The sequence below is a fragment of the Zonotrichia leucophrys genome, chromosome 1, assembly GCF_028769735.1.
Source record: "Zonotrichia leucophrys gambelii isolate GWCS_2022_RI chromosome 1, RI_Zleu_2.0, whole genome shotgun sequence".
NCBI classification, from domain to species: Eukaryota; Metazoa; Chordata; class Aves; order Passeriformes; family Passerellidae; genus Zonotrichia; species Zonotrichia leucophrys.
In genome coordinates, this window is record NC_088169.1 from 115622602 (window position 1) to 115894900 (window position 272299).

Here is a 272299-nt window from a genome sequence, read left to right on the forward strand (position 1 = left end):
TGTGGATCCTGAGGAGATCTGTACCTTTAGAATATGAACAATGCTGCAAGAGTATTAAATCTGGATTCTCCTGACTTCTGTGTATAGAGTCTGCCTTGGGTATAGCATTACATTCATTTTTTTTCTGTCATTCAGATGCACAAACCAAGCATGCCAACGTGCCCATACAAATGTTAGGAGCATTTGAAGTTCCTCAAAGATTTTGTAAGCATAGGGAAAAAGCTAAATGGAACAATTATTCCAGCCTAGTGTTACACACAGCAGCCTCCTGAATAATTCCATATGTGTGCTGTCTCAAAGCAGTGAAATCAATCAGTCAAAGCAATCGGTCCGGTGCAAATTGCCAATGTGTGTGAGGAAATAAAAAGACATGAGGGGCTTTGGCCACTCCTGTGATTTTTTTAAAGAGCTGCTAGACATCCTTTGTTTGGGGTGGGCTGTTCAGTTGTCACCCTGGCTGTGCTTGAAGAGCCAGGAGTGTGAATTAACACATCTTTGTGTGAGAAGCTGACAGGGCATATTTTCATTTTTCCTCAATATGCCCGTGTATACATAGAAGATACGTGTACCACACAAATTTATCCGTGTCAGAGTGAGCTGCAGTGTCACATGCCTGCTGGCACAGGGCTGGGACAGGCTTCCAGAGCCTGCCAGGATGTGGATATATAAATATATAGACCTAGATAAAAATAGACATATAAACGTATAGATGTATAAAATGTATAAAATATAAATATACAAAATATAAACGTATAAAATTATAAAATCTATAAAAATAAAAATATAAAATTATATATATATATATATATATTAAAAATATATATAAAATATAATATATAAAAATACAAAGTCCCCAGGCAGAATCTGCCCTGTGTGTAGTCTCTGCAATCACTGGCCATGTCCTGCCAGCAGCCCAGCAAGAAGCAGGGCCAGCTCCTGGTGGCAGTGGTGGCCAGGAAAGGCCCCCCACCCCTCCTGATGGCAAGGGCTGCTGCCATTGACAAGCTGGCTCTGCAGTGAGTGTTGCAGTGTGGCTGTCACATCGCCCTGACAGGAGCAAGTTGCTTTGAAGGCATTTTCAAAGCAGTAACCACGGGATATTTTTAACTGACTTGTGCTTGCAGGAGAAATATAGTCACTTTTATTTAAACACAACCTGAAATTGCTCAGCCCACGTTGATAGGGCATGTCAAGTGGGATGTGTAATGCCAACATGTCCTACAAGCATCATGACATACCTATATATAGAGGAGCATCCACTTTGTATGAAAATCCCTGTGCTGAGCATGAAGAAAATGACTTTTCCACATCTGATGTTTGGAGGGGGAGCACCATAAAATCAGCTCTGAAAGTGGTTTCTGACCTTTCTCCCGCCACACTGTGCTGTCCAAAATAACCTTTCACATGCAGCAGTTTAACACCTCCTTGGCTTGAAGGGGACCACACAGAAACCTCCTCCCCAGGGAGGTTTTGGGAATGAAACCTTTGCCAGCATTGATGGCTGAGCTGTCTCCAGCCAGGCCCTGCTCTGGCCCATCTGAAAATATCAGAGCCCCCCACCTTCATCTGTGATTGAAAGAACCCAAACAGTGAACTGCAACAAGCTGTTGGAATTGTCACCCTTGCTCCTCCAAGGCAAAAGGATAGCAAAAATATAATAAATAACAAACCCCCCCAGCCCACAGAGAGCAATCCTGCATGCTCCTGTCAAGTGCAGAATCAGCCAAAGGTGTCATTGTGCCTGTATCACACCTGTCAAAGCCAGGGAAGGATGAGGATGTGAAGCAGAAATCACAGACAGCTTGGAGAAGCCAGCCAGAGGCACACGGAGACACAATGTACCACGGAGGGATTTTTCAGGCTTTGGTGACAGCAGACATTTGGATTTGGGAGCATTTGCCAGGGGCCATCACTTGCTGGGGAGGCTGAGGCTGAAACCATTCCCTTTCAAGGCTGAGCAAGGCCTCAGGTTACTGAAACAAATGTGGTTTATAATCCATATAATAGCTGAAATTACATATTAATATAATAAATTATATTTATCTAGCTTCTTGTTTGTGGCTGTGTTATTGCTGTGAGCTCTTTTCTACTTGGGTGGATCTTGACCTGACCAGGGTTGTTTTTGTGTAGGAGTTCCTGCTTAATAAGTGAATATTGGTTGATTTGAGGGGAGATTTCCCTCTAAGCATCTGCAAAACTAATTTAGGCTTTTCCTCCTAACCCCCATGCAAATGCTCCTTTTTGCAGGGCCTGCAGACAACAGACATCACTTCTGGAGGATTATCACACTAACCAACGTTTTAACCCCCTGTTATCCTGCTCCTCTCCACTGGTGCAGGGTGCAGGATCCATCTTCATCACAGCAGTGCCTGCCATAAATTCCTTGCTGATCCCTGGGGAACTCTTCCAGGCACTCCAGCCACTATAAAATCAACAAGGTGATCCCTCAGAGGCCTTAGGGGTGCATTGCCCATTCCTCTGACATCCTGTTCTCTTTGTTTCCTTCCAAATACTGGAGCGAGCAATATTTTAATTTCTCTCTTTACCACACCTTGTGGGGCCTTCCCAAAGAGCAGTGCCAGGATTCCCAAGCCCTGGTGATCCTGGGTAGCATCCAAAGCTCAGCCATCCATTGCTGCTGAGGTGAGGGTTAGGTTTAGGGCTCAGTTTGTGTCTATTTTTTTCCTATCCATATGAGAATAACAAAATGGCAGTTTGAGGTTGTTTTTTTTCTGTTTAACCTCCTCCTGGTGCCCCAAAGTGCGCTGCACAAAGCCCTTATCAGGGCTGCAGGGCAGGTTTGAAGATAAGCATTGTTTCTCTCAGTCACGATGTGAGAGTGAAGTGGTGGGAGTTTCATTATCAAAGGCTGGCCCAGCTGCCAAGTTTTAAACAATTCTGAGATCAGCTCGTTGTGCCTCCCTCCTGCTGCTCCCTGGCCCTGCTTTGAAGTGACTTTTTGGAAGGAGTTAATCAAGTGCAGGGCTTCCAGGCTCTCCTGCAAGCCAGGCTCAAGCACAACCCAAAGTCTGAGACTCTGAGGGCCACAAAGGGTTTTCCTTGCTTCACTTTACCCTGCTCCTATCATTCCTGCTTGCCCTGAGTGTGCATTTACCTTAGAATGTGTCAGTTCACATTTTGGGGTTTTGGGCTTGGATTTGGGGACTTTTTGCTTGATTTTGTTTCTCCCATGGTGAAGGGAAGCAACCCAAATCCAGCAGAGCACCTGCTATCATTAAATTCATGTTTTTCAGGGTTGGAGCTAACACAGATTTTTTTTCTTAGCCATACATCAATTAGGAGGATGTGGCAGCCCAGTAGGATCCACTTGACAGACATGCCCCGAGGTTTTAAATTGTCTTGGTTTTTTACACAAATTGAACAAATCCCACAAAGCTGCTGCGTGGCTCCTGTGCTCCAGTCCTTCTGGGGCTGTGTCCTCCTGTCCTGAAGTGAGCTGAGGAAACCTGCCAGTACTCTGGGAAGCAGGAAAAGCAGGAGCAGAGTCATTCAAATGCTTAACACCTCCCCTGAATGCAATTTGCATTGTAGGAAGACCAGGTAATTTCTCAGAGTGACAGACAGAGAGGAGATGCTTCCCCATTTTACACATCAAAGAAAAGGAAATCAAGGTTGTAAAAGTCTGTTTTCCTGCCTAGTTCCTCTCAGAGATGGGGGAAGCTGTTGGGTTTGTGGCTTTGGAAGCATCTTAGGAGGCAACTGGTGGGACACACATCCAGGATTTGGTGGGACACACATCCAGGGCCTGGTGGGACACACATCCAGCACCTGATGGCACACACACCCAGGATTTGGTGGGACACACACCCAGGATTTGGTGGGACACACACCCAGCTCTGACGCCAGGCAAGAATGACTCCATAAAACCTCTCCTGCAGGCATTCTCCATGTTCCCACCCTGCTCCCCTCCCAGGCCACAGCAGCTCATGGAGGGATGCAGCTGCTGCTCATCAGCATGGAAATGCTGCTCTTCCAGCTGCAATCCAATGGTTATTTTGCTCCAAGTGCCAAAATTCAGGCTCGCCTGTGCTTCCCTCACGATCTCTAACAAAAAGTGATGCCTGACTCATGGCTGCACTGATTCACACCTGAGAACTCCCAGTATGGGGAAGAGCCCTGCAGACACTCAGGGGGAGATGGTTTTGGGGGGTTTAGGAGAGTTTGCATTTCTCCTCACAATGCCTCGGCCTCTCATGGGTTGGGCTGGGGGTGAGTATCTGAGGGGGGAACCTCAAAGCCTTGCACCCCCAAAGTCACAGCACTGTCCCTGAGGAGCCCCTTGGATTTTCCCAAGGAGAAATGGTTGTTTTTTTCTTGTTCATGCAGCCCCAAAACATCTGAGCTTGGTCCATGCAATTGCTCTGCCCTCCACACCCCCTGCCCAGCCACGCTCGAGGGCCAGGGGATCCTGTGATCTAAACAGGACAAGAGTGACAAGGCAGGATCATGTCCCCTCTAGAGAGAGGGGTGTGGGGGTGATGGATGAGGGGAGGGGAGAGGATTGATGGCAAAGAAAGGGTTTATGGCAATCCCCAGCCTAATAAAACTCAAATAGGGCAATTTCTTACTCCGAAATCCGTCAGTGACCTTTGGCAAATCAATTCATCTCTGTCTGTGCCTCTAGTAAATGGGAATAATACAGCCTTGCTGTCTGGAAAACCCTTGGTGATTCTCAGATGAAAGATGTTTTATTGGTGGCACTATCATCCTTCACTGTCATTAGCATGATAACAGATCCATCACCTAGCAACAGAGCAGCCTGTCCACGGATTTCTCCTGCATTTTGGCTCTCTAGCAACCTGCTTGTCACTGCAAGAGGTTTTACAACCTGTGGCTGCTCTTCCCTTCATGTCCCTGCCCCAGACAAGCACATCTGCCATGCCCCAAGCCCTCCTGCCCCCTTTCACTGCCCCCTTGTACCTCTCACCATCACGGCCAACAAAATTTGCTTCTCTTAGCTAAAGCATCTCAGCAGAAGCTTTGAACTTTAAAATATAAACTTCATGCAACCCCAGGAGTATAACTATCCTTCAGATGTGCACAAATTACAGGGGGGAAGCAGCAATCAGGAAGCTTTGTACAATTTTGCAGAAGGCACAGTTTTTGAGGACAAAGTTGCACGTACATGAATGTCACCAACCACTGGGGATCAGGAGTCCTGCCAAGTCCTGTGGTGCCTTTAGACATGTGACAGGAGCAGCCCTTCCACCCTCAAGTGGTGCACAGACCCGCCTAAACCACTAAAACCAGCATCAGCCACTGCTTGGAGAGAGGCTCAAAGGGAAAGATAAGGATAGCCAAAGCATTGTCCTGCCTTATCTGAGACAAGCCATCCCTAATACTTATTTTTTGTCTAAGCCCTCTGCTCAAGCACAGCTGTTTTGGGAAGGCTGGAAGAAATAGGGGGGAGTTGAGCACAAGGATTTTCAGCTATTAAGGAGCAATAAGATTCATGTCTATTAAAATACATGAATTCATGACTGCAACCCTCGGGTTACATGACTGGTTATTAAAAAATACTGCACAGTCAGTAGCTCTTTCAGTTTCTGAAGGCACAGCAGCCACTCCAAGGCATCAATTACTTTTTCTTTCAAAGATGAGAACCCCCCCAGAGCCGTCTCATGTTTCCAGGTCAGTACCTGGGCCTGAGCAGGGCTGTCACCATGGTGCTGGCAGAGTGTGACACTGTGACACGGGTAATTGCCAGCAGTTTGCCTTTCTTGCCCCTCATCACCCCAGCACAAAGTACAAACCACAATGGCTTGAAGAAGTTGCCTTTTAAGGTTTTATTTACCGTGCCTGAAAGGATTTGAGGATGGGCAGTGTGAAACCCCTGTAAAGAATTGTTTCTGAGGTGCCAGCAGCCCTTTGAAGAGGTGAGTGTGACCTTCCCTAATTGCTGTGTAACCCCATCCTCAGCCTGGGAGGCACATAAATAAATAAATAAATAAGCAATCAGGTTCTCAGCCTGGCAGTGGTTTGGGGTTTGGTGTCTTAATTCAAAGGGGTTGCAGGTAAGGATGATCCTGTCCACACAAGCTGCTCTCTTTCACTGGAAAATCTTCCGAGCAAAGGGTGGGCTGGGAAGAGAAGGAATTGGTGAGCACACAGCATCAGGCTCTCCCAGCAAGGACACAAATGAGGAGGGTGTTTGTCTCCTGACATCCTGCCTTCCCTGTAATGCTGAGCAGCCCTAAATCAGTCCCACAGGATGCAGCAGAGGCACCCCAGAGCACAGGCCCTGAGAGGGCTCAGTGGGTGCCACATCCCTGGTTCCTGCCAGGATTGCTCAGCACAGGCACCAGCAAACACCAGCAGGATTTCCATCCTCAGCCCCATCACTCCTGCATTTGGATCAGCTCTGGTGGCCAGGGAAGTCCCATTTTCCATGGAATCACTTGTTTGGGTGGCAGGGAAATTCTGCATCCCTGCTGGCCCTGAATACAGAGCAGGAGGGCTGTGGGAGCACAGGGCAGCTCTGCCCTGCTCAGGTTCTGTCTCTGCCTGGCTCATTCCTGCTCCTGCAGCCCAGGCCACCCTGGCCTGCCTGCAGAGATGCAATCCATCACTATGGAGACTGTGCAAGCCCCAGCTGGGCTCAGGGGCTCAGCCCAGCACTAGGCAACAGTGCTGGGAGCCTTTTTGGAAGGAGATTTTTCCACTGGTGTGCAGTGCCTGAAGGCAAAGGGAGGCTCTGCCCTCCCTGCTAACAGTGGGGCTTCCTGAGGTTGGAAAGTCCCTCTGACATTGAGCAGGTCCCTGACATGGTGGGAATCAAGGGCTGTTTGTCAGAGGAATGGCTGGATTGGGATTTTTGAAGGGTCTCCCATCCCTCAGGCTAATGAAGGGTTTTAACCTCATGGAAAATCCTGCAGTGTGTATAAAGCCTTGGCTCAGGGAGTCCATCAAAGGCAGGGAAATCACTGGAAACCACAGGTCTGCAGGTCTGTGAGTGTGTCCATGCAGGGCCATTGTCACCTCAGGTCCCCACGGCAGGGCTCCCAGCCTGGACCACAATCCCAGGAGCCCATGGCCCCAGCCCATCCTCCCTTCCCTGCAGTGAAACACTGTAATGCAGCGCTGGAAGAGGGCTGTGGCGATCCACTGTCCTGGGAAGGCACCAGGCACTCTGCTCTGCTCCCCTGACATCTCTGCAGATGCTCACTCAGGGCAGCAGCCACTGCCCAGCCCCAATGCCCAGGAATTCCTTAGTAAAACACACTGGAACAGCTGCCCACAGTGCAGTTTGGGCTGTGAGCAGCACTGGGCACCTCCCAAAGGGATTCTGTGGGGGCCTCTCCTGCTCACACAGGCATCCAGGCCCTCAGGGACAGCACCTGGGATTTGAGCAGCTCTGCCTGGGCCAGGCCTGAGCTCTCTCCTGGCAGCCCTGCCTGGCACGGAGCCTCCCTGGCAGCTCCTTTCCACCCCTCAGATGTGGCAGCAGCCCTGAGAGTGAACATTGCTCAGCAAGGGCTGCTGGCAGTGCTGGCTCAGCAGAGAAACCCCAACACAGCTGCTGCCAGGGCTGAGGCCTGCTCTCCACAGCGCCATTCCACTCCTTTAGGAACGGGAAAGGTTAGCATAGGCCTACTTTCAGATGCCATTTTACCTAAATCTGGGCTCTCAGGCACTTGGTTTTCCCCAGCCTCGCATTCTCAAGCCCTTTCCCTGCACAAGCATCCAGCTCTTTTCATCCAGGCCTCTGCACCCAGACATCCATTCTAGCTGCACTGCCACTTCCCACAGAGCCCTGAGGCTCCAGAAATGTCAACAGCACATTGAAACCTCTCAGATTTGCTTGGGATCCTTCCAGGCTAGGAGAGATGAAATGAGATTTTTGAGAGCTGGTGGCCTGTGGCAGTTTTGTCACTGTGTGCTGACAGAGCCAGGCCCTGTCCCTGAGAACTGCGTGACAGCTTTGCACAAGCCTGCTGTGTCCTCCTTCTCCCAGGCTGGAAAATCTGAATCTCCTGTCTCTGGGGCCAGGAATTCTGAGGCAGACCCACTGCAGATCAGTTTTGTCACAACTGAAATCCCCTTTGTGTTTAAACAAAATAAAAAGCCTTGGGTTTCTGCTCATGAGCTGTCAGAAAAGTCATGCCTGGGAGAACCTGTCACAGATCCCATCCCAGCACCCCTCAGCCTCCTGAAAAAACGTCTGAGCCCTCCTGGCTGCTTTTGACCAAAGGGAGAGTGAAATCAGACATTTCCCAAGTTTTGTGAGGAGTGGTGACCAATGAGTTCATTGGGATGCACAGGAAACATGGGTGCACACATGGCAAATTGTCTGGGAGCAGCAGAGATGGGAGAGAAAAACCTCATTTTATCCAACAGCCATCTGGAAATAAAGCCTCTGGTGACCTTTCTTTTTTCTGGATTTTGTCCTTTTCCTTGTAAAAGACACAAGGAATTGGGGTTTTTTCCTCGCATAGGTAGAAGAGTGTTCTTCATACAAACATTAATAAATATAATATTTCTTTCAGTTTTAAAACAAGCTTAGCACCTGACCCTTACTCAATAAACATCTTATTTTCTTCTCAGCTGGCAGAGAGAAGCAGAGATGCTCCTGCAAACTCCAAGCCCACTCTAGGCTCTCTCCAGAAGCCCATTATTCTTCTGATTTCTCTCAGTCATCTTATGACAGGATTCCTTTGGGATGAGATATCGAGGAGCTCTGTGAAGCTCCAAGGGAGGGGGGATACACAGGAGAAAATTGGCCATTTATGGCCACAGAGGATGGAAAAATCAGGGAAGAGACAGGCAAAACCCCAACTCCTGCCACAGCAGCAGTGCCACTGGATTTTCTGCTCACTTCTGGATAAGTATGGCCAATGTGAGCTTGCTGCTACAAGCAGTGAAGTTTTTCAGTATTTAGCAGCCCATTTACAGGAGAAGCACAAAGACCAACACCTTCAGCAACAGCTGCTGATTCCTGCTCCTTCTCACTGAATAAATCCAACACCTGTTTTTCTAGGCAGAAGAGCCTGAACAAAACCACCCTGGCTCCTGAACTGCTGCCCAGTGATCAGCCAGTTTGCAAAACCCTCCTGTAAGTGCTTCACAGCAGCTCAGAAAGGCCCCACAGAGGTGTTTCCATTCCAAAGCTCAGAACTGCTCTTTTCCCAACACCCAGCCTGAAGTGTAAGGTGTATTTTCAGCTGTCAAACACATTCATGACGGGTTTGGCGCCAAGACTGAGGCAAACACCAAAAAAAGATCTCAACCTTCCACTAGACCAGGCTGCTCCAAGCCCCATCCTTGTAGTTTCTGTCCTGAGTTTTTATCTTTGCTATGCAGTGACCTGGCAAACAAAGTCAGCAGTCTGTGGCAATCTTGTTTCAAAAGTACATATATTTAATAATGATCCCAAATACAGCTTTTCCCCCCTGGAATTTCCACTGTGATATTCAGTAGGTCCCTTCTGTGGTCACTGCAGTTGGGCTGTACATAGCTACTGACTATGCTGAATCTATGGTTATGTTTTAGCACTGTAGTACTCATATATTCTCTATAAATATAATAAAATACTTCACATTTGTTTTCATTCTGATCCTTACACATATTTCCTGTGTTTCCACAAATGAAAAAAAAACCAAAACATATCTCTTTCCTGCCTCCCCCAACCTTTTATTGGGTTCCAAATAAACCTGAGTTTGCAATTCAAGTTGGCATCTGCCATCTGCTCGGGTATGGGAATCTGATGAACACAAAGGGGGGATTTCAGTGATCCCTGATTTCAGTGGTCCCTGATTTCAGTGATCCCTGATTTCAGTAATCCTTGATTTCAGTGGTCCCTGATTTCAGTGGTCCCTGATTTCAGTGATCCCTGATTTCAGTAATCCTTGATTTCAGTGGTCCCTGATTTCAGTGGTCCTTAATTTCATTGATCCCTGATTTCAGTGATCCCTGTTTTTTCAGTGGTCCCTGCCCACTGGCTTGGCAGCACAAAGGTGTTCTTAGCATGAAGAGAATGAAATGCTCTGACATTTATAAATGAAGGAGTTAAAATGACCCCCTTGGGATGAACAGGTGCTCTCCATAAACAGAATGATCTGAAAATGGATACAACTATTCCAGGGCTGTCTTTTCTCATCATATGGGGGTTTTCAAGTGTATTATTTTACACAACTCCCTCAGAGGTGGGACTCCTCAGCCCACTGAAGGGTCCAGGATGCTCATGGACTCTCCAGGGCCAAAGCCCAGTGCTGAGGGGAAGGTCCCCCATGCAGGGATGAGAGGAATGCTCTGGGCATCACTCTGCTGCTTTTGCCAGCACTGAGCAGCCCATTCAGTGGGCTGAGATGCTCTGAACACATAAACACATACAGGGGTGGTACAAAGGAGAGAAAAGAGCAGTCCTTGTCTTTGGCTAAACCTTCTCATTTATAGGAAATGGTTTGAGGACAGAAACAGAACCAAAGAGATGTTGCCAACCTCTCAGATGTATCATTTACTTAGAAAAACAAAACTGGTATACAGAACATGGTGTCTTTTAGGAAAGTCAATCTCCATTGCTGATAACAATACCCAATTTTTGGTAACCACTACATTATCAATCTTGGAGTATAAAATGGACTTGGTACAGGCTCAGGTGTCCTTTATTAAGTCTTTTTAATTCACTGCAGCCTCAGAGAAGCCTTCAGGTGTGTCCAAAGCTGCTTTGGTTAACAGGGACCAATGCAGTGAATTTCCACATGATGACACTTGTTTTTAAATAATCACAGTTTTCTTCATGAAAAAAAATGATTGTGTTATTACCTACTTTATGTAATTAACAGCAAAATCTGCTTTGAATCCCAATATTCCCACTTTTTCTGAGCTAGACCTCTCGTGTCTTTACTCCAGCTTTCTACCACCTCCATCTTCTCGGCAGGGCTTGTCAGCAAGCTCACTTTGGGCAGAGTGCTGGCATTTGCCCCTCTCCTGGCCCAGGAGCAATGCCTGCAGCAGCAGCACGGGCTGTGTGGCACAGGCAGGTGGAGCAGGGACAGTCTCAGCACAGATTCTGGCCAGGCACTGATTCCCTGGGGGAACCAAACCTCGGTGCTCGTGGTTCTTCCACCCAGGTGAGAGCAGTGAAAATACAGATCCACTCAGCCTTGCAGGGTGTTTTACTGTACAGTCAGGTGCCAAATGTGAATATTTCTTAACAGCACAAGCAGAGCCCTTTCCTTCCAACTGTAATATGTAGGACAGTGCCTTCCTTGCAAGCAAACCTTCGATCTCCTGCGCTGCACCACTGCGGGGTGACAGCAACGTGCCTGTGGCTTTCCCTTCTTGCTCAAAGGGGAAAAAGGTTAGATCCCAGAGAAGAGCAGTGCAAATCCCAGGATGTCAGGCTAACACTGGCCGCTGAGAGCCTCTGTGTTGAAGGAAATCTGTGTGGGGCTCATCTGCTGCAGCTGAGGCATCCTGGCTTCCAGGGGCTTCTCGTTCACCGACTGCATGCTCTGGTTCCTCTTCCTCAGCATCTGTCCGATCCCCATCATGGGGAACCTGCCCCTGCTTTTCACACAGTTTGGGCTGCCCAGGGGGTTGCTGGGGACCAGCTGGGTAGGGGACACTGCCTCTTCCTTTGCTGTGTATGCTTTCTCTTCATAGGTGAAGGAGACCTGGGTGGGGTGGACGGGGGACGTGCTCCCCGGGGGAAAGAGCGGCGACAGTGTCCTTTCACTGGAGCTTTTATAAGGGAAATTCATTGGAGAGCCCAAAATTCTGTACTGGTGAGAGGGGGAAACCTGGTCTATTTGCTCCTCCCTGTCCACTGACTCGAAGGAGTGCACGATGTTGAGGATGAGCGGGGAGTCCTTGGGGCGGCCCCCGATGCGGGACGGCTCCGGCTGCGGGGACTCCTGCCTCTTGAGGAGCCGGGGGGTCCTGGGGGGAGCCTGCTGCACCTCCAGGTATTCCAAGGAGCTGGAGGTCACACAGCCCGTCCTGGCTGCCAGGGGCTCGTGGAAAGGGCTCACAGCGCCGCTGGAGTCTGCAAGGCAAGGGGAGAAGGAAGCAGGAGAGCACACTGCAGTTACCAGCACTGCCCACAGCCACAGGGACCTGGGCATGCTCCAGATGCAGCAAACAGTCTGGGATGCACTCACAACCCGACTCCCTCACCCTCTCTACCAACACCATCCCAGGTGATTTATCTGCCCTCCTCCTCACAGGCAGGAAAAGTGCTTAAACTCAGACAGGCACTTGAGAAGGAAAAGCACAGATGTCTCCAGCTGTTTGTATTAATTATAGCCACACCACCACACACACACTGGGAAATCTCACATTTCTCCTTTCTCAGCACCACTTTGTGTGGCTCTTGCTGGGCCTGCATTCCCTGACACACCTAGAGACACAGGGGAGCACAGTGAGTTAATCCCTGAAGGCTCTCCTTGCATTTTGGAACAAAATCTGTCCCTGGTTTCACACATGTAAATATGGAGTAGCAGCACTGGCCAGCACAGCCTGTTACAGTTGGAACAGACTTGCTGCAGCAACTTCAGCAAGAACCTTCCTCCAGCAAGAGCTGGAAAGAAATGGCACAAAATCTTTGCAGGATTTGGCCCAGTCAAACAAAACAGCTCGTGGAGAAGATCTGCCCAGCTCCTGCAGAACGCTGGCACTGCCTCATGCCAAGCTCATCACAAGCAAGCACGTTCTGCTGCCTTGATGGAAAGCTGTCCAAGGAACCTGACTGCCAGGCCCCCCTAATTGAATTAACTGGGAGCTATTCCATCAGTTCCCTGGGTCTCAAATCATCTAAAAGGGATCTGAAATAATTCCGCTCTGCCAGCACTCAGGTCCCAGCCACAATCTCAGGTGTATTTCTTGTGGAGGGATGGTCTTGTGGATGAACAGGATGAAATCTCACACTTGTCTGGGAAAAGTAGAAAGAAGTTCAATCTGACCAGTTTCTTTCTAAAACTGGCAGAAATTATTTAAGATGTGCCAAAATATAGTTTCCATAAGCAGGGAAATGCTTTAGCTGAGATCTGCATAATTTTCAGAACAAAAAAGCAGGGAGAAACATAAAGAGGGAAAAAAATGAACTAGATTTTCTTCCCCCTGTGCCTTCCTCCCAAAAAGAACAGCAAATCTCAGCAAAATGGGCATTTAAAATTTTTTTACATTTTTTTAAAGGAACTCTGTCACCCTGCAGCAGAGGTTCCCGTGCTGCCAGACAAACATGACTTGGACAATTTTTTCTCACTTTGAGCACAACAAATGATCAATGATCAAGTCACGACAATGAGCATGAAAGCATCACAAGCCACCACTCTGAATAACTCCCTGACATCCACATCACTGTGGATGTTCCCATCTCCCCTCATTTAGTTCTTTATCTAACGAGGCTACATCACCTTGCTGCTCCTTAGTGTCTCCCATCCAGGTCTGCATTGCCCATTTTTCCTGCTGACTCCTCTTTTCCTCCACTCCTTTCTCTGCCAGCAGTTTTCACCCAGCCCTCTCAGGCTGCCCTTTGTGATTAATGCTGTGGTCTCCTCTGTCACATCTTTTCCTTTCCCTGCTCATCATTTCCCCCCTCCTTTTGCTGATGCTGATGTTGGCAGTCCCACCTGCCGCCTTTCCCTGAGGCTGCCCCTTTCCCATTCCTCCCAGGGACCCCTCAGGGAGGTCAGGGATTCTCCTTAGCCCCCTCTGAGGAAAACAGGGGCTGGTAGGAAGGAGCTTGGCTACCAGCTCTGGTTCCTCACTGATCCGGGGTGGGTGGTGATGCTTTCAAAACAGCAGCGTGAGCGCGGAGGATTTCGTGTGAGGACGTGTAAACAGGGGAAGAAGCTGCCTTGCTAAAGCACTGCAGGAATCCTGTCAAACACAGACAGGGAGGGCTCCTGAGTGCTGAGCACCACCATGGATTCCTCAGGGCATTTCACTCCACGTGCGCTGACATTATCCAGGCTCCTTTCCCACACCACCCCCGGAGCGGCAGGGAAGGCAAACCCGGAGTTTTTACTCACAAACAGACACCACACAGCTCAGGGCAGGCTCAAAACCACCACAGCACACAGGGCAGGCTTAAAACCACCAGACAGGACAGGGCAGGCTCAAAACCACCACATCTAACATGCACACACAGACCCAGCATGGCCTTTGTCCCACTGACCTTTGTCCGGACCCCCGGCCTTGGCGACTTTCCGGTCCTTCAGCAGAGCCTTGGTGTTCTGGATCTGTGAGATAAGACAGGAAGAAGGCTGTCTATATGAAACTGGACTTTTCTCAGTTTTCTTTGGGAGGTGACGGTGAAGGATCTCCCCTTTCTTTTCTTGCTCTTTGAGTTTTTTGTCCTTTAGGTTGTAAAACAAACAAGAACAGTTTGGTTTACTCAAGGGAAGTTGCAGTGACCCCCAGACCTACAAGGTGGATTAATCACAAGGAACTTAGAGTAACTAAATCCTCCATGTCTCATTTGCCTCTGATCAGTTTGCCATGATTTCATGGCTCTCATCTGTGCTGCCATTCAGGCAGGTCTTGGAAAATTAAAGGAAAAGGAAAACTTTTCTCTTGGAGAAAGCAGGTGAAGGCTCGTGCTCCTCCATACCTGAAATACCCTACTTAAGCACCAAAAAACTCCCTTTGATTTCTCTTTACTCCACTCCCTCTGAGATTTAAAAAGGTGAGCTGCAAGGTTTTAAAGAAGTTTAAAGCCTTTGAGTCATTTCTGTTCTGTCCAGACAAGATCTGGAGGAACACAGCCCTTGCTTTTACAACTGGACAAGACATGGAAGGGGAGAAAATTATTGAGCCAATCCTTCCCTGAGCCATAACTCCTGGCTGTGATGGAGAAGGCAGCTGGAGGAGGAATTGCAAGAAGAAGATAGGTTTGATCTCCAGTGATGACAGAGGAAAAACAGACCCTGGGAGTAGGACTCTGAAGGGGAAGCCAATTTTCAAAGCACTGTTTTACAGGGAAAATTCATTGCTTCTTCTTTCAGCAAACTGCTTAACACCCTTTACCTGCCACTGATTTCCACGGAAGCCCAAAGCCTTATTCCACATTTAAAAAATATTTTGATTGGTTTGGGGTTGTTTTTCTGGTCACAGTTCTCATTTAAGCAACATGTTTTGCTCATCTGATTAGAAGGTCACTGCAAGTACAAGTCTTTTTAAAAAGTGACGGAAAGTTCCTTCCCCCAATTATGTGCCTGTTTTGTCTGGTAATTATGCACTGCCACTCTTGATTTTCTTGTGCAAGCTCACTGATGTGGAGTCTACGAAAACCCTCAAAGTGAAGTGCATAAAAACACCTGAGAGAGGAAAAGAAAGATGCAGAAGATTCTTCTGGACCACTAAACAGCTCTGGAAGCAAGATGGACATGAAGAGGCAAAAATCTGGACTTATTATGAACATTCCCAGCTCAGATGGAGCCTGGCTCCCTGCATGGACCATGTCTGGCACTGCTGGGCTCATCAACCTTTCAGGAGTTGCAAAGTTGGAAAGAAGACCTTCAGTGACTCACAGACCAAAGCTTTTTGATTTAATAGTGAAATGGTTGACTTGGGAGAAGAAGAACCTGAGATCCTCCTCACTGGAGGAGCCTCCCTTTGTGCTTGTGTGTTTTTGCCCCCTTCCATCCCTCATCCCCTGCAATTCCTCTCCCTCTGGCTGGCTGCAGCTGCCTGACCCTTCCACAGCCGCCAAGGAGCCCCTGGTGGAGCTGCCCACCTCTGGAGGTGCCCATCCACTGGAGCCAGGCTTGGAGCCACACTGTGGGTCAGGCACTTCATCCTAGTGAGGGTGAGGTGGCAACAACACCAAAACCAGCAGCAGCAGCAAGAACACTGCTAATAATGCTAATTATTATTATTATTGGTAACCACTACACCACCTGGCCCAGCAGCCAGGGGGAAGGTGTGCAGCTCACCCTGAGCCTCTGGATGTTCCATGCCTGCAGTGGTTTTAGCCTGATGGTGCAGGAGCCAAGCTGCAGCTCCTCACCTGCCAAGTGCTCCTGCCTTTGCCCTCACCCTGCTGGCACATTCTCTGAGCCAGCCACTCCACACAATGAAAGCAGCCCTGGCAAAGGAAATTCACATATCCGGTGCTGCCAATTAATTTCTTCACGCTGGATGAGCACTGCAAATGGTCTTAGGGGTGTTTCTGAAAGTGCTAACGTGGCTCAGGACCTGAATCCCAAGGTGCCACTCAGTTGTATTTGGAAAGGGAAGGAAGATTTCATTCAGGGGGGTTGCAGAAGTTCCCCCTGCACTGCTGTGTCCCACAATGCAGGAGCTGCACCGGTATGCTGTGCTTGAATAGGTTGGGAATTACATCATCCTCTGCTATTTCCTGTCCTGACCTTGACCCTCAAACCTGCTCTGAGCCCCAGCAATGGATCTGAAAGGCAGATCAAGGGTGTTTGCCTTGGCCACGTCTGGCACGGGGACAGGACAAGGACAGCAGCTGTTCAAAATTGCAAATTCCACCTGTGAGTCCTCCGAGCTCCCCTGCAGGGACAGCCATTCCTCCGTAGTCCCCTTCCACAAATAAAGAGATGGAGAGAGCACAGAGTCCTGCCTGCCTGCCCCTGCCCAGCCTGCAGCAGGAGAAGAGGGGCAGGACACAAGCACTGCCCTTTTCCCCCTGCCTGCCCAGCTGCTGGCAGCCTCTCCTGAAGCCAAATCCTCATTTCCCATGGTTGGAGAGAGGTGGGAGAAATTCTGCTGGAGCTGGAGCTGACCATCCCTCCCCCTCCTATTCCCATGGCAACCTGCAGCTCTGCTCCCTGGGGACCAGTGCTCCCAATTCCTCCTGTGAGCACAGCTACAGTGACAGAAACCCCTGTGGAACAAGAGCATGGGCTGAGAGGGACCCCAGAGCCCATCTCCAGCCCCTGCCAGGATGCTCCAGGCAGGATCTGGAGCCTTCAGCCCCCAGCTGCTGCCCCTGTTTCTAGGGAACAGTTCGAGGAAGTTGTGAGAGCTTTGTGAAATGTCACATTCATCTGGTCTACCCACTGCTGGTCCATTCCCAGCAAGAAGGTTTTGATTTATTCGAGAAAAGAGTAAGTGCTTTGCCCTGATATTTCCATCTGGCTTGCAGTTCAGCTTGCCTTTATAATAAACAAAACCAGCCCCGACACAGATCTGCCCCTGCAATTAGATAATCAATCCAGGGCTGAGGAGCAGCCTTTGGAACAGGCAGCCTCCCCAAGAATGCTGCTCTTTGTGCTGGCAGGGAACACTTGCACAGCTCACATTACTCCTGTAATTTTAGTGCTTGGCAAAGAATCAGCCAGGGAAGAGAAACCCAGCCAGGATTTCATACAAAATACCTTCTCTGCTTGCAGGCAAGAGGACTGGAGAGCGACAGAGCAAAAGGTTAAATCTCTTGTCTGCCCAGGGGAATTCCTTCATGATGCAGAGGCTGAGCCCACATCCCCTCTGCTAAGGAGCGGGGAAAATTGACTTTGCAGAGTGCTGTGCTAGTCCAGCCTCACTGCTGCTGGCAGCCAAGGCAGGGTTGGCCCAGGACACCAGAGGGTCACCCTGGCTGCCACCCAGCTCTCTGTCCTGCAGCACCAAGGGCTCAGAGCCTCCGGAACACTCAGTTTTCATCTTTTTGCACCCCAGAATGAAACTGTGGAGCCCCCTGTGTTTGCATCATTTTGCTAAACAGAGAGTTAAAAATATTTAATTTCTTTAAAAACCCTGAAAGTCACCCTTTCTAGTTCCTCTCTTGGGGGTCACTGTTTCTTTCTTTGAAAGGGATTTATTTGTCCTGCACAGGCAGGACCACACATTTCTCCACAATCCCATCACTTTAATCACCATCACCAAGGATGCTCAAATTCAATCTGCTCTCAAAGCACTGCACCAAGCTTTGCTGAGCTTTACCTCATAGGAGTCTTTATTGGCCTTGTATTTTTCTATCTGGTACAGCTGGTTCTTGTGGCAAACACTGTCCTGGCCTTCAGCCTTCTGCAGAGACAAAAGCACAGAAAAGTCAAATATGTGAGATAATTAGAGAGCACCAAGGTTTAATTACTGCTTAATGGACTGCACCCACTCCTGGCATTCAGTGGAGGGGCATCAGCTCACAGGGATGATGGATTTGGTCCATTACATTGTAAATATCATTGTGGCAATGTGAAAGGACTGAGGGAAGGAAAGGACTGAGGTGCTGTTGTCAGATTGGAAGGCCTGAGCTGTGCTCAGGGTAAAACTTTCAGCTGACTTTTCACTTCAAACCTAAATAAGTTTAAGAGCTCTTAAGCTTCTTCCTGATGTCCTGACTCCATAAATTGTGTGACTGGCATTCCAAGCAGCAGAACTAACCCAACACAGAGGCACTTCCCAATGGATTGTCCTTGGAATTTTCTGTAATCCCAGGAGACCCAATGCCACCAAGCCAGGCCACCTGCAGCCTTTTTGTCCCCTCCTCACCCTGAGGCTGGCCAGGTAGCGCTCCAGCTTCTTGTTGAGCAGGAAATAGATGGCCAGGGTGTGGCTGGCCCTGTTGGACAGCACGGTGTTGATCACATCGCTGTTCTTGTAGCCCAGCTTCTCAGTCATGTGCAGCAGCACGCTCTGGCTCAGGTCCTCCAGGTGAATCCTGCACAGGGAGAGACACAACAGGGTTTTTGGGGTGTCCTCTGCAGGGCAGAACACCCAAGAAGAGGCCCCCAAGGGCTCAGTAATTTGGGGTGATTAATTCCCTTCTCCCAGGAGCAGGCAGGTGTTGGAACCCTGGCTACTGAGAATTTCCTGGTTATTGAGGGTTTGAACCCTACTGAACCCTTTGAACCCTACTGAACCCTGGTTATTGAGACTTTCTGTGCTGACAGGCTCTGATCCCCCAAGAGAACACTGCATTTGACCTGAGGGCAAAATGTTTTGACCCAGGAAAGCCAGGCAGGGAAAGGACAGATAATCTGGGAGCACAGGAACTGCGGGAATTAACAGAATTCTGTTCACTCTGTCCATCTCTGATGGGAAACGGCACCGTGATTGATGCTCAGGCCATTTGTTCCCCTACACCTGACCACTGAAAATCATGAAGATGAGGTGGTTTTGAAGGAAAAGAGGTAAAATCCAGCCAAAAATCTGGCTCTCTGAAAAGCCCTTTTCTCCTAATCAGACAGCTCTGCTCTGAGGTTCACCCCCTTCCTTACCTGCTGCAGTGCCCCTGCCCTAATTAGGCAGAGAATTTCCTGCTGGAGAAAGGGGATGCACAGGACTATTCCTGCAGCTCAGAATGGCAGCACTGCTGTCTCCCTGCTGTCACAGCCATGTTTATGTCTCTCTCCTCTCCAAAGTCTGGAGCAGCCTCAGCCAAGGCGAGAAAAGCAGAACAGAGGTCTTGTGGAGATGCCAAAGCATTGGCTCAGCCTGAGTTAAAACCAGATTTTTCCAAAGAGCTCTGCTCCTATTTAGACTTCTAAATGGGCTGGCCAGCTTCCCAGAGGTACCACCAGCTCGCAGCCATCTCCAGAGAAGTGCTGGGTTCCAGCTGTTCCTCGAGGATATTCCTCACTCCTAATACCAAGCCTAATATCAGAGGGTGATATTTTTCAAGATTCCTCCCCATTTTCCCCACTCCTGCCTGGGCTCTGATGGACAGGACTCAGACAAGATGTCAAACACAGCCTGGGAAGTCTCAAATAACTCATTCCCTTTGTTCCCTGTGCCTATGAACACTCCTTCTGCCCCTAAGGAATGCCTAATGGGGTTGGGTCTTTTTTGCACAAGTTCAAAAGCAAAACTTATCTTGGCCACTGCACGTTGAGACATCTGGGCAGCAAAAGAAATCCAAGCAATTTCGACTTGAAGCGCTCAGCAAAATGGGAAAATTTTTGCTTGCCTTCAGGGAATTTCTTCAACAAAAGCAAGCCTATAAAAAGCCTGGGAAAATATTCTCCTGAAAATGCAGCTTCTGCTGTTCTCCCACCTTATCTCCATGCTCTTCCCTTCCTGCCACGCTCCTGTCTTGGGGACAATGGGAGTTACCCCCACAGGAGTGGAAGGGCACTGCAAGAACATCTTCTGTGCTGATTAAGAGAGGAATTAATCCTTTGCAAATTCAGCAGTGGGTTTTTCACACACCATTTCACCACACCTTATCCATAGCTGCACACTAAGGAAAAATTGGAGAAATTCCATGGAAGCTGACTCCAGTGGTGCTTTCTGAGACAAGCTCAAAAGGAGCCAGGCCACACCTTTAAATATTTAAAACTTTGCAGGTTTTTCTCCCTGTAAAGCTCCAGTATGACAAAGCCTAGGTAAGTCAAGCATGGGACATCAACTAATGAAACAAAAGTAGTATTATTTTTAAAAAATGAGAGAAAGAATCTCTTTAAAGGCTTTTACTCTTTACATATTCACATGTCCCCTAAATTTGGAGGGGAGTGATATAGTAGAGGTGGCCTTTGAGTCCTAGTAAAATATCTGTATTGTACTTGAATATCTGTAAGTAAAAGGAAAGGGGGAAATGTAGTACTTGAATATCTGTACATAGGCCTTGCCCCAATCCCAGTTGTTGTTGATGGGCTGCATCTGTGGCCAGTGAAGATAACTGGGATAAAAGGGGGTGGGTTGGCCAGTCAGGGAGAGCTTGGAAGGGGCCCTGACTAAGAAGGAACAATGTGCAGAAGAAGGAGTCTGTGCTGTGAAGAACTGCAGCCATAAGAAAACATTGAGGTGGTATGGGACTCTAGAAATATGAATACAACAGAGTGATATTGAGAGAATGGCTCTGCCTGTTCTCCTCCCTTGGAAACAATTCATCACAGGGGCCACCTTTATATCCTGGGGATTACAGGCCCACATTTCTGAGGATGGGTCCAGTGATACCCCCTAGGCACCCAAGCTGCTTGACATCCATCCATCCATCCATCCTTGCTCTTGGCCATTTCAAGCATCCCAGGGCCAATCTCCACGACTTCTAGGATGGATTCACAGTCCCTAGGATGTGTGACATGAGTGGAGCTGGAACACCAGGGCCATGCTGGCAGGTTTTCCCCTCCCCTCCCTGCTGTACCTGTTTGGGTAGGTGACATTGGGTGGTGCCCTGCCAGGGTAGTTCTCATTGAGCCATCTGTTTGCCAGGGCCTGCTGGATGTTTGGTCTCTTGGCAGGGTCTGGCTCCAGCAGAGAGCGCAGGAAGTTGATGGCAGCTGTGAAGAGATGGAGGGAAAACCCCAAAAATCAGCTCTGGGACTGGCACAGGAGGTGAGTTAACACAGGTGTGCACCCTGAGCAAAAGCACACTAAAAAGGAACAAAAATTCCCTTACTGCCTGCTCCCGTGTCCTTGAGAAAACAGAAGCACTGATAAGGGATTAGTAATTGAAACAAACAATGATTTACAGCCACTATGATTTATAGACATTATTTAATGCATTTATTTTATATCCAATGAGAGCAGAAAAGGCATTTTTGGCTCAGAGCTCATTTGAAGTTTCGGAGCAGGTGAGGCAACATTTAATTCATTTAATTCCCACATGAGAGGCTGGAGCCAGGTCAGAGACAAATCCCTGGATCCAAGCAGAAGGAGAAGGACCAGGGGTGAGTGGAAGGGAGGGGATGCAGACCTGGGAAGGAAGACACAGCAAATTTGGCTCCCCTTGACATGACAAGGATAAATTCTCTGGCTCCCAACCAACCTACAATCAGCTGCAGAAAGTTTTAGCCAAATTAAAAAGAGTGCAGCAAAATTAACAGGCTTTGCTTTGTTCTCCTGAACCTTCAACTTCCAATGACATTCAACCACTCCTCCTGAGTTTCCTCCAAAAACCCTCAATTTTTAAGCCACGTGCTTCTTACTTGACTAGGAGCAATGAAATCAAGTGATCTGCCTGAAACCTCACAAGAAGAGCCCCTCTGAGCTGAAAATCAACTCTGTTTCAGCTAGGTCTCGTCTTTATTCCTCAAATTATCAAGGATTATTAATCCTCAATTATCAAATATCAATGATTTCACTGCTCCTAGGTGCAATTTAAGGAGAATAAAGCACCTCATGGTGACACCACAGTGGGATAGGACAGGATGGGGAGGGTGGAAGATGAGGAAGGGATGGTTTCTCCCTAAATAAATCAGGGTTAGACCCAACAAGTGACAACACCCACCAACCTGAGCAACCTCAGTGTACAATACCCTGCAAAAATCAGGTTTCAGCTGGAGAAACTCTGTGTCAAGAAGCTTAGATGTGCAAGAGAGGCTTCCTACTCTGTATTTACCAGTTCAGCTGTTTTTTTTTAATCCTTCTCTTCACAAACCACTGATTTAAGGGAGATGCTTTACTTAAATACTCTCCAGCATTTCTGTTATTATCCTGCAGCAGCCATGTGGCAGAGCAGCAGGAAGAGCCTACATCCAAATTCCCAACCTTGCTGGAAGCTGCTCTCTGTGTGCCTGGGGTGCCCTTTCTTCACCCCATCCCAGCAAACAACAAACCCTTGTTCTCCCATGGAATCCCCTCTTGCTCCAGTGTCTGTGTTAAAAACCTCACATTGGTTTCCAATCCCATTGGCTCTCAGCCACAAAAATCCCTATCCCCAAACCCACACTCCCTCCTTCACCACCACCATGCCTGGTCTCCAAATCACCCAAAATCTCCTTTAAAAAATCCTACTGCTCCACCCCCACCCTTGCCAAAAGGCAAGCTAATTAAATGAAGCTTGTGAAGTGCCACAGATCAACAGATTCAGGCTGGGAAAAGCCAATTTTGGGGTGAAAATTCCCTCCTGGAAGCTTCCATCCATCCATCATGCAAAATGATTTCCCCAGGGAAAAAAAATATGAAGGAAAATGAATATATGCAAGGTGAACACCCAGTGACCTCTGCTCAGCTAAAATCAATACCCAGAGAGCTGCTGTTCAAGAGGCTTCATGAGAAACAGGCTCCCAAGTGGGAAAATCAAACAGCAGCTCCAAAATGTCCCTGTTTTGCTGCACAGGTTGCTCTGGGTGCTCAGGGTCAGCCAGCATTGTGGGTCACAGAAATCCAAGTGTTTTCCTGCTCAGAGATAACTCTGCATGGTGGGGCTGTGTGTGTTCAGTAACCAGGAAATTAAATATTGAAAGACAACCTACTGGGCATGTAAAACTGAAAATTTTTACTGTGAAAATTCTCTGCTTTATAGCTGGATTTATGGAAATTAGGACCTGACTGAAATAAAAGGTGCACAAACCCAAGAATTTAACAAGCACTGCAATTCCCAGAGCAGAGTTGCTGCCCAGTGACCCACAGGCTAAGGTGGCAGGGAGAAATGTCACCTTAAATCACACTGTGCCATGTCCCTGGGCTGGGCTCAGGGACTGATGGGCTCCTTTTGGGCAAAGGGTAACATCTTTAAATCTACTCCATTCATTTGCCATCACCTCTGCAAGTCCAGGCTCCCATAGGATAAACCAAATCCTGCCTTCCCTGGAGACACAGTGAGCTGAAAATGGAGAAAATCTGATCTCCACTCAAATGGTGGGATGGGTGAAACAGCAAAAGCAAGCCTGCTAAAAAGCAATGTTATCTTTTTGGCTGGCCTTGTACAGGGTGGGAGGTGGAACCCTGAATCTCTGCTTGGAGAATTCACCTTGTGACTCAGCTCCCAAGGGTTTCCATTCCCTTTTTGCATTTAGGATCTTTTAATTTTATCAAAAGCCCTTTGCAAGCAGGCTGCCAGGGAAGGAAGGAGCTCTCCATGGACAACAGAGTTGGCACGAAAAAATAAACCCCAGCTTGTTCCAAATGCTGCCAGTGGCCTTGCTGCAAGCTGCAAAGTGATTCTGTTGCCTAGTGACGTGGCTCTGAAGCAGGAATTAATATTCCTGAGATACTAATACATCAACTGTTTTGCATTTTGTGAACACACAGAGGTTATCCCAGGTGGCTGTCCCAAAATAACTTTCTGAGCACATCTCATTATTCCATAATAAATGTGAGGTTATTTGAGGCAGGTTATTTGTCACCCAACCCCAGGACATGACAATGCCCAGGAATCTGTAATTCCAAAATAATCTCTTCATCCACCCTTACCCCATGCTAGAATCTTCTGGATGTGCAAAAGTGACCAACTGCCCTGCAAAAGCAGTCCCACAGAATTTCACAGATTTGCTCCTCCTCTCATATCCAGCACAACTTGGTGCTTGCCCAGGAGCCAAAGCAAAAGGAATTCTGCTACATCAGCTCCTGCAGCTCTTGCAGAGGCCACAATGAAAAAGAAAGGAGCTTTTCCCAATTAGCATGGCTGAGGAGCCACAATCCCCTGGAACAGCTTTACCTGAGGAGAGCTGGGTGGGAAAGGGGTTCATCTCTTTGTCCACCATCTTTTGGTACAAGGCTCTCAGGCTGAAGGGCTCCACAGTGAAGGGCAATGTTCCCGTCAGCATGGCATACATGTTCACCCCACTGAAAGAAAACAGGCAGGAAAAGAAACCAAAATGATCAGGAACGAGGGAAAAATTATGTTTTAGAGACTGCAGTTCATCTTTAATGCCTGCCAGCTATTACAGGGTTGATGCCCCATCTCTGAGAGCATCTCCCCTGATCCAGCTGGAGATGCCCCTGCTCTTTAAATTCCAAACCCAAGGAGGAACTCACATGGACCAAACGTCTATTTTGGGCCCGTACTTCTTCCTTGCCAGGAGTTCAGGGGCTGCATATGCTGGGCTCCCACACTGGGTGCTGAAGGGATCAGAATAACCCAAAATTCCTGCACAGTTGCTCAATCCAAAGTCTGTGAAAGGCACAGAGACACAGTTATGAAAGAGAGACACGCTCAAACTGGGCTAGAGCACAAGTTAAAAAGAAATAACTTTTTTTTCCCCAAAAGCAATGAACTCCCTGAGGAGAAAAAAAACCCCACTCATCCACATGCAAAAATTTGATGCCATTTGCTTCCCCAAGGTGCTAAATAACCAACCAACAATAAGAGGAGCCTTAGGACATGCCAAATTTTCCATTTCATTCACAGAGCAGCTAGATGGCAACAACCAGAGCTGAGCTTGTCCCAGCCCCTGAGCCGCCTCAGGCTGCAGGATGCTGGGCAGGGACAAGGTTAGGGGGGATTCCTTCAAAATCTGAGCATAAATGAGCCCTCAGATGGAAACCTCTGGGGCTGCTGTGGTGATGCACAAACACAGAGGGTTCAGCTCTGGAACACATTTTGGGTGCTCCCAAATTTTCCCTCCTGTCTGCTCCAGCCCTGCTGTGGCTCCAGGCTCAGATGGGCTCAGGGAACAACAAATCCCATTCATTAAGAGTTGGATTCATGGATCCTTGTGGCCCTCTCCAACTCAGAATATTCTGTGAATCTCTGAAAACCACCACTGACATCTGATTAGCTCCTCAATATCCTCTCTCAGGCACTGATTTGTGGCTTTTTTTCCTTAGCTGCACCTTTATTTACACTGGACCTGCAGTGCTGGCCTGTCCTTTATCTTTCACCTTGCTGAAAATCAAATTTGGGTGAAATTTGGGGAGCTTCTCAAGGGATTAGAAGCAGGGCAGGCACATAAGCCTCATTCCCCCACTAAACCAGGCAAATATACAAAAATTGCTACCAAAAAAATGCAATTATCACAGTGAGTGGAAGTGCCTGAATGGTGGCAACTGCATCCCTGCACGTGAATTCCTGCATCCCTGAGGGCCAGGCAGGCTCAGGGGGACAGGAATCCCATCTTTCACAGCTAAAGAGGAGTTTTCCTGGAGAACTCTGTCACAACTGAAGGGAGAATTTGCCTCTGATGGAGAAACAATTCTCTCTGGGCACTGCTTAATCATCCCTGGGGCTTCCACAAATACTGCAGAGGATCCATTACCTTAATTAATGTGCTCATTAGCTGTGGCCTGAGATGAGTTCTGTCAGCTGGGAAATACTTTCAGAAACTCGTGGAAATAACATCTGCACACAGAGCTGTTCCTGGTCCTTATCCTGCTGTGTCAGGCCAGCTCCAAATGTGATGTTTGACAGTCCCAGGGTACAAGGGCTGTGTTCTGTGCTGGTGCCAATCAGCAGCTCCTCACCAGCATCAGAGGAGGAGTGCTCTACCAGAGCTTTTCATTCTCTTATTTGCTTCAATTGTCAACCTTTTATTCATTTGTTCAGCTCATTCATTTCAGCTCCCGTGCCTTTTTTTTCCCCTGCTGAAATGCAGAATTTGTGCAAATGGAAGCATGCTGGGGACAGGGCTTCCACAGCCATGGAAATGAGGATATTGCTATCAAACTGTGTCAGCACATGGTGATCACAGTGTGATTTTTACTGTTTTTATTAAGGATGCACTGCTGATCTCGATGGGAGCAGTGAGACCACCAGCACTGATAACCTTGCCTGCCTCTCCCTTTCTAGGAGCCCAGCAAGGGACAGAATTCAGATCATGAGGACAATTTATTGAGGCTGTGGAAGACCAAACTTCTCTTTCCTCTATCCTTCCCCCACCACCCACAGTGAGGAGACTCCTCCATGCAGCCAAGGCAAACTGCAGACACAGGCCTGGAGTCTTTATTTTGGCACATGAGTTTTAACTGTACATAGATCATCTGGGAAGGGCTTGGTTTGGGTGCCAAGCTCCAGAGTAAGGGGGAACTGATGTGAGTTCCTTAAATCCATCAGATGTTGGTGGTGCAAAACATCTGGTCTGGCTTATCTGCTGGATCAGGGCGATGGGTGCTCTCCATCAGCCCTGGGGAATGATTCATGGCATTTCTCAGTGCCCTCCTGGCCCTCAGCTGAGGTAACACACAGTTCTCTCTGCTCTTATCTTCCACAGCAATCCCTGGCAGTCGGGGTGGCATTTCCACCCCTGAATTCCCAAAGTAAAAGCTGAGTATCTCACATTTCCCTAATCATCCTCCCCTGTTTGCTGGTACTGTAAATCTCACAGTGAGCGTCCATTTGACCTGGCTCTTTGAATGCCAAGTGTTTTCCTCAGCACTTTTCAGCCCATGGAACTTTTTGAAGAGAGCAAGTTGAGTTTTTAAGCCTGCAGGAACTTTTTGAGGAGTTTTTACGCCTGCAGCCACAGACACTGCTGAGTGCAGGCACGGGCACAAGCACAAACAGATGTTTGGCACTTCTTTCATGAGAGGAATATTTTCTTTTCAATGCCCACATTAACATTAATGGGAGCTCTGCAAGGCAGTGAGAGACTATCCCCAGCAATGATTAATCTGAAATGCCTGCACAGCTTGAATGAATCAAGCTCCACACACAACTGAGACCTAAACACAATCGAGGCTCCACCGTTGATCTTTTTTATTCCTTACCAGCCCTCTCAAGCAATTTTGTCCTGGGTGCTGGAAGCAAATGGAACAAATATAAATATAGGAGCACATTTTGCCAGCTGCTAAAAATGTGAGTGACTCCCACTGACTTCAGTGGAAGCATATGTTCACGGGGGCAGAATGCAGCCCCTGGCAAATAAGAAACGCTCATGATAATAAAATAAAGCACTCCTGTGGTGTCAATTCTTAAATTCTGTACCGAGCTCCCGATTTGAGTATGAAAGATGTGGGTTTGAGATGTAGGATTATTCCCATACCCAGTTAAATCTGAATTATTTGGATGGTTTTTTTGCACAAAGTGCTGTCAGGAACAGCTTGATTGCTATCTATACTCTCTCAGCTCCTCGCTGCAGCAACATTAGCAGTTGTCACATGGGGGATTATGAAGCCTCAAAAAACTCCCTTTATAAAACTAACAATTTTAATTACTGGAATTGCCAAACTGGTTCCATACCAATAAGCTTGATATTGTTGTCTTCATCTAGCAACAGATTTTCTATCTTCAAGTCTCTGAAAGAAAGAAAATATTTTGAGTCAGTCTCCAAAATAATGAAGCAGCTTTGCCTGACTCTCATCAGTGTGTGTGCAAGGCTTGCCTATAATCAAATGTACAAAGAAAGCAGCACACACAGTTCCACAGTGAAAGCAGAGAGCCCCATGCATCCTGCCCAAAATTAACACTGCTTTCACACTCTGCTTCCCACCTATTCTTCAGGCACAAAATGACATTACAAGCACTTGTCAGTACATCCTGTAATTAACCAGGCTCTCTGAGTTCCCTAAGTACTGGAAGTTTACAGAAAACTCACAAACTGGAAACACTTGAAGCATGTTTTGGGAACTGGAGGTCAATTTCTGCTTTCTGCTCACAGCCAAAGGGCCCAGCTGCAGGATAAACCTGAGTTTTGAGGAGTCAGATGTCACCCAAACTCCTTGCAGAGCTCACCACAGCTATTGCCACACTCCACAGGTGAAATCCAAGGCTGAGGGGTGGAAATGGAAATGCCACCCATAAAATCACCCCAAAAGCCCAAGCTGTGCAGCCTGAGCATGAAGCACAATGTGAAAAATATCATTTTGGTTGCAGCAGACTTGTAGCACTTGGCTAAGTCTTCACCACACTGATTTTCTGCCCCCATCCAGACAGGAAATATTTGGAACACTCAGCACGCTGGGATAACCACAGAGATGCTTCTCCCAGCAGGAAAAAAAAGGGAAAAATCCAGATAATAAAGGCATCAGCTGTAATGATGGGGAGTCAGTGACACCCATGGTGCTCTGCCTTTGGAAGTGATGGAAGACACCTCCAGCACAGATGGAGATATCTTAATAAAACAAGACAAGGAGCCCAAGCAGAGCAAGGCAAGCACTTCCACAAGGAGGGATCTGTGAAAGAAGGACTCAGAGCATTTCCCAAAATGTTCCTCTTTTTGGAAAATGTTTCAATCTATGCCCATGCTGTGTTTCAAACAGAGGCAGAGGAGTGGGCAGGACGAAGGATGACCCTCACTTCATCAGAGGGACCACAAGGACCTACACAGGAGGGATTTAATTTAAAAATAATTTAAAAGCAGAAGGTGAGGGGGGATTCTGGGAAGGAATTGCTCCCTGGGAGTGTGATGAAGCCCTGGCACAGGGTGCCCAGAGCAGCTGGGGCTGCCCCTGCATCCCTGGAAATGTCCAAAGCCAGGCTGGACACTGGGGCTTGGAGCAGCCTGGGACAGTGGAAGATGTCCCTGCCATGGCACTGGGTGGGATTTAAGGTCCCTCCCAACCCAAACCCCTCCAAGATTCCATTCCAACCCCTCTGTGATTCCATCCCCTCCTCTGGCAACGTCCCAGGGCTTCCTGCACATCTTCCCCAGGGATCACAAACTGTGGGATTGCATTGTGGAGTCATCATGTTTTCAAATGAACAATTCAGGATTGGGCTCCAGGAAAACATCAGGGCTGGGAACTTAATGGGAGAGACTTCAAAAAAACCCCAAACCAGTCTGGGAAAGACAAAAATGTACGAAACAACCCTTCCTCACCACCTCTAAACCCCCAAATGAAACTGGAAACAACAGAAGCACTGCAGTGCTCAGTACAGCACCTCAACAGCATTTGGAAGCTCTGAGTATATGAAATATTAGCTAAGAAGAAGGAATACTTTAAAGGCAAGGAAAGGGGGAAAAAGCAGCTGTAAGTTAAGGAGAAAAGCCATCCAGGCAATCAGAATAACAAATGGGTGACAGGGGGGTAACCACAAACACCAGAAAAGGCATTTTAGAGGATCCAAGGTAAAGGAACACAAGGTAAATATTAGAGGGCACCTGAAAGCCATCAGAGGAAGGAGATAGAAATGTAAATATTGCCTCAGCACAGGGTGCAGTCAGAGCTGGTTAAAGCTGTTTGCCCATCTGGCTGTTCCCAGCAGACCTGCACTGAGTGCTAACTGATCTCATGGCCCATCTGCAGCACTTTCTGTCCGCCCCAAGTGCAGAACTCTGCTCTTTGGAGCAGCACCAGCACCGCAGGAGCTTTGCCACATTTCTCAGGTGCACTCCTGCTTCAGGACCCACCTCCCTGAACATCCCAAATGCTTTACTGAGCCACTTCTGTCCAGTACAGACTCGAATTGTCTTTTACAAAAGGAAGCTCACCTGAGCTGCTCCTCAGACTTGTGCTCCAGACCCTTCACCACCTTTCACCACTGAGTTTTAATGTTTTGGCTTTTAACGTCCCAAACCCTTTATCACACACTGCATGAAATGCAGGTCTCCAAACACTTTGTGTGTTTATTGTTGTTTATTTTTCCACTGCAGCAAAGCAGGAACTCTGGACACTTTCAGTTTCCCCCCCTGAAGTCAATCTGATCTGGTTCCTTTACTGTCATAGCTCCTCAAAAACAAAACAAAACAAAAAACCAAATAACCAAAACCCACAAAAACAAACAAACAAACAAACAAACAAAGAAACAAAACCCAATCAAAAAAAAAAAAAAACCACCAAAAACCCCAACCAAACAAAAAATCCAACCAAATAAACAAAACAAAAATAACCCAAATCAAAGCAAACAAAAAACCACCAAAAAACTAAAAAAACCCCAAAAAATCCCAACAAAAACCCCCAAAAATCCCAAAAAACCAAACAAACAAAAAACCAAAAAACCAGCACAACTAAAGGATTATTTTATGGGTTTTCCCCCCATAAGCCAATTCTCAGCATTCACTGCTGAAAAACTTAAATCCAGTGTCAGGCATTAAAAGCAAAAGGAACAAGAAGGGCCACCTCTGCCTAAGGGATCAGTTCCCTGACGCTGGGAGTGTCTAACCATGGGAGAAATTACCCAAATCCAGGAAAAATGAAGGCAAGGAGGGCCAGGCTGCATTCCCACAGCAGATATTTCTGTCTCCTCAGCTCTGGAGCTGGCAGCACACAGTTGGCATTGCCTGCATTTAAAATACTCCATCTCCATGGGCTGAGCTCCTTTGGGAGTCTGTGCTGCTGTCCCTGGGGCTGGTTTATCTCTTTGGAGCACCCTGGAAGCCCAAATAGCCTGCAGACAGGAACACAAGTGAATCCCTGAGCAGGTGAGCCCATGGGCTGCTCCCAGAGCAGTTTATCCCACGGCATGGCAGGCTGCAAAAGCGAAGTTTTGCATTTCACACTTTGTTTCTTGTCTGGGGGAGGCAGGATGAGAGGGAGGGTTCCACCAGCAAGCAGCTGCACAGCAGCAGCAGCTGGCTGCTCTCTCCTGAAGCTTATTTTTAATCACAGAAAATCACTCCTTAACCATCAAATCTCAAGGCCTCAAGCCTTGAGAGGCTGCAGAGATTGGGGTTCATCACCACATTTATGTACCAATGTACATTTCAAAGGCTTTGCTATCAAAATATCATTGAGCCCAACTCTTCTGCCACTGGATTCCATGCGGCTGCCTCTGTAAAAGAGGAATCCGGCCCTTTGTCCTCACTAAAATGGTGTTTAGTTTGTTTCACCAGGGAGAATGGCCAAAGGTAGTTCTGAGATCTGAAATAAAGCAGAGAAGGAAGCAGCCCCAGGCTTCCAAAGGAGAGTTTGTTGTGCAGAGCAGGGTCTGTCATCAATGCTGCATGAGCAGCCAGGCTGCTGGCACTCCCAGTGAACAGGCTGGAAGGTATCAAAGGCACCATGTCAAGCAGCAGGTACCAAAGGAGGGATCCTGTGGCACTCTGAGCAAACTGCAGCGTGTGGCATCCCCAGCTCTGCCCAGAACTCCAGGCTTTTCATCTCCTTCAACTCCTGACCTGGGCAGGAAAAGGGCAATGCAGCAATCCACCTTTGCTACCAACACACCACCCAGTGCTTCCCCGTGACAGCAATTGCCCTGAATGGGCCTGAGCTCTGCTAAAATGACTTTAAAAGGGTGGCTGAGAGTTTCCTGTGGGAGGCACCAAGGCTTTCACTTCATTTTCCCTGCTGTCTCTGTGCTCCCAGAGGGCTCATTGCTCATGCTGCTTTGTGACAGCACCAGGACCTGTGTAAACACCCTCTGCCAGGAGAAAGCTCCACCAGAGCCTGCCATTTGGTTCTGTTTTCCTCTGTCAGGGGGAGGAAAAGATAAATATTCCTACCTGATTCACAGCTGAGCTTGTGGCAAGCGTATTTTTAGCAGCTCTCCTGATAGAGGGAAAGCAACCCAAATGATAGCATGGGATTATAAATAGAATAGTGGCATTTTGCTTCCAGTGAGCAGCCCAGGAGCTCTGAACCCTGGGCACCCCTCAGCAAAATGCAGCAGCTCCTGCACCCTGCAGCTTGCAGACTTCCCCCACCTCAGCAGATGACATATTTAGAACTTTAAAACACATCCACACAGTCAGAAATGAGTTTGGGGGTATTTTTACACCTCTAAATAAAAATGAGACTTTTTGAAGTGCTTTAATTTCAGGCTGCTCACACAACAGTGCTTCATAACAAAAGCATTTCCAGTGAATTTTGGGTGCCTGCTCCTGTCCAAGGAGCAGTGATCTGCCATGCCCAGTCTGGACTGGAAGCCATGCAGCTTTCTGAGCAACGCAAGCAAATTTCATGCCACTTTCATCAAATCTGGGGTTTTTCACCCCAAGTGGGACAGGCTAAGCCATCCACACCACGCCCCAAATAACACAGACAAAACCTGACATTTTTTTTTGTTTGCAATAGAACAAAAAATGCCGCCAAAAATCTTCCCAGGGCCCTGCCCCGTTGCATGGGAAGAATTTAGAGGGAGAACCAGCAGCCCCTATTCTGGCTGGGGATGCTGCAGTTTGCTGCACACGTGGCCAAACCCAACACCCCCTCATCCCCACTCACATGGCAGGGCCGGTATTTTTACCTGCTGCAAAAATAACAACAACAACAACAACAACAAGAGCACAGTGCCCCTGCAGCCAGGCAGGGGATGAATCAGCCTCCTGCACTATTTTTTCCCTCCCTCTCTCAGGAGCTGATTGAGCAGCCTGTTTTTAGAGCTGCCACAGCCAGAGGCCCGAGATGCTGAAGGACAACTCCTGAGGTAATTGTTGATTTTCCTCCCTCGTTTGCTCAGAGAGAATAAACCCAGATCACACCACCAGGGCTTTTCCTGCATCCCCACACTCCTCTCCACTCTTTGCTTGCAGGAGAAGGGAACTCATTGAATGGGTTAAGGCAGAGAAAATGCTGGCAGATATGATTCTGTCAGGTTTTAGCACTCTGGGCAGAATTAGACCTGCTCATTCATTGTGTGGAACCTCCCAAGGAGTGATCTGAGAAACAGGGTGGAGGCAGGAGGCTGCCTGTGGGGCAGGGATTGGCATCCACAGGGGAACTCAGCATCCACTCAGGATCCACACAGAAACTCAAGATCCACACAAGGGAACTCAGGATCCACTCAGGAACTCAGGATCCACACTCAGGATCCACTCAGGAACTCAGCATCCACACAGAAATTCAGCATCCACACAGGAATTCAGCATCCCCAGAGGAACTCAGGCTCTCCCTGGCCCAAAGCCCTGCCTCCCTCTCACCACAGCAGCCTGTTGATTCCAGCCTGTGCTGAGGGAACAAGCTATTTCTGCACCAAATGTGGGTTTGAGTCTTTCTCTCAAAGAGAGCAGGACCAAAGCCAAGCCTGCCAGCCCCCTGTAATGCCTTGGCCACTGTGCAGAAGGTGAATTTTGCAAAGAGAGGAATTGCTGCTGCTGCTCACCCAATCCTGCTCCTAAAACCTCATCATGTTCATCTGTTCCTGCCTGGTTTTCCTCTGCCCATCTCAGACACTTGATTTACACATTTTAACAGATTTATTTCCTTTATCTCTCCCTCTGTCTAAACACTGGGTATCAGCTGATCCCTGAAAGCTGTAAAACCTCTTCCTTATCCCTGCCTCAAGCTGTGGGCTTAATAATCGAAAGAGATCAGCAGTTTTGAGGCTGACAGAGAGCCTGGTGCCTGCTCCAATATTTCTGTGACAGTGGCACCTGAAATGCAGCTGGAGGTGGGAGCAGAGGCAGTGTGTTATCCCTGATGGATCCCAGGGAGCACACAGAGCCCAAGGCAAGGGAAAAAGCAGCTTCAGGGCACAGCTGGGCACAGCTGGAGGGGCTGGCTGTGGGCAGCTCCTGAGGAGCATTTTCAGATGTCTGGCTCCTGCAGCGTGCCCACAGGAGCCAGGAGAAGGGATGGATGGGGCCCACACAACTCGCTCAGCCTCAGATGGGAACTGTGTGGGAGGCCAGACTTAGCACCAGCTGGGCCAAATTTAGCAAGCAGAGCCTCCTTCTTAGCACAGCTCCCTATAAATACACCCAGGAACAGGAGGGGAGAGGTGCTGGCTCCCAAGGTCCAGCCTGCCCACCACCCTGCTGGCTCCATGGCAGCACAGAGCACAAAGGGACAGCCACAGGTGACGTCTCCACTGCACCCTCCCAGCCTCTCTTTATTCATCATCTTCCTCCCTGCTGAGCTTTTCCTGTTCCCTCCGGAGCCCAGGTGAGCTCCACAGCATCCCCTGCCAGGAGATGCTCATGCACAGAGTCAAGGAGTGGCTGGAAAAGGCTTAAAATTAATAATTATCAAAGCCAACATGTCAAACAGCAGGCACTAAATGCAGAATCCTGTGGCACTCTGGGCAAACTGGATGATGTGGCATCACCTAACTCTGCCCATTACATTGGAAAGTGCTGTCAGGCACAGAGTGGGATTTTTGGGGTGTCCTGAGCAGGGCCAGGATGATCCCTGGAGGAGGTTCTTCCAACCCAGCACGTCTGCAATTCTGTGGATGAAGGTGCTGAGGAAAGGAGGTGGTGCTCTGGCTACTTCCACCCTGCTGAGGTGATGCAGAAGTGCAAAGAGCAGGGAAGCAGGAGCCAGGGATTGCTGGGGATTTTTTATTTAACTTTAAGCACTGCCAGGCTTTGGGCAAACCAGCTCAGCCCCTACCCTGCTGCACTTCCTCAAGGGGCTTGCACAACCACCTTCTCCATAAAATACTGAAATAATTCATTATTTCCTCCTGCTCTCCTTCTAGGGCAGAGCTTTGGGGAGGGAAAGGGCCCTGCTTTTGGATTGTACCTTCTCTTTAGTGGCACAGAACCACAGAATATCCTATAGGATATTTGTGTCACTACAGGACATGAAACAACACAATGCTGCTCTTTCTAAGGTAAAAGGTTTTTATATTTTTAATATATTTTTTATTTTTATCTATTTTTTTATATTTTTATATATTTTATATAGTTATACATATAAAATATTTAACTCTAATAGTGATAGATTTCCAAGAGTGGCAGTGGATTGGAAAGTGGCACCTCTCCAATGGCACTGGACAAACCAACAGCCCATCCAATTTATCCTCCTCCACAAAAGAATGGAAAGCAATGAGTTATTTACATGGAGCGTGTGAGAAAGTTCATTACAATAATGGAAACATCAGAAGGCTTAGAAAATCTTAAAAAATCAGGGTGACAATGCTGGGCTGGAAGGGACCCATGAGGACCATGGAGGGTTGGGGAGCTGCTGGTGCTTCCTGCAGGCACAGCCCAAGGGAGCAACACCCAAACACCAGCAGCAGCAGCCACAAAGCCCTCAGGAGCACCAGGAGATCCCCCAGCACACACAGACACCCTGAGAGGAGCTGAGCCCCCATCTCACCTGTGCACCACCCCAGCCCTGTGCAGGTGCTCCACGGCCAGGATGAGCTGCCGGATGTACTTGCGGGCCTCGTGCTCCTCCAGCCTCTTCTTCTCGTAGATCTTGTGCATGAGGTTGCCGCCAGGGCACAGCTCCATGACCAGGTAGTAGCTGTTCTCAGTCTCCAGGATGTCCAGCAGCTGGGCGATGTTGGGGTGCCGGATCATCTGCTGGATCTGCCCCTCGCGCCGCAGGTTCTTGGTGACATAGGTGTCCTTCTTGGCCCTCTTCTTGTCAATCACCTTCACTGCCACCTGGGGAGGAGCAGGACAGGGGGCTGTCAGCTTTGTTAGCTGCCACAGCCATGGTTTGTAGCTCTAAGGCTGTACAAACAACCATTAAAAAAACCAGAGGTCACAAGGATGTCCCCTCTCAGCTGGCACACCACCATGGCTTCAGGCACATCTGCACAGGTCAGAGGAAGAAGAGCTGCTCTCCCACCCTTTATTTCCTTGCACAGTGACACTCCAAAATCCCTTCAAGGAAATCAGGAATACAGGAGAGGGGACAATCCCACTGAGCACCCACAAACACTTGACACACCTCAGGCAGCTGCTCGCTCAAAGCCTCCAGGCTGGTGTTTACAACTTTTAAGTGCTGTTTTTGGCTTTTTTGTTTTTGGCTTTTCCTGGCTTCCAGTACACCACTGGAGATGATATCCTTTCATTACAATTTCCTTAACCGCAGTCAAGTGTTGGCTTTGCATGATTTGCATAAAAAACACACTACGGAAAACAAAACCATTTTGGTACCACTCTCCTGGCACCTTTCTTTTTTCTGCTTCTTCTCTGGAGAGGGGCTTGGAGGAACTGGGCAAGGGGAATGGCTTCAAACTGCCAGAGGGCAGGGTTAGGTGGGATATTGGGAAGGAATTCCTGGCTGTGAAGGTGGGGAGGCCCTGAGGATGCTCAGAGAAGATGTGGCTGCTCCATGCCTGGAAATGTTCAGGGTCATCTGAACATGAATGCCTTGGAATTGGAGGGGAAAACTGCAGGAATTTGGGTTTCCTAGTGTGTGCTAGGAGCCAGGAGCCAACAGTGCTGAGTGTGCTGTTGAATGTGTTCCTACTATGGAAAAATCATCCTGATAAAGAGGTGAGGTGAACACACACTCCAGAGCTGCCTCAGGACCACAAACACCTGGCATTGCTGACTACTCCCACTAAAGAGACACCATTCAGCCCTCAGATAAAACAACAGGTAAATCAGAGCTGGATTCCAGCCCTTCTGAGAGCCCCAGGTGATTCACCAAGGAAACAGACTGAAATTGTACATTCTTCCAGCTGATGAGATGGAGCTGAGCACAGAGGAGTGTTTAGACAGCAAAGCACAGGAGTTACTCTGCTGAGGACAAACAGATGCACAGGTCACACAAACAGGAGACAGCACACTGTACGTTGGCAGCGCAACACAAAGTTAAATAAAAAATAAATTAAAAAATGAATTAAAAGCTGGCGTTTATCACAGCTGCAAGGTACAAAGCATGGAGCGGTAGCAGCATGGAGCAGCAATCTATTATTGATATTGGTGAGGCACCCCTAATTCACTGAGAGGAAAAAACACATTGTACAAAAAGCACATTATACAAAAGGCACATTATACAAAAAGCACATTATACAAAGATCACATTATAGAAAAAACACATTATACAAAATCACATTATACATGTCCACATGTGCTGCTCTGCTCTCCCCAGTTCCAAGGAGGGGCTCTTGGTCCCTGCATCAGCCCAACTCAGGGCTCCTGACTCGAGTTCCTGGCCAACACTGGCACAGAAATAAAAAAATAAATGATAAAGCAAGTAATTACTCTCAATATGTAGCAACAGTGGCTCTCGCCACTCTGCTTTTTGGCTAAGGCTGTGCTGTGTAAATAGATAAATGCTTTAGGTTATTCTGTGTTATGAGATACAAAGATGAGTAAGAGCCCATATTTTTGGTTCCTGAGTCCTAGAATCACACTGCTGGAATGAATTCCTTTTCCTGAAGGTTCTGCTGTGACACATCCTATGAGCAACATGTGTGCTGCTCTCCAAAAACCCTCCAGGATGGGCTGCAGCACACGGGACACAGGTGAGGGAAGGGCCAGGAGGAGAAACAAACTGCAAATCCCAAACCTTTACTGTCCCCCTTGACCTCAGCCAGGAGAATGACACAAAGAACCAGAACCATGGAGATATTTTGTGACTTGCATCACTCCTGAGAGTCCATCCCCAGCTTTTTCTTCTTTTAGCTGTGCCCAAGGCAGCAATAAATTCAGTTTCTTTCCTCTCTTGTTTGCAGCCATAGCTGCCTGGCTTCACTTGCAGCTTGCTTTGTATTTCCCACTGTTCTCACCACAAGAATCTGAGCTCCCTTTTCAAAAAGCAGCTGGTGGTTTTGGGTGGCCAATTCAAATCCCATTAAACAGACCCAAAACCAACCCCTTCAAGGACATCTCATGTTGGGCAACCACCCAGCCAGGCACAGAACAAGTTGTTCATCACAACCAACTCCAAGGACTAGAAAATGCCAATTTCATTCTCTGGGTAGGGTTTATTCTTTTCTCTAAACTGTTACAGCTTGGCAAATTTTACAGCTCAGTAAAGGAATGTGGGGTTTTTATACAGCAAGTTCCAGGATCCTGGGAAATAAAGCACTACAGAACAAGGGTGTTCCAGCATTTGCTCCAATTGTAGTAAAATCAGCAATCAGAAAAGGTGGGGAGGAGTCACTGAGATGTTTCCTTTTCTCCTGACAAAGCCAAGAGTTTGGGGTGTAGCCATGCACAGCCCCAGGATAAATGTCTGAGCAGGCAGGATGCCTCAGGCCAGAGGCAGCCAGGAAAGCTGGAAATCAGCCCCTGAAGACACAGAAACTCCTCCAGACAAGAGAATAGCTCAGAACACATCCACTCATGTACTATGAGTACATTCACTCATGTACTTGGCCTGGAGGGAAATACAGCAGGGGTAAAACCAGCATCCCACCAATTCCCTACAGCCCAAACATGCCAGAAAGTGCTAGAAAGGGACTCAGGAAGACTTTAGATAAGCAAATGAACCTAAAGCCTCTTGGTGGCACAGCCAACTTAAACATAATCCCCAAAAGCATAAGCAGGATGTATTTGGTAGATAAGAAAAGGTATTAATTACACCTGTCCAAGGCACTGGGGACTATTCTTAGAATAAATTAATTAAATTATGTAATTAAAAATTTATGCTGAAGTTTTGGAAAGAGTTCTGAGAAGAGCTTCAGAGCAGTCTGAGGTCCAAGAACTGCTTGTTGGATTAACTGACATTACAAAACATTTAATTAAGAGAATGCTGAGCACTGACTCCATGGTTTCCTGCAAGCACCTGCATGGGGCAAAGATTTCTGATAAGAGAAAGCTCTTGAATAAAATTAAAATGAACATCCCAAAAGGTGAATTGGGCAAACTCAGGCTACTCCTCTTCAACATCACATTTATGGGGAGCTTTGTGCCATGTTCCACAGGGAACTGAGATTATCCTTCCTTCCCTGGAGCTCTGCTCGGCTGTTTCCATAGAGCCAGCCGCCCTTTCCCTCTCATCTCATTGTTCAAACAGGACAGACAGACAGACACATCCTGACATCTCAGCATCCCTGGCACAGCCAGGCTTTCACAGCTCAGGGACCACCAGGACATGGTTTGGGGGCAATGGGGCTGACACAATGCCCCTGCCCAGCCACTCTGAAAAGAAACCTCCATAAAACACATTTCTCCTTGGTTCTACATGACCAAAGCACATTTCTCTCCTTGCTTTTACATGTCCATAGCACATTTTTCCTTTCCAAAGCTGCAGCATTTGCAGCAGGCACGGATGCCAGACACTGCCTGGGGAGCAGGAGCACAGCACAGCCCCATCCATGGGAAGGAACCTGATTCATGGCTTATCTTGAGGGGTCACAGAGGGGATCTGTCTGGCCTTTGGCAGAAAGAAATCACTCCCAGCACCCTCTCAGTGTCAGCTCATTAAAGGGGCAGCCAGTTAATGTGAGGGAGGGCTGCACATTTCACATTTCCACCGCGCTGGCCTCTCAGGATGTCTGCACAAGCCAGGAGAGATTGTGCAGAGGCTGATGGAAGCGGTGTGGCAGGAAGCCAGGCACAGACATCCACGAGGATGCACTCAGAGGTTCCCAGAGAAATCCCTGTCAAAACCAGCCCCCAGGCCGGGGACATTTCCTGCAAGGAGCAGTTTTGTCTCTGAGCGCCTGCCACAGATGGCTTTGCATGCAAAAACTGAGCACTGCTGTCCAAAATCTCCCTGTTTCCTCACAAAAAGGGCTTTCTGACCCCCACTCCTGACACGGCAAAGCCCTGGAGGAAAGCTCTAAACTCCAGGTGGGAGCAGCCATCAGGGAAAACTTTCCTCAGGGAAAACAATCCATAACTCACCCTCCTAACTCCAGCAGACAGCATCTCCCCATCTCCCATCTTCTTGTGGGGGATGTTTCCCATTAAACAGCCCCTGTTTCACATTTTAGAACTGGAGTTAAAGAAGGCCCTGATTTAATGCCAACTCAGCTCTCTGGCTTTAGGGAAGAGAAAAGCCCAACCAGCCCATCCTACTGCCCTTGAGACCCAGGTAAAACCCTCCTTTGTAGTGATTTAAAACACAGCAGATAAAACATTTACAACTGTCAGGAGCCAGGAAAAAAGGTGTCTCCAGTAAAGATTTTCTAGATAAATAACACACTCTCTCTCCCTCAGCTCTGTGGACATTATTCACAGAAAACGAATTTATTCTCCAAAAAAAAAAAATGTTTCCATGACAATCTTCCACAACAGACAGAGAGCAAAGGAACTTTATTTTATATAACTTGGCTTTTTTTAGTTCTCTTTGTTGCAGTGGTTTTCCTCAGTGTGCCTCTGATCTCACATGGCAAACGAGAAGCAGCACGGGTGTAGCACCAAAGGTGCAAAAAGGAGATTTTGGGCAGGTTTTGTTCGTTTTTCCCCAGGTGGTTTCCCTGGGGGGAACGTGGTGGCTCCTTCCCGTGAGGGTGAGGTTTGATCTTGCTCTCTGCCAGAGCTCAGCCACCAGCAGGAGATGGTTTGGACAAGTGGGGTGACACAATGCCCCTACCCAGCCACTCTGAAAAGAAACCCCCATAAAACACATTTCTCCTTGGTTCTGCATGCCCAAAGCAGCAGCACCTGCACCCCACAGTGCCAGGTGAGCAGCAGCTCTGCCATGCCCCAATTCACCTGAAACCTTTTCTAGGTCTCAGTTTGCTTTTTCAATTCATTACTGAAAGCAATGCATGCTCATTTATGACTTCTTCCACTGTTCACTCTTTCCATACTGGTGAAGAAGCCCCTGCAGATCCTCATGGCATTTGAAGTACCCAGAAACAAGGGTCACATCCGTGTGCTGCTCATCCACAACCTCCCATGCCATGGAACAAGTTAAACCCACAAAACTCTCAGGAACAAACGGGATCCAGATGTGAGCATCACCTGGTGTCAGCTCAACCCAAACCTCCCCATCCTGCCAGGATGAGAAAAGCAAAGCAGCACATTGCTGACAGGAGGCTTCCTCCAAAGTGCTGAGTGCAGACCTGAGGGCAGATTATCCCAAGGGGATAAGGAACTGCCACATGTGCACCCACTCAGCTCGCTGCAGAACACAGGCTGCTTAATGGGGAGCGTGAAGTGAATCTTTGTGCCAGGCAGGCTCTGCAGAAATGAGCCCAGCCCATTCCTGTGGACAGGGACAGAGCGAAGAGTTTGGCTTTATACCCAATTTTCACCTGCTTGTTTTCCAGATTTCAGACATCAGCTTCGCCCTGCCTTCTGCTCCAGCTCCTGCAAGCTCCACAACACCTTGTGGAACACCACAGTGGCACACCAGGCTGGTCCTGCTCCTGCAGGCACAATTCTGCTCTCCAAAACGTTTCCTGGAGGGCTGCACATAGCACAAGTGTGCCTGGAGCGGCTTCAGCACAAATTGTGACACCAAAAAAAGAAAAGCTGTGAAAGCAAACACCTAGAAGGAGGAAAATGTCAGAAATGCAGGCTGCAGGAACAGCCTGGCTCTGTTTCCTCGGTGCATGTGATTAAGAGTGGCACATCCAGCCAGGTGCAACAGCTGGCAGCTGGTTAATAAAGGGGAGCAGATCCTGGAGAAAGATTCACAGTCGGGAAGATTCACTTTTCAAAATAAGCTTTTAAAAAAAAAAATGGATTGAGATAAAATCTGAAAATATGTGGAGGAACTGGTAAAGATAAAATGACTAACTAAATGTGAGAGAACAAACCCATCCAGGAAACTGATATGCAAGTAAATAAAAAAAAATAAAAGAGCAGATCAAATTTCCAACCACAATCCTGCAGCTTTACCCTCGGGTGCCCTGGCAGCAGTGACGGTCTCACAGCTTTACCTGCAACCTCACAATGCCTGGGAGGAGGGAACAAGGAAAAGGCTGGACTGAAATAGCTGCAAACACCCCGGAAAATCAACTTTTGTGTGCAGTGAGGCAACCTGCTGACCCAGGGAAAGATCCCAGAACTGAGCATGGGGATGTACCCAAAAGCCACCAAGTCTCCATTCCCTGCAACCTGTGGTGGAACAGGCAGGGAAATGGCAAATTTACCCCTGGCGAAATGAACTCTGTGGCACAAAGAGGCATTTCCAGGTCTCTGCAGGGACCCACCCCTGCACCTCGTGGTGGGGAGGCTCGAACATGCCTTTTCTTTGTGGTTTTCCTCTGCCTCTTTAATAAGGAAATGCATTCTGAACGTGAACTCTTCTGTGAAAAAGCCATTTTTAATATTAATTGCTTTGCCTCCGTAGCAAAACTGGTAAATTGTATTTTTAGCCACTGCTTCCCACTGATGCTGAAAGGCTCTTGACTAAGTGTAACTAAAAACGAACCTTGTTCCAGCTCAACAATAGCACTGAGGGAAATTATAAACAAAGTTTTCCCTGGATGAGAAAGCGAATGAGTCAATTTGCCTCTGTGACTTTTTTTTTTTTTTGTAGTGCCAAAGATCACACTGCAAAGCAGTTAAATAAAATCTTGGATCTTGTTCCTGTTTGCAGGAACAATGGATTGTCAGTGTGCTGTTGCCACACAGTGCTGTGCAGAGTTACTGGGGTCTGCAGCTGATAACAAACAGATAACACAGGGTGTGATAACACAGCCTCACATCACCCCAGCACAGTGATGGCAAGGCACTCTCAGCTCCCTAAGGGCGCAAAAAATAAGTGTATTTTTATAAAAGACTCTTTTTTTTGTTCATTTCTCCCAGGTGGTTTCCCTGGGGGAACTTGGTAGCTCCTTCCCATGAGGATGAGGTTTCATAAAAATATAAACAATTAAATATAAATATAACCATAAAATATAAATATATAATATATAATAAATATATAATATATAATATATAATATATAATATATAATATATAATATATAATATATAAGATATAAGATATAATATATATGAATAGAAATATTAATAATAATAATAAATATAATATTAAAATATCTGTCTTTATAAAGGAGAGAGGTTTCCTTTGCTTGAGGAAACCCAGACAATGCCTTGGAGCAAGCCAAGGGTTTTGCTGTGCCCAGGCTCCCAAGTCACCCAGCCACAGCTCACTCTCAATTTAAAGCCAAACTGCCTTGCTGCTCACAGAGGAGCTGTGTTTGCTCAGGATTAGCACTTCAGGCTGCCTGAGCTGAGCTGACAAATCAGCCCTGCACCCCAAAATGTCAGGGTGCAGCTGCGATGCTCCATCCCAAAGCCACGGCAGGGATAACCTGCCCGACATCCTCCTGCTCCTGACTGCACCAAGGGCTTTCCCAAGCACAGAAAACAAAACAGGCAAATAAAATAAAATAAAATAAAATAAAATAAAATAAAATAAAATAAAATAAAATAAAATAAAATAAAATAAAATAAAATAAAATAAAGTAAAAATGCCCAGCAGTACAAACCTGGCGAGGGGAGGTTTGAAGCCTCACCTGAGCTCACCCTGCCCGGCTGGCAGGAGCTGCTGAGCCCCAGCCCACACAGGTCAGCGCCAGGGCAGCCCCTCCAGCTGCCCTGCCGGAGGAGCCTGGCCCCAGGATGTGCCATCCCACCCTCCTGGGCACCCTGGCAGCCCCCAGAAATGCCAGCCTGAGGTAATGGCACATTTCTGGCAGCCTGCACAATGCCTCCAGTCAGGGCCAGGGATCCCAGCCTGCCTGGGGGCTCATTAATCAGGGATTTCATCCCCAAACACTCCATTTTCTGAGACATTAACTGCTCCAGAGTTGCTAAAGTCTGCTGCAAATCCAAACCTGTTGGGGCCCCCCCGACTCAAGTGTGACATTTCAGTGACCCCGAGGGCTCAGGCTCTGCCAGAACAGCTCCAGACAGCAGGGGCAGGACTCAGATTTAGGGAAATCCTACTGGATTTAGGCTCAGCATGAACAAGACTCTGCTTTACACTTATTTTAGGGCAGTCCTATTGAATTTAGGAAGGCCCTTGGCTCAGCACGAGCAAGACTCTGCTTTACACCGATTTTAGGGCAATCCTACAGAATGTGGGCCAATGTGGGCACATCTCAGCTCCACACCACACATTGTGCCCAGGAGAGCTGAGGGTCCACCAGGGTGGAATCCTCACTGGGATGGGAAGCATCCACCCCTGGGCTGAGAGGAGGAACCTCGCTCAGGGGTTGAAGCAAATCATTAATAACTCCTCTCTCCCACCCATTAACTGGAGTTTATCCACAATTAGCTGGACTTGGGATGGTGAACATTGGGTCGGTCAGTTTGGAAGTGTGTGACTGGTCCTGAGCCAGTGCCAGAGTGCAGGATTGGGACAGACAGAGCTGGGATAGCACCCTGCCTGCCCCAGGGATGGACAGGGCTCTGCAGGACAGACAGACAGAGCTCGGAGGTCACCCTGGACAGGGATGGACCGGACAGACAGACAGAGCTCAGAGGTCACCCTGCATGCCCCAGGAAGGAAGGAAGGAAGCAAGCAAGGAAGGGTGACTCTGGAGTTTCTGCTTGTCACTTTGTCACAGCGTGTGTTATTCGAGACACCACGGAGGGAGAAAAAAAGCCCGAATCGAGCAGCAGACCTGGGAGCTGAGACACAGGGGGGTGTGGTGGCTCTTTTTTATTTTTTTCCCCTCCTAACAGACTGAGATAAATGTAGCAAGCCCAAAACGTGGAGGTGGGGAGGACGTGTGTGTGCATGTGCCTTTTATCCACTGCAGGATCATTGGATGTTTCTGTTACCAAGGAGAAGAGCACGCTTGGTAACAGAGCACAGCAACATTTATTTATTTTATTTTTTCATGCATTCCTACATGACAATATTCACAAACCTTATCGTTTTTCACACGATGGGACTCTCAGAGCCACGTATTAAATTCCTCTCCGTGACAAATTTACCGGAATGAGGAAATCACTGCCCGGGAGTGCAGGGATGCCATCACCCACAGCGGCACGTTCCTGATGGAGCAGGAGGGAATGACACCAAAAAGAGGGAATGACACCAAAGGGAGGGAATGACACCAAAGGGAGGGAATGACACCAACACAGCCCCCTGCTCCGGCAGGGAACCCTCTGTGAGGGACACACGAGAGGCAGAATCCCAGAGCTCACAGAATCCCAGAGGCACCGGGGCTGGAAAAGCCCTCTGAGATCACCCAGCCCAGGCTGTGCCCCATTCCCATTCCTTGTCACCTCCAGTCCTTCCTCGGGCACCTCCAGGGATGGGCACTCCAAACCTCCCTGGGCAGCCCCTTGACAATGTTTAAAACCCTTTACCACGGGGAAATTCCTCCTGATGTCCAGCCTGAGGCCGTTCCCTCTCCTCCTGTCCCTGTTCCCCCTGGCTGTCCCCTTCTGTCAGGAGCTGTGCAGAGCCACAAGGTCCCCCCTGAGCCTCCTTTGCTCCAGCTGAGCCCCTGCCCAGCTCCCTCAGCCTCTCCTGGGGCTCCAGACCCTTCCCAGCTCCCTCAGCCTCCCCTCCCAGCACTCAGAAGTTGTGTGGATAAACAAGAGCAGCACAACTCTCTGTCGGGAGCTCGTCCTTGCCGCACTCACTGCCCTGCCCAGCCCCTGAGAACGCTGCCACCCGTTCTACCGATGGCTAAGAGCCTCCGCCGAAGGGCTCTGGATAAAAACCAAAAAGCAGAGCCCCTGCACGGACTTTGCCAAGCAGAACCCTGGGGAAGAACCCTCCGGGCTGCATCTCCACATCTGCCGTGTGCTGCACCACAACAACTCGGGAGCGGAGTGTGCCCCCTCCCGCAGCATCTGCCATGGCCAGGTACCCGCATGTCACATGTCGCGACACAAGCCTCACCAAAACCCCCGCTTTTCTCGCCAGGAAAAGTGAGCAAACACATCGGGGGGAAGATGAACATTTAGAATTAAAGGAAAAAGAAAAAAAGGGAGGTCAAGGCAGCCGAAGCAGCGCGGGAGGAAGGCGGGACTGCCCCGCGGGAAGGCGGGCACGGCTGGAGCCGCTCGGGCTCGGGACACTTGGAGCCACGGGGCTCCTCCGTCCTCCGGGGGCTCCTCCGTCCTCCCGGGGGCTCCTCCGTCCTCCCGGGGCTACTCCATCCTCCCGGGGGGCTGCTCCATCCTGCCGGAGGAGCTCCACCATCCTCCCCGGGGGCTGCTCCATTCTCCGGCGCCTACTCTATCCTGCCCGGGGGCTCCTCCATCTCAGAGGGAACTCTTCCATCCTGCCGGGGGGCTTCTCCGTCCTGCTGGAGGAGCTCCACGATCCTCCTGGGGGGCTCCTCCATTCTATTGGGGGGCTCCTCCATCTCAGAGTGTACTATTCCATCCTGCCGGGCGCTACTCCATCCTGCCGGAGAAGCTCCACGATCCTCCCCGGCGGCTACTCCATCCTTCTGGGGGCTACTTCATCCTCCTCGGGGGCTACTCTATCCTCCCGGGGGCTACTCCATCCTGCCGGAGGAACTCCTCCATCCTCCGGGGGGCTCCTCCATCTCAGAGGCAACTCTTCCATCCTGCCGGGGGGCTCCTCCATCCTGCCGAAGGAGCTCCACGATCCTCCCCGGGGGCTCGTCCATCCTCCCAGGGGCTACTCCATCCTGGCGGAGGAACTTCTCCATCCTCCGGGGGAACTACTCCATCCTCTGAGGAGCTCCACGATCCTCCCCGGGTGCTCCTCCATGCAGCCGGAGGAGCCCCTCCATCCTGCCGGGGACTGGCCCTCCCGGCCGGCAGGCACTGAGCACAGCCCGCTCCCCGTTTTGCCCCGCTCTGCCCCGTTCCGCCCCGTGTTACCCGCGGCAGACGGCCGTACCTTCTCTCCGGTGACCACATGCAGCCCCTCGCGGACCTTGGCGAAGGATCCCTCGCCCAGCTTCCTGCCGATCAGGTAGTTGCCGACCCTCTTGGTGTGCTGGAAGTCGCGGAGGCGCTCCCGGGGCGCGGCGGCCCCGAGCCAGGCTGCGAGCAGGGAGCCGCCGTCCGCCGCCGCCCGCCGCGCCTCCGCGCCCGCCGCCTCGCCCAGGAGCCCATCGCCCGCCGCCGCCGGCATGCCCGCCTCGGCCCGGCCCGGCTCCGCTCCGTGTGCCCGCGGCGCTCCGCGAAGTTGCTGCGGCGGGGCGAGCGAGGGTGGCCGCGCTGCCGCCCCTGCCGAGCCTCCTCCCGCTCCGGCGGCGGCCAGGGGGCGGAGAGAGGGATGGAGGGAGGGATGGAGGCAGGGAGGGAGGCAGGGATGGAGGCAGGGCCAGCGCAGTTCGAATTTGCCGTAATTCAATCCGCTCGCAGGCGGCGGGAGCGGCCGCGCTCAGAGCTGGGCTTTGCACAGCCCCGAGGCCCCGGCATCACAGAGCATCTCTGTGCCGGGAATGAACCGGACAGGTTTGCACAGCCCCGCTCCTCGGCATCCCAGAGCTTCCCTGTGCCGGGAATGAACGGGACAGCCCCGCCGCCTCGGCATCCCATCCCATCCCATCCCATCCCATCCCATCCCATCCATCCATCACCCATCCATCCCATCCCACCCATCCCATCCCATCCATCCCATCCCATCCCATCCCACCCCTCCATCCCATCCCTCCCATCCCATCCCCCATCCCACCCCATCCCATCCCATCCCATCCCATCCCATCCCATCCCATCCCATCCCCATCCCATCCCATCCCATCCATCCCATCCATCCATCCCATCCCATCCCATCCCATCCCATCCCATCCCATCCCATCCATCCCATCCCATCCCATCCCATCCCATCCATCATCCCATCCCATCCATCCCATCCATCCCATCCCATCTCCATCCCATCCCATCCCATCCCATCCCATCCCATCCCATCCCATCCCATCCCATCCCATCCCATCCCATCCCATCCATCCCATCCCATCCCCATCCCATCCCATCCCATCCCATCCCATCCCATCCCACCCCATCCCATCCCAGCTCCTGCTCCCACCAGGGAACACACTTCTCCCTGCTTTTTAAGCTCTTTTTTAACTCTTTAAAAATGTAAATCTGATTTTGCATCTCTGCTGTCCATTTAACATGGATTTTTGTCTCCACTGGCCACATTCCGTCTCCCACTGACCTCTCACTTCCCAGTGGCTAAACACATTCTCAGGGCTGGAAGCCCTGGAGCTGGCTCCACACCGCCATGCTCCACCGAAATCCATGTCTTCAGATGAAATTCCAAACAAAAACAGAAACCCAGCACCGTCCCAGCAGGCAGAAACTGGAGAAGGGAGAGCTTCAGAGCCCATAAATAATGATTTGGGTTGAAAATCTCCTCTCAGTGCATGTTCTGGGTACATTTACAGGTATTACAGCACGTGGCTACCAAAAACAGGAGTCTGAATGTCCTCTGGGTGGTTTGGTGCCTTGTGGGGAGGTGGAGAATATATTTGAAGGGACACTTCACTGCCTGAGCTGATGGTAGGACAAATCCAAGAAAGAGCTCCACTGGTGTTTCCTCCACAAAATCTGGAGTGGGAAGGCACCAGGATTGTCCCTGTGTTTGTAGGGAAGGTGACCAAGTGCCCACACAGGTGAGGACAATGACAAGGCAGGGTGGTTCCCTGGCCAGCCTGGCTCTGTGTCACAGCTCCTCTGGTCAGCATGACAAATGTGAGGGGTTTAACAACATTGATGTGAGAATAAAGGGGAAAAAGGGGGGGAAAAGGGGAAAAAAGGGGGAAAAAGCTGTGCTGCAGACAGTTACACTGAGAGAATGAAAAGCAGAGCTTGGGAAGAGCCTTCATGCTGTCTGATTTAAATATATGGCTGAGCTAAGAGGGTCTGGAGCCAGAGTCTTTCCCTGCCTGAAGGAATATCCCTTCAGGAAGGCCGGCAGAGCTGGGTGCCTTTGTTTGGGCTAACAGAAACGTGGTTTGGCCACTTGGAGCATTAAACAGATGTTCATGGTGTGTTTTGCAGCCAAACACCTGAAATTCAGCCCCTTTCAGAAATCAAACTGGCGAGAAATGTCCATTGCAGCGAACAGGAGGAGAGCTCTGAAAGAAACCAGTGAATTTATTTTATTTAATTGCCTCAACTGCAGGACTTAATGAGTTGCCAGTATCCTTTTCCCAGGCCTTCTCGCCATTCCCATCCTGTCCAGCTGTGCCCATCAGGGTGCAGGCTGCATGAAAAGGGGATCAAAGGCTGCATTCATTGCTGTCCGTGCTCTAATTCAAATTTAACTCCAGCCTGCTTCGTTTGGAGCTGCAGACTTTCTAGGTAATGACATTTTCTGATTAACTGTTGAAATTACTAATGAATTAAAGGCAGCAGTCTGTCCTCGGCTTGCAAAAGCTGTAATAACAAGCTGCTAAAAATAATATAGAGCTCGATTTATACCCACTAAAACAGAGAAATCCTGAGTTACCCTGAGAGCACTGTCCTTTGCCATCTCCAGCCTTTTAAAACACTGCAGGAAAATGGATTTTTGGGGGCTTTACAGCCATAAAGGAGGGTGAAGACCCTGGGCCCAATTCCCAGTGTCTGCCTGGGCTGGATCCTTAGGGGAATTTTTCTGTTTTCAGAGCAAGCACAAAACCTTCTATGAGGCCTTGCTGCTGATAGCACTGTCATTCACTTCCACCTGAACATTTCAAGGAATTTCCACTCCTTTCTGCACCAAATAAATTAATTAAACTAAAAAAAAGAGTCCCTAACAAAAGCTTCCTTGGAGTAAAGATCTTATGTTTAAATTGTGACAAGACAGACCAAAAGCCAGCATCTGGTTCAGCTGTTCCTTTTACATGGAAGGTGTCTGGCTGCTGCTGGGATAGTGACACTGGGAATTTATATTTTATTTTTATGTTTGTGTTCTTTTTGAGCTATTTTTTTCTACTGACCACATTTGCTGATGCAGAAACTCTTGGAATACGAGTTCTGAAATCGTCCACGACGGTTATAGGCAAAAATCAAATTTTCCAAAGTCTGATATGGGGGTTGGAGATATGTGGTTTTTTTCTGATAAATCACAATTAATTTGAGTTAGTGCTGGATGATAACATAATGAGGATATTGACATTGGGAATGATACTCCATTGATCAGCTTACTTTCAGAAGTTTGTGTTGTTTAAACAGCTTGAATTCCAGTCCTTGGAGTTATGATGTTCTTACAAAGAAAAACACATATTTTTGCACCACAGTGTCAGAACAGCTTTTCAGTGCTCTACAATAGGCAGAGTTGACAAATTCAAAATTGTGCTGCAGGAAGGCACCGAGTACATCTGTCCTGGTCATTTTAAAGGTGGTAATTCAACATTTCCCTGCCTCATCAGCAGCCTGTGGGTAACTGCTGACTGCAGCCAGGGCACAGAGATAGCCTCACTTAGTGCTGATGGGCTGAAAAAAGAGAAAGTCAATGTTATTGCTTATGCTGTCCTGGGTGTCTCATCCTGCTTTAAAATAATTGGGGGCTTTTGCAGGGTTTGGGTTTGAGGTTTTTTTGGGAGGGGGTTGTTTTGACAGCTGTTTAATTTTGTAATATTTGAGGTTCGGACATAAAAGAGTTTAAATTAATTTAAAGGAGATTTTTTTGAAGGGAGAGTATATTTGCTCTTAGATAATTTTTGAGGGGTTTATGGAGTTTGAATCCCTGAGTTCAGGCAGAGAATCTGTGTTTGCTGGCATAGAGACAGCAGTGGAGAAAAGAACCCTCTCCATATATCAGGGAAGCAGCTGAGGACATTTGTGAGTTCTGTGCTTGGGTCCTGAAGATGCCACTCAGGGACAGGGGCCTTCCTAAACCCAGCTCAAAACTTGTCTTTGGATATGTGTCATCCTCAAAAATATTTAGAATATGGTTATATGTGTATAACTGTGTATGTGTATATATGTGTGTGTGTGTATAAGTATATATATGTTTATATAAACATGCAAATATATATGTATATAATGTGTATGTATGTATATGTATATATATATGTACATATATATATGTGTGTATATATGTGTGTGTGTATATATATGTGTATATGTATGTATGTGTATATATATGAGTATATATGTATGTATATATATGTATGTATGTATATATATATATGTATGTATATATGTATATATAAATATGGAGATTTACCTGAGTGGGCATTGAAGCATTTTGATGTGTTGGCAGTGGGGTGATGTGGCACTGCCCCTCCAAACTCTCTGCCAGACCTGTGTCCCACCAAGAATCCCCATTTTGCTCTCTGCAGCTTCTGTCCCCCACAGCCAGCACACAAACTGAGCTCCTGGAGGTGTCATAAAACAAATGGAATTTAATGGAATTTAATGGAATTTGATATCAGAGTGACCGGCAGGGGGTTGCTGTATTGGTGCTGTTATTTTTTTTTTCACATTGCATTAATTGTTAAAAGTGACCAGAGCAGCGATTCCCCCCTGAACAAAGACCCCCATGTTCTGTTTAAGCATGAGAGGCTTTTGGATGGATGACTGACCTGCTGGAAAATCAGATTAGAAAACCTTGAAATGAAGGTTTTTTAATGAATGCAGCCTGGTAGCAAGCAATGAAAGTTCACCTGGATGCTTTGCAGCTGAAAACACGAATTTTGCAAGGGTTTTCCCGTGTACCCAGGACAGGCTGGCTGGGTGAGGACTGCAAGGCTCAGTTGCAAATCTGAGTTTCCTGGCTGCACTCAGGTCTCTGGACACCACATCAGAGGCTCAGGGCTGGCCAAACCCAGGTGTGAAATGTGCAATTATTTACAGGTGAACACTCTGGGCTGTGCTCAGCACCTGAAGCATTTCTGAAGTTTCAAATGAAATAGATTCAGTTTTAAATTAGGAATCCCTGGGAGGTGCTGAGGGCCTGGCACAGGATGCCCAGAGAAGCTGTGGCTGCCTCTGGATCCCTGGCAGTGCCCAAGGCCAGGCTGGAGAGGGTTTGGAGCAACATAGGACAGTGGAAGGTGTCCCTGCCCTTGGCGTTATTCCATACATATTCCAACCAACAGGTATTTGAGCTCAAAGTTTTTCCTTGGCGTGAGAGCATTCCTGAGCTGGGGATGCTGCAGGGAGAGCAGAGCTCGCACTCTCCAGATGTTCCAGCTCAGGGCAAAGCTCCCTGGCTGCTCTCAGCTGTCAGCAGAGAGCTCAGAGCAGGGCAAGAGCAAATTCCTGCCTCTCTGCTGCAGACTGGGGCTTTGGGGTCACGGCTCCAGGGGAAACAGACCCGGAATGTGCATTTCACAGGGAAATTCTCCTCCCCAAAGCCTGCCTGCACCCTGCACACAACTCTGTGCAAAAGAACCTTTAAAACTTGACAGAAACTTTATATAGTTTTGTATATTTTTGTATTATATGTACATTACATGTACAAATATGTATATAATACATATATATATATTTGTATTACATGTAATATAGAGTGTTTTGTAAATACTGAGATGAGGAGTGTTGAATGGTGCTGAGTTTTACATCTCTCGTGTCTCACCATTCATCGAGGCTGATGATGGAATAAAATCTTTTAAAATGCCCCTCAGCTGTCCCTAACTCTGTAAAAGCCAAGAAAACCAACACAGCTCCTTTGCATCCCACCATGTTCCAGCCCAGGAAAGGTTCCCTTTCCTCACAGACACACATCCCCCTCAAATCCCTGCTTCTCTCCAGGTTATTTTCCCTTTCTTGCTTATTTTCCAATCTCAAGAGAGTTACCCACAATCTCAACCCCCTAACACGGTGGTTCAAGGAGCACAAAGCAGGAGGAGCTCTGGGACCGTTTGTTCCAACTTCCCCCTGCAACAGAATAGAAAATATTGGTGAAATCATATTTCCCATGAGGTTTTGTTGCTCTTTCTCCTATTACAGAGATGGGTTTGCTGCCCCCAGGTCCCACTGTGGCTGCTGCAGGCACTTGGGCTCTGATCCCAGGGGTTCCAGGGGGAAAACTGCCTCAAACCCTCAGGGGGAGAGAGGTTCCAGTCAGCACATCCCAGTAAATTCCTCAGTGCAAAACTGGAAGGCAGCTCCTGAATGCTCCAAATAAATTTTAAAAATATTTTACTGACAGAATTTCTAGAAAGAAGAAAAAAAACCAACACAGACAAAACCACAGCTCTGGGTTTGCATATTTACACGGTTACAGAATGGGGTTTGAGTATCAGGGTGATTATTACAAAACCCAGTGGGATTTTCATTCCTGCACCTGTTTCTGCAGCAAGCACATTCCCCCCTGAATCAGCAGTGATCCACCTGGCTGATGAGCACGGAGTGCCATGAAATATTTGGCAGGGGAGAGGAATTGCTCATGAACACTCTGGCTTTGACAGCACTTTCAGACCCTGCTGCTCCGTAGTGGCCAAAAGAGATAACGTGGCTCAGGCATGGGAGGGCCCTCTGCTTATCAAAAAGAACATCTGAGTCCCTGGCCTAAGGCAAAACAAGCAGAAAAAGGATTTTTTCTCAAGAAAAGGGAAAGAAGGAAAAAAAAGCTGCTAAATGATCCAAGTCTCCTGCAACCCCAGCTGGAAAACTGGATAGGAGACAGGACAGGTGAGAAAAGTGGATGTGAACCTTGGAGTAAGTAAATTTTCAGCAGAGCAAAGCCACACAAAAATAAATTTAAAGCCTAATATTGAAAGCCAGTCCATTTTTACAAAAGTTTATTTTCAGAAATAAGCCTGGTAATATCACAGGATGATATACAAGCATTTGTGTATCAAATGTACATCCCTTTTTATATACAAGCGTTACAACTGAAATGTTTGGGCAGTCACTAGCCAAGCCTTTATCCAATCAGCAAACCAATAACAACATAAATAAATGAGTCACTCCCTCACCAAATCAAGGCCTCCTTTCCCCAAAACACAAAAATGTGCACAAAAAGCATAATTACACGAGCTTCATCTCTTAAATCTTCTGAATAAGATGCTAGCAGAGCTCAGGGTCACTGAAAGCAGAATCAGCCCATGCCAAATGGGCCTCGGTGCCAGCTGGTTGATTTCCAAATAGTGTAATATCAAAAATACAGAAAAGCTCTAAGAATCTAAGAATCTTCCCAAAATGTTGGCAGGAATGACTTCTGCAGCATGTTCCAATCCCCACACTGAGTAAAACATCTAAATAAAAACATCTTATTTACAAGCACATGTATTCAACATGAATATATTCCCAGCTGTATTTGTATACTTTACAGCAAGGTATTTTTCCTAGAATCCACTCTGGGCTTGCCCATATTTTCCTAATATGAGCCATATTTGTGGATATGGAGGAATCGCAGGAAATCAGAACACAGAAATGCATGTATTGGGGGAAAAAACAAACCAAAATCCTTTGCAATGTGCGTTTCTCATCACACAAAAATCCACAAGCGTGTAAATAAATGAAAAAAAAATCCAAAAAAATTTAAAAATTGTTTGTGCTGTGAAAGAGGCAGGTACTAAATTGTCACTGCCAATTATTCCTGAGCCTGCAGAGGAGCAGAAGATGGGGAAAGCTGCGTTTTGAGAAAAGAGAGAGAAAATGGGCCATTAAAATCCAGGAAAAAGCCAAAGTGCTTCCAGGAGATGTGGATCTCCCCTTTCTGCAGCATTCCTGTGTTTTGGAGGAGCAGGAGAACCAACAGAGCCGTCCCACCACTTGTTTCCTGTCTTTAGGGATGAGAGGATCCACGCACACATGCACAGGAATGTTTATTTTGGCAGGGTTTGTTTTAATGATTGTTTACGTTGGAAATGATGGGGATTCTACCTTGCCAAAAAAAAAAAAAAAACCAAACCAAAACAAAACCAATCAAACAAAAAACCCCAAAAAATAAAACAAAAAAACCCCAACCCATCAAAAAATGCAGGAACAAAAAAAACCCCAACAAACCAACCCCAAAAAAAAACCCAAAAAAACCCCCCAAAAAACCAAAACCTCCCAAAACAAACAAAAAAACCCCTCCAAATAACACAAAAAAACCCCCAACCCACCAAAAAACCAAAAACCCAACTCACAACAAAATCCAAGCAGAGCCAAAGCAGTGAGGTTTGCAAGTGAAGCATTTTATATATATATATACATATTATATATGTGTGTATATATGTATATATGTGTATATATAAAAACATACACATATATACATATATATAAGTTTATGTAGATATAAAATGATATTTTTATAATTACTGACATCACTGTATTATTATTACTACTACTACTACTACTACTATTATTATTATTATTATTATTATTATTATTATTATTAGATCAAGCCTTTTTTTCTTAGGTATTTTTAATTTTAGTTGGGTTTTGAATTTGTTTATGTGTAAAGTTTTAGATTATAGAGTTAGAGAATTTTTTTAGGATTCAGTTTATTTTTTTTAGTTTTTATATTATTTAGGATTTTTTTAATGTTTGGGGGTTTTTTTAGGTTAGGGGTTTTATTAGTTTTTTTTAGAAATTTGAGTTTTTAGTTTAGAGAAGTTGTTGATTGGATAGAGGAAGTTATTAGAATTATTAGATTAGAAAGGAGTTTATTAGATTAAGTATTAGAAAGATTTTTTTAATATTTAGGGGAAATGGAATGTTTTTAATAGGGATGTAATAGATTTAGAGGAGAAGAAGGAAAGTAAAGGTAGAGAAGTTTTATTTTGGGGCGTTTTTTTAAATAAATTGGGTGTATAATTATGGTTATAAATTATATTTGGAATAGATTTTAGTACTTTTTCAGGAAAATTAATATCTTTATTTTCCCCACCATTGGCCCAAGAGATTTGTTGGCACTCCTCAGATCCAGTTTCAGGGAGAGAAAATTGTGTTTTCCCTGGTTTTAGTCCTAGTGTGGACATCAGAGCCATCTCCTGGCCGCTGCAGGCACTGGTAGAACAGCAGGAAATTAAAAAAAAAAAAATTAAAAAAGCTTTGAAATTGAAGGTGTGACACGTCTCAGGAATTATTTGCTCCCCAATACCCAGAAAGTTTAATAGAAATCACAGGTTAGGATTTGATCAGTGCTTCTCTAGTGTACCAAGGAAATCATCTTTATCCTCTGTTATCATCTTTGACCAGAGAGTTGTCACTGGCTTTGGATTTATTTATCTTCCCTCAAATACAACATAAATATGAATACAAATATAAATATTTATTTTTTTAGCAGTGTTTTGCAAAACCAAAAATGCTTACAAGTTAATTAGTCACACATTCCTTATCAGGCTTTAATACTCCGTGCTTACATCCTACAAAAAAAAACACTAACAGGACACGAAATTCGAAATTTCATTTTTATTTTATTGCACCCACTGAACTGAGCCGAGTACAGCCGAGCCCAGCCGAACCAAGCCGAGCCGAGCCGAACGCACGAACGGCTCCGAGCTCGGCCGAACTCGGCCAAGTTCAGCCGAACCGAGCCGAGCTCTGCCGAATTGAACCGAACCGAGCCGAACGCACGAGCGGCTCCGAGCTCGGCCGAACCGAGCCGAGCCCATGAGGGGCAGCCGCCCCACCGCTGTGAGGGGCGGGCGCACGGCACCGGTGGGCGTGCCGGGGGCTAGGGCACTAACGTTGCCGCCGCCGCCATTCCCGCCCGCCGTAGCGGGGGTGGCGCTGACATGGCGGCCGGCGGTCACGTGGCGCCGCCATCCCTCCCGCCCAACGTCTCGCGTGGGCCGGGAGGAGGCCCGGCCGATCCCGGCGTGCACCGCGCCTCGCCCCCCCCCGCCCGTCGCGCGGTCGGCCCGGGCCGCGCGCTGCCCGCGAGCCCCGCCATGGCCGCCGCCATCATGGCCGCGCCCTGAGGGCACCGACCGGCCCTGCCGCGCCGCCCGCCCGCCCCGCCCGCCGCCGCCGCCTCCCGCCGCCAGCGCCGACATGGAGGCCGTGAACGCCTTCAACCAAGAGGTGGGAGCCGGGGAGCGGGCGGCGAAGCGCGGGCCGCGGCGCGGGGGGGGGCACACACGGCGGCCGCCATCGCGTCCCCCGGCTCCCCGCGCTTCCGGCCGGGCCCGGGCCCGCCGCCTGCGGCCTGCGCGGGGAGCGCCGGCCCGGGCCCGCCGCCGGGCGGGGAGCGCTGCTGCGGGGGAAAATGGAGGCGAGCGCGGCCGGGCCGTTCAGCGGCCGCTCCGCGAGGCCCCGCGCGGGCCGGGCCGGGCCTGCACGGCCGGAGGCGTTGGAGGGAGCCCCGGGCCTGCCCGGCCGCCTCCGTTCTCCCGCCGCTGCCTCGCTCCCCTCCGGGCAGCGCCGCAGAGCGGGGTCCGGGTGCCCGGGCTGTCACGCGGTGCCGGGGAAGCCGCGGTTCGGGACCGGCCCTTCCCGGTAGTGGCCTGGCCAGAGAGCCGCGGCACGGGCACAGCCTGCAGGGGCAGGGAGCCATGGGACGGGGCTCATCCCCGGGATGGGACTCGGGGATCGATCCCAGTTCCGGGGACTGGACGGGCTGGAAGGCGTTTACTCGCTTTTCCTACGGCACAAAGGTCCCTCCCTGACTTCTTCTGGTTTTGGCTTGGTTTATTTCTTAGTCAGTGGGAAGCAAAAAGGACCGTGGTTGTTTTTTGCATAATATATAGCAACTCCATCCAGCCTCTGCTGTGTAAAGTTTTTGACACGTGACTTCAATGATTATTAATTACTGTTAGTTGTACTTCTGCCTCGGTCGGACAGTGTGGCTTTGCAGAGCCTTCGTGGGCACAAAGTGACGTAGAGCTGAGGCAGAGCCTTTGCCGGGTTCCTGCTGGAGGCTGTGCCTGCCTGTTGAACAGAAACAGGAGGGATGGCAGCTGCTCCCCTGTGCTGGACTCGGGATGTGTGAGGCTCCCTCTTTGCTAGGCTTTGTCACACGCACACCTGGGAATGCCCTCATCCCTACCAAAACTGTGCAAGAGCCAAGGGAAAAGTGGATGGCATGCAGATCCCGTTAGTGGTTTATTTGCCAGTGTTTTGGGGGTTTTGTGCAGCTCCAAACCAGTGGGATGGCAGGTGCAAAGCCGCCTTCCCCAAAAACCCAAAGCAGCACACGTGTGTCATTTTCAGTGTTGCTAGAAAGAGACAGCAGCGATATTGTGAATTTCCTGCCTCGGTGTGAGCATGGTGCAGGCAGTGCCCAGGGCTGTCACAGTGACCCCGGTGCTGGTGCTGAGCGTGCCTGCAGAGCAGGAGTTGGTGCTTGGGGATCCCGTGACCAGCCCGTGTCCTGGCAACCCGTGTTTGCATCCCACCTCTTCCTGTGCGTGCGGGAATGCTGAGGGAAATCCTGCTGGGGGCTGCTGGTGGGGTTCAGCTGGATCTCACATCTGGGGGAGAGGAGTGCACTCACTGAAATCCCTGTTTGCAGCCCTTGGCACGCCTGAGTGCTTCCCTGGAGCTGCTGGTGTGTGGAGCAGCACATGGATAACTGCAGGGGCTCTGTGCTTCCTGCCCTGCTCCCTCTCAGGGGCTGTGCAGGGCATAAAGTCCAGCTCCACACTGCTCCCTTCCCTTTTCCTCCTGTGTTCCTGGAGCTGTGCACGCTGACAGCAGCTGTGAGGGGGTCACATTTACGGGCAGGTTTTGCTCCTTTCTGCCCTTTCCCGGGGACAGAGCACTTGCTCCAAAGCTCTGGGGGTTGTTCCCACGGTGGTGGGGTAGCAAGGGCTGGTGAGGCCTTCGGGGTGCCACTCCCACCTCACTGATGAGTTACTGCTTTTATTGGGAGGGAGCAGCTTCAGCAGTGAACGTGGGGCAGCTACAGGATACCCTACAGGAATAGAGAACACCCTACAGGAGTACAGGATACCCCACAGGAATACACCATACCCTACAGGAATACAGGATACCCTACTGGCCTGGAGTTCCTGCGCTTGCTGGAAGTGCAGGAATTCCTTTACAGTGCCACTGGAGCCAGGGAAAATTGCAGTTTTACCAAGGCAAACCCAGCTGCAGTTTGGATGCTGGAGGTGATTCCCTGGAGGTGGCACCTGCCAGCTCTTGGCCACTCTGCCTGAAAAAGGAAATGCCACTTACTCTGTCAGATGGTCCCATCATTTGGGGGTTTTGGGGTGTTGGCAGCAGTTTCTCAGATGGTGGGAGGCCCAAGTTTAAAGTGTGGCTGTAAACCTGCTGGGCTTGCTGTCCCCTCTTGGGCAGGGAGAGAAGTGAGTTTGGCTGTGGCAGGGGGTGGGAACTCCTGGGTTGTGTAATTTGTGTTGGATTGTGGTGCCATTGCCAATCCTGTTCTTTGGACCTGCGTTTTGAGTGCAGCTTTGCCAATGAACATCCTCTTCCAAGTGCTCATGTTGCTACAGGAGCGTGCAGAGGTTTTGTATTGGCTGCTTTATTTTCGTGCAGCTGTGGTTTGAGCAGGTGCTGCCAGCTGAATGGGGGGATCTGACAGGTCTGGAGTGCAGTGTGTGTTCTCTGAGGAGTTCATTTCACCAGTTAGAATTGATGTGCTCTTAGGTGGGTATGTTATGTTACAGCATAAATAAATCACAAAAGTCAACTGCATAATGAGACAGAACTTTTTATGGTTTTTAGGAAACAAGCAAACATTTTTCTTTGAAAAAAAAATTTAAAAACCACACCCCCAAAACACAAACAAAAAACTCCCCACTGAACATCTGCCATATAAATCCTTGGCATGTTTTAGTTTAGGGGATGCCTGTCTTTTTCTTTAATCTGGAAAACTTGAGGCATAGTTTAATGGTTATAAAAGTTAGAAGTAAAGATTTTCTTTTCCACAATCTTGCTGCTAGAAGTAGAATAAAGTCAGCTTTCCTGTTTTGTAATCTTTTATTTGTGTTGAGTAATGCACATCGCTCACTCAGTCCCGTGTCTCAGTGTTAATGTGTGCCCCTGAAACAATTGATCCCCCACCTCCATGTGCCTGGAGACAAACACACGGGAGGTGCTGGGGCTGTTATTTCAAGCTGGAGCTGCACGTTCCCTTTTGCTGTTTGCCCATCCTTAGGGCACTGGCCAGTTTGGATCCAGTGGGGCAGTTTGTGCCCGTTGGGGACAGCCCTCCCCTCCATCCTGAGGCGCTATAAATAGAGGGCAGCAGGATATCCTTCCCGTGGTTCTGCTGCAGTTCCTGGAGCTCAGCATCCCCAGTGGGGCTCCGTGTGCACAGAAAAGCAGAAGGACACAAGTGCCAGGGTCTGCCTGGGCTCTCTTTGCCCTGAGCCTGTTTGCAGGAGCCCTGGCAGCTGTGACATTGTGTGGGGATTCCTGGTTGGAAGCAGGGGCACCAGCAGCTTTCCAGGAGATGGGCTGGACAAAGAGCCCTGCACTGCTCCCCAAAGCTGCGTTTCCAGAGCACATGAGGAGAAACAAAACTCCATTCTGTGCCCTTGCATGATGTCATTTTCATGAGAGTATCTTTTGTGAAGATGTTTCTCCCCAGTGGTTCGGGATTTGTGAATGGTCTTTCCAGGCCGCAGAAGTAGTTTGCTTGATGAAGTGCTGCTGAGCTTCATTGCCTGGGGGTCAGAGCTGGTCCAAGTCAAATCTCACTTATTTCCCAAAGAATGCAGCCTGACAGCTCTGGGTGTTGCGGTGTTCTCTTACCTTCAGCAGCACCTAACACTTGCTGTGCTTCACAGCTGGTGGTCAGGCATTTCAAACTTGCATTGATCCTGTGAGATACAGCTTAGCAACACATCCTTCTCCTTCCCTCAAGGAAAAATGGGGGCCTGAAGAGGAAAGGGATCAGTGACTTCTGTAGGGGAGGGAAAATGTCTAGAGTGACAGAATTGCTTTTAGAGATCTGGCCATGCATTAGCAATAAAGGTGTTTTGTTAACAAAATAGTGCAATAGCTGTGCTTGGTGGTTGTGTCCTCCACAATCCCTTTGTCTCTGTACAGGAACAAGTAACTGCAGCTAGGCCTGTGAGTCACTGGAGGTTGGCTGCTTTCTAAATGCAGGAATAAAATCCATTCCAAAAGACAGTGAATGAACGTGGAGCCTGCTTTGGGAAGGGCTGTTGGACACCCAAGGCGTGTTGGGATGGCTGAGGGTGTGTTAGACTGCTCTGGAAACTGGAGAAGGGGAGGCTCAATGAGGTGTCCTGACAATGACCTGGGTGCTTGATATCCCCTAATCACTAACCCCTGTCTGCTTCTGGAGCTCCTTCCTCTCTGTGCCGCTGCTGTGCTCTGGGGTTTGTTCAGTGACTGGATAAAACGGGCCCGCAGCTCTTTGTTTGTAAACACAGACACCTTTCTATGGCACAGACACTTGAGCAGGAGGGCCAAGCCAAGGAAGTCAGCTCAAGTCCTAAAAGGCACTTTTACTGTGTTACCCAGACATAAAACAGATTTAACATCATACATCAAGCTGGGTAAATGTTAAAGTAGCACTTCTCCCCTTTACTTCAGAACCCCCTGGTTCTCAGGCTTCCATGTAAACTAAACCATCAGGGGGCATTAATTATAGAATGAGAGAAATGAATCATTTGCTGCTCAGAAGGCTGAGGAGTGAAGGCCATCAGCGCCTGTTCCTTGTGCACTGCCTGCACCTCGCTGGGCTGCTGGGCTGGAGCAGGGGCCCAGTGGGAGCTGGAGGGGCTGTGCTCACTCTGCCCCGTGTGAGCTCCTGGATTTCACACTCACTGTGCATTTGGGCACAGGCCCTCTGGCCTTGGTCTCCCTTTTGCTGGCCTGCTGTGCTTTAACAGCATTTTTAGCCGAAAATGAGCAGGTGAATTTTCTGCCTTTTGCATCCCTGGCTTTGCAGATACTTTACTGTGTACTTCTGTCCTGCTGGGAGAAGCACCCAGAAATACTCTTAAATCTTAAATATTTTGTACTGTGGCCTGAGTTTAATACCCTTGAACACCTCTGCTTCTTTTGTATCCACATCCTGCAAAGAGGCAGTTAGGGGCAGTAAAAGCAGAAAGTCATTTCTGGCAGGTCGCAGCATTGCAGGCACAGGTTCCTGTTGTGAGGCAGGACTCTGGAAAACCTCAAGCTGTACATTTGCTTTGCCTGTGTTACATCCTTGTTTTTTTTTTTTTTTGTAAATAGAGTGCAAATTTTTGTGTCCAAGTTGTTCCTTGAGCTGATCATGAGAAACTGGATGTATTATTGTGAACCAGCCCTCTATAAATAGTGCTTGGGTGACTGTTTTATATATTGATTTGGGAAATGTATGTGCAAGAAGATCCAGGTCTAATTGAACAAATACAACTGGAAATACCTGGGTGTCCTCTGAGCAGCTCCTCCTTCCAGCAGGGAGAAACCACAAGGAACTAGGAAGGGAGCTAAAGTTTAGCTGTAGCCATCTCTAAAACATGGTGTTGACATGTAACATACCAAGAATGACGTCAAAATTGACTATAAATAGTTATTTGGTGTTCTGACATCTTAGGTAGTTTCAAAAAAGGAGCAAAATTCTGAGGTGAAATTCCAGGAGGTGTTGGGGGGGGTGAAGAGAGAGGGATGGATAGATAGATGGATAGATAGATAGATAGATAGATAGATATGGACACTCCTGTATCAGTGCTTTCTTTTTCCCTGGCAGTTTGTGTCCTGGGATTTTTATTTTTTTCTGTGTTTCCCCCAGTTGCAATGTCCTGCTTGGGATACTTTTAGGACATTTCTTTCTGTTATTTTGCTGCTCTCATTTCTTGTCACCTTGGGCCCTGCTTTGAGCTCTCCCAGTTTCCTTGGGGTCTCTCCTTGTGTTCCTGAAATCCAAACATCAAAGCAGTGCTTCCACACCCGCTCCTTTGTTCTTTTTCTGTGGGACTGGATCCTTTCCTGGAGGAGCCAGTGGCTTCTTCATGGGTAAGGGAGGGGATATGGAGTGTCTGTTGTAATGCTGCCTCTTCTTCTTCCTCCCCATCTCAGTTTTGGAGCCTTCTGGTGGTTTGTTTGTGGGTGTTGGGGTTTGGATTTCTCCCCCCCATTTTGTAACCTCTTCAAACAGATTTTCCTGAGATTTAATAATAGCACTGACTTTGTTCATCAGGAGTCTCTGCACTTGATTCTAAAGAACAAGAGCCCTCTCTCCTTCTGTGTTTTATCTGGCAGTTTTCATTTGTCCATACTGTGATTTCTCAGCAAGCAGTGATGTTAGCTGGGGTATCTCTTACAGCTGCAGTAAAACCCCAATGTTCTGGCACAAGAACTTGCATTTTGTGGGGATGAATAATGAGAAGTCATGGGCTTGTGTTGGTGTTGGAAAAGGCATGTGGCTACCACTGTCTGCAAGGACAGCTTTTCTTCTTTCCTGTCTCCTGGAACAGGAATCAAATTAAGATAGTAGATACAAAATAAGAAAGTAAATTTCCTACTCTTGGTGTTTCCTAAGTGTAAGGCTTCCTTTTGTACAGCTCAGAGCCCTGTTAGCACTTCCCTTTCCTCTGAGCTTGTGGCCAATTTTTTATCCCCTTCATTGATGGTTTTTTTCCTTAACTGAGACAGTGGATAAATCTGTGTAAGTTGGTCACTTCACCAGTATCTTGGAACTTTAATTAATAACATAAGAGACAAAGTTTTAAATGACATCTTACTTTCCATTACACTGACAAATGGAGACACTTTGATTCTCTTACTTTGCTGTGTGGCAAATAATTGATGACATTTTTCACTCACATTCAAGGGCTCAATTTTTTCTTTATGATGAAGACAAAAATGAAATTATGTAACACAAACCAGTTTTTTATGTGATTTGTGAGGAATATTTCAAGGTAAAAACAATTATGTATGTATGCTCAGCTTTCTGTGTGCAGTCCTGGTTTCCCTCAGTTTCTGAAACGTGGAGCTAATGCTTATTTTCAGTTATGGCCAATGTCACCCATCAAGATGACACATAACTTCTGTATACTTCACATAAACCTCTCTAAACTTCACATAATATCAATAACTTCTGCAGAGGTTCTCCTTGAGGAGTGAACTTTTCCCCTGGGAGCCACATGGAGGGTCAGGCAGCCAAGTTGGAGCAGTTGTTTTTAGCTGGTAAATGCGGATTTCCTTGGCTTTGTAAAGCAGCCGCTCCTCCCAGGGCCAGCCAGCACAGTGTGGGATGGCACCGCTCCAATCACCCACCTGAAATGTTGCTTTTGCTTAATTGCTGAACTTGAGAGTGCATTTCTAATGTTTGTTTTCTCTGTTTAGCTCTTCTCACTGATGGAGATGAAACCTCCTATTTCCCGAGCAAAGATGATTCTCATCACAAAAGCTGCCATTAAAGCTATTAAGGTAAAGTACAACAAAACAAAGATGAAACTGGAACAGCAGCACTGTTTTATTATTTCACTTGTAAGTAAATACTCAGGATTTCCCAATCTCAGCTTGGGGGATGGTTTATTCTAGTTGCTGTTAAGGCTGTTGTCTAGAAACAAGTGGGTGGTGAATCTCATCCCTTGGTTTTGGGCTGGGAGCAAAATGCCAGCTTGATTTCTTTGAGTCGTTGCTTTTTCATGCTACACCCACTCGAGTGTTGTGATTGTGTGTAATAAAACTAAATATTGCAGGATGCAGCTGCACCTTAGCATGTGAAACCAGTGTGGATTGCAGAGAAAGTAAATCCAGAAAGCTTTCACTAGTACTTGGCAAGCTCTGTGCCTTGTGTGCACACTGACACACTTCTGGCTTGGGCCTGGCTTTCCCCATGGAATATTTTTCTGTTTGGGAACATTCTGCATTTTGGAATGTGACTGCAACGTTCTGTAGCCTTTCTGAAATGGTAGTAAGCACAAAGAGTTAAAATGCTTCTAAAAGGATGTGCCACTGCTGAGCAGATGATAAATGAATGGATGTATTTATTTTCCAGCTCTACAAGCACGTTGTCCAGATTGTGGAGAAGTTTATCAAAAAGGTAAAAAGTAAAAAAAGAAATGTATTGATATGCATTGCTAGATATTGGTAATAATGCTAGAGAATAACCAGAAATGTTTGTTCCTTAGGGATTGAGGGAGGAAGTTCTGGTTTGCTAGGTATCACTTTGTCTGTGTGAGTTCCACATTGTAGTTTTCCATAACACATTAAGGAGGGAAGGAAGGCAGTAAATGGTGAGATTTCCACCTTCCCTGTGCAGCAGCTGGGGAGGCACCTGGAGGTGCTGAACTGAAAGGAATCATCCCTGAGACAATAGATAATTCCAGAGAGTGCAGTGTTCATGCTTGCCTGGGCAGGAAGAGCAGGGCTGGGCTGCAGAGCAGAGTTGCAGCCCCAGAGAAGAGTTCCAGAGCAGGACTCCAGCCCCAGAGCAGGTGTGCAGGGAGGCTCAGAGGGTTCCAGCCCCAGAGCAGGGTTCTGGTTCCAGAGCAGGGTTCTGGTTCCAGAGCAGGTGTGCAGGGAGGCTCAGAGGGTTCCAGCCCCAGAGCAGGGTTCTAGAGCAGGACTCCAGCCCCAGAGCAGAGTTGCAGCCCCAGAGCAGGGTTCCAGAGCAGGTCCCAGCCCCAGAGCAGGTGTGCAGGGAGGCTCAGAGGGTTCCAGCCCCAGAGCAGGTTCCAGCCCCAGAGCAGGTTCCAGCCCCAGAGCAGGTGTGCAGGGAGGCTCAGAGGGTTACCACAGCCCTCAGAGCAGGGTTCCAGTAGTCAGGTTCCCAGCCAGCCCAGAGCAGGTGTGCAGGGAGGGTGCAGAGGGTTCCAGCCCCAGAGCAGGGTTCCAGCCCAGAGCAGGGTTCCAGAGCAGGTTCCAGCCCCAGAGCAGGTGTGCAGGGAGGCTCAGAGGGTTCCAGCCCCAGAGCAGGGTTCCAGAGCAGGTCCCAGCCCCAGAGCAGGTGTGCAGGGAGGCTCAGAGGGTTCCAGCCCCAGAGCAGGTGTGCAGGGAGGCTCAGGCTCTGTTCCCCTCTCACTCACCCCGGTGCTGTTTGCAGTGCAAGCCGGAGTACAAAGTGCCGGGCCTGTACGTCATCGACTCCATCGTGCGGCAGTCCCGGCACCAGTTCGGCACCGACAAGGACGTCTTTGGGCCCCGGTTCTCCAAGAACATCACTGCCACATTCCAGTATTTGTATCTGTGTCCATCTGAAGACAAGGTAAGATGAGCCCTTCAGGTGTTGCTGGGCTCTGATGGGTGCTGCCTGGGTAGAGATTTGGGGGTTCTCTCTCACCCTGGCAGTGACTGCTGCTGAGGGTTATCACAGATGACAGCTGAATGCAAATTCAAGTTAAAATGGATTTTGCCTGACCTCATCAGTTTTTTTACACACACTTCAGCAGTGTAAGTGTGGCAAAAGTTCTTCTTGAGGCTCCTTCAGAACTTCCTGCCACAACAAGACAGCATTGCAGGAGAAGCTTTGGTTTTGTTGGCAGAGACTGTTCTGTTCAGAAATGTTTTCTAAGAAAATCATCATGTTCATTTCTTTAGTCTTTTCCAATCCAATACTTGAGTTTTGTTGGTGCTCTCCACTGCCAGGGCTGGTCTAAGGCCTCATTTTTCTTAGTTGTGCTGTACCTTTTAGTAGAACAGAGGCTCAGAAAGTGCTGTGAGTTCCTGATGGTCCAGAGAAGATGGTTTCTGTGACCTTTGTCAGAACAGTTTTGAGACTCCCAAGAACAGTGTGGTTTAGAAGCTGCCAGTTGGTTTCCAGAAAATCACCTACTCCCTTTCTCTTTGTAAGAGTGAAATAGTCCTTTTCTACCTGACTTCCTCTCTGACTCTCTAAATAAGCTTTTGAAAGGCTTTGATGCTCTGCAGTTTTCTAATGTGGAACATTTAGACCTTCAGGCATATTTGATATTTGGGAGCTCCTGGGTTGCTGGCCTGTGAAACAGAGCAGTCTCTTCTCCTTTCTGCATTACCATTTTGTTCATCTGAGTGAATGAGACTGTCCATCTCCTTCATGGAACTACTTGAAATAGGGAATATTATTATTTAAAACACACTTGCTTTAATGAAGTTCTGTTTCCTAAAAAAAAAAAAAATACCCTAATCTGCAGATCCTCAATGGCTGTGGGGGATATCTGAAGAGGATAATGCCACTTTTTTTTTTAACAGCCTTTCTGTAAAATTAATATGTGACTGAAAATTGGAGTATTGCTTTTGCCCATTTTTTGACCTTTGTATGATTTTCAAGTTCTCTGGGGAGATAAAATACCCAAAGCAAAAAGAAGTTAACTGTTTTTCAGACCAAAATGTTACTTAAAAATAGACATTTCGAGTTTCTCTATAATGGATGTTATTTTAGCAAACATTTTGTAAAATTTTTTAATCACTTAGTTAGAGGTGGATTTACATGGGTGTATAAAACTGAGTCACAGTGAAAGAAGAGAATCAATTCATTTGAACTAAAAGGTGCTTGAAGCTTCTGTGTGTGCAGGTGAATGACTAAGTCTGCAGAAAGGGCAGCAATCCAACGTGTGTTCTGCCTTCTACCTGCTTGCACGTTCCAGCTGAAGCAGCACAACTACTGAGAGTTTTTTGTTTGAATGCTGGGCTGAAGAAGGAAAGGCCAGTTTGCAGCTTGTTCCTGGAAGCTGCATTGTTCTCCATGTACAAAATAAAAAGCTTAAAATAACAGCTGACAATCAGAGACTCTAAATTAATCCTGCAGTGATCAGCGAGGATGTTTCCACTTGCTTTCCTCATCTTTTGGATAATGATGGAGATGCAGTTTCTGGTCTCAGCATAGAATTAGGCACAATACCAAGCAAGGTGCTCAATCTGACCTCAAGGTGTTGTGGCAGCATTTTCTGGTCTAACTGTCCCTCTCTTCATGAAGGCTTTCCAGCTTATTTTCCTTTTCTCTTTTTGGTCACATGGGTTGGGTGTTTCATCCCTGTGCAGACATGGGGCTGAAATGATGTTCTGGATTGTCCATCACACCTGGATTTCTGCCTGGCCAGAAGAGTTTTAGGGAAATGTCACAGGTTGCTGTGACAGTAAAAAAAGTTGGCAGTTTTTATCTTTGCCACTTCAAAGGTGTTGCTGCCCTCTGTCACGACACAGGGCTTGTTAAGTTGGTGTGGTTATGTCACTTGCTGTTCATTCAAACCTTCTCTGCAAACAGAAGAAAGCTGGATTCAGCATCGGTGCTTCCTTTTGTTTCAACAGAGTAAAATAGTTCGTGTTCTGAACCTCTGGCAGAAAAATGGAGTATTTAAAATTGAAATCATTCAGCCTCTCTTGGATATGGCAGCAGGAACCAGTGCCACTGCACCCATGGCAGAGAATGCTACTAACAATGAAGGTAGGAATGACATTTTAACTTCTGCTCTCAAAGGGCACATGGCAGCAGCCTGTTTGCCTTCAGCACAAAGTGTCTGCTCTTAGTTCCAGCAGTGACATAGCAGTAAAGTCAGCTTTGTCACAATGAGCAGCCAAACTCGTTTTTAATAAGTACTGATACTGTACTTCAGAAATGATCAGCATGTGAATACTGACTTGGAAAATATATTAAATGTATATATGCATGTGTACATATATATACAGGTGACTTCAGGGTGCCCTCTTAAACAGATAATATTTTCTCTTTTGCTTTGGAATATTTTTATGTGATTTCTCAATTTTATAATTCTGATGTTATTTTTTTAATGCCAGAGTCCAGGTAAGCAAGTGGGATGTTGGATGTTAAAGAGCTTCATCTTCCTTTCAGTCAGCTCAGTAGCTGAAAGCAGCAGCTGCCAGTGTGTGAGTGTGCAGCCCTGGCAGTCTGGGGCTGGTGTTTCACTTCCAGGTTCTCAGAGAGAGCATTTGTGCCTGGCATTTTGCACGGGCTGCTGCCTGAGGAGCACTGACCTGCAGAGCCCAGCAGTGCCAGGCTGCCCACAGTGCCTGCACTGACCTATTTAGTGCCACAGCAGAGCTTGCAGGGAACGTGCATTCCACAGTTCCTTCTCTCTGCAGAGAGCAGCTTTTTGGCTCTGCACTCGTGTTTCACACTGAGCTCCTCCTTATTTACTGTGCTCGTGGAGTAGGACTGGGAAAATGGAGTGGAGGGAGTGAGGTGTGCTGAGAGACAGCAGAACACTGAAATACCTCCAGCTGTGTTCAGGGAAGTGTGTCCCATTAAAGGCTTTCTAAACCTGCCAGGGCCAGGGAATGCCTTGGCCTCTGAGCCTGGGAACAGAGTGGTGGCTGTGCAGTTGAATTTTGGGGCAGGTGAGGGGCACTGCCTGGCCAGCTCTCTCTCCTCTGTAGTGGTGAGCAGGTTGGCTGCCTTCTGCAGAGATCTTCTGTGAGGTTAGTCAGGTGCACCAGAGGGGGTAATTTGGCCCTGCAATAAATATGCTAATGAATACTAGTAATAAATATATTAATGCATTATGTGAAGTAGAGTCTGTTTCACCCATAAAACCCGAGAGAAATGCAAATTTTCTCCCTTGAGCAAGCAAATATCCTGCTGGATGTATTCAGGAAATAATTGGGGAGTTACTTTATATTTAAAAACAACACATACCTTTTTGCTTTATTTTTATGTTGCATTTCACTTCTGGGAAAGTATTGTTCAACACATTTGCCTGTGCTTGCTGCCTGTCAACACTGGAGTTATTTGAAGTGCAAACAGAGGAAGGGCTTTAAAGGAGTAGCTATTGCAAGGCAAATATGTTTGCTTAGTGTTTCAAACTCAATATTTCTATCTGTGGAGTTTTTTTAACTCACTCCTTGTGCAGCTTTATTATGTCCATTAAAACAGATCTGGTGAACAATAGTTACTCACAGTATGTAGGAATTGATGGGATTATTGCTAATTTATGTGGTACTGGCAAGATGTTTATTCAGAAAGGTGTTGTAATGTAAGGTAGAGAGAATGGGAACACTAATAGAATATCTGAAATTGTGATCTCAGTTTCAGCAAAGCTTAGTGGAAATGGGAATCTTTTCCTGGAAAAATGAGTAAAAATCATTTTCCTGGTGGGAGGATTTATCCGTCAGCTGCTGGTGTGGCATGTGCACATGCAAAAGGAACATGTGAGCAAACTTTATCAAAGAAAACTGCCTCTGAAGTAATCCTTAAAAACCTTTAATTATTGCCAGACTTGTCTGCAGAGGTTCAGTTACTGGTGGAAAATACTGAGAGAAACTCAGCTGCTCTTGCAGTGAGCCATGAGGATGAGCCCAGGCCTGTGGAAGCAGAGCCACCACTTTCAGGGTATTGAAGCTCACTGCTAATGCTGTTTGAGTGGTGAGAGCTTTTCTAAACCTGCACAGCTACAAACACAGAGCTGGGAGCTGAAATTCCGTGCGGGAGCAGCTTTTCTGTCCCAGTGCACGCCAGGTGCAGGTGTGAGCAGTGAGCGGAGCGGCTCATGGCAGAGCAAACAGCAAATGCAGCTGGGGTGCTGCAAATAGGCCCTTGTGGGATAAATAAACAGGGGGTGCAGGCAGCTGCCACTTGCTGTGGGGAGCAGGAGGGCCCTGGGCAGTCTCACAGCCCCCCTGTGCTCTGGCCCCCCAGGCTCGCCGCCCCCTCCGGCCAAGGTTCCCTCGGAGCCGCCGCCAGTGACCGCCAACTCGGTGCCCGCCGTGCCGCAGCTGCCCAGCTCCGACGCCTTCGCAGCCGTGGCCCAGCTGTTCCAGACCACGCAGGGACAGCAGGTAACCTGCTCGCTGTGCCCTTCAGGGCCTGCCTGAAACGAGGGGAAATGGTGCCACTGACAGCCTGCCTTTGCAGCGAAAGCTTCCCAAAGGTCTTCGGTGGGATAGAGTATTTAATTCTTCCATCCAATAGTTGTGATATTTGATGATATGTCCCTGAGTAATAAGTTACAAATTGATGCAGTAGCAGGGTTTCTGGAACAGGTGGAATATCTCAAAGAAAATGAGGAATTTTATTGTTCAGTCCATTTGCTGTGTGTTGAAGGGCTTGAATACTGCAATGTTGAGATTGTTGAATTTTGCCACCAAAGTATTTAAAAAGGGTCTCCTGGTCTTGCTGTTAATGCTCACAGTTCACTCAGGTTGTGCTGTGTTCATGCCCTGCCATAATCTGTAGTGACATAAATTTATATCCTACAACTCTTTCAATACTTGGTGTTTATATGAGGACATTGACTTCATACTGTCTCACATTTCTGTAGCTGCAGCAAATCCTGCAGACCTTCCAGCAGCCTCAGAAGCCCCAGTCACCGGTCATAGACAACACTGTGATGGCTCAGGTTCAAGCTATTACTGCTCAGCTGAAAACCACAGCAGCACAGCCCCCAGAGCAGAAAGCTGCTTTCACAGCACCTGAGCAGAAAACATCATTTGACAAAGTAAGTCTTGGTTTGCATTTTCTCAAGATGGAGAAATGTGGTTTTGGACAGTTTTTATGTGGTATTGGAATATGGATTTCTGTTTTTCCCCAATTCTAACCTTGTCTTTAGTATCAGAGCTTACATTGGTTGTAAGAATGTGATAATAAAGATATTTTGGCTGCCAGTTGGGTAAGATACAGAAAAAATAGTTGTGCTGATGTGGTTTCTTTCAGAAGCTGCTAGATCGGTTTGACTACGATGATGAACCAGAAGCTGTGGAAGATTCTAAGAAAGAAGATTCAGCTCCTTCCCCTGCAGTGTCTCAGCCAGCTTTGTAAGTTGGGTGTCATAATAAAACTGAGAAATCTTACTCCTAAAACACTTTTAGGTTAGAAAGTAGATTAAAATTCCAAGTTAGTTCAGTTTAACTGAATTAACAGTCCAAATTTCAAACACTGTTAAGAGGTTTTGGTGGGGTGATTTTTGTGTCTCTTTACTTTGGTGATCTGATGTTGCCTCATTGGTGGAGGACTCTGTTCTGTAGAGAAGAGCTCAGTTTTGGTTGCAGGATGAATTCCATGTTTTTACAGTACATCTGAGGGTGTCAGGGCATCACTGGATCAGCTGGATTGCTTTACTGACTGGGGAAAGGTGCTCTTCCAAACGTTGTGATAGTTTCTAGTATTCAAGAGATGAAAATTGGCTTTGCAGTTTTATGTTGGCAAACATTCCATCCCCACACAAGCCAGCTCAGGCTCCTGTTTCCCTCTTGCTGTGCATTATGATGAAGTCTGGAATGACATGACCACATGCCAGTTTTTTCCACAGGACCTCTCTCTCATTCAGTGCACAGGCTGGATGGTGCTCAATGCCGGGGTTAGTCCATATTTCTTTTTTCCCTGCTTCAGTGCGTGGCCCCATGTCTTACTCTGTATCTGCATCTAAAGCCTGCTCTCAAAACCAGAACCACTAACTCTGTCATCAGCTTTCTGCCTGTGTCTCTCACCTCGAGCACCTCATGTCCACCAGCAGTAGCTCATTCAGGGTCTCTGAAGGAAGTGGATAGTATTTGCCTTAGAATGCAGATGGAGCTCTGGAGTGCAGGAAGAGGAGGTAGGTCACAGGCACTGCTGGTGTGTGCCCAGCTGGAGGCTTGTGGGCATGTTCATGTTCTGTAGGTGGTGCTTCAGGGCCTCACAGCTGTGCAGGGTGCCCCTGAGGGTGGCATCCCAGTGCTCCCAGTCTGGGGCATGTGAGCTCAGCAGTTCTCTCTATAAAGTACTGATCTGTCCACAATCTTCTCAGAATTGTCTTCAGACTCTGCAAAGTTCCATTTCCCATCACCATCAAATTCCTTTCTGCCCTGAAATGCTGCTGAGTTTCTTGCACAGGCTGCATCCTGCAAGCAGGTCCTGTTACCTGCAGACCTCCAGAATTCCCTGAGCACTGTCCATTCTGTGTGTTGAATCAGGAAATGATGGGCATCACTGTAATAAACCTCATGTGATAGCCACCCCCTTCTGCTCTGCCCTATTTCCTCCCAAACCAAAGTGTTTTCTTACAGCAGAGGTACAGCCAGTTTCCTCTCCTTGAGGGAAGAAGCATTGCTTCTTTTGTTCCCAAAAGAGGAGCTGCAAAGGGAGAGACTGAGCCTAAGGCAGAAAACCTTCCTGAAATGTTTCTGCAGGCTGAGATCTTCAGCAAGCTCATAGAAGTGCAGGGGCGAGAGAGGCTCTAACCTTTGTGTAGCATTTATGTAAATGTGAAAGGACTGCTCTTAGAGTGGAGCAAAGATCAGGAAACCACTCTTTCTTCCTTTTCTTTTTTTGTTGGAAACGGGATCATAGCAAAGATAATTGTTCTGTCTCAAATAACAGCCAGAATGTGTAAATGTGCATAGAAATCTGTCAAATAAAGACAAACCTGTGCATCTACTGACTTGTCTCACCAAAATACTCCTGTTTTAGTGGGTTTCCAGGAGAAGGCATGCAACAGCCAGTGTTTCCTCAGCTCCCAAACATGGATCCATTTCAGCAGCGGATGATGGGAATGCAGCAGGATCCGATGCGGCACCAGGTAACCCAGGCTTTTCCCTTGTCCCCCTCTTGTGCTTTCCATGCTTTGCTGTTTCCTTTGGTGCAGCAGGAAGGAAGTGATTTTCCTGCTGGTGAGCAGTGAATGTGGCTTAGCCCTGCATCTTCCCAAAGAAACATATCTTTGGTGTCTGTCCTAGTCAGGCTGTGAAGGACAAGATTGTTACTTGTGCACCCAAATGCTTGGCCTGCTTCATCTTTTTGTTTGTTTCCCCATCTTTTACAGCTGGGAAAGTATATGTAATTCCTCCTTTTAGCTGGAATTCTATGTCTTTTCTTCTCCCAAGGTGCCTCTTCCTCCGAATGGGCAGATGCCAGGCTTTGGTCTCCTGCCTACCCCCCAGTTCCCACCCATGGCTCAGCCAGTGATGCCTCCAGCAGCACCAGTGCAGCCAACTTTCCAGTCTCCCTTCCCAGTGCAGGCTGAGCCACACCTGCAGAAACCCCACCAGCAGGTGAGCAGGCCAACTCCGATGCTCTCATACATGTCTTTCCCAAATGTGTGTGGATTGTCCTGGAGCAGAAGTGTCAGCATGACCAGGACACAGCTGGCTATGAGGCTGGCTCTGCTGAGAGAGAGCTCCAGGTCTTACCCCTTTCCCGTCTCCAGCATAATTCAGCTTTAAAGTAATTTCTTAGAGTATCTTGGAGAAAAGTTGCAGCAGATCTCACTTTGCCTGGGATTTTGATGATGGAGCATGATCCACTGACTGATTTTAAGGAATAGAAATGTTCTGTGGAGATGCAGGTGTTGCTGAAATGGGGTGAAATGTGGAAACCAATAATTTGCAAATTGAAAATGGGAATTGTGTGAACTATTTCTATGGTGCCTTTTCAGTGGCTGTGTTAAGTACATGCAGTACTGGACCCTCTCCCTGCTAGTGACCACAGGGTGAAGGTTTTGAGTCACATTACTCTTTAATTTCACACATTTGAATATTCAGTATACTTTCAGTGCTGCTAATTTAGTCTGAGCATAACAAGAAATAGAATGCTTGTCCTGCTCACCCCTAACACCTATCAATTTCATGTTTTAGGATATGGAAGTGGAACAGCCTCCCATTCAGGAGGGAAAACGGCATGTTTCTGACAGTAGGAAATCAAGATCTAGATCTGCATCAAGGTAAATGAGTGAAAGTTCTTTGAGTGAAGGAATGAAAAGCAGATTAGCAGCTCTAAGATAATGAACCTCTGAAGTCATCTCCCTTCTAGGGAAAATATTGTATCTGTGCAGTTCTCTCTCACTGCGAGAGAGCAACTTCTGTGCCTTTCAGTCCAGAGTCAATTTTAGGGAGGCAGAATGTGATTTTTTAGAGTACAGGCAAATTAAACTCACTTTTCTTATGAAAACATTTGTGATCTGTGACTTTGTGTGTCACTGAGCCTGTGTGTCTCATCCCAGCTGACTGAGCAGATCTGGCTCCATTCTCTGTTTAGTTGCAAGAAGTCATCTTGTTCACCAAGATGCAATCGCTCTGCACGACTTCTCTGAAAGTCTGCCACACCCAAAGTGGTTTAGAACTTGAACATGATGCAAAATGTAATTTCAGTGGCAGAATTTCTTTATAATTTATTTATAATAATTTTTAGCCATTTCTTTGTAAAAGCAGTAAATATTTGCATCATTGATGGAAGTATAATTTTCCCTGTGTTGAAGTGGACGCAGTTTTGATGGTCAACTTCAGGACAAAATTGCTACATGACGAGAAATTCTTTGTGTGAACGAGCTGGGATTGCTGTGTTCCCTTCCTGAGGGAGCCCTTGGGGTGTTGTATGAGTGAGGCTGTGTCAGGCTGTGAGCAGGGTGCCTTGGTTCCCACAGGTCCCCCAAGAGGAGACGCTCGCGGTCGGGCTCGCACTCGTGACAAATTCTTTGTGTGAACGAGCTGGGATTGCTGTGTTCCCTTCCTGAGGGAGCCCTGGGGGTGCTGTACAGCTGAGGCTGTGTCAGGCTGTGAGCAGGGTGCCTTGGTTCCCACAGGTCCCCCAAGAGGAGACGCTCGCGGTCGGGCTCGCGCTCGCGGCGCTCCCGGCACCGGCGCTCCCGCTCGCGCTCCCGGGAGCGGCGCCGGCGCTCGCCCAAGTCCCGCTCGCAGGAGCGGCGCGAGCGCGAGCGGGAGAAGGAGCGCCGCTCCAAGGGGCTGCCCCAGATCAAGGCAGAGACTGTCAGTGGTGAGTGTGCTCCCTTCTGCTTCTCTGGGTCACCCTGCACCTTCCCGTAGAGCCCGGTGTTCTCACTGCGCTCCTTGGGGTCAGTGCTGCTGCTTGTGCTCTCCAAGGCTCATCCAAACAGAACAAGAGTTAACTGCCTTGTGATTCCTGGTAGCAATCTCACCACACTTCCCTCTGCTTCTTTACTCATATTTAGCATTTCTGGAGTATCTCCAAGTTTGAAATATTTTGGCTGTAAAATATGAAAAAGCTGAAACCCCATGTTTTTCTTTTCCTTCCTCCGAAACATATAAGGTAAAGCAGATTTGTCCGAGGTGACAAATTAACAAAATGGATTTGAGTTAATTGTAAATTATTACAATTTTTCTAAGCATTCAGTCTTGTGTATCTCTCCAAGCTGAAGGGGAGATTTGACTTGGAAAGCGCACAGGCTGATGTTTGGATTTCTGATACAATCCTGGCTTTGCCAACATTTACAGACCAAACATAGTAGTTGTTACCTGAATATTCCTTGAGAATGTGGAATCTTCTCATCAAGTAAAATAAAAACATTCTTTCTCATATAAGAGAGACAAAAACCTGAGGTGTTTCAAGAGCCAAGTTGTGAGTGATGGTCCCAGGGGTAGAGCAGCCCTGGAGCTGCTCAGTGGAAGCTCCCTGCAGTGCTGTGAGATGTGCTGCTGCCAGCACCTTTCCCAGCTTCTGTCAGGTTGGCTCTCAGAGTTTGCAGTTCTGCATCTCTCAGGTGGAAAACCTGGTTGAGTGTTCAATGGTTCTGCAGTAATCTGCAGCCTGGGGGATACCTTGAGCTCCTTTCCTGGTTATTACCCTGGGTTCAGCATGGGATAGGTGTGGGTTATCTGTGCTGTAAGGAACACCTGTGCTAACTCTTGGTTGTAGTTTGCAGTACCACACTCTGGGTAGGACAGCTGGACAAAAGGACAACTCAGCAGGATGTGGGAAGTCTCCTGGAGGAGTTTGGCCCCATTGAGTCCATCAATGTGAGTAGAAGGGGTGCAGTGTGAGCTGCTTGGATGTGTTTGGGTGCACAACATCTCTCCAGGCTGCTGTGAGGCAGAGTTATCTCTGATAGATTCCAAAGAGCTGGCCTCTCATTTCCCAGGTCTTGTGTTTTTGGTGTGGGCACTCAGATCATGTGGCTGACTTGTACACAAGCAAGAAGGGAGCTGCTTTGGTTTCCTGCAGGATAAAAGTACAGAAAATTACCCCATTTTCATAAAAATCCTGCTTTCCCTACAGAATGATGGCTGCAGAATTACATCCCATGCTTCTGAGTTCCTTGGCTGCTTCATTTTATTTGATTATAGGAGCATGGACTCTCAGCTGGTGTTCTTGTTTTTCTGTCATTTTAGCCATAAACACAGACAACTATTGTTTTATTTTGCTGTATTTAAGGATATTTTATGTATAAATTATAGCTGTTCCAGTAACTTCAAAAATTTCATTCATTCAAACAAACAAAAATAAGTGACTAATTTTCTTTCTATTTCCAAATTTTGTAAGAGAGCATGGGAGTTTTTTCCTCAAATTCATTACAAATAAAAATTACTCCAAATCTGCAGCTAGAACTGAATGTGGAGGTGCAGCTGGCAGAGTGAAGGGGGATACTGTTGTGCATTCCAACACAAAGTAACTAATTGCCAGATGTTGGAATTTACATGAACGCTATTGTTTAGCAATTTAAAAGGATTAAATGTGCAAAAGTCAGCTGTATTTTAGAGTTATGGAGGTTTCAGAAGTTGTGGAAGTTTCAGTTCACTAGAAATGTGGATTTCCAGAAGGTACTGCCTTTCTTAACCTCTTAAACTAACATTTCCTTCCATACTTGCACAGCCCCTTTGGAACAGCCCCTGGTGTCCCAGCTTGCTGTAACTGAGCATTTGTGTGTTGTTCACTGTTTGTTACCCACAAAATGAACTTTTTCATTTCATTTCAAACCCCACACAGATGATACCGCCCAGAGGATGTGCCTACATTGTCATGGTGCACAGACAAGATGCCAACAGAGCCCTGCAGAAACTGAGCCGAGGCAACTTCAAAGTCAACCAGAAATCCATCAAGGTACTGCTTGAAAGCATCAGGCTTTCCACAGCTGCTCTAATTGCTGTCATCCTGTCTCATCTCTGCTGGGCTTTGGGCTATTTCAGACTCATGTGAGTTCTGGAGATGACATTCTGTAAAATCCTGCAAAAATACATCAGTGAACTGGTTTTTGGGAATTACTGTTCCTGGTCTGTAGTGGGATTAGTGGAACCTTGTATCAGTTTCCTTGAAAGATTGCCAATAATTATCTGTTTAATCAACAAAAAGGATGCCCTTTGCTCATTGCAGGGGACTGGCACTGTGTGTTTCTTGTTGCCTGTTATTTGTCTCCTAACAGAGTTTCATTACATATGATAATCCTACAAAGAGTACTCATAAATAAGGAAATGTGCATCAATTAGTGAAGTTCTTCCTGCTGTAGAATGTCAAATTAGTGTGACACTGTCCTCCAAAGGGAAATGGAATTAATCTTGGTGGCTGAGGATCATCAGAAGAAGCTGGCTTTATACATTTTTACAAATGATGTGCAAGAGTCAAGCCAAGAAATAGGAACCAAGTCTGCCTAAAAAATACTTTCTTCAGAGTTCTGTAGCTGTTTCACTTAGGATTTTTACTTTTTACCCTCAAATGCTGTTTTGTGAGAATGAAATAATAAATCCATGAAAATGGGAACATTTTACTGACCACTTGTATTTCCTCCCACCCAAGATTGCCTGGGCTCTGAATAAAGGAATAAAGCCAGACTACAAGCAGTATTGGGATGTAGAACTGGGTGTGACTTACATACCATGGGACAAAGTCAAACCTGAAGATCTGGAAAGTTTCTGTGAAGGAGGAATGCTGGACAACGAGACCCTTAGTCCAGGTACAGTGTCACTGCATGTTTTTTATTGAACCTTTATTTCAGGATTTGACCTTTCTGTAAAGTTTGCCCAATTAGCTGGTGAGTATGTGCTCTAATTGTAGCATCTCTTCATGCTGAACACACAAAAATCAGCTGTGTGTTTTAAACAAAAATGTAATGAATCATGAGCATAATGTCAGTGTGTTCCAGTCCTCTCAGTGCTTTTCTCTTTCCCAAAGTGCCCCCTCACTGATCCTCTTTGTGCTTAGCTGGCTTTTCCCAATAATTCTGACAGACAATAGGAGCTATTCCTTCCATAAATTAGGTTTAAAGCTATATTTGGCATTTTTGTTATTTTGCTGCAATTCTTTAGAGTTGTATTCTCCTTTTCCTTGTTTGAGACTTGAAGATGTTGGGATTTTTAGAAATGAGTTTTCAGATAAGTGGCAAAGCTGCTGCCTTCTTGCCTGAGAGGGATAGAATGAACCTGTTGAAAGCTTGTCCCAAAGAGCCTTTGTGTCACAGTTTTTGTCACAGAAAATGTAACAGAATCCTGGGTGTGTATGAACGCTGCCAGTGCAAAGGATTGTTAAATGACTACTGAAAGGAACAAGTTTATTTGCTGTGTTTAAATGAATTTGGAATTTTTATTGTCAGAAAGAGTATAAATGCTTCTTAGCTCTGTGTTGCTTATTACCTGAGTATTTTCAATTTTTGTAAACATGACTAAACATGTGTCACATGGCACTGCTTGTCTCACCTGTGTCTGTTGGGATTTTGTTTTGGGCAGAGTGGAAGGGAATTCCCAAGAAGTCAGAGAATGAAGTGGCTCAGAATGGAGGTGCAGAAGCTGCCCACAATGAACCAGTGTCACCTATTCCCAAAGCTTTACCTGTCCCAATTCCTGTTCCCATGCCTGCACCAATAACAGTACCTCCTCCACAGGTGAGAGTTGTTCCACAGAAACAAACAAAACTCACTTTAAATAATAATTCAGGGAGGGAGGGAATGCCATGAATGGGAGCTCTGTTCTCTCAGTCACAGAGAAATTACTGCAGTGGAATCTTTGTTTTAGAAGGGCTGAATGGCATCTTCAGGTTTTGTGATTGGCTTTGTTTTGTTGTTTTATATATTAATGTTCCTCTAAAAGCTTTTCTTATTGGCAGATACTCCACTACTTTTGTATCGGTAGTTTCTTGTTAGTATATCAGAGCTAATTTAAATTCAGAGTTTGATATAAAGCAGAAATAAAGGAAAAGGAAACACCAGTCACTCTAATGTGCAAGCTCAGGTAGTGAGAAAGAGACAAGCAGAGGTTTTACTTGCCCTGAAGTTGTGAGCATTCCAGTGGATCCAGTCTGGAAATCCATCCTGCTGGGTGCACGTGAATCCCAGGCGCTGTGTGAGGGGTTTGTGGAGGTGAGTTACCAACAGGCATTAGCACAGAGGAAAATTCTCTAATTACAAAGGCAGACAGGGCTGGTGTTGGTGTTTTCAGTGATGGCAGTTCTGGAGTGCTCCTGCATCTTCTGTGCAAGTGCCCCCTTGTTGCAGAGGAGTTGGGGTCGCAGAGATGTCCTGGTGGAGCTGGCCAAGGACAGAGATCCCCAGCGGGACACAGAGCCATTGGGGCACTCTTGGGGTAACCCATCTTCCCTTTCCTTTCCCAGGTTCCCCCCCATCCATCAGGGCCCCCCGTGGTTGGTGCACTCCAGCCCCCAGCTTTCACAGCACCTTTAGGAATTCCCCCTCCTGGATTTGCCCCCGGGGTGCCGCCGCCGCCGCCGCCTCCGTTCCTCCGGCCGGGCTTCAACCCGCTGCATTTACCTCCAGGTTTGTGGGGTGGGCCAGCCCGGGCCCTGCAGGGCACAGCTGCCCTGGGCCGTGCCAGGGGCACTCAGGGCTCTCTCTGCTCTGCTTCTCGTAGGGTTCCTTCCTCCCGGGCCGCCGCCTCCCATAACCCCTCCGGTCTCTGTCCCGCACACTCCGGCAGTGAACATCCCGAACTGTGAGTGCGGGGCCTGGGGAGGGCAGGGGGCCTGCAGGGATTGCTGCCTGGTGCTCAGTGTGCCCTTGCCTTGTTCCTCAGCTACAGCCACTGGTGGGAGCGAGGACACTACAAAGGAGTCGTCCGTAGGAAATCCCATCCCAACAGTAGTGTCTGGAGGCAGAGGGAATGCTGAAAGTACTGACACTTCCAAACTCTATGGCACTGTCCCACCTCCTGTAGCTCCTACCAACGTCCCTGCTCCTGTCACCCAGGCTGTTCCACTCCTTGGTAAGTGCCCTCCTGGCTAAGTTCTGCTCTTCGTTGTTCCCTGCATTGTAAATGCCATTTCGGTTTGGCTGCTGACTCACAGGCCAGGGGAAAGGAAAGCACATTCTTCTCAACTTGAAATTTCTGTCCTGTTGTTGGCTTTGACATCAATTTTAAAGGCTTGGTTTTGCACAGAAGAAACAGTCAGTATTTTTTACTGCTGAAGGTCCAAAGCCATGATGTGTAAGTTACAAATTCAAATACTGTCCACTTTTAGCAAGTGAAGGTTTATACAGTCTAGACAATGAACTTAGAGCAACCCATCTGTATGACATAGAAACCAGGTTTTAGACTCAACTATTAGATATACAAAATGAACATGCAGAGAAACTATTTTTAGTGTATTTTTGAAATCTCTGAGGATGGGGTACATTATGTATGGAATAAATTGTTTTAATAGAACAGAAAAGCTTTTATGCAGCTCTGCAGTAGCACAGGTTTTGAAACCTTTTTAAGAATATTTTATTTAAATATTACCAAATGTTTTTCTGACTAGCAAACCCAGGGTAATGGGAGTATGTTGCATTAATTTCTTTTCCTAATATGATACAAACTTGGTCAGCTTTTGAAAGGGAGTGTGAACTGTTACAGAACTCTGCTAAATGCTTATTTTATGATGGCTTTGGATGGGCCAGTGTCAAGAATTTACTCCAGAGACTTGTTACGTGCAAATTTTAGTGAGATTACTACATTTAGGGGATTTTGGGCCTCTACATGAGAGCCTAAGAAATGAATGAAAAGCTAATTTTGTGTTAGTGGGTTTCTGCCCAGAATTTTCAGTGATCACTGAAGAAAATCAGAGATTTGTCTCCCTGAGAGCTCAGTGCTCTATTGGATGTGAGGGCTAAATTTTCCATCCATGACTAATGATTTATGGATCCTGCATGTTGAAAACTTGACAGAAGACCCTTTCAAAACAGAGAAAAGCTTAAGAAACTCTGTGGTGACACCATGGAGTCAGGGAATTTTGTTAGAAATTTCAGAAATTCACACCTTCCTGCTGAATGACACTTTCTGTAAAGGTAGCACAGAGTTTTGGAGTTTCACTGTCTTGGACAACATAACCTGCACTTGATATTCCTGGACTTGGGAATGTGTGAGATTCAGAATGATTCTGTAGCAAACTCCAGCAAAATCCCACCAGACTGACAACATGGTCTCCCTCTCAGGAATTCCCTGGCAGTATTTAATGCTCTAGCTGTAGGATGCCACATTCCCCACTGGAGAACATGCAGAATGCTGGAGAACAGCAGCTTCAGAGTGCAGCGAAGCCCTGCTGCTGCTGTGCTGGATCCATGAGCTTTTGGCTTGTTCCATGTGTTTCCATGAGGGACAGACAGACAGCACAGAGCTCCACGTGCTGGGAGGTGATTCAAGGGGTTGGGTTCAATTACTGGAACCACTGAGTGAGCAGAGTTTGTGTAAATCAGGTGTGTCAGCACTGGTGACATGGGAATTATCCCAAGGGAGTGGAGGCTTTGTCCAGCTGGGGGAGATGGTCAGGTTGTGTCACAGTGACAGGGAAATCTGGCTTCATCTTTCAGTAAGGATGGCTCCTGTGCCCTCTCTGGACACAAGATCCTTCAGGCCAGCCTGAGCCCTTTGGGCTGTGTTGTAGGAGTCGGTGATGTAACTTGGGACACTTTGGTGTGTGATGGTTGCTCCTCCCAAACCCATAAAATCTGTGGTGAGGGCAAGGTGTGGTTTTGCACATTGGGACAGAGCAGCAGGTGTGAGGCTGCAGCAGGACAAGCTGGGTCAGGAAATCACCTCAGGGTTTCTCTCAGAGCTCAGGGAGTTCGTACCCAGCTCAGCAAACTGCTTGAATGTCAGGTACTTCCTAAAACAAAAGAGGATTTTAACTTGCCCCACACATGGTGTGTGTGTCTGTAGCATGAATTTCCCTGGGCATTTTCAGTAAACTGGGATATTGTTCTGGACAGCTCTTTAGGATTTGAGTTGGTGCCTGATTTGTCAGGAGAGTGAGCAAACTCCAGTCGTTCTATAGTTGCTTTAGCCTCAGCACTAAAGAGGGGTGATACTTAAAATAAATGTAAAATACCAAGTGTGCAGCTCTGCAGCCAGTGCAGTTCAGAATGAAGGAGTTCCAGGTACAATTATGTTGCTTCATGCTGCAGTTTGTGTAGAAATAAGGTTGAGAAATTAAATGACTTATTAAATGTGAAAGTTGCCTCCCTCAGCTCATGTTCATGCTCTGGTAACCCACATCTGCTCTGCTGCTTCTAAGCAGAAACACAGGTTTAACTTCAGCTCTTTAGTTCTCAGTTATTCTATTCTGCCTTGTTTTAATCTTCTGGGGAAGATTAAAAGATGTTTTTACCAACAAGAATATCCCTAAATCTCAGAATTCCTGCGAGACATCATTAGCTATGAGTCTGTCTTGTCAGATCTGTAGTTCTGTCACAGGAGGAGTTTAAACTGAGTGGTTACAGACCTGGTTATTGACCAGGAGGGGAGAAGGCTTTGCATTTTAGAGAAAGAGATAAATGCAGAAAAAAAAAGCTGTTGGTACTGGACCATTTCTCTCCAAGAGTGGGAGCTGTGTCTGCTTGCAGGGGAAGGGCAGAGGATATCATGGACTGGAAGATGTCACATGAATCTTCTCACTGGCAAAATCCAGCTTCCTTCCAATATGGATTTAAAGAGCACTCAGGTTTCTGTCAGAGACATCCCTGAAGTCAGTGTGTGGTGAGAGGGCAGCACAGCAGGCTCAGCTCTGTCTGGGGACCGGTGCCAAAGCTGGACAAGGGAGGGATGAACACCATGGCAGCTCATGTGGCTGCTCCCAAGGGCAGTTTCACTGCTGCCACCAGTTGCAGCATGAATTCCCACAGAATGTCATCCTGCTTTAGCCAGGCAGGGGCTGTGTGCCTAGGGCAGGAGGAGCTGGTGAGCAGGAGCAGATGGGAGCAGTGTGAGGGCTCTGGGAGCACCGGACAGTGCTGCTGGTTCAGACTGGAGGCACCTCCCTGGGCTGGGGAGAAGGGCTCAGCTGGAGCTCAGGGTTCTTGTCAAAATCCTGTTTGCTGGCTCTTTGTGTTGGTGTCCAGGAGCTGTGGGCTCAGCTTTGTCTGACAGTGTTTTTGGAGAGGGAGTTTTTTAACTCCTATGAAGAGCTTAGGAATAAAACTGGGAAATGGTTGTGCTGGATATGTGCTACAAAGGATGGAACACTATTACAAAAAAAAGAAGCCAGGAATGACCTGTTGAATTTCCTTCTAGTTTACATTGCAGGGTTTATTTTAATGTTGCATTCTGTTTTAGTTACAGTGCCAGGTTCATTCTAATGTTGCATTCCTTTTTAGTTTACATTGCAAGGTGTATTCTACTATGAATCTTTGTTGTGTCCCTTTTCTGTGGAGTGGTAAAGAGAGCTGTGTTCAGCTGTATTCCAGCTTCCTCTCTGCCTGTTTCTGGTGCTGTGCAGCTGTGGGGTGTTCAGCTGCTGTTGGTGGCAGAGGGAAATGCCTGAATCCCACTGGAGGGAGTGGGGTGTGTTCACCTGGAAGGGGCTTTGGCTGATGTCGCTTGGGGAAGCAGGAGGCTGAGCTGGGGCTTAGGGGGAGCTGTTCCTGCACCAGGGCAAGGCTGTCCCAGGGAAGCCTCTGGGATCAGGGTTAGCTGTTCCTGCACAAGGCAAGGCTCTCCAGGGAAGCCTCTGGGATCAGGGGGAGCTGTTCCTGCACCAGGGCAAGGCTGTCCCAAGGAAGCCTCTGGGATCAGGGAGAGCTGTTCCTGCACCAGGGCAAGGCTGTTCCAAGGAAGCCTCTGGGATCAGTCCCAAGGAAGTCTCTGGGATCTGTCCCAAGGAAGTCTCTGGGATCAGGCGGAGCTGTTCCTGCACCAGGGCAAGGCTGTCCCAAGGAAGTCTCTGGGATCAGGCGGAGCTGTTCCTGCACCCAGGGCAAGGCTGTCCCAAGGAAGCCTCTGGGATCAGGCGGAGCTGTTCCTGCACCAGGGCAAGGCTCTCCAGGGAAGCCTCTGGGATCAGGGTTAGCTGTTCCTGCACCAGGGCAAGTCTGTCCCAAGGAAGCCTCTGGGATCAGGGTTAGCTGCTGCCCTGGGCACAGTCCTTGCTGCCAGCAGCGCACAGAGCCCAGGCCGCGCCGCTCCTTTCCCAGATGAGCGCAGATGATTGGGTTTGAGGTCGGGAGGCGCTCCGCACCGCGGTGCCGGCTCTGACTGTCGCTTGTGTTCCTTGCAGGCACGCAGGGCGTGGCGCCGCCGCCGCCCGCGCCCGTGGTGGGGCTGCAGACTCCGCCCACGGGGCTGCTGGGCGCCCGGCCCGGGCTGATCCCGCTGCAGCGCCCGCCGGGGATGCCGCCGCCGCCGCCGCTGCCGCGCTTCCCCATGCTGCCGCCGCGCCACATGCCGCCGCACATGATGCACCGGGGGCCGCCGCCGGGCCCCGGCGGCTTCGGCATGCCTCCGCCGCACGGCATGAAGGCGCCCTTCCCTCCGCCCGGCCACTTCGTGCGGCCCGCGGGCAGCCAGGGCGGCAGCGAGGAGAGCAGGGACGGGCGGCAGTTCCGCAACGACAGGCAGTTCGCGGGCAGCAGCAGAGAGCAGGAGCGGTTCGGCAGGAGATCCTTCGGGAACCGCGCCGACGGCGAGCGGGAGCGCTACGGCGGCCGCGACGAGCGGGAGCACGAGCGGCCGGGCGGGCGCGACAGGCGAGACTGGGGACGCCGCAGCCCCGAGCGCGACCGGCACAGGGACTCGGAGGACAGGAACAGGCGCTCCAGCGGCCACCGAGACAGGGAGAGGGATTCCAGGGATCGGGAGTCGCGCAGAGACAAGGAGGAGAGCCGCGGCAAGGAGAAGGCGGAGGTGACAGACAGGGCGGAGGGCGACAAAAACCACGAGTCGCACGGCGGCAAAACGGAGGGCGCGGAACTTGTTTCAGAACTGGCTGCGGGAGACGCCGAGCCCGCGGGCGCCAGCGCCGCGCCGGAGTCAGCGCCCGAGGCTACCTCATCCCTGGAACAGGCGGACAAGGACACGGGCTCGGCGGCCGAGGCGCCGCGCTAGGGCCGCCCGGGCCGCGGAGCCCGGCGGGGCTTGTACAGTGCTGTAAATCCGCTTCCGCCCTGCGCCCCGAGGCGGGGCGCCGTGAGCAATTTGATTGCTTCCCTTCTATTTAAAATAGCCACAACATAACATAAAATACTGAAGAGATGATTAAAATATTACCCATTTTTGCTGTAACTTTTTTAAAGTTTTGACTTTAAAAAGTTTACGAATCAGAAGTAGAAGTGCTTTCTATTTTTTTTTTAATTTAAGAAAAGGTAACGGTGAAAGCTCCTCAAAACAATAGGGATGTGTTTTTAATAAACTCTATTTTCGTAACAAACTTTTAACGTGTGCTATTCTTCCTACGCTGCACTGAAGTGGAAAAGGAGTGTTCAGCAGCCTAAAGATGGAACTGTTAATGCTGTACTGGAGTCTAAATTAGACTGGTTTGGTTCTGTTTGTTAAAGGAAATCCATCTGTTTGTGTAGCGATTCACAGAAGTGAATTTTTATTTGTAACAGTCCTCTGGAGTTTTAGATTGCTGCATTTTAATGAGCTACTTGACCACCCCGGGTAAAAGTTAGTTTTAAGATGTTAATTGCAGAGTTAACTGTTTTAGTGTTTGCAATGCAATCCATTCTTTGCTTTATTTTTTTTTTTCCCCTCCCTCCCTTCAATTGGTTCTGTGGTTCTTCGTGTTGCTCCTAATTTGCCTTTTTTTAAGAAGCGACCCCTTCAGGCACCGAGCATCTGCTCTGAGGTTACACGGTGTGTGCCAGGCTGGGCAGTGCCTGCTCTGCAGCTTTTGTACGTGCTGGGATGGGAGCGAGACCTCGGAGGCACCACAATTGCAGGCGGGGCTGGCCAAGGACTGGGCCCTCCCTCCATGGACACGGGGCTGCTCCCGCTCGCCCTGCCAGAGGTAGGTTGTGTCCCCCGGGCTGGGGACAGAGGGTGTTTGTTGTTCTGGTGTTGTGGCACCTCCTCGTGTGCTGTCAGCTGTGCCGAGGGCAGGTGCGGTGTCTCCGTGGCTGATCCCTGGGGCAGGGATGCTGTGGGAAGTTCTGCCCACCCCACGTGGCTCAGAGCTCCCATAACCCCAGCAGCACCAGTGTTTGAATCCTGTGTGTATTCAGTGGTTTTTTTCTCCTTGCTATAGGTGTGTTCTACCTTGAAAGCTGGGGATTTTGCCCCAAGGGAAGGGCAGCTGCTTCCTTACATCAGTCCTTTTTTACAGCTGCCCTGCTGGAAAAAAGGGCAGAGGGAATTGTCTCTGGGGGGGAGAGGGTGGGAGAGCCGCTGTGGAGCTCTGGGGAGAGGACATCTATTTTTATGTTCTTGCAATAGCAGAATAAAGAGAGAAAGAACCTGTTTACAGATTGTAGTGACCTCAACTTCCATGTGTTAAAACTCGTGTCCTCACTGGTTGTTTCCTGCCGGGCCCACGGGACATTCCCTTGTCCCACAAATCCAGGTTTGAGCCTTGGGAAAAGCTGCCCCAGCTCTGTAAGGAAGGAAGGTTTGTTTTACTCCTTAAAGAGCTGGAGACAATGAGAAGCACAAGGCTGCTCTGTTCATGCAAATCCCACCCCTGTTCTCTGCCTCAGTAGGGATCTGAAAGCCTGGAAAACTGTGGAATAACTCTTTACACCCTCTGCAGCAGTGCCTGTGCACAGCCCTCACAGCAGCAGCCCTCTGGAGGAGGCACGGGGAGGTGAAGACTCACACACTGCTCTGGCAGCAACAGGGAACGTAAGTTCAAAGTCTTTTTACAGTATTCCTGCTCTCCTACCCAGTTCCCTTAGTCCTGGGCCTCAGTGGAGTGGGGTTACCTGGAACTACAGCCTGCTACTCCGTGAATATCCTGACGGGCAGAAGAAAGGAACATTGGTACAAGTCCTCATTAAAATAACTCATTTTCTCTGTGAAGAGAGAGCCTGAAATCTGCTTCAGAAGGACACACCCCAACAGGATGGAGGCTCGCACACAGTAGCACTCCTGGGATTCTACCTGGCACCTCTTCCTGGATGGAATTCAACCATGCACCTGCTGAAGCCCAGGCCCCCTTTCCCAGCAGGAGCAGGTTTGGGCCTTTGGGTTTTTTCTCCTGTTCACAGACAGCCAGACCCGGGTGTATCTGCCCAGAACATTTATTACACAAGTTTGAAGCCTACAAATGCTGCCCCTGCCCCAGGAGGAAGCCTGACACACCCAGGGGCTGGGACAGGAGCACTGCACATCTTCCCTCAGAGCAGGGAGGTGACACGGAACGGTGGCGGCAGGAGGTGAGCACAGACCACAGAGCCATTCCATCAGGGACACTTTAATTGAATGTACATCATACAAAAGTCGGTCAGTCTCCGGCGTGCGAGTGCTGCTCGGGATGCAGAGGAGCAGGACATGGATGACACATGTGAAGTTGCAGGAGGGGCAGGAGCAGCAGGAGGAGCACTGCAGGCAGCATTCAGCACTTGGCAATCCCGATCACCCCGCAGGCCAGGCGGGGCCCCGCGTTCCCGGTCAGCAGGCTCTCGTCATTGCCCCCTTTGCCCAGGTCATCCCGCCGCTCGTGCACCTGCAGCACAGGTCAAGGGACCTTAATTAATCCAGCCATCACTGCCCCTGGCAGCAGCAGCACCTCCAGAGCAGCTACACCCTCATCTCCATGCTGAAAACTTCCCACTGGAGCTGCCCAAGGGCCATTCAGGCACCCACAGCCGGAAGAGCAGAGTCCGAGAGAGACCTCTCCAGGAGGCTGGCACAGAGGGATGGGTATGGCTGGCTGGCTGTGGATGCCCTGTCCCTGCCCGGGGCCCCCACTCACCACCATGGTGCGGCCGATGATGCAGTGTGGTCCCGAGAGGGAGATGACGGAATCCTGGATGCACACCTCGGCCACGCCTCCCTTGGCAGTCACATTGCCCAGGTCTCCCACGTGCCTGCACACACACAGCAATCTCACAATGTGCCCCGCACCCAAAGCATTCCAAGGCAAGGCCGGCAGTTCATGTTACAGCACAACAATGGCTCCCAGATCCAGTGGAACAACCTTTCCTGCCGACCTGGTGGAACACCACCACTGTTCTCAGAGCTTCTGCTGTCCAGGACAGCTCAGCTACTGTACAGGCTTTTGGTTTAAGGGATTAGGAGAAGCTGTTTGTCAGGCAGCAGGTCACAGGCAGGGCAGGAACTGCTCAGTCCCAGCCTGTGCCAGGGATGATAATTCCACTCTGGCATTGCCCCATCACTTGGCACTCTGCTCTCCCACACAGCTTCTATCAGAGCTGCATCTCTGCTAAGGCGTCCCTGGAGAGCTGAGCCTGGAGCAGTGGAATTGTCACAGCACTTGTGGACATGCTGCTGTGCTGTGTCCTGCACACCTGCCCCAAGCACAGCATTCCCTCCAAATGCAGCTGACCCTGTTGTGTCAGGCTCCTCTGTCCAGATTCAGAACCTGGAATACTGACACATCCCTGACCAGGCTCAGCCAGCCCAGGGCTGACCACCAGCTTTCTACAAAAATTCCTATTCTTAACCAAGTTCTACAGAACTGGGTTAATGACAGCTCTCCTCTGAGCAATCTCCTCATTTAAGCTTCCAGGAAGCATCACTCCAGTTGTTTCTCACCCTGATATAAGCAAGATCCACTTCTTGCACCCTCCTAAGGAATCTCCCTGCCCACAGCCAGTGCAGGATGGGGATCTGCGAGGCTGCAGAAGCCCCGGTGTCCCTGCAATCCCAACCTTTAGCCCCGAGCAGTGCCTGCCAGGGCCCAGCAGACATTTCATGCTGTGTCATGCAGGAGCTGGCTCCGATCCAGCTCTGCCCGGCCTGTGGCTCAGGTGGGATTTGCCAGCATTCCAAGGGCTGTCCTGATCCCTGTGCAAGGCCAGGCTCCCTGAGCCCTGCTCCCCCACCCCAGCAGGCACGGCCACACCACTTCCTCTGGCACCCACCCAAGGGAGCTGCTGTGAGAGCTGCTCCCAGGGAACAGCCAGGTCTCACATCCCACTCGAATCCAATACCCAGCACGAGCATCAGGCCCTCCCTGTCCCCTCCACCCAAGCCATGACAAAACCACAAAGTGTCCCCAGGAGCGTGTTTCACACCACACTCTCAGGGAAACAAACTGCAGGAGTTACCAAAGAGCAGCTAAGTGACCTCGGGAAGCCTGCAGGAATTCCCAGGGATTTTCTGGCAGTGCCCATGCCCTGGACTCACCTCTCAGCATCGCTGGGACCCCCGTGCTTCTTCTGCTCCGGGTTGAAGTGGGGGCCAGCACTGGTGCACCCTGGAACAAGCAGAGTGTCAGAGCGGGATCCCAGGATAAAGCTGCGGCTCCCACAGCGCTCCCAGGCACAGCAAAGAGCTCCCCTCCCGTGCCATGCCCTGCTAATCCCTGCAGATAAATCACCTGCCACAGCCCTGCAAGTCCCAGGCTCAGCCAGGAGCTTTCTTATTTCATAACGCTGAGTTATCCAAGCGCTCAGGCGAGTGCTTGGTACGGCAGCTCTTGACCACCAGCCTCAACACGCTCAGCTCAGAGTATTTATTATCCAGGAAGCAATTCCTCGGCAATGTCACGATTTCCTCACACAGATTTGCAGCCGTGAGAGCCAAGCTGCTGCTGCAGCACCACGAGCAGCTCTGCAGGGCTGAGCAGCCCCTGTGCAGGGACACCAGGGCCGGCAGGGCCACCTTACCATTGGTGTTGTCCCCGAACTCATGGACGTGGAAGCCGTGCTCTCCATCGGCCAGGCCAGTGATTTTCCCAGTCACTTTCACGGGTCCCGAACCCTTCAAAGGAGAGCATTGATCAGCACAAGGACTTTGCCACTGCACGGCTCCGTGTCACACCAAGGTGACAGAAAGGCCCCGCCACGAGCCCAAGGCAGCGCTGTCCGGAATGTCTGCGTTCGTTTAACGCCCTCGAACGCGTTCCTTCCCCTGTTTATCACTAAGCACAAGGAGGGCCTGTTATCTGACGGGGCCTTCCAGAAAGATCCCGTACTTTGGCAGAGTGACCCCGCGGCCGCGCTCCCGGGCCGGCCGCAAGGGACAGCGCAGCTCCGGAGGGCCGCGGCCATTTGGAACCGCAGCGCCCTCGGGCTGAGCCCGCCCGCTCTCTCCGCCACGGCGAGCAGGCTGGAGAGGGGCGTCCCGGGGGCTCCGCACCCGCCGGGGCGGTCCCGGCGGCCCTGCCGTGCCCTCACCTGCTGCTCGAAGTGGATGACGCCCTCCACAGCCCCCTCGCCGCGCATCACACACACGGCCCGCACCGCCGCCATCTTGTGCCCGCCCCGCCCGCAGCGCCCGCGGACTGCGAGCAGGCCACGCCCCCTCTCCCGTTATATAGGGCGGGCGGCGGGCGCCGCGGCCAATCGCGCTGCGCGCCGCGCGCCCCTCGGCCAATCGCAGCGCTGGGAGGCGGGAGGGGCGGGGCGCGGGGAGGCGGGAGCGGCGGGGCGCGCGGTGGCGGGAGGCGCCCTCTGGCGGCGAAGGTGCGGAACGGGAACGGGGACGGGGACCGCGATCGGGATCGAGAACGGGAACGGGAACGGGATGGGGGTCGGGACCCGGACCGGGAAGGATTCAGAGGGACCGGGAGCGGAGAGGGCGGTGCTGCTCCCGGCACGGCTCACGGCGCTGTCCCCTCCGTGCCGGGCCGTGCCGTGCGGACGAGCCGCAGCGCGGTGTCCCCGCTCCTGCCGCAGCTGTGCCGGGCTGCGGGCGGATGCTCCGCTCCCATCCCGAACTGGAATGCGGCTGTGAGGCTGCCCCCGGGGAGCTCTGCTGTCATCCCGATGCCGGTGGTCCCGATCCCGGTCCCCGTTACGCCCCTTCGCCGCTGTGCTGTCGCTGGAGCCGCTCGGCCCCGGCGCTGTTCGGAGCCTGAGCCAGAATCGGGAGCGTACCTGGGGCTGCTCCGGACACCTGTGCCGGGGCCTGCCGCCCTCCCCGGGAACAATCCCTCATTCCCAACATCCAATTCTAACCCACTCTGTGTCACTTTGGGGCCTTTCCCCCTCTGGGCTCTCTCCAGCTGCTCCAGGTGCTGCTGCTGTGTCCCCACCAGCTCTGCACTGGGGTCTCACCTGGGCACAGGGACAGAATCCCCCCTTCCTGCTGCCCACGGGGTTTTTATTGATTTCTGTAAACCCCAAGTAGTTTCAAGTGACTTTTTTGGGGCCTGATCAGGCCAGGGAAGGATGCAGAGAGGTTGTGGTGGTTTCACACCTCACACACAACAAAGACCAGAGTCACAGCTCAGGTGACATTACCGCAGCAGAGATTTGTTTGTTGGAGAGCACCAAACCAGGTGAAAAAAACTTGATCCAATAAATCCCTGGAGGCTGTTTGTCTGAGAGAGGGACACACACACATTGGGATTTGCAGCTTAACCCTGGGAAGATGCTGGGAAGAGAGCAGCCAGAGCTTCCTTATCTAGGAAGGGAGAGATGAGATAAGCTCCGGGGAGTTTATCAGTCCTGCAGGGTCTGTTCAGTCCTGCTGTGCCCGAGAGGAGTCACTTGTGAGGGAACAGGGACAGCACAGCACCCTGAGCCTGCTCCAGCACCAGGAGAGCTTCCAGTGCCCTCCAGCTGGCCCTTGCATGATTTAAAGAGGTTTCTAAACTTTTAAAAAATGCAAATATCTCGTTTTACCTCCCTGCAGGGCTTTCTCTTTGAGTCTGCTCTCCAAGGCTGCCCCGATGTTTTCTTTAGTTTATTGTTTCCTCCCTGCCAGTGAGCTCCAAGATGTGCCCTTCTCTGTGCTCCCACACAAATGCGGCACAAAGAGATGGACAGGAGCCAGATGTGTCAGCTTTCTTCAGAGGTGAAGTGAAATAACCAGAGGTAATTTCAGAGACTGATGGCGTTCGTAATCCCGGGCTGCCCCAGTTGGGCAGGTTTGGTTTGGTTTTGTCCCACATCTTTTTAACTCCATTATTTTCTTAAATCTTGCCTTTAGGTGAGAAGATCCACACCCCCAGTGCAACTGAGTTTCACAGCACAAAAATCATCATTTGACCAAATGGTGATTGATTATTTTGTTATTTGGAGTGTCAGAGTCAGAGGGAAGGGAAGGGAAGGGAAGGGAAGGGAAGGGAAGGGAAGGGAAGGGAAGAAGAGAAGAGAAGAGAAGAGAAGAGAAGAGAAGAGAAGAGAAGAGAAGAGAAGAGAAGAGAAGAGAAGAGAAGAGAAGAGAGAGAGGAAAGGAAGAGAAGAGAAGATAAAGCATCTTGGTTCTCTCCTAATCTTACAGTTTAAAGGCAGTTTAGATATCTTGGTTCTCCCCCAATCTTTTTTAGTTTAAAGGATGAAGTAACTGCTGCGTGATGCGGGTTAACAGCAACATAAGCTGCTCAGAGAAAAGTTAATAAACTTCTCAGCAAAATGTGACAAAGTAGCAAAAAATCCCAGCCCTTAGGTCCTGTAAAAAGCTGGCCGAGAGCAAGGATAAAGCCCTTGAGGGAGCAATTCCTCAGTGGGATTTTATACGAGTTAAAAAATGAGGGAATTTCAGAGTTGCATTTCCTGTGGTAACCATACCCGTGGTGCAAACAAATCGCATTTCCTGCCTGTGGTGGTTCTGTGGGAGAAGCACCGAGCTGGAATGTCCATCCCACTGTGTCCTGGGCCAGAGCTGTGTGTCAGGAACAATCCCCTGCGTTAGAGGGTCAATAAAAGCCACTCCTGCATCGGGGGATGTGGCACAGGGCACTCACTCTGTGCTGCTGAAATTCCGTGCTGTGGAAATGATTCTTTCCCCACAAACCTGTGGAAAACGCGCTTTTGGAAGGAGGGGAGGTGCTGCTGCTACCCTGGGGGTTGGTAATTAGAGCAGAGTCAGCAGGAGAGCCTTTGTGCGAGATTAAAACCACATTCACTCGCAGCCGAGCTGAGTTTATCTTTGTGCCGCTCGCCCTCCCTGTGCTGATCCCGAGCTGGGCGAGCCCGAAACGTGAGCTCAGAGGAGAGAGAGGGGTTGTGCAATGTAAATGTTGGTCTGAACTTTGTCCCTGCTGTGGGACAAAGCTGCGCCTCTCTGCCAAGCGCTGCCCGCCGAGGGGTTTAATGATTTGTGACATCCCCGCTGCCTTTGCCAGCTCGCACCCACCAGGGGCTGCAAGGATTGCGCACAAATCCTCCTTTCCCCTCTGCAAACAGCCGGGCAGGCTGAAACTGGGCCCACAGAAAGGAGGATGGAGGGAAACAGGGATCCTGGAGCTGTTTGGAGGGATGAGCGCACTCAAACTGGAACTGAGCTGGAGTTTAAAATGGGTTTTAAGCTACAGCATGGAAATATCCCTTCTGAAGCTGGCCAAAGAGAATGCTGTCCAGAAAGCAATCTGAAAAATGTTATTTCTTTTTTTTTCTTTTTTTTTTTTTTTGAGTGAGAGTCTCTCAAAATGCTTACACACTGAGGAATGTTATTTTAGCTACTGAAAGGCACCTAAAGGAATGCAACCAAAACACTGCGTGTCTGTGCATAAACACAGAGATATATTTATGGGATGTATGTTTCAAAATAACTTGGATAAACATCAACAAAGTCCAAAGAAACCCCCGTACCTTGCCATGCTTTATGGCTGGATAAGGATTTCATTCACAGCGATGAGAAAGGAAAGCTTGGTGTTAGATTGGATTGCCAGGTTTTTATTTGTGAAAGTCCTTACAGTGGCAACTAAACTGAACAGAAAACTTTGCAAATGCCAGCCCGGGTGAGCGTGTGCCAGAGGGAGGATCCAGGGCTCGTTTTGGGTTTATTTCAGACACAAACTGCCCTGCACTCTGGTTTGTGCCTCATGCACAGGGCAGTGGTGCAGCAGGTGGCAGGGTGAGGTGCCTTGGGTTTAACCCAGCCCTGTTGGGTAATCCTTGAGATGCAAAGTACAGAACCACAGGGAAAATGCTCATTATTGCGCAATTAGAAAATAAACACTACCCCAGGGTGAACTGCCCCGTTTCTGCAGGAAAGCAGGAAGGACAAGCAGAATAAAACAGGCAGGTGTCCAGAATAATAAAGATGTGGTTTCATTTGGAGTTTTAGACACGTGTTTTCTTTTCTGGGAGCTCTGGATGGTTGGGAACCACAATGAAACAAGGCTTCGAGGTGCTGCTTTAACACAAGCACTTAATGAGTGGGAATGCAGCTGGAAAATGCACCAGCCACGAATTTCCATACAGCTCCAAGGCACTGTGGAGCATTTACTCATTAATATTTGAGTGCCCTGCATCTGTGTGGAAGTTTCCCTGCTCTGATGGGACAAAATTGGCAGTGTGAATGAACAATTTGGGGTTGTTTGCTGCGGGCGGTTCGGGGTTTTTGAGCGCGGGCAATTATCAGGGAACCCCTGCTCCTCGAACCACCCATCCATTCGTGGAGCACGGATGCCATCCTGTGGCGTTCACCTCTGGGCGCTGCTTCAGACACCGAGCTCTGTCTATACAGAAAACAGAGGCAGGAAAGGAAAAACCTGCTCAACACAAGCTAGAGCCAACTTATTGTTTCTTACACTTTTTCAGGGTCAGCTTGGGCTCTGATGGGGACAAAATGAACAATTTGGGGCAGTTTGCTGCAGGCAGGTCGGGGTTTTTAGCTCCTTGCAATTACCAGGGAACGCCACAGGATGGCGCCCCTGCTCCTGGAACCAGCCATCCATTCGCGGTGCAAGGGCGCCATCCTGTGGCGGTCATCTCTGGGCGCTGCTTCAGACACCGAGCTCTAATCTGTACAGAAAACAGAGGCAGGAAAGGGAAAAACTGCTCTACACAAGCTAGAACCAACTTATTGGTTCTTATATTTGTTTCAGGTTCAGCGTGGGCTGTGATGGGGACAGAAGGGGCAGTGTGAATGAACAGTTTGGGGCTGTTTGCTGCGGGCGGTTCGGGTTTTTTTGGCGCTGGCAATTGTAAAGGAGAGTTACAGGATGGCACCCCTGCTCCTCGAACGGGTGTGTGATTCGTGGAGCAAGGGCGCCATCCTGTGGCGGTCATCTCTGGCTGCTGCTTCAGCTTCTGAGCTCTAATCTGTGCAGAAAACAGAGATAGGAAAGGAAAAAGCTGCTCAACACGAGATAAAACCAACTTGTTGGTTCTTACATTTTTTCAGGTTCAGCTTGGGCTCTGATGGGACAAAATTGGCAGTGTGAATGAACAATTTGGGGCTGTTTGCTGCGGGCGGTTCGGGGTTTTTGAGCGCTGGCAATTATCAGGGAACCCCTGCTCCGCGAACCACCCATCCATTCGTGGTGCAAGGGCGCCATCTTGTGGCGGTCATCTCTGGCTGCTGCTTCAGCTTCTGAGCTCTAAATCTGTACAGAAAACAGAGATAGGAAAGGAAAAACCTGCCCAACACAAGCTAGAGCCAACTTGTTGTTTCTTACACTCTTTCAGGTTCAGCTTGGGCTCTGATGGGGACAAAATGAACAATTTGGGGCAGTTTGCTGCAGGCAGGTCGGGGTTTTTAGCTCCCGGCAATTACCAGGGAACGCCACAGGATGGCGCCCTCGAACCACCCTCCCATTCGCGGTGCAAGGGCGCCATCCTGTGGCGGTCATCTCTGGGCGCTGCTTCAGACACCGAGCTCTAATCTGTACAGAAAACAGAGACAGGAAAAGGAAAAACCTGCCCAACACAAGCTGGAACCAACTTGTTGCCCCTTACACTTTTTCAGGTTCAGCTTGGGCTCTGATGGGGACAAAATGAACAATTTGGGGCAGTTTGCTGCAGGCAGGTCGGGGTTTTTAGCTCCTTGCAATTACCAGGGAACGCCACAGGATGGCGCCCCTGCTCCACGTTTGGGGGACAGGCTCTGCCTCCCTCAGTGCTTCTCTTTGGCCAAATACTATAAAATTGAGAGTAACAAAAAACAGCAACAAAAACCCACAAAAACCCAAGAAACCCCCCACCAAAAAAACAACAAAAATACTTTTATGAGTGAGAGGTTTGAGGAAGCAAAGGGAAGGAATGGTATAGGCTGATCAGCTCCACAAAAATAAAAGTCCTTTTTCATCCAGCTTTGTAAATTTGGTACCTTGATGCATCTTGGACTGTGTGAGAACATAAACTATGGAAAAAAAAGGGAAGGGAAGGGAAGGGAAGGGAAGGGAAGGGAAGGGAAGGGAAGGGAAGGGAAGGGAAGGGAAGGGAAGGGAAGGAAGGAAGGGAAGGGAAGGGAAGGGAAAGGGAAGGGAAGGGAAGGGAAGGGAAGGGAAGGAGGGAAGGGAAGGAAGGAAGGGAAGGAAGGAAGGAAGAGGGAAGGAAAGGAAAGGAAAGGAAAGGAAAGGAAAGGAAAGGAAAGGAAAGGAAAGGAAAGGAAAGGAAAGGAAAGGAAAGGAAAGGAAAGGAAAGGAAAGGAAAGGAAAAGGAAAGGGACTCTTTCCATGTCCCACAGGGACTGTGGAGGATTGCTCATCGTTTTGTGCAGGACAGATTCTGCCTTGCAAGGGTTGAAAACAACTAGTCTGGAAAAAGATCCAAAAGCTTTCACACGGCTAGAAATGATTGCTCTAATTACTCTAGGGACACAGAGCAGATCTTTACATGGATCTTGCACAGACTGTGATAAAAACAAGGGCCATAAGGACAGAAAAACCCTCCCATGAACACGAAACCAATCTCTCTGGGGAAGAAGGATTTTAGAGTGAGTGGCAGCACAGGTAGCAGGAGTACAAGCAGCCCAGGTCTGCCCTGTTGGTTTAATGAGTTTATTTGGAGGCAAGGCAGGGACCCCACTGCTCTCAGGCCCTGCAGAAGCAGTGCTGATGGTGGGGCTCAGAAATACAGATAAATGGAGGGGCAGCTCACTGCCCTGCTGCCCACTCCCCCCTGCAATTCCTGCCTCCCTCCCCACTCCACACGGACACACGGGTGGGAGAAGGGGCTCTCTGCCACCTCTGGTGCTGGTTGTGCTCTCCACACTGCTCTCCCAAAGCACTGGGACGCTGGGAATGCTTCCCTCACTGGGCAAGGGTGGCGTTGGACAGGCCATGCTATAACCCACTGGTGAGTTAAAGGTCACTGGTGCGTGGCTTTAATATTTTAAATGAATTATTCAGAGGAGCACACGGGCACAGCCACCTTCCCATCAGCAAAGCATTAATATTTGAGGAGGAGGAAAAGCTCTGGGCTAGGGATGGAGCCAGGTGCTCTCTCCTGTGCCTTTCACAAGCAGCTGTGAGAGGCACAGGGGTACCTCTGTGCATCTCATGGAATCATGGAATTGTCTGGGCTGGAAAATGTCTGTTTAATGTCTCTGCTGGTGACAAGGACAGTGGGGCTGATGGCACCGAGCTCTGTGCTGCTGTCACCCACCAGGGGGACGGGATGGGACATCCAGAGGGACCTGGGCAACAACTCATCAAATGCTTCTCCCTCGTTTCCATAATCCTGCAGGATGTGATCCCACTGCTGGCCCGGCAGAAAGAGCAGCTGAGAAACACCTGGGCAGGCGTTTTGTGATTTCTGAGCACCTGGGCAGGCATTTTTGTGATTTCTGAGCACCTGGCAGGCTTTTTGTGATTTCTGAAGCCTGGCACAGCTTCTGCAAGGCACTATGAGGCCTAATGGGTATTTTGCACTCAGGGGAGCAGACTGTCCTCACTAAAATACAAACTAAGCAGGAATACTCATTTTCTGTGCATGGAGCTGGCAACCGAGCTGATCAATCTGAAATCCAGAAACCTTCATTATTGCCTTGTTGTTCCTGTTTTCAAAGGCAAAAACAAGGCAACATTTTCTGGATTGTGGAGAACATCTCCTGAGAGCTACAGGGAAATCTGGCAGGAAGGTAAGTGTTCCACCAGCACAGAACAAGGCCTAATTCAAACCAGTTTGGATGGCCTGGCTTGTACTGCTCACAGCCCACCAATATTTTTGAAAGAACAGCTTCCTCATTTTTATTTTTTTAACCCTTTTCCCACCTTCCCACTTGCAATGTCCTGTGTGGTTCCTGTCCCTCAGGAGCATTCTTTTGTGTGGAGGAGAAATTGCAAAGAGAGAAAAGGCATTATTTACATCATAATAATAATGTGCAAAGAGAGAAAAGGCATTATTTACATAATAATGTGTATTGCAAAGAGGGAAAAGGCTTTATTTACAAAATGTAACAAGTGGAACGTCTGCAGTAGAGATGGAACTTTGCTTCTGAGCTTTCCTCCTCCACACAGGTTATTCCCAGTTAAGTTTGATGGTGTTTATTGAGTTACCAAATTGTTTATTTCTGACTGAGCTGCTCCTGTGTGCCCCTGTCAGACACAGCTCTCCTTTTGCAGCTCAGTCATTCCCGAACTCAGGATTTCCCTGGGAAGGTGTTTCACCCCTGCTGCATGCCCTGCACACCTGGAATCAGGTATGTGTGTTTATTCCTGCTGATTAAATGCTCTGCCTGAAGTGCTTGGTGCGGTGATGCCATTTCAAACCTGCCATTAATTACTCAGTGGCTTGATGAAGAAAACTGACATTTAATATTTGGACTTGATTTGCGAGCAACACGTGATCAGTGATATCTGAGGTTTTGTGTTTGGTTTCTAGAGGCAGAACAAATACACAGCACTAAAAAATAAATATTCTTTATTAGATACACAATGGGCTGGTTTGGATTTCCCCACTCTGACTTGCAGAGGTGCTGGGGAGGTGCTCCCAGCTTTTTGTGCTGAAAGCCACTGTCAGTTCAGGCCCAGCTGGTGTTTATTTATTAGTGCATTATAAAATATGCAGCATTCCTTGTGCCCACTCTCTGCCCACCTCCCCTGTGTCTGGCACCACAGAAACACGTCCAGCCCCACATCTGGGCAGGTAATTTGTGTTTCCAACGCCTGGGTATCACTGAGAGCTTGCTGGCTGCTCTGTTTCTGGGGTTACGTCTCCTCTCCAGCTGATCAGGCTGGGAAGTGTACAAAGGTCATATTTAAGGGAATTTTGGCACATTTCACATTTTGGGACAGAGGCAGAGATGGGGAAAGCTCAGCCCTGGTCCTGGGGGCTTTAAAGGGTCCAGGAGCCAGGGAAGGGGGGATGCCTCAGCAGTTCCCCACTGCATTGCCAGAAAAGATAGGGCTTTATCATTTTAGCTAATGGCTTTAATTAACTTTCAAATTAATTGCTTTAATTCATCATAACCAATATGTCTGTTAATTATCGTGTGTTATTCTTAGATTTATCTTAGCCAGCATGTAGCAAAGTTGCCACAAGCTGCTTTAGTGGGAATACAGCAGGGCAGAATGACTGAAATTTGAACTTTTTATAAACTAACTGTGATGTGCTCCAGTGCCCAAAGCCTGGGAGAAGAACATGGATTGGTGTGAATACCTGGAACGCAGAATTTAAGGATCACAAGGACACTTTGCAGAAAGCAGAAGGTAAAGAAGATGCTAAAAGGAGTCGGCAGATGTGCTGGAAAAGCCCTGCTGGAGGAAGTAGATAATAAGACGCCTAAAAATATGGACTAATTAGCATGACGTAAGCAACCAATAACCGGTAGGGTAGAATACTAATTTATGAAAGAGACCTGTGTCAGTTACAAATGCCTTTATTGGATGAAACATACGAATAGGTGAACAAGCTCTGTAGCCGTGTGTGCGCGGAGGCCGCAATTCCAGCCGCGCATCCCCTGGCCAACAACAAAGCACCGTCTGGCGCTCAGACACCCCTGTGCGAAGGTTTTATTCACGCGGACGGTGCGGGAGGGTTTGTTCCGGCGCGGTTGGCGGCGGGGAGCGCTGCGGTGCTGCCGGTGCTGCCGGGGCTCGGGAGCTCTGAGGGGGCTCCGAGTGACCCCGAGGGGCCGCGCGCTCCCGCCCGCCGCGCGCGCCGGGCGCGCACCGCGCTGCGATTGGCCGGGCCCCGGCGCGCGCCGCGCTCCCGCGACCCCCGGCCCCGCCCCTCCCGCGGCCACGCGCGCCCATTGTCACGCACGGGGCTCCCGACTCCAAAGGCCCCGCCGCCGCCTCCCATTGGCCGGCGTGGCCCTGATTGACGCGCGGCTCGGCCAATGGGCGGAGGCGCCGCGGCGGGCGGAGGGCTTAAGGCGGCAGCGGCGGCGGCGCGCGCTGAGCCGCGGGCGCCCGGCGGGTACCGGGAGCGGCTCCCGGGGCGGGCGGCGATCCCTGGCCAGCGACACCCGGTCATCATCTGCCTGCCGCCCGTCGCCCACCTCCGACCGACCACCGACCCCCAGCGCCGTGCAGGTGAGTGTGCGTCCGGTCGCGTCGCCGCATCGCCGCGCTCACCGGAGCGCCCCGCGCCCGGGCACCGCGGGCGACCCCATCCCCGCTCCGCTGCGCTCGGCGCGGGGGGCGTGCGGCGGGTCCCGAGCCCGCCCTGCCGCAGCCTCCGGGAGCGCCGGGGCTGCGCTGGAAATGCCCCCGCCGGGCCGAGCCCCAGCCCGGTGCCTGCCCCGCCGGTAACCGCGGCGGAGCGGCCCGGGGCGCGCACGGCTGAGCGCGGCGGGGCACGGGAGGCGCCCGCACCGGAGGCACGCACGGCCCGGAGCCGCGGCTCCCGTGGGGGGATGCTTGTAGGCCGGGGGTCCTGCGGGAGCTGCGGGTCCCGGGGATGCTCGCAGGCCGGGGGTCCCGGGGAAGCGGTGCCCCGCAGGATTTGGGGGTACGGGATGCTCGCAGCGGGGTCCGGGGAAGCGCCCCGCAGGATTTGGGGGTCCCGGGCATGCTCGCAGGCCGGGAGTCCCGGGGAAGCGCTGCCCCGCAGGGTTTGGGGGTCCCCAAGGATGCTCGAAGCACTGGCACCAACGCGGTGCTGATGGGGTGGCAGGCGGCAGTGCGTGTTCCCAGCCCACCACGCTGGCCTGGGAAGCGCTGAAAGTGACAGAAAGGAAAGAGAGAAAAGCAGAAAGTGACATGGAAGGAAACACAGAAAGTGACACGTTGTTCCTGCTGTTCCCCGTCAATGTCCCTCCGTCCCCCCGGATCCCGAGGGCTGGGCTGGCAGAAGCTGACCGGGGCTGCGGAGTGGGTACGCTCGGGAGTTGTTGATGATTTTGAAATTCTGGTTAAAAATGTGTTGGAATAAGTCAGGGCAGGCTGAGCTCTGTGGAGTGGTTAGTTGGGTGCTGTGCTCAGAGCATCTTTCCCCTTCCCCGTGTTATTAAAATGCTCCTGTGGTTTTCAATGACACTTCAGCGCTGTGCTGTAAATTATTGAGCAAGGGCACACGGGACTTCCCTCACCTGTGCTGGAAGGGCCCAATCCCGCCGGGAACACCTTCCTGCAGCCCTGGCAGCTCCTGGGGCTGCTCTGCTGTGTCCCTGTGCTGTCCCTGGGCAGGCAGGGTGCTGCTGTGGGAAGGCACAGAGCTGCTGTCCCTGCTGCTTCCCAGGGATGGGACAGTCCCGTGGGATCCCGCGGGTGTCAGTGACCTTGGCCACTGTGGTTCCCTCCCAGCTTTTGCCCTTCTGCGCCGGTTTGGGGGCTGAGAGGTCCTGGAATGGCCTGGAAGGGGATGGTCACCCTGTGAGCGCAGTTATTTAAGGCTGTGCTGCACTGGCACCTCCATCCTGCTTGGGGGAAAATGAATGGGGCTGTTCCTTCCCTCCCAGGGCCTGGAATGGTGCAGGTGGAAAAGGAATGTGGCACAGTTGGCTCACCTCAGCTTTGGCTGCAGGCACATCACTCCCATTTCCACTTACTACCCCAAAATCGTGATTCCCGTGGAGGAAAAAGCCATTTCCTTCTCCCACAGCTTGGAAATGCGTGTTGTGGCAGGGATTCTCCCCAGAATGGTTTATTCTGCAGCCTTGCTGCTGCTGCTGTTGTTGTTCTTGCATTAATGACCCAGTTATGCTTTCTGGGATTTTCAAGGCAATATTGTGGAGTTCTTGCACAAATGCTGTAATGGTAACTGACTCTGGGCTCTGACCCTGCTTCACCTCAGGTGATGCTGACTGGGATTTGCCTTGAGGCAGACAAGACGAGCTGCTGTTTGAATTTTGGTGCCTCTGGGTGCTCCTGACCAAGTAGAATCCAATGACATCCAATGACTCCTGCCCCGTGTCTGTGCAGGGGTTCACCTGGCCTTACTTGGCAGAGGAAAGGCCCTGCTGGGTTTTTTGGTGTTTGCTGGTGTTGTGCAGCCCTGCAGTGGTGAAGAGCATTGGAAAGGTGCCAGGTTTGGGGGATCAGTGTGTGTACAAGGTGTAAAACCACGTTGGTGAGCACCAGGGCTCTGCTCTCAGGCCGAGTCCTCGTGCTGTAGTGAGGAGCAGGGTATAAATAGCAGCGCTGGGGTTCAGCCACTGAATTCAAAGTTATGGTTTCCACAGCAACCAGCGCTCGGGCCTGCTTGGTGTGTGGAATATTCCCGTTTTTGAGGAGCCCATGTGGCTGGCATCTGCTGTGGTGCCGTGTCCACTCCGTGTGTGAGCATCTCCCCCCTGTCTTCCTGCTCTTCCTCTATTCCAGCTTCCAGGGACAGGGATAACGGATCCCCAGCCTTGTCCTGGGCCAGCAGTGTGTGCCCCAAATGCCACCGTGTCCCTTTGTGTGCCAAGCCCTCCTTTGGGTGCTGGGATCGTGTTGCTGTATCCCACCTGTGCTTCCCCTCTCTCCCTCACCTGGGGGTTGTTATTTCACTGCCACACCCTTAGAAATGAAATCAGAGCTGTGGGGGGACCAGGGGATGTGCCCTCGCTGCAGGAGGATGGGGATGCGACGCTGGCTTTAATAAATGTTTGTCATACAAATGTGCAGTGCTGCTGAAGTGGTTTCATTTATAGCCAGGGGGCTGATGTATCTGCATGGTTGTGTCCAAGTTACAGTTTCCAGAGCAACTGGAGCAGCTTTGTGTCTTGGAAGACTGTTAACTAAAGCATGAAACGTTATATCAAATTTTCCTCTCTTAGATTCTCTAATCTCAGCTACTGTTAAAAACACAGCTGTGCTTATCTGGGAGCGTGTTTGAAAGCCTTGAACGACCAGGCAGATCATCTTCAGGTGTGTGCCTCTGCCGTGAAAACTGGGATGGGGAATGCCAGCCCCCAAATAATGATGCTCAGAGGTAAAGGCACTTTAATTAAAAATTCCCAAATAATCTACCAAAAAAAAAAAAAATCCAAGCCAAAAAAAACCCCAAAAAGGAATGACATGTGCCCTGTGGAGTGGGGGTAATTTTGAACATAAAAACATCAGACAGGTCTCAAGCTGTTGGAAATGCCCAAAGGAGGGACATGAGGATGGTGAAGGGTCTGAGGGCCACATAAAGAGCAGCTGAGGGCGCAGGAGAGGAGGCTGAGGGGGATCTCACTGGGGTCTGCAGCTCCAGTCTCTGCTCCCTGGGAAGGGCTGGAGCTGTGCCAGGGAGGGCTGTGCTGGGGATTGGAGCTCACAGAGCTCCAGGGATGCTCAGGTGGGATTTGGGATGAATGTGCAGGAACAGGGTTTGGGCTGGATGGCCCTGGTGGGTCCCTTCCAGCTCAGGAGATTCTGTGGCTCTGTGAGGATATTCAGGCTCTGTGGTCTTGTCTCTGACCAGAACTAGTGACAGAAATACAGTCTGGGAAAACAGTGTAAAAAGGCTGAAAACAATCATCAAATGAAGGCTGGAATAAGGAGTAGGGTTCAGGATCCTCGTACCTGAGGCAGGCCATGGTGCCAAAGGCTGCTCTGTTATTATTTCTTTAATTTCCTTCCTTCTCCTTTGGCTGCTGCTCCTTCCTCCCTCTCGCAGTGTCTCCCAGACCTTATCTGAGCATAATTTCAAGGACCTTGGGATAACACCGGGTCACTCTCCCAGTTAGAGCCCTGTCACTTTCCAGCAGCTCTGCGTGTCTCTTCCTTGCTGCTTTCTCCTTGTTCAGTGCTGTTGTGGCAGTAACAAGCACAGCATCCCCTGGAAATGGACCTGCTGAGTGCCTGTGCTGGTTTGTGAAGTGCTGTGTGGGTTTTTAGGGGAAACTCAGCCAGGAGACTTTAAGTGTTGGCTGTGTCTAAAGGAATTACAAAGTGAGTGTCTCAGGGCTCTGCCTCTCAGGTTTTATTAGCAGCTCAGGGTTTTCCTCCTCACATATTTACCCAGGATGTGATGTCCCACTGGTGTCCCCCTGCCAGCAGCCCGTGGATAAAATGGAGGAGGAATTCTTCTCCTACGAGATGGTTTTGGAATGAAACTTAACCCCCAAACCTTGTGATCTTTGGTGTGCTGCCCAGACTGGGGAAACAAAGTGATGGAAACAGCAGCTGGAAGGGAGCTGCAGTACCTTGAGCTTCTCCCTGAGCGGCTTTCAGGAGAGGTGAAGGATTTTCCTGCCCAGGATTTGGGTGTGGGAAGGGATTTGAGTTTGGAGCAAGGCTGCAGTGGGCTGAGCTGTGGATATTCCAGCTGGGCAGTGTCCCTGCAGCTTGGGCAGGTGGGAGACAGGAGGAGAAGGCTCAGAGAGGAGAGGAGAGGCAATGCAAGGCTGTGTGCTGGGGGTGAGAAGGGGCAGGCTGCAACTGAGCAAAGCAATTCCTGAATTGTGTTTTCCCCCCCAGACATTGGGCTTGAAAAAACCCAGTTTTCAAGTTCTGCCCTTCCAGCTGCTCCTGAGCACTGACTGGGGCAAAGCAATTCCTGAATTGTGTTCTCCTCCAGACACTGGGATTGAAAAAACCTCTGTTTTAAATTCTGCTCTTCCAGCTGCTCCTGGGCTCTGACTGGGGCAAAGCAATTCAGGAATTGTGTTCTCCCCCAGAGACTGGGATTGAAAAAAGCCGGTTTTAAAGTTCTGCTCTTTCCAGTTATTCCTGAGCACTCACCTGAAGTGCTGTGCCTTCCCCCAGACTCTGGGTTTGGGTTTAAAAAAAACCCAATTCAAGTTCTGCCCTTCCTGCTGCTCCTGAGCACTGCCTGGGGCAAAGCAATTCAGGAATTGTGTTCTCCCCCAGACACTGGGTTTGAAAAAATCCTAGTTTTCAAGTTCTGCCCTTCCAGCTAGGCAAAGTACCAACTTTGGGCTAACTAAGGCTATGTGCTGGCTGAAAACAATAATTTCACCTGCCGGTGGGGAAACCTTTCTTCTGGTGGCAGCAGATCTCTCTTTTGAGTTGTGAGGCCAGGCTGCAGTGCCAAAGGACAGCCCTGGCCAGGGTCACCCTGTGCGTGAGAGGGCTCTGTGCTGCTGAGCACAGCCTTTGTGTCTGCTCTTCCCCCTCGTGTGCTCCCTGCCTGACATCAGCACAGCTTTCCTCCTCGTGGATAAATAATTTAAACACCTGCGCTGATTAAGTGTGTGCATCTCAGCTCGGAGCAGTCGTGACTTCTTTTTATTTATTTATTTATTTTTAAATTGCCGGAGTAGATTCAAAGCAGCTGCAGATAGCTCCATCCCAGGAACATCAGGCTGCCGCTCTGGTGGCAGGGAGTGTGGCAGTGCCATTTGCCTCCCCATCAGCAGCATCTCGGTGAGCCCTCCGGGCTTTATTGGCAGCTCGTTTGCTCTGCCTGTGTGCTTGGCTGCGGGGCAGCGCTGCTTCGGCCCAATGCCCCAAACCCGGCACTGAAGAGGGGAATCAGCGCTCAGACCGGCTCACAAAAGCGCTGTCAGACTGGAGTTCCCCGTGCCTTTGTTGTCACAAAGTGCTCTCTAAAGGAGCTGCCTTTACAGAGCAGCTCGGTGTCTCTGGGCTGCAGTTAAACCACAGCTGGAGAGCATCTCTCATCTCTCACTCACAGCATCTCCTGTCTGGAGATGTAAAACCCCGTGCCAGAGAGCTGCAGCGGAATTCTCTGCCCGCGATTTTCCTGCTACACCAGCACTGCTCTGCAGGAACATGAAACCCTGACTGCCTGTGCCTGGCCTGTCTGACCTGCGTGCAGAAAGCCAGCAGCATCAGCAAAGTTTTGCTTGGCTTTTGGGGCTTTTTATTCCCCACCTCCCCTTTTTTAAAATATTTTTTTCGTTTAATATACATATATTAATTTCGTTATATATATATATTTAAAAATATATTCTATATACACATAAACAATATAATAAATATATTATATATTTTTATATATTATATATATTTATATATATTATATATGAGCATATATTTATATATAATATCTATAATATATATACTAATATATAAAATATATATGGTATATATTCGTATATACATTTTATGTATCTAGAGATATATATATAATATAAAAGGAAATTGATATATGTCTATTAAACGAAAATATATAATATATATATATTTGGTTTTAATATATATTTTCGTTTGTTTTTTGTGGTTTACAGTGGCCTGGTAGGTTTGTCAAGGTTTCAGCCCTCCCTGTGGCTTCCCAGCCTCCCTCAGAGCAGTGCTCAGCAAGCCAGGGCAATTCCTGCTGGGATCCAGTCGCTGCTTGTCCCTTCCAGTGCTGTAACAGGCAGGTTTTGTTGGTTCAGATTATCTCATCACACTTTGCAGCTTCTAGGCAAATCCTAGCCTGGCTGGGGAGGAATGGGCTCTCCATCCCTCCACTGAACTGTGCTGGGAAGTGTGTGTGAAACCCTGAGCACCCAGCCAGCTCCTCCCGGGTTTCTGAGCTCTTTGGAGCTTCCATGAAAGCCCAAATTCGTGCCCTGCCTGCTTTTCTGCATTTCTGCATTCCTGCCTGCAGGACTCGCTGGGGGCCTCCATGTGAGCTTGTTCCTTCTCCAGGAGCCTTCCCTGGTGTCTGGGCAGTTGCAGAGACACTTTAAAATGTGCAGGAACACAAAAAGGTTAAAAAACCTGCCGAGAGAGCTGAGTGCAGTTAAATTTTCCACTTCATGTTGTAGAAAGGCGTTCAGGAGGTGGTAGTGGTTTTCATCCAGAGGGTTTGGTGTCTGTGATGGCCATGAACTCAAACACAACGAGTTCCACCTCAGCCCGAGGAAGAATTTGTGTCCATGGAGCCCTGGAACAGCTGCCCAGCTGTCTGCATCTCTGGGGACATCCCAAAATCCCAAATTCCTGCTGCAGGTGGCCCTGCCTTGGCAGAGGGGCTGGCTGGGTGATCTCCAGAGCTCCCATCCAGCTCTGGGACATAAATCCTGCCTTGTTTCTGCTAACCTTGTCCTGGCCACCCCTGTGCGCTGGCAGAGTCCCCCTGACCCCCTGGCAGCTGTGGCAGTGAAGTCTGGCTCTGGGATTCCTCCAATAAATCTTGGTTTATTCGGTGGGTCCAGCAGCAGGACAGCCTCGTGCTGCCCCTTTGCTGTGAGGAGGGCACTGGAGCTGGCAGAACCACCTGCCAGCACCATGAAATGCAGAAATGCACAGCTAAATGGGTATAGAAACACCAGGCAAGTGAGCTGCTGTTGTGCAAATCCCCTTTTTGTTATGTCTGTGCTTTTTTATGGGGGCTGGCTGGAGTGGGAGATCCCTCAGTGACAATAAGGGGATCGATTAGCAGGGATGGGTTTGGGGTTTCACAGGGCTGGGATGAGCTTGCTGGGGCTCAGAGCGTGCAGCTCCAGCAGGAATGGATTGGTTTTGTCTCTTTCCCTTAAAGCACTAATGAAATTCCAGCACTAATGAACAGGATGTTCCATTAAGCAGCTCCTGATGGGTACCAAGTGCCTTTTTAGGATCTTTCTCCTCCTCCCCAGCGCCCTGCTTTGCTGGGTACCCAGTGCTGGGTTTTCCTGAAGCTGTGAGTGGAGATGGCAGAGCTGTGTGTCCCTTGCTGTGTTGTTTTTGGGGAGTTGTTTGGCCTGGCCAGGCTGGGGTTTGGTGTGTTTTGCCTTTGGTAGCAATTACTGCTGCTTGCATTTGTGGCTCCCAGTGCAGAACAAAGCTGGTTTGTGTGCTGGCCAGCAGGAATTGTTGACAGTGCTGGAGACCTCTCATTGTGGCCAGGACCTGAATTGTCCCAACTTGTGCTGAACCCAAATTACTGGGGTTTAATTTTAGCTTCAGGGCTCCCGTGCTGGAATATTTGCTTTTCCTCTGGTGACAAAGCAAATAGAAATGAGTGTTTGAGGTCTTTGCTAAACCTGCCATGTGAGACACAGAGCTGAAGTGTCACAAAACCTGCCAGAATTTCTATTCTTACCCTTGTCTGCTCTCTAACACAGAGTTATTGTGTCCCAGGGGGTGCCTAAACTCATTCCCTGCCTGTTCCAATCTGTTCTCTCTGTGTTAGGTGCAATATTCTGAGTGAGAGGGACTTGCTGGGGGTTCTGCATATCCAATAACTGGAGCAGCTCAAGGACCATGAACCATTTAAACACCAGCTCAGGGAGCTGGATGGGAAGGTGGAACCCCTCAATTTGGGGAGCTTTTTGGCCGAGAATCTGCTTTTCTTGGAGCTTTGAATTGAGCCACTGGTGTTACCTGGGCCTGTTCCAATTTATTTTCTCAGTGAAATTGTCCTGAGCAGGACGGTTTGAACAGGAATGTGTCATTTAGGGAGGTTCAGGTTGGGCATCAGCAGGGTTTGTTCCCAGAAAGATTTGACATTGGAAAGGATGTCCAGGCAGGTCTGGAAGTGGCACTCAGGGCTGTGACAAGGTGGGGATCAGACACAGGTCACATTCCATGACTTCTCCAACCTGGATGGTTCTGTGCTTTACAAATGTCTGAGAATGGTGTTTAAGTAATGGATTAATTGTAATTATTGCCCTGGAACCCTCCTGATGTGCCCCTGTCCTCCCTGAAAGGGCTCTGTGAGTGAGAGAGGCCAGGGCCATGTTGTGCTTTGGGCTATTGTTTGTTGGCAATGCAGGTTTTTGTCCTTGTGTCCCAAATTAAAGCTGGTTGGCTCTCAGCTTGGAATGGGTGTGAAATTCCACTTATCTTGTGCACGTGGGAATTGTTTGTTGGCAGCTTGTGATTTCAGGGCAGTGCTCTGATTTGCAGCACAGGGAGGCTCCAGAAGACAGGACAATAAAAGGACAATTTTCCTTGGCCACTTGTGGGTGTTGGGAGGTACCTGCTGGGGTAGGATTTGGAGTGAGCTCTTTGTGCAGCTCCCCCTGAAGGCATTCTGGATTTTCTTCCACTCTGAACCACCTCTGGATTTCTATATTTGCAATATGAAGGCTGGGCTTGCTTTGGTTGGTTTATTTATTATTTTAATGTGCGTGTGGCTGAGGTGAAGGGTGAATGAAGTGCAGTGTAAAAGCTCCTGCAGTGCCTGCAGCCTGGCCTGGGGCACTGCCAGGGATCCAGGGGCAGCCACAGCTGCTCTGGGCACCTGTGCCAGGGCCTGCCCACCCTCACAGCCTGGAATTCCTTCCCAATTTGAATTATTATATATGTATTTATATAAATATATATAATATTTATATCTATATTTATATATATATGTAATTTATATATAATATATATTTATATATTTATTTTTAGATAATATATATTTATGTATAATGTATTGTTATATATTTATATATAAACATATAAGGTATGTTTTTAATATATACATTTATATATTATATATATTTATGCATTTATATATAAGATATATTTATAATATTTATATGTTTATGTTTATATATAACTATATATTTATATAGATATTATATGTCTATACACGTGTATATATATTATATAAATATAGATATAATATACTCTTTATGAAAATATAAATATTTATTTTATATGTGTTAATATGTTTATATTTTTATTTGTGTATTATATTTGTATATTTATATGTTTATATATTGACATATATATAATATATAAAATAAACGTTATAAATAATATATAATATATATAATAATATATAATTGTATATATCTATGTAATATAAGGAATACACAATGTTCCTTCCCATCCCTGCCTGCCCTCTGGCATGGGAGGTTCATTCTCTCCCAGCCTGGGTTTGTCCCTGGCATTGCAGCCCCTGTCCTTGGCTGCAGTGACCATCACAGGATGTCACAGGGCCACGCCTGCAGCCATCCCATCCCTCTGGTGTGTGACAGCAGCCCAGAGCTCGGTGCCATCAGCCCCACTGATCCTGTGGTTATGGGCACCCCTGAACCAAGGCAGGGTGGAAAATGTCCCTTTGCTGTGCTTGGCTGCATGTGTGAATTCAAATGTTTGATGTAACTGCCCGATCCCACACACCATCCCCTTTTCCTTGCCTTTCCTCCCCCTGGGGCTGGAATGTTCCCTGATGTCCCCCGTGTGGGCAGGGTGAAGGAGGCAGGGGACAGAGATAAGCTGTGTGCATTTTTGTGGCAGGAGTCATCTCCAGGTGGGCTTTACCTGTCCCCCAGGGCTCCCTGGTGTTCTGTGTCACAGAATTAAACTTAGTCCAGTCCTTGAAAGCAGGGCTTGCTCTGGTACCCTGCTGCTGCCTTGGACTGCTCCATTCCAATGGAGCATGCCACAAGTTTGGGGTTTTTTTGTTTGTCAGTGCTCCCTCCATTGCCTCCTTTTGCCCTCCAGTGGGAGCAGGAGAGGCAGCAGCAAAGGGCACTGAACCCTGAAACCAAACTCTCAGCTTGGTGCAGCTGTAGGGAGCAAATCTATATCTTTTCTTCAGAAAACCAATTTTTCTTGAAGAGAAATTGTGCTTCAGAAGCATGGAAGGACATCCTTGTGCCTGGCTCTTGCCTTCTCTTTGCTCCATCCTGGATGGGGGGCAAAACCACAGGGATGTGGATGCACAAGAAAGAGGAAAAAATGAGGAAGAAAGAGGAAAGGAATGTTTTTCCAGAAGGACTGGGGCTCTGTGTGCTGCAGGGCTGGCAGCAGAGTTCTGCTGAGAGCCTGTAGGATGCAAACCCTGCAGAGGAGGAATGGGATTCATCCTGGTGGGAATTGGGATGGCAGGACATGAAATACCTCAGAGATGTGGCTGCTGCAGCTGCTCCAGGTCTCTGGAATCAGTGAAGGAGGGAAATTCCCTCCCTGTGAGCCTCAGGGTAAAATGTGAGCAGCTTGGGCTGGGGATCTTCTCCCACATCATCCCAAATCCTTGTTGACAGAAGGAATGTGTGGATTTCTTGCCTGCTGGCTCCTCTGCAGCAGCACAGGCAGACAGGGACCTGTTTATCCACTGGGCCACAGGAATCTCTGAGGTGCAGGGAAATCTGCTGGGTTTCTGTGCCCCTCTCCATGTGCAGGGCTCTGTCTGCACCCACCTCTGGGTGGGCACCTTGGGCAGACCTGGGTGTGCAGGGAAACCTGGGTTGGAATGAGGGGAAACAGTGGCACCAGTGATGGTCCAAAATCATGTCCATGGTGGTCAGGTCTCTCTTCAGGCCATCCTAAAAATATTATAACCGTTTTCCCAAGTTAAAGCTGGGAATTCTTGTGGTTTTTGTCCTTTGGAAAGTTTTCCGAGGAAGAATGAGAGTCACAGAGCATTTCTGAGTTAGCCAGGGGTGCTGCCCTGCCTGGGCTCTGCTTTCCCAGCACCAGGGTTGGTGTGCTGATTGCTGAGCTCAGTCTCTCTCTCTCTGTTGCTCTGAATTATTTCCTTGATCTCAGCTGTCAGTTGTACTTCAGTGCTGAAACTGCATCCTCTGGAGAGCTGTGCCAAAAATGGGAAATCTTGTGATTGGCTCGTTCTGGTTCTGGGTCTGCTCTGGGCTTTGAGAGAAGGGATCCTTTAATCACCATGAGGGGATCCTTTAACCACCATCACCCCAGGGAAGGGCTGCAGCTGGGTCTGGAGGGGTTCAGGCTGGATTTTAGGGTGCTGGGCACTGCCCAGGCTCCCCAGGGAATGCCCAGGGTGGGATTTGGGGTGTGTGTGCAGGACAGGGGTGGCACTGGATGGTCCTTGTGGGCCATTCCAGCTCAGGAGTTTCTGTGATAAGGGATTATGGAAATACAGAGGCACTTGGGGACTCAAGGAGCTCCAAGTGTCCTCACTCAGCTTGGGCTGGCAATTCTGGGTTTCCCCTCAGTGTGGACAGAAAGAACAAGTTGTCCCAAGGGAAGGGTTCTGTGTCAAAAAACAAATTCAAAACAAACCCCAAACCCCCTGCTTTTACAAAATTAATTTCTATTATGTTTGTGCACTTAGTCACCTGTTTAATATGGGGACACAGAGCTGTTCACCCCATCAGAGTGCCTGATGTACAAGAATCTCTCAGCACATCCTTCCTTCTTTCGTAGTGCTGGAGGTGGTGGGAGGAACTGTGTGTGGAACTCCTTTATCTCCCTGAGAGAAAGTGTCTGAACCTGTCTGTGCTTCAGGGGCAGGCCCTGCACCTCCTCCCCTGTCCCTGTGCAGGACCAGCTTTTCTTCTTTGCTGTGCTTGGGGCTCTGCTGTTGCTCTGCAGCACTGCGGGATGGGAGGGTGGCAGAAATGCAGCAAAGGAGAGGCAATTATGTGTGTGTGTCTGTTGTTTTCTGCTTCCCTCCTCCCTAGATTTTAGGTGCCTGATGAAGAGACTCTCTAATCACAGATTGGAATGGCCCCGTTTTTGAGGCATGGGGCGTTTGTGTATTTGTGAAGGAGTTGGGAAGTGCTGGGCTCTGAGCCTGCAGGACAGCTGATAGCCATGCAGCTCCTCTGGCTCACCAACAAAGCTCAGTCCAGCCCCAAACCTTGCCTTTCCAGCTGGGTATGGCTCTGCCACTCCTCCAGGGATGCCTGCCTTTAAAATTGTCTGTAAGCTCAGTGCAAAACGAAAATTTCTGCCCTCCTAAGCTTTTGAAAGAGATTCAGTCAATTTGTCTTCTGCTAACCTGTGCCAATGTTTTCCCTGCTTGAAATACTCTCTCTTCTAGCTGAGATTAAAAATTTCCCATTCTCATTTAACTTTAGAACATTCTCAAATCCAGGCCCTGAAAGTGTGCCAGAGTAGAGCTGTTGTGTGTGACTGCTTTTTACAGAATAAGATGTAACTTGTAGAAATGGTGTTTCAGGGAATTGAAACACTGATAGTGATCTCTCCATCCATACAGCTGAAATCACAGTGATGTCAGAGTGATTGTCAGACCTTGGGTTTTTCCTTTCAGATCTGTTCAAGGTTTGTTCTGCTCCCTGGGTCTGTTTTCATCTCCCTTTCTCCTTATCAGAGCGCGGCTGCCACTTACTCTGCCCTCTTTGTACTTGGCTTGCAGTACCTGCTCCCACTCCAGAGGCCCAGAGTCAACATGCTGCTATTTTGGTTCCAGCAGTGTCTCTAGCTGTGCTTTTTTTTATTTTTATTTGAGGTGAACATAACCCTCAGTGTTTATTTGTGCTCAAGTGGTGGCCAGCCCGTGACCCCAAGGGCAGCGTGCTGGAGCATTTCATGTACAAAGAAACAGAGAAAGAAAATAAATCCCAGCCTAACCAGGGAACATCAGCCTCAGTGATGCTCATGACAGTGACCCTGCCAGGGGCTGGGAGCTCCCTGTCTCACTGGATAATGGCAATAAGGGGTCAGGTTTGTCACCTGCCACAGTGATGGGGCTGCTCCTGGTGCTGGGATGTGGTGGCTGCTCCTAGAAAGAGGCCACTGAGCTCCCTCAAAATAGCTAATTGAGGATGTATTTAAGCTTGTGTGTGTTAGAGGAGCCTGCCTGGCTGTAATAGGATTGTTGTGGCTCGTTTTAATGGTGCTGATCTGACTGGTGTGGGTGCCTCAGTGCAGGACAAGGTTTGGGAGCGGCCTGCTGGCTGGGCTGATCCTGTGGGGATGGATCTCATTTCCCTCCTGGTAGCAGGGATCCAGCAGAAGGAGCATTGCTGCTGCTGCTCCTCCCTTCTGGGAATGCTGATCCTGTGGGGATGGATCCCTTTGGCAGCAGGGATCCAGCAGAAGGAACATTCCTGCTCCTCCCTCCCTGCTGGCTCTGCCTGGCCTGGCACTGCAGGTGACCCACTCTGGGGACAAGGAGAATGTCCTGCATCAATATTTGAGCTCAGGGCTTACTCATGCATACAGAGCTCAGCTTGGTTTATTTATTTGGTGCAGTGTTAGGAGCTGAGCACTGGGAAGTGCAGGGGAAGGCTCCCTGTGTGCGTTCAGCACGGGGGTCTCAGTGCTGTGCTGCTGTGGCACAGTTTATTTTCATTTCTTCCAGGGGCCTTCCTTCAGGATGTTTCCTTTTAGCAAAGAATTAAAGGGGTTTTAGTTTGTTAAACATCCCTTATATAACCTCAAAAATATATTTTAAGCAGAAATCTGCTTTTTTTTCTGTTTTTCTTTCCTGCTGAAATAGCAGGACAAGTCTTTGGTGGGAGGCTGTTGCTCTGCTTTGTGCCTCTGCAGAATTGCTGTGGGAATTCCCATTGGAAGTGGTTTGGGTGCTGGGGGAGTGTGGGCTGTGTTTCATGTCAGGGCTGCAGACAAAGTTGTCCTTCTCACTGCTAAATTCCCTCTCCACAGGCAAGGGGATCAGGACTAACCTTAATTAGAGCAAGGAGGGCTTGTGAGCATCCCACTGACAGGAGAAGCTTTTGGCTCCTTCCCTGGCAAAGCAGCCTGGCTCTGGGGCTGCTGCCTGCTGAGGGAGGGTCCAAAACTCTCCCCCTGCCATTTAAACAGAATATAAAAATACATGAAATTGGTGTTTTCTCCTTTGGGGTTTAGATTGAGGTATTGCTGCAGCAGTGTCACAAACTAGGGGGGAAAACCATGAATAAATAAATAAATATGTCAAAGCTCCCCCAAACCCCACTGCCTCTGAGCCCTTCTCTGCAAAAGTATTTGACTTTAGTGGCTTGTTTTAAGCCTTGGTTTCTGAGCCCATTTAAATCAGATGTGCTGCTGAGAGCAGCCTGCAATAACAGGGCAGTTTTGCTGCTGACTGTGCTGGGTGTGAGAGGGAAATCCCTTTTTTCCTCTCTGCAAATGGATTGCTGTCAGGTGGCTTCTCCTTCTCCTGCAAGAAGGTTTGCTTCAAAAGGCTTGCAGTATAAATTCTCTGTCTGATATTTGCCTTGAATGGGTAGCACTGCTAAAAAATTAATGGAGTGCAATAGCCTGGATGATGGTGGTGCCTGTGATGTGAAGGAATTTTATATTCTTCTTTTCCTTTTAATTGCCTGCTGCACTTTCTTATTAACTATCTGTGTATCTATCTATATATCTGATTTTTGTGTTTTCCCTGTGTGTGCAGTCCCTGGGGTGCTGGTGATCGGTGCTGGGTTGGCAGTTCAGCCTGGCATGGTGTGGCTGGGGCACCTCTGATGTTTGTGCTGATAAGCCCGGGCAGCTGGGGATGCCTCAGCTGGCCAAAATGCACCTGAAATAAGGAGTTTGTAAATTGAGGACAGTTTCCTGAACAGGGATTTCCACTGCCCACAGGGTGCCCAGTCTGGATCTCCCCCACTTTTCTCTCAGTCATGTGCAAATGTGGATTTTTGCAGGGAGAAATGAGAAGGGGCAGAGGTTTTTTAGTCTGGAGCAGTGTTTTATGTCACTTTGCAGCAGTGTTTGTTTCCCCTGGGCAAAAGCAAATGGTGAATACCTTGTAGAGATTGCAGAGAAACATTAATTACTGTGGCATATTCTCCTCCTTGGCTCAACTCGTGCCATTTTCAAAGCCTTTTCCATAGCTTGGATGTGTTTGTGTGGGAAGTCAGTTACATAATTAAAGCAAATTCTCTTCCACGATTCTGTGTTTTTCAGACAAATGTTTTCCCTTAAATCAGTGCTGTCTGTAGCTGGGTAAAAAAAGGAGTGTCTTTGTCAGTTTTTCTTTCTCTTTTGAAGCTTTTTTCATGTCCTCCTCCTAATGGGCATTTCCCAATATTATTCTTTGTGATTGTTTGGTGGCCATTGTCTGCTGTGGTTTGCAGAGGCTCATTAGGAGGCAGAGCCCTTGATGCCCAGCTCAGGGTGGTATTTATGATGTGTGAGGTGCTCTCACTCCTTTGAGGGGGTTTGCAGGAGGTGTTGGTGTGAACGGGAGTTGCTCTTATGAGGAAATTGCTGTTTTCCTGCTTGCTGTGCTGGTGCTGCTGGGGCGTGTCTGGGGTTTGGGCTGTCAGAACATTGGTGGTTTTCCTCCTGCAGGGCCTGACCCAGAGCTGGGCAGCAATGGGGGTGGCAGGGCTCAGGCAGCCCACGGTGCCCACCTGCTCTGGGTTATCTGTTATTAATGTGCGCACAAACCCCAGGAGCTGGGCATGGTGCCCACACTTCCCAAAGGCTCAGGGGGTGCCAGGGATGGTGTGGCAGTGTTGGGAAGCTGCAGCCCCAATGGGTTTGTGGGGTGGGAATGGGAGGTGAGGATGTGTTTGGCAGGAGTGGGGTCTGATTGAAGCCAGGCTTCACAAAACAGCCCTTTGGAGGGTGTGGGGGCATCTCCTTTCTGGAAATGTCCTTGTCCTGGGTGCCTGGGCTATGGGTGGAATTCTTGAGGTGTTCAGGAAGAGGTTTGGCTGCAAACCATAGCAGAGCTGCCTTTGGAGGGTCTTTGGAAGCCCCTTCAGGATGATCAAATCCAACCTGTGCCCAGTGCCCACCTTGTCCCCAGCCCACTGAGTGCCACACCAGGGATTCCTGGGACACCTCCAGGATGGGCTCTCCAACCCTCCCTGGGCAGTTCCAGGGCCTGAGCACCCTTTCCATGGGGAAATTCCTGCTGTGCCCACCCTGAGCATCCCCTGGCCCAGCCTGAGGCCGTTCCCTCTTGTCCTGTTGCTGTCCCCTCGTGTCAGGAGTTGTGCAGAGCCACAAGGGCCCCCTGAGCCCCTTCCCAGCTCCCTAAACATCTTCGGACTTAACCCTCTGCACCCTTCACCAGCTTTGTTGCCCTTCCGTGGGCTCAATTTGAGCAGGATCTTTAAAAGTTTCCATTAATTCCAAGTGAAATAAGAGTTTTGTTGAGCTCCAGGGTGATCAGTGAGCTGGCTGGAGCCTGGAGGTGCAGGCACAGAGAATGGGAATGGCACTGCAATACCAACTGCACTTGGCGAATCTGCTGGAATCTTGCACTGCTGGTGTGGGAATGCAGGGCCTGGGCTGGGACAGCCTGAGCTGGGAGGGAGGATGGAGCTGTGTGTGCATTCTGTGCTGGATGCACTGCAGGGAGCCCAGCCTGGGTTTCCCTGCCTGTTCCTGCATTTCTTGGGGTGCTGTGCTGTGTGTGAGTGTGTGCCTGCAGGCACTGGGGAGTGCTCACGGGGCAGGCGGCCCTCAGGAGCTGAATCACAGCTTCCCTGGTGGAGCCCCACACCCTCGGTGTGCCAGGAGCTCCCCGGGCGGCTGCGGTGACACAGACGGCAGGATCAGCACCGCGGCTGTGCCAGGAGCAGATGGGGCAGTTCTTCCTGTTCCTGCTATCCACTCCCCCATCTCCCCAGAGCCTGCTTTTCCAGCCCCAGACAGGCCTGTGCTGCTCCCTGATCCCCACAGCTCCTGTGGGAGCTCCAAGGAGCCTCCCCATTTCCTCTGTGAGCAGGCACCCACCCAGCCCTCACCAGCTTCTCCAAGGGTTTTGGGGGAATCTCACCCTGAAACCTCCCTGTGCTTGGTGCATCATCACCTTTGGCTGCTCAGAGCCACAAAGGTCACGTACATGAGCCATTCCATGCTGAATTCCAGCATGGCCATTGCCCTTTCTGCCATCTGCCCGCCCTGCTGGGCATGGCAGTGTGTGGGACACGGCTGTGTCCTGGTCCCTTTGGTAACAGACCATCTTCTCACCATCTCCTCACCCTAAAATCCCTGGGGCTGACTGTAAGGGAAGAGATCTCAGCTCTTGTATGGGATTCTGCTCCTGAGTGCATCCCTGGGCTTTGAGTGCATCCCTTTTGCCTTTGACACCACCATGGAATCACCCCACCACCAATTCAGATCCTCCTTTGCCACTGAAACAAGAAGCAAAATTCCTTTTCCTAATCTTCCTTATGAATTAGGAGGCAAACATTGGTGGCTGTGGGTTGTGGTAGCAGGACCCTGCCCTGGTGGCATGGCTGAGCTCAGGGGTGGTGTTGAGCCCCAGTTTGCTCATCCCATTCCCTGCCCAGCCCCTCCAGTGAGTTCTGCTCAGTGTTCAGTGCAGGCCCATCTGTTTTCCTGTGGGTTCCCCCTTCCCTGGCAGCCTGATCTGAGTGGAAAGGTGAGGGTGCACACGTGGAGCTGCTCCTTTGTTCTCCTGACAGCTTGTTTGCCAGCAGAGGAGCCAAGTGACAAAAGGAGCGCTGGGGTTCTGCTGTCCTGGAATGTGCTCCTAATGCAAGGTCCTGGGGATTGCTGACAGGGGCACCTGAGATTTGGGATAATTTGGAACCTAAGACATAAAGGTCCCTTGGAACTGGGCCTGAGCAGCCTCTTAAAGATGCTGAAATCTGTATTTTGAGGTTTCACTGTGTGGTTCCTGTCAGAGAGCCCCATCGCCCTGTGCTCCTGATCCGTGCAGAGCTGTCGCTGCCATCCAGCTCTGCCTGTGCCGTCTCCTTCTGCCCTGTCAATGGTAACTTAATTTCCACATTTGCAGGCCTTAATTAATTATGGATAAAGTCATTTGTATGAATTTTAGAGCTGATGGGTGGTGGATTAATGGCTCTTTGGGAACAGGAGAGGAGTGGCTGTGCCAGCGCTGCCCCTCCTGTCCCATGCGCATCTCTGAGACAGAGGGGCTCCTGCTGTCCGTGCCCTGGTGTTTGTCTGTGTGCAGACACCCTGCCCTGTCCCCTGTCACCCTGCTGAGGCCGGGTTCAGTGCTCCAGGCCCTCCCCAGCCCAGAAGGGGTTTGTGTTCTTTCCCTGGAAGCTTTGCTCCGGAGCGAGCGGCCGCGCTCCCACTCCAGCAGTTTGGCTTGGCAGGGATTGCTGCTCTGGGCTGGCTCCAGCCCTTGCTCTGCAGCGCTGGGGCAGGCACAGCCCTGCCAGCAGCCTCCCCAACCCTGCTGCTGGGCTGCTGCTGTGCTGGGCTTGTCTGGGTTCCAGTCCCCTGGGCTGGCCTTGCGCAAAGCCTGTCTGCGGGGCACATTGCCATCGGCAGCTCCAGGCTTTTTTGGGATTTTAGCTTCCCCGGGTCAGCTGGAGGTGATGGGATCGTGTTGCCTGCAGTGACTGACAGGGCAGTGACAGAGTTTTGTGCTGCACAACTCCTGGTTGTATTCCCAGCCTTTTATTCCCAGCCTTCTATTCCCACCCAGCCCCAGGAGCAGCAGCAAAACCTAGCGGGGCTAAGGTTGGCGTTCCTTTATCACACACTATCAAAAAGGGCTAAACTTTGCATTCCTTTATCACACACTATCAAAAAACATCCAAAAACCAGTGCTCAGATTACTCACAGAACCCTCTGCTTTTGGGTGACTTCTTCCTGCTTAATCCTTTCTTTTCCAAGCTCATCATTTCGTGGCAGCCTCTTGATCCTTGTACTTCTCTGCATTTTGTTTGTTTGTTGTCCCTGGCTGTCCAGATCTTTCTCCCTGTGTTTACAAAATTGTGCTTAGTATTGATAAAACATTGGTGCTATAGCTTGGGTTCATTTTTGGTGCAATGATGATTTGTGACTGGAAAAGAGAGGCATAAGCTGGAAGCCTTTGCAATCTGATGTACCCCGGTGTTTTATGGGATCAGGAATCACAGACAGGCTTGGGATGGAAGGGATCTTAAAGATCACCTTGGGCAGGAGCAGCTTGCACTAGCCCAGGTTGCTCCAAGCCCTGTCCAGCCTGGCCTTGGGCATGTGAGGTTGTGCTTAAGTTTTCTTGAGGGTTTAAAGAGAAACTGTAAAAAAGCCCCAAACCCAAAAAGCGTGTTTGCATCGATGTGTTGAGCTGGCAGCAGTCCAGGCAAACAGGAACGTGTTGAGGCACTGGAGTTCCCCTCTGGCACTCGGCCACAGCTCCTGCTGCAGTGCTCAGCTGCCCTGGAGCCTGATCTCAGAGCTCTGCTGTGCTCTGGTCACACCAGTCATCCAGCTGTGCCCGAGCCCACAGCACCTCTCTGTAGTTAAAAGGAGGAAAGGCAGAAAAAGCAGAGCCTTGGTGTTTTCCTGTTCTTACCACCCTGAATTTTTGTTCAGTCCTCCCTTAGCAGTTCATGTGGTTGCTCAGTGTTGCTTCTGTGTGAATCTGTAGCATTTTAGCTGCTGGTTTCCATAGAATAGAAATTATTTTTTTTTTTTAATTTTCTATAGCTAATCAAGTCACAGCACAGTGGCTGTGCACGAGAGGGTGGTACAGCAGGAGGAGATTGCCCTGAGATTATATAACACAGCAGGTGTTGCTTACAGTGGTCCCAAAGAAAGGGAAAAGAGCAGGGAAACCAGAGGTAGCTGGCCCAGGAGCACTGTGGGTGTTGCTCTCTTAGTTTGCCAGAAGGGTAAAAGTTCCTGGAGTTCTGAGGTCCCTCCCTGCACATCCAAAGGATCCTGGGGGGCACAGGAGCTGGCAGGGGTGCCAAGGTGTCACTGCTGAGTGGGTTTTGTGGTTTTCACACCCTGGCTAGGCAGGGCTCTGTGTGAGCCTCCCTCTCTCCTGAAGATCCATCCCCATTGGTCTCAGTCCTCTCTCTGCTGACTTTTGGCCATTTCTTAACCAGCTTTCAGAAGAATCTGGAGCCAAAAGGGGTCTCCTAGCAACGAGGGAGGCTGGAGAATGGGTCAGTGATTAACAATTGTGTCTAATGAAGGTTAAAAATGCAGGGCAGCCCGGAATGCCTCAGCTCCAACCTGGGGGTGATGGTGGTGGGAAGGAAATTTATATCAGCTGTAGCTCTGACCTGATGAGCACCATGATTCAGGACCTGAAACCAGCCTGATGTCTCTATTCCTCACTGATATCTTACCAAAAAAGCATTAAATAAGCTTTGGATGAGTAACACAGGCATGCTCTGTGTCTGACATGTGCTTTTCTCCTGGCCATGTGACTTCACAAACAAACAGAAATAGATCTATCTGCACAGGAGAGTGGAAAATGTGTGGAAAATGTGTGGAGAACAGGGAGTCTGGCTGTGGAGCAGGGATGGGGAAGGACCCCAGGATGGGGTTTCTGTTCTGGTCACCTGTGTGGGTGTTGGTGCACTGTTCCTGCAATGCCACAGGAGCTTGGGGAATGCATTCTTCTGTATTTATTTGGCAGAGTGATTCCTTTCCTGAGTCCTTGGTGGTGCTTGGATTTCTGGGTGAGGAGGGCCCTGGCAGCCCAGAGTAGAAGAGGAGGTGTCTGGGCTGTGGTTTCACTTACCCCAATAAATTAATTTACCCCAGTGAGTGTCCCAGCACTGCCCATTGCTGCAGGAGCATCCAGTGGGAGTTTCAATCCCAGGAGCAGCTGGATGTGATGCCAGGCTTGTTCTGCCAACTCATTTACTTGCATTGGCTGATCAATTCCTGCAGTCTCTTGCCTGTTTGCCTCTCTGTTTAATTAGCCCCTTTCAGCCCTGTCCCCCAGTCATGTGCTGATCTCAGGGGTGAGGAGCAGCTCACAGTGCATTCCAGGAGCCCTGGATGGAGGTGGTTTATGTTCCTGAGCTCTAATCCCCCATCACTGCCCAAAGCTGACAATATCACTCTCTTCCTTCACTGCCCTGACCATTTCCCCCATGCCCTGCTTCTCCTGAATAGACTTATTCCCTTATTAAATACATATTTTAAAGATGCTTTTCACTCTGCTATTACTCATCACCTTCCTCACCTCCCACCACTGATCCAGGACAAAAATCAGCTCAATGCCCCTTTGCACAGGAGTCAGATGATGTCCTAATGAATGCTCTCCTTGCTTGGCTTTGGCCATTAAACACTCTCTGCCGCTCTTGGCTCTTTATGGCTCCAGCCCAAGTGGTAAAATCCATAAGTGAGACTGTGCAGAGGCTTTTAGGTGTCATTAGGATCATTAATATGCAGAGCAGTGCCAGGAGAGGCTGCTGGGGTGGGCAGCATCCATCATCTGCTGCAGAAATGGGCTGGCTTTGGGCAGGGATCCCTCATCAGGGCTGGGATGGGGAGGGGAAGGCAGCCCTGAGCAGCTCTGGGGTTCCTTCCATCCTCATCTGCATCTGTTGGGTCCTGTAGCCCTTGCAGTCCCTGCAGTGACTCCTCAGCACAGAGAGGCTCTGCCCAAGCTTGATGGCTCGGGCTGCATTTGGATAAATTGAATTAATAGCCAGTTTCAGGCTATCTGCTGATAGCGTTTTTTTCCTTCCTCCTGCCTCCTTCATTAGCATCCTCATTTCTGCCTTCTGAGCCTTTCCCTGGGTTTGCCCATTCATTTGCCACCAGGGATGGGTTTGTACACCCAGCACCCAGGCAGGCGGGTGCAGGGGCAGCCCTGGCACCTTTTGGTGGCACTTTGTGGGTTGTGGTCTCCATTTTCCTGTGGCTGTGGGATGTTTTCCTGCATCCAGGGAGAGCTTTCTGCCTTGCTTTCCTGGCTTTGCACAGCCTGGGAGTGTCAGGGGTGTTTGCTGTGGCCTGTCCTGGCTCAGCAAGGAAGGGAGACCAGCTGAGCAAGGCTTTGTGTATCTCCTCTTTATTTAAAGAGTGTTCCTCCACCTGGGAAAGTTCAAAAGATGGTTCTGTCCGTGCTGGTTGCTGATACTGGGCAGGCTGGAAATGTGGGTATGTTAATGCTGCTCCTCGTGGCATTCCCTGCTGAAAACAGAAATGGTTTTCATGCGCCTGGCCTGGGAGCTTTGATTTGAGATGAGTTCTGTCAGCCATGATGATAAATTACACTGAGGAGCGTGGTTTGGTTTGCAGGGAAAGCAGAGACATTGGGAATGCAGCAGTTTGCCCTGCTGGCTCTGTGGGAGGGGTCCCTGCCCAGGAGGGGCTGCAGCTGCTGGGCTCAAGGGTCTCCTCTGTCCCGTGGTTCCATCCCGTGGTTCCGTCCCGTGGTTCCATGATGGTTGGTGCTGGTTCCAGGCGGAGCTGGCTGCCCCTGCAGTGACTCCTGCTGCTCAGGGGCACCAGCATGGATGGAGGGGACAGGAGTTTGCACTTTATCCCACGGGGGAATCACAGAATTACTGAGCCCATGGAGTGCAGCCTGTGCCTGATGCCCACCTTGTCCCCAGCCCAGAGCACTGAGTGCCACCCCAGGAGTTCTGGGGCACCTCAGTGATGGGCTCTCCTGGGCAGCCCCTGACAGTGCTTAAAACCCTTTTCCATGGGGAAATTGCTCCTGATGCCCAACCTGATGCTGTTCTCTCTCCTCCTGGCAGGAGCTGTGCAGAGCCACAAGGTTCCCCCTGATCCCCCTTTTCTCCATCTGAGCCCCTTCCCGGCTCCATTCCCTGCCCTGGACATGCTCCAGCCCCTCCTGGAGTGAGAAGCCAAAAAACAGAAAAAAAAAGTTTCTGTTTGCTTTCTATGCTCATTAAAAGCAATGGGAGTTTGTGGCTAAAAGGGAGATAGCAAATGTAGCCCAGTGTAAGCCCTAATGTGTTTGTAGATAAAAAGCAACCTGACACGTTTCTGTGCTGGAGATTGATAATCTAATCATTCCTCCACTTGCTCAGCAGGGACTGGAGCAGCATGCAGTTATTTACATGTAGGGAACATTAAACAGGCACCTCTTTAAACCGTGTGTGAACATCAAATCCTACAGCCGCTGCTGAGTAATGGATATCTGGGAAACACAGGAACCAGAATAGAGCAGAATGAAAAGGTGCCACTGCAGGGAGCAGCTGTGCCAGGGCTGTGTTCTGTCCCTCAGCCATGACTCCATGCTCTCAGAAGGCTCATTTATTATTTTATCATACTATATTATATTAAAGAATGCTATACTAAACTATACTAAGGAATCCAGAAAGGATACTTAGGCTAAAAGGCTAAAAAGATAATAGTAAAAGGCTAAAAAGATAATAATAAAAAGCAGTGGAGAAACCACTGTTTTCTATATCATAGGAGCCCAAAAATATCAATTTTAATGTGATATTGTTGTGATATTTTAATGTGATATTTGTTAAATACATTTGCTGGGCACCTCTGTGGCTCTGAGAACTTCTGGGGGATTTGGGATAAAAGGAGGATTTCCCTTTCTGTGATACAGTGAATTTCTATCACAGAAATTAAACTGTTTCCTACCTGTGGAACATCCTTTTAGTGGCATTTTGACAAAATACTGACCTTTGAACTGCTTATCTTTTAACCCTCTGCATTCCTGGGTCCTGAAAGGGCCGTGATAAAAAATGTGGAAAGAGGAACCTTAAGCAATGTTTTGTTCTTAAATCCCCACCATTTTTAAGTAGTATTTTAGAAATCTCTACTGTATTTGAAATGAGTTTGTCAGAGTGTAATTACCACGAGCAAGGTAAGGAACTCATTTAAACACTGCAACTGTAGTGGAGAATCCAATTTTCAGAAATCAGTGGAAATTGTAATTGGAGTCATTAAGCACCGCCGTCGGTAATTAAGAGTCAGGTTTTGACATTTTGGGCTCTGTTGCTAATTATCCGTGGAGAGGCCACAAAAATGTTGTTTTTGCTGAGCATTTGGGGCTCCCTGGGCCTGTGCAGGTGCTGGCCACGCTCACACAGCCCAGCAGAGCCTTCACTGCTGCCTCCTCTTCCTCAGTGTCCCAAATAGAAAGAGAGAAAAGGAAAAGTTTGCCAAAGCAGATCCCCAGCTCCTCAGGCTGCCAGGCTTTCAGAGCTGGGGCTGGGAGTGCAAATCCAGCTGGGTCAAACATCTGGATGTGCCTGAGCAGGGGGAGTGCTGATGGATGGAGTTGTTCAGTGCTGCTGGAAGTGCGTCCCTGTCACTCCCTGTTTGCAGAGTTCTCTCTGGGAATCAGCTTGTTCTGCATTTTTAACTCCTGCCCTTCAGGCAGGATGCTTTGGCCATAGTGATGGAGAAGCCATGGAACTCCTGATGTGCTGATAGTCATCATCAGCTACAACAAACCTCATGTTTATTTTCCTGTTAAAATTCAAAATTTCCAGAGCAATGGCATTTATATGACTTCTCTCTTTAATTTTGTTGCTTTCCCAGCTCCCAGGTGATGCTGCCTGGGCTTCCAGCATGGGAGCTGAGGTGATGCTTTTGGGTTTTGTGCTTTTGAGCTTTTGCAGCCACCAATGGGTTTGTTTGTGGGTGTAATCTCCTGCTCTGGGCTGGAGTATGTCGTGACCTTCTGTCTCAGCACAAGCAGAGTCCAGCTAGAAAGTTTCCTAGAAGATCTTTTTAGCACTTTGGCCATGCTCATTTCTTAGGAAAATGTGGAAAGCACTGGCAGTTAGGGGAGTTCTGGGTAAAATGAGTGTTTAACTTTTGGCTATGGTGGGGTTTTTCCCAAATTGTGCTTCCCTTCTCTGACCTCTAAAGGTTTCTCCTGGGCTTGTTCCTGATGATGTTTGGTGTGAGGGATTGGTGGGATGGATATTCTTTGGATTTGTTTGTGGTTTCTGGATGCTGCCCTGCCCAGAACACCCAGCAGTGCCTGGAATGCTGAGGGGCAGAAGGCAAGGAAGCAGCTGGGGCAGGATGGAGCCAGCATTGCCAGCTTTGCTGGGCAGGCAGGATGGAGCCAGCATTGCCAGCTTTGCCGGGCAGGATGGAGCCAGCATTGCCAGCTTTGCTGGGCAGGATGGAGCCAGCATTGCCAGCTTTGCTGGGCAGGATGGAGCCAGCATTGCCAGCTTTGCCGGGCAGGATGGAGCCAGCATTGCCAGCTTTGGTGGGCAGGCAGGATGGAGCCAGCATTGCCAGCTTTGCTGGGCAGGCAGGATGGAGCCAGCCATTGCCTAGCTTGGCTTGGGCAGGATGGAGCCAGCATTGCCAGCTTGGCTGGGCAGGATGGAGCCAGCATTGCCAGCTTTGCCGGGCAGGCAGGATGGAGCCAGCATTGCCAGCTTTGCCGGGCAGGCAGGATGGAGCCAGCATTGCCAGCTTTGCTGGGCAGGATGGAGCCAGCATTGCCAGCTTTGCCAGACAGGATGGAGCCGGCATTGCCAGCTTTGCCGGGCAGGCAGGATGGAGCCAGCATTGCCAGCTTTGCCGGGCAGGATGGAGCCGGCATTGCCAGCTTTGCCGGGCAGGCAGGATGGAGCCAGCATTGCCAGCTTTGCCGGGCAGGCAGGATGGAGCCAGCATTGCCAGCTTGGCTGGGCAGGCAGGATGGAGCCAGCATTGCCAGCTTTGCTGGGCAGGATGGAGCCAGCATTGCCAGCTTGGCTGGGCAGGATGGAGCCAGCATTGCCAGCTTTGCTGGGCAGGCAGGATGGAGCCAGCATTGCCAGCTTGGCTGGGCAGGCAGGATGGAGCCAGCATTGCCAGCTTTGCTGGGCAGGATGGAGCCGGCATTGCCAGCTTTGCTGGGCAGGCAGGATGGAGCCAGCATTGCCAGCTTTGCCGGGCAGGCAGGATGGAGCCAGCATTGCCAGCTTTGCTGGGCAGGATGGAGCCAGCATTGCCAGCTTTGCCGGGCAGGCAGGATGGAGCCAGCATTGCCAGGTTTGCCGGGCAGGATGGAGCCAGCATTGCCAGCTTTGCCGGGCAGGCAGGATGGAGCCAGCATTGCCAGCTTTGCCGGGCAGGCAGGATGGAGCCAGCATTGCCAGCTTTGCTGGGCAGGCAGGATGGAGCCAGCATTGCCAGCTTTGCTGGGCAGGCAGGATGGAGCCAGCATTGCCAGCTTTGCCGGGCAGGCAGGATGGAGCCAGCATTGCCAGCTTTGCTGGGCAGGATGGAGCCAGCATTGCCAGCTTTGCTGGGCAGGCAGGATGGAGCCAGCATTGCCAGCTTTGCCGGGCAGGCAGGATGGAGCCAGCATTGCCAGCTTTGCTGGGCAGGATGGAGCCAGCATTGCCAGGTTTGCTGGGCAGGATGGAGCCAGCATTGCCAGCTTTGCTGGGCAGGATGGAGCCAGCATTGCCAGCTTTGCTGGGCAGGATGGAGCCAGCATTGCCAGCTTTGCCGGGCAGGATGGAGCCAGCATTGCCAGCTTTGCCGGGCAGGATGGAGCCAGCATTGCCAGCTTTGCCGGGCAGGCAGGATGGAGCCAGCATTGCCAGCTTTGCTGGGCAGGATGGATGGAGCCAGCATTGCCAGCTTTGCTGGGCAGGATGGATGGAGCCAGCATTGCCAGCTTTGCTGGGCAGGATGGAGCCAGCATTGCCAGCTTTGCTGGGCAGGATGGAGCCAGCATTGCCAGCTTTGCTGGGCAGGCAGGATGGAGCCAGCATTGCCAGCTTTGCCGGGCAGGATGGAGCCAGCATTGCCAGCTTTGCTGGGCAGGCAGGATGGAGCCAGCATTGCCAGCTTTGCTGGGCAGGCAGGATGGAGCCAGCATTGCCAGCTTTGCTGCAGTCCCCATAGTGAACTGTCCTTGCCAGGCTCCGTGTCAGTCCCTGTGCAGGGGATCCTCCTGTGGCCCTGTTCATTTACAAACTTCAGGTGGATGCATGGCATCCTCAGATTCCTCCTGTACCAATATTTTTCTAGTACGTTCATGGTCAGAAATCCTGAAAAATGCGGCAGTTCTGTGCCTTGATAATGGAGGCCTCTCTTTTGCTTTGGCTTTGGCACAAGAGAATTTTCTGCTTTGTTTGCTATAATGAATTCCTGCAAATGATGGACTCTTGTAGAAGGGATATATGTTTCCAGAATAACTTCAGTTGTATTCTAAAAAAATTAATCAATTGCTGAGATATTGTTCTTCTTTTTTTTTTTTATTACTTCTTCTACCATGAATAGGGAGAGAGAATTTTGTTCAATGACTATGTAATGAAAATACTTACCTTCCTTGCTGGGAAATCCTCATTTTATATGAGGACTGCCCTCGCCACACCAAGGGTCTCTGTCAGTCAGGTTGGCTCTCCTGGCTGTGGGGATTTCAGCATCTCCTCCTCTTTAGTCCTTTCTATACATGAGTGTTGTCCCATGACCAGATTCTCCCCTGAAGTTATTTTAGAAAAGCCCTAAGTTTTGATCAGTGGATCTGTTCCTGTACAAGTACCACGTGGACACATAAATATATATATATATAGATAGTAATGTTAATGGCATCTCAGCAGCTTAGAAAGCAATTAATTCACTTTTGAGCCAGTGTTTTTGCCTGTGTGGAGTGGGAGTTGTTGCTGACATGTGCTGGAGTCCTTCCCTTGCCCTTCAGCTGCTGGTGGTTTAAATAAAAACCACTTTCCTTAGCAGTGTGTCAGAGGAGCTCTGTTTTGGAAAGCTGTTTGCTTTCTTAAGTCCATGTGCACATATGTTTTTCTCTTTATGGTCTTGGGTTTCAGTGGTGTTTAAACCCCATTTTTCAAAACGGAGTTATTTAGAAGTGAGATTATTGTGTGAGTCTCTTCAGTGTTTGTAGAAAAAATGGAGTAGAGTGGTGTGCTGTCCTCTGTTTACCACCTTTGCCCTGTTAACTTCCTGAAGATGTTTTTGGGGCTCAAAGCTCAAAATAAGAGCTGGAAATGGATAGAAAACTGTCATGGTCTTTTGTAAACTGCCTAAGACTATCCAGATGTGTAAGGGCTGGTGTAATTTTGAAAATGAGAAGCTGTCCATGCCTGCAGCTCCTAGAAACCTGATCCATCAGGTTTTTGTGGGTTTTTGAGCATCTGGAGCCATTTTCTGATTTTCTGTTCCCTGTCTCTCCATCTCTGTGTTTGGGACATCACTGCATTTCCATTTTGCAGATTTACAGAGAATTGTTCAGTGGTCATCTGTTGCATTGCACTAAATAGTTATTGAGTTATTTGCACCCATCAAAGCTTTTTGGCCAAGATTACCTTTCCATTGCTTTTGGAAGGTGTTCTGCAGCCTGGTGTGCTGTTCCACTCCTGATTATCAGCTTCATTTTCCTCCAGATCCTTTCCTCTAGACATCTATATTTAAAACTATCCCAGGTAGCTCATATATATTTTTATAAAATCTTTCCCTAAATGTTTTTTTGCTCTTGGTGCAAACTCACAATGAGGAGTTTTAGATAACTTGATTTCACTCCTACATTTTGTGCATGACTTTTATCATTCACAGTTGCTCTGGAAGTGTAAATACTGTCTTATAAAATATGAAATAATCCCAAATGCTCTCAGTGTGCTTGGGTTTCAAATGGCTTTTAGGTGATAGGAAGAATGATGAGTTTATGCTTGGTATTTGCACCCTGCAAAGAACAGGCAGGAAAACTGCTGGACACAGGGGTGGACCCATGGAGGAGCCACTGCAGGGCTCTGGCCTTGTTTGCCACGCTCACCTCTTTATTTTTGTTTTAAATTTCCTTTCCCTGGAATTACTTATGCTTGATTGTTGCGATTGATTGCAATTGTGAGAGCTAATTTTAGTGCATCAGTCTGACAGTGGAAGGCTGCCAAGTGTTTGTGTAATGGAGGAGAACAACTGTGCACGGGGTTTGGTGTGGGGTGTGCTTGTCTTCCTTTCTGCAGCCAAACACCAGCAGCCAATCCATGGGCTGATCAATAGGAATATTTTATATATTGGGAATATTTGTGCATAGCCCGTTTTCTCCAACATGAAAATTCAGCCTGCTGTGGAAGCAGGAGAGCAGTTTACAGAGGACAGGATGATTTTATTGCCAGGATGAAGTGGCCATTGCCTTAGTTTTGAGATGAATAACCAACCTGAGTTCACTTTTTAACTCTGTGTGATGGAGCAAAGAGCAAAGAGTGTTTTTCCAGTCCCAAGAGGCAAATCTGGTGTGTTTAGCTGGTGAAGCTGAAGAGCAGCACATGGGTGCATGGATCTGGGCCCTTGGAAAATGTCGAAATTCCAGGGACTGGCAAGGAGGGGAGCTGGAGTTGCCACTGGATGAAAATGGAAGTTTTGTTTCTGAGGGAATTTTTAACTCAGGGATAAATTTGGCTTTTGCATCCGCATTTTCATCTATCCAGGATTCAGGATAGACTGAAGTTGAGCTGCTTTGTAGCTGGGCTTGCCTCCTTTTCCCACCTGGATTTGGAGCAAGAAATGGGAAGGGGTAGAGAGGACGTGGAGATGGCAGTGGTTGGTGCTTGAGCCTTTTTGGGACAATTTTGACGTGGATTGAGAATGGATGCTGAAAAGGAAAGCTCATCTAATGGATTATTTTTGGTGCTGAAAGGATGGGCTCTCTGCAAGATTAGATCCCAGAAGTCAGTGGAACTGGTGTTACCTCTCTCCCACGGGTTTTTGGTGTCTCCTCTCGCTTGGGGTTTTTTTTTCCTGTCGTTCCAGTTGTGATTTATCTCACAATGCTTGTTGCAAAACAAGCTGCCATGATTACCAGCATTTGTCCTGGTTATCCCTCCAGAGTTATTCACAGATAGAAGTTCTGCCAAAGTCAGGGACAATGATGATGATGAGAGGTGGAGGATCCACCTGCTTGAAATATCAGTTCATTTTTTGTGGTGTCATTTTGGGGTTTTTAAAGTTCAGCTTGGTGCCATATGGGTTTTACTTAAGGACATGGTTTGTCCCTGGAAGAATGTCTTGAGAAAGGATGGAACAGTTTAAATATGTTCAAGACAATTAATTGAAATGCCTCTCAATGCAAAGGGAAGGAGAGGTTTTTCCCAAATTGCATCTCCAGCCTGGTGAAACATTTTGTCTCATTTACAAAAGGAGCTCCAGTACATTGCTGGTATGAGCCAAGTGCATCTGTGAGGTGTGGGAGTGACATTTCAGAGCCCACTGACAGCCTCCTTGTCAAACTGAGCATCATCCCTCTGCTGCTGCTGGCTCAGAGCTCCTCACTCTGCAGGGCAGGGTTGCTCCTCTGGAAAAGAACACTGGGAGGCACGGGCACCTTTGGGCTGGGAGCAGGCTAAACAACATAAAAATAAAATACAAATAAAATAAAAGGGTCAGTGGGAACAGCCTGCCTGCAGAAATCAGCCCTCCCTTCCCTGCCAGACAGCAAAGGGGGCAAAGGGAAGAGCATGAAGTGGATTTTGAGCAGTGGTGCCTTCTCCATCCCACTCTTGCAGGTGCTGCAATAACTGCACGTTACGCTGTGGTGATGCTCCTGAGCCTGAGCAGGTGCAATTTCCTCCTTCCTCCCAGGAGGATTTGCAGGGTAGAGCATGGAGAGAGAGCTGTGGGGTGCTGTGTGAGCTGTGCTGGCTCTGAGCAGGGAGATGGCACGGCGGAGGGGATGGGGAGCTGGCAGACCTGTGTGCTGTGCTGCCAAGTGAGCAGCTGCAGCCTGCATGGCTGTGTTTACAGGGAGCTGACAGGATGGTGGGATTGTGTAGGGTGGAGGAGCTCTCTGGTCCCTCCTCCCTCTCAGGGAGCGCTCAGCAGCGTTCCTGTGTGTGTGTGTGTATAAACAGAGACCTGGTGCTCGCTGGCACCTCCCTGCGTGCTGCTGTGCTGCTCCCAGAGCAGGGCAGGGATGGCTCTCAGGAGGACACGAGAGGGGCAGGCACTGATAGAACATTGCTGCTGATGGTGTAATTGCAGGCCAGAGCCATGGGCAGGACCAGGGGAGGAGGAGCAGTGAGGAGAGGGCAGCAGCACATCACAGAGGTGCTGAGAAGAGAAAACGGAGGGCAGGTTTCCTTTTTGGATGTGTTGGATGTGCAGCTCCTTCAGAAGCCAATTCCACTCCTGTGGAAGCATATTCAGGGCAGGGAGGGCAGGGGAGCCTGCTGGGCCAGCAGACAGTGCTGCAGGGCTTTGCTGCTCCATGGGCGGCTGCAGAGCCCCCAGTGCAGGTTTTCTGTCACCAGAGGTGAGGAGTGTCACAGCCACTGGGGTCTGCAGCCAGGTGTGAGCTCTGTGTGAAACAAAACCACTCAGCACACTCTCAGGGGCTGCTTTATAAACTTTTCTGTCTGGGAAAAGTTCCTGAACTCTGCAGTGCTTGGGGAGAGGGCACTGCAGGCAGGACAAAGGCTGGGCTTGTTGGCTGCTGGCAAAGGAGGAGGACAGGGAGGAGGAGGAGGAGGAGGAAGGCATGCTGGAGTGGTGGGCCAGGGGTGGGTGAGGGCTGCAGCAGCCCCACCTCAGCCCAGCCAGAGGAGTTCAGGGGCTGCAGGGTGGGGAGGGGAGGATTTCCAGAGCAAAGAGCTGGGATGGTTCCCAGGAATGCTGTAGGGTTTTGTTTCCCTGCAGGGTGAAGCTGTGAGAGTTCCTGGGAATGGCCCCTTGGAAGCCAAAGCAGGAATTGGCCTTGGAGGGGAGGAGAGGAGAAACTCCTGTGAGAGCTTCAGTGGGGCTGCCTGTGACCTCTCTGCTTCCCCTGGCCTGTTTTCCAAGAAAATGGAAATGTTTCCAAACATCCTCGAGTGGCAGGGTGGTTTTATTCCTTTTAAATGACTTTTCAAAGCTTCAGACCCCAGCTGCTGTGGGTTTGGGCTCAGTGTGCTGACAAAGGCAGGGACAGCAGTCCAGGGGCACGTGGAGTTGGGGATTGATTGTTGATTTTGGTTTCTTTGGCCATCTTTCTTTGTCACACGTCACCTCTGCAGCCACCAGCATCCTTGGGAGGGTGCACAGCAGCTCCATGAGCTTTTCCCCCCAGATTTGCACCAAAACCATGAGAAGCATCTGGGTATCACCCCTTTGCAGCCTGAGCTGATTTCTGCCCTGGCAGAGCCACAAAGAGATAAAGCAGTGGAGAGCTGAGAGCTAAATCTGTGCTCTACAAATGCTGGGAGCACTGTAATAGGATTGCTGAGCTGGAGTTACATGTTTTGCAGGGTGATACAGGCTGTGGAGCTGAAATCAGGGACAGAACTGGGGATTTGCAGCACTTGCTGGGATGCTGGCTTTCCCTGTGAGCAGAAAAAGGGAAGAACAGAAAAAGGGAAGAAAAGGCTTTTGTAGATAATACAAAACAGATCCCTGGGAAGGCTGGAGCTCCTGGGGCAGAAAACATCACTGCTCTGACCTCAGGGTGGTTCGGTATCACAGGTTTTCCTTACACTAAATAAAAACACTTTGTAGATCTTGTAGCTGAGCTTCTGTTAGGTTATATGGGAAAATTGAATGGTTTTAGCAACACTTTGATTTGTTTTTCTGCTCATCTTTCAAGAGATGCATGAAAACCTCTGCACACATATTATTGAAATGCAGCTTTAAGCTAAGCTTAGGAGCTGTCAGAGCTGAGTTTATCTGCCCACTCTGGCCTTGCTCTCTCTCCCTGAGAGGGCTGTGATGCAGTGTGAATTACTGCAGGGTGATCCTGAACCTTGTGTCCATCCTTGTGCTCCTCAAGGGAGGGAATGGCTCTTGTCCCAGGGAGCTGCTTGGGGCAGGAATTGTGATGGGACAGGGGCTGGGAGAAGGGTTTTTTTTGGGGGGCTGGGAGAAGGGTTTTTTTGGGGGGGCTGGGAGAAGGGTTTTTTTTGGGGGGCTGGGAGAAGGGTTTTTTTGGGTTGGGAGAAGGGTTTTTGGGTTGGGGAAGGTTTTTTTGGGCTGGGAGAAGGGTTTTTTTGGGTTGGGAGAAGGGTTTTTTTGGGTTGGGAGAAGGATTTTGCTGGCTGGAGGAGGATTTTTTGGGCACCCACCAGTGTTGGGTGCACAGGTCCCGGCTTCATCCTGTGTGACTCCACCAAGCAGATGGCTGGGATAATGGCTACATCCAGTTGTTGGTGAGTTTTTGGTGAAAATCCCTTTTTTTCCTGGCCGTGCCTCTTCTTCCCTGTGAGATCCTGGAAAATTTAATTTTCCATAAAAACCTGGGAAATGATGCTGGCACAGGGGAGGTGTAGCTGTGACCCCAAATCCTTGCTGGGGTGGATGGGGTCCCTGCAGGGTTTGGGTGGAGGAACTCAGGTTGGTTTGGTGGATTTTGGAAGTGTTTTTCTGTGTGGGGTTGGGCTGCTGGCTCCTGGCAGCTCCCTCCCCTCTTTCCCAGCTGGATTGTCCGAGCCAAAGGCCATTGCCATGGAATTATGGATGGATGAAACAGAGCAGGTGTTTCCTCCCGGGGTTCAGGTTACCAAACCCATCAGGACATTCCAAGTTCTTGCATTTTAAATTCCCTGATCCCAAGGAACAAAGTGATTTCCCAGCTTTGGAGGCTGACATGGCTCACAGGGATTACAAGGTGTGTTCCTGGAGCCCTGGGCACGGATTTTCCTTGTGGAAATGGATGTTTTGGAGAGGGTTTAAGCCCCAGTACAAGCTGCTGCTGCTGCGGAATGGAAATTGCTGTGCGGGTTTGGAGCAGGGCATGTTGGAGCTGGCTCATTCCTTTGGCAGATGTCTGATGCTGTTACATCATGCCCAGAGCTGCTCAGTGGTGCCTTGGCCAGGGATGCCCTGCTCTTCCCATCCCCTGGTGTGGGGGAACAAGCATTTTCCATAAGGAGCTGTCAGCAGGCCCTGGGCAGGGGAGAGCCAGAGGAGATCTCTGCTGGATGGGAGCTGTCAGTGCAGTCCTGCTTCCAGTCCTGAGCAGTCTGGGGGTGGTGTTTGCTGGGGATCAGTGACCTTTCACTGCTTGTGCAGGCGTTCTGGGGGTTTATTTCATAAATACATTGGTTTTGCTACCTGAGACCTCTGCCCGTGCTTCCAGGTTGTTCTGTGAGATCCATACTAACCTTAATTCTGCTGAGAGCTCAGGGGCAGGGGTACAGCTAGCTGAACCCAAGGGCTGTGCAAAGAGATGCTGTAGAGCAGGGAAATGCTCCTGCAGCCCTCAGTGTCTGGGGCTGACCGACCGCAAAGCAAAGGGAAACCCCCTCAGTTGGCTTCTGTGGCTCTGGCAAATGCAGTGAGGAGCAGTTTGGGTTTGAATTATTGCCCCCCTGCAGTAACAGGTGGAGGTGTGTCAGTGAGAACAGCCTGGCTGCTGGGGTGTGTTTCTGAGGTGTTTGAGGTGTGTTTCAGGGGGTCACAGCTGAACATCTCTGTGCATGTGGGTGCTTCAAGCTGACCTTTTAATTTTCTGTTTTTATTCCAGGAGCCACGTGGGACAGCCAATGTTTCCCTCTGGTCCTGATTGCTGCTGTGCCAGCCCCATGTGAGTCAATGCTGGGGTGGGTTTGGTGAAGGTGTGTGTGTTTGCAGCTCCTGCTTGGCTCACCTGTCCTGGGGCAGAGCCCCCAGCCTGCAGAGCAGGAGGAGTGGTCCCTTGGGAATAAAACAGGGTTTTTTGGGAATAACAACATCCAGGCTTCTTGGAGATGCAGAGGGAAATGTTTTTGTGAGAGCCCCTGTGGGCAGCTGCCTGTTTTATCCAAGCCAGGAATGTTCACAGACCACGGCAGCACTAAATGGGGACAGTTGGTCGCTAATCTTTGCAAAGACACAGAACTGATTAAACAGAAGGATTCCCTGAGGCAGCCTGGAAGGTGCAGCACGAGGGTGACCCAGAGGCTGCTCTCTGGCCCCTGCTCCTGCCCGCATTTCTGTGTGGTCACTGCAGATTGCCCACTGTGTGCTCCCTCCTGGGGGATGCTGTGTGTGCTGCCCCTCTTGTGGCCTTTCAGACAAATCTGTGTGTGTGAGATCTCTGAATTGCACTGACAGGGAGGTACAGGGAGTTTGGACAGCACAGGGGAGAGGTTCTGTCCTTCAGTGCCTCACCATTGACCACAGTGCCCATAAATGAGTCTGAGTCCTCTTGCCCTGCTGTGTTTGGGGTTTTCTTGCCTCTGTGCTGCCTTCTACCATTGCTCCAGACATCAGGGTATGCTGTGTTTCCAGCCACACTAATAGGAGCTGCTTTTTTGTTCCAGGGTAAGTTATTTTTTTTCCAGCCCAGTGGTTTTGTAGTGCAGAGACAAAAAAGAGAAAAACAGGATTTAGAAAAATGTCAGCATCATAAAGGAAGAGGGATGAAACCAGAGGGCTGCTCTATCATCAGAGTGAGCGTGCCCCTGTGTGAATGTGTGGCAGGGCAGCCAGTTAGCAGAAAATGATAGTGAAACTGGTGGTATTTCCAGTCTCCCAGGGGAAAGCACATGTGCTGTACAATGGATAATGAAATGTTATGGTTTTTATGTCTAATGCGTTAATTCTGCCAGGGCAGTAATCCCGAGGTTCCAATCCACATTTAAGTTGGGAAGATATGCACAGGCTTTTATTGAGGACATAAACTACAGTGCATTTAAGGCAAAATAGCAGGAAGATGGGAGAGCTTTCCATTTCTCTTCCCTTTTCTCTTTTCTGTTGTATGAAATACTGACTTGTGCCACAGGGGCTGCTGCCCTGAAGCCTGGTGCTTCCATGGCTAACACAGAACTTAATCCCTTTTTTTTTTTAATTTTGGCATTTGTGTATGAATTTGTGGTGTTTTGGGAGCCAGGCTGCTGGAAGAGGCAGGCAGGATGTGGCAGCTGTACTGTGGTTGTTTTTGGAGAGCCCTGGGGAGGAAGGAGCTGTCTTGGAGCCTGTTTGTCTCTCTTGTTTGTCCCAGCAGTGCCATCAGAGCAGCGCAGGAATAGATGGACACCCTTGGTTGAAGCTTTCCTTGCCCTCTGTGGGGCTGTGCTGCTTTGCTGTGGCTTTTGGAGCTTCTCCTGCAAGCTGATGTCCATGGGGACAGCTGCTGTAAGGACCAGGGGGAAGGAGGAAGAGGAGGCTCCTCCTGGAGAGGCTCTGGATCCCCTGATGGATCTGCAGGGACCTCCTGAGCTTTCCTGTGCCTTTCTGCTTGCCCAGGTGTCTGTGCAGGAAGCTGAGCTGGTGTTGCTGGAAATGGAGGGAGGGATGCTCACACCCTGTGAGCTGGCCTGGCCTCAGCCCAGGGGAGCTCAGGCGGTTCTGCAGAGCCCCAAAATGAGGAACAGGGCTATTTTTGTCTGGGAGCTGCCTCCTGTGCCCAGCCTGGCTCTCTGGGGGAAGTGGGCCTTCCTATCAAAGCCATTTCTGCAAGTGACCCAGCCCAGCATTCCTGGCATGCCTCAGCACACTTCTGCTTTTGGGCAATCAGTGCAGGCCTGGAACTGAGCTGGTCTGTTCCTGTGCAGCAGCGAGTTCTTGTTCCCTCTGCCCATTTATTGCAGCTTCAGTGCCTCTCAGCACTGCCCTGTGCATTAATGCTGTCTGTGTGCATGTGGGGGACAGAAGGAAGGGACAAGAGCTTTGGTCACAGACTTGCACAGGGCAGGATGTGCCCTGATGGCTCTCAGAGCCTCTTAGAGCTGGAGCAGTGACAGCAGGCAGCGTTGCAGTCCCCCTCCCAAATGTTGTGTTTAATCCCAAAGCTGGCTTTAGCACTCAAGTCACAGACAAATACTGAAAAGCCTCATAAGAAGTAGGAGGAACAGGCAGGACGTCAAAAAAAAAAAAAAAGTACAAATGAGGAGAAGTAATCAGCAGTTGTGGAACTACTGTGGTTTTCAGAAATCGAGGCTTTTGCCAGTAACAGGGAGCAGGTCTGTGCCCTTGAGCTTGCTTAAGAAGTTAATCTGTGCATGAACTCTGAGTCTTGGGCATCACTCAGAGCAGGGGTGGCTCTCTGAGCCTTCAGCCTCACTTTTGCACAAGTGAGAGGGCAGGATCACAGCACAGCAGTGGCACTGGAAGCTGGAGGCTCAGGTGAGACCCTAAAGCAGCCCTTGCACAGGTGAATGTGTAGCTGTGTCTGTCAGGGTTGCTCCAAAAAAGTAGCTTGGAACAAGCTTTAAGAGCTCTTTATTTTGTTTTCAATGTGCTGGTACCAAAAGACAGCACTTCAGAGAAGATGCCTCTCCAGTTGCTCCATGCTTTCCTTTTGCCCTTGTTCTGCCTCTGCTCTCCCTGCCCTGCTGGCCATGGAGAAGAGTCATTGTTTAAAGGTGTTCCCTGGTGGAGATCTCTGCCTCATGGGTGGCCCTGGGCATTTGGGAATTGTTTGGGGAGTTGAGCTTGGGTCACTGTGTCAGTCAGGGAAAGGGACATTGGGGTCCTGCCAAAGCAGGATCAGCTCTGGGACCAAGCCGGGCTCCTCTCCAGGCAGGGCCTGAAAGCCTCCCAAGGATGGAGCAGGCTCAGCCTCTCCTGAGAACCTGATCCCACCTCCCTTTTTGCCTGGAGCGTCTTTGGGGTGCAGATCTTGGTGTGTCCCAGCTGCTGTGCCAGTGGTTCCCTGTGTCCCCCTGGAACGTGGTGCCTCACAGAGGGCACAGATGGGCACAAACTGTGCTTTGAAATGAGAGGTTTGTTCCTCCTGAGCAGCACAGCACTGGCAAACAGACACAGGGAAATGGAATTAATTATGTGGGATGTTGTGGCATGACTTTGAACAAGGGGAGAATAAATAGGGAGGATTGAAAATCGGTGTTTACCTTCATGGAAAGTTGTGTTGCTCTTTCACTTGAATGACTTGATGGGAGTTTTAGGAGGGACAAAGCCCCCTGAGGGCAGCTCAGAACAAGTGATGAGGCAGGGAGGAGCAGGGCAGGCTCTGAGGCACAGACAGACATGTGGCCGGTCCAGCTGTGCCAGCTGTGATGCTACAGCCTGAGTCAGCTGTGACAGGCCGTGCTGTGGCCCTGTGGGCAGGACTGAGGTGCACATCTCTGCTCCCCCTGGGGGCTTTGGGCAGGCTGTGAGAGGCTCAGGGACCCTGGGAGAGCTGTTAACAGTGTGATCCCTGTGCCCTGCTCGGGCCAGGGAGGCTGAAACCAGGTCAGGCCTGCTTTTCATTGAGGTGACATTGAGGGGAGATCTGTTGGGTTGGTTTTTTTTCCTTTTTAAACCATCTGGCTGTAATAGAAGAGATAAATTGGAGCTTGTTTTCTAAAAACGAGAACATGTGCAGTGGAGCAGCATCTCTTATTTTTGTGCAGGAACTCCTGGGGCACCTCCAGGATGGGCTCTCCAAACCTCCCTGGGCAGTTCCAATCCCTGCCCACCCTTTCCATGGGGAAATTGCTGCTGGTGTCCAACCTGGCCCAGCCTGAGGCCATTCCCTCTCCTCCTGTCCCTGTTCCCCCCTGGCAGGGACATGTGCAGAGCCACAAGGTCCCCTCTGAGCCTCCTTTTCTCCCTTCCCTTCTGGTGTCCCCTCCCAAATTCTCCCAAATCTGCCCAAACTGAATTGTTTTATTCCATCAGGGCAGTGCAGGAGATGATGATAACACTTGCCTTGCAGAGCACTGTGAAAGTTAATTTGCTGATTATTTACAAAGCACATCAGAGCGCTGCTTCAGTTGTACGCGGGGTTGCGATAGCGTCTAATTAGTAATTCCTTATGACACTTCATTTTCTTTCTGCCATAAATATTGGCCTAATGGAGGGACAGCCCTGCCTGTGCTTGGCATCCCAGCACCTCAGAGGGAATAAAAAAAGCTGGATTTAGCTTGTAAACAATGCTTCTTTATCCCCCTCCTCTATCCCACCTGTCCCACAAAACCTCTGACCCTTTGCTTTGCTGCTGGTGTCCGTTGGTGGGTCACTGCCTGGGGAGGGCTCATCCCTTCCATGGAAGTCTCATTCCTGTGGAAAACCCTCTGCTCTCCCTCCTTCCCAGCCTCACAGCTCTGAGCCCTTCTTGCTGGGCAGGGGCAGGGAGGGATGAAGGGCAGGGAAGCAGGAGCTGCCATGGGAGTATCTCTGCCCTGCATTTCTGTGGGACCTGGAACTGGGATAACAGTACATGAGTTTCTCTCCCAGTTTTTCCCTTCCTTCCTCTCTGTCTTTGCCCAGGTTTGCATCCCATATTGAGCTGTTCTGTTCCAAGGTGTGTGTGCAGCATCTTGGCTTTGCTTTGGCCAGCGTGGATAGGAGATTTCATCCTGTTTTGTGTTGTTTTGCTCTTCTCCACGTAAGTACAACTCAGGGGCCTTTGCTGTCCATCACACAATGCTGGTTTTGCTCAGCTGTGAGTGGCTTTGGGCGCCTCTGAGGGTGTCAATATCCTGTGTGTTTAATGCTTCAGTGCAGCGAGTCCAGAAGCTTGTGATACCTATTTTTAGTGCTGAAAAGTTTTGACAGCTCCAGTGAAGCTCCATTATCCATCCCTTGACAGCCTCGTCAGCAGCGTGCAGCTTGTCACTCTCGCTCAGAGCTGCTTTTCCCAGTGAAATTCAAACTATTGGCAGGGATGGGGTGCAAGTGTGTCAGAACTCAGCGTGGAAATGACAGCAGCTACTGCCTAGTTTAAAAAAATATGTGAGAGGAGGTGTTTGCATTAGAGGTCTTGAGTAAAATGTTCCTCCTTGAGCATTCCCATGGAAGAAGGAAGCAGGCCCTGTTCTGTTCAGCTCTGCCCAGCCTTTGGATAACTCTCAGGGATGCACAGGGTGGGAGTGTTGGGGTGTCTGTGCAGGGCTGGATGGTCCTTGGGGGTCCCTTGGGTGTCTGCAAAGCCAAACCCTTCAATTTGCCAGGCAAACGCTCACATTTCACCTTGTGCTGGGCCAGAGGTGGTCCTGCCCCTTGTCCCTTGTCTGGGTTTGGCAGGCAGAGGGGCTGGCTCGCTGCCACCCTCCCCTCCCTGGAGCTCATCAGGAGCCTTTGCAGCTCCCTGTGGCCCAACAGCAGGGATCGGCTTTCCCAGGAGCTGATATATCTGCTGACCTCTCCAAAGGGAAAAAACCCTCCTGTAATTCATTACCTGGCTTCTGTAGCGGCTGAAAGGGAACCATTTGAGACTGAACAATACTTGGCTTTCACAACTGCCTTCCTAATCCCAAATAGAAACGTGAGGCTGAGAAAACCTTTCTGATAGCAGGGAGTGTGGATACATTCAACCCAGGATAATTTTCCATGGCATTAATGTTCTGTAATTGCCAGGGGTTGGTTTGCAGGTTTTTATTGGGCAAAGTGAAGGCAGGCAGGGTTAAACATGAATTTGAGGAGGGTAGGAACAATTCTGATGGTGGTGTGATGGTTTTCCTTCAGTGCCCTCTTGCGAGGTGCTGCTTCACAGGGTTTGAAAGTGGAGGTTTCAAAAAAGCAATGCAAGCTAAGTCAGCCTTGTTCTTCAGTTTATGGCTGAATGCAAGATGGCTCGAGCCAAGCTGTGCCAACCCTTTGCTCCTGCCAGGCCACACCAAGAGTGGGATTCCAGGGTGAAAGCAGTGCATGGCTTGGCCACATCCTCCACAGGGCACTTGGAAGGCCAGGTTATGTGTGCAGGGCTGCAGTTTTTCCAGGATTCCCTGGAAAAGGGCACCAATATCCAAGTCATGTGTGCCCAGTGTCATCTGTGCTTGTGGGATGTCTGGAGAGGCACCAGCACTGGCCTGGACATCAGCTCCTCGGTGTTTCCTGAAGGGTTATTAGTGGCTGGCAGACCCCAGGTCGTGTCCTGAAGGATGTTTGATCAAACAGGGTGGTGATCACCTCAGGAACTCCACCATGACTTGCAGAGGGACCCGAGTGGCCCCACCTGTCTGGGTGCTGACACAGAACCTGCTCCAAGGACACCTGTGTGTGCAGGTGGAAAACAGGACAGATGCAATCATGAATTTTTGAAGCAGCCTGGCTTTGTAAAGTAAGCCTTAGTTAAGGAGATACGGTCTGCAGAGCCCTGTGTGAGCCCAGCAGAGGCTCCTGCTGTCTCACCTTGCTCTGTGCTCAGGCTGAGTCACTGGCTGAAGTGACTCCTTTCTGCTGCCCCAAGTGCTAATCCATTGTTAAAATGATATTAACTCATGCCTGCTAATTAGCAGGTGTGCTAGGGTGTGAGAGGCCCAGGACGTTAATCAAGGCTGATAAAAACACCTTTAGCAGGATACAGACCTGGATTGTGCCTGCCTTCCTTCCACCGCAGAGAAGGGCTGTGCTGTGGGACCTTTCTGGGTCTGGTGGGATCAAAAAGGTCCTTTCTCCTCTGGGCTCTGTGCTGGGATGGACATTTGGGGACCCAGAACCTCCTTGGAAGGTTCACAGAGTCACAGAATGTCTTGAGTTGGAAGGGCCCACAAGGACCATCCAGTCCCACTCCTGTCCCTGCACATCCACCCCAACAATCCATCCCTGGAGTGGTGTCCAAAGGCTCCTGGAGCTCTGTGGGGCTGTGCCCATTCCCTGGGGAGCCTGGGCAGTGGAAGAACCTTTTCCTGATCCTCCCCTGACACAGCTCCAGCTGTTCCCTGGGTCCTGTCCCTGTCACAGGGAGCAGAGATCAGAGCTGCGTCCCCCATTGAGGTGTGACCTAAACCTTCTCCATTCTGGTGGGATTCATTCTGCCAGAAGGATGGAAGGAGGAGAGACTCACCTGAGGAGGAGAGGGTCATTTTGTGCCCTGCAGAGCTCATGGCTGCTCCTTGGAGCTGCTGGAGGTGCCATTCCTGCAGCCACCCCATCCCCTCGGAGCTGGCCAGGCTGGCTGTGCCATTCCAGGCAGAACATCCCAGGCTGGCTCCCAGCAGGTTTGGCAGTTCCTGGCTGTCCCCAGGGCAGCCCGACGGGGTCAGGCTCTGCTCCAGGGAACGGGGACAGGAGGAGAGGGAACAGCCTCAGGCTGGACACCAGGAGGAATTTGTCCATGGAAAGGGTGGTGAGGCACTGGCAGGGGCTGCCCGAGGAGGTTTGGAGGTGTCCCAGGAATCCCTGGATGTGGCACTCAGTGCTCTGGGCTGGTGACAAGGTGGGCATCAGGCACAGGTTGGACTCGGTGGTCTCAGAGGCCTTTTCCAAGGAGATGATTCTGTGGTTTAAAACCCAGCAGTGGTTACAGCAATGTCTGAGGGTTCCTGCAAGCTGCTCTTAGAGCAGCTGATGCCTTCCTGGGAGTTGTGGCATGCCCAGGGATTGCTCTGGGTAGCTGGACGAGCTGTCCATGCTGTGGCAGGGTGCAGGTGGCACTGGCAGCAGAAGGGTGCTGCTGCCTTTGCCCTCTGAGTGTGAATTCAGTGCAGAATTGGCTGCTGATGTCACAGCAAGCAGCACCTGTCCCTCCTGTGCAGGGTGACAGCGTGGCTGCAGTGTCTGTGGGAGCTGGGGTGTCACACCTGCGTGTGGGTGCATGCCAAGGCTGCTCCAACGGGAGTAATTGTATTGTGACAGGAGTGATCCTGTTGTGATGGGAGCGATCCTATTGCGATGGGAGTGATCCTACTCCGATGGGAGTGATCCTATTGAGATGGGAGTGATCCTATTGCGACAGGAGCGATCCTGCTCCAATGGGAGTGATCCTATTGCAGTGGGAGTGATCCTGCTCTGATGGGAATGATCCTATTGCAATGGGAGTGACCCTGTTGCGATGGGAGTGATCCCACTCCAATGGGAGTGATCCCATTCTGATGGCAGCGATCCTATTGCAGTGGGAGCTCTGATGAGAGTGATCCTGCTCTGACAGGAGTGATCCCAATTCAGTGGCAGCGATCCCACTCTGACAGTAGCAATCCCATTCTGATGGGAGCGATCCTGTTCCAATGGCAGTGATCCTGTTCAGATGGGGGTGATCCCAATCTGATGGCAGCAATCCTGTTCCAACAGGGGTGATCCTATTGTGACAGCAGTGATCCCATTTCGATGGGAGTGATCCTGTTCCAATGGGAGCAATCCCATTCCGATGGTAGCGATCTCACTCTGATGGCAGCAATCTTATTGTGATAGGAGTGATCCCGCTCCTATGGCAGTGATCCCACTCTAATGGGAGCCATTCCATTCCGACAGAAACAGTGGAAGAACCTGCTCCTTTCAGCATGATTCCAATGGGAGCGATCCTGTTCTAGTAGCAACGATCCTGTTCTGACGAGAGTGATCCCAATCCAATGGCAGCAATCCTATTGCAGTGGGAGCGATCCCGTTCCAACAGCAGCGATCCCGTTTTGATGGCAATGATCCCGCTTCAATGGGAGCGATCCAGTTCCAACAGCAGTGATCCGGTTCCAATGGGAGCGATCCCGTTTTGATGGCAATGATCCCGCTTCAATGGGAGCAATCCCACTCCAACAGGAGTGATTCCTGGGTGGTGTGGGAGCTGTGCCCTGTTCCAGCGGCCCTGCAGGCAGGCACAGCAGGGCAGGCACCACAGCCCCCGTGGCCCTCTGAGTCACCATGGGTGGCTCACCAAACCTGCTCTTCTGCTCGGGGTTCCCAGCCTGAAAGCTGCTCTCCGTTTGTTTGTCTGCCATGGGAGCTGCTGGTTTGCTCACTCGGGGTTTAAATTCACCATAATGCTTAGGATTGCTCCCTGGGCCAAAGAGTGTCTGACCCCATCCAATCCCATCCCATCCCATCCCTCCTCCAGCCCTGTGCTGCTCTGGGCTGTGCCTGTGGTCACGGGCACCTCGTGCTGGGCGTGGGAGGCTCTGTGGGAAACAGCTGAGGTGAGGAGTCCAACCCAAGGCGCTGTTTGAAGTGGGCCCGGACTCACTGCTCACTCCTGTTCCTGGTCACGGGGGCTGTGAGCATGGCTGTGCCTTGTCAAATTGCTTCTCTGATATCTTGTCCCTGTCCCAAAATAGATTCATCTCCTCCCTTGCTCTGCACCCAGGCTGTGGAACCCCACAGCCTCTCTCCAGCTGTTAAACCCTTTGGGTGCCACAGCTGTCTGTCCAGCCCTGGGTCGGAGCCAGGCTCCTACATGTACCTTTTGCCTTTTTATTTTATTATTTTCCTCGTGGTTCTGTCCTTTTCCCAGCTCGTGGTCACTGCTGGGTTGCAGAGGGTGGGACTGTAAGGATATTGCTCAATAGTCGGTATGTCTGAAGCATCGTGCAGAGTTGTAGATGTTAATTTGTTAACTAATTTGATTTCTGCTTGTAAAGAACACTGACTGTGCTGTCTGCTTCTTTTTCAGAGCAGTTTCATACCTGTTTTTCCTGTCCCACATACGTGGTGCAGAGGCAAGTTGGGGGATAAACACAGATGGGTTTTGTGTTGGTATTTCTTATTTATAGCAACCATTAGCCAGCCCTGGGCTGGAGGACGCTGCTGCTGCTCAAATCTTAATCCCGAGACGGTTGTGTGGAAGTAGGGAATTAAGTAAAACCAGATCGATGTAATTCCTAATTCCCCGTCCTGGAAACCCTTCTGCACCTGTGGGAGCAGCTGCGGGTGTGTTTTTAAGGAGTCCCTTCCCAAAGCACCGTCCCTTACCGAGCAGGGAAGCCCTCGGGGTGCTGGGGGAGTGCAGGGCAGAGGCAGAAGGCACAGGCTGGGTCAGAATGGTTTATTTTCTGTCTCCTGCCTGCGGAATCCCGAGGGTTGTGGAGCCGGTACATCCGGCATCTCTCGGGCTCCTGGGGATCGAGCTCTGGGCTCCTCTCACAGCCGCTGAGTTCAGCCACCCCGGAGGGATGTCCTTAGGAATTCGCATTTCAGGAGCCAGCGGGGCTGAGTGGCAGCTCGTCTGCAGCCTGTGACGGCAGGAATTCATCAGGAGAGGGAGGGAGGGAGGGAGGGACGGCAAAACCCCAAACCTTCAAACACACCCCATTGACCCGTCTCATCTCGGCGTGAAACTTGGCCAGTTCCACCCACTCCGGAGCGGCAGGGGAATGCGATGCAGGCGCTTCCTCCTCCTCCTCCTCCTCCTCCTGTGTGCTAGCGGCGGCCGGGGCTCGGCGAGCAGCAGAGGCGAAGATGTTTGTGCTGCTGATGATGAGCGGTGAGAGCCGGGGATTGAATAGGATTGGGATGCGCCACCGGGATGCCGGGGTGGCTGTCTGGTGTAGGGAATGGGACCGGGATGCGGCACCGGGATGCCGGGCTGGCTGTCTGGTGTAGGGAATGGGACCGGGATGCGGTACCGGGATACCGGGCTGGCCGTCTGGTGTAGGGAATGGGACCGGGATGCGGCACCGGGATGCCGGGCTGTCCGTCTGGTGTAGGGAATGGGACCGGGATGCGGCACCGGGATGCCGGGCTGGCTGTCTGGTGTAGGGAATGGGACCGGGATGCGGCACCACCGGGCTGTCCGTCTGTGCTGTGTGTCCGGGAGGGCTCTCCCCTCCCGATCCCCTCTTTTGCGTGCTGCTTCCTGTGAGTTGTGTTCAGCTGGGCTCTCAGGCGCTCTTTGCTTCTCCAGGGTTTGTGCTGCTCGGTGCTGATTGAATGGGGGCCGGGGAGTTCATAGCTGAATTCCCCAAGAGAGAAAATGTGGTGTCGTGTTACCGACGGGAGATGTTCCCTTCTCCAGCTGTCTGGCTTTATTTGCCGTAATTACAGGTTGCCACGCTCTTTAATTGTTGAGAATGAGCCCCGTGAAAGGTTTCAACTTGACTGCAGCTCTGCTGGGTGTCTGCAGGGCAGTGCTCTCCCTTTTGGGGTGGAATGCTCCCACTTCCCAAAGATTTGGGAACTCTGCCCACCTGGGACTGGGGGGACAGGGAGAACCTCATTTTCCTGCTGGTTCCTTCAGCGATGGCTTATCAAGTTATTTGATGGCTTATCAAGTTATTTAATATCCCGGGCGCTATCTCAGGATCTAAATTGCCTAATTCTTGGGTCGGTGACAGGAAATGTGAGCACAGAGCCCTGGCTCTGCAATTGCTGTGACTAAGCATGGGGCTGAGCACCCAGCAGCAGTGCTGTGTCCTGCCCTGCTGCTGTGCTGTCCCCAGGGCTGCTGGGACACTGTGACAATGTCAGGGCTGGCTCCTGCTGTCCCCAGGGCCATGGGCAGGGACCTGCCCTGACTCAGAGCCATGCGAGCCATCAGCTGTGAGTAATCCTCGGGGCACAGGCAGAGGATCCTGCATGCCTTTTCCTGGGATGTAAGTCGCTCTGGAAATGCGCTCTCGGAGTTTTGTTTCACGGAGCAGAGCTGGCTGTTGGTTCCCTGGATGGTGTGTGAATATTGCAGGAGGGATTTACATTCCCACACGTGATGGGCGCTGTGGAACGGAGCGAGCAGGTTTGGTGGGTGTCACTGCCCTGCCTGTTTTCCCCCATCCTTGCAGAGTTTGAAGTGATGTGTGCATTATGGAACAGGGGTGGAAAAGTGCTGTGCTCAGCAGGGCGGGCTGGGCTGAGGCATCAGGTGCCCAAATGTGGCAGGCCTGCTCGTGCTTCCTGGGGAACCTGCTCTTTAAAGGGTGCCTGGCTGGTTCCTAACTGGTTTTGAGGCAGAAATGCTTTATTTTTCCAAAATGCCTGACAGAAAAAAAAAAATCTGCCAAACCGCAAATTTGCATCATTTCAGCGTTTGCTTGAGCTTAATGCTTGTGCTCTGGGAGATGAGTGGTAGGGCTCCTGCTGGAGTTGGTGTTGAGGAGAAGCATTGATTTGGCAGTGAGTCTGTTAGGCAGCAGTGTTTGGAGCAGGCTCGTTTGTCTCTAATGAAGTTACACACTGTGGCTGGACTCGTAGGTAATGGCTGTTTGGAAAGGGAGCCCCAGGGAAACACAGCTGATCCCTGCAGGATCAGTGGCTGGGCTGCTCCAGGGAATGCCTGGGAATGCTCTGCCCAAAGCTGGGGCAGCAGGATGAGCTGGCAGCAGTGGGAGCTCCCAGCAGGATGGCTTGGCTCTGAACTGTGAGCTCGCTGTGTGCGTCAGGCACAGACACCTCGGTGCTTCCCTCTGGCTCTGCTGGGCTCCCAGCTCTGAGGGTTATCAGCTCAAAAAATTAAAGGGGCTTTGATGGGGGCAAAAAAGGCCTTTGGAATAAAATACCAGCTTTAAATAGTTAATTGTAAAGAAAAATCCAGTGCAAAAGTAACAGTGGCATTGAGTCTTGGCAGGAATTCATCAAGGAGGAGGATGAGTCTGTACTGATGTGTCTTCCTGGGTATTATTTCGTTAAACTGGCGGCTGTGCAGAGCATTCCGGGGAGTTTTATGGCCCAGTAATCCATTGCTGGATGAGGGGAATACATTATTTATAGATCAGAGTGTTTTAACATCCTCGCATGGGTTGTTTAAGGAGGTCAGGATGCGGAGCAGTGGGAATGGGATTAGCCCAGCTGTGCCATGAGCAGGGGGCGAAAGGGGAAGTTACCACGTAGATGTTGGTGTTTTTATTGTGCCTCACGAGGCACAGGTCACAAAAGAGGGGTTTCCAGAAGCGGGATGGAGTTTTTATTGCTTGTGACATGTCGGATTGTGAGTGAGCTGGAAGCAGACAGGAGCATCCCTCTGCCTGGTTCAGAGCCCCGCTCTGGCTGCGTGTGTGTGTTCCCAGGGGGATGCAGGCACAGGGCTGAGGAGGGGCATGGATGGATGGATGTTGGTGAGGGCTCCAGCCCCTCCTGCCTGTGGTGCTGCTCCACGTGTGAAGGCTTTCTGCTCTGTCTGTGCCGTGTCCCAGCGGCACAGCCCCGTGAGCCCGCGCTGCCACGCAGGTGCTGCATTCACTGCACAGTGCTTTTAGTGTAATTGCTTCTTCAGGCTGCCAGGCAGGCTTGCCACGGGAGCTGGGATGTGCTGTTCCCAGGCAGCTCAGAAAGCCCTCCCAGAGCCAAGCAGGGCAATGGTGTGGGCAGGGAAGGGGTGCCCATCGGGCTGAGCCCAGGCAGGGCCCTGCTCCTGGTTTGCCTCAGGAATCCCCCTGCTTCCAGCACCCACAGCAGTCCCCAGTGCTGTCTGCCTTTGGTATTCCCAGCTGTGAGCTCTGGGCTGGCAGAAGGCAGCAGTGGTTCAAATCTGACACTTTGCAGTAGTGCTTAGACATGGTGGCACTCAGTGGTCTCAGAGGTGTTTTCCAGCTGTAACAACTGTGTGATTCCATGGTTCTAGGGGTAGTTAGGAGCCCAGGCTCCTGCTGATGTTACAGGGTTTAACCAGTGGCCAGGCATCCTCTGCAAGAGCTGTGTGCCTGTTGTTGGGAGGAGCATGGAAAATGTGCCGTGGTGCCACTTGAGCAAGGCTGGTACGGGGCAAAGTGAGTCACCCTGCACTGCCAGAGTGCCCCTGAGTTACAGGGAGTGAGCAGCAGCTCTGGAGCTCCTCTGGGCTCACCACAAACCACCCTGCACATGTACATCCTGCTGGGAGGCAGGACATTGCCCAAAATCTGCCATGGGCACTCAGCACTGTGGCAGTCACAATGGGCGTGCTCTTGTGTGGGTGTGAGGGCAACAGGGGTGCCAGTGGGCAGCCACGGCCTTGGGAGCAGCTGTGTTGATTTCTGAAGGGGCAAAACCAGTTATTTTCAGTTATTTCCTTCTGAAATCTGCTCTGCATTTCTATTTGTATTTTCCCATCCAAACAGTTTGGGAGCCATGGGCTCAGTTTCTCCCGTGAGGTGCAGAAGAGTGAGTCACTTGTTGAGGGGATGTGATACTGGGTAGTAAGTGCAGAACCAGCTCTGGAATTGCAGAGCCTTTGTGCAAGAGGTGTTTGTTCCTGTGTGTGGAGGGAAGTGGCCCTTTGATTTGTGTTGGAGCTGTTGTCCTGGTGCTGGAGCTGTTGTCCCTGTGCAGAGATGAAGCTGGGCAGTGTAGGGCACCAGCAAGGCAGAGCTGCAGCAGCTGGGGAAGGTGCCGGACCTTTCCAAAGCCACAAAGTGGTTTTGGGGTCTCTGAAATAGCAGAAGTTGGGCAGAAGAAGGGAAGTGTGTAGGTTTTGCATGACTGCCTTCTTCCCTTGTTTCTGGGGGATGCTGGGATTCCCTCCATCCCTTCCAGTGCCCGGTGGCAGTGCTGGGTGAGCCCCCAGCCCCTCCAGCAGGCAGAACAAAGCACCTCGTGCTGTCTGCTTCCCACTGGGAATTGCCTGGCTGCTCGTTTGCATCGGGCTGGGTGGGGAAGGTGTGTGCAGAGTGTGCCCCGGGCCCTCAGACACTGCCGTGCAGACAAAGGCTCCCCATTGCGCAAGGGCACCCCGGGAAGGGAGCTGGGTGCAGCCACCTCAGCAAATCCTTCAGGCTGGAGAAGCTCTTTGGGGTCAGCCAGTGCCACTGTGCCCAGTGCCCACCTTGTGCCCAGTCAGAGCACTGGGTGCCACCTCCAGGGATGGGCACTGCAGGAGCTCAGGAGCGCTGGCACAGCCAGGAGAGACAGCACAGAGGTTGTGCATGGTCCTGCCAGCTTTCTCCCCATCCTTTTTTGCCCCCCATCCTTTTTTGCCCCCCATCCTTTTTCCCCCCCCCCCAAACACACAGAGCCAGGGAGACTTGAGGCGCAGTCCAGAACTCTTTTATCCTGCACAACTTCCAAGAGAACATTTATGACAATAACAAGCCTGTGGGAGTCAGTTCCTCGCTGATTTTTTTTTTTCCCTCCAAATTAATCTTAATGCTTTAGTAACATCTGGATGATTGCTTGGTAATCTTTTTCTGGGAAGTGCTTTTGTATGTGTGTGTGTACTTTGTTGTGGAGTGATAAATCACTGTAATTTACCAGCCTGGTTTTTAAAAATTTGGAGAGTCATCCTGTGTGATGTGTTCCTTGGAGCTGTCATTCCTGGAGGCACCTGAATGGATCCATGACATTTCAGCTCCTGTTTACTGCTTCAAACAGCTCTTTGTGCTTGACATGCTTACCTGAGCATACCTCGAAGTTTGGAGTTTGTGGAGAGTTTTCTAAAAGGGAAATTAAAAGGAATATAAGGGATTTTTGAGGAGGAGTAAGATGCAACCACTTGTTTTAAACCATCTGGGGTTGAGGAATTCATATAAATGTCCAGATGAAGAGTGAGAAGCTGTTGGCAGTATCCCTGTTCATGGCTGTCTGTTCCCAGCTGGCTTAGGCAGGTGAAATGTGCCCTCAGCCCTGGTGAGGGCTGAGGCAAGACAAGGGCAGAGTTGCACATCCATGAGGTGCTCCAAGAGCTGATTCTGTGTTTCCAAACCTGGTGAAGCAATGCAGGGAACAGGCAGAGACTGTCTGGGGCCATGAGAGACTCACAGAGCCCTTGGTTTGGCTTCTGGGCTGGGGGAAAAAGAGAAACCAGGGCTTTTTTGGCTTGGAGAGTAGATCCACCTGCAGGGCTTGGGAGAAGGGGCTGGATTGTTTGGGAATGGAGGCATTGCAGGGAGGGTGTGCTGGCAGCCTCGTGGGGTTCACAGCCAAGGGAGAAACCTCGTGTTTGCCAGTTCCTTAGAGCTGAACTCCTTGGGAGCTCTTGTACAGGCAGAGCAGGGGGCACAGAGGGGCTGGCACTGAGCAGGGTCAGGATTTGGGCAGGCTGGAGGTCACACAGAGGGCCTGGTCCCTCTGAATCTCTGCAGGGACTGGGATGTATCAGGGTGCATTGGCTGGTGCTGCAGAGCAGGAGGCTGACCCACTCAGGGCCTGCCAAAACCTGGCTCCAGTGCTGGGCAGCACTGATCTCTGCCCTCTGGGACAGTGACAGCACCCAGGGAAGGGCTGGGGCTGTGTCTGGAGGGGTTTAGGCTGGATTTAGGGAAAGGTCCATCCCCAGAGGTGCTGGGCACTGCCCAGGCTCCCCAGGGCATGGGCACAGCCCCACAGAGCTCCAGGAGCCTTTGGACAGCACTCCCAGGGTCAGATTGGCATTGTTGGGGTGTCTGTGCAGGGCCAGGAGCTGGGCTGGGTGATCCTGTGAGTCCCTCCAGCCCAGGATATTCATAGCTCCATGATTCTGTTCAATTCCATAGGAAACGGGAGCTGGGGCTGTTCTGCTGCCTGAGGCAGGACGGTGATTCCCCCATCAGCACCAGAGAGATGGAAACGAAATAATTGCCAGTGCCAGGTCTGTGATGACAGCAAAAACAGCTCCAGCTTTGTGCGTGAGGCCCTGGGCCCAGGCTCACATATCCTCATGTGATGGGGAGCTCTGGTTTCAGCCCATGCAGGGTGAATCCAGCCAGCCCCATTTCTAGGACATAGACCTGCCATCCCTGTGGCACATCCTGCCTTGCACTGGGATGGGCTCCTAGTCCAAGCTCCAGGTTCCCCAGGCCAAGGGGCTCATCCTGCTGCTCCCCAGAACTCAGGCTGAGCTGTGCTTATCCCAAGGTTTGGTTTGATTTGATTTGATCACCTTGTGTTTGAAACAACTGCCCAGCCCATGATCCCAGAGCTCAGCAGCCTCAGGAGGAGCCCAGCTCACCTGGCACTCACACAAGATTGCAGATATTTATTCAGCTCTCTCAGAGCAATCTTGAACCTGCTCATCAGAGTGTGCATCTCACTTGAAGCCACTCCAGCTGTGCAGAGCTATTTTTGCACAGGAACCCTTTGAAATTTTAATGCACTTTTCGCTCGTTGAACCCCAAAATGAGTCACTTAAGGGAGCAGCAGCAGCAGTTTTACACATCCTCTGCCTGCAACCTGTTGCTTTCACTGACTTTTCTGTAACCTGCTTTGGGCCTTGATTATTCATGGAAAAAGTGAAACACATCCAGGTGTTTCTCAGGAATGTGATGGGATTGTTGGGGTGTCAGGAGTTGGACTTGATCCTCATGGGTCCTTTCTAATTCAGGATGTTCTGTGGATCTGTGGTTTGAGGTTATGGCAGCATGTAGACTGCTGAGAAGGAATCAAGGACCAGAACCTTTTCAGCAGGTACATAAAATTATCCTTTCATCAAATTCTACTTACAAATAAGATCTGGTTTTGAATACAGGAAGATGAAACCTCGTGGATCTGTGGTTCAATATTGTGGCAGCACGTAACACTGCTGAGAAGGAATCAAGGACCAAACATTTTCAGCAGGTATAGAAAATTACCCTTTCATCAAATTCTTCTTACAAATAAGGTCTGGTTTTGAATCCAGGGAGATGAAACCTCATGGATCTGTGGTTTGAGGTCATGGCAGCACGTAACACTGCTGAGAAGGAGCAAAGGACCAGAACCTTTTCAGCAGGTACATAAAATTACCCTTTCATCAAATTCTTCTTACAAACAAGATCTAGATTTCAATGCAGGGAGATGAAACCTCATGGATCTGTGGTTTGAGGTCATGGCAGCATGTAACACTGCTGTGGAGGAACGAAGGACCAGAACCTTTTCAGCAGGTACATAAAATTACCTTTTCATCAAATTCTTCTTACAAACAAGGTCTGGATTTGAATACAGGGAGATGAAGCCTCGCAGAGCTCCTGATTCATTGTCTAAATGGCAAGGAAATGTCGTGGCTGGCTGAGCTGCAGCGAGCTGTGAGTCACATCCCCATGGAGCTGGGGACAGCAGGACAGACTTGCCGCCCCCCTGGCAGCTCCTGCCTCTCCCAGCAGACGGCTGCTCCGCGTGTCACCGTGAGCAGAGCTCTGCTGAGGTCCCACAAACTCCATCCACCCATGGGGAAGCCTCTCCCAGCCCCTCCTCAGCTCCCCACTCCAAGGGCTTTCCAAAGCCCCCAGTGCTCCAACTCCTGCAGCTCACCAAGGCTTTCATTTCCAGGAGCCTGGAAATGAAAAATCTTATTTTATTGCTCAAGCTGGACCAAATTTCACATTGAGAGTCTCTGCTAGTAAAACTGGCAGAGCAGTAAGAGGATTATCTTGGTCCAACCTCTCTTTTTAAACCTAGCAGAGGAATGCCAGGGGCCAGGGATTCATGTTCCACTGTGCCTGACCTACAATTTATGGCAGCATTATCCCAGAGTCATGGAGCGGGTCCCACAAGTCTGGAGGTGCTTGTGACTCCTTTCACTTGATTTTAGAGGCCTTTTCTGATGAAGTGGCACCGTGCTGTCTGAGGAGATATTTGTCACTGTCCCCTGCATGGGCACCTCACCTGGATGATCTCAAAGGTCCCAAACCATTCTGTGGTTCTGTGATTTACTCTGGTTTTCTTTCAGTGGTACAGCAAAGGAGCTTCTCAGGCTGTAAAAGGGGCTTTGAGACTCAGGGAGATTTCAGGTTCTTGCTGTGAGTCCCTGGAATTGGGTTGAGGAGCAGAGCCCTAATCTAGCACCTTTTTGCTCAGACACAGCTTTGGTTAAGCCTCACCCCTGAACAACCCACTAAAGCTGTCAGGCAGCTGGGGTGCTGAAATCCTTGCTTTGCAATTTAATGAAATCCTCTAGAATTTAAAAACTTGGGGGTGGAAAGGAGCCTTCAGCATGAAATAGCCCCGTCCTTGTGTGATGAGCATCCCCCACATCTGGGCTGAGAGTTCTCTGAATAGGTGAAAATGACTGTTATGTAGGGAAACCCAGGGGGATGGACCCACCCCGAGTGAGCACTGCAGGCATTCCATGGCAGCCATGGCCCCAGATGGGCCTCCCCAGGCCCAGCTTTGTGTTGGGCTGGGTTTATCAGCAGCACGGGCTCTGAGATGGTACCTGTTGGGGATGGGGATGGGAGGGCTGTGATTATCCCCCTAGCTGCACTCCAGAGCTGTTATTTCATTCCCACTGTGGCTCTGAAATGGTGCTCAGAGGATTAGGGGGATGTGGATGTGAGCAGCTTGATCCCCGAGAGCCTGGGCTGGGTTATTGGGGATTCCTGCAGAAACTGAGCTGAGAAATTGGGAGTTTGGGCTGAAGGACCATTTGTACCTCAGCTTGCCACAGCTTTGTGCAGATAACCCTGTTCTGTGGCTCCAGGGGGGTGGATGCACGTTGGCTGTGCTGCTTTTAGTAAGACAACGTTGAAATATTCTAAATATAACCCTTTGTTAGTCCAATGCAAGACCATTTTAATTTTAAATCAGCAAATATTTCAGCTGGGCTTCCATAAAGAGTATTAGTTTTTAATTATTTCTGGCATTTTCCCTGATTAAAAATGGAATTTATGACTCTTCTAGTTCTAATTTTGTTTACTGACTTGGCAGGTAGCATTGCTCATAGTTTCCTCCATGAAAGGCACTGTCATATTGAAAAAGCTGCATGGCTCTTGCATTGATGTATTTCTTCACCTGAATGCATTGGGAAAATATTGGTAGATTTATTTAAAGTAGATTGGAAAACATTGGTAGTTTTATTTAAAAATTGGTAGATTTATTTAAAAAATATTTAAAGCTGGTGATGCTAACAGCTTATTAATTGTTGTTGTTTGAGCATCAGGATTTGTGTGACATCAGTCAAACTTCATGGTCAGTCTAGTCCAGGATGTCAATATTTGGTTTCCCTTCAGCTGAATTAAAATTTATAGTTGGCTGTCATGATAGTAAATGGGATTTATTTTGATTAATTGTTCTCTGTGTGTAAATTCCAACCCATTGTGGTGTTCATAACCTGTTGTGCATCATCTTTTGCTGAGTACATCCCTAAAAATGGAGGCATGCAAGGTCCTTATGAATAGTATCCTTTCTGTGGGAATTTATCACCCTGTTACAACTGGCACAGCAAAATTAGACAGCAATTGGTTTTTTGAATTTTATGTTGGTGTTAAGAACCGTGTTCAGTGCTGTTATTTATTACTTGCCTTAAATACCGGCTAAGTTAGGAAACATCTACAGTGGGACATGTTATTTATCTGCTCACAGCATGTGGCATGCTCCAGAATATTCCCCCAAACTCCTAAATGGATTAATTGGGCAAAATCTCCCGCAGCAGATAAACAATTCTGCTCTGCTTCACGTGGGTGGCTGGAGTTTGAGCAGAGAAAGCCTCCAAGCAGTGTTCCTGTGGGATTCCCAGCTCCTGGTTCAGTTCAGGCTGGCGGGCTGAAGCTGTGTGTCCATGGATTTCCACCTGGAATTTCTCTGGGAAAAGAACTGCAGTGCAGAACTCCAGTCTGCTGGGATGGATCCATCCCTGGGCTCTTTTGGGAGCCCCTTTCCCACTCCAGCAGCACTCAGCTGTGCCCAGCTCTCCCATCACCACACCTCAGCATGGCCCTGTGAGTGCACAGGGTGTTTGTGGGCAGAGCAGGAGATGGGCTCTGCAAGTCTTGCATAAACAAATGGCACTTGGCAGGCAGGACGCTGCCCTGCTCCGGCCTGCTCGCTCAGGGTTCCAGTAGAACGGGCTCCCTGGTACAGGAATATCCCAGCAGAGCTGGAGCCAGGGCAGGGCTGCACCTTCTCCCTTTGAAGCACCATCCTGCCTGTGTTTGCATTTTCTGCAGTTTTCCTCATGTGCTGGCAGAGAAATGTCAGGGTAAGTTCCCTGAAAACAAAGGATTGGAATGAATGAAGTCTTTTTCTCTCTTAGTCCTGAAACTGGTTATGGGCTTTGCTTTTTTTTTTTCCCCTAAGCCAGTTAGGTTGGGCTTTAAAGAACAAACCTCAAACCCCAGACAATGCAGTAAAGCCAAAAGCTCGGAGCAGGTGTTGCCCACTTGTTCAAACACGTCCAGGGCTTGTTTCCTTTTCAGGCAGGCTCTTGGAAGTCAGGCCTTGAGGAGGAAAACGAAAATGGAGCTGTGGAGCATGAGCTCAGAGCGGGGGCCCTGTGCCCCAAAATTGTGTGTTTACATGTGGGGCTGTGAGAGGAGCAGGTTGTTAACCCTGCTGAGCCCTGGCAGCAGAGGCACGTCTCACACTCAACCTTCCCAGGGCTCTCCAGCCTTTTTGTGTGTTTGTTGTAATCCCTCTGCCCTCCCTGGGGCTGCCATGGATCCCTGGCAGTGCCCAAGGCCAGGCTGGATGGGCTTGGAGCAGCCTGGGACACTGGAAGGTGTCCCTGCCATGGCAAGGGTGGCACTGGATGGGCTTTAAAGTCCCTTCAACCCAAACCATTCCATGGTTCTGTGATTCCCATGCTGCAGATCATGAGCTGGGATTTTTGCTCCATCTCCTGCAGAAACAAACACTCATTCTTCCTGATTTCACTTCCATGTCCAGATCCCATCAGGGCATGGTTCCTCCACGTCAGGAGTCCCCATCCTGACATGTTGTCTTCCCTGTAAAGCTGGAGGTGCCCATTGTGTAAAAACCTTTCACAAGTCACTTTGGGCTGGGAAAAGAGCGTAGTGGGGCAGAGCCTGCAAGCTGGAGCAGAGAGGTGCCCTGCCAGGTGATTATACATTCCTTTTCATGGCTTGTTTGGGTTTTTTTAAGAGGCAGAGAATGAGTTGAGGCATGTTGGAGCCTGTGTGAGGAGCGATAATGGAGTGCTGCTCTCCTTTCCCACAGCTGGGCGGAGGGAGGACGTGCCAGAGCTCAGTGCCTGGCTCCTTGTGCTCACAGCCCTGTCCCTGGGGCTGCTGGCACATGGGGAGGTGCTCAGGGGGCTCTTCTCTTCCCTGTGACACCCTCATCCCTGTGCCTTCCTCACCGTGGGGCTCCTGCTGTCCCCTTTCCCATCCCACCTCCCCATCCATGCAGTGAGCTCTGCGCTGAGCTGTCCCCCTTGTCCCCTCTCCTCTGCCCATCCTGGCTCCTCAGGTAAAACAGACCCCAAAGGGGATGGGGGTGATGGAAATGGGCCTCAAAGCACATTTGCAGCCATGCCTGTAGCGGTTTATTTGTCTCATTTCAGAGCCATTCCACGGCTGGTTTGAATTACCCCTCCCTCGTGCCCCGTTGTGCTGGTGGATGGCCAGGCTGAGCAATATCCCGATATTAACTGGTGCCCTGGGATTTCGGGCGCTGCTTGGAGGAGCTTCCCTCTGCTTCTGAGCATTAAGTCACTCTGCAAATGTTTTTATTGTCTTAAAGAGGGGTTTACTGCCTGTTTACATAATTACTAATCTAATAATTGCAGTGGAACTGAGCCCTGAAAGTTGGTGGATCTTTGTGAAACTCTGAACAAAGGAAGCCCGTCAGGTTTTTGTAACTTTTATAAATATAAGCCTCTGGAACAATGTAACTGACAGAAATCCCACAAAAACGTCCCAGTTAATGGATTTTCTGTTCGCAGCACTCTGTAGGGTTACAGAAATGCTGGTGGCTAATTGCAGCCTTACAGATGGCACCAGGAGGGATGGATTTGTGCTGCCTGCCTTTGGCTCCCTGCAGTTCAGAGCCAGGAACACTTTTTGCAGAGGGAGGAGAGTATCTGGCTGCTTTTGGGTGCTTTGCTGGGAGAATTTCAGGTATTTTAAAAACTTACACGTAAGTCGTTAACAAGGATGTGTTCAGAGCTTATTGTGAGTTTCTTTTGAGGGGCACTTTTTTGTTTGAATGGGAAAATAAGGTGGGGATTGTGACCTGGGAGATGGCAGAGAACTGCCTGTGCTTCCTCCTCCTTCTCCTCCTCCTCATGACGGGCTCTGCTGGGGCACAGCAGGGAGAAGGGAAGGAGGAGGAAGAGGAGAAGGAGAAGGAGCCTTCCCTGCAGCCAGGGACAGCCCCTGAGAGGGGCCAGTGCAGCTGCTGGGGGGGCTGTGAGTCAAGGAAAAGGTCCTAAAAATGAGGAAATTTTTAGGAAAACAGAGGAAATGTTCTGTGGAAAACAGAGGAATAACATCTTGTTTCTGTGAGCTCTCCCCCTCTGTTCTTTGCTGCCTTTGGCCTTTTCCTTCTCGCCGTGAGCGTTGGGTGTGCGCGGCAGGGCGAGATTTCCCTCTGTGACATCGGGAGCTTTTTGCTCCCTCTCCAAACCTCGTGGCTGCTTTGGGGGCCTGGTGCAGAGCCCAGGGAGGGAGTTTGGCCCCGTGAGCCCCTGAGCAGCGTGGCTGCTCTCTGGCCGGCAGGCAGGGTGTCGGGGAGCCGCTGTGCGCGGGCGGCACCTCGCCGTGCCCCAGCTTGTGTGTGCCCGGGCTGGGCAGCTCCCCGGGCAAGAAAAGGCTGCAGTCAGCACTGTGCAGCCAGGGAGACAGCCCTGCTTGCCCTCTGCCCGTCCCTGCTGCAGCCCCACACATGGGGAACCATCAGAGAAACTCCTCCTGGAGTGTTTGTGTTGCTGTGTCACGCCGTTGGAGCTGTGCTGCTGCTGGGGAGCTCACCCTGAGCTTGGTGTGCTTTGGGACTTGAGGAGAGATGTGTCACTGTGAGCACATCGGCATTTTGCTGCTGTGACCGTACTGCAGTGGCCTCTGCAGGCTCAGTCACAGGTCGTGTCCCTGGCCAATGTTTGTGCTGTGGATCTGGCCCCAGTGTGGGGCTGTGCTTTGAGTGCTGCGCTGCACAGAGCTGTCCTTGCTCCCTTAATGTACAGGGAATTACATCTTGAGAAAGGTTTTGCCAGAGTTGATTAAAAACTGTGAATAATGAAGTACAAAATAGGAGGGTTTTTACCTCTTCCCCCTCTTTTCATGTAGCTATGTCAGTTCTGAAGAGTGGTGGAAAAAACCTAAGAAAACAAGTAAGGAAGGGAATTGCATTTGAAATATTTTGATATTGTTAATGAGTGACCTGAAAGGATGTACAGCCCATCAATGGTGTGTGATAGGGAGATCTTTTCAGACCAAGGCTGTCTTTGATGGCAGAACATCAGAGGTCCCCAGAGCACATGTAGGGCAGAGTCTCTAGTAGGGAGCAGAAAAGTTCAAGGTGGAACCCCCTGTACTGGCACAGAGATTATTGCCCCCCAAAAGGAGATGCAAGGGCTGGTGCAGAACCATGGAGTGTTTGTTTAGCTCTGTTGTAAATATGTCCTTTGCTTCTCTCTTTAAAGGGCTTCCCTTGGAAATGGCAGCAGTCACTGAGTGTCTGAGGTGCATCACTCTCTGCAGAAATAGTCACTGCTCTGCCCTGGGTCTGCAGGATCAGTGTGAGACGTGGCTGTGGCTGCTGGTGGAGGGGAAGGCACGGGACAGTCACCTCTCCTGGTGGAAAAGTGTCTTTCAGGAGGAAATCCCTGGTCCCTGATGTTATTTTTAACACCCTTTGGAGTAAAAGCTGCTTTCAGCAGTAACACAGTGGGGGCTGTGTGCATGCAGACAGGAGCAGTGCTGGGAGGTTACTGGGAGAGGCTGGATGTCCCTGCAGCCTGGAGGTGGCTCTGTGGGGGGACAGAGGCCACTCAGGTGAATTGAGGAGCTCAGGTGGGACAGTAACTCCCCTGCAGCACAGGCAGGGTGCCTCTGGTCAGTGTGTGCACAGATAGACTGAGCGTGCATCTGCTGCAGGGTTTGCTTTCACTTGGCTGGGAATGCTGCCACAGAAAACACTAGTGGCTTTGGCAGCCACTAAAATCATCTCCTGCTCTCTAAATGTAGAGAGGAAACTGGATATTTTTCTTGCAGGGCTCTTTTGGAAAAGTGAAACACTGAAATGATGGAATGGCACTTGCTGCTGAATATCAGAATATAGAGAATATCAGATGGAGAATATCAGTCCCAGGTTGGAGAAGACCTGTGAGGTGTGGGGTCCAAGCTGTGCCTGCTGTCACCGAGTGCCGTGGGCACTCATTAATTACAGTGCTGGGTAGATTTGCTGTGGTTTTGTTTGGTGGTGAGGCTGGTACCTCACCAGCCTGGCATTTGGAGGAGGCATTGCTGTTGTTTTATGAGCAGTTTGCATTCCTCACACATATTTTAGAGTGCCTAAAAAAAATTCCCACTTCTTCATACTTGAGCTCAGTGTTTTGTTTGTGTGACTGTAGCCAGCATGAAAAGGAGTGAGAGCCTGGTGCTGAAACATTCCCACTAGGGTTTGGAGCATCTCTGCCTGCTCCTTGTCTGGCACTGCTTTTTGGGTCATTTTCAGGGAGAATTAGGCTGGAGCTGTGTGCTGTGCAGGATGCCAGGAGCTCACAGGTACCAGCCCTGCAGCTGCTCACCTGGCACCCCTCACAGGCAGCAACATTCTGCCCTTACTGACCACAGATTGCAGATTGCAGAGCCAGAGCAGGACCTGCCCCAACTGTGCAGGATTTGGTGTTGGTTTTTTCCTGCTGCTCAGGAGCAGCGAGAGTTTGGGAAGGACGAGCTGTGTCCCTGTGTGCAGCTGTGATCCCTGGGTCTGGGATCAGCCCCTGCGCCCCAGCTGGATGCACTGCTCAGCTCCTCTCTGCCTGTGCTCCATTCACAGCAGCTTTGTTCTGAACTCCTCTCAGAGTGAAGCTTCACTTCTGCTGGAGGTGTCTGTGTTAACCTTGGCCACGATGAGGATTGCACATCCCAGATGAGGTCAGTGTCTTGTGCAGCATCAGGCACTGCTGTTTCTGCCTGGCAAGCCCTGCTTGGTGCACCCTTTGATTTACATTTGCTTTTCTTGGCATTTCTGTCACACCCAGGGAGCTCGTGGTCCTCTGGGATCAATGTGAGACACGAGGTCTGTTCTGTGCTCTGACTCTTCCCAGCCTTGTGTCCTCAGCACAAGTCACCAGCACATTTCATTTTTATGTGTCTGCACTGAAAACATGAAAAGGCTTGATGAGGTAATTCTCTCCTCAGCACAACCTCTGTGCGAAGTTTCTTATGCAGATCATAATTCCTGTGCCACTTTTTGTCATCCTCAGCTGCACCAGCAGTTTCCTGGAAAGGTGTCTTCTGCCTTTCCTCCTCTGGAAAATGGGTCATCTTCTTGCAGGGAGTGATCAGGAGCAGCAGGCAGAAATTAATTCCCATTTTTCCTGTGTCATTCCTTGTTCCATCTCCCAGCTGTGCTCCCCAGCCTTGCAGCCCATGGACAGACAGATGGACACATCACTGCTGGGATCACTTGTTCTGTACTCCCAGGCAGGATCCTGATCCGCAGGTTTTAATGTAAAAATTCCTTCCCACAGCCCTGTGGTTGCTTCTCTCATGGGTTTGGGATGCAGATTGAAAGCTGCTGCTGACTGGCACGTTTCAGGCTCTGGATTTTGCTCCTGATAACCTCAGATGTGGTGATTCACATGCCTCTCCCACCATGCACTCCCTGGAGAAGGAGGCAAAGCCTTCATTTGAGTGGGAGGCCACACTCAGAGCTGATGGGGATCAGCTTTCCCCCCTGAGCTGCCTTAGTCTGGTGTTTGGTACTTCTGCTTTTCCTCTCCAGAGCATTTGCTGATCCATCCCTTTCCCATCCTTCCCAGGGTGGGGGCTCACCTGAGCCCCCAGGGTGTCTTCTCCTGGGATTTCCACCCCTCATGGTTCTGTCCCCTCTTTATTGAAGGAGCACCCCCCAGCCATGTGGCCTGGGAGGTGTGTGTGCCTCCCTTGGGGTGGGAGAGCCGTGACTGGAACCAGTCAGCCCAGATCAGCTGAAACCACCAGGTTGTGCCAGGCCAACCCAGAGCAGCTGGAGCCATCAGGTGAGCCCAGATCCACTGGAGCCATCAGGTTGTGCCAGGTAAAACCTGAGTGCCTCCTCCACCCTTGGCAGTGCCAGGCTGGTCCTGAGCCGCCCCGCTTTGCATCCCTGCTGGGCTGAGATCAGGAGGTGAGCTCAGCAGCCACCTGGGCGCTGTGTCAGCATCTTGCCATGTCCCTGCCCCACCAGAGAGCCCTGTCTGTGCTGCAGTGCCATGCCAGGCTGTAACCCCCTGGTTTTGGCAAGTTTAGGATGTTCAGTGCATGCTTTCTGCTGGTTCTGGACACAGAAAGCTGGTTCTGGACACTGCTTTCCTCCTTGGTCACCCCATACCCTTTCCCTTTGGGATGTGGCTGTGCTGGACACGGTGTTCCCAGATGGAAGGGAGCCTGGCAGCAGGAATCCAGCCCTCCCTGCACTGCTGGCCTCCCCACCCCACCCCAGTGCAGCTTTAGTGGAGGATGAGTCCTGAGCAGCGGTGATTTCACCAGGAGCTCACAGACAGACAGATCCTGGTGCCAAAACTTGTGCAAGGCATGCTGTCATCTGCTAAGGACATCCTTTGCTTCAGTCCTTTTCCTCATTATGGAAGTTATTTTGCTGTCCTTTCTCCTGACTCTGAAGCAGTGATTGAGGAAGCTTACACAGCTCTGGTGCTCAGTGAGGTTCCTCACCCTCCTCAGAGAGAGAGAGCAGAAAGGGAAAAAATCTCTTCTGATCTGCCTGTGTTTCGCACCAGCAGAAAGAGAAAGCTCTGCTGATCTGCCTGCGTTGTATTTCACACCGGTTTTTCCTCTGGAATCCCTCCCTAGTACTTAAGTCAGGGTATCTAAAATTAGATACTTCATATCTCAGGCACCATCTTAATGATCTGTGTGAGGTCTTTGGCATTGCTTGAAAATCAGATTGCTTACCTCAGTGCTTCAGTGAGGAGATACAGCAAGCACTTCCTCTGCAATTCCCCCTACCACAATTATTGCCCTGAATTTTTTTCCGCACCATTTTAATCCTTCACATCCTGTCTGGTCGGCCACTCGAGCCAAGGGTTTCAGGTTTTATTGCTGGAGCCTGTGGTGCTGGCTGGCTCTTCTGTGCAAGGTCCCACTCCTTGGCTGTACAGGGAGAGCTCCCCCAGATCCGTTTGGAGCTCTGAACATTTTCTTGTTCCTTCCCAGTCTTTGGAGTGCATTTGGCACGTCCCACCCTTGCCGTGTATCAGCAGTTCTGGGCTCATTTGGCACAAGCAGAAAGCCCTTTTTAAGCTAAGTGCAATAACAATAACACAGAACCTAAAGGTAAATAAACAAGCCACGCCTTATTTTTTATTTCAGCTGCATTTTGGGAATTCTTTTCGTTTTTCAAGTCTCATATAAATGTGCACGCAGTCCTCAGAGCCTCCATGGAGGCCAAGGGGGCTCCTCCTTCCCTGCAGCTCCCTCCTGGCTGGGCTTAGGCTGCCCCACAGGCTCCAGGGAGTTGCCCTCGTGGCTTCCCATAGATTTGCTTATGTCTGATGATCTGAAATTAGAATCCTTCCCCTGCTCTGCCCTTTGCTGGAAACGTGTAAAACCTTGCAGATTCCCCCCCAGGCTAGAAAGGGGGATTTTCCCACCATTAAAAATAAAAGGGAAGGGAAGGAGAAAGAGTTAAAACATGCTCAGATAGTTGTAAAAATGATTGAAAAACAAACAAACCCACAGCGGTGTCAATTATTCACATCCCCTCTATAAATAGAGAAACCCTGGAGAGGGGGCTTTCCCTTGGGCTACCTGCTCTGCTCTTTCATTAATTTATTGCCGTGGTGCTTTCTCAGTGCTGTGCTCCTGGTTCTGTTTCCTTTAGCTGGATTTGGGGATGGCTGGCTGTTGCCTCTGTGGAGGTTTAAGGTCTCTCAAACACAAACCTTCCTCCCTCCTCCTCCTCTTGCCTTCTCTCCCTCCCTTGGGAATTGTCGTAGGGGTGGTGCTGCAGCTGGAGGAGCAGGGCTGCCCACACCTTCCCCTTCAGGAGCTCAGCTCAAAGGGAGTGTGGGTTTATTTTTCCTTGCCCTCCTCTTCATCTGGAGCATCACCAGCATTGTTCTGGCAGCCGTGACAGACACGGAGGGTGCGCGCTAGTGAGACACTTGAGAGGGGTTGGAGCTGGAGCTCCTCCAGCCCACTCCTGGGGATGGATGGATGATGGATGGATGATGGATGGATCCCTGACCTGCCTGCATGGTCACTGCCCTCACACTCCAGCTTCAGGAGCAGCCATTCTCCTCAACAGGTACTGTAAGCCGTGCTTGGCTTGAAATTCATTTTTCTCACGAGCGGCGCTCGGTTTGAAATTAATTTTTCTCACAAACAAAAAGCTTCTATGGCATTTTAAATGTCACAGAAAGAAAACACGGAGAGGAGCACGTTTGTCATTTATTTTTGCTGCTTTAAAAGTCAACCAGCTTCTGCAATGCTCTGAAGTTGGTCTCAGGGCTCAGTGTCTAGATGGAGAGTGGGGAAGCTCGGAGCATTTTGGAATCGCATTTGTGAACAAAGATCTGGGCATAGGGCAGGCTCTTATCCATCCACCCATCCATCCATCCATCCATCCATCCATCCATCCATCCATCCATCCATCCATCCATCCATCTCCATCCATCCCTACATGGGTCCAGCACTGGTGCAGTCTCACCTCAGGGCACGGGGGCAGCTTTGGGCACCACAGTTTGAGAAGGACCTAAAGGTATTGAAGAGCATCCAAAGGAGGGGCACGAGGATGGTGAGGGGTTTGGAGGCTTGTCAGGCTGTCCGTGCAGGGCCAGGAGCTGGACTCTGATCCCTGTGGGTCCCTTCCAGGTGAGGATATTTTATGTTCCCTCTCCTGTGGGTTTGGCTTTGCAGAGGGCAGCCCAGGGACGTGGGATGGGGAGAGGCAGAGCCCTGGAGCACAGGAGAGCATTTACCTCAGTCTCAGGGCAGGGCATTGGCTGGGCTGATCTCAGCAGCAATTCATATTAACTAACTGACTATTAACCAACAAAACGTGGCCTCCAGTCACAAAGCAAGGGCCTGATTGTCCATCCCAGGAGAAACACTGGAGTTACAGTGGCGTGGAACTGGGATCATGGGTGGGGAGCACAGCCCAGAGCTGCTGATGGATATTGAATGGTTGCTGTAGGGAGTGCCTACTGCTCCTGTCTCTGTATGCACATCCTGCTTGATGATGGAGTTACCAAGGGCTTCTCCAAACTGCATGAAGATTTACTTAACAGTCAACTGATTGCATTTGAAATCTGACTAAAGCAATGCCTCATAAAATGAAAAAGTAAAAATAGAACCAAAAGAGAGCTGTCGTCCTTCTGGCCAACTTTTCCTGTTCACTGGACAAGGGCATGTATTTGCATACTGATTTTTTCATTCTGGAAAGGAAGGGTTGTGCTTTGGGAAGGAGGCTCTTAGAAAGCTACGGTTTCCATGTTTTTGATCCTGTCCATGCTGTCAAGCAAACAGAAAGCAGGTGTGCTGGATTTCTCTCCAGACTCTTGGCACTGCAGACTGCTGTGCAGCCCATGGCAGCTAGAGTCTGTGCTGTACCTGGAATCCCAGGTAGCAGATGTGAGGAACAACAAGATGCTCCTTTACTCTGTTCTGCTCCCCTCTCTGTGTTCAGTCCATGCATGGAGGTTTCCTGTGCTCCCAGCCAGGCCTGGCAGCCCTGTGGGAAGCCCTTGGCCTGGTTTTGGAGCTGTTTTGTGGCTGTGCAGTAAATACAGCTGTGCTGCCTGCAGCCTCCAGAGCACGGGAGCTGCTCTGACGTGTGCAGGGCTGGCTCGCACACACCAGGGACGTGTCTGAGCATCAGCAGCACTCAGTGCTGACAGGGATGTTCTGTCTCCAGTGTGCAAGTTGGAAAAGCTTTATTTGATTTTTTTTTTTTAATCAGAGCAGTTGATCCACGTGTTGATGTTTACAATGTCCATCTCCCCTGAGAACAGGCTGGTGGTCACTGGTCAACTTTTCCTTGGCCAGCATCTGTGGGAGCAGACATGTCCAAAAAGGGCTCTGTGCTGGAAGGGAAGTGATGGAGCTGTGTTTGCTTCAGCCCTTCCTCCTGGGAAATCACTTTTTTGCCTTGTTGGACCTTCCTAGACCCTGCTGGAAAGGAGGCTTTGCTGGAGAACTCCAGAAATTCTGCTGTGGCAGAGCCTGGGCTGTTGTAATGAGCCAGGACACTGAGGGCTGTTCCAGTGCTTGTTAATGTCAGACAAAGTATGAGAAACAAATGTTCTTCTTGAAAAGTACGGATTGGTTTAATTTAGGACAGACTGTCTGAGGTGGAAAAGTTAATGGGAGCAAAACTTTTCAGGAGAAAGTTGATGGGCAATGATAAATCCTTGTTTTCTGGAGGAGCTTGGTGCGCAGTTCTCACCTGTTCATGGCAAAGGATGCTGCCAGCCCTTCAGATGTACTGGAGCAGTGTGAGGGTTTGGATAGTGCAGGATCCAGGTGTAAACATCCCCTTTTAACACAGGACTGCCAGGAGAGAAGGGGTTCTGCTGGAGGAGCACAGGTGGTGTGTGGACAGGCTGCCTTGGAGCTGCTTTCTCAGAGTTTGTGTCACCCCAGAGCAGAGTTTAGGGTTACAAACTCCACACAAGCCACGTCAGGGTGGAAGGTCTGACAGAATGCTGGGCTGTGTTTGCTTTGCTCCTCTTTTGGGCAGGTTTTTTGGTCAGTAGCAGGTAGACCTGAGCAGAGATGGTCCCAGTTCCCTTTGCTGGAGGTGAGGAGTGCTCGTGGCAGGGCTGCTCCCTGTGTGGTGGGTGCAGGTGGGGAGCCTCCTGCCTCTAGGACCTTTTTTGTCAGCAAGATTCCCCTCTTGGAAATCATTGGCAGCTGGCATGATAATGAGTCCATTTCAATATAAATGAGCTTCATTTCATTAATTTCTGCCAGCTCCTGAGCAATTCATGAACTGCTTTTCAGATCTCTACCAACAGCTTGAGGGAAGAGGGGGAGGTAGGGAGCAAAGAAGGGAACATGAAGGAAGAGAAAGAAAACGAGAACATTTTTAGTTTTAAAAAGAGCCAGTGACTCTCATCTCCTTTGAGAATCCAGCCAAGAGTGAGGATCACACTTTCCCCACCAAGCAGCTCCAAGAACATGAAGGGCAGCAGTAATCCCTCCCCAGATTTTTGCTCCTTGGGACCTGTGGAGAAGTTTGTAACTCTCCCAAGTTTGTGTGCAGCCTTGAGATGATGTTTTAGTGCTGGTGCCTGGCTGGGGAAGGGAGAGTTGGGTGAGAGCTGGATTGGGAAAGCACTCAGCCTCTGCCAGGCCTGCACTGGAGCTGGACTCCTACAAAGATGCTCACCAGTAGTACCAGGCCTGGAAAGGGCTGGGATTTGGTGTCCACGTGAGCTCAGTGCCTGACTCAAGGACTGTCCTTAGGATTGTCTCAGGTCTAGGTGAGCACAGACTGATCTCTGGTGTCTGCACCTTTGTGAGCACAATTATCCTGAGAACCCGTGCTCACAAAGCCAGATGTAAATGCTCTGTCCCAAATGGCAATGAAATCCCTGCCTGGCAAACCTCCCTTTCCATGAGTGGGACAGCGTGCAGGGAAACCTCCTGCAGCCCTCCTGGGTAGCTGGGCTCCCTTTGCTGCCAGAATTCAGCCTGTTCTGCTGGAAGGTGCCTCTCTTGGTGCTCATCCTCACACACAGGTGTGGTTTTGGCCCTGAGCTCAGACAGACGGCCTCAGCAAGGCAGTGTTGGAGTCTGGGGGGATTTTGGTTGGGAAGAGGAGTACTCCATGTCCCGTGGTTGGGGCTGGCCATGCTTGGCTGGGTTTTTCATTTATTCTGCCACCATCAGCTCTCACCATTGAATTCAAGCACCCAGTGCTCCTTAGGTAAGTGCTGATGACAGCCCCCTGCAGAAGATGCTCTGTCCATCCCTCCCTGCTAACCCTGCTCTGTCTGATTTGTTTTTCTCCCCTTTCTCCCCAGGTTTTTGGCATGTAGGCATAGACTCTGAGGCGGGAGCGATGGAGTCGCTGAGTGGCAGGTGCTGACAGCTTCTGCAGCCCCAGTAACTGCTCCCTTTGGGGTCACTTGCAATTCTGTACCTCTAAATGCCACAGCTCTCTGGGGGAAGGTTGCGCTGGATACCGGGACTGCCTCGGAAGGTACAAGTGCCTCCCTCGTGTTTCTGCAGGGCTCTGCTGGGCTCTGGGCTGCTGGGAGGGCGAGGGACGAGCTGCATGGCTGGCTGCTGGGCTGGGCTTTCCGAGGGTGCCGTCCCTCCCTCCCTCCCTCCTCCTCTTACTCGTGCTGGCTCTTTCTGGAGTCCATCCTGTGCTTTAACACATGTGAGTGGCTCACAAAAAAGAAGTGGCTGGTTAAGACATTCTGATGTGAAAACAATGAAATACAGGGTCTTTCTGGAGTCCATCCTGTGCTTTAACACATGTGAGTGGCTCACAAAAAAGAAGTGGCTGGTTAAGACATTCTGATGTGAAAACAATGAAATACAGGGTCTTTCTGGAGTCCATCCTGTGCTTTAACACATGTGAGAGCGGCTCACAAAAAAGTGTCTGGTTAAGAGGTTCTGATGTGAAAACAATGAAATTTGGAGGTCTTTCTGGAGTCCATCCCGTGCTTTAACACGTGTGAGAGCGGCTCACAAAAAAGAAGTGGCTGGTTAAGAGGTTCTGATGTGAAAACAATGAAATACGCTGCTGGAGTTTCTGAGAAACTGCAAGGCTTTCTGAGGAATTTCAGCCTCTCTGTTGCCCTTTTGAAAAAGCACATTTTAATTGCAAGAAAATGTGTGTGTTCACACTTGGTTATTAGTCTTGTACATTTTTCTATGTGGTTCTGGTGAGTTCAGTGAAAATCTTTGTTGTTGGCTGGCAGATTTTAGCAGAAGTTTATTTCTGTAGGCTCACTGCCCGCTGTGGATTTGATCATTGTTCTGGTTCTCACAGCCTTCGAGCTACGCTCCAGGAGAAAAATACAGATTTGTCACCAGGGCCTCCCACTAGAATCTAATTTTAAATTTGCAATCTGTTGTCTTGTGAGGTGCTTCAAATTTGGTTGGAAATTTAGTATTTTTCAGATATACTCCTGGAGTCTAGTGGTCCAACCCTTTGTGGGTTCAGGGGTTAGTAACATAGGTTTAATTGAAATGAGTATTCTGGTTTTGTAATTATTTTAAGAAATAATTTAATATCGGGGCAGGGGAAGAGGAAGGAGAATTACTGTTTTAAAAGGAAATTGTGTTCTCTGAGTGGGCCATCATCAGTGGTCATCTAGAATGTGATAATTTATGTGTAACCGTTTCTTGTAAGAGTCATCCAGCAAAACCTCAGCAGTTCAGCTGGAGGTCAGGCTGCTTTTCCCACATACCCAGTCTAGGGAACACTGGTTTTCCTGCAGAATTCATGCTTTCCCTGCTGGCAGCCTAGTCTTGATGTCAGTCTGAAGTTTGAGCTTTCAAAAAGCATATCTCAGCCCTCTGTCCTGTCTCTGGATGGACAAGCTGGCTTAAAGGCGGCTTTGTTGAAGTCACCACATTTCTGATGTTTTTCCAGGAAGGAGCAGGATTTCTGGGGATGGATGGTCAGGCCAGCTCCTTGGGGATGTGCAGGCAGAAGCTGCCACCCCTGCTTTGCCTGGCTGGGGCTGCAGATACGAATCTGCATCCTTGGTGAGTGCCTGAGTCAGGGCAGGGCGCTGGTGCCTCTTCAGGAGACGTGCCTGCCTCCCTGCTTTGCTTCTCAAGCCTCTCCCTCCCAGAGACAGAAAGAGAGATTTCGTCAGAGGCCCTCTGTTCCCACAAAAAGTTTGGGTTCTGATGAATCAACATTTTCTGCTGGAAACACCCAGCCAGTGGTGCTCACAGCCCCTGCGAGGTTCAGGGTCACTCACAGCAGATTGCTCCCACCACCACAGACCTGTCCAAAGCATGCAGATGTGTCACACTGCATCTGTGTCACATCCTGGTGGTACCTTGATGGGTCTTTAGTGGTGGCCTTTGCTTTTGGCAGCCCAGCTAACAAGGGGAGCCTTTGTCCTAGCAGCGCTTGCGTGCAGCTCCCATTAACATTACTCATTTTCTTAATTTGATACAGATTTTTTTCACGGAGTGTGCTAAATGCAGTTAAGGCACAGACAGGCAGCATCTGGCAGTCGTAGCCGAGTGCTCTGAGCCGCTGCTGCCCCAGGGTGTCTGCTGTGGCCCCGGGGAGGGGGAGGCTGGGGCTGCCCTGCCCTGGCCAGCTCTGCTCAGGGGATGCTGGAGTCTGTACAGGGCCAGTTCCCCTCTCAGGGCTGCCAGCTCGCCTCTCAGCTCCCTGCTGCCAAAAACGAGGAGGTGTCACTCTACAGAGGCATTGTCCCCTCCTGTCCCCTCTGTGTCCCCGGCCAGGCACCCTTGTGCTGCCTCTGGCACGTGCCAGGCCAACTAGCTCAGCAAAAACTAACTAACAAGCTTTTCTTTTTGTTGGTGTTTCTTTCCCCCCAGATTTATTTTCTGCTCTTTTAGTGGACTCTGGTGCACGAGGACTGGATTTGGTTCAGGGTAGCTGGTGGGAATGCTCAGCCAGCCATGCAGGAGGAAGACAGAAATGGGGTGACAAGGCAGGATTTGGGGGTGTCCCTTTCCGAGGAGCCCCTCAGCCTGACCTGGGTGATTTGGTTCAGGGTAACTGGTGGGAATGCCCAGCCAGCCGTGCAGGAGGGAGGCAGAAATGGGGTGAGAAGGCAGGATTTGGGGGTGTCCCTTTCCGAGGAGCCCCTCAGCCTGACCTGGTGGGGTTGGCTGTCCCACCCAAGCTGTGTGCTGCCTGTCCCATGGAGATGGGCTCTGCCAGGGGATGGTGGCAGACTTGGGGATGGCACTGTCTTGCATGTCATACAGGCACTGGGCAGCGTTTGGGAGTTCAGTGGGATCAGGCAGGGCCTTGCCAGGGTGCAGGGGTGAGCTGTGGGCTCACTGACAGCCGTTTGTGGATTGGCAGACTCCTCACCCAAAGCAACAATCCACTGAATTGAAAAAGGGTCGGCTCTTTGCTTTGAAGTCTGACACTTCTTGCCAGTCTCTAGCAGATACTTCATTGTGTGAAATCACTCCCTGAGCATTCCTTCTGTGGAGAGAAGACTTCCCTCCTTTCCAGGAGAGTGTTATTTCCTCTGGGATGCAGCCTGAGCTGCTGCTCCTTTCCTCACCGAGCCCACTTGTGCTCCTGTTGCTTGTCTGGCTTGGGGAAATCTTGCCTGGTTTCCTTGGAAGGTAAAGAACCATTGCAGGTTTCAAGAGGACTTAAAAAACTGCTCGTTCTCCTTAGGGTGAGAAGGGGTGGCTGCAGATGGGATGGATGGCTGGAGGCCGGGGATAAAGGGTGGAAAATCCCCCCAGATGGAAGTGTGGTCAGCAGGAGCCAAAGCAGGGGAAGCATTGCCCTGAGAGGGTTTCTTTTGTGGGATGGAAGCACTGAGGGCTTGTTTTTGATATCTGCAGAAGAAAAGATGCAGGTTTTGTGCTTTAAAACGTTCAATAGCCAAAAGCTGGCTGATGGTTTTTCAGTCTGTATCAAAGAGCTGTAGCTCTTGGGAGATAATGAGCCCTTGTCTAGGGATTGATAAAGCTGTCTTTTTCTTCTTTGTTTTAAGGTTTAAACCTGCCCTTTATTCAGTGCTTTTATTTTTCTAAACAAGTCATGTCAGCCAAAGGGAGTTCTACCATTCATTTCAGTAGATGTAGGGCATTTCCTGCTGTAGTTTATTTCACCTGCGATTGCATTTATGTTCAGTGCAGAAATGCCCAGATATTGATGGTGCTGTCTGTTGCTCCAGCACTGAACAGACTTGTAGGCTCAGCCATGAGGAGCTTTGCTGGGCAAGGAGCAGGGGCACAGTCCTCCTGCTGTGGTCACAAGTGTCAGTGCAGAGCCCAGTTCTGCCGTGCTGTCCCGTTGTTTGGTGCCATCAGTTCCTCACTTTCCATGTGTTTATGTGAGCTCATTCAGGCCTGTGCAGCAGCAATTGTGTGTGTACAGATAGTGAGGGGAAATGGGTGGTTGAATTCATTCTGCCAACATCTGGGTCAGTACCCACCAGCATCCTGGCAAGGGAGAGGAAATTGCCCCATGAAATTAAAAACTCCAGATTATTTTACTGTCAGGGCAGCTTTTTTATTTTCAACCAGAACTGACGGACATGCCTCAAAACAATGAAGTTTTGTCTTGGAATTTCTTTTCAAGACTGATGGACTACTTTTCTCTATGTAGTTGTCTTGTGTGTAATTCGGGATTTAATTTTGAACTTTGGCATTTACTTTTCTTCTTCTTCTTGCCGTCAGGCCAGAGGGGAAGGACCCAATACTACTGATAAAATATTTCTGACATTTGTTGAGTGAGATCACGGACCTCAAAGTGTTTCCCAAGGTTGAATCAGATCATCACTCCCACCTCCTGGATGGGAAACCTGTTCCACGGCGGGACGTGCACAGCTGAATAATGCAGGAGGCTGGGGCTGGGGACACCAACCCCGTCCCTGCGTTCCAGCTCAGATCAAAGAGCTCAGATCTGCTTATCTGCTTCTGAGGGAGTGGGAAGGAGAGGTTATTTTTGTCTAGTCTGAGTCACTCATGCTAATTTATTTTTCATAATATGGCTTTCTTGTGGGGGACTCTCGGTACCTGCCTAATGTTGCACAGTTTTTTTGTTCCAGAAATCAAACCTGTCATTAGCTCGCTGCCAAACGGGTGGGTTTGTACTTTGCTGTTTGGTGCTTTGCTTTGCAGTTCCTAGCCAAAAAAAAGATGAAATCTCAGCTAAAGGTGTACATGCCTCTCCTTTTCAGCATCTGTTACCTGCAGATAAACAAGAGCTGTTGATTTTTTGAGTCTGTTGGCTGGAATGGCGGCGCTGATGCTGAGGGTCGGGTGAATGCGCACAGAGCTGAGATGGCACTGTGGTGCTAAACTGGTTCCAGTTCACACCGAGCTGCAGGGTTCTGTCCTTCGCTCTCCTGCACTCTTGGTTCGCACAAGTTTGTGTGCTGTTTGTTACCTTCTGATTTAACTGCATTTCTCGGTTTGCTGGTGCAGCCACTGGCTCCTGTCATTAATTAATCTATGGGATTATTGCCGCAGTTAGGGCAGTCCCTGCGAGAATCTGCGGTGTGGGTTTTGGGACGGGCTGGGTAATTAATGAAATTAAGAAATGACTTGTTGGTGCATTGGGGTGTCCACATGCCTGCCTCCCCTAACGCTGTGTCCCTTGCAGACCGTGACGCCATGGGCAACGCGGAGAGCCAGAGCGTGGAGCAGGCCCTGTACGGGGACAAGCAGCCGGCGCTGGGCCGCAAGCACACGTCGCGCTCGCTGCGCCTCTCGGGCAAGGCCTCGCGCCGGGCGCGCCACGCCTCGTCGGGCAAGGCGGCGCACCACCGCGGCTCCGAGGTGAGCACGCGCTCCAGCAGCACGCCCAGCATCCCGCAGTCGCTGGCCGAGAACGGCCTGGAGCCCTTCGCCGCCGCCGAGGCGCGCCTGGAGGACTTCGGCAGCGCCACGTGGGCCGAGCGCGTGGACATGGCGCTGCGGCCCGTCTCCTACCACACGGACTCGTCGGTGACGCCCAGCGTGGACAGCAGCACGGCGCTGACGGCCGCCTCCGTGCACAGCGTGCCCGACTCGGAGGAGAGCCGGCTCTACGGCGACGAGCCGCCCTTCCTGGCCGAGGCCGACGCGCGGGCGCTGCGCTACGCCGCCAACGGAGCCGCCTTCGCCGACGCCGCCGCCTTCAAGAAGAAGCGCTCCAAGTCGGCCGACATCTGGCGCGAGGACAGCCTGGAGTTCTCGCTCTCCGACCTCAGCCAGGAGCACCTGACCAGCAACGAGGAGATCCTGGGCCTGGCCGAGGAGAAGGAGGCCGAGGCGGCGCGCGGCCCCGAGGCGGGCGGCAGCCCCCAGCCCCTGGTGGCCTGCCAGCGGGCCAACTCCATGAGTGACCTGTACTCCCCCAAAACGCCCGGGGCCACCATCAACGGGGGGCCCCGAAACGCCTTCGGAGGGTACTGCCGGAGCCTGGTGTCCGACATCCCCGAGCTGGGCGGCCATAAGATGGCCTCGGTGGGCGCCGAGGACGCGCCCTCCTCCTACAGCAACTACAACACGCTGCCCTGCAGGAAGTCCCACTGCCTCTCCGAAGGGGCCTCCAACCCTCAGATGAGCCATAGCAGCAGCATGCAAGGCAGAAGGGCGAAAACCACCCAGGTAAGGCCGTTTTCTGCTGTGCTTGGGTATTTGCTGGGCTGGGCCTGTAGATGAAGGTTTTCTGGGTTTCCTTCAACACTCCCTTTCTGAGCAGAGAGATGCTTCCAGAACTAGCCAGTCTCCAGAGCTGGCTCAATTCCATCACTGTCCCTCCTTGATCTGCAGCTCTCCTTGGACCTTTTGCACTCTTCACTGCCTCTGAGAAGGGGAAATGTGCATTTGCCAGCAGAAGATTTCCCTGCGTGTTTTGCAGTGCTGACGGTTCCTTTTTTTCCAGGGTAGCTGCCAAAACTGATCACTCCTCTGCAGAGCTGTCCCCCCTTCTGCCCTCCCTGCCTTGTCACCCTGCCCTGCCTGCACTCGTGGCTAGAGGCAAAGAAAAACCTGTCAGTGTTTCCCCTCCGTGCTAGACCCTCCCTGGGCTGAAATTTCACTCTTCTAATTAGCTGATGTTAGTATCTGTGCAAAACATCTCACTGAAACAGCACTGGCACTGCCAGGCCTGCTGTAAGCTGAGAAATGATGGGGCATGGAGATGTGTGGAGAAGATGCTGCTTCTCTGAGCCAGGGACAGCAGACACTCAAGAGAAGCTTGGCTGTCAGGTGCCCCTCCTGCACTCCAGACACCAGGCCTATGATTTTGGGGCTTTCTTACATTTTTCCATGCTTTTCCCTGTCCTGCCTGATGGAGTTCCTGCCCCAGGCTGCAGGCAGTAGTTCTTCTGGCAGGTTAGCTGTAAAGAGGGGCAGGAAGGAGTTCCAAACCCTGCCCAGACTCGTGCTGGGATGGGGCTGCTCAGGGACTGCCTGGCCATGCGTGATCTGGGGACACGGGCTGCTGCTAAATATAAAACTGGCATGCTGAAACAGATGCTGCAGCAGCCCACAACAGCAGCTTTGTTCTTCAAAATCAGCTCTTTGCTCTTGGAGGTGAAAAGCTTTTGGTGTGCCAGGGCAGGATAAAAACCTAGAGAACAAGAAGGGAAAAAAAAGGGTTTTGGCAGCCTTGGAGCTAACAGCTTTCCTGAAGATTGTTGGGTGCAGCCTGCTTTCGAGGGTATTTAAGGAAAAAGAGAATAGAGTCAGTGATGAACAGCCAAGCGTTTGTTTCTCTTCTTGGTGCCTATGCTGGCATTCAGAAGATTCCTCTGAGGCATGTAGTGAAAGTCTGGAATTTAAGTAGTATTTTGTGAGGCCTCAGCCATACCCAGGGAAATTATTTCGTGGGGCTGGTTTCACTGGATGGATCTCCCGAGACAGGAGATGATGGCTGTAAGGAGTCTTAGCAGTGATTATTACCATGGATAAATTCAACAAAATTAAAGCTTTGCAAAGGTCAGAATTCCTCCTCCCAAGTCTTTAATCCCAGCAGCATCCTGTAAGTATAAGATAGTTGTCAGAAATGAAGTCATGGCAGCCCCAGCCTGGCCTGAGCAAGCTTAGGGAAATGACTGCCATTATGTGTTTGAAAAGGCAGAAATGAAGTCCAGATTTGCACACAAAGTGAAAGGAGTCCTTGGTGAGCCTGGTGAGGGGAGGGAAGTGACCAGTCTGTGTCTGCAGCAGGTCCCCAGGCAGCAGTGAGACACACTGTGCTCCTTTTTCCTTGGCACTGCTGGTGTGAGTGAGGCTGTGTCACTGCCCTGCCCTTACTGTGCTCCTTGGCACTGTGCTGCCTCTGCCAGCTGGCCCTGGGCACCTTTGGGGCAGGTTTGTTTCCCTCTGCCCTCCCAGTCTTTCAGCTCTTTTATCTTTACGCTCCTGATGACCCCATTGTCATGGTGCCTGCCATGCGTGTCCTCATGCTGGAAAACACTTCCTGCTGTAAATGTGTGTTTTGGCCAGCCTTCTAAACTGCTTCCCCCATCCCAATCCCACAAAAGCATTGTTGCATCTTAGGGCCATGAGGCCCTAAGGTGCCCCAGGGCCAAGTGCAATGGGGTGTTGGACACAGCTTCCCTCCTGGCCTCAGGGCCAGTGAGGTGTCACTGCACCATGGAGTCACCTAATGGGTTCTCCTAGCCAGGGGTGAAGTTTCTGCTCAGATCCCTGCTGTCAGTCCTCACAAGACTTTGGGTCTGTGTGTTCCAGTGGTTTTGGGTTTTTTTTTTTCCCCCACTTTTTGGAAAGCTGTAGCTGGGATATCTGTTTCTTTAGTCTCAGCTGTCGAAGTGCTGGAAGGGCCTGATGGTCACCAGTGGGTGACTTTTGACTGGTTTAGTTCCTGAAGAAGGGTCTGAGAGCACAGCCATGGCCTTGTGCTCTGGTGTTTGGTTCCCAGGTCCAGCCATCATTCCATTGCATGCTCATGAGCACCATCATGGTTTCTGTAAGTTAAATTTGCTGCAGGTTCTCACTAGGTGTCCTGGCAAAGTGCATCCCAGAAGGAAGATGTCAGTCATGGCTGCACATGTTTTGTTCCAGTGCCTTATCCATGGGTTCTTTGCAAGTACGTGGTTTACATTAAAGGGAAAAACACATCACACCAAAACCGGGAGGAAAATCTCCTCATCCAAATTTAAACCTTGAATTGAACGGTGGGAGTCCCTCTCCAGCTTTTCCCCATGGAGAGCCAGTTCTATTCAACGTGCACAAGTGATGAGTGCTCCCAGGGTGGCTCAGGGGCTCCCACGCAGCAGTTCTGCTTTTCCCAGCACTGTGCCATTGAGGGCTCAGCTCTGCCGAGCCAGGCTTCCCGGGGAGCCCTGCTGGGATCGCTTTGGCTTTTGGAGCCGAGCTGGTGTAGGTGGAAAGGCCTTAATTGGCTGCCATTTGCACCCTTTTCTCCGGGAATACGAGCTTGGATACAGCTTGTTCTGACTGTGGGTTGTGAGATCCCCAGGATCCCGCAGCCTGTTTTGTGGGATCCAGGTTTTATTTAGCAGCCCTGTTGTGTCCTGGGGCAGCTAAACATCTGCCTGCAGGAGACTCCCTCCTCCTCATCCTCCTCCTCCTGGTAGACGTTCAGGGACAAATGTGCCCCACGCTCGCCTGCTGTTATGAGCCCTGATTGACTTTTAAAGGAGGAAATTTCCCAGAGCAGCTGTGGCTGTCCCTGGATCTTTGGAAGTGTCCAAGGCCAGTTTGGACCAACCTGGGACAATGAAAGGTGTCCCTGCCATGGCAAGGGGTGGAATGAGATGGGATTTAAGGTCCTTCCAACCCAGCCCTTCTGTGATTCTGTGAATTAAGGGATGAAAACCTTCATTCACAGGTGTGGTTCTGTGCCCCTTCCAAGCCTGTCTTGCCACCTCCTTATTCCATATTCCTTGTGAAGCTGAGTGGGGGGAAGGAGCAAACTTCCTGCCTGACTCACATGGAAGCTTCAGCCCCAGCCCCAGGCCGTGTCCTTGGCGTGGTAAATCCCCTTTTGTCCAATTTTCACATTTATTACTATTTTTAGGCCTCTCTAGGTAGCCTGCAGGAATTTGGGATCTCAAACCTTTAAAAAAAGAAGTCCTACATTAAAATTTTTGCAGAATATGCAGAAGATGAAACCAAGGGGGCTTGTGGGAATTAGATCAGGATGTACAGGGAAACCAGTCTAAAATGAGTCAATCTTTCCAGCTGATATTATTTTTTTACTGTATCAGGGAATTTTGTAACTGGTTACAGTGTTCCATTATGTTCTGTAGGATGGCTAAACTCCAGAGAGCTGACACTTGCTTTTAAGTTGTGTAAAAAAACTTTTTCACAAAATCATTTTGTGGCTTTGGGGATATAACCCCAAAATGGAAAAGGGCTACTCAGGAAGCACCATCCAGCCCAGTACCTTGTTCCCCAAAACTGCTCAGGGAAAGGAAGAGATGGGAGTATGGGATGAATTTTCCCTCAGGGCATTTTCCCCAAATCCAGCAGGTTAGAGATTGGAGCCTTCCTGTGCAAGGAATGCATCCAAGGCTCTCGGGCTGACCTGTCCCCCATGGATTCTCTTCTCTGAAATAATTTTCTGCTTCTGGCTTCCTCTGCATCCTGTTCACTCTCTGCAGAGCGCTTGTGGCCTTCCAGCCTGCTCTTCCAGCCCTCCTCAGCCATGGCTTTTCCAGCAGAGCATCTCCAGCAGCTGGAGCTCTGCTTCCCTCAAGGAATGCTGTAGCCTGGAAAACATGGCTGTTTCCAGCCCAGGTGTGATTCCCAATCAGATGGACCTTTAATCTGAGCTATCTGACGCCAGATGGAATGGAGAAAGGAGCTAAAGACAGAGTTGCAGCAATTCAGTGGTAATTGCTGGCACACAGGTTAGTGGGTAGCTGAGAGCAGGGTGCTGCTGCTTGGCAGCTGCACTGTGGGGCTCACTGATTTCAGAGATTGTTCTCAAGAGCTCAGTGTAGCCCTAGCCACGTTCCCAATCCCCAAAAGCTGGGAATGGGACTGTTTGGCCCCCAAGAGCTGGGACTGGGACTGTTTGGCTCCCAAAAGCTGGCAGTAGGACTGTTTAGCTCCGCTGGGTCACCTGCTGAGCCTCCAGGCAAACCAGCCTGAAAAACCAAATATCTCAGCCTTCAGCCCAGGCCCCAGGGCAAGGAAGGGCTGGAGACAGGCTGGGGGAAACAAAAACCATTCTTTTTTGGGGCAGCCCAGGCTTGCAGCAGGGCAAACTGCTCAGGAGTCCGCATCTTGGGTCCTGGCCACAGCCCTGGAATGCCTGGACCCAACGAGCTGTTTATGGCCTGGCTGACTGGAAGTGGATTCGGTGAGGAAGGCTGGATCAGAGAGCTTCAGAACCAGCCTCAGAGAGGTCTTTCCTGCCCTGTCACCCAGATGGAGGAGATTAGATCAGGTATTTCCTAGTCGGGATAGTTCAAAGCAAATAGTCACTCCCTTCAGAGCACACAGAGCTCTGCCCCAGCGTTGTCAGGGAAAGGAGCATGTGAAAATTGGTGTTTTGGTCTTCACTGGCAAATATTTTGATACTTTTTCAAAGACCTTAATTTGTTTTTCTTCCCTCTCTCTCGGCCGGAGGCCAAGGGAAATCAAATCACCAGCCCTGATATTTGATCTAGCTCCACTCAGGCGTGTTTTTTTAAACAGTAGGACTTTGTCATTCATACATCTGAAGTGTATATAACAACATTGGCAATAGCTGTATTCTCTGGGAAGCTCTACACCCTGCATGCTTTTACTTCCAAGTATTTTGCAGTTAGGAATCACAGCCAGGTTGCCCCAGCTGCTTGTTTGCTGGGCTGTGCTCACTTACACGGGTGCAATTTGCAGGAGTGCTCCTTCGCAGTGAAGTGCTCCGTGTAAATGCTCCTTTTCAGCGTGTGATGGGGTGCCTGGTTATCCTCCCTGATGACAGGCATTATTTTTCTGTTCCCTGCAGCCTGTGCTTGTTCAGGTGAGCTCCTCACAGGTGATGTGTTTGGGTTTCAAGCTGCCTTTCTAGCAGCTGTCCCCCATTTCTACCCTCTCAGGAGGAATTGCCTCTTCTTGGCTTCAGCAAACACAAAGTAACCCAACCCTGTGTTTTAATTTAACTGGGAGGATTTTGATGGCACGCTGCCCTTGGTTTAACTCGAGCACAGTTTGGCTGCTTTTATTAGTTCATGGCTAACTCAGCTCCTCTGGAAACTCCTTCAGCTGGGTGGTCCTGGGATGGGAGCAGGGCGAATTTGGGGGTTCTTCCTTTGGGAACAGAGGCATTGAACACTGCAGCACCCGAGAACTGAGGGCAGGGTGAATTTGGGGTTCTTCCTTTGGGAACAGAGGCATTGAACACTGCAGCATCTGAGAACTGAGGGCAGGGTGAATTTGGGAGTTCTTCCTTTGGGAACAGAGGCATTGAACACTGCAGCATCTGAGAACTGAGGGCAGGGTGAATTTGGGGTTCTTCCTTTGGGAACAGAGGCATTGAACGCTGCAGCATCTGAGAACTGAGGGCAGGGTGAATTTGTGATGTTCTTCCTTTGGGAACAGAGCATTGAACACTGCAGCATCCGAGAACTGAGGGCAGGGTGAATTTGGGGTTCCTCCTTTGGGAACAGAGGCATTGAACACTGCAGCACCCGAGAACTGAGGGCAGGGTGAATTTGGGGTTCTTCCTTTGGGAACAGAGGCATTGAACACTGCAGCATCTGAGAACTGAGGGCATGGAAAGTGGGAGCTCACCTCAGATCCGTGCAGGTGTCAGGAGCTGCAGGCAGGGACCACACTGCAAGAGGGGATTAGGGCTGGATTCTCCTTCATGGAATTATGGATTTAGCCCCCCTCAAAAGCCAGGGAGGAGCTGGTGGGGGCGGTTTTATTTGCCACATTTCATGTCAGACAGCTCCAGGGCTCCCTGTGTGTCCAGGATTTGCCTTTAAGGCACCCAGGGTAAGAAAGGCAGGTTCCCTGGGGAAGCACAGGGATGATCTTTCTGCCACATATTGGCTGGGAAACATCTGGGGCATCAGTGAGCCAGAAGTGCTGCCAAGCCTGGTGCCTAGAGCCGAGGTGACAGCTTAGCCCTGAGACTTTCCCAGGGATTACTGCCCAGACACCTGTGGCTGTGATTCATCCTTTCATCACAAGGCTGCAGTTCATTGCCAGGAGGAGTATCTGGAGGTCTGGGCCAGTCCCTTTTTGTCAGTAGCAAATTTGATTTCAGAGAATCATCACCCAAACCTGCTTGCTTATTAAATTACCCTGAGCAGCTTTTAATGGCACATACAAGGGTTTGTTTATTTTATTTTTTCTAAATTTAACTTTAAAAAAGTTTTGACTCTCTCAGGCATCTCAAGAGCTGCTGCCCCAGTGCAGCGAGTGCAGAGAAGTAGGAATCAAAGCATTTCTGCCACTCAGGTTTCACTTCATGATTTATGATTTATCTTTGCTTCTCGAGTGACTGTGGAGAAAGGATTCAATTTGGATTTGCAGCAAGCCATACCTTGACCATCAAATGATGGCAGAGTGAGTACTGAAAAGAAGGGAAAAGCACTTATCAGGCCAATCTTTCTCCAGAGAGGAGCTTCAAAGGGACAGCAGTCAGATAAAAGCATGCAAACCATCAGGCTGCTGGCCCATTTGAAATGTATTCCGTGGTGCTTGCCTCAGGAGCAGCCAGACAGGTTGTGTGCAATCCCTCTTGCTGAGTGTGAGCAACTGATTGCTCTCTTGCTCAACAGGACAGGGAACAAAGGACAGGCACTGGCTTGGAGGGAGCCCCCTTCCCAGGAAAACCCCCGCTCAGCTGGACTTTTAATCTAATGCTTCATTCAGAAAGGAGTTTTAACCATAAGGAACTGCTCATATTTATGGAAGTAAGATTTTTCCTACTAAAGCAGCCCCAATGGCCATGAATCAGTGCTGCTGGTGGGGCAGGAGGAGGTGATTCACCCAGGCTGTGGCAGTGTCTGTGGCAGGGCTGTGGTGGGACGTGCAGCTCCTGCAGGCACTCACAGTGTGCCCAGTCATGAAGTGCAGCTCCTGTGGGCACCCAGAGTGTGCCCAGTCATCAGCCAGAGCTGGGCAAGGCTTGTCCCATCCCGTGCTTTCTTCCAGTAGAGGCCAGCACCAGGTATGTTCAACATGGGGACACTTGGAACCTGTCCCAAAGCTCCTCCCGTGATTTTTGCTAGTTGAATGGAGACATTTTTCCTAAAGCAAAGAGGTTTTTCTCTGTTTATCTTTTAAATTCAGCTAGAATTATTTACCAGCTGTGGCTGCAGCAGACATGCAGAGGTATGAGTACCACGTGAGCATATGCCAGAGCTACAGCACCAGGTACATTAGCCTGATGTACTTTCTGCATTACAGCTCTATTCCCCACTGCCTTGTTTTGCTTGTTTTGCCTGAACCCCCGTGTTGATGTGGAGAAACAAGCCTGTGTTTAAGTGGGTAGCTGATGCTTGCAGCAGCACTTTATTTACCCACTTGGTTCAGCAGTTGAGCTGCTCCCTGCACTTGATGGGGCTGTGATAACTCATTCCACTTCATTGCACTGGGATGCTGCTGGCGCGTGGCCTTGGTGGTGACAATGGCCCCATTCAGCCCGGCTGTGGTCCTCGTTCCAGGGCTGATCTCTGTGGCACTGGGCACCTCTCCCTCCTGTTTCCCTTAGGACTGTGTGCTCAGCCTCCTTCCACAGCCCCAGAGCACCTCAGGGACACCCATGGAGCTGCTCCTCCAAGCCCTTGGGCAGTGCCAGGGGTCCCCTCCTAAGCCCAGCCCTGATCTCCTCTCAGCTCACACGAGGCTCCCTCCACACCACATTTCATGGAGCAGAGCAGTGCTGGCAGCTCTGAGCATCTCTGCTCCCACCTTTGTCTGCTCAGACCCTCCTCCTGCCCACAAGCCTTTAATAAAGGGTATTGAGGAGTGGAAAGGGCATTGCAGGGGGCAGAGGGGGATTAGGAGCAGGGCTGTAGCATTACACTGAAAAGATCTTTGGAGTCCCGCCTGTCACTTGCATTGTGGTAAAGATTGTGGAGATCTTTGCAAATTGTGCTACAGTTTAACCTTATGGGCAAGTATAACAAATATATTTACTCTGAGTGCTCCATCCCTGAGGTTTTTTTATAAGTTACTTGTTTTTATAAGCTGATATGCTCATAGATTAGTTACAGAGTATAAGCCCATTTATTGACAGGGAAACTGAGGCAGTTAAAACAGTGTCTCACCAAGGTCACCTGAATAGGCTGTAGCCTTACAAATCCTGTCTCCCTCAAGTTGGTGGTCTATTCCAGTAGTTCTTTGTTTTCTTGAATCAACTCATTTTAACTAGAGCATGAGACATGCTTCCTAAAAGTTAATTGGCTAAGATTTTGGAGCTAACTGTACACTTTGTGTAGAGCATAGAATGATGGAATCATAGGATTCTTAGGGTGGAAGGGACTTTAAAGCTCATCCAGTGCCACCCCTGCCATGGCAGGGGCACCTTCCACTGTCCCAGGCTGCTCCAAGCCCCATCCAGCCCGGCCTTGGGCGCTGCCAGGGATCCAGGGGCAGCCACAGCTGCTCTGCCCACCCTCCCAGGGAACAATTCCTTCCCAATACCCATTGTGAGCCTGTTGCCTGTCAGTGTGAAGGTAGCTGGCTTCCCAAAACCAAGAGCGTTGGATGCACGTGTGGCTGTGGAAGCTGCCTGGGTGGGGACAGGGCTGTGCTTCCAGGAACGCTGCTCAGCTCATTGACCCTGGAGCAGCAGAGCAGCCCTGGCCTGGCCAGAGCAGCCTGGCTGCATCCAGTAACCAGCTGGACCAGCAGAGCTGCGCTCATTCAGCAGGGAAGGAAGTGCTTGTTCTTCCAGCTGGACTCCACGTGTCCCCTGGGGAGCGGTGTTTATAGAGAACGGGCCGTCCATTGCAAATTAATGCCTGGAAACTCAGTCAGCCCTGCCCTGCCCCTCAGCTCTCCCTGCTCCGCAGGAGGATGGGTTCACACAGAGCTGCTGGAGGCTTTCTTTGTTTGCACAGAGCTGCTCTGGGATACAAAGAAAACTGGTGCTTGAACCAACATCTGGAAGCTTGTTTTCTCTCAAAATAAATACTCCGTTCTGCTACCTCTTCTCAGAAACTCATCTTTTAATTTTTTTTTTAACTTGTGAATCAAGAACTAGCTGCTCTTGCAAGAGAGGTAGAGGATGAAATTCCTGTTGGTTTTGGCCATATTTTTGCTTCTTTGCATCCTCTTCGCTCAAATACCTAAAATATTTGCAGAGCTTGGCCTTTGTTTGTCCTCTAAAATCTGCCACAGATGCCTGTAGATACCCAGGTGGTGGTGGGCATCCCCCTGGGGGGATTAGCCTTGTAGCAGGGGCCAGCTGAGTCACAGCCTTCAGAACCCCAATTCAGTGGCGTTTTCTCCTGTCTTGCTCAAATTGGCTGTATTCTTGTCTCTTCTGATCCTTGCACTGCGAGTTCTTGGGGACCAGGAAGGGCCTGTGGGATTTGGTGGGGAATATCACATGGCCCATCATTACAGTTTGTGATGAGAACAGAAATAATTTCAACCACATTAACCTGTCAGGAAGGAAAAAACAACCAGAGCCTTTTTGGTTACATAATTCTCAAAGGTCGGCCTTGGGGTGTCTGAAATGTATCTTCAGCTGTAGGTGTGAATGCACAATATCAATGTTTTCTCCTCAAAACGCGTAGGTTGGGCGCTGCTTTTCTCAAACTGCCAGTTTTTGCTACCATATGTTCTCCCTTTGCAAAACCTTTAGCACTGTTGACTTGGCTTAATGTAAACAGATGATGCTGCCTCTCAGATTCCAAATTGCCAAGGCTGTGGAGGCACCACCTGGAGCGGTGCACGTGGGACTGGTCTTTGCTAACCTGTGCTGGAAGCTCTGCCTCCACCCCATTGGAAATATACCACACCTCTTCCTCCAGCTGTTTGTCTCCAGAAAGGAGGAATCTTGACTTTGAGGCCCCAAAGGCAAAGTGTGGACCCACAGGGACTCCCTGCAGCAGTCAGGTGTCATTGTTAGGCTGGATGTGACATACACACGTGATTAGGGTCTAAGGAGAAAAAGATTTTTTATTTTGTGTGTTTTTTAGTTTATATTTTTTTAACAAGGCATGATTTTTAGTGATTAACTCCATTAAAATAACTGATTGTATTTACTGGTGTACAGCCCTGGAGCTGTGAGATGTTAAATGTTGAAAACACAGTGAAGCTGTAGGGAAATACATGGGTCAGCTTCACCCTTCTTTCCAAGGTGTACAGTGCCTGTTTGTCACCTTTTCCTCCAGTTGTTTGCCCTAGGAATGAGAGGAGATGAGGGATTTCCATCGCTAACAAAAATGGAGGTGAGAAAAACCATGGTGCACCCAGGTGTAGCCATGATATTTTCTGAAAAATCCTTTCCTTAGGATTTTTCCTCTTGAGAAGCTGAGAGGCCTCAGGAACAAAATGTAAACACTGTTTTTCTGCTGCTGCTGTGGAATGCAACAGGTAGATCTGTGATTGTTTCTAATAAATGGCCAATCACAGTCAGATGGCCAGTCGGACTCTCTGATATTCATTCCTTCTTTTTCTATTCTTCGCTGGCCTTCTGATGAAATCCTTTCTTCTATTCTTTTAGTATAGCTTTAATATAATATATATAATAAAATAATAAATCAACCTTGTGAAACATGGAGTCAGATCCTCGTCTCTTCCCTCATCCTGGGACCCCTGTGAACACCATCACAGGGCTGGGCCTTTGGCTGGACTCTTCTCTCACCCCGTGTCTCTGCCCCTCACAGGACGTGAACGCGGTCGAGGGCAGCGAGTTCACGGACAGCGGCATCGAGGGCGCCGCCACGGACACGGAGCTGCTGTCGCGGCGCTCCAACGCCACCACGGCCAGCTACTCGCCGCCCGCCGGGCGCGCCTTCGTGGGCAGCGACAGCGGCAGCAGCTCGGCGGGCGGCGACGGGCTGCGCCAGGGCGTCTACGAGAACTTCCGCCGCGAGCTGGAGATGAGCACGGCCAACAGCGAGCAGCTGGAGGAGGCGGGCTCGGCGCTGAGCGACGAGCAGAGCAGCGGCACGCTCAGCTCGCCAGGGCAGTCCGACATCCTGCTGAGCGCCGCGCAGGGCACCGTGCGCAAGGCCGGGGCCCTGGCCGTCAAAAACTTCCTGGTGCACAAGAAGAACAAGAAGGTGGAGTCGGCCACGCGCAGGAAGTGGAAGCACTACTGGGTGTCGCTGAAAGGTATGGGGATGGCGGGCAGGGGTGCGCCCAGGTGGGCACTCTGGGTGTCACTGAGAGGGGCAGGGGTGCGCCCAGGTGGGCACTGTGGATGTCATTGAGCAGGGCAGGGGTGTGCCCAGGTGGGTGCTCTGGGTGTCACTGAGAGGGTGTGCCCAGGTGGGCACTGTGGATGTCACTGAGAGGATGTGCCCAGGTGGGCACTGTGGGTGTCACTGAAAGGGACAGGGGTGTGCCCTGGTGGGCACTGTGGGTGTCACTGAGAGGGCAGGGATGTGCCCAGGTGGGCACTCACTTGTCGAGCAACTCCATGAAGGGGTGATTGATGCATCACATTGGGGTCACCATTTGTTACCTCAGGTGTCTCCCTGACACAGGTGTAATTAGCACTGACTCCATGATGTAGAAGGCTGAACCACTCCTTTATTCTTCTATACTATCTTCATACTATATTGTTAAGGAATCCATAACCCCTTCCAGCCTGTCCGATACAGCTTTGACCTCATTGATCAACCAAGCAAAACACCACCACCCTTTGGCAGATAAATCTCCATAACACATTCCACATTTTCCTAGCAAGAGCTGCGGCAAGTGGGGCTAAGAACTGTTTTAATTCTTTCTCTGAGCTTTCTCACAGCTTCTTGCAGCCTTTCACAGGGAAAATGCCTGGGAAGGCCTGTTCCTGCTCCGTCCTCAGCTGCCCGGGCCACAGACCCTCTTCTCTCTGGATTGTTGCAGGAACTCATAAACTCATTTCCACGTGCTTCATCTGCAGGGAAATGGGGAACCACAGCTTTGGGACTGGCCTTCCTCTCCTGTGTTGTGCCCAGAGCCATATCTCCTGCTCTAGGTGTGGTCACCCAAAAGGCTCAGTGTGGTCAAACCCTGCCCTCCCCACAGAGAGCTCTTCCTAGAGCACTTTTATTTATTTTTATTTAATGTTTATTTTTAATTTGCAGCGCTATTGTAAAGCCAAGAGCAAAGTTTGGAGCCAGCCCTTCCTTGGGGTGGCTGGAGAGCTGGGGAGGGGGAGAGGAGGAGGGAGGTGAGGGCAGCCCTGATCTCCTGGGAGGGGGCAGGAAGGTCTTGCTGTGAGGGGCTGCAAACAAAGGGCCAGCTGGGAGAAGAAAGGGGAAGGATGAGCAGGGCAGTGCTGTTGTTTTCAAGTGCTTTGGCTCAAGTGGAGTGTTAACTCCTCGGATTGCTGTGCCTCCATACTGGCAGTGTTTAACCGGGGCTTTGAAGTCAACAGCTGCCATTGTTTGGCTGCAAATTGTTTTCTGGGAGGCTGGAGCACCCCTTTCTCTTTCCAGTGACCAGAGCATCCCTTTCCAGTGACACAGCAGCTATGTGCCAGCCTGTAAGCAGCTGGAGATGGTGTGGGAAGCTGGGAGAGGAGGAGACCCCTTTCTTTTTGGCATCTCCCAAATTGCCCCCTTGCTCTGCACTTTGTTTTCCTTCCCGCGGAGGATTGTAAAGATTATTTTGTAACACTGAGCAGGTTGTTTGCTGGCCCCAGCTAAGTTTTTTTTGTCTGTCAGTGTTTCAGCAAGCACAGCCCATTTTAATTCCAGTTCCTGTCTGCATGCAGTAATTAAATGGCTTGATCTCTGCCTTGGGGGGACTGCAGCTGCAGAGGTGAGGCTGGGCCATGCCCGCGGGTCTGTCTGCTCCCAGGGCTGGCTCACAGCTGGCTGTCACCCTCAGGGACCAACATCTCACACCTGTGCGATGGCGTGGCCATGGACAGCCCCAAATTTGGGATTTCTTATGCTGTTTCTCATCTGGGAATGTATTTTACTGCCCACGACTTTCTGTTTTGGCAGTCCTAGGGTGAACAAAGCAGCCCGGGGTCAGGGCTCACAGGGCCCTACAGCTCCTGGTGTGGCTGCCTGGCACTGAAACCAGCAGAACATTTGAACCTGCTGCTCGTTGTCTCCTGCAGGCTGCACGCTGTTCTTCTACGAGACGGACGGCAGGTCTGGCATTGACCACAACAGCATCCCCAAGCACGCGGTCTGGGTGGAGAACAGCATCGTGCAGGCCGTGCCTGAGCACCCCAAAAAGGACTTTGTCTTCTGCCTCAGCAACTCCCTTGGCGACGCTTTCCTCTTCCAGGTTGGCTTCTGCAAAGCTTTTTTGTGTTTCCCAGCAAGGAGGGCACCTAGCTCTGGGTGACAGGGGTGGAAAATCCTGAAAAACCAAACACTGCAGGAGGTTTGGGTTTTCCTTTGGCAGCACTAGAGGAAGGTCACGAGCTGAACATGATCAGTGTTAAATCTGCCTTTTAATAATTGGCTAGAGCCTCCTTGTGTAGATGGTGGAGCAAAGAATGGAGAAATGCTCTTACACCCCTATAAAAACTGCTTGGGCAGCATGCTTAGAACACACAGGCCAAGCCAGTGACCCCACAGGACAGCCAGCTGGGCATTACAAGTGCTGTGCCACTCTGTGTGCCAAAGGAGAGTGCTCGAGGGGCTGACAAGACCAGGAGCAGCTGGAAGTGCAAGGGGATGTCTGGATCTGCAGTGCTCTCCCAGAGGGGTGCAGAATCCAGCTGCCCCTTGTTCACACACCTTGCTGCTGCCCCAGAGGACACTGGAAGTGCAGGCTTTGGTTCTTTAATCAGGAAACAGAAATGTCTCTATTTCACTGGGTACTTTAAAGAAAAAAATCCCAGGACTTACATCAAAGACCATAGTTTAGTTGATGTGTTTCACTTGAAGACATTTCTGCCATTTGGTAGCCACTGCTTCCCTGAGTGATGTTTAGGTTGTCATCCCCTTTCTTATGTCAGGCTGGCAGTAAGCAGGGTGTAACATTCTGTCATTTGCAGTTGGCAGCACGTGCTGAGATGGGTGCATTTCCTTCACTTGTGATTCAATTTTTTCACTGGAGGAATCCCTTTATTTCTCTTTCCAATGACAGTGGAGTTTGTTGCCTTCTTAAGCCAGAAGCTACTCTGGGGTAGGATGTGTTCCCACATCATCACTCCCTTGTATTCCAGAGCAAGAAACTGAATTTATACAGTGTTGTAGGTCCTTGAAGGTGTTCTTGCAAAGGGCTGCATTCTCAAGCTGGTGCAAAAAGAAAAGCCCTTCTGATTCTTGGAGGGACTGAGTGTCTGACTGAAAAAACCCATCATTTTTTGTGGGCTAACTTCCCTGCCACCTCAATGGGATTTTTCCTTCTGTAGTACTGCCCTGCCCTTCTCTCCTTCACGTTTTCCCTGGGAAGGGGATGAGTATTTTGGCACCTGGAGACCTTCCTCTAGGTGAGAGGGAATGACAGAGCCACAGAATGGCCTGGGCTGGAGGGGACCTTAAAGATCACCTTGTTCCACCCCCTGCCATGGACAGGGACACCTTCCACTGTCCCAGCCTGGCCTTGGGCACTGCCAGGGATCCAGGGACACCCTGTGCCAGGGCCTGCCCACCCTCACAGGGAGGAATCCCTTCTCAATATCCCTCTGGCAGTGGGAAGCCATTCCCTGTGTCCTGTCCCTCCATGTCCTTACAAAGAATCCCTCTGTTTTTCTGGTGGGCTCCCAGACTCACCCCAAAGCTTATCCCCCCACAGCCCAGTGTCATTGTGCCACAGGTAGGATTTTGTGTAGGGAGGAAGCAAAACTGAGCCTTTTCAAGCAAAATCCAGTCATTTCTCATGCCAGAAGTGTTCTGTGATGTGTCCCTTCTGCCAGGGAAGCAGGGAGAGGGGAATGCCCTCAGAGCAATGGCCCTTGGCTGTCTGTGCTTTTGCAGCAGATCCTGCTTCTGCTTAGGGCTTCCAGCGTGAGTGAGGGAAGTGGTGTCACTGTGGGACACACCTGTGCCACCAGAGTTTGGGAGCACCAGTGTGGGGCCCAGCTGGGCCTCTCTGGGAAGCTCTCCTTTGCTTCATCCTTGGCTGTTGGTTGTCACCTCAGCGAGGATGACCTTCCTCATCTTCCCCAGCAAATGGAGAAGTCATGCTGGGCTGTCTATTAATAGATCAGCCATCATCAGAAAGTTTAATTAGAACAAGGTGGTTTGGCACCTTGCTGCTTTTCCAGCCAAATACCAGTGTGATTATTGCCCCAGGCTGACACTCACACAAAGTCTTTGTTTCATGACCTGCTGTAAAAAGGAATGGAGTTTAGTAAAAGGCCTTAGATTGACTTCTTATTTGGAAGATCTGGAAAGAGTCTTCTTCTAATCACAATAGTTCTCTTCCAGAAAGAGGTACTGGTGTCCCATGCTCCAGCCTGCTGTCTCATAGAGTGGTTTGGGCTGGAAGGGACATTAAAGATTATCCAGTTCCATGCCCTGCTCTGGGCAGGGACACCTTCCACTCTTCCAAGTTGCTCCAAGGCCTGTCCAGCCTGGCCTTGGGCACTTCCAGCAAGGAGAAATGTTCCTTTTTCCCAAACTGCCATGTCCGTGCTTGGGAAGGGACAGTGCCAGAGCTGGAAATGAGGATGAGCCTGCCTTTAATGGTAACAGGGTGTCTTCAGAGTGCTTTGGGACCTTCAGAAACATAAAGCTGTTTGTCTGTGCACCACCATAAAGCTACTCATGCTTTTCATGGTCACATTTTCTGCCATTAATTTATTGTTAACTGCTGCATGGCAGAAAAGCTCTCCATCCTGGGAAGGGCACAGCAGTGGTGCATTCCCTGCCTTAAGGAGTTGGAGTTTAGAAATCTTGGTTAAATTTCAAGGTAGAAATGATGGCCAGGGAGGTGATTGCTGAGACCTTGCTGGGAAGCACCCCGAGCTGCAAAGCTCAGGTAGAGGTGTAATTCCAAGCGTTAAAAATGGGATGATGGGGGTACATAAGTGGATTTAAGGCTTTGAATCCGGAGATCAAAGGCAGAGGAACCTGCTTGGAGTTGCATGTGCTAATCTGCCATCAGTTTGGAGGAGGGTGCTGAGCTCTTTTCCCCTGGGCAGACGTGCAGCCAGACGGAGCTGGAGAACTGGATCACGGCCATCCACTCGGCCTGCGCCACCGCCGTGGCGCGGCAGCACCACAAGGAGGACACCCTCAAGCTGCTCAAGACCGAGATCAAGAAGCTCGAGCAGAAGATCGACATGGACGAGAAGATGAAGAAGATGGGGGAAATGCAGCTGTCCTCCGTCACAGACTCCAAGAAGAAGAAGACCATCCTGGATCAGGTAAACTCAAAAGTTCTCAGGGATTCTGCTGCTCACAGCAACACCGAGATGTGTTTGGAAGTCTCTTTTCCCAGCCTGGTGGTGGTGGAAGGAGTCAGAACTCTTCTGCTCTCATTCTCAAGGTTGTTTATTGTTTCTTATTTATAAAATTCTTTCTCTGGCCTGCTGAGGTCTGTTCCGCAGGTCAGACAGAGGCACACTGCCTGCCCCCAGGGCAGCGTTATCTTTTTATACTAAAATCCATGTGTACAATATTTACCATAACTTCTCAATACCTATCACCTATGTTAGACAGTGAGCTTCTACTCTAAACCAATCCCAAAGTGCCAACATCACAGCAGAAGATGGAGGCCAAGAAGGAGGAGAAAGGCTGGACATGCCCAGATTCCTCCATCTTGCCTCCTGAACCCCATTCTAAAAACCCCAAAAATCTGTTTTTCACCCCATGACAAACTAATTATTATTCTACTTGGACTTATGTGGCTTGCAGATCCTCACATAAGGTTGGTAATTTTTTCCATGGGTCACAATCAAAGTCACAGGTGCCTTGGGCTCTGTGCCAAGGTTTCTGAGCCCCCTGGCAGGGATTTGAGCAATCCAGGACATCCAGAGGGATGTCCTGAATTCTGATAAAAAGTCCCTAGCGTGGGTTTAAGGCCTTTTAGAGGTTGATGGGAGCTCCCTGGAGAGCTGTGCTGCTGCCTTAGCTGCACCATTGCTCCACTGAGGTCCAGCCTGGGCTGTCTTCTGCTGCCTCCAGGAGATTTGGATAGCAGGAGGCTGCCAGGCCATGGCTGGGGGATGCCTTGTGGAGCAGCTGTTCACTGCTGTTTGTTGTACACCAATAAACTCTGCTGCTGCTGCTCCTGGCAGCTGGGCTGAGGCAGCCGTGCCTGGTTTCTGCTGTCACAAGGGCCTGCCTTGGCCTTGTGGCTGCATCCCTGGGCCCTCTCCTGCTGCCTTCAAGTGGGCAGCGTGGCTGGCTGCCTCTCAGAAGCAGAGAGCCTCGAGCAGATGTCTCCCACACTGCTGCAGCAGCACCTTATTTTGGGAAATTTGACATATGGCTGCTGCTTCCCTCATTTGGAGCTCTCCTGCCACGGCTGCCAAGTGTGCCTGTAATGCAAAGCATAGGGGGAAGTGGCTGGGGCTGAGCTAAAAGGATTTGTACCCCCTGGAAGCCCGTGAGAAGGGGAAATAGGGGAGAAAGAGGAGGGAGAGGCTGAAGAACCCTACTCAAAGCTGTCAGTCACAGTGAGAGGGCAGAGCAGTCTCTCTCTTTATGTAACTGAGTTTGTCTGGATGCTTTGAAACTGTTTCCTATAAGCCATTTGAATTATTTAAATAAGTCCTTCCATAGGCTGATTGCAGCACTCTTCTGCTGATCAGATTAATTATCCCCAGTGTATGGCACTTGTTCAAGCTCTGTTGTTGCTCACAGCAAAGCTGCTGCTGTGGCTGCTGATTTGGGTTGCCCTGTGCCTGGAGTTTGGTGGGCTTTGCTCTTCTGATTCTTCAGATGCTCTTGATGCGTGAAGGAAGCCTCTTAAGGGACTGCTGAGCAGAGAATCCTGGAAATACAAAGAAAATTAAAAATGAAAATTTAATCCTGTTAATTAGCATTGTATCAAAGGAGCAGTTGTCCCAGGAGGAGACTTTTGCCACGAATGTAGAAAGTTGTTTTCCATCTAATCAAAACTCTTTAGCTGTTTGCATCCTTTGGGGGGTTGGGAGGGCAGGGGAATGTGGGAAAATCAGCAATCAGGGTTTGTTGGGTGAGATCAGCCCTGGTGAAAAGGGTGAGTGTGGTGTTGTGAGGGTTTCTAGGATGAGGTGAGAGATGAGAATTTGACTTCATGTTCTTAGAAGGCTGATTTATTATTTTATGATATTATATTAAAAATGCTATACTAAAACTATACTAAAAAGAATAGAGAAAAGATATATTAAAAGGCTAGAAAAGAATGAATAATAAAAACCCGTGACTGACCAGAATCCCAGCACAACTAAACTAAAATGAGTCATTAAGTTAACACAATTCACATAAAACTAATTAAAGGTACACCTGTTAGTAAACAATCTCCAAAGCAATCAAATAATTATTGTTTACATTTGTTTTCTGAAGCTTCTCAGCTTCTCAGGAGAAAAAATACTAACAGAGGGATTTTTGAGAAAATATCATAGTGACAGGTGTGTTGTTGGAACCCAGGAAATTCCTCTGGCTGCCCTTGACTCCCTGCCTTTGATTTAGCCCTTGGGAAAAAACAATTCCCAACCTTTATATGAAGAATTACAAGTCAAGAAAGTTTAAGTAGAATAATAGTTAGTTTGTCACAGGGTGAAAAATAGATTTTTGAGGTTTTTAGAATGGGAGCTCAGGGTCCCAAGATGGAGGAATTTGGGCATGCCTTGTCCTTTTTCCTTCTTCTTCTTGGCCTCCATCTTCTGGGTGATGTTGGCATTTTTAGATTGGTTTAGAATAGAACCTCACTGTGTAACATAGGTGAGAGGTATTGGGAAGTTATTGTAGAATAGGACACTTGTAGATTGGTTTGGAGTAGAAGCTCACTGTCTAACACAGGTGATAGGTACTGGAAGTTACTGTAAATAGGGCACTTTCAGATTAGTTTAAGGTTGAAACTCACTGTCTAAGATAGATATTGGGAAGTTATGGTAAATAGGGCACTTTTGGATTGGTTTAGAGCTGAAGCTTTCTGTCTAACCTAGGTGATAGATACTGGGAAGTTATGGTAAATAATGTACACGTAGTTTTTAGTATAAAAAGACAACACCAAGTCTGAAGTGAGCAGTGTTCCTCTGTCTGACCTGCCAGACAGACCTCGGTGGGTTGGAGAAACAATTTTATAGATAAGAAACAATAAGCAACCTTGAGAATGAGATCAGAAGGATTCTGACTCCTTCTTGGACTGCTGGGCTGGGAAAGGAGGCTTGTACGTATCTGAGAGTCCCTCTGCCCAGCAGAGATTCTGCGAGTGTGCCACTGTGAGTTGTTCCAGGGCGTTTACCAGGCTGCTGTCCCTTTCTGTCCCCTGGCAGATCTTCGTGTGGGAGCAGAACCTGGAGCAGTTCCAGATGGACCTGTTCCGGTACCGCTGTTACCTGGCCAGCCTGCAGGGCGGGGAGCTGCCCAACCCCAAGCGCCTGCTGGCCTTCGCCAGCCGCCCCACCAAGGTGGCCATGGGCCGCCTGGGCATCTTCTCCGTGTCCTCCTTCCACGCTCTGGTGAGTGGGCAGGGCTGGCATGGGCTGGGCTGGGCTGCAGGAGCAGCTGGGGGAGAGCTGTCTCTGTCCTAGAGCTGTCGTTCGGAGTTTGCACCAGGAACAGATCTTCCTGTTCATCTCAAGTGTCTTCAGGTCTTCAGGGTCGTCTCAAGTGTCCACAGATTTGGGTGTGATCCACACATCCCATGAAGTCAGTGGGAGCCGTTCTGAGACCCTCAGCACATGCTGGCTGAGACCTTCTTGGGCTATCTGACGTGATTCCAATTACTCCAACCAATTATTCCAATATTCTGGTCATCCACACCTGATGCTCCCCAAGGGAAGGGAAATGTGCTCCCTGTGGTGTGGCAAATAATGGTTGTTTAAATTTAAATACTGTAACAGCCCAGCTCTTAAAAGTGCAGGGGAACGTTTTGCAAAATGAATTTGAGTCAAGTTCTTGTAGTCTCGGCTTGGACTCCTGGAGGTTCACAGAAATAGCTGAGCTCCACTGTTGTCTCGTAGATGTCAGCTGTAGCCTGCAGTTGAATGCAGAGCTGTAATTCAGTCAGGGGCGTTTTTATTCTTTCCTATATGAAAAGATTAGCGTCATCATCCTGCTAATTGCTGCTGGATTTATTATATTTTTTAAGTGGCGGGCTGTAATTTGCATTTATGCTTATTTTTTTTTTTTCACATCAAGCAAAGCACTGAGCTCTAGCCTGAAAAACAGTCTGCCTCTTCATGCTGGTGTCTCTGGAGAGCCAAGGGAAAAAATATGTTGGGAAAAATGTTGTGTTGGAAGAGGCACGTGTTTTCTTCTCCTCTCAGCAAACTCTCATGTCCTCCTTTGCCCCCAGGAGCGTGGGGAAGTGCAGCCTCATGTGAGGAGCCCTAACTCAAGTTTCAGGAAGGGAATTTACCCAGAGCAGCTGTGGCTGCCCCTGGATGCCTGGAAGAGTCCCAGGCCAGGTTGGACAGGGCTTGGAGCAGCCTGGGACAGTGGAAGGGGTGGAATAGGATGGGATGGGCTTTAAGGTCCCCTCCATCCCAAAGGATTCTGTGACTGCATGACCCCAGTCTCCTGAAGATGTCCCAGTACATTCATCCAAGATGTGCAGAGTTACCCCATGTGGCTCTGTGTAAATGTCCCAGGCACAGCTGGGGAGCCTCTCCCTGTGGAAATGGAGCTGTTGCTGTGGTGCTCAGGTTCTCCTTTTCCCGGATTTCCCCCGTTTCCCAAGGAGAGCCCCCATTCCTCACCCAGTGCCAGCAGCCAGCCTCTGTCCATCCCACTGCAGTTCTGGGTGTGCTGCAGCCCATTCCTCAGCTGGGGCCATCCCTGGCTGTTCCCAGGGCCACTCTGCTGCTCTGGGCTGTGGGAATGCAGCACTGAGGTGTTCCAGGAGGTGCAGTCAGCAGGGTGGGTCTGTCTGTCTGTCTGTCTGTGCCTCCTGCCCTTCCCTACCGCTCCCTTTTTGGCAGGAGAGGAGCTCCTCTCCTCAGGCCACCTCCACCTGGGAAATCTGATCAGACAGACTTTTTATTGGGTCTGAACTGTTCAGCTCTGAGTGATGTCCCACTCATCTCCAGAGCTCCCCAGGCAGCTGGGCTCAGTCAAGGCAGTGTCTCTTGTTGCCACAGGGCATTTTGCTGTAGGGCAGCTGACACTGCTCTGATGGGAAGGGTCATTTCAGATCACTTTTCCTCTTCCTGTGCCTTGCTCAATCCTTCAGATGTCACTTATCTTCAAGGAAGTGCAGGCTTAAACGCCATGAGCTCCCTGCAAGCCTTTATCTGGCCTTGCTGCACCTCTGAGTCAGCACCAGCATGCCCAGAATGTTTCCACAGGAAGGAGCAAAGAGGAAGATGGGGTTTTTGGGAAGCAACTGATAAGTCTGGAAATCTCAGGTTTCACACGTCCAGCTTTGAAACCTTGCTAGGAAAAGAAAAATCAAGGAAAAAACCCAAACCTATCACTGGTGCTGAGGTTTTGCTCAATGATGATTAGGTGGTGTGTACTGTCCATTTCAATATTCGGTATTGGATGCTGGCAGAAGTGAGTTAATTTGCAGTGAGAAGGCAGCAGCCTGGCAGCATCCCCACTGTCCCAGGAGTGAAAACTCTGTGTTGCCATAGGATTTGCCCTTTTCCCCCCCCAGACCCCCCAGTTTGGGGGGTTTGTGCTGGGCTGCTGCAGCTCTGGTGCTGAAGCCAGGTGGCATTGACAGGTGGCGGCTCGCACGGGGGAGTCGGGAGTGAGGAGAAGGACACAGGCCATGTCCAGGTCTGCCAGCAAGAGGAGGAGCAGGTTTTCTTCTCTCTGGGGGCTGGACACTACCTCCAAGAAGAAGCAGGGGAGGCCCAGCATTAACCAGGTAAGAGGTGGGAGTTTGGGGTGCTGTTATTGCAGGGGTGGTTTGTTGGTGGGCAGAACACAGATCACGCAAAGAGTCACTGGCACAGAGTCATGGTGTTCCTCCTCCCTTCCAAAATCAGGGGCTGTAGCTGCACATCAGGGCACAGCAGCTCCCACCAAAGGGCTGCAATTTGCCCTTTTCTTCAGCTGGATTCTGTTGTTTCTGCATTTCTGCTCCTTCTGCTTTTTCTGCAGGCGCCCTCCCTAATCTCAGGAGCAGCAAAGCAGCAGTGTAAAACACACACAGCTTTGGAGGGAAAAACCCCAAAACAATCCAGACTTGTTTGGTTATTTTTAATTTAAAATGATGAGTGTACAGTGATTTAAATGTAGCTGAGTTTGGTGAAAACTTTCCAAAGTGACAAGAAGCTTTGCATTTAGTTGGGACACTCCCTGTTTTGCTTCAGATTTATAAAAAAGCAGAAGTTGTGCAGTTTCCACCCAGTCACTGCCCAGATCTTTCTCTAGAAAACATGCTCCAGTGTGGTAGGAAGGTGCTTCCCTGTTATTCTTTGCAAACATCCCTAATTACAGCTTTCACTTTTTGAGAGCCATACCTCACCTAATTGCAGGAAATGTAGGCTCTGCCTTTCTTTCTCTTCCCTCACTTCTTGTGGGGAGAAAGGCTGGGGCCACACGCTGCTCTGTGCCCTGTGATTTCTGGTGCTGTCTGTTGAAGCAGCAGTGGCTGTTGGTTTTGTTCAGCAGAGGATGATGAGGCACTGAAAGTTCACCTGACGTATTTAGAAGCTGAGCAAAAGCCCAGGGCTTGGCTGGGATGCAGCTCCAAGAGCACATTCCCAGTTCCTTGTGCTGATGCTGCAGCATCCCTGTTGCTTTGTATTTACTTGCCCCAAATCCCTTCTCCTGAGCTGGGATCCTGCCTGTGCTGTGTTTTCAGGCCTGTTTTTTCATCCCCCTGAGCTCCCTCCTTTTGTTTTTCCTTTCAGTGGAGATAATTGCATTCTTCACGCTGCCTCCCCTGCTCCTGCCCCCCTCACTCCTCCACAGCGCAGGCATGGAGGGGGATTCTGTTCCATGTTAAAGGAAATCCATTGTGCAGAGAGTTGTAAAAAGTGTGAAGTTTTGAGGAAGTAGCAGAGTGCCTGAATGCAGTGCCTGAACACATTTCCCTTGCTTGGGCAAAGTGTTGCCTGTTGGGAGCAGCCAGCTGTAAATCCCCAAAAGGCAGAGACCTTTTCCATCCTGCCTGGTCCCTGCTTCGTTTTTGCCAGGTAATAATTAACAGCCCAGCAAGTTCATCCCTGATGTGGAGCTCTAAAACTGAACTTTTCAGTTCTCATTGTTGGGTTCTGCTGCAGCACCAGCCCTGCCTGCCCTGTGCTGATTTGGGGTGGGTGCTGCACATATTCCTGTCTGATCATTCCTCCTGCACAGGATCCTGTTGGTTTTGGCTCTCTGGCTCGTGCAAGCAGTGTGTTTGGGGATGGCTGTTTGTATTTCTCAGTCTGAATCCTGTTCTGGATGTCAGACAGGCTGTTCTGCCCATGGCATGTACTGTGCACAGGGAGTCAGTTTGTGTTTAAAGCAGATCCCCTCTCTTCTTCCTCAGGTGTTTGGAGAAGGAGTGGATTCAGTGAAGAAATCTCTTGAAGGGATCTTTGATGACACAGTCCCAGATGGCAAGGTAAAACCCCAGCTCTCCAGCTGCCTCCTTCCCCCACGTTTGCAGCCAGTAAATTCAGAATAAAGGAGAAGATTTGCTATTTTGCCATTTCTGAGCATTGGAGCTGCAGTACCACATCAGTTTTGTTGTGGTTTGCCCAGAAACACTGCACATTTCGGTTTTAAATTCAAATCTCTTTCATCCCTGCTATTTTGCTGTTGCATTCCTGGCATTCCCAGTAGGCATAGGGTGAAACCCCAGGAGAAGCACACTGCAGCAGTGTGTGGGTGGCACAGGAGGCACACTCTACCCTGCTCAGGGAAAGCTGCAGGTGCCTGTCCAGGCAAGCCTTCAGCCTGGGCTTAGGAGCCAAATGTCTTCTCTCTGAGAGCTCTGGTGCAGCACATAATGCACCAGTCACTGATGGAGAGAGAGGGAGCTGTGTTGGGCTGCGGTTGCCATGATGGATTTTGTCTGTTTAGAGGGACAAAGACGTGGCCCTGAGCAGCGTCCACCAGCACAACCCCGACTGTGATATCTGGGTGCACGAGTACTTCACGCCCTCGTGGTTCTGCCTGCCCAACAACCAGCCTGTGCTGACTGTCATCCGGCCTGGGGACACCTCCAGGGACGTGCTGGAGATGATCTGCAAGGTAAACCTGCTCTGGGGAGCTGGCGATCTGTGTGTGCCCCTGCTTGGGCTGCTCTGCATGGGGACACCAGCTCTGTCCTGGGTGGCAAACACAAATCACACTGCAGTGTTGGGGCAGGGGCACAGCAGAGAGTTCCCTGCAGCTGGAGCCGACCTGCTGTGGCTGCAGGGACAGCAGGCTGGGGTTTGCCCTCCCCACGCTGGCTGCTGTGCACAAGCCTGGAAGTGCCTTCACCTGCTGGCTCTGCCCCTGCTGCTGCCTACCCCTGTCCCTGCAGTGGCACCGAGCTGAGGGTGGCACCCCTGTCCCAGCCCCCGGGTGCCCCACACTGTGGTGGTGCAGCCACCCTGGTACCCCAGCTCTGCATCCCTCCCACAGCCCCTTCCCCTCTGCCAGGCAGGTGAGGTGACCTCAGCCAGCCCTTCCCAGGAGCCAGGGGATGTGTTCCCAGGAGCCATCCCTGCTTCCCTGCCCCCAGGCTGGCACTGGGACAGCAGCAGCAGCCCCAGGATGGGGAAGGTGCAATCCAGCCTTGGTGTGTTTGCTGCCTGCAGTGCAGAACCAGACCCAGCCTGGCGTGGGTGGCAGGAGGGGACAAGGGGAAGCTTTTATCTACATTGGAGTGGGGGGGAAGAAAAACCACCTGGATTTCTTTGCCAGATGAAGTATCAGAGAGGTTGGGCCATTAAAAAGAGTTCCATCTCCAAAGAGTTGGGAACTTTGACAAATTAAACACAGGCTTTCAGCTCTGGCAGCTGCATAATGTGTGTTTTCGGAGCGAGCGAGACCTGTCACGTGCCGCTCTGAAAAGTGAGTCTGCTTTGTACAACAACAACAGCAGGAGAAAAGAAAACATTTATTACTATTGAGAGCTCAACTTTGGGGACTTGGAGAGCGCGTTGCATGTGCCTCTGAAGGAGGGAAGGTGAGAGAAAGGCGTTTGTTTCCAGTAATTGCACGGTGCGCTCGTCTCTCTGCCAGGTGCGCTGCAGCTTCTGAAAGCTCTGCTTTGTCTTCAGCAAAAGATGACATTTTGGGAGAGAGGCATAACAGGGAAGCTGGATGACACATGATTAGTAATGGTTTATTTTTAGGGTCTATGTTCTGCTTTGGGTGAGGATGGTTAGCTCAGTGGACTGGATCAGGGTCTGGTCTCTCCCTGTGCTTTTGCTGCGGTGGGTGGGGGTGTTTTCAAGAGCTACTTTCTGTTTCTTTCCTTTCTGTGAGAGTTTTCAGCCTGAAAAGCACTGTTCAGATGCCCTTTTTTCTGTAGCATTTAATAATCAATCTCTTTCTTCTGTCTCTTGCATTCAGCTCATTTTCCCCCCTTTAATATCCGATCCACATCATTTCACATCAGTTTGCCATCTGCCATCTGAGAACCAGTCAAGTTCTGGTACAGTAAACATTTCAAGCTCTACATTTCATATAAACCTCCTCATGTTTGTGTGGATGTGGTTAAATCTGTGCTGCTAAACTGAGCTTGATTCTTCTGTTGGAGAACATTCAATGCACTAAAGTGATTGTGGAAAATGTGTTCTTATGCTAACATTGCTGCTTGTTATTATACAGCCAGTTAGGCTTTGGAGGATGCTTTGTGACACTTTTATGATTCAAGATTGGTGGGAGGAGTGTTTAAAGCATTTTTAAAGTGGTTTCTCAAAGATTTCTGCTCAGATGTAACTAGCAGCATCACTTGGAAGGCAGGAAAACTCAGTGTATATGCATTAAATTGCTTTCTCTGGCTGATAGGAAATAGTTGGTCCCTTCCAGTCTTAACCATCCTGTGATTCTGTGATGACACTGCTCAGTGTGAAGGAATGTATATGCATTAGTAGCATTTGCATAATGGTATGTCTTAAAATGGAGGAGGAAATCACACTCTGTATGCGGATTTAGGCAGAGCCAGTGTGGGGATAATAACACCAAAACCCAACATGGAGATAATGGCAGTAAAAAACAAGCCCAGATGACTACATGGCATTTTGTCTTTTGCCTGCATAAAAAGTGAGGTAAGAAAGGTTGGGTGGTTTTTTTTATCCCTCACCATTTACATTTTTCAAAGAGACCTGCATGAGGGGCAAGAAGCAGAGAGCCAAGGTGTCAGGGTTTGTGCTCAGAGCCCCTGAGAAGCTGAGCCTGGTGCTCTGGGGGTTTCCTTTGCTTTTAGGCTGGTGTTTTCCTGCTGGGAGAGCTGGGCCACACAGGAGCGGTGGGATGGCCACATTCCTGTGCTGCTGGAGAGCGTGCCAGGCCCTCTCCTTGGCCAAAGGAGCTGGGCCTGTGTGCCAGCCCACCGTGGCACTTGGAGCCTCTGGAATGGGATCCCAGCCCGGCTGTAAATGCTTCTCCTGGAGCACCTCAGCTGAGCTGTCAGGCTGTGCTTTAAACAGGGTTGGCTGCTTAATTTAGTCCAGACCTAGCCAGAGTTATTAGGAGAGAAATAAATAAACCAAGAAGCTGATTTGGACGGCTGAAAGGTACTTTGGGTGGTCCTGAAAGGATATTCCTATCATTAAAGCTGCCCTGTTTCTGCTCCCACCTCCCCACATGTGGATGCAGCTCCCAGCAACAAGAAGTGGGTTAATGGTTTGGCTTTTAGGGCAGCCTGGCTGTGTCCACATTGCAGGGGCCTTTTCCTTTCACTTCAGTAGAACACCATGGCCCTGTCTGAGACACTTTAACCAGGGTCAAACTTTGAGGTAGACACAGCCCCAGGATGTTAATTAGCTAAATGGGGTGGCTCATGGTCGGGGTTCTCATTCCTGACCTGGATGGCATCACAGTGTACTGGATTGATGGCATCCGCTTGGGCTGATGGGGTTTGTTGGGAAGAAATGCATGGGGAAGGAAATGCATGGCTCTAAACAGGAGTGTTTTACCCAGTTCTGTCTTCAGCTGGTGCTCTGCCCAGAGCCTGGATAAATTCAGCCTGCCCAGACTGGATAAATTCATCCCAGGTGGCGATTTTTTTTTTTTTACATTTTTTTATTTGTAAAAATAAAAAATGTAAAATTAAATAAAAATGTAAAAAATGGTGATGCCTGGGCGGGCTGGAAAGCATCCTTTGGGGGCTGCCCTCAGGAGACTTTCGGTCTCCTCTTTGTTTGAGACACCTCTGTGTGTAGGGACAGTTACCTAAGCTGACAGAAAGTGACCCAGGACTCCTCTGTGTCACATCTGAACCTTTAATGCCAATTCTGCTTCCTTTCTTTTCTGGGGTGTTTGTATGTGTGTGTCTGTAAAGACAGAATTACTGAAAACAGCAGCAATCACTGGGAAAAGGAAGCAAGAAGCTTTCCAAAAGAGAAAAGTGAGGGAGCAAGGATATCTCCAACATTCAGCTGTTTTTCTTTTGGCTCTGGATAGGTTTCAGTCATTAGTTAATTAAGTAGGAATTTGCCTGGATTACAGAGGTTGTTCCATTTCAGGTACTCCGTTTCATCCAAGGATAATTTGATTTTTTGGGTTGGACATATTTGAACAGAGCACTGTGCAGAGTGCAGCAATAGATCTGTTTTGGTTTTCCCTCCTATTATTGGTAGCTTTTTTTACTCCTGGGCTAATCCAGGCTTCCCAAAGTGTTTCCTGTTCTTTGGGTGTTTGCTGGAGGGTCAGGATGGGATGTTCTCCACAGGTACATTGCTCATCACCTCAGTGCTGCTGGATCACGCTGGAACTGGAAAAGCCAGGCTTTAAAAAACAGGACAAACAGGCAATAATGTGATGCTCTTGCATGAGTTTTCAGATAAGGCATTGTTTTCAGCACAGCCTGAGAAACCCTGGTAATTTGCTGGGGTAAAATGAAAAGGCTGAGGTATAAAAGCCTTTAATAGTGAGATTTCAGAAGTGACAGGGAGGAGAATTTGCCTCCTGTATCTGTGAATCACTTTGGGGTTTCTCATTAGATTCAGTTTAGGAACTTTGAAAGTAACTCCTGGATGATATCCTTTGTGTTTATCATACTTGTAATGTGTTTTGATTACACACTGCATTAACCTCTGCTTAAATCAGCCTTATTAATCATGCTGAGAAAAGGTCATTAACATCTCCCAGACCAAATGCTCTGTCCTCAGCTAATTATAACTAATTCATTAAAATGGTGTGACCTGCTTCCACTGGGATGCAATCCAGGATGCAACTCTTGGCTGCTTCCAGCCAGTGTAACCTGAGCTGCTTGGAATTTAGAGGACAGACAGCTTTTTTTGTGCTTATTAACCTTGCTTGAAATCTGCCACATCATATTTGTGTGCTAAATTATGAAGACGCTAAAAAAACCCAAACCAAACAGAGAACACCTCTCCTGCTCCATTTTGCTCTGTTAGCAGAACATTTAGTTCGATACCCTTTTATCCAGAGCCATGCTCTGAGGTTTCTGTTCCAGCTTATTGGGCTTATTTCTGGAATGGCTTGGGAGGGAGCAGAAGGCCAGGCCAGCAGAGTGCCCTGGCTGGGTTCATGGATTTTATTGCTGGGGGAGAGCAGGAGCAGCAGGTTTGTTCAGCCTTCAGGCAGGAGGTGCTGCTGTGAGGGCCAGAGATGAGGGAATGCTGCTTTTCTAAGGGCTCCCTTCTCTTGCAGACTCACCAGCTGGACTGCTCTGCTCACTACCTGCGCCTCAAGTTCCTGCTGGACAACCAGATCCAGTTCTACGTGCCAAAGCCAGAGGAGGAGATCTATGAGCTGGTAATGCTGCCCACTGGGCTGCTGAGGTGACACTGCTGTTAATTAGTGTTTATCTGAGTTCTGGAGCACGCAGAATTCTGCTTTTCACTCTGCAATTGCGGGGCTTTGCAGAGCAGAGCAAATTGGCCTTCAGCAAAGGGATCTCTCCAAAGCTTTCATCCCGTGTTGGTGTTGAGCTCGCATTTGTGTGTGGATGTGTCTGGGGAGAGAGGAGGGACAGCCACAGGCGTGTGAGAGTCACTCTAAGCTACGTTGAAGCTTAACTTCTCTCCAAGTTGTCTTTTCCTGTTGTTCGTGTTGTCCATGGAGGTTTTACAGACACATGGAGGTTTTACAGACAGCACACTGTCTGAGTTTTTAAGAGGGGGAAGGTACACAAGTTGTTGGGTGTTTTTTGGGGTTTTTTCCTGATGGCAAGGTAAAGATTGAGGTCAGGAAGGTCTGGAGTTATGTGTGAGAATATGCTTCCTTAATTGCCTCAGCTGGCTGTTCTCATCTCGCTCATCTCGAAAGCAGACTTCAAAGGAGTTCTGCCATGAGAGATTAAAAAAAAGACCAAACAGGATTAATGTCATGCTTTAGCTCTGTGATTCTACACAGGCATGCTGTAAACCTCTTTAAGGTCCTTTTCATTGGTGGCTGGTTTACTTATAAAAAGTAAAACTTTGCTAGTTATGGAGGTTTTGCTCGTTTAGCAAAGGACTTCTGGGATTTTTCATTAATGCTGTCAACAACAACAACAAATAGTGAGAAAGTGCTAGAGGAGTGCTAGGACTGGGAAGTGTGATAGAGCAGGGGAAAATGAAACCTCAGAGGAGACAGCTTTTGGCTGTCGTTGTCTGGAAGGACTTTGGGGACTTGTGTTGAGAGGGTGTAGGATTGACAGAGTCATCATCACTTACTGTTTACTCTGAAAAGCTGTAATTAACCCAAAACTCTGTCACTGGGACTGTGCAGGGAGTGGTGGAGATGGGTGCTGCAGGATGGTGTCTGATGTGGGGATATTAAAACACTTTGTATGTTTGCTTCTCATGTTTGGGGAGAACATGGAGCGCCTTCCATGGGGCTGTAACTATTCTGCAATACTGATTGTTGCAGTGCTGATAGAAGCAGGAGATAAAATTACATTTTTATCAGGGAAACCTTTTGCAAATGAGGTCCTCTTCTTTTCTAAAGGAACAGTTTAGTACTGCAGTCCAAAGACTGAGTTTCAAAATGTTAATTATTGCAGATTGCGTTTTTACACGCTCACAGCAGCGTGTAAACAGAATTAATATTCACCTGTGGGCTCTGTTCACCTGGGGCTGTGATTTTTTCTGAACACAAAGGCTGGTTTGTTAGTTCAGTGCTGAAAGGCAGAGGGATTTGAGGCTCCATGGAGGGATTCTGGGCTATTGCCTGGGTGTGAATTTGTGCTGCTCTCCCAGGAAGGATCTTAATGACCATTTCAAACACTTGGGGGCTTCCCTTGGTACAAATAAACATCAAGGTGTGGAAGGTGAAATGTCAGGCTGAGCTATAGCAAACCTGATAGTCTGATAATGAAGAAGTGTGTTTGAGAAACAAAATCACTCCTTGTGATTTTAATGCTGTTGAATAATTGAATTCCTGCAATGTCTTCATTAAAATAAGATAAAGCATTGAGCTATTACTACCTGTAAATGAGGAAAACAGGAACAGAAGCTGTGTTTGTCATGCATTCAAGATGGTATTGACTGAGGGAAATAGATGGGTGCTCTGTTTTGTGCTGGGGGTGGGAAAACACTGCTTCCTCCTCCCTAGCTGTGTTCCAACAGCAGAGCTGAGTGACACTGCTAATGCCTCTCACACAGGTGGAGAGAAACTGTTTGATAAACAATGACCACAGTCCCTTCTTCTGCCTGTAATTAAAACCCAAAAATCTGTTCCAAACCATTACAATTGATGTGTCCTCCCACAGTAACATATTTTTGTGTTTGTTTTTTCCCCCTCTATTCAGCTGTACAAGGAAATAGAAATCTGTCAGAAAATTACCCAGCACATTCAGATGGAGAAGTCTGATGCATCCTCTGATATTTATGGTGAGTTTTGTGTTGCCTGTTTTCCTGCCTTGTTTTGCTGTTCCTCCCCAGTCAGTTCTAGCAGGTTCTTGCTGTTTACTGAGGTACCTGAAAGGTCTCTTGAGCACAGTGAGAGAAGCACTTGTGACTGCTGAGCCACCCACAGCAGCATTCACCACTCCTTCAAGGGGCACAAGGCATCTGAGTGCTGTGGCCAGGCAGCTCCAGAGGGGCTGTGGGGCTCCTCCTCACCTGCCAGGGGCACCCTCGGTGGGTTCCTGCCTGCCCCATCCTTGCTGAGGCTCCAGGGTGTCCCTGGATGCTCCGGCCCTCGAGGATGTCCCAGGGACACCTGAGCCAGGCAGAGCTGTGTGAAAGGTCTCCCTGTGTGAGTTCAGCAGAATCTCCCATCCCTGTGCAGCTCACACTTGTCAGCTCTCAGGTATTTCAGGTTACAGCCCCCAGCCTGGTGAGTGTGCCCTTTGGCCTGGCAGTTCCAATTCTGCAGTGTATTTTAGAGTTATCTGTGCAAGCTCCCCACAGGAAGCCAATCTGCATCTTTTTGCTGTTTATCTAAATATTCTGCTTTAATGACTGGAATTATTCTGAATCTCCAACTGCTTATTATACAGCTGCAGGCCATTGGAGTATTGAGCTGTGCTGCAAAGCAGTGGGACTGACTGGGGCTTGGATATTGCAGGCCTAAGAAAGAAATGTTCACCAGCCCAGTGATGGTTCAGGGGTCACATTTATGAAGAGTTGGGGCTCTCATAGCATTTCCTGTTTATTTCTTCTTCTTTTTTTCTAAGTGACAAAATGAGGAAAACAGTGAGATGCGCTGTGAGATGAGATCAGCTGTGTGAGGTGTGGGATGGAGCTGTGCAGTGCTCTGACCCTGCAGCAGGGAATGCTCAAAGCACCCCAAAAAAAGCTGCCTTTTCTCTCACTGAGGGAATATAGCCAGATGTGGTTTGCCTCTAATTGGCAGAAGGATTTCTGTGGTCTGCATGTGTCTCCGTGTGTGTCTGTGCTGAAATCACAGTCCTGGAGCAGTCTGGGCTGGACAGGGCCTTAAAGATCACCTTCATTCCAACACCTCATGTCAGGGAGAGCTCACCTGGGAACACTCTGTGGCGTTTCTGCTCCCTGTGGCAGTGAGAGGCACTCCTGGAGGGTCTGGCAGTGCTGGATCTCCCATGGGTTGCTTTGCTGATGCCTGAGCACAGATGTTCTCCCCTCTTTGGCTGGCACTCTTTTCTCTTTGCCAGTGAGGGCAGAAATCAGTGAGAATCCCTGGATTCCAGCTGATGGAATGCTGGCACATTCACCAGCAGCTGGTTATGGCGGGGGGCTGAGGGGATTAGCTGGAGGTGGGTTTGCTCAAGGCCACGTGCACTCAGAGATGTTTGTTCTCCTGCCATCAGAAGTTTGCAGTGCAGAGAGCAGGCTCTGCCAGGGTCAGCAGCCATCTCTTCCCACCTGTTTGATGGTGATGTTTTTAATGTTGCTGGCAGCAGAGCCAGCTTATGCAATCACTGTGCCTTCCACCCACTCCTGCCCTTCCTCTCGTGTGTGGAGCCCCTGTGGAAGGCACAGGGGATGGAGCTGCACATCCTGCTGTCCCCGTGTGTGTGCAGTCTGCACAGCCACTGCTGAGGTGTTTGTCACTGAGTGCAGGGCACTGCAGCCACTGTCACAGCAGGGCAGGGTCACGTTCTGTCTGTGCAGGGTTACCTGTGAGTGTGACATTGCCACTGCCAGGCTGGTGCCAGCTGCCCATCTCTCATCTCTTACAGCTGATGACAACCTGTGTAATTGCTCCTTATGCCCTTTCTGCCAGGAGTAACTGCAGGATTTATGGCTATGGCTGAAGGATGAATTCAGGAGTAACCATGTGTGCATTCAGGCCTGATGGATTGAAGGAGGCAGAGGTCTTCTCATGGAGGAATCACAGAATCCCAGAATTCTGTGGGTTGGAAGGGGCCTTGAAGCTCATCCCTGCCATGGCAGGGACACCTTCCACTGTCCCAGGGTGCTCCAAGCCCTGTCCAGCCTGGCCTGGGGCACTGCCAGGGATGCAGGGGCAGCCACAGCTGCTCTGGGCACCCTGCCCACCCTCACAGGGAACAATTCCTTCCCAAAATCCCATCTAAACCTGCTCTCTTCCAGTTTGAAGGCATTCCCCCTCATCCTGTCACTCCAGGCCCCTGTCATGAGTCTCTCTCCATCCTTCCTGTGGGCTCCCTTCAGGAAAGCTGCATTCCCTTCTCCAGGCTGAACAATCCCAGTTCTCCCAGCCTTTCCTTGTAGGAGAGATGGAACTGGGGCTGCTTGGACACTCTGATCTCCTCCCAGTGGGAGCCTGATCGGTCCCTCCTGGTTTTAATGTGTGGAGTAAAACAGAATTTCAGTTCAAAAGTGCTCTTAGGAACCAATGCTTTGTGCTGACTCCAACTGCAGCCTTGGGCACACTCTGCTGTTCTTCCAGGGTTTTCCAGGTAGGCTTTGTGGTGGTGACAGCCAATAACTACTCTGTTTTACAGCTGCTCTTTTAGTGGAGGGTTCTTCTCTGTGCCAAGGCTGGTGTGTTGAGTGAGCTTCACAAATTTCTCTTGATTCAGCCCCAGGAGCTCGCAGGCAGGTTCCAAGTAGCTCAGTAAGTCAGGAAAGGCCATATGCTTCTCACTTCTGAGCTGCCACGTTCTTCCCCCTCTTTCCTTCTTCTTCTTTTTAAATTGTATTTTATTTTTAAATCCTGGATGAAAAAATAACTCTGAGCCATAAGGATCAGCTTGAAAGGAGTCCTATAGTCAGGATGGGCTCCCAGCACATCTGCACTGCCTGGCTGGTGGCTGATTCCATGTCAAAACAAACTGCTCCCCCCAGAGGTTTGTAAATGTTTTTCTAGTCTCTAGGAAAAGAGAGAGCAAATGGTTGCCTGCACTCATTTAGGGAGTAATGAAGTTTCAGAAAAGCAAATGTTCTGCTTTAGATAACTCTCCACAGTAAATAAACACCCTGCATTTCACTTGGTGGGTGTATTTCCTTTACAGTTGTTATCTCACTGTGTCACCCACAAATGGCAGGAAAAGCCCCCAGCCCAGAGCTCTCAGTCTCATTTGCACTGTTAGAATGAGGCTGTGTCAGCACTTCCACTGCAGGGCTGCTCTGCAGCTCTCTGTGGGCATGAAACGTGTGCCAGGCTGTGCCAGCAGCAGGGGCAGAGGGAAAGGGGCATTTCTACATGAATCTCCAAAAGCAGGGGTCAGCACTGTGTTCTAGCAAAGGGAAAGGGGCATTTCTACATGAATCTCCAAAAGCAGAGGTCAGCACTGTGTTCTAGCAAAGGGAAAGGGGCATTTCTACATGAATCTCCAAAAGCAGAGGTCAGCACTGTGTTCTAGCAAAGGGAAAGGGGCATTTCTACATGAATCTCCAAAAGCAGAGGTCAGCACTGTGTTCTAGCAAAGGGAAAGGGGCATTTTTACATGAATCTCTAAAAGCAGAGGTCAGCACTGTGTTCTAGCAGGAGGTGTCGTGCCCTGCCCCAGTTTGGGGTGGCACATCAGCCGTGCCTCGGATTCCTGACTTTGTCCCAAACCAGGGCTCTGTGCAGCTTTGGTCTGCAAACAGCAAAGCCTCCTGGACTGACCTTTGATGGCCAGAGAACTGGGGGTCTGTTCCAAGGCTTTGCAGCTGTGGTGTCCTCAGATATGTCTGCAGATAAGTGGTGTATGCACTCAGAAATTCAGCTCAGGCTTTTGTTAGAGCCACTTTGCCGTTGTGAGGGGAGGGATTCCTGCCTGCCCATGGCTGGGACAGCCCAGCCTTGGCTGCAGGGCAGGGGCTGGCACTCCCTGGAAGGGGCTGGGCTCCTCTGAGCACTGCTGGTGTCTCTCTCCCCAGGTTTCTCTCTGTCCTCGGTGGAAGAGGAGGGGATTCGCCGCCTCTACGTGAACGGCGTCAAGGACACGGGCCTGGCTTTCAAGAAAGGTAAAACACCACAGAGCCCTCCCAGCTCAGACAAACACAGGGGAAGGCTCTCAGGGCTCCCTGTGGTGGGATTGCTGCCTGTGGTTGTGCTCCCAGCCTTTGCAGGGAGCATGGCAGCACCTGGGGCAGAGGGCAGCAGGGATGGCCAGGCTGCCATGTGCTCCCAAGGCACGGCTGGGTGTGCTTTAGTGCAGCTTCTCCAGGCTGGGGCCAGTGAATCTCCCATCCACTGCCCCCCTTCTGCACAGCTGGGCAGCTGGAACCCACCCACATTCTCAACTAGAACATGAGGGGTGACAATATCCTCATCTCTTCATTACCACTGGTGTGTGCAGAGCCCTCAGAAGCACCCTCAGAGCTCTCTTGGTCAGGGTTTACGTGGCCTTGCAGAGCTCATTCAGCTCTGGCCTTGCCAAGAGCTGTTCCAAAGGCTGCTGTGCCCAGGCTGCTGCCCCCTTGGGCTGGTGCTGAGCCTGGCACTGTGCTGGGCCAGCCCAGCTGATGGAGAATGCCCTGGCAGCTGTGTGCCCTGGGCTGGGCATGAGTGGCCAAAGGGGCACAGTGGAGGCAGAACAGTGGTCCGGGAGTGGGGACAGCCTGGAGGTGCACCCAGAAACCCACACAGGTGTGTGTTAAACATGAAAAGACTCTTGCTGTGTCCTGTCCCTCGGCCCTGCAGCATTCCTGGTTAACAGGAGGGATATCCTGCCCAAAGCCCTGGGCAGGGACTGGGGGGCTCAGTGCCACAGGGAGGTGACACCTGTGGGCTCCTGTGTGGACAAAGTGAGGTCAGGAGAGGGTGGTGGGGGTTTCATCAGGGCTCCCCCGGTTTGCTTTTGGTGGTTTTGGTGCCTGCTGGATGTGTGAGCACAGAGTGCCTCCTGCGGGGCTGCAGTGCAAGCGCAGGCACTGGAGCAGCTCAGGGATTGTGGCTGCCCCGAGCTGGCCTGGAAAGGCACCTCTGTGGGGACAGCAGTCAGCAGGTACTGGGACAGGATTCCCTGGGGTAGCAGCAGGAAGGCAGGAAACCCTCTGTGCCTCCCGTTATTTACATGCATTGTCTGCATCTCACTGCCCTCCATCAGATGAGATGGTGCATTTCATGTTCAGTCTTACCTCCAATTAACAGACTTCTTTTTCTCCTGGTAATTTTTGTGGTTTATCCCTTTGTTTTTTCTGTTGGGCTGCCTTAGCAGGGAAGGCATTCCTTATTGGAATGGGAGCTCCTTGCCTGCACTGAGGTAGACATGAGGCTTTATCCCAAAGGATCCAAAACAAAGGCTGCAAAGAGTAAATGGAGCCCCAGATCCAATGTTTATGGTTGCAGGCCTATTAGTGTGCTGCTATAATGCCACAGAATCACTAAGTAGAATAAATTAAATAATGTGAAATGCTTGACTTGCCTTGTTTTGTCCCTCTTTCAGCTATGATTTTACAGCCCATTTACTTTGTAGCTGCTCTATCCAGTGCATGTGATTCTCCCTGAAACTGCACACCACACTGGGGTTTCTGGGCACAATTACATGCATTTAGGGAGATCTCCATTTTCCTAAGGGAGCTCCCTCCTGCAGTGTGGATCAGTACTCTGTCTCCTGGAGGGTTCATCCAGGTTTTCAGGTCCATGCAGGCTTTCAGGGTGCCAGCACATGGCAGGGATGGTCACCCCTGTGCTGTAAATTCCGGCTCTCATCCCTGTAAAGGCAAGGTGGAGATGGGGCTGGTCCAGCAGCCGGGGCTCTGGCACTGCTGTGCTGCTGCCTGCCTGCCCCAGGGGTTGTTTGGGATTAATTTTGGGATGAAACCCCTCTGCACTCGCTGTTGCTGCTCGGGGAGGGCCCAGCTGGCCGTGGGGAAGGTCAGGGTGGCTGTATCACCTGGGGAAGGTCAGGACGGCCGTGTCCCCTGGCAGGGCTGCACGCTGCCCTCAGCATCCCTGTCAGGGCAGTCAGCTGCTTCCTGCACATCCCCTTCTCCCTGGGGTGCTGCTGCTATAAATACCTGCTGAAGCTGGCTGGCAGAAGAGCCAGGACTAGCTGGGCAGGGCTCAGATCTGCCTGCTGAGCAGCCCCGTGCTGCCATGGCATTCAGGAAGGGTCACTGTGGGGCACAGTGGCTGTGCCATGAGGAAAAAGGCATCAATTGCTGCTGGCAGATTGTGAGGGATGTCTTGGTTTGGCAAGACAGGTGTGTGTTAAGGAAGGCAGGAGCCCCCCCTGAAATGGAAAATGTAAACCCCCTCCCTCCAAATTGCTATAAATTTTAAATTAAGGGCCTCTCAGGCAAAAAATATGGGAGCAGGAATAACAGTTCTGTACTAGGGAAGAAAATAAAAAGATAAACAATGCAGTACACTAGAACAACACTGCCAGAGTCAGAACCCAGCCTGACACCCTGTGGGTCAGGGTGTTGGCAGCAGTCCCATTGGAATTGTGGCTCAGCCCTCCTGCAGTGTCAGGGCTGGTTCTGCTGGAGCAGGGATCCTGGAGAAAGGTGTATTCTTCCTTTGAACATCCAGTGGAAGAGGCAGCTGTTGCTCCTCTGGGAATCCAGTGGAGAAGCCATGCTGGTGTTCCAGAATCTCCAGATCATATCCATGTAGCAATGCTTGGCTCCTCCCTGTGGGCTCACATCTCCCAGTGGGATGCTGTAGCTTTTACCAGCCATGCAGGGACATTCAATGGCTCTTATCAGCAGATGTGGTAAAAAAAGGCAAATAGAATACATCTTGCCTTCCAGTCTGGGACAAGGGGCTCCCTGGGCACTCTGCTGTTAGGGTGGCACTGGAGCAGACCTCACCAGGTCCATCACACCTCAGTGCCACTGCAGGCATTAATGATCATGCCCAGCCACCAACACGAGTGTGAGCCGTTCCTCTGTGTCACAGGGCTGAAGGCTGGGGACGAGGTGCTGGAGCTGAACCAGAGGGCTGCAGAGGAGCTGGACTCGGCGCTGCTGAAGGAGGCGCTGGCGCAGCCCGCGCTGTGCCTCACCGTGCGCACCCACCCCGAGCCAGAGGAGCCCCAGAGGCTGGCACAGCCGCCCCCTCGGCGCCCAGAGAACCCCCCTGAGCCCGGGGACAGCGCCCTGCCCTTCGCTGCGGGCACCCAAGGTACGGGGCAGCGCACAAACCGCTCGGGGGCTCGTGCCCTGTGGGGCGGGAGGGAGGGCAGCTACAGCCTGAGCTGGGCACGGGGTCCTGGCACTCACAGGGGTACCCTTTATTCTGGCAAAGACATTTAAAATATCAGCACCAGGCTGGGCTTACCTGCAGGGTGTTGTATTTTCTGAGTATTTCTGTTGTGTTTTCTGAGTCCCACAACGAAGGGAGGAAGGAATGATGAATCTGACTCTATGTTCTTAGAAGGCTAATTTATTATTTTTATGATGAATCTGACTCCATGTTCTTAGAAGGCTAATTTATTATTTTTATGATGAATCTGACTCCATGTTCTTAGAAGGCTAATTTATTATTTTATCATCTATATTATATTAAAGAATGCTATACTAAAACTATACTAAACTATATTAAAGAATAGAGAAAGGATACAGACAGAAGGCTAGAAAGATACTAATGAAAACTCGTGACTCTCTCTCCAGAGTCCAACACAGCTTGGCCCCTGATTGGCCAATAATCAAAATAATTCACATGAAACCAATGAAACAACGACCAGTTGGTAAACAATGTCCAAACCACATTCCAAAGCAGCAAAACACAGGAGAGGCAATCAGATAAAATTGTTTTCCTTTTTCTCTGAGGCTTCTCAGCTTCCCAGGAGGAGAATGCTTGGCAAGGGGATTTTTCAGAAAATATGGCAGTGACAGCAGTGTGTAAAAGTTCTCAGGCTCCCAGCTCTTGGGCAGGCTGTCTGACTTTCTCCTTACCAGAAAAATCTCCCAGGTTCAGTGTCTTTGGCTCTGTGACTGAAGTCCTGCACTTAGTCAGTTTTTACGTACCAAGTCATTCACTGATACCAGCTGGTGACAATCTGTGCCCACTGGACCACAAAGTAAGTGAGAAGTGTTCCTCTCAGCTTTTCTGGGCAGTCTTATTCACAATTTCAACATCAAAATGCAGTTTTGCTATGGTAAATGATAATATATATTCATGATCTGAGTAAGGGCAGTTGTCAGTCTATCATGAGGGAAACAGGAAAGGAACATTTTTGTCCTGGCTATATATAGGATTGAAATAGCCAGCAGATGCTTTAGCCTCATAGTTGGAAATCATCACAATTCAGGAGCTGAGTGGATGTTCAGGGATTGTAGCTGAGTCTGAGGACAGGTGTTGGATGTAAGGCATAAGCTGTGACTCGTGATTAACCTTCTAAAGGCAGCATAATGTGAAGTGATAGCTCATTCCAAACACTGCTTAGGGAAAAAATTGCTTTTAAACAAGGAATGTGGTTCTCATGGCTCAAATTCTGTGACTTAATGAAATTTCGTGAAGTAAATGGTGGAGATGATGGGAATCCAAGGAGGTAAGGTGGCATCAGCACAGGCACCCCACATGCTGGGACAGTCACAGACCCAAGTGATCCAACCTCTGCTCCCTGGCACAGGGACAGGAAGGGCTGTGCTGGGTATTGGAGGGTGCTGGCACTGCCCAGGCTCCCCAGGGCATGGGCATGGCCCCACAGAGCTCCAGGGATGCTCAGGGTGGGATTGTTGGGGTGAATGTGCAGGGCAGGACTGTATGATCCTTGTGGGTCCCTTCCTGCTCAGGAGGTTCTGTGGCTCTGTGATTCTCCCCCTCTGGGGTCAGCCAGGAGCACAGGGGCCCCGTGTGTTTGGTGAGACGCACAAATCACTCACAGGGATGTTTTAAAACACCAAAATTTAGGGGTTGACACGTACAGGTGATCCCAGAGCACAGTGCCATGGGGAGGGACATTCCTGCTCACCACACTGCCCTGCTGGCAGATTAATCTGCAGCAACTGGGAATTCAGTTTGGTTCCTGAATTTCTACCTGCTCCTCTAGATCTGAACACACAAGAGGACACTGGTTGTACCTCTTGCTTCAGTATTTTGGGATCATTTAAAATGCAGGAGAAATCAGTGGAATTAAGAATTAGGTAGTTTCTAGGTAATCAAAATTGTTCTGAGCTGAGACTGGCTCTGGGGAGTGTGATATTCATGGGAAAAGAGAGAGCAGGAAAAGCTTCCACACAGTTTATTGCAAATCCTTCTGAGGGGACTGCTAAGGGCAACCTCGTGTAAGATGTGGACTGAACCTACACAGGCAGCTACAATTCAATATTTTAATGAAATTTTTCCTTTTCAATTTTCATGGAAGTTTTCCCAGTGAGGCTTTTGTGCTGGAAAATCGAGGTAGTCTTGCACATTTTCACAGCTGGCCACAAGGTGCCCCCATTTGCTGTTCAGCAGCAGCTTCTCACAAGCCTCTTGTGTTTGTGATGGTCACAGAAACCCTGAATGCTGGGGGCTCAGCTTTCCATGGGCTCAGTGTCTGCCCTGGGAGCAGGGAGTGGGAATTGGGATTTCTGTGCTCACACAGATCTCCCAACACTCACATTCCTCCTGGAGCTTTGGGCTGGCATCTGTTCCCCCCAAAAAACAAGGGGGTTATTTCTTCCAGCCAGCAGGAGGAGTGCAGGTGTCCCTGGTACATGAAATAATTTGGGATGGCTTAGCCCAAAGTGGCAGTGAAATCAAGGCTCTGCACCCAAGTGTGTGACTGGGAGGCAGCTGATCTTCCCCTCCCATTTCCTTCTGTGTTTTATTGAAGCTTTTCTTTTTCTGCTGCTGTGCTTTATCAGGGATCCATTACCTATGTGACATTTACAAAGGGGTCTCTGCTTGTATTTGGGGTATTGTGGTGTTATCTTGGATTTTTGTTCATCTTGGATTTTTGTTCATCTTGGATTTTTGTTCATCTTGGATTTTTGTTCTTGGCTCCACAGCATCTTGCAGAGAGCAGTCAAGTATGAAATACCCACTGACCTATTTTTTTGTGTCCTTGTTGGTTGCAGCTCCATGCTTTCTGCTGGATGCTTTTTGATTTCTGGGACACAGATTGAGTCTGTGGCTGAGGAACTGCAGCCCCAACAGCAGGATGGCAGTGCCAGTGTCACACACAGCACCTGTGGGCACAGAGAGACACACACCTCATTTTTGTGTGAGGCAAACGATTTTGTGTATTTTCAAAATATGGAAATTTTTTAATGAAAATACTTTTTGGGGTTTTTTTTGAGGAAGCTGTCCTGGTGCCTTGCTGCTCAATGGGAGGTGCAGAGGAGCAGAGCAGGGCTGTGTTTCACTCTCTGGAGTGTCTGCCATAGCTCCTGTTAAATCTGACATCTCTGGAGCTGCCCTGCACATGCTGAGCTGGGGGCTGGAGGTGCAATTCAGCTCTGTGGCCGTGGTTTCCTCGCTGTGTTTGCTCAGCAGCTTGTTCTGCAAGTGACCTTGGGTTTGTGTCTGATTGATGTGAGAGCTGCCATCCTGGGCACCGTGGCTGCTTTCCCCATGGAGCTGCGCTGCCTTTGCAGAGCCACAAGTTTTGTTCCTTTCATCTCTTTCTGCTTTTCCCGGCTCTGGTTCTCTCCTGTAACACAGCCTGCATACATTTGGCAGAGGGGGATTAGCTCTGGTTGTGTCTGGAGCCCAGAGCAGGTTTTCCTGATTGCCTAAAAGGATCAGTGGGGTCTGTGTGCCCTCCCCACGAGGAGTGTGCTGCTCCCCTGGGTGCGGGCAAGGAGAGCTGGAAGCTGGAGCACAGCCTTGGATCTCCCCACACCATCAGGAAGGTATTCTGCTCTTGGAAGGGGATTGGGAATGGGATTGATACCATCAGGAAGGTATTCTGCTCTTGGAAGGGATTGGGAATGGGATTGATACCATCAGGAAGGTATTCTGCTCTTGGAAGGGGATTGGGAATGGGATTGATACCATCAGGAAGGTATTCTGCTCTTGGAAGGGGTTGGGAATGGGATTGATACCATCAGGAAGGTATTCTGCTCTTGGAAGGGGATTGGGAATGGGATTGATACCATCAGGAAGGTATTCTGCTCTTGGAAGGGGTTGGGAATGGGATTGATACCCAGATTTGTTTGTTTCACTCCCTTCTTGCAGTGTGGGACACTCTCTGAGGTTTAGGCTTTTCCTGCCCCTGGGTTTTGGAGACTTTTAGCATGGGGGATAATGTGAAGCACATAAATCTCCATGCAGAATGGAAAAAGGCTGAAAAAGGAAGTTCCCCCCTGTTTGGGATGGGTGTTTGAGTCTCCTGGATAGGAGCAGGTGGGTGTTTTAGGGAGTTTGTTGTTTTGTGGCTCAGAGAGCAGCCAGAGGCTGCAGTTATTGACACACAGGTTAAATCTGTGCTGTGAAACTGAAACAAACTGCTGCTGCACTGTGAGAACAGCCACTGGTTTTATTCCATCCTCTTCCATCACAGCCCCCTTGGGCTGAGTAATTTGGATTTCAGAACCAGCTGAGGCCAGCAGTGACCCTGCTTTCTTCAGGGTTATTTTCACGGGGCTGATTTCAGACTTATTGTAGCCCATTTCTTGTTCTTGATGTGACAATTCCGGGGCACTTCCTGCAGCAGCCACCGGAGGGCTTTGGGATAAAATTCCATTTTCCATCCCCAGCTCCCCAAATTGCTGCGGTGCTGCCTCGCCCTCTGGCGGCCTCTGCTCCTGCACAGGAGGCAAGGCTGGTGTTCCCGATTTCCCATGGAAATGAATCCCTTATTCCGGATTTCCCATGAACATTAATCCCTCATTCCCCATTTCCCATGGAAATGAATCCCTTATTCCCGATTTCCCATGGAAATTAATCCCTCATTCCCCATTTCCCCATGGAAATTAATCCCTCATTCCCCATTTCCCCATGGAAATTAATCCCTCATTCCCCATTTCCCCATGGAAATGAATCCATCCCCAGCATCCCAGGGTGTATGCTCCTTTCTTAGCTCAGTGTTTCAGAGCTAACCAGAATTCTTCTGCAAGGAAGAAAAAGAGGACATACTGTTTTACTGTGGATTTATAGGTGACATGCCACCTTAAATACAAATTTAATCCAAGACACCATTCCCTAACAGCTCCTGTCAAAAATGGTGCATTTAATGACAGAGCCTCTTCAGAGAGGCTTAATGACTCTGTTGTCATAACAGGGCCATTCCCTGGCAGCATTTGGATTAGGGAAGCTGCTGTAAAACTGCCCAAATAGATGATATTGGGGTATTGGTATTTTTATTATGTATTAATATACAAATTCATTATATAGCAGTATATAATATTGATATCTATAATCTATATATTATTATATATCAATATATTATATATATTGATATTATATGTTTATTTTATATATAAACATATATTTTTAATTATATATTGGTATTTTTGAAGCTTAGGCACTGAGGTGCAGGAATCCTGGTGTGCATTTTGTGTTAGCAGGGTGCACACTTGCAGCCTTGTGCTGCAGCTGGCAGAGCTTGCCTCAGGATATTTATTCCCATAGCACTGAAATAAATATATAAATAGTAAGAAATAAATGTATGGCAGCAAGGAGAGGTACCACACATTGTGGAATTATCATTATTCTAGAGTTACACCAGCCCTGACAAGTGGAAGCAGCAGTCATGGGAAATTGTTGCCAAGTGCTGGGCTGGTGCTGAAGCTTTCCATGATTTTCCAGACCTTTTAGCCCCAGCACTTTTGCTCCAGTGATAGAAAACTTGCTTCTATTGTGCTGGTTGTGGCCACAAGTGGAGTTGTTTGATGGGCATTGGTCACCCTGTCCCAGGTGTGAGGGGCTCCTGTGAGCTCCCTCTGTGCTGGGGCACACACTGGGGTCTGACCCCTTTTCCTGCTGCTTTTTTGGGTTTCCCCTTCTCATTCCTGCCTGTCCCACAAAGGCAGCGAATGGCAGTGGTCAGAGGAAGGAAAGCAGCACACTGACTCTCCTGGCAGAGCTAAATGAGGATGCCCAGAGCAGAAAGCAGGTGATGGAATGATGCTGACAGAAGTGGGCCGGGAGCTGGGAGCTTTTCAGGGGCAGGAACGTGCAGCTTTATGGCACTGGCTGCATTTAACAAGCAGCTGATCAACCTGCTCAGGGCCCTGCTGGCCAGAGACATCAGGAACAGGCTGGGCACACGTGCTGTGTGTCTGCTCCTGTGGGAGATCCCTGTCTGCCGGCTGAAAGGGCAGGGAATGGGTTAAATGCAGGAAAAGGAAAAGGGGTGGCTTAAAAGTAAACTGAACAAATATTATTGCCTTGGTTTGGGCTGGGAAACAGCTGCAAGGTGCATTTCACACCGTGAGAGAAGGGAAATTAATTGCAGTGGAAAAACACAGTCTGGCCCGTGCAAATTAAGGCACATAGCACTTATTTTCTCTGGTTTTTTAAATGGACACCTTGAAAATTCTTTTTCACACATTAATAGGGAGAGCTGATAGTGAGATTTGATAAAATCTGGGCAAGGCTCAGAAAACTGAACTTGTTATAGAGAAAACACTTGTTCAAATAGATTCTGTGTTGCCAAACAACCCCTCCAGGCACACCTTTTTCCAAGGTAAGCCCTCCCTTTTCAGAAGAGGGGCCTGAGCTCTGAGCTACCTTTTATGTTCTTTCCATTTCATCAATGCTCAACTTGCCTCCATCCCAGCGAGCAGAATATCTTCTGAGGTTATTTCCAGATTTCTGAACTCTGGGTTTTCCAGATTATCTCTGGACATAACAAAGTGGGAAATCTTGCACAGTTGTGCAATTTATTTTTAATAATGGGGTCTAAAAACTTGCTTGAACGGCAGCTGAATGTTGGGTTCCTGAGTCGTGGAAAGGTCTAAAGCTGGGTTTGTTTCCTCAGCAGGTGAGTGTGTCAGGTCAGCAATGCAGGAATCACCGTGTGCCACATGAGCCAGGGCAGGCTGGCCAGCACCAAGGGCTGCACTCTCCCAGTTCCCATGTGAAACCAGTGGGGTGGAAAGCTCCTTGGCACTGCTCAGCAGCCAGGCAGTGCAGGCTGGATGTCAGGATTTCAATGTGACATTTTAGCCTTATCTCTGAATCTGTGCTTGCCAGGGAAATGAGTGATGTCTGGTTGTGACCTGTTTGTTTGTACACCTGTGCTGCGCGCCCTCCTCGCAGGTCGCCCCTGGGTGTTGGTGTTCCATGGGAGCTCCACGGCTGCTGCAGGGTTTCCTGGGGGTTTTGGGGAGCTCTGGCCGTGCTCTCACCCCTGTGTTGCTCTGGCAGGGCACTCCCTCTGCAGTGACCCCGACAGCTCAGCCGAGGTGGCCCCGGAGGAGGCGGAGGCGCAGGACCTGGAATCATCGGACGAGGCGGAGAAGATGAGCAAGGTGAGGAGCCTCAATTTCCTCCTGTGCTGGGAAAACGCTGCTTTCACTGTGGAGCTGTCTGTGGATGATCCCAGATGGGATCTCTGAAGGTGTTTTGGATGATCCTGGATGGAACAAACCACAGCTTGGTGGTGGCACATCACCCACTGCCTCTTCAGCAAGATCCGTGCCCTTTTTCCAGGGTGGGCTCACATCTCCAGTACTGTGATAATGCTCCCCACAGTTTGTAAATGGGCTGGTTTGTCACCTCCATCCCCACAGCAGCTCCACTAAACCACGTGGATTATTAGGATTTCATATTCTTTCTTGCTTGCTAGGCTTAGGACAAAGGTAAATTAAACTGTATTTCCTTACAGCAGTAGCATCGCTCTCATGCAGGTGTCTAGCTGCAAACTAATCACAGCCAATCCACCTCAAACCGAAGGAAAACTCTGCAGGTACAGCTAAGAGCTTGTGCAAATGGGTTGCTAATTGCCATCGATTCTCCGCAGGGGTTGGTGGTGACAGTAGGTGACGATGATCGGTGGCTTCTGAGGCACAATCCAGCAGATGATGGTGATTGCTGTGAGGTATTTGTGATATAGGTGATGCTGAGGGCTTGCAGCTGTTCTCCTCCACATTAATGGTGTAATGAGAATTAATCTCAGGCTCTGGTGTTTCCCCTCGGTTTTTCTGTCCCGTTGAACCGAGCTGCGTTGCAGTGAGCTCTGGGCTGGTGCCTTGCAGGGAAAGGAAGGAAAAGACCTTGGCCCCTTGTTTCCTGAGCCCTTGTGGCACCCCAGCCCGGACTCGTGTCCTTGGTAGCCGCACAGTGCAAGGGAAACGTGAACTGCTCACAGGGACGGGGAATACACTTTGTTTCTAGCTTTTATTGAGGAACAGCTTGTGAGTACACATAATTTCTTCTTCAGTCAGGGGCCATCTTGTTGATACTTTGGGATTTTTAACTGTGAATTTGTTGTTTGGTAAGTGGAGATGTTTGTTGATAGTTTAGGATTTTTAACTAAATTTCTTCTCCTGTAAGTGGAAGTCTTTGTTTGAAACTTTGGGATTTTTAACTGTAATTTTCTTCTTTAGCAAGTGGAAGTGTTTGTTGATAGTTAGGGATTTTGAACTGTAAATTTCTTCTCCAATAAGAGGACGTGTTTCTTGATAGTTTGGGATTTCAACTGTAAATTCCTTTTTCATTAAGTGGAGATGTCTTTTGATACTTTGATTTTTAACTGTGAATTTTTTCTTTAGTAAGTGGAGATGTTTATTAATACTTTGGGATTTTTAACTGTACATTTCTTCTCCAGGAAGTGGAGGTCTTTTGTTTGAAACTTGAGAATTTTTAACTGTAAATTTCTTATCCAATAAGTGGAGATGTTTGTTAATAGTTTGGGATTTTTACCTGTAAATTTCTTCTTCTGTCAGTGGAAGTGTTTGTTGATAGTTTTTGAATTTTAGCTGTAAATTTCTTCTCCAGTAAGTGCAAGTCTTTGTTGATAGTTTGGGATTTGTAACTGTAAATTTCTTGTTTAGTAAGTGGCGATGTTTGTTGATAGTTTGAGATTTTTACCTGTAAGTTTTTTCTCCAGTAAGTGGAAGGGTTTGTTGATACTTTGGGATTTTTTAACTGTGAATTTCTTCTCCAATAAGTGGAGGTGTTTGTTGATACTTTATGATTTTTAACTGTAAATTTCTTCTCCAGTTAGTGGAGGTCTTGGTTGAAACTTTCGGATTTTTAACTGTAAGTTTCTTCTCCATTAAATGGAGCTGTTTTGTATGATTTTTAACTATAAATTTCTTCTCCAGTAAGTGGAAGTCTTTGTTGATAGTTTAAGATTTTTAACTGTAAATTACTTCTTTATTAATTGGAGGTGTTTGGCATTAGTTTGTGATTTTTATCTGTGAATTTCTTCTCCAGTAAGTGGAGATGTTTCTTGATACTTTGGGATTTTTAACTGTAAATTCCTTTTACGTTAAGTGGAAGTGTTTGTTGATAGTTTAGGATTTTTACCTGTAAATTTCTTCTTTAGTTAAGTGGAACTGTTTGATGATAGTTTGTGATTTTTAACCGTGAATTTCTTCTCCAGTAAGTGGAAGTGTTTGTTGATAGTCTGGGATTTTTAACTGTGAATTTCTTCTGTGGTAAGGGGATATGTTTGTTGATACCTTGAGATTTTTAACTGTAAATTTCTTATCCAATAAATGGAAATGTTTGTTGATAGTCTGGAATTTTTAACTGTAAATTTCTTCTTCAGTAAGTGGAGGTGTTTGCTGATAGTTTGGAATTTTACCTGTTAACTTCTTCTTTAGTAAGTGGAGGTGTTTGTTGGTACTTGGTGATTTTTAGCTGTAAATTTATTCTCCAACAAGTTGAAGCATTTGTTGATACTTTGTGATTTTTAACTGTTAATTTCTTCTCCAGTAAGTGGAGATATTTGTGGGTAGTTTGTGATTTTTAACTGTACATTTCTTTAGTAAGTGGAAGCATTTGTTGATAGTTTGAGATTTCTAATTGTAAATTTCTTTTTTAGTCAGTGGAACTGTTTATTGATACTTTAGGATTTTTAACTGTAAATTCCTTTTCCAGTAAGTGGAAGCATTTGTTGATAGTCTGGGATTTTTAACTGTAAATTACTTCTCCATGAAGTGGAGATGTTTGTTGATAGTTTGTGATTTTTAACTGTCAATTTCTTCTCCAGTAATTGGCGATGTTTGTTAATAATGTAGGATTTTGAACTGTAAATTTCTTCTTTAGTAAGAGGAAGTGTTTGTTGATAGTTTGTGATTTTTAGCTGCGAATTTCTGTATTGAGTGGAGGTGTTTGTTGGTGTTTGGGGCTCTCTGCCTGTAAATCCGTGGGATTCTGCCATGCTGTGAGCAGAGCAGCCAGCACAGCTCCTGGCTGCTGGGGTCCCTGCTCTCCATGGGCGTTCCTGGGGTGCTCAGAGCTGGAATTGCCTGCACAAGGCACAGGGATTACCCGATGAGCCCTGCAGCTCGGCAGATGGAGTCAAACTGAGAAATAAATGGGTGTTAGCAGCGTTAATGCTGAGTGTTCCCTCCTGCAGGAGGGACTCCCAGCTCTGAGGAGCCCTGCTTTCCAACAGGAGGAGCTCCTGCCTGTCTGGCTGTGAAATGTTGGCATCACTGAGTGTTTCCTGTGGGATACAGAAATATGGCTCTGTATTTGTGGGGGGTGAAGGGGATTTTTTTTTTCTTCCGTTTCAGACTGCTTGGAATGTTCCCCCACAAATGGAGGACACAAGGACCTATAGAATATGTCTAACATGCTCAGTTTGGCAATCTCAGGGATGCTGCTGTCCCTGCTCTGTACTCAGTGCCTTCCTTGCTGACTGTGGAAACCCCCAAATTATCCTCCTCTGCTTATAGAAAATCCCAGTGTTTGGTAGTGGGGAAGAAAAAAAGCTCAGCTGAGGGTTTTCCTAATCCCTTGGCTTTTCTGTGTGCTTGGGAAGCTGATGTGCATGGGAAGGAGGATTCTTGCAGCGTGTGCTTTCCCATGGGGAGTCACAGACAGGAGGAGGAAAACAAAGGTGTTTTCCTGTCCCTGCACTCCCACACCTTTCCATGCTCCTGGGATTATGGCACAGCAGATTAAGGTGGTGTCCTCAGGGCTGTTTCACAGGGGTTAGTTATTTCTGTCCATGGGGAAGGCTCTGCCCTTGTGCCACCTTCCCCTTTATCCCATCCTGCTCCCAGCCCTGCATGGTGGAGCTCAGGAGAGACTTTGCTTATTTTCCTGCCCTTTTTGGGTACAGCAGGGCAGGAGCACTCCCATCCATTGCCTGCTGGTCAGCAGGGGGATGTTCCCATTTTAGCAGCATCAGAGCTCCCCAGGTAACCGCAGAGGCAGCATTAGGAGCTGGGACCCCAGAGCAGTCCTGGGCAGGGCTCCATCCCTGCCCGGGGAGCACTGCAGACAGGGACAGCTTCCCCAGGAGGCTCCCTGGCTCTCCAGGCAGCACAGAGATCCCGGGGCACATGAATGATTGATGGGAAGGGAAGGGGAGAGGAGAGCAGCGAGGTGCTGCAGCCGCCTCCCGCTGCTCCCGGAGCACGGGCTCTGTGGGAAGGTAAGTGGGGGAAATCCCACCAAGAGCTGCCCTTGGGCCCTTCACCTTTGCCAGGCAGGTGGCAGGGGGCTGTGTGGCACAGGAGGCACTGCAATGTGCCCTTCCTCCTCCTCCTCCTCCTGGTGCCCTGTCCCTTCCCCCAGCCCAGCATGTGTGCACGTGGGTGTGTGTTTCCTTAGGAGTGCTGCTTTGCTTCTTAATCTGCAAAAGCCTCCAAGCTGTGGTGGTGCTGAAGGATTTGGAGGTGCAGCAGGAGCCCTGAGGACTCCTCCCTTTTCTGAGAAGCTTGTCTTCACTATATCCCAAAGGCCTGATAATGCAGAGCTTTCTTCTGCATTGCTGCTATCCAAGTAGTGATTCCATTATATGGAATAAGGGAAGCTGAGGTGTCTGTTCTGGTAAAATGCTAGAAACCCTTCTCCAGGGTGGGCTGAGGTGTCAGTGGTGTGGGATGGCTGCTGCTCTCTGGCTCTCTCCATATCTAATTTCACCTCTTATCTCTTGGGGTGACATCCATGTGAAGGGTGGCGAGCAGGGCGCTTTCCAGGTGCAGCTGGCCCTGCCCTGAGCTTTTCTACAACTTGGTTTTGCTTTGGGGTGGACTTCTGCCTTTCCTTTCTGTCCCCATTTCATGTGGGGGAAAGGAAAGCCTGCCCTCTGCCACCTTTTCAGGCTTGTTTTCATCCAGCACCAAATTTCAGGCTGTTTATGAATCGGGGCCGTGCCCCTCTGCCAGCCTCTGTTCCACAGAGCATCAGAAGCATTTCACACCTGTAATTGCTTCAGTGGTTACTTGCCCCTTTGGTAACCTGATTATTTTCAATATTGGGGTTCCAAGAGGCACCCAGAAAACCGAGTGTATGAGTTGCTGATGCTGCAGATTGCCAGTACTGCATCTCAAAATCAGTCTTTGTGCATTTTCTTTTCCTGTTGTGGCCCTTTGAATTTAACTGGAGCTGTGCTGTAAGGGGTGTCAGCAGTTCAAATTGCTGCAGGAACCTGGTTTCTCCCGTTTCTGATTGCAGCCTGTGCCTGTGGCAGTCAGGGCCAATTACCTGGCAGCAGTGCTCCGTGGCTCTGTGTGTGCACGCCCGTGCCTCTTGGAGGGATTTTTTTTCCCCAAGAAAAGTAGGTCGGCTGCTCTCTGCAGCATTACTCGAGACCAGCGTAAGTCTCCAAACCTTGAGCGTGTTGCAGTAGCCGTGAAAGGATTAGGAGGGGGATTTGCGGGGTCGCTTTCCCAGCGGCAGAACCGGCTCTTTGAAGTTCCTTTCATTCGGTGTTTGCGAGCCGTGCCGAGCCACAGGCAGCGCTATTCCCGCTGTTCCCGACGGACATTCCCGACAGACATCCCCGGCTGCCCGGGCTCCGGAGCTGCCTGCCCAGCAGCGCCCGGCTCTGGCCTCGCACGGCTCGGCACGGTGAGCGGATGGCACGGGAGGGGAGCTGGGGAGGTGGCACCAGCCCGGGTGCCAGGGGGGAGGTGGGCGCTGCCCTGCCCCGCTCACACGCGGAGGGAGCATCTCGGGAGGAGCAGGAGCATCTCGGGGTGCCTGGGAGGAGCAGGAGCAGCTCGGGAGGAGCAGGAGCATCTCGGGGTGTCGGGGAGGAGCAGGAACATCTCGGGGTCTCTGGGTGGAGCAGGAGTGGGAGCATCTCAGGGTGCCTGGGAGGAGCGGGAGCATCTCGGGGTATCTGGGAGGAGCGGGACTATCTCGGAGAGCCTGGGTGGAGCAGGAGCAGCCCGGGAGGAGCGGGAGCCGCCGGGGATGCGCAGCCCCGGGAGGAGCGCGGTGCCCGCTCGGTGACGGCCCCGGGAGGAGCGCGGTGCCCGCTCGGTGCCCATTTGGTGCCAGCCCCGCTGCGCTGCCCTGCGGCGATGTCGGCGCTGCGGAGGGGGAGCCGCAGGGTGCGGAGCGAGAGCGCCGGCAGGGACGGGGACTCCCTGCTGCGGATGCTGTACCTGGTGAGCGGCTCCCGGGGGATGGATGGGCTCGGGAGCGGCGCTCGGGGGTTGGCGTGCGGTTCCCTGTGCCCTGCAGAGGCGCTGGCAGCGCTGCTGGAAGGATGCGGCTTGGTGGGCTTTGTCTGGGCGGGCACTGCTGCTCCGAGTGCATTGCCTGGTGCCCGGGCACTGGATGTGTGTGCATGGCAAACTCAGCAGGAAATGGCTTTCAGCACTACCCCTCTGCAGGCAGCAGCCCCATGGCTGTGATGTCCTCGATCCTCCTCCATGGGAAGGGTGTGAGCCTGGCTCCTCTGCCGAGCCCCTTCCCGAGGAGGGGTTCGTGACTGTGAGCTCCGCTTCCCAGCTGTGCAGCCCTCGGACTCATTTTCAGCTTTTGAAGGGATTGCCTGCGGGATTGTGCCTCAAGTGTGATGCCGTAATTCCCCGTGAGAAATCCTGGTTTAGAGCTGTCATTGTCACTGCTGGCAGAGCTGCTGCAGGGAGATAAAAGGATCTGTATCTCTTCCAGACCTTCCCTACTTAGACACTTTCTGTGGGAAAACGGGGACAGAGGGGTTTTTGTGAAATCTGCTTGAGGGTTTTCACCAAAATAGCTGTGCCCTGTAGCCCCTGTGTGCAGTGTGTGCCTGCTTTGTGTCTGCAGATGGATTTTTTTAAAGGGAATACCAGGTAGACAGGATTGTGCTCAGAGATGAAGCACAGCAGTTGTTGCAGGTGGAGTTGAGCATTTCAGTTCTAGGAGAGAAACAACAGTATTTTTATTGATATGGGCTGATAAGGTAACCAAGTTTGTTTGTCAATATGATGGTGGTTTAACAAGGCTTGGAGGCAAGGCTCTCTTGGTTGTTTACTGCAGCCTCCCATTGAGGGATGAGGGTCGGAAAGGACCCTCTGAGGTGCTGAATTCAGAGGGGTTGAGGTGCAGCTGGATCTGCTCTAGTGCCAGACTTGGTCAGTGGTTTGTGTCTCAAGGATTGTGTGTGCACAGCCAATGCTGTCCATCCCTTGGGTAAGAACACAAAGTTCAGCACGTCCTGATCACTTCCCAGGGCTCTGTGGTGGGCAGGAGCGCCCAGCCTTGAGCAGACACCTCAGAGACCTTCCCTTTCAGGTGTGCTCACACAATACAGCGGTTTGATCAGTGGACAGGCACAGGAACAGGTTTGTGTCCGTGACTCTGTCCTGGCCGTGTGGGTGTGTGGGCAGCTCCCCAGAGATGTGGGGCAGGGCAGTGCTGCAGCCCTCGGGCGCTTTATGGAGCGTGCACAAGTGCAGATAAGGCTTTGGGAAGTGCTCCACACTTCCTTCCTGCCGTGTGGGTGTCGCTGCTCCTGCTGGGGCACAGCACATGCCTCTGGGAGTTATTTCAGCCTCAGTGCTGAGCTGGTGTTTCACACCCCGAGCGCGTTTTCGCTCTCTCTTTCTGGGTGACCCATCTTCCCCTGCAGGAGCTGCACAGGATGGGGGATCTGCAGAGTGGCAGGCAGGAACTGCTTTAACACTTGGTTTATTTGGGGGTTTGGTTCCAGATTTTGCTTTATGCACTAGAACTGGATTTATTTGCGCATTTAGATATTAAAGCAAAACACCACTGGACACGTCTGCCTCAAGCAGTGCTAGCAAAGCCAAGCATTGCTGAGCAAAACCCTGCCTGTGCTGGGGCTCTGCAGGCTCAGGTTGTCACATCTGAGCTGTCAGTTCTCTCCCAGCAGAGCAGGGCGCTTGGGAAGGTGTTTTAACTGTGCTGGAGCCAGGTTTCACCCACTGCCCTTGCTGCATTTGGGGCTGTTGGGATCAAGGTCACGCCTGCAGAAATCTGATCTAATCCAAAAGTTTGGGTGGGCTTTACACTTAAAAGCACATTAAGTATAGCTGGAACCTTGCTGAGAAACAACAGGAATTATTGAATAATTAAGATTAATAAATCTCAAATCTGTGACACATGCCAGGAGCAGAGTGAGTTGGAGATGGACTGGTCCAACTCACTGCTTCCTCCTGCCTTCAGCCTGCGAGGTTTTTCCTTTGTTCACACCTGAGTTAAACCTCAGAAACTGAAGGTGAATATTTTCCCTGGAATGAAGTGTGTCCAAAAGGCATTTTTGTATAGACAGCCAGGTACAATGAGTTCCATGCTTACAAGAGTGTCCTGAAGAAAATGATCCTTTGTGCAACGAGCATCTTTGCTCATGTGCTGTGCAGTGGGAGCTCAGGGGAGCATTTGCAGCCTCAAGAGACCTCTGAGGGAAGGGTGTGGAAATCTTTCCTTGTCCTAGCATGGATTGTAGGTGCATGGAGAGGAAATAGCTCTGTGTGAGCAGACTGCAGGGCTTAAAAACCATGGAGATCACAGCTACCAGTGGGTGGGAGTGAAGTGATGTCCCAGGGGCAGAGCTGTGTCTCCAAACTGCAAGGTGAGGACGTGCTTTATTCTCTCTCTTATTTTTTGGGTTAGATTTTTCTCCTCTGCTCCCTTCTCTGGTTGAGCAGGCTGATTTTGGATCAGTTGTTCCACAGAATTACCCATGTTGGAGGACACCTCTGAGACCATGGAGTCCAAGCTGAGCCCAGTGCCCACCCTGTCACCCAGCCCAGAGCTCTGAGTGCCACATCCAGGAATTCCTTGGACACCTCCAGGGATGGGCACCCCAAACCTCCCTGGGAACCCTTTCCATGGGGAAATTCCTGAACTGGGGGGCTGTAGAGAAATTCCTGAGCCTGGACTGAGGTGCTCTGGCAGGATGGTCAGCTGTGGTCCCTGGAGCAGCTCTTTCCCTCCAGGTCTCTGGGAAGGATGGATCCAGCCCACGGTGCCTTGGCAATCCTGGAAGCCTGGAGCTGTCATCACTGACACCAGAGACTATTCCTGCTCCAAACTCTTCAGTGTAATGAAAGATGGGAGGAAATGATCTAACACGAGGGGGTGAAGTGAGGATAACTGGCTTTTTATATAGGCAGCTGATTAAATATTAAAGGAAGCAGGGAGAGGGAGCAGCTCTGGGAATTGGCACTTATGGGGAAGAAGTTCACATTTGCAGACACAGCCTGGGGACACAGCTGCTTGCCCAGAGAGCTTCTGCTTGGAGCCTGGAGGGGATTTAGCTGGGAGGCTCTGCTTCCCCATGGCCCAGCCTGAGTGGTTTGTGCCTCTGTGTCAGCTGAGCTGTTCCCAGCACTGCTGCAGCCCTGGCTGGGGAACTGCCAGGGGCTGGGCTGTGACTTTTGTTTGCACAGGCATTTTTGGTTCCCAATTCTTGGGCTTCTCTGTGAGTTTGTCAGTCATAAGTGCTGGATGAGCCTGTTTTAATTAAAATTCACGTGTGTGTTGAGACCAGGAATGGAGCTGAGCAGCACTTCAATTAATTTGAATTCTGCAACTCCTTTTTTTTTTTTTTTTTTTCCCCTTTATCCCAGTCACAGAGAGACAAAATAGACACTTGTGTCTGTTGAGAAGTCCCCAAGCTGCAACTGCTGACCTGCAAAACCCTCTCCAGCCCGTTTGTTCCTCTGGCTCTTACTTGCAATATTACCACTGCTCTTTCCTCTCCCTTGTCTCCCAAGAGCACCGAGCAGGTGGCAGCTTTCTGCCGCAGCCTGCATGAGATGAACCCCTGTGAGTGCAGTGCTGCCCCCCAGGACTGCGGCGGGCCCCAGCTGAGCACCATGAGGCAGCTGACGGACGCAGACAAGCTCAGGAAGGTCATCTGCGAGCTGCTGGAGACCGAGCGCACCTACGTCAAGGTGAGACCTCAGCCCCAGAGCTCTCCTGCTCACTGCCTCTGCTTCACCTCTGCAGCTCCTGCTGAGCTTGCACTCACTTCTGTGAGATAAATACATGTTATATATAATATACACAATGCCTGAAATATCGCTGAAACCACGGAGATGAGGCATTTCCGAATGGTTCGGCTCTTGGGCTTAGCTGGTGTGCAGTTACTGCACGCTGAGATCTGGTTCTGCAACTAGAAATGTGTGAATGTCTACTTTTTCTGTCTTAAACTGTGCAAAATCCAGCTATTTCATGCTGTGTATAAAAAGGGAAAATCCTCAGATTAGGTAAACATAATTTCCCACCTCAGTAAATACCCAGAGGGACCAACATGGGAATCTTTCTGTGATTTTTTAGGATTTAAATTGTCTGATGGAGAGATACCTGAAGCCTCTACAGAAAGAAACCTTCCTCACACCAGATGAGGTATGTCAGCTCTTGTTTGTCCGAAATTAATTTCACTGAATTCCATTTCTCTCAAATAATGGATTGAGTGGAGCATCAAGGTGCTGCTCAGTGATGTCTGCAGCTTGTTTTTTCCTGGCATCACATTGTTTTACAATTGCACTGAGAATTGCTGCGGTTCTAGAAAACACAATTCAGCCTCAAAGTGATATTTTCAGCATTCTGCTTTTTTTTTCTCCTTTTATTAGCTGGATGTTCTCTTTGGGAATCTGACTGAGATGGTAGCATTCCAGGTAGAGTTCTTGAAAACTCTGGAAGATGGAGTAAGGCTGGTTCCAGACCTGGAAAAGCTTGAAAAAGTTGAGCAATTTAAGGTAATAATTATTTACTTTTATATATTAAAACACATTATTTGCATTATCTCATTGTTTAAATTTTGAGGAAGCCTTTAACACTCTCCATCTATTTTTCTGACTGTTGCCACTGTTCATGTAAAAACCTGCATCTTCTTCCGTTATTTTCAACTGCTGCTGGTGCTGCTGAAAAATGATTCTGCTGCAATTGTAGTTTATGCTACATTTAGCCATGTAGAGCACTAGCAACCATGTGCTTTTAGGTTCTATTCTTGCCCTTCTGCCAGATTTCTTGCCTTCAGCTGTCAGGAAATGCTAGAAATGGAAAGTTACATAAAATCTTTGCCCTGACAAGTCTCATGTTCAGAAGCCCTCTGGGGCTACAGATCAGAGCAATACATGGAATTTTGTACTTCCACTTCCAGTCCATGGTGGCAAACACTTCTGCCTTTCAGCAGGTGTGCGTCTGCACAGGTAGAAATGGAAACTGCAGCTCTGTAAACTACGCTCATGAACCCAGGGAGATGTGAAGACATTTAATTTGTGTCTGATGCAGTGGTACTGGAGGTCTGGCAAGGAGATGATAGATTGGTTTTCTTTTGGGGAATTCCACTCTGGCTCTCAGCACCACTCACCTGGGGAAAGGACAACATGAATAATAGTAGTAGTAATAATAATAAAATATATTATTATTATTAATAAGAATAAGAAATTGATTATTATTATAATAATAGTTTCTCTGGCCCCTTTGTGCTCTGAGCTGTAAGAGAGGAGTGCCAGTGAAGGGTCCTTCCAGAGAAAACTCCATCTCCTGAGTGCTGCTGTTTGCCACAAAGCTGCACCGAGCTCACTTTCAGTTCTGCCCCTGGGCCTGTCTGAGAGCAGCTGGCTGTGAAGGAGATGGGGATTCAGTGCTTTCAGTTCTGCAGTTTGCTTCCCCTGTCCCCCTGACTGTCCCCAGGCTGCCCACGAGTGCTCTCAGCCCCTCAGCAGGTGCTGGCTGGTTCCCAAGATGTTTTGGGATTGTGTTTGTCCCCAAACACCAGCTCTTTCCAGGCAGGTGAAGCCTTGGTGTGTTTGTGAGGGATGAGGGTTGCCTGCAGCTCCTCAGTGCCCTGATCCACTGCAGGGTGAGACACATCAGCCCTCTCTGTGGGCTCTGGCCATTGCTGAGGGCAGTGAGGTTTTTAGGGGCAGCTCTGCAGTTAATTCCCTGTGCAGCCAGGGCTGCCTCCAGGCTGGGCTGGGCTGGTGGTGCTGATTACAGAGGCTGAATCCACACACCAGGGCTGGGCTGTTTCTGGTGGGTGAATCATGGGCTCACAGAATGGTTTGGGTGGAAGGAACCTGCAAGATCCCCCAGTTCCACCCTTCCACTGTCCCAGGTTAATCCAAGCCCACCCAGCCTGGCCTTGGACACTTGCAGGGATCCAGGGGCAGCCACAGCTGCTCTGGGGACTCTGTGCCAGGGCCTGCCCACCCAAACAGGGAACAATTCCTTCCTGATATCCCATCTAAACCTATTCTTCATTTAGTCTGAAGGCGTTCCCCCTTGTCCTGTCACTCCAGCCCCTTGTAGAGTCTCTCTCCATCTTCCCTGCTGGCTCCCTTCAGGCACTGGAAGGGCACACTGAAGTCACCCCAAAGCTTCTCTTTTCCAGGCTGAGCAATCCCAATTCTCTCAGCCTTTCCTCCCAGCAGAGCTGCTCCATCCCCCCTGCTCCATCATCCTGGTGCCACCCTGGGCTCTCTCCAGCAGTGATGTCTTGGTGTGCAAACACACTAAACCTGCGTTCTGCTGTCCTCCAAAGGCTGGCTGGGGGCTTCAGATGACCTGGCTGAAGGCAAAGTAACTAAATGCCTTTTTACTAATGCTTTTTTTTTCCTTTGAATCCCAGAAAGTGTTGTTCTCCCTGGGTGGATCCTTCCTGTACTACGCTGACAGGTTCAAGCTGTACAGTGCCTTCTGTGCCAGCCACACTAAAGTCCCCAAAGTCCTGGTGAAAGGTAAGAGCCCCTTCAGAGTTGCTGTGGAAGTGGATTTGTAGAGAATTCTCAGAGTTTGACAGAAGGCTCACATAGTATGTATCTGTATGTAAACTTTGAGATAGAAATGCTGACTTAGAATAATGAATGATTATTAGAAATGAAATTTCTCATTTCATGACTTAGAAGAAGGAAAGATTATTAGAAATGCTGACTTAGAATAATGAAAGATTATTTCTTATTAAATAAGAAAAATGCCATGGAATTAAATAAGAAAAATGCCGAGGACAGACATTGCTGAGAAAGAATTGGAGCTAGAAACAAGTTTTAAAGGATGACTTTGTAAATAACACTGGATACCTTAGAGAAATAGAACTATGAAAGATGCATTGTAATAAGATTTACAAGGGGTAATTTTAGCTAATTGGCTTTAAGGCACTTACAGCATGGTGTGACAAAAGCTGATAGGCCAAGAAACACTTATAGTGTGTTGGAATTTGGAAATAGCTGGCTGCTGATTGTGATGGTGAATTCTAACATCTGTATTGTCTCACCCTTCACATGAGACTGAACATGGAATCAAAGTTTTTAAAATGCCTCTCAGTTAACTTATTTCTGGTCAGAAAAGTGCATAATCCAACAAGGTGTCCCAGCCACATGCTGGTTGTGGTCATGCTGGTTGCACCCCAAAGCTCTGAGGGCAGGAATGGGGGCACGCTAGGGGAGGATCAGCCTGGGAGAATGTTTTATGGAAGCTGGTGAAATATTTTAGCCCTCTCTTCCCTCTGTCCTTCCTCTTGCCCTCACTGCAGTTTGCCTGAGGAGTTGCCATGGCAGAGTTCCTGGCACAGCTTGGCTTGCTGGCTGGGAGAGAGCAGCCCTGTGGTCTGGCTGCTGGGCCAGCTCACCCCACAGGGATGTTTTCCCCTGTGGAAGTGGAAATCTGATGGAGCTACCAGTGCTTCGTGCAATTCCTTTGTGGCCAAGACATTAAACAAATGGTTCCAGTTGTAGCAATGCCATTGAGGGAGGAACTCTGGTTTTTCAAACATCATCTGCATGTTAAATATCAAAAAATTTGAGGTTTTTTGTTTCTTGGTTGGTTTGGGGTTTGGATTTTTTTCTGTGCACTTTTTCTTTTTTCATTTCTGCTTATAAACTTTTATTCCCTGTGCTGCAAAGAGTACTTGGCAGCTCTGTGGAATACATAAATAAATGATTTGTTGCTAGTCACATCCATGCTTTCTTTTGGCTGTATTTTATAGGACCCTAATGTTAAAGCTGTAGACTAGGTAGATCTGGTTCTTTTGCTTTTCTTTTCCATTGCTGACTGTATTTATAAATGAGAAAGTGTTGTGCTTGAATTATGGCATAAACAGAACTTAAAATTCTATTCCAGAGGTAAATCTCCTCAACAGCCTGGGAGTGTATTTCAGGTGTCACTTGGTGTCCTCAGCTGAGGGGCAGGTGGCTTTTGCACTTGAAACTCAAGTTGCTTTATGGAAATCAGGTGACTGCCTGCAAAAACCTCCCAACCCCAGCAGGGGACATGACTCCAATAAAAGCCATTGTGTGGAATTGCTCCTGCACTGAATAATTTGTATGTCTATAAATACCACCTCCTCCTTCCTTCCCTCCTTATGCTCCAGTGGAGGGAGCAACAGAGAAAATGGCAATTTTATAAATTCATAGCAGTCAGGTAGAAAGGATTATGGCAGTCAGGTGTCCAGTCTGCCTGTGCTCCCAAAATCTGGAGCATTAGCCTCAGTTTCTGCTCCTGCCTCTCCCCAGCTCCTGCTGCTTCTTGTGACTCAGTGCTGCATTTTAAGGTTTAATGAGGTAACAAGAACCAGACTTGCCAATATTGTGGGTGCACTGTGGCTTGGAAGCAGTGACTTCTCACAAATTTCCAATGTGAGACTTTGCTAAAAGGGAGCAGATGATTAGAACATCTAAAATAGCTGCCAGGTCAGAGGTACCTACTGCTCCTCCTGAGAGGCAGCTCTGGGCTCTGCTCCCTGTGACCAGGGACAGCACCCAGGGAAGGGCTGCAGCTGTGCCAGGGCAGCTTTAGGCTGGATTTTAGGGCAAGGTTCATCCCCAGAGGATGGACACGGCCCCACAGAGCCCCAGGAGCATTTGGAGAGCTCTCCAGGGATGCCCAGGGTGGGATTGTTGGGGGTCTGTGCAGGGCCAGGGGTGGGACTGGATGATCCCTGTGTGTCCTTCCAGCTCAGGAGATTCTGTCATGGATAGTGCCATTAAAAATTGCCCTGCTGGAGGTGGATGCCTGCTGTGAAATCCTAAATAGCACATCCGGGGAGAGTGGCAGTGACTCAAATCCTGCAGGGCGTAAATCTAATTCTGCAGGCCCAATAAATCTGCACTTCCTCACAGAATGCCTCCGGATAAACCAATTTAAAGCTGGGAAAGTTGCTTTCTCATGATTTTTCATTGATCCCATGCCTCCTTTGAACCTGGCAGCCAAGACAGACACTGCTTTCAAGGCGTTCCTGGATGCCCAGAACCCGCGCCGGCAGCACTCCTCCACCCTGGAGTCTTACCTCATCAAACCCATCCAGAGGATACTCAAATACCCCCTCCTGCTCAAGGAGCTCTTTGCTCTCACTGACGTGGACAGTGAAGAGCATTATCACCTTGATGGTAAGCACTTAACCCCACTTTTGTGTGGTTCCCCCCTGCTCTTGAACCGCCCCCCATCCCTTCCTCTCGGAGGGTTAAAAATCCCTTCTGCTCATCCCCTGTCTCTCTTGCAGTGGCCATCAAAACCATGAACAAAGTTGCCAGCCACATTAATGAAATGCAGAAAATCCATGAAGAGTATGGGGCAGTGTTTGACCAACTCATAGCGGAGCAAACAGGGGAGAAGAAAGAGGTAACAATCAGATTTAGAGTTATTTTGGTGCCTGTTAAACTGGATCCAGTATTTACCTTACCTGTTGTGCTACTGAAGCTCAGTTGAAGAGCTGAACTGAAGTGAATTCAGGCTTCACTGAGGGGAGGGTGAGGGATGGGATAACGTCCCCCCGAACTGGGGCTGGCCCTCAGTTGGGCACTCTGGGCACCATAAGGACAAAGGTGTGGTTGCTGCACCTCCCAGCAGCTGGGAACTCCTTTCTTAGTGTGTTCCCAGCAGTGTGGTGTCACAGAGGAGCCCTTGGGCAAGGTCAAGAGCCACAGCAGCTGTGGGGAGGGGCTGCCTTTGGCCACTGCCCCTGATGCAGCCTCTAAACCTCACCCCAAACTGAGTATGTGCTTAATTATTCCAACAAAACACAAAGAAACTGCTAGGGAGAAAAATGGACAAAGGGGAACAAAAAGCAAAGAAAACATCTGGGTTTGACCTTGACTTCCAAGAGCTGGACTCTTGAGTTTAACTGACCCTAATTTATGCTCATTAATTAAGAGTTTACATGCATCTGTTTGCAGTCAGCTGATGAAATACCCCAAAGTTTGCTGGGGGCAGTTTTGCTCAGGACTAGACCTGATGCAAGTTCCCTTGAGCTGCAGACTGCCATCACATTCCTGGAGCTGATTCAAAGCCTTGCCTTTGTGCCTGTGTTGGCAGGTGGCCGACCTTTCCATGGGGGACTTGCTCTTGCATAACACAGTGATATGGCTGAACCCTCCTGCTTCCCTGGGCAAGTGGAAGAAGGAACCTGAGCTGGCAGCGTTCGGTTTGTATCCAGGACTTGCATTTCACATGCCTTAAACAGTGGCACAATTCACATTAAACACTGGCAGCTGTGCCTCAGCAGATGTTGAAAGTGTCTGAGCACTGCCTTCCCCAGGGCTGCCTGGAATTTAAACCTGGCCTTGTCTCTTGGCTGCAGGCCTCAGTTTTCCTCTCTGGTAGTTTTCCTGGCTCAGCTGAGAGGTTTGTGTACTGGGGAATAGAGGAGAGCCATCCCAAGCCTTATGGATGCTCTTGAGGACAGGCTGGGGGAGCTGCGCCTGGTCACTCTTAGCAAGGAAAGGCTGAGAGGGAATCCTTCAATCCACAAAAATACCCCATCAATGCACACAGATACCCCACCAACCCACACAAATACCCCATCAACCCACACAAATACCCCACCAACCCACACAAATATCCCCAAGGCTGTCACAGGATGGTGCCACACTCTGCTCAGTGCTGCCAGTGACAGGGTGAGGAGCAGTGGCCATCAACTGAAACACAACGAGTTCCACCTCAGCCTGAGGAAGAACTCGTGTCCATGGAGGGGGCAGAGCCCTGGAACAGCTGCCCAGGGAGGGAGGGCCTGCAGTCTCCATCTCTGGGGACACCCCAAAACTCCCAAATTCCTGTGTCACCTGCTCTGGGTGACACTACCTTGGTAGGGGGGTTGGACTGGGTGATCTCCAGAGGTCCCTTCCAACCCCAGCTGTCCTGGAATTCTGGGATTCTGTGACTCCATAACTTTCGTCTCTCACTTTCTCCTCCAGTGTTCAAAACTGCTGTGGTCCTTGTGTACAAGGATGGTTCCAAACAGAAGAAGAAACTGGTGAGTGTGCAGGGACTGTTTGGGTGGTGCCGTGGGTATTTCTGGGGCTGTGATGGAGTTTTGCTTCCCACAAGCCGTGGAGCTGGAATGTGCTCTGGCATGCGTGGTCCCTGCTGTCTGAGGAGCTGGGTGGGCACAGCAAGCATTCCTTTATCCTTTGTTTGTGGGACTGTCCTGGATGAAGATGTCAGTGTGAGTGTGTCTCTTGGCTTGGATTCCTTGGTCAGTGTGAGTGTCTGAGAGCTGATTAATGTCTGTCACCTCACCCAGTGCCCTGGGTGTCGTGTGCCACCAGGCAAGTGCTGGCTGCTCTCAGCTCCATCAGGAGTGGCTCAGGGATCCCACTGGAGTTTGGGGTTCCAAGTTAAAGCTGAGCTTGGCAGTGCTACCACAGGGGCACAGTCTGTAGTGATACAGGGAAACTGGTGATCCCTACTTGTGGCATAAAGCAGAGAGGAGTTGGAGGTGGGGAAAGGCAGCTGGCACAGGGTGACTTCAGAGAGAAAAGCCAAACTCTGATGTATTCCTGAATGTGTGTGCACCCAGGGCTGGGCTGGGTGACTCTGGAGGGCATTGCTGAGAGCTGAGGGGCCTTAGGGCTGCTTTAGTCCAGACTCCAGCAAGGTCCCCACAGAGAGGCCCCAAGGGAGGTGTGGGCTGGGAAAACCAGGACTGCAGCAGCTCTGGAGCTGGGAGCCCTCAGCACAGGGCACAGCACTGTCTGCCTGCCCCAGGGTGTCTCCTCTCTGACAGTGTTTGAAATTCTTCCAGGGAGGATCCCACAGAGCCTCAATCTATGAAGACTGGGATCCGTTCCGGTTCCGCCACATGATCCCTTTGGAAGCGCTGCAGGTGCGGGCCCTGGCCAGTGCAGGTAATGTCCCTGGAGTTAAAACCTGCAATCTGCCAGGCTTGCAGTGTGTGTGTGTGTGCCCTGGGCACCCTCCCTGGGCATGCAGCAAATGCTTTGCACTTACCTGTCAAGGTAGACATGAATTTCTCTTTGCTTTCCCTGTAGATGCAGAGACCAATTCTGTGTGTGAGATTGTCCACGTCAAATCTGAGTCTGAGGGCAGGCCAGAAAGGACATTTCACCTCTGCTGTAGGTAAGTGGGGCTCCCTGTTTTCTGTTTGCCTTCACAGCTGCATCTCTGCATCCCTGCTTGCCTGTGCCTTTCCTTTCGAGGCAATCTGGGAACTGTTAAACTGGATCCAGTATTTACCTTTCCTGCTGTGCCCCTGAAGTAAAGCCTGCTGCAAACAGATAAATCCCAGCTCAACTGAAGAGCTGAAGTTAATTGAATTCAGACTTCACTGAGGGGAGGGAGAAGGGATGGGATAGCATCTCCCTGAACTGGGGCTGGCCCTCAGTTTGTCACTCTGAGCACCCTAAGGACAAAGGTGCGGTTCCTGCACCTCCAGCAGTTGGGAACTCCTTTCTTAGTTAGGGAGAGTGTGGAGAGGGTGTTCAAACCTAACTTCTGGAAGGCAGAATTTTGTACAACCTCTGAAAAGAACTTGATCAGCTTTGCACCTTTATGGGAAAGGCCTTATTGCAATTTTCCAGTTAAACTGCAGCGCTGGGTCCTTATGGCAGGTGTTGTGTTCAGCTGGTTCCTTTCATGGCACCAGGTCCCAGTCTCTGCACTTAAATGAACATCCATTGTTGTGGTGGTGGTGGTTTTAGGGTTCAAGGAAGAACTTGGAACTCATGAGGATCCAACAGAGCTGTTGCCAAGCCAGTTCCTACTCCTAGGAGGAGTTGCAGGAGCTGTGGATGTGTTTGCAGGGACAGATGGACTGAGCACCACTGGATGTGTGCTGGACACAGCCACGTGTGGGTGGCACTGCAGGGAAAGGAAACCTTGAGAGGACTGAAAGGCTGAATGTTTTATTAATGACCTGGGTGCTGGTTTCCTTGGATGCCCCCTGCAGTCACCATGGGTTTAGCTTTGCTTTGAAAAGACTGAGTTTGGGGCAGTGTTGTCTGGGGAAGCGCCTGCCAGTCCATTTGCACTGTCTTAAATCACAGAAGTGGCCATTATTTACCTCATTTACAGACAGCTTTTAGCAGTTCCCGAGGGGTAACTCTGCCTTTTGTATTCCCACCTCTTTTTCAGCTCTCCAGAGCACAGGAAGGACTTCCTGAAGGCAGTGCACTCCATCCTGCGGGACAAACACAGAAGACAGCTCCTTAAAACCGAAAGTTTGCCCTCCTCCCAGCAATATGTTCCCTTTGGTGGAAAAAGATTGTGTGCTCTAAAAGGTGCAAGGCCAGCCATGAACAGGGCAGGTACTGTAGGGCTACAGACTTTCAAGATCCCAGTAACCCCAGCAGCATTGTAGGACACACAGCGGTGTCTGTCACATGTATATTAGGATTAGCATTCTCTCCTGTGTATGTAAACACTGCTGGTTTTCCATGCTTCACTTCCTTGAGAGCCTTAAATTGCCTCTATTTCCCTTGCTTTGCACTCGAGGCTCAGCTTCAGAGCAGTGCCTCTGGCCTGGAAGGGAGATGGGATTCCTGGCAGTACCCATTGGCTGTGCACTTTACTCCCAGCTGGGGTTCAGCTGGACAGAGCAGCAGCTGTGTGATCCTTAAAAGCACATACAGAATTTTGGGGTAACCTGAGCACTTTGGAACTAAAATGCGCAAGGAAAAACAGCTCCCCTGAGCTTGGTTTGAGGGGACAGCTGTGGGTGTCCTCCACCTGAGCCTTTCCAGCTCAACTGCTAAAGGGACATCCTCCTCCTTCCCACATTTGGAGAAGTTAGCACTTGGCATTCCTATTTTTGTAATGGCCTCTCCTAAACCATGGATTTTCCTTTGCAGTTGACTTCAGGGAAAAGCAGGTTTTCATTTTCAGAACTCTAGATGCTGGAAGGAAGAAACATTTGCTTCCAAGCCCAAAGTACACGGCACAGCTGCGTGTTTTGTTCTGGTCTGTTGTGTATTTCTTGTTCTGCTCAGTAGATCCAGCCCTGTAGACAGCCAGGCTTTCTGTGCCTCCTCTGACCAGGGCAGGCCAGGCCAGCACCAGCTGGGCCCAGCTTCTCACTCAGTGCGGCTGGACATGCCAGACCTCCTTTCAGATTGGCTTTGTGCGGCATTTGTGTGATTGAGTTCTGCAGGGATTGAAATCCCACCTTGGAGTCCAGACCTCTCCCTACAGATGAAGTTTGCAGCTGCTGAGCCATTGTAATTAATGCACCTTGTGGGGCTCAGGGATGTTAAAGTGTGACCTGAACCCCAAGGCAGATAAATTCATCCTGCAGTGCTGAGGTGCTGTTCAATGCAGGGGAACAAACTCCAACCTCAGAGCTCTGTGTGTGCCCCTGAAGCACTGTGGTGCCTGCAGGATTTACCCCTGCTTGGGAAGATGTTCTGGCACAGAGGATGGGAAATTGCTAATTGGGCCAGTTGCTGAGTAGATGGAACTTCTGACAGCTCTTCTGGGTTGGGAGATTGGTTTTGTCCTCACCCAGAAGGGAGGAAGTGAGGAAGGGAGCAGCAGAACCTGGACAGGGAACGTAATTCCCTGTAAATAACGCAGCATCTTCAGCACTGAGGTATCTCCTGGGAGAGCTGTAGGAAAGCTGCTCTGAGCCCAGATGTCCCTCTGCAAGGTGTGAAGGTGTTGGATTTTGGGGTGTGCTGGCAGCAGGGCCTGTGAGTGAGAAGCTGAGCTGAGCAGATGCCCTTGGTGCTGGCTGGCTGCCCTGTGCTCAGGAGGAGCATTGAGGGCCATGATCTGTGACAGGGTGGGTCCAGAGGCTGCGATTTGTGACATGATGGATCCAGAGGCCATGATCTGTGACAGGGTGGATCCAGAGGCCATGATCTGTGGCATTGTGAATCCAGAGTCCATGATTTGTGGCACAGTGATTCAAGAGGCCACGATTTGTGACATTGGTGGATCCAGAGGCCATGATTTGTGACATTGGTGGATCCAGAGGCTGTGATTTGTGACATTGGTGGATCCAGAGGCTGTGATTTGTGACATTGGTGGATCCAGAGGTTGTGATCTGTGGCACAGGGGATCCAGAGGCTGTGATCTGTGGCACAGCGGATCCAGAGGCTGTGATCTGTGGCACGGTGGATGTGAGCAGCAGGAACTCCTCCTGTGGCCACAGAGGCCTCATGGCGAGGAGGTGAGGATCCATGGCCACAGGGAGATGGGAGTGACGGGCCTTGCCCACCCCAGACAGGACTTAGCTTTAGCGCAGAGTTGTGCCGTGTGTAAAACACCTGTGGGGTTTTATCTTTGTGTGTGCAGTGTCAGCCCCCAGCAAGTCTCTGGGGAGGAGGAGGCGGCGGCTGGCCCGAAACAGGTTTACCATTGACTCGGAGGCCCTCCACGGCAGCAGCCCCGAGAAAGAGCCCGCGCAGGGAGGGGACACTGACCGCTGGGTCGAGGAGCAGTTCGACCTGGCGCAGTACGAGGAGCAGGAGGACATCAAGGAGACCGACATCCTGAGCGACGACGACGACTTCTGCGAGGCGGCGCGCGGGGCGCAGCGCGAGCTGCGGGAGCGGCTGCAGGCCACGTCGCTGCGGCCCGGCCCGGCCGGCGACACGCACGCCGCCAGGATGGCCCAGCTGAGGAAGCAGGCCGCCCTGCCCGCCATCAACGGCGCCGCCGACGCCCACGGCGAGGAGGTCATCTGGGTGCGGCGGGAGGACTTTGTGCCCGGCAGGAAGCTCAACACCGAGCTCTGAGGCGGCCCCAGGCCCTGCGTGACCCCGCGGGGCGCGCGCTTGCACACACCGCTGCGGCAGCTCTACCGGCCCCAAGCCATGCGGCCACGCTCCAAACCAGGAATGAAACGAGCTTGAGGTCCTGTCTTGCGATAACCAAGGGCTTTCACACTACTTTATTTATTCTCAAACAATCAGGGGCTGAAATTGAGTACGGGGAGAAGGTAATCACTGGAAAACAAATGACTCTGGGTGTCTTAACCTCTGTGCAGCCAATGGGCTCCGGCAGGAGCGCGAGGACAGAGGGGTTGGTGAAAGCCGTCGGTCGTAGGCTCATCTCCTTCACGAGGAAACTGCCTTTTTAACCTGTACAGTCACAGTACTCTGACTCCCTTTCCCTCTCTAAATGTAAGAGAATATTCATGTATTTTAGGAACGTGTGAGGAAAGGTTTGGGATTTATGTCGTGTTCAGTCCTTTTGGTCTGTGGCTGGTCTAATTTAATGTCAATGTTGGAAGCTCTAGTTTTACATACTCTTGTAAAGATGCCAAACTCTCTTGGAAGAGATCCAAATTTAACACTTGAAGAGATATTTTTTTGTATTTTACCTGAGATGCAGGGGCACAGAGGGGTAAGAGATTTAGGGTAGCTCCACGTCTAGGATACGAGGCTAGCTTTTTGCAGAGGGTTAGGAACGGTGGTTTTATATTAAAATATGAACTGGAAAACTCTTATTTAGGTACAACTTTCTTCAGGAAAAGGTTTATTGTATATGTTTGAGACTGGAGTTTAGTTAGCTAATAAAAAGAATAATAAATAAAATTACATGACTGAATTGCAGTGGAGCAAAGGGATCTGTGGCGTGCCCTTGCTGGAGGCACAGATCCCTTTGCCCCACTCTCTCTGGCAGAGTTTGGGCTTGGGGGACAAGGAATTCATGGCCAAAAAACTGACCTTGCCCACTCTCCTACCGTGGGTGAAACTAGTGTATTTTAATTCCTTTATAAAAGCTTTTCCACTGCAATATAGGATCAAAAAAGTTCTACACAGGTAAACTTCTTTAACATTTTAAATCTTTTATTTAAACATCTAAAACAGGGTAAAATGTGACTAAAATGTCGTGGTTTTTAAGTAGACTTCCAAATACGAAACACAAAATAGCACTTTTTTTGTTTTTAGGATTTATATAGCTTTCCCCATTGCAGTCTCACCTATAGGAAAAAGAAAAAAAAGAGGAAGATTATATGAAATTTTGTTTCGTTTTGTCGGTATCTATTGGTGTTTGACACATCACTAGGTACTTTGAGAACCTGAAATTTTATAATAGCCTTAGGATTATATTTTATAAAATCCACTCTGACTATATTTTAAAACATAACAAGAATTATCCCCTTCCCCCCAAAACATCCATCACTGTCTGTGTGTCCCAGCTGGCATCCTCCCCTCCCTCCCCTGGTTTCTGGTGCACTATACTTGACTTATGGAAGCTTTCTCTAGTAACTTTTTGCTATCTCCTGGTTTCTTTTGGTAAGAGCTTTAGAAGAGTTTCTACCCCCTTTGTATGACCACCTGGTTGTTTTTGTACCATCACCTGTCGGTGTCCCACGTGCTGGAGGGTTTGGCTGTCCTGGGCTGCTCCCAGAGGATGCAGTCAGCACTCAAATACTGGAAGGCTGGTACTGGCAAGGTACCGTGGCTCTTGTACATAATGTCATGACATGTCTATGTCAAAGGTTCTTATATATTTCTTTTATAAGCTGAAAGAAGGTCTATTTTTATGTTTTTAGTTCTATGAATGGAACGTTGTAAATGCCTGTCGGAAATAAAATACTGGAGGAAAAAAGAACCAAAAATAGCTGCAGAGAGTGGTGTGTGGAGAGGTCACAGGAGGGCTGTGAGGTGGGAAGGGTGGTACCAGGGAGGAGGTCCTGCATTCCCAGCTGGAAAGGAGCCCCCAGGTAAGGCTCTGCTCGTGTTGTGGTGAGGGGACAATTCCCATCTCCCTTATGGCACCCACAACCAGCCATTCCTGCTGCTTTTACAGCTCAGGAAGGAATACCCAGGTAAGGCTCTGCTCACGTTGTGGTGAGGGGACAATTCCCATCTCCCTTATGGCACCCACACACAGCCATTCCTGCTGCTTTCAGCTTGGGAATGAGCCCCAGGTAAGAGGGGACAGTTCCCATTTCCCTTATGGCATCCACAACCAGCCATTCCTGCTGCATTCCCAGCTGGAAAGGAGCCCCCAGGTAAGGCTCTGCTCGCGTTGTGGTGAGGGGACAATTCCCATCTCCCTTATGGCACCCACACACAGCCATTCCTGCTGCTTTTCCAGCTTGGGAAGGAATACCCAGGTAAGGCTCTGCTCACGTTGTGGTGAGGGGACAATTCCCATCTCCCTCATGGCATCCATAACCAGCTGCTTTTCCAGGCTGGTCACAAGGAACCTTCAAGTGAGTGTTGCAAAGAAAAAGGTAAAAAGCAGCAAATTCCAGAAAAATTCCAATTGCATTGGAGGAGCTCCCCAGTCTCTCCATGGCCAGTTCCTTGGCCAGTCCCTCTCCCTTTGGGGTGCTGGGTTTGGCCCAGATTTGGGGAGTGCGGTGTGGGTTGGTGTTGGCACAGCAGTGGGCGAGCATGGGCACCCACGGGTGGCACTCTCTGGGGCATGACAAAAATGACACAAGGAAGTGGCATCAAAGTGGGCTGGGGTGTGTGCAGCAATTCCTACAGCATGCCTTGCAGCAATGCAGCGTTTGCTGCTTCAGCAGGATTATTTTTGGCTTGTGAGGCTGCCAGGCCTATCCAAACTCCTCAGGAAATCGGGGAAATGGTGAGGAGAAGACAGTGAGGGCCTGGAGAAGAAAGCAGCACACAAGAGGTGACAAGTGACACGGGCGTGCCAGCTCCACAGCTGGAATGCTTTGGCTTTAAAGCCCTGTGCTGCCACCAGCCAGAAACAGAGGACCAGAGAGGGAATTGCTCCTGCAGCTCCCTGTGCAGCTTGGAGAGGTGAGCAGCAGTTCCTTGGTTTTGTGCCAGGCCAGACCCGGGTGTCCCCTGTGGCAGAGGGCTGTGCCAGGTCCCAGCTGGCAGGGTCAGTTAATTGATGTCCCCTCTGCCATCACAGCTTGGCCCAGCAGCCAGGTGCTCTGCTTCTGGGGAAAACACTGCTTGAAACAAAAGGAAACCATTCGAAATATCACGCTGAAAAATAAAGAGGGCTTGAAATTAATTAATGTTGCAGGGAACAGATCAAAGGCAGAAACTGGGATCCATAAAGCTGCAGAGGGGTGTGAATAGAATACTAAATATGTTCTAGGCTGCCCATGGATGGAGGGCAGGCTCTGAATCAACACCTGGGGTGCTCAGAGTGTGACATTTTGCCTGTGGGCACAATGCTGGGGAGATGGGGGGAGCCCCAGAGAGGGACCCAGGCTGTTGTGGACCAGCTGGAACCCCAGAGAGAGACACAGAGAGGGCCCAGCTGTGCCCAGGCCCCAGGAGCCTCTGGCGCTGCATTTGGAACCCAATGCCCAGCCCTGGATCCAGCTGCTTTTTCCTTCAGTTCCTGGAGAAAAACCTGCTCTGCTGCCTTCTGGTTGGTCCAGCAGGAATTGTTGCTCTCAGTTTCCTCCCGGGGAGCCTGGAGGCTCCTCTGGCTGCACGGGGTTGGGGTCAGGATTAGGGTTAGGATTAGGGTTGGTGTAAGGATCAGGGTCCCCCAGATGTGCTGAAGGCTTTTCCTCACTCATCAGAGCTGACACCCACATCACAGCACCCTGGGGTTTCTGAGGGATCCCAGCGATTCCTGCTGGGCTGGAGCGGTCCCTGCTGTGCCTGTGAGGGCAGTGACACTGCCAGGGTCAGAGTGACCACTGCCAGGGCCGGAGTGACCATTTCCATGTTCACTGCCAGGACCAGAGTGACCATTGCTGCCCGGTGCCGATGCTCTCCCTCTCTCTCCCAGGTAAATCCGGGATTCGGTGCCGATGCTCTCCCTCTCTCTCTCCCCCAGGTAAATCCAGGATTCGGTGCCGATGCTCTCCCTCTCTCTCCCAGGTAAATCCGGGATTCGGTGCCGATGCTCTCCCTTTCTCTCCCAGGTAAATCCAGGATTCGGTGCCGATGCTCTCCCTCTCTCTCTCCCCCAGGTAAATCCGGGATTCGGTGCCGATGCTCTCCCTCTCTCTCCAGGTAACTCCAGGATTCGGTGCCGATGCTCTCCCTCTCTCTCCAGGTAAATCCAGGATTCGGTGCCGATGCTCTCCATGTCTATCCCAGGTAAATCCAGGATTCGGTGCCGATGCTCTCCCTCTCTCCCTCCCAGGTAAATCCAGGATTCGGTGCCGATGCTCTCCCTTTCTCTCCCAGGTAAATCCAGGATTCGGTGCCGATGCTCTCCGTCTCTCTCTCCAGGTAACTCCGGGATTCGGTGCCGATGCTCTCCCTCTCTCTCCCCCAGGTAAATCCAGGATTCGGTGCCGATGCTCTCCGTTTCTCTCTCCCGGGTAACTCCGGGATTCGGTGCCGATGCTCTCCGTTTCTCTCTCCCGGGTAACTCCGGGATTCGGTGCCGATGCTCTCCCAGGTAAATCCCGGATTCCCGCTCCGTTCCAGCCGCGGCCGGCGGGTGTCCCCCTTGCTCCGCAGATCCCGCCCGGCTCCTGGGCAATCCCGGAGCAATCCCGGAGCAATCCCAGCGCTTTCCGCCCCTACCCAGACCCACGAACAGGGGATGACCGCCAGGCAGTGGGCAGCAGCATCCCCGCTCTGCCGGCGCTGCAGAACCGTCCCTGCCATCCCTGCGGGGGCTTTGTGCCTCATTCCATCAGGGAAAGCAATTCCAGGGGTGGGTTGGGCTTCTCTTCCTCTCAGCAGAGATGGAACCCCTCTAATTCACTCCTCAAGGGGCGTTGGAGAGCCCAGGGGCTCCCTGGTTGTCTCGGGGTGCTGAGGATGGGAATGGGCGCAGAGGGATGTGGAACAGAGCCGGGGTGGAAATGCACTCACACAGAATCTGCTCTGTCCCCTGCCACAGGTTCCTAAAAAAAGATTCACCAAAAATGCCCTTCAGATCTCCAGTACGAAATTAAAAACTCCGGCAGAGGGAGAGCATCAGCTCTCTTTAAGGTCACTGCAATATCACACTATTAGCTGAATTATTTCCAGGAAAAGGAGATTAAAAGAAAGTTGCTTGAAAAGATGAGAAAATCCAATTCTCTGCCCCCTCTAACCATCAGGAGACACGAGAAAATGAGCAGCTGGTAATGAAGAGGTTTTTAAATTACTCTTCTTTGCCTATCTCGTGTTGTTAAAGGTAAAATAAACCAGCAGTTTTATTCAGTTGTGGGCGAGTTGGGGCTGTTTTATTCAGGATATTTAGCTGCCAGACATCCTCCTGCCACCAATAACAGCAGTTACACCTGTGGAGAGTGGAGCAGATCTTTTGGGAAGAACAGCACACCAACTAAACTTTCTCTTGGATTCTGCTCTCTGGTCCTGAAGGCAAGGAAACCAAAATGAGGTGAGGAAGGGCTGTCCCCACATTTAAATATGTTGTTTTTACAGGAGGGAAAGGGCTTTTCTCTGCATTATAAGGAGCTGGGCTTGTTGGGAGGTGGCAGTGACACTGGCAAACAGCTTCATTTTCTCCTCTAGAGACAAAACACAGAAAGAAATGCAGTTTGTCCGAGATACATTCCCACAAATAAACCTTTTCTGCAGCATGGCAGGGGGTTTTGTTTGGCTTGGCACTTGGGGAAATGACTGATTTCACTGCCACCAAAACGGGTATAGGCGGTTCCACATCCATGCTCATGGTGGCACCCTGGCTCTGTGAGCTGCAGAGGCACAGGAACAGAGCAGGAGAATCCCCTGATCCCCAGGAATAGAGGAGAAAAAATGTTGTTTTAATTAATCCTATATTAATGATAAATTGTGTGTTAATCTGAGATTACTCTCAGCAAAGTTGCCACAAGCTGCTTTAGTGGGATGACAGCAGGGGAAAATGGCTGAAACTTGAACTTGTTTATAAACTAACTCTGATGTGCTCCAGTGACCAAAGGCTGGGAGAGGAAGATGGATTGGTGTGGACACCTGGAATGCAGAATTTATGGACCACAAGGACGCTTTGCAGAAAGCAGAAGGTAAAGAAGATGCTAAAAAAGACTCACTACGTCTTGGAAAGGAAAACTACATTTGGAGGGAAAAGGTACTAAAAATGCAGACTAATTAGCATGGGGAGTGAGAAATAATAACCAATAGAGGAGAGAATGCTAATTAATGAAGGAGAATGATGTCATTTAGAGCCAATGAACACGGATTTCTTCTTTCTTGCTGAAAATGTATAAATAAGTGGGGAAGCTGTGTAGCAGCATCCGTGTGGAGGCCGTGTGGAATTTTGTCAGCCACACACAGAAACCTTGGCCAGGAATAAAATCCTGCCTGACTTCGTGCTGGGAGAGGATTTGGTGCCATGGGAGGGTTGAGCCAACCACTCAGAACCTGTCACAGCAAATATATTTATATAGGGACATGAGGAAGGAGAGAGCCTTGGCTGTGGGGCAGAACCATCCACCAGGAGCTGAGATTTGGATTTGTAGAGAATCCCCCAAGTCTGAGAGTTCAGCAAAAGCTGACAGGCCAAGAAACACTTATAATTAGGGAATAATTGGGTTTTGATTCTGAAGGTGTGAATGACAACATCTGTATTGCCTCACACTTCACACAAGACTGAAAATGGAATCAAAGCTTTTAAACCACCTCTCAGGTACCCCATTTCTGGGTCAAAAAAGGGCATAATCCAACAAAAACACAGGAATTGATCCTGCAGCATCCCAGGGAAAGCTCCTTGTGTGCCCACAGCACAACCCAGGCACAGCAGCACGAGAGGGGAAAATGGTTCAGAAATGTTCTGTAAGAAATGGAACAAACAGCTGGATGTTTCCCAGTCACTGCAGGCACAAATGGGAGGAAAATGGCCAATCAGGAGCCTATTGATGAATGACAATTCACAATAACCATTCCAGCTGCAGGGCCTGGAGCTGCACTGCTGCCTTCAGGGCAGGGGGAACCCGGCTGGGAAAGAGCCTGCAGGGGCAGGATGGGGTAAAATTGGAGAATTTTCCTTGGATGGTTACTGCAAGCACCTTTTTAATTCCTGGGGGGCTTTTTGTGGTTTGTGGTTTGGGTTTTTGTTGTTTTTTTTTTTGTTTGTTTGTTGGTTTTGTTGTTATTTTGTTTTGGTTTTGTTTTGGTTTCTTTTTTGTGATTTTTTTTTTTTGTTGTTTTCTGGAGTTGGTTGGTTGGTTGGTTTTGGGGTTTTTTTTGTTTTTTTTTTTTTTTGTTATTTTGTTTTGGTTTCTTTTTTGGTTTTTTTTGGGTATTTTGTTTTGGGTTTTTTTTGGCTTTTGGGATTTTTTGTGGTTTGTTTTTGTTTGTTTTTTTGGGGGGGGGTTGGCTTTTTTTTGTTTGGTTTTTTTGGTTGGTTTTTTGGTTGTTTTCTTGGGGTTGGTTTGTTTTTTGGGTTTGGGGTTTTTTTTGTCGTTTGTTGGTTTTTGGGGTTGGGGTTTTTTTGGGTGTTTAGGGTTTTTTTGGTTTTTTTTGGTGGTTTTTTGGTTGTTTTCTTGGTTTTTTTTTTTTTGCTTGTTTGGTTTTTGGGTTTTTTTGTGGTTTGTTGTTTTTTGTGGTTGGGGTGTTTTTGGGTTTTTTGGTTTTTTTGGGTTTGGTTTGATTTTTTTTTTATGTGTTTTTTTTTTCTCTCCCTTTTGAAGTGGACCTGTTATTTGTGCTATCCCAGATTTCTGCACTCCACAGCCTGGTCTCCCTCAGGACAGATCTTTATCCCACTGAGGAGCAGAGGTGCTGCTGCTGTGCTCCCTCCTTGGGCTCAGCCTTGCTGAACCTCCCATCTGACCAATCGCAGCCAGACAAGGTTTGCATTCAGCAAAATCAATATTTTTAATTAATTCAGCAAAATTAATTTCCTCCTCAGGGGAAAATTAACCCACAAACACCAGAGGTTTGTGTCCCAAAAGGAGACAGAGGAGTCCTTTTTCTTATTCCAATCAAGGGAGAGGCCATGGGGCATCCCCTGGGATCTTACATTTTTGGAGGATGCCGCCTCCTTTTTATCCCAATTTCCAGCCACATTTCCCTTCTCTCTTTCCCCATTTCTGAGAAGCACAGATTCCCCAGAACACCTGATACCAGAGACTTCCCCTCTAATGTACAACCCTGCTTTTAATTTTTAATTCTTATGAAATTTAGGGGTGTTTCCTCCCCATTGTTTCTTCCATCTCTCACCGTCCAATTTCGTTTATCAGCAAACCCAAAGTTTATGCCCCTCAGCAGAGTCCTGCTGATAAAATGGGATTTTTGACAAGAGGGATTTCCCTCTGCGCCAGCCACAGCCACATCAGGGGCTCTGAACTAATTTGCTTTTTTGTCAGCCAGATAAAGATATTAACTTAATGCCTTTTGTTCCCCGGCAGGGTGTTTTAGGCAGCGAGCAGAATTAATTGTGTTGACACAATGGATTTATTGTTTCAACAAAACGCCTGCCTGTTTTCAGGCAGTGGGATGAGGGACTTGACAAAAGCAATTCTGGTACCGGGGGGTTCTTATAAAGCTGAATTATCGGCCTGATAAACCACCACTGGTGTAAAACAGAGCCTGAAGGGAAGCCCAGGGCTGTGAGGCAGACAGCACAAAGAATACATTGATTTTAGGGCTGTTTTGGCCTGCCCAGGGATGCTCCCTGCTCATTCACACCCCTAAGCTTCCCAGGCGCTGCATTTAATTAGTTTAATTCTGATTCCTCCTCTTCTCCCCCCAAAAATGTGTCAAAAGCTCTTGTTGCCCGTGAGAGAGAGGGGAAATCACATCTGCTGAGGTGGCAGGGCAGGTTTATTTTCATTTATTGGAGCCAGAAACAGCCCAGGTGTGCCAAAAGTTCCATTTCCCATTCCCAGGGATTTGGGGCTCACGTCTGGTCAGTTCATTGATCCTGGAACAGAGGCTGGACACAGTTAAAGAATAAAGCAGGGAGTTATTAAAATGGCTTCAGAGGATCCAGCTTGGACAGCACAAGAGCCCAGCCAAGATGGACCCCAAATGGTCACAAAATGAATGATTGGTCACAAATTTTCACCCTTTTATAAGATTTGGTCCATTTCCATACTGGGTTCATTCTCCAATTCCAGCTCCAGGTTCTGCAGTCCCACCCTCCCAGCTTGCTGCCCTCAATTTGCCATTTTTACACTTTTTGGGCCTGAAGCTGCACTGGTGTCCCTGGGAAAGGATTAAACCCAGGATTTGGACTGAGACCTTGGAAAAGGCTCCCAAACTGAGGAGGTGCTGGAAGTGAGAATGTGGATTTATGGTGTAAGCAGAGACACGTTAAGGAAAGGAAAGTTTGGAGTTTTAGAGTTTAAGATATAGAAAAATAGAAGTAATCACAGAGGCAAACAAGGAGTTTAGGGTGCAGCACTGTAGGTTTGTGTGTCACAGCATGATTGGCTGAGAAAGCTCACACTGCGGGTGCATTTAAAATATCCCATTGTTGGTTTTTGGCCAAAAATATCAGTCTCTGTATCAAAGCCCTTTACCCTGCACTTGTTTAAAGCCAGAATAACTTTGAATTGTTCTCAGGCCTGTGATAAGCACAGAAATGCATTTTTCCTGCTTTTTCTGTCGGGTTCATGCGCTTGCTGCAAAAACTGGGCGCAGCTTTGGGCAGCACAGTATAAGAAGAACAAAAAGCTGTTAGAGAGCATCCAAAGGAGGGAATGCTTGTTTTGTTTTGCTAGTTGCAGTTTTTGCTATTTTTGCTTGTTTCAGTTTTAGTTTTGTTCTGCTTGTTTCAGTTTTTGTTAGTTTTGTTTTGCTTTTTTCAGTTTTTGTGACTTTTGCTTTGCTCGTTTCAGTGTTTTGTTTGTTTTGCTTTGCTTTTCCAGTTTGAGTTTGTTTTGCTTATTTCAGTTTTTGTTTGGTTTTGCTTGTTTCAGTGTTTCGCTTGATTTGTTTTGCTTTTTTTTTCAGTTTTTGTTTGGTTTGCTTGGCTTGTTTCAGTTTCCGTTAATTTTGTTTTGGTTTTCAGTTTCTGTTTATTTTGTTTTGCTTATTTCAGTTTTTTGGGTTTTTTGCTTGTTTCAGTTTTTGTTTTGCTTTGCTTGTTTCAGTTTCAGTTTTGCCTTGCTTGTTTCAGTTTTCTGTCAGTTTTTATGGCGTTTTTAGTGGTTCGTTGCTGTTTTTCACTGCTGCAGGCACAGAGGCTGCCCCGTGTGTGCCTCCCCCTGCCCAGCCCATCCCTGGAGGATTTGGGGAGGAATTTTGGGCATTGCTGCTGGCTGGCACTGCCCAGGTGAGTGAGGACCCAGCTCTGGGTGGTGGCACCCATTTTTGTGGGGTGCCACCCTGTCCCTCCTCATGCACAGGGATCCTCACCTGGGGCTCTCTGAGCAGCCTCAGCCCAGTTAATGAATTCTGTTCATTCTGCTGGCTGCAGAAAAGCAGAATTAAGGGTGAAAAAGGGTTGGGAATGGGTTGTGCTTCCCCTGGGGGGGAGATGTGGGGCTTTCACTTGGCCTGGCCTCTTTGCTGGAATGAATATTGCTCTCCTTGGGCTCCAGAATATCCTTGGGATGCAGGAGAACATCCTTGGGATGCAGGAGAGCATCCTTGGGATGCAGGAGAACATCCTTGGGCTGCAGGAGAGCATCCTAGGGATGCAGGAGAACATCCTGGGATGGAGGAGAACATCCTTGGGATGCAGGAGAGCATCCTGGGGATGCAGGAGAGCATCCTGGGGATGCAGGAGAGCATCCTGGGGATGCAGGAGAGCATCCTTGGGATGCAGGAGAACATCCTTGGGATGCAGGAGAACATCCTGGGATGCAGGAGAACATCCTTGACTCCAGAACATCCTTGGGATGCAGGAGAGCATCCTGGGGTGCAGGAGAGCATCCTTGGGATGCAGGAGAACATCCTTGGGATGCAGGAGAGCATCCTTGACTCCAGAACATCCTTGGGATGCAGGAGAACATCCTGGGATGCAGGAGAACATCATCCTGTGCTCCAGCCTCTATCCCAGGGAGCTCCAGCCTGGCCCTGGGCACTGCCAGGGATCCAGGGGCAGCCACAGCTGCTCTGGGCACCTGTGCCAGGGAATTCCTTCCCAAAATCCCATCCAAACCCCCTCTCTCTCCTTTTGCAGCCATTCCCTGTGTCCTGCTGCTCCAAACCCCTGCCAAGAGCCTCTGTCCATTTTTCCTGTAGGCGCTGAAATCCTGATGATCTTTCTGAGGAATTGGTGATTGGCTGCGCGTTCTGTGGTGTTTTGGGATAATGGGGATTGATATTCAGCAGCAGTCTGACGTGGGAATTGGTAACAGCCTCCCAAAAGAAGAGGCTTGTTGGAGATGTGTAATGATAACGTTCCTGCACAGCTGCTTTTGTGAGGGGGGATAATTTGGCAGCCCTGGAGCTGCTGTTGGCCCTGTGGTTGGTGGTGAAATGATGGAGTGAACGTTCCCCCAGAGCTGCTCTGGGGTGAGCTGGTGCCATTGCACTGCGCTGCCTCCATCAAAAAAGAAATTATTTGGTTTTCCTTAAACCTTTAGGAAAAGGAATTCATGCTCAAATGGCCTTAGCTTTCATTTTTCCTACAAATAATGTTGGATCCTATGTGATAATTTATCCACAGAAACGCTTTTTTCCCCCTGCCCTACTCCTAATGAGCAATTTCTGCAGACAGAAAATCCTTAAATGTGGAAAGGCCAGAGGCTGGTACAAGCTAAACAGAGGAAGATAAAGATCAAATACAAAACCACGGTGTAGCAAGATAAGAGGCAACAGAGCCTCAGAACAAAATATTTAGATAAGGATTGTTTGGGACACTGCAGGGGAGGGGTTGGAAGTTGAGGGCTCTGTTTTCCTCCCCACATCCCTCATCCTCCCCATCCCTCTCCAGCCTCTCCCTTTGGATTTTGTCCTTGGAGCTGCTCAGAAGGTGTCACTGAGCGAGGACAGTGCTGCAGAGCCACCATGGAAAGGAGCCTGGCCTGGCTGGTTTGGAATAACAACAATTCCCTGGCCCTGCTTTCCTGCAGAGGGGGAACTGTGGGGTAATGACACCTGTGTCATAAATCTATTTTTATAATTTATTTTTAAATTTTTTAATTTTATTCCCATTTTTTATTTATTATTTTAATTTTTAATTTTATATGCCACTCCCACCTGTGCAATCTCAGCGCAGTCCCTGAGGGAGGCTGGAGCCCAGCCCTTGGGTAAAACCAAACCAGTGGTTTTATCTTGAATGGAGAGAACAGCTGGAAGTGCTGTCAGCCAGCGTGGGCAGCAGGAATGGCAGGAATGCTGCCCACAGGAGCCTGGGGACCTGTGGGAAGAGAAAATGAAAGGTAACCTGGTGGTGGTGGTGGTGGTGTAACCTCCCGGGCTGGAGCCACAAATGATGGGTTTGTGCAGAGATGGGAAACTCTCAACCAAATCAGTTTAGGCAATATCCATCTGAGGGTTCAGCTCCCTCTGAGCCAAGGAAAGCTGAGCCTCTGGAGCTCTTTGGCCTCTACAGAAATCCCGTTTTGGAGCTGTGTCCCTGTTCCAAGCCTGGAAAGTTTTTTAGACCTATATTTTTAGGACATTTTAGGTCCGAATACACAGAATAAAAGTGCCTGCAGCTCTCACCCTCTCTGGAGAGGAGGGCAGAGCTCCAAGCAGGAAAACTCACAGAAAAGTTGGAAACTGGCTTCAGGGGTATAAATTCCTTTACACACTGGGAATGGGGAAAAAAGGGAAGGTGAAATTACCCCTATTTGTTTTCCACCACACCAGTAGGATCCTGTGGCTGGCAGTGAGCTGTGGTGAGCTGCTCTCAGGCATTTTGATATTTCCCCTTGATGAAATGACATGTCTGAATGCAGAGAACAATTAATGAGGTTGCTGCCTTGCCCCTTCCCTGGGTTTTAATTATAAACAAGCAGATGCAATTCAGAACATCAAATAAGGTTTCCCCACATTCCCTTCCAAAAACGGTTTTGAGCAAGATAAGGCACTTAAATTTAATCCTTCCAAGAAGGCACAACACTGAATCCCTGATGCAGACACAATCTGATCATGAATTTCTGTGGAAGCTTAATGCTTTTGTAAATTAATCAATAACATGGTTAAATGATATTTGCTCAGCTAATTATTTTCCGTGTCCTGTGAATGAGAAGAGCATCAGTCCCAGGGAGGAAGCAGCCCTGCTGTTTGTGCCCCGTTGGTGTTTACCTGCTGAAGCTTTATTTGTTTGTGTTTGTTTGTTCTGCTGGGCTGGGAGCTTTGCCTTTGCTGCTTCACGGGCAACCAGGGGGCTGCAGTGATAATTCCATTTTTTTGACCCTGCCAAATGCATTCCAGCAGGGAAATGCTGTGCGTTTCTAGGCTCTCCTTCATACCCAAACTGGGGGAGCAGCATTTCATCCCCTGGGAAACCCTGGGGACATTTGGATGCTGGGGATGGACCTGGGCTGGGTTCCCAGTGATTTTCAAGCATGGGGTGGATGAGATGATGATGTTCAGGGCTTCCTTCTGACCTAAATTATTCTGTGATTCCAGGAATCTGGTTATCCAAGACATTTCCCCACTCGGTTTCCCTGAAGTCCTGTGCCCAGCAGTGATTGCAGCAGGCAAAGCAGCAAAAACCCGATTACACCTAAAATATACACTGTGCGTATAAATATATAGAAAATATTTTACTATATTTATATACATATTTTATAGAATAAAAACTATACTATATTTAGTATATATACCCCCAGCATGGGGTGGGTGAGAGGATTTTCAGGGGCTCCTTCTGACCTGAATCTTTCTGTGATTCCAGGAATCTGCTTATCCAAGAAATTTCTCCACTCACAGGATTTCCTGAAGTCCTGGACCCAGACACCTGCAGAAACCCAAAAGGACAGATGAGGGCTCCAAGGGCCAGAAACAGCAGGAGAGAACCCCTGCCTTCCCATTTTCCATGTTTTCCATGTTTTTATGGGCAGCAGCCAGCTGCAGATGTTGGGTAAGTCACTGGACATGAAAGACAAACCGAACATGGAAAGATTTGAAAAGTGTTTCTGACTTTGCCTCCCCTCCTGGGCATGGTTTTACACACACAAACTCACCTGGGCAGCACAAAATATTCCCTGGAAATGGGGCTTTTATCCCTTTGCACATTCAGCACCTGTGCATTTGCTTTCTGCTTCTGAATGCTTATAAATGGCAAGGGAAAAAGCAAGTTCACATGAACAGCAGCAGGCTTGGGTTGCAATATCCAGCTACTTATAGCCTGAATTGTTCTTTTACTGCGTAACAAATTAGGTTTTCTCTTAACACATGGGGCTCAATTTGGCCCCACAAATATCCTGGTTTGTGCCTGGGTTTTTATTTCCCATGCTGGGGCATATTCACAGATTAGACTCAATATTTCATGCATGCGTTCATAGCTATAAGAATTTGTAAAAAGGATCTATTGTTCCCTGTCTGATTGGGGTTTTTTTCCTTAGATTTTTTTACCTGTGGTTTCTGTTGTTCTGGTTTTCACAATTATCTTCACCTGGCATTTTGCAGGAAAGCAAAAAACAAAGACAAGAACTCCTTAATGGGCAGTTTCACCTTCTCGCCATAAATCTAAAGGGGTTTTGGTTTTGTTTACATATATAAATATATCTATATTTCTATATATATTATATAGTATACATTTATATATATAAATATATATATAGGTAGATAGAAACTCACATTATTTTGATAATAACTTGGGTTATTTTGATTAAAAATGACATTATTTTGGTAGTGCCTTGGGCTATTTCAATTGTAACTCATGTTATTTTGGTAGTACTTTGGGTTATTTTGATAGCAGCTTGGTTTATTTTCATAGTACTTTGTGTTATTTTGATAGGGCCTTGGATTATTTTGATAGTGCCTTGTGTTATTTTTGATAGTAAATTTGGTTATTTTGGTAGTAACTTCTGTTATTTTTATAGTACCCTGGGTTATTTTGGATGTACTTTGTGGTATTTTGGTAGTGCCTTGGGTTATTTTGGTGGTGTTTTGTGTTATTTGGTTATTTTGGTAGTACTTGGGTTATTTTGGCAGTAATTTGAGATATTTTGGAGCAGTTTTTGTGTGCTGAGGCTCTGCCCCTGCCTTGGGGTGCATTCTGTGTCACAAACAGCAATAAAGGGCTGAGATTACACCGTGCTGTGAAATCCTGCTGCAATGAGGAGCTGAGTTAAGCAGCTGAGGGTTTGGGGTTTATTCTGCCTGGGAAAAAGGGATAACAGTGAATAAAGACAAGATAATAATGGTTTAGAAGAAAAGCATTCACTCAGGGATTGATTTACCGCAGGCTTAATGGAGGGTTGCCTGCGGAGTTTATCCAGCAGAGGAAGGTGAGCTGGAATACATGGAAAAATATCCCTCATTTCAGAGAATAAACACAGCTCTCTGTGTACATCCCAATTATCCTCCTTCCAGGGAAAGTTAATATTTCCTTTGTAGCCCATTCAGGTCAAACTCATTCACAGCCTTTTTTTAGAGGCAGCAAACTCGTGGCTCAGAGCGTTTTTCTTCCAGAATTGCACACAACACAAACAGTGGATGCTTGCCACAGAACTCTTGTGGTATGTATATATAATTTTTAAATTATTATTTATTTATTTTTAAAATATATTTTAAAATATATATATATTTTTAAATATATATATTATTTCTTTATTTTTAATATATATTTTTTAAAAATATATACTATTTATTTTTTAAATTATATATTTCTATATTTTTAATATATATTTTAAAATATATATTTTAAAATATATATATGTTTTTATACAGGGATCTTTTGTACAATCAGCCCTAGATTTTTGCTGAGACCCACTCACACACACCAGCCCATAAGGAACATAAGCAACCACAATATTTGCTCACAGTTCCCATTAAAAGAGGCTAAATTACATTATTCCCATTAAGATCGTGTTGCCGTGATAAGCAACCATGTAAAGAAACAAAGCCCAGTAAAAAATGAGCAATTCCAGGCAAATTTGTTTAATGAATGATCCAAACCAATCAATAGCAGCAATATTTTAATAGGATTCTGCAAACAATAAAGTGTAACTGCAGACCCACAGAAATCAATGGGATCCTGCCATTGACTGGACTGGGAGCTTAATTCAGTTTGTGGTGCCTGATGGAGCACAGCGCTCCTGATCTAGAGCTTGACTGACTGGTTTGAATATTTAAATGTTTCACTGGGAGTTGATGATGTGAATCCCTTTTTCCTGCTTAGGGACAAGAGGAGGGACCTGAGGAAGGAGCAGAGCTGATTCCAGAGCTGATCCAAGGGGCTCTGCCCTGTCCCACCCTGCTCCCTGGGCAGGGCATCCCATGGACGTGGAGCCCTCCCAGGTCTGGCCATGGATGCACACCCAAAGCGGCTCCTTTGGCCCAGGTGGGTGAATTTCCCTCCAGAACATTCCAGAAGTTCCCTTATTAAAGAAGGTGCTTTAATAAGGCCCAAAATGGATTAGATTTATCAACTTTTGACACCAAACAAAACCTGAACTTATGTTTTTGCCACATCCATCCTGAATTTTCTTTTGCTTGCTGAGGAATTGTTTCCTGAGGCAGGGAAACCTTCAAGCAGCACAGCACAGGGATGTGCACAGGGATGTCCTGGGAATTCCTCCATCTGATCCTAAATCCGTGGTACCTGCAGTGCCCACCCTGGCACCTGGGTGTCCCCTGGGTGTCCCCTGGTCCCCAGCAGTGTCCCTGTACCCACAGCAGTGTCCCCTGGGTGTCCCCTCTGCTCCTGCTGTGTCTCACCCACCAAGGGCTCTGATCCCTGCCCCAAAGCAGCCCCACCCAGCCATGGGGCACTCCCTGGGTGTATTGCTGCACTTTAATCCTGTTTTCTGAGCACTTTTCATCCCCTCTGCAGCCATGCCCTGGTGATTCCCTGCATTTCTGCCCCTCCCAGGAGGATCATTTCCAGCAGCCAGGAGAGGGGAGGCAGGGCATGAGGCAGGGGCTGTGCTCCAGCTCTGCTCACCTGCCTGAAAAGTGCTCTCCTGGCTAAAAAAAACCCAACCAAAATTACATTTAAATGCTGGTTTCTAGAGAGATTTCCCATCAAAAATTGATTTCTGGTTCTGCAGTTAAAATAAGGAATCTGCAAAGCAGTTTGGGGAGTTGAGGGGTAAAGGGAGACGGTGGAGACTGTGCTCAGGTTTAATAGCAAGGTGTGTGTGCAGTGTTGCTGTGAGGGAGCAGGGTCCTGCCAGGGAAGGGAGATTCCTTAAACTCAGCTCTGGCCTCTGATTCCATCATCTCCTCCTTTGTGGCCTCTGATTCCATCTCTTTCTTTGTGGCAGGGATCACAGGGCCTCCAATTCCTGCATCACAGGGCTCTGCTTCTCCTCTGCCTGTGGAACCCCTCTCCTGTAAGCACAAACCTGGTGCTGGGTTTATTTCTCTGTACAAACCTGGTGCTGGGTTTGTTTATTTCTGGTGGGTTTGGTTATTTCTGTGTTCCACACCTCAGCTGAGGACATTCTTTCCTCACCAATTCCTGGTTGTGGACGCGAAGCTGCGCTGCCCGCACGCCTTGGGAGGGTTTTCCACGTGGAAATGTGACATTGCACTGAATAATTTGCATTACCTGGCCCTTCCTTCCAGGAACCAGCAGGGCTGTGGGTGCTTTGGGTGGACAGTTTCCTTTTCGTGGCTTTAGCTTTGGCTTTGAGCACGTTGTGCAGGCACCTAAAGCTGTAATTAAATTAATGCCATCACAGGCAATGCCTGGTGTTTCCACACAAGCAAAAACCCCAGAATATTTCCTTCTTCCACAGCACTCCTAGGGCTTTGCTGGGCCGAATTACAAGTTTATTTTTTAACTTGTATTTTTTTTTAGCTTGTTCAAAGAGGTGGAGAAAGCATCAGCACATCAGCTTCTCCACCAGCTGTGAGCTGTGACCATCCAGCCTTGTCTCAATACTGCTATATTGATATAGATATACTGATATATATATATATGTGTATATATATATCAGTATTTAGCAATATGCTGCTATATTGATATTGATGTACTGATTTATATATATATATCAGTATTTTGCAATACACTGCTATATTGATATACTGATTTATATATATATCAGTATTTTGCAATACACTGCTATATTGATGTACTGATTTATATATATATATCAGTGTTTAGCAATATACTGCTATATTGATATTGATATACTGATTTATATATATATATCTCAGTATTTGGCAATACACTGCTATATTGATGTACTGACTTATATATATATCTCAGTATTTAGCAATATACTGCTATATTGATATTGATATACTGATTTTGATATACTGATTTTTATATATATATATATCAGTATTTAGCAATATACTGCTATATTGATATACTGATTTATATATATATCAGTATTTAGCAATATACTATGTTGATATTGATATACTGATATATATTAGAAAACTTGATATATATTAGAAAACGTGATATATATTAGAAAAATTACTTATTAATTACAATTAATATTGGTACTTGGTGTAAGTTTTCTAAAATCTATGATAAACATACACGCTTAGCTCTGTGAAATTCAGAGGTCAGACAAGTCTAAGTGTTAACAGTTCACATTAAATTATTAAGTAAGAGTGTCACCTGTAGTTTGGTACAGGATTCATGTAGTGAATACAAAATGGCACTTGGCATCTAAAAATATAAAAGCCACATAAAAATCTATGTAAAGGCATACTTCAGACATAATTCTACTGAGAAAAAGAAATGCCTTTCTTACGTATCTGTAAATAATAGCAGACCAAATCAGGGTGGAAGAGGAGAGCAGCCCAGGTGGGTGCAGCAGCAGCAGCAGCATTTCCTGCGCTGCCTGAGGCACCAGGGTGTTTGCCCAGGCTTGCAGGGATCTGGGAGGGACTCTGGGTCTGTGCCCTGCACATCCTGCACATCCTCTGTGTCAGATCACCCCCAGTGCCACTGAGACCCCTGGGGTGGCACACAGTGACCACATTTTCCTCCTGGTTCCATGGGGATAATCCCCTAACTCTGCCTCTGCTCTGGATCCAAAGCAGCAGCTGTAAGCTCAGCCTCCTCTTTGCTTGGTTGCCCGGGTGAATTTTGGAGCTGGGAGAGCCAGGCTTTGATGCTGGCTGGAATACTTGACTTTCCTGTACCTGCCTAAGATCATGATTAGGCTTTTGTGCTGCATCAGAACGAGAAATCTGCATTAAAGGGCTGCACCAAGTACCTGTTGGCTTGATGGGAAGGCAAATACCAAGCAGCTGTTTGCCCAGCACTCGGGAAATGAGCCCCACTCCAGCCTCAAGTGGAGCTTTTGTTGCAGGAACAGCCGTAATGACCCATTTCAAACAATCTTCCAGCAGGAGCGAGTTCAGGCCTCCTGCGCTGGATTTCAACAGAGCTGCAGTCGTGCAGTTAGGAAATGGTGAGCCCTGCAATGAGGCACCTTTAATTGAATCCTGCCACTTGCTCAATGACAGCAGCCCTTCGGGCAGCCCAGAGCAGCAGGGAAACCAGCCCTGCCCCAGCTCTGCAGGCTGCCATTGGCTGCAAACCTGCCCGGCTCGATGGGCTGCGCTCGGAGGGGATTTACAGCCCGTAAATAGCAGGGCTGGAGCGCTCGGGAATGGATTTCCACCCTTGGAGCTCTGCATGGAGCCTCTGCCCAGGAACCCAGCATGAGGAAACGCTGGAGAAGACATTGCCTGTGCTGCAGATTCCACTGGAGCTTTCCAGAGCATGGCTTGTGTGAGTAGGTGACTTGGGCAGCAGGAGGAGCATCTCTGGGGCACCTGGAACGTCTTTGGGCACCTGGAACATTTTTGGGGCAGCTGGAGGATCTCTGGGGCAGCTGGAACATCTCTGGGGCAGCTGGAGGAGCATCTCTGGGCAGCTGGAACATCTTTGGGGCAGCAGGAGGATCGTCTCTGGGCACCATGTCCTGCTGCGTGCTGCAGATCGCGGGGCTGATTTTCGGCGCCGTGGGCATGCTGGGCACGCTGGCGGCCACGGCCATGCCCCAGTGGAGGGTGTCTGCCCACGTGGAGGCCAACCTGGTGGTGTTTGAGAGCGTCTGGGAGGGGCTGTGGATGGACTGCATCAGCCAGCTGGGGCTCAGGCTGCAGTGCAAGCTCTACGACTCGGTGCTGGCGCTGCCGCCGCCGCTCGAGGCCCTGCGCGCCCTCATGTGCCTGGCCGTGCTGCTGGCCGTCGTGGCCTTCCTCGTGGCCATCGTGGGCGTCAAGTACAGCCAGCCCAGCAAGGAGGGACTCCAGAAGGTCAGCCCCTTCATCCTGGTGGCGGGGGTGGCCTTCCTGCTGGCGGGCAGCCTGGCGCTGGTGCCGGTGTCCTGGGCCGGGGGCAGCATCGTCCGTGATTTCTACGACCCCGCGGTGCCCGTGCCGCTCAAACGGGAGCTGGGCGCTGCCCTCTACGTGGGCTGGGCCAGCAGTGCCCTGCTGCTGGCTGCAGGGGCCATGTACTGCCACGTCTGGGCCCGGGCGGGCAGCCACAGCCACCCCTGGCTGGCAGCACGGGCAGCGCTGCCCCGGGCGGGAGCGCCAGCCCTGGGTGTCCATGCCTACGTGTAGCTGCTGCCCTCGGGGAGCCTGGGCTCCACAGGACACTGAGGATCATCCACCCCAGCCCCTGCCATGGCAAGGACTCCTTCCACCATCCCAGGCTGCTCCCAGCCCCGTCCAGCCTGGCCTTGGACACTGCCAGGGATCAGGGGCATCCTGTGATCTCCCTGCTTGGATGTGCTGATGGCTTCTTCATTTGCCTCCAGGAGCAGTGATGTTGGTGCTGTGCTGTTTGCGGCTGCCTTGGATCTCTGCTCTGATGCCTGGCAGGAGCTGCTCTCACACGGGTGTTTGTGTGCTCAGAGCCCATTCTCCATCTCTCTGGGAACGAGGCATGGCAGCAGCACTCAGGCTCTCAGGGAAGGTGAGCAGCCTGTGCTGGGCAGTACCCAGACCCTGAGGGGCAAGGGGAGCAGGGCATTTCCCTGGAGAGTGCAGTGTCCCTAAGGAGTGCCCAGGACAAGCCTGGAGCTGGCAGCACGGCTCAGAGAACAGAGAAGCTTCAGCTCCCAGTCCTGGCACAGAGATGTTGGTGCTGCCCCAGCAGAGCCCTCTGGGGCTGCCCATGGATCTCTCTGATGCTCGTGGAGCTGGGGCATCCTCCTCATCTCCTCTGCAGGGCATGGAACATGACTCATGGAGCAGATTTTTAATCATTTCCCCCCAGTATTGGCTTTGCTGCTGCTTGCCACCCCTCCTGCTCTGCAAGGCAGCACCTTCTCCTCTGTTAAACTCAGCACAGAGCCTGCTCAGGAGGCCCTGTGCTCATGCAAAATGCAATTCCTCCTGCTCAGGGAGCCCTGTGCTCCTGCAAAGGGCAATTCCCAGCCAGGGAATCACAGAATCACAGCATTTCTAGGTTGGAAGAGACCTTTAAGACCACCGAGTCCAACCCATGTTCTAACACCTCAGCTGGATCAGGCAGTCCCACCTGCCCCTCAGAGCACAGAGCTGCTGCCCACGGCTCCCAGCACGCCCAACCAGCCAGGCCCTGACGTTGCCCCAGCTGCTCTGGGCTTGCCAGGCTGCCTTGGGAATGCAGCCTGGTCCTGCCTGTCTGTCTGTCTGTCCGTCCTGCAGAGCCAACAGCATTTGCATGGGTTGGAATTGCAGCATTCCCAGCTGAAGGCCCTGGAGCCTGCATTTGGCTGCCATGGTGAGTGCCCAGGGAAGGCCCAGCCCAGCAGGGTTTGTCTGGTTCCTCACCCAGCAGTGATGGATTTGAGCATTTAAGGGACAATTTGGTGGCACAGCTGACCCTGTGCTGTGCCTGACAATCTGAGACAGTCTGCAATGGCTGTTTGGGTGAGGAGAGCCACGTCTCTGTGCACTCATTTGGCTGCTCCATTTGAAAGGGAACATGGAAAGCTGCATTTAGTTAAAGGAGCCTTTCATTAACTTGCCTTCAGCTGAACTGAGATGAGGCAGCGCCGTGCTCCACAGAAATTCATTACATGGATTAACTCAGGAGCATTTGCATGGAAGGCAGCCAGCTCAGATCCTGCGCTGGGAGTTTTCCAGGCCCCACAAAACTGGTTTGGTGTCTCCAGCTCATCACTCCAGCAGTCAAATCAGCACTTACTAATCCTAGGAGGAAACTGAAGAAAACACTTGTAAATAGGTTTTTCTAGCACTGAACCATGTTGGTTTTTTTTCTGTTGTCATATGAAGTGTGTCAGAGCAGCTGTCACTGACAGCTGATTTCAGTGCAGTCATCCTGGTGACTTGGGTAATAATTTCCACCACCCTGAGGAGCTCCACCTCCTATTTTATTGTGATTTTTTTTTCTGTATTTTGATTTTCATTTTGTTCAATATGGAACTATTTGGTGGGTGAGCCAGAATTGCATGTTTTGAAGTAATTTAGATATGACATTTGTGATTAACAAAGCAGAGGATGAAGACATTTGCAATGCAAATCTGATTCATATTTATGTGTAGGTAATGGATTTAAACGATGATGTACTCAGTGTAATGCAACTTTATGCAGATGTAAGTGCCTAAGAAGTAATTAAGTACTGTTTTCTGTGCCATTAATTAGAGGATCCCGAATGCTTCCACTGTCAGTGGGCTCATCTCGGAACCAAACTGGAACTGGGCGTGCCATTTGCATGGGCAACTTTATTTGCAAAGAGCAGAAAGAGAAAACTGTTTCATTTGAGCATTTAGCACCCATTTCAAAGCAAACCTGAGCTTTTGATGTCTGGCATTAGCACCTGATGACTGCATATTTCCCATTTCTGTCTTTTATTGATCAAAAGAGAAGCTCAGGCAGCCCCGTGCTCCTGTGTGGGCTTGGAACCCAGCCCTGATTCCAGGGCAGAGCCAGGCTAGGCTGCTGCACATCTGGGGTTGAGTGGCACAAATGGCAATTTCTGGGAGGTCTGGGGCATCTCAGGCTCCACATTTCAGAGTGTGTGGCGCTCCCATTTCAGAGCTGCCTGCAGGAACAGCTCTCTCGGGTGGAGCTGATCTGCAGCACAGGGAACTGGGGGTGCCTCCTCCTGCTGAGCAGAGCTGGAATTCCCAATCGTGGATTCTGGTGGGGAAAATCCCCCTTGGAGGATCGGCAGGTGTTTTATGTCTGTATTTTGGCACTGAAGGGGCGCATTTGTGCCTGCTAAGGGACACAGAGATTTCCCTCCTCCTTTGCCCTGCTCAGATGCTCTGAGCTGACTCTGGGAGCAGGAAAAGGAAGCTTTAAGACTTTAGCAAAAATCCCTGGACTTTGCAGCTGAACAGCTGCTGTGGATGAGTTTTCTGAGGAAAACAGGAAAAGTTTGGCTGGAGGAGGAGCTGGGACACATCCCCATGCCCAGGGCTGCTCCTGCTGGGTTACATCCAGCCAGAGACCCTGAGTGTCCAGGGGGATTCCTGGAGTTTATCTGGGTGGCTGAGTGTCCTTCCATGAGCCAGGTGAGGCGAGGATGCTCAGGAACAAGAGCAAAGGTTTTTTGGGAAGGAGTCCCTGTGTACTCCAGGGGTGGGAACGATCCCTGCTGCCTGCACTTTGCTGTGCCAGGGACAGGCCTGGCCTGGGGAATGCCGTTTGTTAAACCTTGTGTCAGGGTCTGGGGGCTGCAGCTCTGCTCTCCGGGGCAAGGGCAGGGGTGAAGCTGCCCTGGGCTCTGTGCTCACAGCCCAGGCACAGCCCTTGGCCTCCCTGCGCTGCTGGGAAACAGCTGGGTAAATGTTATTATATCAATATTGTTATATATTAATAAATTTATCAATATTGTTAAATATGAATAAATCTCTGATGCAATATCCTGCTGGTTTATTTGCTTTGATGTTTGGTGGTTGCAGGACAAAGTGACTTGGGAAATAAACGTGTCGAGCTGAGCTCTTGCTGTGTATTTGAAATAAACGCATGGACTTGTCAGAAAAACCCAAAAATGCCTGAGATTTTTTTAAAATGTATTTATTCTAACGGGAGACAGCTTTGTTTGAATAAAGGCGGAGTGCAGCGGGGCACAGCCTCCTCTCATCCCAAACTCCAGCTGCATTCCGCCCTCCTCCGTCCCCTCTGCCCGCGGGACCGGGAGGCGCCGCCTGCCCCACATCCCCTGGAACCTGGTGTGAAAAATGCACGAGTTTTATGATTGGCTTTTCGCAAATACTCGAATGAATATTATATGTGTTGTGTTAGAAAGCAATGCTGTGTTAATTCTCTTAAGTACTGTGTTAAATATAGTTTTAGGTTCTAAAAATTGTTAAAGTAGAAACGATGCTATGTAAGATGCTTTGTTTAACAGAAAGGGCTTGTAGCGAGATAGCAGCCACAGGACACCTAGATCTTTCAGAGAAAGGGAATTTACTGCCCTCTTATCAGAAGAAACAAACTTCTTCCCGCCTTGGAGGTGCTGTCAGGATTCAGAGGAAGAAGCTGACACTGACCGGACAGAATCCTGTGTTTGAATGGAATTTATGCATCATGTATGAGGTGTATGAATATGCAAGAGGCTGTTGTTCTTACGGGTTAATCCTTTGTTAACGGGGGTCCTTTTTCGGGCTCGTGCTGCCCAGAAAAAGGTACCTGGACATCCCTAACTCTTTGTTTTTATTGTCGCATATTGTCCTAACTCAATTTGTCCAAATTGTTATTACTCTTATTATGTTTCTACTTTTATAACCATTTTATTACTATTAAACTTTTCAAATCTTAAAAACAAGTGGTTGGTGTTTTTCACACTGGCATCCGAGTGCAGAGCCCCTCGTCCCTCTGGGAGCCAGGCTGGCGCCAAACCTGCTGCCCACAGCCAGCACGGACACCAGGAACATCCCAAAGGCGTTAACAGCCAGCCCTTCACCCCCAAACTGTTTGTAAAGACTGTTTACAGCACTCATGTCTCCTCTCAGTCCCTCCTCATCTCACTTGGGCCTTACAAACCCCGGGTATCACTGCCTTAACCCTTTAAACAATATTTGAACATTGGAACCAGCCCCTCCTGCCTTTTCTCTGTCTGCTCCCTGCAAGTAAATCCTGAGGGTAAAGCAGAGCCTGGCAGCTCTGGCAGCCCCTGAACCCCTGAGATCCCTGCCCACAGAGAGCCCAGCTCCCCCAGCCTTCTCTTCCAGCTGAAAAATCCCAATCTGGAGGGCCCTGACCCGAGTGTGGGATGGCCACTCGTGTCCTGCTGTCCTGGCTGCATGTCAAGGACACCAAACGCCACAGACAGAGTCTCTGTGCACTGAGCTTCCTGTTCCAGTCATCCCAAACGAACTCAAGGGAAGATTTAAAGGAAAATAAACTAAATTATGAAATAAATTTTAAAATAGTCAAATGACCTCAAATGACCCCTATGACCTGGATAACCCCGATTGTGACCTCAAACGACCCCTAGATACTAGAGTAAACCCTGATCATGACCTCAAATGACCGCAAGGAGGGTAAAATATGACCTAAAGTAACCCCAGGAAAAACCAAGAAATTCTCAAATGACCTAGAGTAACCTTTGTGTCCCAAATGACCCCATAACCAAAAGTAACCCCCAAATTTTGACCTTTCATGACCCCTACTGACCTAGAGTAACCCCGATTGTGACCTCAAATGACCTCTCGTGACCCCTGTGACCTAAAGTACCCCTGAGTAGGGACTTACATGAGTTCAAGTGACCTGTCCTGGTTTGAAAATAATCCCAAATGTGCACTGGACTCAGGCATGGCCCTATAGCGCTGGACAGGCCTTGCTGACCTCCCTTGGCTCCCCAGTTCCCAAACCATCTCCTGGGAATGGGAATTACAGACACATTGAGACAAGTCTGATTTAGGGCTTTATTGTGGTTTAATTAAGGGGGGAAAGAAAACAAAGCACTTTACCTGGACCCAGACATTCCAGGAGATCCAGCTCTCCTTCTCCCCCACCTGGCTGGCAGCAGGGCCCCCTAAGCCTGGCCAAGGTACAGCTGCTCTCCTGTAAATGTGTTCCTGAGAGCAAGGAGTTGTTCTTCACGAGAGCCAGCCATGTTATCATTGCTGTACCCACAGCAGTTCTGTCCACGAGGGGCTGGAGCAGCACTGATGAGCTTCTTGTGGTGGGTGCTCCTCTTGTCAGCTCAGCTCCCCAGGCTGCTGAGGAGGAGGGCGGTTCCCATCCCATGTTCCTCAAAGAAGAAACAGAAATTACCTGGTGGGATGGAGCAAAGGTGGCTCCAGGGTGTCAGGACCTCGGTGAGCTCAGGTGAGAGTGTGGAGGCTCAGAGCGGAGCCACGGGCCCAGGGAGGGACGCGAGAGACGCGAGGAGGAGGAGGATGCTGGAGGAGGAGAAGCGCGGGAGAACAGAGGCTTTCAGAGAAGAGTTTTAAGGGACGGAGGAAAAAATGTTTGTTGGCTTTGCAGCCGGGAAGAGCAGCGCTTCCCGAGGGCGGGGGTGTGGGCAGGCGGGACCAAGCTGAGGGCCAGGGAATTCCCGTTGTTCCTCACTGGCGCTTCCAACAAATAGCCCCTATGGGGTGTGATCACAGCGTGGCTCAGGGTTTCTTTGCCTTTTTGGGATGTTCAGGGTCATTGTCCAGCTCTACGTGTGACACTAGCCAGCACATTCTCTGTCACTGCCGGTGCACTGAACAACTTCCCACTGATCTCTGATTATTCGGGTCATTGTCACAATCACCAACCACACCTGGCAGGCAGAATCCTTGACCCACGGCAATCTCTCTAAAGGCTCAAATGGTCCCTTTATGGGACAGTGAAGATGTGTATCCTGAGCAGGAGAGGACACAGAATTCCCTTTCCCTGTTTCCCAAGCTGGGAATTGCTCTCTCCCCATGGGTAACTGGCAGGAACAAGGTTCCCTCTGCTGTCACTCCATCTTCAGCACCCTCATTTGTCACAGACACTCAGCTCTGTTTCAGGGACTCCCGTCAGACACCTGATGGCTGTGACCAGAAGCAATTCCCCAGGCGGTTTTAGCCCCGGGAGCAGCAGGAATGGCCAAGGACAGCTGCTGTCCCGGGACAAGGCGGCCGGGCTGCGGTTCCGTGCCCAGCCCCGTGCCCGCCCTGCAGAACGCGGGGTCGCTCTCTCCGCCCCGTCCCTGTGCCGGGATCGGGACAATGCCCTGGCTCGGGCAGGGCACGGCGCCCTCGGGTGCGGCCGGAGGGGACGGGGGCGCGCAGGGGCCGCCCGGGCGGGGCGGCACCCACAGGGCCGCGTGTGCTGCGGCGCCGCTGCCGGAGCCGCTGCTGAGCGGGACGGGTCTGTGCCGGCACTCGCGGCTCGCTGCGATCGCGCTCCGTGGAGCGGAACCCGCGCCGCGCTCCGGCTGCGCTGGGATGGGACGGGCTCCGTTCTGGGCAGGCAGCGGGACGGGGGTCCCTGTGCCACCCCACGGGCCCCAGAGAGAAGCTGCTCCTGTGGCCGAGGAACAGCGGGGAAACTGAACAGTCCTGAGGGAAACCGACGGAAAAACAACTTTGGTTTGGGTTTGGACTTGACATTTTCCCCCTGGCCCCCACCTGATCCGGGTGTTTTGCCTTAGGGAACAAGAGACAGAAGGGGGAATGGGGAAACAGATAATTTGTTACCCCAAAAGGGACGAGCTTATTTCTGTTAATTCCCGAAACACCTGGAATGATTTGGGTCTCGGAAACACCTGGAAGCCTCCCTGTGAATCCTGGGTGGGACCGTGGTTATAAAAGGAGGAAAGGATGGAGGCAGGGGGGGTTCGGGGGGGAGAGGAGCAGCGCTGCCTTGGGCATTTGCATCTGGAAGCGGCCACCAGTTTCCTGCTGGGAATCCTGGAAAGAGAACTCGGTGAGAAATGCGAATGCTGCAGCTGGAGCGCCGAGAGGGGAGAGTCTGCAGGGAATGTGTCTGGTGAGTCTCCTCACGCCCCATATGTGATGCTGGGCTGGCACCGGGGCACCTCATTCCCATTTAAACTCTCTCGAAATGCACTTAAATTACATACTGGACTGCAAAAGGCACGTGGGAAGCTTTGGGTCCATAAGGGAATGCTCTAGGGATTTGTGCAGCCTCTGACCTGCACAGATAACTCCTGCTCCCACAGAAACCTGCTGGCTCTAGGGCAGGAGTGGCAGCAAAGTGGCAGCTCCAGTGCCACCCCAATAAGTGACTGTCCTTGGGGCTCTCGGGGCCGGGAGGGAATGCTGTCCCTGCCCCTGGGGGAAAGCAGGAGCAGGATCAGCGCTGCAGCTGGGTCTGCTCCTGCTCTCGGTCTCCAGGGTGCCCTGGAGGGCTCTGGCTCGGGATAATCTGTGTGTGAGAGCTTCCCGTGCCTGTGCCCAACCCCTCTGGGACAGAACGTGCCCCAAAGCTCCATTAACCCTTTCTGTGTGTGAGAGCTTCCCGTGCCTGTGCCCAACCCCTCTGGGACAGAACGTGCCCCAAAGCTCCATTAACCCTTTCCCTTTCTGTGTGTGAGAGCTTCCCGTGCCTGTGCCCAACCCCTCTGGGGACAGAATGTGCCCCAAAGCTCCATTAACCCTTTCTGTGTGTGTGTGTGAGAGCTTCCCGTGCCTGTGCCCAACCCCTCTGGGACAGAATGTGCCCAAAAGCTCCATTAACCCTTTCTGTGTGTGTGAGAGCTTCCGTGCTGTGCCCAACCCTCTGGGACAGTGCGTGCCCAACAGCTCCATTAACCCTTTCTGTGTGTGTGAGAGCTTCCCGTGCCTGTGCCCAACCCCTCTGGGACAGAACGTGCCCCAAAGCTCCATTAACCCTTTCTGTGTGTGTGAGAGCTTCCCGTGCCTGTGCCCAACCCCTCTGGGACAGAACGTGCCCAACAGCTCCATTAACCCTTTCTGTGTGTGAGAGCTTCCCGTGCCTGTGCCCAACCCCTCTGGGACAGAATGTGCCCCAAAGCTCCATTAACCCTTTCCCTTCTGCTGGCAGGGCAGCGTGTGAGCCCAGGCCATCCTCCCTGGAGCAGGGACAGCCGAGGATGAGCCGCAGGGATTCAGCCATCAGAGCAGGTGAGGATGGATCTCTTTGTGCTTGGCAATTGCTCTGCTGGTTTAATGTCACCCTGCAGTGCCCTCCAGCCCCTGTGCCCTGCAGCAGCACCCACAGCCCCTGGGCTGGGCAGGGAACAGCTCTGGGAGGGAAATGGATGTGCAGGAAATTTCCAGAGTTTGACAGAAGGCTCACATAGTGTGGATCTGTATGGAAATTCTGGGATAAGAAATGCTGACTTAGAAATGCCACGGAACAGGACAGGCATTGCTGAGAGAACTGGAGCTAGAAACAAGTTTTAAAGGATGGTTTGTAAATAAGACTGGATACCTTAGAGAAATAGAACTATGAAAGATGCATTGTAATAAGATTCACAAGGGGTAATTTTAGATGATTGGCTTGAAGGCATTTACAGCATGGTGTGGCAGAAGCTGACAGGCCAAGAAACACTTACAGTGTATTGGAATTAGGAAATAGTTGGCTGCTGATTGTGATGGTGAATTCTAACATCTGTATTGTCTCACCCTTCACATGAGACTGAACATGGAATCCAAGTTTTTAAAATGCCTCTCAGCTGCCCCATGTCTGGGTCAGAAAGGAGCATAATCTGATAAACTGGAGCTTTGTGTGAGGAAGATTTATCAGATTCCTTCCAACCCTCTCTGGGGTTTTGTGCCGAAGGGGCTCTGACCCCAGAGCCACACAGGGTGTCCGTGCCTGCATCCATGTCAGTGCCATTTGCCAAGTGTGACAGGACAGCAGAAACACCCTGGGGTTGTTGGGCCAGAGATGGAACATGGAGGTGTCTGTGCCAGCAGGGTGTGAGTGCTGCCAGCCTGGGCTGTGGTGCCTCTGTCCCTCAGCAGCCAGGGCAGGGAGGGAAGTGCAGGTGAGGCAATTTTGGCTGTTTCAGACTGCTTGGTGCAGACCTGGCAGCACTGGCAGAACAGCTTTCCTCCTCCTTTCTGTCCATCCCTGGGCAGAACATTGAGGTGATGCTGCACTGAGCCCTCTCTTCTGTGGGTGTTGTTTGGTTGGTTTGTTTGGGGTTTTTCTGTTTTTAATGTATTTCTAAGTGGTGCAGTGAGGAGCAAGGTGCTGGTTACATGATTTCTGACTGACACATCACAAAATGGGCACAGGTGAGTGCATGTGCTTCCTGGCACAGCCAGTGTGCCATCCTGAGTGAGGATTTCCAGCCCCAGCTGCCCGTGGCACAGCTCCTCACTGCTCAGTCACTGTGAGCAGCTCCCTCCTTTCCTGGGCACATCCCTGCAGTGGGAGCAGAGTCCCCTGACCCTGCAGGAATTCCCTGCTCCTCTGGAGAGGGGTGAGGCCAAAGCTTGGGGGCAAAGGACAACAGCCAAACCAGGGCCATTGTGTCCCTGATGCATCCAGGACAGCGTGTTTGCCTTGTTCCCAGCACTGGTGAATCTAAACAAGATTTATTTTTGACAAGATTGCCTGTTCTTCACTTCTCCAGCTCTCCCCCACACCTGGCTCTGCAGCTGTAGCTCACCCTGCCCTGGCTGTGG

The 272299-nt window shown here is 49.8% G+C and overlaps 5 protein-coding genes across 13 annotated transcripts; 3 read left to right on the forward strand and 2 right to left on the reverse strand.

The window, feature by feature from the left end:
* Positions 1–10448: 10448 nt before the first annotated feature.
* HUNK (hormonally up-regulated Neu-associated kinase) lies at positions 10449–47046 on the reverse strand. Of its 2 annotated transcripts, none has more exons than XM_064728835.1 (10): positions 46731–47046; positions 35395–35687; positions 27710–27765; positions 24571–24706; positions 24251–24378; positions 21014–21149; positions 18421–18589; positions 17872–17955; positions 14141–14321; positions 10449–12007 (listed from the first exon to the last, which is right to left on the reverse strand). In XM_064728835.1, the coding sequence occupies exons 1-10, from the start codon at positions 46965–46967 to the stop codon at positions 11364–11366; spliced, it is 2064 nt and encodes a 687-aa protein (XP_064584905.1). In that variant the 5' UTR covers positions 46968–47046; the 3' UTR covers positions 10449–11363. The 2 variants fall into 2 exon arrangements, with proteins under 2 accessions (XP_064584905.1, XP_064584913.1); XM_064728843.1 differs by having other exon boundaries at positions 14141–14204; positions 46731–47044.
* A 9530-nt stretch (positions 47047–56576) lies between these two features.
* Positions 56577–86722, forward strand: SCAF4 (SR-related CTD associated factor 4). Of its 2 annotated transcripts, XM_064728856.1 has the most exons (21): positions 56577–56734; positions 63929–64012; positions 64587–64631; positions 65634–65795; positions 67814–67949; positions 70158–70297; positions 70780–70956; positions 71172–71272; positions 71767–71814; positions 72906–73014; positions 73319–73486; positions 74069–74154; positions 75013–75203; positions 76104–76204; positions 77172–77285; positions 77976–78132; positions 78902–79056; positions 79782–79944; positions 80039–80119; positions 80201–80389; positions 84654–86722. In XM_064728856.1, the coding sequence occupies exons 1-21, from the start codon at positions 56705–56707 to the stop codon at positions 85478–85480; spliced, it is 3264 nt and encodes a 1087-aa protein (XP_064584926.1). In that variant the 5' UTR covers positions 56577–56704; the 3' UTR covers positions 85481–86722. The 2 variants fall into 2 exon arrangements, with proteins under 2 accessions (XP_064584926.1, XP_064584935.1); XM_064728865.1 differs by lacking the exon at positions 71767–71814 and having other exon boundaries at positions 84654–86721.
* Positions 86723–87596: 874 nt separating this feature from the next.
* SOD1 (superoxide dismutase 1) lies at positions 87597–90791 on the reverse strand. The gene is made up of 5 exons (XM_064728878.1): positions 90676–90791; positions 90166–90259; positions 89684–89753; positions 88287–88401; positions 87597–88037 (listed from the first exon to the last, which is right to left on the reverse strand). The coding sequence occupies exons 1-5, from the start codon at positions 90748–90750 to the stop codon at positions 87927–87929; spliced, it is 465 nt and encodes a 154-aa protein (XP_064584948.1). The 5' UTR covers positions 90751–90791; the 3' UTR covers positions 87597–87926.
* Positions 90792–100538: 9747 nt separating this feature from the next.
* TIAM1 (TIAM Rac1 associated GEF 1) lies at positions 100539–243508 on the forward strand. Of its 7 annotated transcripts, XM_064728888.1 has the most exons (28): positions 100589–100655; positions 135073–135132; positions 167848–168026; positions 173130–174118; positions 185290–185740; positions 187683–187855; positions 190668–190892; positions 193950–194135; positions 196346–196492; positions 198107–198181; positions 198643–198813; positions 203395–203499; positions 205478–205559; positions 209445–209531; positions 212416–212640; positions 219760–219863; positions 229476–229655; positions 230041–230109; positions 230337–230462; positions 232340–232448; positions 234912–235091; positions 235205–235323; positions 236017–236125; positions 236895–236953; positions 237725–237827; positions 237972–238059; positions 239074–239246; positions 241234–243508. In XM_064728888.1, exons 4-28 carry the CDS (start codon positions 173141–173143, stop codon positions 241674–241676), a joined length of 4767 nt encoding a protein of 1588 aa, XP_064584958.1. In that variant the 5' UTR covers positions 100589–100655; positions 135073–135132; positions 167848–168026; positions 173130–173140; the 3' UTR covers positions 241677–243508. The 7 variants fall into 7 exon arrangements, with proteins under 7 accessions (XP_064584999.1, XP_064584981.1, XP_064584958.1 ...); XM_064728929.1 differs by lacking the exon at positions 167848–168026 and having other exon boundaries at positions 100539–100655; XM_064728911.1 differs by lacking the exon at positions 135073–135132 and having other exon boundaries at positions 100551–100655.
* Positions 243509–261704: 18196 nt separating this feature from the next.
* Positions 261705–262812, forward strand: LOC135443609 (claudin-8-like). Its single transcript, XM_064703963.1, has one exon. It carries the CDS (start codon positions 261705–261707, stop codon positions 262356–262358), a length of 654 nt encoding a protein of 217 aa, XP_064560033.1. The 3' UTR covers positions 262359–262812.
* Positions 262813–272299: the final 9487 nt, after the last annotated feature.

Coding starts and splice junctions, on each gene's coding strand:
- HUNK (XM_064728835.1), bottom strand. CDS start 46,967: ATGCCGGCGGCGGCGGGCGATGGGCTCCTGGGCGAGGCGGCGGGCGCG. Junction 35,688..46,730: donor ATGTGGTCACCGGAGAGAAG/GTACGGCCGTCT, acceptor GCTCCTCCCCAG/GTGGCAGTGAAGGTGATTGA. Junction 21,150..24,250: donor TCCCACCCAGCTCTCCTCAG/GTAAAGCTGTTC, acceptor ATCTCTTCACAG/CTGCCATCAACTTCCTGCGC.
- SCAF4 (XM_064728856.1), top strand. CDS start 56,705: ATGGAGGCCGTGAACGCCTTCAACCAAGAG. Junction 64,632..65,633: donor TGGAGAAGTTTATCAAAAAG/GTAAAAAGTAAA, acceptor TGCTGTTTGCAG/TGCAAGCCGGAGTACAAAGT. Junction 74,155..75,012: donor AGATCTAGATCTGCATCAAG/GTAAATGAGTGA, acceptor TGGTTCCCACAG/GTCCCCCAAGAGGAGACGCT.
- SOD1 (XM_064728878.1), bottom strand. CDS start 90,750: ATGGCGGCGGTGCGGGCCGTGTGTGTGATGCGCGGCGAGGGGGCTGTG. Junction 89,754..90,165: donor GTTCGGGGACAACACCAATG/GTAAGGTGGCCC, acceptor TGCTTGTTCCAG/GGTGCACCAGTGCTGGCCCC. Junction 88,402..89,683: donor GGTCCCAGCGATGCTGAGAG/GTGAGTCCAGGG, acceptor GTGTGTGTGCAG/GCACGTGGGAGACCTGGGCA.
- TIAM1 (XM_064728929.1), top strand. CDS start 173,141: ATGGGCAACGCGGAGAGCCAGAGCGTGGAGCAGGCCCTGTACGGGGAC. Junction 235,092..235,204: donor AGAGCATTATCACCTTGATG/GTAAGCACTTAA, acceptor TCTCTCTTGCAG/TGGCCATCAAAACCATGAAC. Junction 239,247..241,233: donor GCCAGCCATGAACAGGGCAG/GTACTGTAGGGC, acceptor TTGTGTGTGCAG/TGTCAGCCCCCAGCAAGTCT.
- LOC135443609 (XM_064703963.1), top strand. CDS start 261,705: ATGTCCTGCTGCGTGCTGCAGATCGCGGGGCTGATTTTCGGCGCCGTG.